The 288,358-nt window shown below is 43.9% G+C and overlaps 7 protein-coding genes across 20 annotated transcripts in view; 3 read left to right on the plus strand and 4 right to left on the minus strand.

Annotated features, from left to right (window-relative positions):
- Positions 1 to 19,716, plus strand: part of LOC106607715 (ankyrin repeat domain-containing protein 6) — a 61,470-nt gene extending 41,754 nt beyond the window's left edge. For 3 of the 7 annotated variants that reach the window (XM_014204967.3, XM_014204966.3, XM_014204969.3), the window contains exons 2-16: positions 3,582 to 3,901; positions 8,498 to 8,596; positions 10,063 to 10,161; positions 10,794 to 10,892; positions 11,206 to 11,304; positions 11,809 to 11,907; positions 12,474 to 12,572; positions 13,596 to 13,673; positions 14,238 to 14,342; positions 14,441 to 14,551; positions 14,661 to 14,816; positions 15,203 to 15,355; positions 15,651 to 15,764; positions 18,119 to 18,416; positions 18,828 to 19,716. In XM_014204967.3, coding sequence (XP_014060442.2) covers positions 3,776 to 3,901; positions 8,498 to 8,596; positions 10,063 to 10,161; positions 10,794 to 10,892; positions 11,206 to 11,304; positions 11,809 to 11,907; positions 12,474 to 12,572; positions 13,596 to 13,673; positions 14,238 to 14,342; positions 14,441 to 14,551; positions 14,661 to 14,816; positions 15,203 to 15,355; positions 15,651 to 15,764; positions 18,119 to 18,416; positions 18,828 to 19,483 — 2,391 coding nt within the window. In that variant the 5' untranslated portion in view covers positions 3,582 to 3,775 and the 3' untranslated portion in view covers positions 19,484 to 19,716. Of the gene's footprint in view, positions 1 to 3,581; positions 3,902 to 8,497; positions 8,597 to 8,630; positions 9,340 to 10,062; positions 10,162 to 10,793; positions 10,893 to 11,205; positions 11,305 to 11,808; positions 11,908 to 12,473; positions 12,573 to 13,595; positions 13,674 to 14,237; positions 14,343 to 14,440; positions 14,552 to 14,660; positions 14,817 to 15,202; positions 15,356 to 15,650; positions 15,765 to 18,118; positions 18,417 to 18,827 lie in introns of those variants that run through there. The other 4 variants (XM_014204970.3, XM_014204964.3, XM_014204963.3 and 1 more) reach the window with 4 other exon arrangements.
- A 777-nt stretch (positions 19,717 to 20,493) lies between these two features.
- On the minus strand, positions 20,494 to 21,625 carry lyrm2 (LYR motif containing 2). Its single transcript, NM_001140696.1, is given in 3 exon segments — positions 20,494 to 20,982; positions 21,057 to 21,197; positions 21,542 to 21,625. Coding segments are annotated over 3 exon segments (294 nt in total). The 5' UTR covers positions 21,608 to 21,625; the 3' UTR covers positions 20,494 to 20,895.
- Positions 21,626 to 21,780: 155 nt separating this feature from the next.
- Positions 21,781 to 69,891, minus strand: LOC106607713 (midasin). The gene is given in 102 exon segments (XM_014204960.3): positions 21,781 to 23,005; positions 23,182 to 23,324; positions 23,900 to 23,966; positions 24,135 to 24,249; positions 24,355 to 24,428; positions 24,934 to 25,108; positions 25,332 to 25,447; positions 25,596 to 25,685; positions 25,796 to 25,950; positions 26,048 to 26,215; positions 26,337 to 26,535; positions 26,861 to 26,962; positions 27,055 to 27,213; positions 27,317 to 27,322; positions 27,325 to 27,608; positions 28,316 to 28,460; positions 28,633 to 28,764; positions 28,892 to 29,067; positions 29,304 to 29,442; positions 29,673 to 29,810; positions 30,031 to 30,192; positions 30,444 to 30,625; positions 30,897 to 31,034; positions 31,206 to 31,426; positions 31,533 to 31,937; positions 32,189 to 32,304; positions 32,493 to 32,598; positions 33,323 to 33,449; positions 33,571 to 33,717; positions 33,929 to 34,082; positions 34,251 to 34,434; positions 34,572 to 34,755; positions 34,887 to 35,048; positions 35,272 to 35,396; positions 35,619 to 35,713; positions 40,132 to 40,227; positions 40,857 to 41,095; positions 41,300 to 41,582; positions 41,802 to 41,963; positions 42,092 to 42,761; positions 42,898 to 43,010; positions 43,173 to 43,578; positions 43,795 to 44,009; positions 44,315 to 44,482; positions 44,646 to 44,769; positions 45,006 to 45,252; positions 45,343 to 45,556; positions 45,812 to 45,932; positions 46,173 to 46,333; positions 46,514 to 46,647; positions 46,778 to 46,884; positions 47,177 to 47,306; positions 47,499 to 47,612; positions 47,739 to 47,968; positions 48,119 to 48,318; positions 48,543 to 48,691; positions 48,838 to 49,046; positions 49,135 to 49,251; positions 49,443 to 49,602; positions 49,955 to 50,222; positions 50,522 to 50,785; positions 50,960 to 51,049; positions 51,148 to 51,336; positions 51,843 to 51,950; positions 52,081 to 52,278; positions 52,429 to 52,551; positions 52,852 to 53,060; positions 53,283 to 53,480; positions 53,669 to 53,926; positions 54,160 to 54,289; positions 54,405 to 54,543; positions 54,746 to 54,876; positions 55,108 to 55,246; positions 55,455 to 55,593; positions 56,082 to 56,216; positions 56,368 to 56,509; positions 56,602 to 56,748; positions 58,338 to 58,546; positions 58,671 to 58,849; positions 59,549 to 59,700; positions 59,873 to 59,980; positions 60,090 to 60,237; positions 60,358 to 60,471; positions 60,580 to 60,676; positions 60,849 to 60,993; positions 61,146 to 61,249; positions 61,484 to 61,698; positions 61,829 to 61,889; positions 62,011 to 62,159; positions 64,361 to 64,473; positions 64,595 to 64,690; positions 65,197 to 65,278; positions 66,358 to 66,551; positions 66,751 to 66,865; positions 66,961 to 67,064; positions 67,197 to 67,328; positions 67,502 to 67,711; positions 67,908 to 68,100; positions 68,185 to 68,292; positions 68,514 to 68,738; positions 68,999 to 69,225; positions 69,594 to 69,891. Coding segments are annotated over 102 exon segments (16,629 nt in total). The 5' UTR covers positions 69,690 to 69,891; the 3' UTR covers positions 21,781 to 22,819.
- Positions 69,892 to 76,108: 6,217 nt separating this feature from the next.
- LOC106607714 (uncharacterized) lies at positions 76,109 to 83,235 on the plus strand. The gene is made up of 4 exons (XM_045720769.2): positions 76,109 to 78,523; positions 79,098 to 81,834; positions 81,952 to 82,051; positions 82,196 to 83,235. Exons 1-4 carry the CDS (start codon positions 77,038 to 77,040, stop codon positions 82,253 to 82,255), a joined length of 4,383 nt encoding a protein of 1,460 aa, XP_045576725.2. The 5' UTR covers positions 76,109 to 77,037; the 3' UTR covers positions 82,256 to 83,235.
- A 1,668-nt stretch (positions 83,236 to 84,903) lies between these two features.
- gja10b (gap junction protein alpha 10 b) lies at positions 84,904 to 86,360 on the plus strand. Its single transcript, XM_014205388.3, has one exon. The coding sequence runs from the start codon at positions 84,921 to 84,923 to the stop codon at positions 86,358 to 86,360; it is 1,440 nt and encodes a 479-aa protein (XP_014060863.3). The 5' UTR covers positions 84,904 to 84,920.
- A 3,422-nt stretch (positions 86,361 to 89,782) lies between these two features.
- LOC106607718 (transcription regulator protein BACH2) lies at positions 89,783 to 194,575 on the minus strand. Of its 3 annotated transcripts, none has more exons than XM_014204974.3 (5): positions 194,293 to 194,575; positions 116,896 to 117,150; positions 105,128 to 106,711; positions 96,599 to 96,805; positions 89,783 to 95,256 (listed from the first exon to the last, which is right to left on the minus strand). In XM_014204974.3, the coding sequence occupies exons 2-5, from the start codon at positions 117,136 to 117,138 to the stop codon at positions 94,771 to 94,773; spliced, it is 2,520 nt and encodes an 839-aa protein (XP_014060449.1). In that variant the 5' UTR covers positions 117,139 to 117,150; positions 194,293 to 194,575; the 3' UTR covers positions 89,783 to 94,770. The 3 variants fall into 3 exon arrangements, with proteins under 3 accessions (XP_014060449.1, XP_014060448.1, XP_014060450.1); XM_014204973.3 differs by lacking the exon at positions 194,293 to 194,575 and adding an exon at positions 179,107 to 179,505; XM_014204975.3 differs by lacking the exon at positions 194,293 to 194,575 and adding an exon at positions 130,593 to 130,678.
- Positions 194,576 to 214,306: 19,731 nt separating this feature from the next.
- Positions 214,307 to 240,152, minus strand: LOC100196829 (mitogen-activated protein kinase kinase kinase 7). 6 transcript variants are annotated; one of them, XM_045720771.2, is made up of 17 exons: positions 239,367 to 240,152; positions 238,647 to 238,757; positions 238,464 to 238,529; positions 238,282 to 238,327; positions 236,664 to 236,802; positions 235,652 to 235,776; positions 234,146 to 234,274; positions 233,534 to 233,664; positions 233,203 to 233,284; positions 232,775 to 232,893; positions 232,349 to 232,496; positions 224,785 to 224,865; positions 222,241 to 222,308; positions 221,261 to 221,363; positions 220,594 to 220,777; positions 219,989 to 220,104; positions 214,307 to 218,101 (listed from the first exon to the last, which is right to left on the minus strand). In XM_045720771.2, the coding sequence occupies exons 1-16, from the start codon at positions 239,445 to 239,447 to the stop codon at positions 220,026 to 220,028; spliced, it is 1,692 nt and encodes a 563-aa protein (XP_045576727.1). In that variant the 5' UTR covers positions 239,448 to 240,152; the 3' UTR covers positions 214,307 to 218,101; positions 219,989 to 220,025. The 6 variants fall into 6 exon arrangements, with proteins under 6 accessions (XP_045576727.1, XP_014060453.1, XP_014060452.1 ...); XM_014204978.3 differs by having other exon boundaries at positions 220,594 to 220,655; positions 239,803 to 240,146; XM_014204977.3 differs by having other exon boundaries at positions 220,594 to 220,655; positions 239,367 to 240,144.
- Between the last annotated feature and the right edge of the window lie 48,206 nt (positions 240,153 to 288,358).

A 288,358-nucleotide genomic window follows, 5' to 3' on the forward strand; every position in this document is an offset into this window, starting at 1 on the left:
GGGGTTCGAAGGATTACCTTATCCTAACCCAGGTATTCCTTGAAGAGGTGGGGTTTCAGGTGTCTCCGGAAGGTGGTGATTGACTCCGCTGTCCTGGCGTCGTGAGGGAGCTTGTTCCACCATTGGGGTGCCAGAGCAGCGAACAGTTTTGACTGGGCTGAGCGGGAACTGTGCTTCCTCAGAGGTAGGGAGGCGAGCAGGCCAGAGGTGGATGAACGGAGTGCCCTTGTTTGGGTGTAGGGCCTGATCAGAGCCTGAAGGTACGGAGGTGCCGTTCCCCTAACAGCTCCGTAGGCAAGCACCATGGTCTTGTAGCGGATGCGAGCTTCGACTGGAAGCCAGTGGAGAGAGCGGAGGAGCGGGGTGGCGTGAGAGAACTTGGGAAGGTTGAACACCAGACGGGCTGCGGCGTTCTGGATGAGTTGTAGGGGTTTAATGGCACAGGCAGGGAGCCCAGCCAACAGCGAGTTGCAGTAATCCAGACGGGAGATGACAAGTGCCTGGATTAGGACCTGCGCCGCTTCCTGTGTGAGGCAGGGTCGTACTCTGCGAATGTTGTAGAGCATGAACCTGCAGGATCGGGTCACCGCCTTGATGTTGGTGGAGAACGACAGGGTGTTGTCCAGGGTCACGCCAAGGCTCTTAGCACTCTGGGAGGAGGACACAAGGGAGTTGTCAACCGTGATGGCGAGATCATGGAACGGGCAGTCCTTCCCCGGGAGGAAGAGCAGCTCCGTCTTGCCGAGGTTCAGCTTGAGGTGGTGATCCGTCATCCACACTGATATGTCTGCCAGACATGCAGAGATGCGATTCGCCACCTGGTTGTCAGAAGGGGGAAAGGAGAAGATTAATTGTGTGTCATCTGCATAGCAATGATATGAGAGACCATGTGAGGATATGACAGAGCCAAGTGACTTGGTGTATAGCGAGAATAGGAGTGGGCCAAGAACAGAGCCCTGGGGGACACCAGTGGTGAGAGCACGTGGTGCGGAGACAGATTCTCGCCACGCCACCTGGTAGGAGCGACCTGTCAGGTAGGACGCAATCCAAGCGTGCGCGGTGCCAGAGATGCCCAGCTCGGAGAGGGTGGAGAGGAGGATCTGATGGTTCACGGTATCAAAGGCAGCAGATAGGTCTAGAAGGATGAGAGCAGAGGAGAGAGAGTTAGCTTTAGCAGTGCGGAGAGCCTCCGTGACACAGAGAAGAGCAGTCTCAGTTGAATGCCCAGTCTTGAAACCTGACTGATTAGGATCAAGAAGGTCATTCTGAGAGAGATAGCAAGAGAGCTGGCCAAGCACGGCGCGTTCAAGAGTTTTGGAGAGAAAGGAAAGAAGGGATACTGGCCTGTAGTTGTTGACATCGGAGGGGTCGAGTGTAGGTTTTTTCAGAAGGGGTGCAACTCTCGCTCTCTTGAAGACGGAAGGGACGTAGCCAGCGGTCAAGGATGCGTTGATGAGCGAGGTGAGGTAGGGGAGAAGGTCTCCGGAAATGGTCTGGAGAAGAGAGGAGGGGATAGGGTCAAGTGGGCAGGTTGTTGGGCGGCCGGCCGTCACAAGACGCGAGATTTCATCTGGAGAGAGAGGGGAGAAAGAGGTCAAAGCACAGGGTAGGGCAGTGTGAGCAGGACCAGCAGTGTCGTTTGACTTAGCAAACGAGGATCGGATGTCGTCAACCTTCTTTTCAAAATGGTTGACGAAGTCATCCGCAGAGAGGGAGGAGGGGGGGGGGAGGGGGAGGAGGATTCAGGAGGGAGGAGAAGGTAGCAAAGAGCTTCCTAGGGTTAATTGAGCTAATAAGCTACATTCAATTGACTATAGTGGTTTTCACCAGATGCTGGTGTGTTTAATCAATTACCTAGTTCCTCTGAGCCAGTTAGAAACATTGACAGATTTGACAGCTCAACACATTGATGGGTTGTAATGATAGTAGTAGGAACTCCTGGAAAGACAACCTTTTTCCTGTGAGTCACTCTGCCTGCGGTCACACCAAGTCTTGCTCAGCTAACCACAGAAGTCTGACTCCTGTGTGTGGTTGGTTAAAGCTATTTTTATTAGCTTTTTTATAGCTTCATGTCTGATGATATGGCATAAAAGTGAAAACAAAACAGTGTTTGTGTAGAAAGTACTCTCTGTTGTTGGAAATGTCAAACCTTAACCCCTATTCAATCTGTATGAACTCATTTGACAGACAGATCTACTGTGTACAGCTGCTGTCTCCCCCAACAGGAACTAGCCTGTTTTCCACATTCCCACAGCTGACTATAGTGTGTTAGATCATCCCAGTGCCCAAGAAAAACGTGCCAAAATGACTATCACCCGTCGCGCTCACCTGGTCATCATGAAATGCTTCGAGAGGATGGTCATGGCCCACATCAAGGCCAGCATGTCAGGTACACTGGACATACTCCTATTTGTCTACCGCTCCAACAGATCCACGGAAGATCCCATTTCTATCGCTATTCACACAGCCGTAACACATCTGGACAAGAGGAACACCTATGTGACAGTTCTGTTCATTGACTACAGTTCAGCATTCAACATTATTGTTTCCGCCAAGCTCGAAACCAAGCTTAGATCCCTGGGTCTGGACACCACCCTCTGCAACTGGATCCTGGACTTCCTGATGGGCAGACCACAGGCTGTGAGGATTGGTAATGTTCACCCATGACTGCGTGGCCTTGCACGACACCAGCTCCATCATCAAGTTTGCTGACGACACCACAGTTGTAGGCCTGATAACCAACAACGACGAGTCAGCCTATAGGGAGGAGGTAAGTGAACTGGCATTGTGGTGCCAGGACAACAACCTCTCCCTCAACGGCAGCAAAACAAAGGAGTTGATTGTTGACTTCAGGAAGCAGAGGAGGGAACATGTCCTGATCCGCATCCACATGACTGCAGTAGAGAGAGTCAGCAGTTTAAAGTTCCTCGGCGTCCACATCACAGAGGACTTGTCATGTACCAACAACACCACCACTCTTGTCAAGAGGACACGACAGCGCCTGTACTTCCTAAGGTGGCTGAAGAAATTCTGCATGCCAGCCTGGGTCTTCTCCAAATAATACTGCTGCACCATCGAGAGCGTCCTGACCGGTTGCATCACGGCCTGGTAGGCGAATTGGTACTTTCACGATCGCAAGGCCCTCCAGCGGGCCCTCCAGATGGCCCAGTACATCACTGGGACTGTTTTCCCACCCATCCAGGACATCTACTCAAAACAGTACCTGAGGAAGACCTGCAGAATCATCAAAGACACCACACACCCCAGTCATAAGCTGTTCACTCCCAACAGGCTCAGAGACAGTTTCGATCTACAAGCCGTCAGACTAATCTTTTTTTATTTCTGATTGTTGTTGCATTGTCAATAAGGAACTTGCAAGTAAGCATTTCATTGGACAGTGTATACCATGTGTATCCCGTACATACGACTAATAAAACTTGAAACTAGATGGCTAGCAGCAATTAAAATCTCAAACTATTCTCCCCATTCCCTCCTGGCTTCCTGTTTGCCATTCTACTACTGTACCATGTGACACGCGCTAGCCTGTTATCACCACACATGTGTTTCCTGTTCTCTTCCAGGCGCTGAGGATGACATGAGGGAGCCAACCTGGGAGTGTCCGGAGGTCCGAGCCCTCTCTCTTCTCCTTCTCTCCTCCTCTCTTTCTGCCCACTACCTCTGTGTGTGACGGTCATGACTTAGGGTTGGTGTGAGCCCACCCTCCCTTCCTTGGAGCACTGCGTCTTGGAGACAGTGCTTCACTCGCCCTGCTTACATGAGCCAGCAGGATGCGGCTGCGGTCCTTGCACTCTCTGAGCGCCTCCTTGTAGCCTCGCATAAGGGCCAGGCCGACAATGTGGTCCAGCTCATCAACAAGGGCGCCAAAGTAGCCGTCACCAAGGTAAGTGGATTAGAGGAGGTTGCCTTCTTGTGTGTTCATAAGACTTTTGTCTTTTCAACGTGTTTATTATACTAAGTAGCGGCGGTCACACAGGCTGGGCCACCAGGCTTTTTTCTGTCAAACGTGTACTGTGTACCACGGGAGGTTGGTGGCACCTTAATTGGGGAGGACGGGCTCGTGGTAACGGCTGGAGTGGAATAGGTGGAATGGTATCAAATACCTCAAACACATGGTTTGATGCCATTCCATTCGCTCCGTTCCAGCCATTATTATGAGCCGTCCTCCCCTCAGCAGCCTCCACTGCTGTGTACTGTTTCTGTGTGTAGCTAATATGGGTGGGTTTGTGTGACACAGTTATCTGTGTCTCACTCAACTGCAGCTTCATTGAGCCACCAGGGCAATGACCATGGGGCAGATGTATGTGCGCAGTACATCATTCATGCTATGATTAGATCCCCTCTACGGTCCACTGTCAAAAGATTAGTGGGACTGGAGCAAGATTAGTGGGACTGTATTATAATCCTCACTTTCATGGATACTAGCACTATCTATAAAACTACTGTTTCCTCACAGTAAGTTACAGTAGCTGTATTTTACAGGAAGGAGGAGGAGTTGCAATTTGCAGTATTTGGAGAGGAAGAGGAATGTGTTGGTTACAAATGAACACGGCCATGAGGGACGCTCTCTGATGCTGATTTTACCCGCGTGTGTGTATGTGTCACTTGTGCGAAGGAGCTTTTCCATCGTTCCATCTGGCTGTCCGCGACCACAGCTGTGGGAGCACAGATCTGGGTAAACACGCTGACACACGCAACACATCTGTTTGATGTCACACCACACAATGCTGGGAGAGAAGATTTCTTAAACATGTCATGTAGCCCCAAGCCTCTGCACTGCAGAGATGCCAAGACTGACACATTTAATATAGGCTGATGTAATACTGTATGTTCATCATTGCATGACATGGCTTTACAGAATGTGGTAATGGATCTCCCAAAGACAGTGAATGTAGTTGTGTGCGGCAGTGTTTTTTTATTTTACCTTTATTTAACTAGGCTAGTCAGAACAAATTCTTATTTTCAATGACAGCCTAGGAACAGTGGGTTAACTGCCTTGTTCAGGGGCAGAACGACAGATTTTTTTTTTACCTTGTCAGCTCAGGGATTTGAACTCGCAACCTTTTGGTTACTAGTCCAACGCTCTAACCACTAGGCTACCTGCCGCCCCAGTAAGTACAGTAAATACACCTGTGTGTTTGGGTGTTTCCTGTGAGAGTCACAGACAGACATGCTTGATTGAAGTAATGTGCGGCAGTAGCAATCCTATCTGTCTGTGAAGTGAATAGCCTGTCTTTGTGTCTCTGTCAGAGCAGCTCTGGTAATTAAGACAAACCTGAGGTGTCGAGATAGTATTTAGGTCAGGCCTTCCTCAGATCTCCAGTCTTTCTCTTGATAGACTGCAATGTGAAACTGGCCGATAAGACAGCCAGGCAGAGGCCTTTTTTCCTGAGCCTCATAAATGTACTTCCTCAATAACACATCTCTGGGCAGAAGCTTTTTTCTGGTTTCTGTGGTGTTCATGTTAAATGCTGTGTGCCCCTTTAAAAGCGCACAAGAGTTATGGGTTAAGGAAGACTTTCAATCGTCTTTAATTTGTCAAGAATGCAGCATTTTTCCTTGTTTCAGGAAATGAACTGCAATTCTTACACTTACAGCTGAAACTAAGTGAAATATGAATACATGACTGACTGAATATATGAAAGTTGTCGGTTATCTATCTTACATGGTTGCATCTGCTAGGCCGACCTGTCTCTTTCATAATGTTACGTCCAGCTGTATTTTCACATTTTGGCTGGGTTCCCTAGTAACAAAAAAAACTAGAAACATGAGGATTGTATTTCAGTTGGAAATTCCGGTGCTTCAGGGGAAGAGGAAGGGAGGTGAGGAAGGTATTGTATTGGGGAGTGTGAGGTAAAGTGTCAAGTTTTGGATGGATGTTTTAGTTCTGTGGAAGAGAAACTCTTTTGAGAATGAGAACGAGAGGAGTTAGAATAGAACCAGTCGTGAGTCTATCTAAGGTCATACCAGGCCACAGAGCAGAGAGCAGGCCCTTTCCATTCACAGTCTCCTGGGATAATAGACTTCACCCTGGCTGGGCCCTGACTGTGTTTACCTGAGACGCTTCCATGGCAGACATCCAAGCCTGGCCCAGTGAAACTCAACCCCTGCCTGGCCATAGTGAATAACATGCAGTGCCGAGCCGCACCCATATATCAGGCCACACTCGCCTGCTAAAGGGATTGTGGTCTCTCCTGTCTCTACCCATTTAATGGAGGGCTATGAGGATTAGGTGTTAATAAGGGGGTTGTGTTGATGTGGTTCTTTGTGATTGCACACCTGATCTCTAATTACATTGAATTAATGTGGATGATTCAATATGGCTGCCAGTTACATGTTTCAGGAGAGGGATTCTGCAGCAGGCAGATAGCGCGTTTTCACTTTATTTTCTCACTTCCAGATTGTTACTGTGCTTTAAATCAAAATCAAATGTTATTTGTCACATGCGCTGAATACGTGTAGACCTTATAGTGAAATGCTTACTAACAAGCCCTTAACCAACAATGCTTTAAGAAGAACAAATAATTAAACAGCAGCAGTAAAATAACAATAGTGAGGCTATATACAGGGGTTACCGGTACAGAGTCAATGTGCGGGGGCACCGGTTAGTTGAGGTAATTGAGATAATATGTACAGAGATAATAAACAGAGAGTAGCAGCAGCGTAAAAGAGGGGTTTGGGTAGCCCTTTGATTAGCTGTTCAGGAGTCTTATGGCTTGGGGGTAGAAGTATTAAGAAGCCTTTTGGACCTAGACTTGGTGCTCCGGTACCGCTTGCGGTGCGGTAGCAGAGAGAACAGTCCATAACTGGGTGGCTGGAGTCTTTGACAATTTTTAGGGCCTTCCTTTACTGTAGCCTATGTGGAGAGATAGGGTTTAGTATCTTGAAATAATGCTTTAAGATTTACTGAGAGCATCTGTTTACATTAGCTTAACCCTAATTAAGCCTCTTAAAGAGCGACTGCCTTCAAACAAGCAACAACTCCTTTGAAAACTGCCTATTTGGCATCGATTAGAGTCAGAAACAGTTATTCTATTTTTATTTCACCTTTATTTAACCAGGTAGGCAAGTTGAGAACAAGTTCTCATTTACAATTGCGACCTGGCCAAGATAAAGCAAAGCAGTTCGACAACATACAACAACACAGAGTTACACATGGAGTAAAACAAACATACAGTCAATAATACAGTAGAAAAATAAGTCTATATACAATGTGAGCAAATGAGGTGAGATAAGGGAGGTAAAGGCAAAAAAGGCCATGGTGGCAAAGTAAATACAATATAGCAAGTAAAACACTGGAATGGTAGATTTGTAGTAGAAGAAAGTGCAAAGTAGAAATAAATAATGGGGTGCAAAGGAGCAAAATAAATAAAATAAATAAATACAGTAGGGGAAGAGGTAGTTGTTTGTGTCAAAATTGACTACAGTGTAAATAGGATAAGTTGGGTCATAAAGTCAGTCTCGTCTTAAAACGGAGTTTGGAACATCCGTGCGTCACAACGGGTAAATGAAAGTTGGGTTTTGATTTGACTATGTCCATTTGCCCACTAACATGGGGTGAACAGCTGCGGTGATTGCTCTACATCCAATAGCATAGACAGTGAGACAGACCTGCCCAGCAGCTACGACTTTGTTTACATAAGATAACACGTTGCACATTTTTTTTACTTGAGAACTTTTGTACTTGTAAAATTGCACAACTAAAACATCCTCGGCAAAAACGTCAACATTTATTACAGATTTCTTGAAGTTATCTTAGATTCATTCTGGAGATATTGAGGAAGTGAAATAGGCTTCTGCGTCTACAGTGTCTCATGGGGGACAAACATCATAAACTAAACACGGAATCAGTCAGGAAACACACCTCCCAAGAATGAAATCTAGTTTTCCTTAAGACCAACAGTTTGGATTCCTTTCAGTTGTTATAAGAAAAGGAACCTTCCATGACGAGTATCCAGCATACCTTTACATTTCTAACTTTATCTAATCCAATACAGCATATGATTGTAATGTCAGGTAGTATCACTGATGTAACCTGACAGACAATCCATTATTACCATAGAAAGAGAAACCTCCCAAATCTATAAATACACATTTGCTCCATAGCAGGCTTCAGGTCCATAAGTCTGGGCCTAAGAGCCGGAGGATGTGGGAGGCCTATCCATAAGCAGCTATATAGGTTCCCTTCAATTCTAGCTCGTTTAAACCGTATGTGGATTAAATATTTGTTTGTTTACTGGCGACTCGTTATTCAAATGGCCTGTGTGGCCATGACAGACAGATTGCATGCGGCTAAATGCTGTGTCATGATGACAGCACCATGTGTTACTGGGTATGGCGGAACTGTAGACACATTGTCACATACGGTCTGGTTGTGTGGTTGGCTTCACTTGGTTTCTCTCTCTTCAGTTGGTGTGTCTGTCTTCAGTTCCTGTGGCCCTCTCTTCTGTGTGTGAGAGTGTGTGTTCTGTGTCCACAGTACGGCAGAAGTCCCCTGCATCTGGCCTCCTATAAGGGCCACATCGAGGTTGTGCGCATTCTCCTGAAGGCCGACTGCGATCTGGACATCCAGGACGATGTAAGTACCCAGAGACTGTCTGTTTGTATACTGCCTTTCATTTGCACTGCCCTCTTTCCATGTTTCCAGCTAGCACTACAGTCATGATTGTGATGATGGATTTGTGTGTGGACCATCGCTTGGTTTTCGCTGGCGTTGCATTAGTGTCGCTCACCATCTTCCCAAATGAACATCACACCCATTTAACACCATGTAATATTTGTACGATCACATAAACAAACACCAGAATATTTAACATAGACCTTTACATGTGAACTAGGTCACTTTTTGAAGCACACAAACGACATGACATCTGCATGGAGATTCTGAGTCTGGCTGCTGGTGTGTTTTGATTGCAGTGTAGTTTCTCCTGCGTGCGGACGCCCTTTCCATTTCTCTAAGACTGTCACGCTAGTAGTATAATGACCTCCAGTGGCCTAGAGTGGGATTATTTGGATTGCCAGTTTGAGGCATGCAGCAGACCTCCACGGGTCTCACCCTCTGGGTGCAGGTCAACCTTCCTCCCCCTCCGCAGTCCCACAGCCACAGATAATGGTCCAAAGCTCTGGCGCTCCCAAATTCTCTCCATCTGGTCAATGAGCTCCCGATCCCGAACGGGCCACAGCGCATCCTCTGCCACCAACGGGGGGGAGTGGTCGCAAGGAGGAGGGGGAGGAGGGGAGAGAGAGAGACGGCCGTGGAGGAAGGCTGCTGGAACTGGGCCTGGGAGAGAGCCTGGAAGATCAGGGAGAGTGAAGAAGGAGGTTAGAGAAAAGCTACTTTGAGCCCGTGAAAAATAATCACTCTCCCAATCCTCTACTACTGCACGTCCTCTGGTTTTTGGGCACGCCTCTTAGTTATCTCGCTTGGAATGAACAAACCACAGCCCCACCTCCTCCACTCACAGGAATCAGCGCTTCTTCTTGCTCTTCTTTCTTCCCCCCTTTCTCGTGACATGTCGAACCTGGTCTGCAAAACGTCACTGTTGAGCTGCTGTTAGGAGGAGTCCTTCATGTTTGTAGGAATTCCATTTATGGTAGAGCATAAATGAGCTGGGCTGAACTGAGTGCTTTTGCCTGCTGTTGCTGAGTGCTGTGTTCACTGCTTTGTATGGAGGATGCCCACTGTAGTAGACTGTGATAGTATGGAGGCCTATCTGGTGTCAAACTGCGCTGTTGGATGATTGTTGTAACATCATTGTCATTTCTTGTGTTAATAATAACCTGAAACATTCTACTTGAGAAACTCTACTAAAAAGTCCACCCATCATATTCAAGTCAGTTTGCCAACTGCAATGGAATGGAAAGTTATTAACCAGTGGATGTGGTATTTGTATTCACCATTGTCGTGAAAATCCCTAACTGATCGTGTGTGTGTGTGTGTGTGTGTGTGTGTGTGTGTGTGTGTGTGTGTGTGTGTGTGTGTGTGTGTGTGTGTGTGTGTGTGTGTGTGTGTGTGTGTGTGTGTGTGTGTGTGTGCATGCGCAGGGTGAGCAGACAGCCTTACACCGGGCAGCCGTGGTGGGAAACAATGACGTTATCTCTGCCCTCATCCAGGAAGGGTGTGCTCTGGACAGACAGGACAAGGTACATATCACACACACACACACACACACACACACACACACACACACACACACACACACACACACACACACACACACACACACACACACACACACACACACACACACACACACACACACACACACACACACACACAGCAGCGCTCACACAGGGCTAAAAGCACGGCCCAATGCACTCACAGGCACAGAGGGATTTTAAACCCCCAACAAACTGTCAGACAGCACTAAAACTATAGAGAACACACTGGGCCTGTAATCTGCTTAACCCCCATTCATTCCCAGCGAAGAAATAGGAAGTGTCCCGAATGGCACCCAATTCCCTAAATAGGGCACTACTTTTGACCAGAACCCTATGAGCCCTGGTCAAAAGTAGTGCACTAAATAGGGAACAGGGTGTCATTTGGGATTCATACATAGCCCATGGAAGTCCATGTGAATAGAAAGTGTGTTTATAGCTAGGCCTAGACACGCAGCCTCTTACGTTACCTCCCTAATCTCCTACTTAGCTAGCTAGCATGTTAGCTATTTTGACTGTAAGAGTAACAATATCACAGTTGTCCAGTATGATAGTTACCAATCCAGAGGTCAGGCTGTGGATGTGTGAAGCTCTTGACTGTGTGTTTGTTATTGCAGGACGGTAACACTGCTTTGCATGAGGTCTCGTGGCACGGCTTTAGCCAGTCTGTCAAACTGCTGGTCAAGGCCGGAGCCAACGTTCATTCAAAAAACAAGGTAATTCTACTGCAAATACTGTAGATTTGATTGCTCACAGTTATAAAACAGCTGTGGTTCCAAGAGGTCCTGTGCTGTGACTGCAGATTATTATACGACTGGAGAGCTTTTCGTGGTGCTTAGTGTTGACCTGGGTGGTTTTCAGTAGGGCAAACCATAGCCGAGATATAGAACCGCAAACGGAAAGCTGTGCTCTAATTGGACAAGTTGAGTTTTGTTACAGTACCTCCCACTTTCACTCTGTTCCAAAATGTCGTCTCCCTATTAAACACAACCCTGGTGTCTGTCTGTCTGTCCGTCCGTCTGTCTGTAGGCAGGGAACACGGCCCTCCACCTGGCCTGTCAGAACGGCCATGCTCAGAGCTCCAAGGTCCTGCTGTTAGGTGGCGCCAGGCCCGACAGCAAGAACCATGTAAGTCCTCCTCCTCCATGGGTCGGCTAGTCTATGGGGCGCCATTTGTACCGTCCTATAATTTGTGAACAATAATAATTCCGTGTCACACAATATAGCACGTTACAAATGTCACTCCAAAGTAGCCTTCCCATGATTTTATACAGGATCTCCAGGTATCTCTGAACCACTGCTTAGGAAAACACGCTGACAATAGAAGCCTCTCTACATTTAGCTACTACCACAGAGCAATTTGCATGCAGTCACTTAATTATGAAACGACGTATGCATGCGAGTGCTCTGCTCCGCACTTCAAACGTAATCGCCCCTCATGGGTGAATTGAACAGAGCTGCTGAGCAGAGGAAGCGTCTCCCAATGCAGTTCGTTGCTCCTCTGCTACACCAGCCACTGCCGGGTGTCATGCAGCGCTACTATACTTCTCCATTGACTGCTCTCCCAACGTCTGCGTGAAAGGAAACTCAAGCCGCGGGTGGCGGTGGTGGTCTCTCTTCATTGTGTTCCAGGTGGGTGACACGTGTCTGCATGTGGCGGCCCGCTACAACCACGTGTCCATGCTCCGCATCCTCCTGGGAGCCTTCTGCTCCGTGGCAGAGAAGAACCAGGTTGGTCTGAGCATGTGACTGACACTACTTTCACGCAAGAGGGCTTTTCCAGGTTTTTACGTTCTGTCGTGTATATTTGGAAAGGGGTTTGAATCGAGACCCATACTTTGACACTACTTTTTCTCTGCTTTCTGCTCACCCTCAGTGAGATGTAATGGGAGAATTGCATGTGTTACAACTTTTATATCATTTTTTCACCCGTTTTTTTTCTGGGTAGAAATCTTACTGATCAGAAAACGTATGCGATGCATGTACACGCAATATGTGAATATACTTTTCTCGGTAGCTTTTATCCGCTTAAAATGTAATACCATTCCTATGATTATTATGTAAATCATTTCTTTGTCAAAGGTCTTGAATTACCCTAAGTTAGCCGTAACATAGTGCAGCAAGCCTACTGGAAATATTATATGTATGACTGTGTTTAGCTTTTAATAGCAAAGAGCAGGGACTTAGAGTATAACATTGTTCTGTATTTGTTTGTTGAAGCGTAAAAACCCGGCGGAACATCCACTTCATTATGCTAAGTCTCTCTCTCTCTCTTCCTCTCTCTCTCTCTGGGCCAGGCTGGCGACACACCGCTGCATGTTGCAGCAGCGCTGAATCATAAGAAAACGGTGCGGCTTCTGCTAGAGGCTGGAACAGAGAGCAGCATCCTCAACAACGTGAGTGGAGTGCCCCAGGCCCCCGGACCAGGCTCTGTTCTACACTCTTAGAGAAAAAAAAAGGGTTCTTCAGCTGTCCCCATAGGATAACCCTTTTTGGTTCCCAGGTAGAACCTTCTGTGGAAAGGGTTTTACATGGAACCCAAAAGGGTTCTACCTAGAACCAAAAAGGGTTCTTCAAAGGGTTCTTCGATGAGGACAGCCAAACAACTATTTTAGGTTTTAGATAGCACCTTTTTTCTAAGAGTGTACTATACTATACTATACTATACTATACTATACTATACTATACTATACTATACTATACTATACTATACTATGTTCACTATGCTCTGGAGCAGTCATGCACTTCTAAAGGCCGTCTTAATCATGACTAATGTCACCGCACATTCTGTTTGGTGAATAACCTGCTCTGGAGCCACGGCTATGGTTTTTTACTCAGTCACAGTAAAGCCATGCGGACTTTGATGAGTAACAACAGTATGTTGTTCAAGAAATGTAATTTTGACATACTGACAACTGAAATAGCTACTTGGAAATATCTATTTATATTTACCCTTAACTTCGTTGCCTGACGACTCAAACTGAATTCATCCGCTGTTCTACGTTCGCTACATACTTCAGTCTGAGACAGACGTCGTTGGAGTCGTTTGTGGTGACGTCAAAACGAGGGCTGTTGTACGAAACAAAGTCATCGGCGATCGGCTAATCTTTAACCAATCAGAGTATCAAAGCCAATGACACTTTTTCAAAACGCAGCTTTACCCACTTGTATTCTAGCTCTGGCCCAACACAGTTTCTGAGACCAATCAGAATGGTTAGAATGTGTTTGATTTCTAGAAAACGTCAGGGAGGTACTCAGTTCCAGACTCATTGCGGAGAAGAAACTAACGTCTGTTTGGCCGGAGCAAGGAGTTTGGCTAGCCAGGCAATGAACATAGTGCAATAGCCAGTTGAATCATGTATCTCTAACTAGGCGTTGTGGCCCTGGTTGACTGGCCTCATGTCTCTGTGTGTGAGCAGGCAGGCCAGACTGCACTGGACCAGGCCAGAGACCACAACAACCCAGACATAGCTCTGCTTCTGACCAAAGCACCTCAGGTGAGTACAGGTTTACCCAGTCTGTCCAGCAGGGGCACCCAGGCAGTGTTATTATTTTACTTTTACACCTCACATACCAACCTTATCTATATATAGAAAAAATGTATGCCGCAGACTGTGTTTGGACTTGAATTACAATACTTCAGGTGTTTGACTGGCGTTTTTATCTGTCTGAAATTCTCATATCTCAATAACGCCTACCTGACATCATTCCTGTGGGTTGGCAGTAAAGGTGTTTCTGCGTCAAGTGCAAGTATGGGCAGAGTCCATGGGAAACTGCTATAGATCTAGATAGGCACTGGCACTTGGAAGTGATAGGGAAATGGAGAGGCTAAACTAGTTAGCATTATTTGTGCTATTTTAGCTGTACCTATATCCCTACTTAATCAAGAAACCTTCACCTAATTGAAGAATTTGCATTTGCTCCACGTAAAGAGCTGGACAGGCTGAAGTAAACAAAAAACAGGACCTTCAACCAATCAATGGCCGTCAGTACACGTAAAGCCTCAGTGAATAATAAGACTGGCCCTTAGTTCTCACACTGCTCTCCCTGCGTGTATTCAGGTCCAGAGCTTCACCCGAGGCAGGATTGTGAGGAAGAGGAGGGACAAGCTGAAGGCTGAGCGCCGAGCACAGTCTGTCCCCAGGGATGAGATGCTCCCCAGGAAGGTACAGTTATAGTGCAGCTGACCATCTCACTCGTACCGTGTGCGCCAGCATATTATAACACAGATGCGGAGATGTTTGATTGTTGTTGTTCCTCACAGGACAGCGCATCTGCTGCCGACGACACCCACAGCAGCGACCTCGTCGCCCTCAAACACGAGGTGGTCGAGGCGAGCGCCAGCAAGAGCACAAACAGGAAGGTCAAAGAGAAGGTCAGCTATTACCTTAACCTTCTAAACAACCCGCACACGTTTACCCAGGTGAGATATGTTATCAATATTAAACAGATGGAATATGTAATGCGGTGTGATGTCGTTGCAGCCCTCGCTCTCCGACCCCCTCCGCCGGAAAGGGAACAAACACGGAAAGAAGAGGGGGGGCCAACTGCGTGGCTCCTCCCCCCAGGCCCCGCCTCACAACTACAAGGCCTATCAGCTGTACACTCTGTACCGCGGCAAGGATGGCAAAATCATGCAGGTAGATAGAAAAAGTGCTTTTGTTTTACATTTTTCACGTGATGCTATGATTTCATTATGCTTTCGCTTCACATTTAAAGTGCGTTGCTTTGAAAGCGCTGTGAAAGGAGCTACTGTCAGAGATTTTCTGTCATGTTGAAACCTTGTAACGGTAGTAGAAAACACATATTTCAGTCGGAGCAAGGCCCTGCGACAGACTAACATCCTGTCCAGGAGGTGTACTTGTACATCTAGCTGCCTCATGCTACAGAAACATGATAGGCTCCTGTCCTATGGGCCATTCTGGCTCGGACAAGACTTACATACTTAGTAATTAATACAATTTCAGCCTGAGTTTGTGTCTGCTATCAAGTGGATCAGTGCCCGTGGTTTGTTTCTGTGTCCCAGGCGCCTATCAATGGCTGCCGCTGTGAGCCTTTGATCATCAAGCTGGAGAACCAGCTGGAGGCCACCAAGGAGGAGATGAAGACGGAGATCCACACGGTGCAGGACCTGATGAACAACAAGATGGGACAGTTGGACCGCAAGAACAAACATCAGGTACATAATAGACCAGGGTGCTGTTCATTAGGGCGTTTTCAACTTTTTGCAACGTAAACGGAAAATTGTAGCTTTCGACCTACATCCCACAAGCCTCTGAAGTCACAGCAGTGGATGTGGGGCAGGCATGCATTCATCATTTGCAGATTTTGCCTATTAATGAAATGAAGTGTAATGTTACTAAAGTCAAAAGCAGCTGTGAGCTTTTGTTTCACAACCGGCGTCTTGCATTAATCACGACAGCTTTATCAGGCTCGGGCATTTAACTATGTGGTTTGTGATTGTGTGGTTCTAGATCCGTGCCCTAGATAAGATGACAGTAGAGAGAGTTTCAGCGGAGAGGTCAGAGTGCCAACACAGGATCGACCAGAGGGCCACGCAGGAGAGACAGGAGAGGGAGAAGAGACAGGTAATACTAACAGCAGGGTCAACTCACTCAACACCGCAAGGGAGGCGGGTCTCAGATGGACTAAACACTCGTTCCTATACCTTCACGTGCCGTCATTAAACTTTTTAATTCAAGGTTGTCGTTAAAATATTACAACAATGCTTTAAAGTGACTGCCCAGTGTTTCCAGATTTCTATGAAATATGACTTATAATGACTTATATGAGTGAAATAGTTTTTCTTCCCAAATTGTTTTAATTAGCTATGTTAAAAAGCATATTTTTATGTTGGAATGGTGTGTGCGTACCCCAACAACAGAATGTTGTAGGCGTATACCGGTCGTCAAAAATATTCACCCAAGTAGACAGCTGATTGGCCAGCTCATCCTCCTCTAGACCAGGGTTTCCCAAACTTTGTCCTGGCCCTCTCTGGCAACAGCTCTGTTGGACATACCTGCAGTCAGAATGCCAATTGCATGCTGTGGCATCTGTGGCATTGTGTTGTGTCACATTTTAGTGGCTTTTATTTTCCCTATCACAATGTACACCTGTGTAATGATCATGCTGTTTAATCAGCTTCTTGATATGCCACACCTGTCAGGTGGATGGATTATTTTAGCAAAGGAGAAATGCTCACTAACAGGGAAGTAAACACATTTGTGCAATACATTTGAGAGAAATAAGCTTTTTGTGCGTATGGAAGATTTCTGTGATCTTTTATTTCAGCTCATGAAACATGGGACCAACACTATAAACTTTGCATTTATATTTTTGTTCAGTGCGGAAAGTATTCAGACCCCTTGACTTTTTCCACATTTTGTTAGGTTACAGCCTTATTCTAAAAATGATTAAATAGTTTTTTCCCCCTCATCAATCTACACACCATACCCTATAATGACAAAGCAAAAACAGGTTTTTAGAATTTTTTGGCAATTTCTAAAATAACAAATATGGAAGAATCACATTTACATAAGTATTCAGACCCTTTACTCAGTACTTTGTTGAAGCACCTTTGGCAGCGATTACAGCCTTGAGTGTTCTTAGGTATGACGCTACAAGCTTGGCACACCTGTATTTGGGGAGTTTCTCCCATTCTGCTCTGCAGATCCTCTCAAGCTCTGTCAGGTTGGATGGGAAGCGTTGCTGCACAGCTATTTTCAGGTCTCTCCAGACATGTTTGATCGTGTTCAAGTCCGGGCCACTCAAGGACATTCAGAGACTTGTCCCAAAGCCACTCCTGCATTGTCTTGCCTGTGTGCTTAGTGTCGTTGTCCTGTTGGAAAGTGAACTGTTGCCCCAGTCTGAGGTCCTGAGGTCCACACAGGAGCAGGTTTTCATAAATTATCTTTCTGTACTTTGCTCCGTTCATCTTTGCCTCGATCCTGACTAGTCTCCCAGTCCCGGCCACTGAAACATTCCCACAGCATGATACTGCCACCACCATGCTTCACCCTAGGGATGGTGCCAGGTTTCCTCCAGACGTGACGCTTGGCATTCAGGCCAAAGAGTTTAATCTTGGTTTCATCAGACCAGATCATCTTTTTTCTCATGATCTGAGAGTCTTTAGGTGCCTTTTGGCAAACTCCAAGTGGACTGTCATGTGCCTTTTACTGAGGAGTGGCTTCCATCTGGCCACTCTACCATAAAGGCCTGATTGGTGGAGTGCTGCAGAGATGGTTGTCCTTCTGGAAGGTTCTCCCATCTCCACAGAGGAACTCTAGAGCTCTGTCAGAGTGACCATCAGGTTCTTGGTCACCTCCCTGACCAAGGCCCTTCTCCCCCGATTGCTCAGTTTGGCCAGGCATCCAGCTCTAGGAAGAGTCTTGGGGGTTCCAAACTTCTTCCATTTAAGAATGATGGAGGCCATTGTGTTCTTGGGGACCTTCAATGCTGCAGAAATGTTTTGGTACCTTGACACAATTCTGTCTCGGAGCTCTAAGGACAATTCCTTCGACCTCATGGCTTGGTGTTTGCTCTGACATGTATTGTCAACTGTAGGACCTTATATAAACAGGTGTGTGCCTTTCCAAATCATGTCCAATCAATTGAATTGACCACAGGTGGACTCCAATCAAGTTGTAGAAAGGTCTCAAGGATGATCAATGGAAAGAGGATGCACCTGAACTCAATTTTAAGTCTCATAGCAAAGAGTTTGAATACTTATATAAATAAGGTATTTCTGTTTTCGCTTTGTCATTATGGGTTATTGTGTGTAGATTGCTGAGTATTTTCTTTTATTTCATTCATTTTAGATTAAGGCTGTAACGTAACAAAATGTGGAAAAAGTCAAGGGGTCTGAATACTTTCCGAAGGCACTGTATATACCCTGCTGTATCTCTGTCACGAAACCTTTTCTTGTCTTGGCCTGCCCTTCAAGCAGGCATCAGTGGTGAACGAGCTGAAAAACTGGTGCTTGGCCAAGCTCCAGAACATTGAGGTGCGTTTCACCGGAGACCCCCGCAACGCCAAGCTGCGTCAGTCCTCGTCCATGGCTGAAGGCCTGTGTGAGATGGACCCTGGGGGCCTCACTGTGCTGCCTGCAGGGGGGCCTGGGTGCAGCGTCGAGTGTCTGGCCCCCCACACCACTGACCTCACCGAGGGAGACCCCAACACGGCCGCCACAGAGGACCCCTCAGCCAATCACAACTTTGGGGTTCAGGTGGACAGCTCTCCAGGTACGGTTCAAAGAGAACTCAGTGAAATAGCCAGCGCTCCGAATTACTACTCTTATGCACATGCACGAACGCACACACACAATGGAGAGGGAACTCATTTCACACAGATACAGGCTTATGTAAGCGTTACGTAATCTAAGTATATTATTCTTAGGTCATACCCTTTTTTTTGTTGAAGTAAATAACAGAGAATGTGGCCCAAATAGAACATTTTCACAGAAATGCTCAAAATATAAAGTTGCCTTTGGCAGGTTAATTAATTTATCATCCTAATCTATCACACTGCATTTGAAGATGGCAATCTCACTGGAACTAATTTGAATAATCATAAATGATTTATTGTGTGCCGTGCTCTGAGGTTGACTTTTTAATTCTAATTCACTTAATAATTGTCTCTCGGAAATCTCCCAGATGGTGGTAAACATCACAAGCGAGAAAAGATCTCCTCCCCAACTCCCGCTAAGTCCCTGTCCCCATCTCCCCAAGTGGTGCGGCCCAAGGAACGCTCGCTGTGTTGTACTGACCCCCGCAGGCCATACCAGGGACTGCAGGACATGGCACTGCTGGATTTGGCGCCGAGCATCGGCGGCAACAACCAGCGGGCCAGCAGCCTGTCCCCAGCCACCGAGCGCCGCTGCAGCAGCAGGCAGGACAAGGACTGCGACAGGGAGAGGGATAAAGACAGGGAGCGGGGCAGGGACAAGGGCAAGCACCACAAGAGGCACTCCCAGGGCAGAAGAACTAAGACCAAGGGGGACAAGGGGGCCTCGGTGGGGCAGGCCGAGGGGACTCAGACTCTGGGGGTGTTTGGGGAGAGAGCCGTGGAGAGAGGCGTGGGGGAGGGCTTTGAAAAGGAGAGGGAGAACACGCACGCCCTGGAGGTGACACAGTACTTCTTCGAGGCGGTGTCGACCCAGATGGAGCACTGGTATGAAAGGAAGATCCAGGAGGCCAGGTGGCAGGCGGACCAGCGTGCTCAGGCAGACAGAGCTTCCCTGGTGGAGAGGATCACCTACCTGGAGGACGAGCTACGCATGCTCAGGACTAACAGGCACGACGACAGCTAACACAGGGACGCCACTGCAGAGTATAGAGCTATACCTTCAGAACAGCAACAAAACATCATCTGAGCTCATTACAGATGGCACCCTGGATCAACTGGACCCACTGACCAACAAAAATTGTCATTGACTCAATTTAGCAGATTTAATACTTTTGGTAAATAATGTCATGCAACAGTAGAAAATCATCTGTATAGTAACTTATTTTAAAGACATGTTATGGCATGCCAGACTATTCAGTATAATGTGGTCTTGTTATTCATTTGTTTTGGGCAGCTCCTGTGTTTGTAAAACTGATAGTTATTTATAATGTATTATGTCATGGGGCCATCACGGAACTGGTACACACACACACCTGGGAACAATGTCACACTGTCATTAAGTCAACATGCCAATACTCCAGTGCTTTTTATCCTGTGATGAGAAAGCCTGTTACGTGAAGGATTCTGGAGGTTTGCTTGTGGAAAATGTGGGTCATTTTTTGTGACGTTCTTCATTTATATTCAAATGAGAGAGTAGAGAAAGACAAAACGCAGACAGCAGAAATAGTTGAGGTAACTAGGATGCTTAAAATATCAGTAGAATATGCTACTGCAAGCTTTTATACAGATATGTGACTTACAAGGGTAACAGAACTCAAGAGAACACAACCAAACTGGCAATGTCTTAACTAGTAAGAAAACTTTAGTATTCATAACCTTTACTCCAACCCACTACTGTATATTTCTTTAATGGTAAAAACCATAACATCCTACTGCTTGTCCTTAGCACTAAAATGAGGTACTGTTAAGAAGAACCATTTTGCATGATGGAAAGTCTGTTTTTGTCTTCTGAAATAGACCTGTGCAAACAGTATATAGTTAGTGCTGATGTGTGACATTTGTTCTGTTCAGGTGCGAGGTTGTGGTACATTGATGTCTTTGTTGATATGAACACACATTCTGTGTAGTAAAATAGATTATATCAAATGAATTTTGTAAAAAAAAAAAAAAAAAAATAGAGACAAACTACAAAATGTATTTTTGTTTTATGTCCAACATGTACATCACACATTTCACGAGGGTCATCTGGACACAAACAGCTTTACAATAGCCCAACATGAGAACGATGGTATTATGTCAGACATGATCGCAAATGGCATATCACACATGGCTCTCACAGCGTTCCTCACAAGTGATTTGAAAGCGTCACCACTGCTAGACATGTAGATGGCAACCATCTGATATGGTCCAAATCACATTATGAACGGCAACGAGCTGGTCGGGGCCAAATGCCAAGGTGCTTCCACAGTAAGTGGTGTACTTGTCCAAGTACTGATTCCTTTGGCTTTCACAGTCCATTTGAGGCAGCATAGAAAAGCTTCTGGCGTCCACGTCCAGGATAAATCGGTGGGTTACCTTAGCCCCAGACAGGTGACATTACTTCTTAACGTTAGCCAATGCAAGGGATGACTGTAGCTCATCATGATGCATGTTTGCCTGTGTGATCATCATTCGGATGGCGTCCTAGATATACGGAGACAACGAAGGTTAGAACAGGGATAGAACCCAGAATGACGTCATTTCAGACCTTATCTCACCTGATTCGTGCTATTTTTATTCCTCTTGAACTCATCTCTCGCCCAATCCCGCAGGTATTTTCGGTCTCCCTCGTCTGGCACTTGTCTGATGGTTCTCATCATGTTTCTGTAGAGACTCAACACTTTCTGCCTCTGTATAAACTAGAAATAGACCAGAGGAAGCAAAACAACCAAGCAAGCTAGCTAGCAAGTTACCTGGCTAATTTATCAACAATCATATTAGCAGAGCAATTTGCTAAAGGAGAAAACGTTAACAAAAAAAAAAAAAGGGCATAGTATTAGCTACTTAGTGAGGATATTACACTTAAGACCAAATTGTCAGATGAGCTAACTAGAGCTGCTGCTGAAATGCTAACGCTAGCTAGCTCATCATGCTGCCACGGCTATTTCTCAAGTGTGAATGAAAGAGAACACTATCTAGTTGGCAGTGGTACTCGAACCGCATGGTTTACAGGTCATGATACCGACAAATATGTATTTATTACCTGTTTTAATGTAAGTGCTGACGCGGGTAACCTTGAGCTAGCCATGATGTGAATTGTAGCAAACATGGTTGTAGAGGCAGCTCTAGCTGACCTGTTTTGGCAGTCAACATATAGAAATATAAATGTCGCCCTCTTGTGGGGCGGAGTATTATTGAAAATCGATTTCTTTAGGGACCATAAAATACTGTATGTGAATTGGCTACTACCAAATACAGTACATATTAGATAAAACAACGTGCTCAAAACACAGATTAAAAAGTTTATTATCATCATACAATGTATCATGTCATATGTGATTTATGGATGGTATGAAAAAAAAAACTTCCATGAATATCATATGTTTACTTATAGTTACAACTGTGTTCCATTTGTCCACAGCAATGACATTTCCTAATGGTGTCTTCGTGTCAGTGAATGAACCTTATCTACAGTAAGATGTAGTGGATATGTCTCTTAGACCAGAGAAATGCCATCGATTGGAGCGTTTATCAAAATTGTTATTAGCAGTTCTTGTGCTTAAAATTTTCCCAAAAACCTTGACCTTTAATGAGAGAGAGGGTTAAGATTTATATGAATAACACATTTGGGCAGAATGATAATTTCCATGTAAACAATGGATTCTTTTATAAGCACATGGGTGTTAAGTGAGATGCAATAAGATTTCTTCAAGGCACAATTTTTGGGATTACTTTAGAAATGGATCAAGACCATATCGGCATGCTTTTGTTTTGCCATGATATAACGAAAAAGGGGTGCTTTTCTTCTTTTTTTGTTCTTTACAAACAGTTGTCCAAAAACAACTTCATCACAACACTACTGTCAGCTCCATACATTATCGGTTGATGTGTTCACATGGAAGTAGAATGACTTGATGATGAGCATGTAACACTGAAAACATCCATACAACATGAAGGGGGTTATAGTACACAGGGGAACAGTATCTCTTCACTGGGGTTGTTTACGCGGAAGGGAATCACATTTTGTATCCTTTTCTAATCATTTGTTACAGACGTGCAAGTTAAAGCAATGCTTATTACATTACGAAAGAACTTCCAGGATCCCCCTGGCCTGAAGTCAAGGACTCAATGGCGGAAGTCGCTATCAAACTCTACAGTCTACTAAAATTACAGTAAAAAAAAAATGAGATAAAAAGGCACGTACACAGCGGCAAGTCCGTCTTTCTTTGCGAGTCCTATTTTGTTTTTGAGTCCGTGTGTTGTCGAGAGGCTAGCAGCAGAGTGGCGTTGTGCGGTTGGTTGCTGCCTTCTAAGATGGCTTCTACTGGTCGGTTGCCGTGACGAGTTCGAACCACTGCCTCAGTGCGTCACTTAGGGTTTCTGGCAAGGCGTTGACGTCCCGCAGGATCACGTAGAAAGGGAAGGGGAACTCCTCCATGTAGGAGCGGATCTCAGGCATCTCTCCTGGACCTTTGAAGATGGGCACCTTGATGTCCAGGATGGAATCCTGTCGAAAAATGACAAAGGAAACACCAAAGGGAATAGTTCTATATGAATATCATATCTTATAGTGATTTGATTATTCACATTAACAAATGTATCATGTAAATTAGATTTTGCATTACCATCCACAGTCCTTGATACATAACATGGATTCCATCTAAACCAACTTAAGTCCCTTACCCTGGAGTTTGGGTTGTCGAGCACCACGAAGATGACGAAGACGTTGGCGCTGCGAGCCGCCTGCACAGCTGCCGTCACCCTCTCCTTCCCCTCCAGGAAGAGCCCTCTGCCGTCCGACACAATGAGCAGCAGCTGGGCTGTCTCTGTGTGGGGGGGGGGGGGGGGGGGGAAGAGGGAGGGAGGGAGACAAGGAGGGGAGGGAGAGTGGGACGAGAGCGAAAGAGGGAGTGAGAGAGGAGGCGGTCAGTTTACACTTGCACCACAATGGCCCTGGGTGTCTGCTTACAGGTTCAAGTCCTCTGGGCTGCAGAGGGAGAGCAGTGAAGGCTCAGATACCAGCTCTGCACTGTGATCTTCACCACGGCTCCATAGAGGACATGTTAGCCTCACCAGGGGCACTGTAGCAGGAACAATATCCTGCCTTTGAATAACAGTCATTGTGATCTACTCTCCCACTGTTTCCCTCAGGGCTTGTTTGTTGGACATCAAATACACCCAGGGCACGGACCCCATAGGCTCAGAGTACGATGCAATCAGCAGGCGTTGATTATTATGTAAACTCATTACCGTAAGGTATAGTGGGCTCTAAACCCACTTGAATACATTAGCAAATGAAGAACGGACTTGGGGAGGCCGTTCTCTAGTATGGTAATCATACTGAACAGTCTTATTGCATTGATCAAGTGAAAGGAGATGCTGCACCACCGCAATACATTACCTGTGTTCATGGATCCAGGGCTGTGCTGCTTAGCTGCTACAAACATGTTGGCTGAGGTCTCCAGGAACTAAAGGACATGAGCACAATGTGGCGGTCAGTCTCAAACAGGAGTACCTCACTAAATAGATGTCATCTAATACCACAGACGGTAAACAAATGGGCCCGGAAGGCGTTCAATTCATGAAAGCAAAGATATCAAGCACAACAACAAACAAAAAAAATAGCGGGACCCCACCTGGGCTATCCTGGTCTTTTTCTGCTGGAACTGACAGAGCCTCAGTATCCTGGCGCCAGACTGGTCGTTAAACTGTTGTTGGAACGGATGGAGCAGCTGCACCGTCTCACCGAAGCTGAGGTGACAACCAAAACATTTCACAAATGGAACAGCACTGTCTGGGGAAGAGCAACACCTGGACACCAATATTCATTCATCTACAGAGGGCCGCTCCTCTCACCTGCACACGGACACCTGCCCGACCTCCAGGAGAGTGAGAGCGTTGACAATAACAGACAGGGATTCAAAGGCCAGCTGTGACACACGGGAGACAGAGGTGAGACATTAATGAGGCATTGTCTGTTCCCCAAATGGCATTCTATTCCCGATATAGGGCACTCCTTTTGAACAGACACCTATGAGGCCCTGGTCAAAAGTAGTGCACTATGAAGGGAATAGTGTGCCATTTGGGATTCATACATTGTTCCTGCAGCAAACTGACTAAGGCAGCTAGACTCGGAGTGGCTGGTCGGGGGGCCAAAAAGAGATAGTATTTGAAAATGATAATTTCATACCTTCATTACATTGAGACACAATCAGGTCTCTTTTATTTGTGGGAATACTTGATCAACAGATGTCCTAAATTAAACACATTTGTAGCTTAATTCCTGGTGATTTGATTCTTTTATTTTGCTAAAAACTTTGGGGGGCCAAATAAAATCCCTTGCGGGTCGGTTTTGGCCCACGGGCCGCCTGTATCCCCGCTCTAAGGTTATTGTATTATTGTATCCACTCATCCCTCTGAGAAGGCCTACTGTACCTGTTTGGAGTGGTTGTCCACCATGCTGGAGGAGTCGTCCACGGCCAAACAGATCTGGTACTCTCTCTTGCTGGGCTTGGTCCTCCTCAGCCAGATTTTGTCTTTACGGAACTGACTGGCGATGTAAGGGATCACCTTTCGCATGTTCAGACGTTTCCCTGTGCGGAAGTCTCCTCTGTGACACAGCGAGAAAACAGAATATTTTTTTTTTTTAAAAAGCAAATATTTGTACTGAAATTAAAAAGAAAAAACCTTATTTAAAAATGAAAAGAAAAAATAGAAAGAATGAATAGAAAAGGTTGCAAAAGCCTGTTCCTCTTCTAGTCTGTGAGTGTCATCTAATAGTCGACCAATGGTCATGCTCCCTGAATGATCTAGGGGTTGCGGTAGGTACTCACTTGAGCTTGGCGGCCTGCGTGGGCTCCAGGATGAGACGGAGCTGCTCGCACAGCTGCTGGGACAGGGCCGAGGTCAGCGTCTGGTACTGGTGCCACATGGCTGCCGCTGCACTCTCCTATAGGGCAAGACCACGGCATGAGTTACACATCTCAGTTTCACACAGAGATCTGAACTTCTAGTGGTAGGTAATGGGAACAGAGAATGACAGGGTAAATAGTGTCCGGTGTTAGGAATGTTTTGCAGGGCATCCAAAGTGCCGGTACCTCCTCCCGGTCTCCAGGGGCCTGTTTCATCCAGGCTTCCAGCTGCAGCTCCATCTCCCTCCTCAGCTCCTCTGGGTCGCGAACTGGGTTCTGGGGACACACAGACATTCAGCTAATCTTATACGGAGCGCTCCAGAGCTTTCTGACAGATCTGTTTCTTTAGTAGCACAAAGCAGGTGCTCGGATCATCTCTCGGGTACCTGCAGTGTGTCCATCAGCAGCTCTGGGACGGTGTGGAAGGTAGACTCTGTGCTCCTCTCTGGGTGCTCCTCGTCACTGCGACCCCGTGTGTCTTTTGGCCTCTCCTCGTCCTCCTCACACTGCCTCTGAGCCTCCAGCTCTCCGCTGTCTAGACCTACAGTGGAGAACAGACACAGTAACACACACGAACAACAGGCAAACGCGCACGCACGCAAACACACACACATGACATGAGTAGATGGCTGGAGCACCTTTCTGGGACGTTCTGTTCGACTCCAGCTTCTCTGGCTTCAACTCCTGGGCCTCAACAGCCTGCAGGTCCTCTTCCTGCTCCTCTGTATCCATAGCAATGTCCTCATCCTCTTGGTCCTCCTCTTGGGGGGCTCCGGCTGGTTTCTGCTGGTCTGCACTGGCAACATCTGTAACATGTCAAGAGGCCATGGTTTTAGAACATCTTCCGACGATGATAAAAGTGTGAAGCGAACTCCGCGGTATGGGTATCTGTGCAGCTCAGTGTTCTGTGGTGTGTTGCTGCTTCACCGTATGTCTGCGTGTCGTAGGCGGTCTCTCCCTGTTTGATGTGCTCGTACAGGTCCGACTCCCGCCGGGCCTCAGTCTGGTTGCTCTCCTGCGTCTTCTCCGTACTGCTCTCCGCTGTTCGCAGGCGCTTGCTGATGCGCTCGTTGTAGTCGCCCGTCGAGCGCTCGTTGTCCGCCTGCCCAGGCTTCCTCTTGAAGCTCTGGAACAGCCAATTCGGAATTAGAACCCATTTGGAAATATATTGCTCATCTTAAAACACAAAAAAAACGGAATTTGAGCCCGTTTTGAAATGTTTCGGTCTCACTTCAACTCAAGAACACAGTGCAGAGCAAACCCATTCCACGGAGGGCCCGAGTGTCTGTGGGTTTTAGTTTTTTCCTTTCAATTAAGACCCAGACAACCAGGTGAGGGGAGTTCTTTAGTAATCAGTGACCTTAATTTGTCAATCAAGTACAAGGGAGGAGCGAAAACCCGCAGGCACTCGGCCCACCGTGGAATGAGTTTGATTCGTTGACCAGACATACCTGTGTCTTGCTCTGGCTCCGTTTCTGAGAGGACATCCTTGCCATGAGTTTGGATTCGTGTCCCACTGACTGACTGGCATCAGCCGCTCCGCTACCGTGCTCCTGGACAACAACACAACAACACAAGAGGGTCAAATGTGTGGATTTAGACATTTACACGGGCTGTAAATGGGTTGGGTGAGGTGGGCGTGTACCTCTTTAGCTTGGTCTCTCTCGGATGGTTCTCCTGCCAGCTCCACGGCCGTCTCACTCTGGACGTTCTCCTCTCCCGTCTGACCGTCCGTGTTGTGCTCCTTCCTCTCTGCCGACGCTGGCTGCTCCTCATCCTCACCCGTACCCTCCTCTTCCTCCTCCTGTGGGCAATGACGAAGAAAGGTGTTAAACACCCGACTAGCAAAACAATCGTTCTAGGTACATCTGAATCCCCAATGTGCACGAAAAGGCAAGTCAAACAACCTTTGGTTTCTGGCCTTCGTTTGCAGGGATGGCCATGTCCTCCTCTTTCCCTGCCTCCCGTCCTTCGTCCTCTCCTCCTCCTCATCCTCCTCGGCCGCCTCTTTGTCCTCCTCTGTTTGTTCTCCTCCACCTCCCTCTTCCTCCTCAGTCTTGGGTTCCTGGCCTTCCTCCTCTCCTTGTTTGTCTGTCTGATCTTCAGCCATCTCCTCCGCTCCTCCCTCCTCATCTTTCTCTGCTCCCTCCTTCTCGTCCAGCTCCATGGGCTTCGCGTCAATGTCGAACGGGTTTTCCTCTGGAGGAAATAAACAATTGTCAGACACTGGTTCTGTGGCGTCTCCACCTGTTCCTCTCAAATAGTATTTATTATCTTTCTAATTATTTAGCTGCGCTTCAAGGGGCAGTAAAGTTAAAAACACGATTGTCCTGTTTTATTAAAGATATTTCCACGCGGAGGTCAAAATAACTCTGAAATTGATAATGCCATTTTTGTGTAAGATCTATTTGGAAACAAATGCCAGGAATTTCAGCCTGTTCGGGTGGGTTGGAACTTTTGGCCCACATCCTGTCACAATGTGATCTGATTATAATAGACCAATGACTGTTCATCTGGGTAAGGGGGTGGGCTCTACACCTATCAGCCAATCAGGGATGTGTATGTAAATATCTTCAAATGTGTTTCCTGAAGCCCACACAATCAGACTGAGCATTTCAAGGACCAAAGGAGGATCAGGGAAATATATATTGGAGTTATTTTCATTACATAAACACAGTAATTTATTAGACAAAGTGATGATTTAAAAATACAATTACAGAGACTGCATGGGGGGGCTTTATTTAAGCTTGCCTGGCACAATGGACCCAATGGAATAGTCCCAAAGTGCAAACCCTGCCTACCTGGCACTCAAACACTGAAAGTATTTGAAAGAAGACAAATAATATTTGAACCCAGGTATGTTCCTCTCCTCCCCTGTTGACCCGTGACCCTTGCTGAAGCCTCACCTTCTCCCTCTCCCTCCTCCTCGTCCCCAACCTGCTCCTCCTCCTGGTCCAGGTTGAGTTCATCAGGCAGGTCCATGGCCTCTGTGTCAGGCTTCTCCTCCTGCTTCCCGTGGTACGGGTCCACCTCGTTCTCATCAAACTCCCGCTGGAACACACAAACAGAAAAACTCAATCAGATACGGTCTGGCAGTCCTGCTAAAACACACACCCAACTACAGCCTGAGATTTAGTGGCCGCATGCTCATCACACAGCCAGGGATAGTTTGACCAAACTACTGGTCTTTCGAAGTAAACATCGTTTCCTAGTTAAAGCGTACCTCGTCCCCTTGTTCGTGGATCTTCTCCTTTTCCTCCTCGTCCAACTGTTGGTCTTTGTCGTCTTTGTTCTTGTCTTTTTTGGGGTCGGCTGCATCCAGGTTGTCGTCCTTGGCGACCAGTTCCGATTCCCCCTGAAGACAAACAGAAGAACAATTACTAAACAACGAATACAGTAGCATGCTGACTGGTCGCAAGTGGTAGATACCGCACTCGCTGTCAGATATGTGAACAGTTTAATCAAATTCTTTCTCCCAGTACCTGGTCCATTCCTTGGCCTGACTCCTCCTCGTCACTGCCCTCCTCTTCTTCGTCATCCTCATCATCACCCCACATCCTCTCATCCAGCGTGTCCGTCTGGCCCTCGCCCAGGTCACCCATCTTCTTATCCAGATCTTCATCCTCCTCTTTGTCAGACTCCTCCTCATCATCTTCACCTGAAAAGGAATAACCAAGAGCGCTTTGCGATGTGAGACCAGGGTTGGGTTTATTAGGGCATGAAACAGAAAACTGTTTTGCAACAGACAATGAAAATGAGCATTTTAATTGGACAAATTGGAGGTAGTCCCTTAATGTTTCAGTCTATTTTCTCCCGTTGCTGCCTAATGAACATGACCCAGGTGAAAGTTCATACTGCCACGAGGCTGTGCGTTAAAGAGGTCTGTCGTCCCACCTGGCTCTTGCTGGTCTCCATCATGCATCTGGCCGTCAAAGTCCTCGGACATCTCGATGGCGTTGTCCTCCTCCTCAATGTTCTTCTTGTCAGGCTCCTCCTCCTCCTTCTCCTGGCCTTCCTGGAACGTGTCCTCCACCTACGACAGAAACGGAACAATTTTAGCTAGCGAAACGTTATAACCTTTGGGGTGAATCCCAACTCTCACCAAGTATATTGTTTTTACTTAGTCATGTATTGATGTCAGTGGGAGACTAAGTGAAATTAGACTTTAGTGGAAGTTGGGATTCGGCCTTTCATGAGCAACGCTAGTCAAAAAACATAGATCTTATAGTGTCTGCATTTTATTGTCATTCTTGTAGGCGTCACCTGCTCTTCATTCTCGATCTTGTCGCTGACGTCTTTGGTGCCCTCTCCCTCTCCGATGCCACCGCCCTCATAGTCATGGAACTCTGTGGCCCCCTCTCCGTCCCCTCCCTCCATCAGCTCCTGGGGTAGACAGAAGCCCTGCAGGACAAGACAACAGGACAATCAACAAGGGAAAAAAGCAGCTGTACTGTAGGCACCGTTGCAGCGTAGGTAACTTACCCCAACAGTAGGAATAAACAGGTACTGAAACTACAGTTTGTCCTAATGTTTTTCACTACTTACATTTTTTTTTTTTAAAGTTTCACAAAGAACCTTATAGTATGTTTTAAAGCAGATCCCAGTAGAATGGATACAGTACCTTCTGGGCTAGCTCAGTGAAGATGCCGGCCAGGACAGAGAGCAGTTTCCCAGTGCTCCTGTGGGCTCCCAGTGACACGGCCAGGTAATAGCGTACCAGCTCTGAGTACAGCCCCAGCATGGGCTCCAGACGCGCCAGCAGCCTGCACGCCTCACTCAGCTCCTAAAAACACAGCACACGGGACAAAGCAGTAAAACAGAAGGTCAACGGTGACGTATGAATATCACGAACAAAGCAATCTGAAAACGACAGGACATCATCGTTCAGAAAACCTCAGGAGAAAGAAATAATGATCTCCTGTGGCGACTTTGACATGGTTGGCTACCTTACAGAACCGTTGCGTTTTAGTATTATATCTCCACTACACTAGAGGGCGGTATAGGCTACAGTATATGCTGTGTGACTGCACCCACCTGGAGCTGGTGAGATGAACAGGAGTCTCGGTGGACCCGGAGTCTCTCCACTAGCTGTTCCAGCGTGTCGCTGACCTCCCCCAGCGAGAGAGACGCCACCTCTGCTCCTAACTCCTCCTCCAGCAGGCGGCTCAGGTGACCAGGCTTCAGCAGGTCCTCCTGGGGCGCCTCCTCCTCACCTTCTGGAACAGATACGACAGGAAATGACATCCCCATTCCCAATCAATGATCAACACACTTTACAGAACCCTAGGATTGATCACGTTAATACATCTTGGCCCAGTCTCACTCTGGCTTGCCTGGGTCGCTTTTTAGACAGTTCTCCTACAGGTCTCCAGTAATAATCACACAAGGACACAAAGTAAAGCCCCTCCCAGTTTCAGTCTGTTTGGTGCCTAGTGAATATGACCCAGGTGTGTTATTGGAGGAAGACAGCAGGGGGTCTCTCCTCACCTCTCTTGGTGTCTGTCTGCTGTTCTCCCTGCTGCTCCCCCTCCCTCCTCTTCACCAGGGTCTGCACGGCAACCAGCACAGCGTTGATGGCCTTTTCAAGTTCAGCAGAGAACTCTGAGCGGAATGTTTGCTGGTAATCTGGGGAGGGGGGGGGAGAGGTGGAGGGAAAATTATTTTAACAATGCAATAACACTGTGATACAATTTTAACACCAGTGTAATACCAATGGAATATACTTTTTTTTAGAAACGGGCATTATAATATACATGCGACTGATTGATTAACTAAGCATGATCGGTCTGTTTTCACCTGTGTGTCCGTGGCCCAGGGAGAGCAGCTGGGTCTTCCAGGTGGTGAACTCCGTCAGGGCGGCCTCCACCTCTCCTCTGACGTACTGCAAGCCCCGGGTCAGGCCAGGCTGGGTGTCGGCCGTGCCCTCGGGGGTGGTGAACAGCTGCTCCACCGCGGGCATTTGTGCCGTCACGGAACCCAGCCGGTCATAGCCCGAGCAACACACAGAGAAGTGGCTCCTGGGGAGATGTGGAGGAAAGACAAAGCTTAATAGTCTTATCTGTGTTAAGTTCCTGTTTAGTACTATCAGTATTCCTAATGCTATCTTGTGCTCCTAGGCCTTACCAGGAGTGCAGCGCCCCCTGTGTGGACTGCAGTGCCACTGCATCCAGCTCCTCCTTCAGGCTCTGGGTTTGACCCAACATGTCCGCCACCCGCTGGCTCAGCTGGCTCCAGGCCGGGTCTCCCCTCCTGAGCAGACACCCAGGGGGCTTCCTCTGAGACGCCAGGGGGGACGGGTACCTCAGGGTGGGCTCCCTCTGCCCGCCTGACCCGTCAGTCTGATGGGGGCCCTCAGGGCAACACTGCAGCAGCCAGGAGAGCTGTTGGAGGAGGGTGACACACTGCACCGACAGGCCCTGGGCCTTGATCACCCAGCCCTGGAGAGACGCCTGGGGGGGAAGGCCACCAGCGTCCTCATTGTGGGCCCGGAGGTGAGCCTGGATGCCCTGAACACTGACTGTTAGCCTCCTGCATGTGTTAGAGGGGAAACAAGCCAAAAGGAGTGTTAGAAGGACAACTACAGATAGAGATACTCAAGTTGTCTCCCAAATAGAACCCTATATAGTGCGCTGCTTTTGACCAGGGCCCTATGCGGAATAAGGTGCCATGTAGGGAACAGGGTGCCATTTTGGACACAACCATACTATGAGATACACAGATCCTCTATCCAAACTGTAAGCTCTGAGGTGTAAGGTCATAGGTTAGACGTTAAGGTTCACCTGTGGTGGACCCACTGCTCCGTGAGCTTGGCCAGGCGTCGCCTCTGTCTGAGCAGCAGCTTGAACAGGTGGGAGGAGAAGCCTCGGCATCGATCAATGTTCCCAATCCCCAGCTCCTGGAACACACACACACACACACAGTTCAAACTACGTCACAGTTGTTCAGACGCCGTTAAGGCCATGGATATCCTATCATTTGGCACGTAACTCAGTGGTTTAGGCCCCATTTAGAACACACAAAATAACCAATATATCGCAGTTGCAATGAAGTCAATCTGTCGGTCATTCCATTTCAGTCTTTCACCTTAGCAGCGCTCTGGAGAGCAGTCATCATGGCCGTTCTGCGGGCCCACGAGCGGTAGAAGTACTTCTGACAGCCGTCCCACGCAGCGCTCATCTCAGTAAACAAACTGAAAACAGACACAGTTCCATGCCACAGTCAACCAGGTACTCCGTGACGTACCGCACAGCTATTCAAAGACGTACCGCACAGCTATTCAAAGACGTACCGCACAGCTATTCAAAGACGTACCGCACAGCTATTCAAAGACGTACCGCACAGCTATTCAAAGACGTACCGCACAGCTATTCATAGACGTACCGCACAGCTATTCAAAGACGTACCGCACAGCTATTCAAAGACGTACCGCACAGCTATTCAAAGACGTACCGCACAGCTATTCATAGACGTACCGCACAGCTATTCAAAGACGTACCGCACAGCTATTCAAAGACGTACCGCACAGCTATTCAAAGACGTACCGCACAGCTATTTATAGACGTACCGCACAGCTATTCATAGACGTACCGCACAGCTATTCATAGACGTACCGCACAGCTATTGATAGACGTACCGCACAGCTATTCAAAGACGTACCGCACAGCTATTCAAAGACGTACCGCACAGCTATTCATAGACGTACCGCACAGCTATTCATAGACGTACCGCACAGCTATTCATAGACGTACCGCACAGCTATTCAAAGACGTACCGCACAGCTATTCAAAGACGTACCGCACAGCGATTCAAAGACGTACCGCACAGCTATTCAAAGACGTACCGCACAGCTATTCAAAGACGTACTGCACAGCTATTCAGAGTGTAATATTTCAGGTGGGAGCGTCTTGTCTTACCTGTTCTCGGCCTGCTCCTGGGTCCTGACTGCTGCCAGGGCGGTCTGCAGCTCCAGCGGCTGCAGACACAGGGTCTCCTCTGAGTCCGCTGTCCTGTTCCAGTTCAGGCCCTTACGGTAGGACAGACCTGCACGAAGACAGCAGCACCGTCAGTAAAACTCCGGTCATAAAATACTGTACAGTATCAGTGTTCTACCACACTGACATAAGATGTACTTGGGATACAAAGTCTATGTAGAGGGAGTCACCGATCTCAGCCAGCATCTTGAAGAGGTCAGACAGAGCTCTCTGCTTCTGCTGGAGGATGTGTTTGACCTCGGACTTCTGCTTCTCCTTCTCAGCTTTCAGGTCGATCGTGAGGCTCTGGAGGTCGCGCAGGTTGCTGATGATCTCCCCTGAAATAAAAAACACAAATACCTTAGTCAAAACTACAATCATTAAGGGACTTTTTCAACAATCTAATCCGAGGCAGTAGAACTTAAGCAAACATTTCTCATCCAAAACCTTTGATATCTTTTGTTTTTGTGATAGATTCTCAACGAGGCGGTACAAGCAGACGTTTCTCATCTAAAACTTGTGAGGCCATAGTTTTTCTCCGGCTCTTACCGGTGAAGACGTCCAGGTCCTCAGAGAGCTCGGGCAGGGGGTTCTTCTTCACCAGGGTCACACACATCTTCCTCATCTTCCTGGTGAGGAGGGGAAGACGGCCCTGCAGAGATGAGGGCTCCACACCTACCAAGCCCTCCTCTGGGGACTCACTCTGTAACACACACACACACACACACACACACACAACACACAAGCACAGTCATTGCCAACATAAGAATGGATAACGATACTGGTCCAAACTGTCATTTTATGAGTCAGAACAATAATGTTTTTGTGTCAGATGAGAGTGATTGTGGCTAGAGGGTGGTTTGTACTGCACCTGTAGGTCTCTGGCCTTGCCAGGTAGGGCGTTCTTCAGGGCATGGTGAAGCCTGTGCAGCGGGGTGTTCTCTTGGTTGGCATCCACACTGTCCAGGCTGGCACTGCCGCCCTGCTCCATCAGTGCCGGGGCGCACGGCCCGCTCAGCGCTGCCTCAAACTTCTTCACGAACTTGAACAGGGTGCTGGGAAACCATAAGAGTGGTGGACATTGTCATGTATTGACTGGATTGTGATCAAGCTTCAAATGGTACGGTTTAACGGTCATTTTTATTTAAATAAAACAAGAACATGAGGATCTTTCATTAACAGGCAGTCTTACCGATGGGTCTTGTCCACCGACTGTTTGATGGACCAGAAACTGACGTCATTCCACTTGGAGATCTTCACAAAGTCCTTGAGCTCCTTCTCAATGGGCTGGCGGAGCTGAGTGACTTTGGTCTGGATGCATTCTGAGAACTGCGTGTAGTACTTGTGCAGATTCCATAGGAGACTGCAGAGAGGTTCTGTGAAAGCAGGAAGGAGTTCCTAGTCAGGACTACATCTGCACGTTTGAAAACGGTGAACACCAAGTCAACCGACTTGGCGCAGACTACTGTGTGTAAAGTGTGCGAGGTGACGCTGGGTTGGGTCCCACCTTTTCCGTGCTGGCTGGGGGCCAGGAGGAGGTGGCAGTGGAAGCTGAGCAGCATGGCCAGCCGCGTGTGGTACTCCCCTAGAGTGGAACCCTCCATGAAGGCCTGCAGCGTGGACGACACCGTGGACAGGGACAGACTCTCCAGAGACAGATCGCCCTCTACTGGAGACAACAGAGGACAGGGAGAGTTAGCTGGCTAATACTCCAGTGTTCATTAGGGCATGCAATGGAAAACGCATCGAAACGTTTTTTTCAACGGAAACAAAGAAAAATGTGTTTCTCTTATTGGACAGGTCCAGGTAGTCCCTTCCTGTTTTAGTCCGTTTACTTCCGTTCGGTACCTTATGAATGTGACCCAACATTTTCATGGATGTGCAATAGGTACCTGTGCTGGTGTCCATCCTCTGCTCCTCCAGGTACCTCTCAACCAGCTGGTAGAGGGAGAACCAGTGCTTGGTGGATCTCTCTGTGTGACGCTTCAAGGCGTTGTCCAGACTGCTGGACCAACAGCTGTTGAGGCGTAGAAAGAAAGAAAATAGAAAGGCCTTAAAAAGTCTAGCGGGTTGTGGGAAACCGGATCCATTTTTCACCATGTCAAAAAGCATGCTAATTTCTCACCACGTCTACACTACAATAACTCCAACAGAAAATGTTATTATACACGTGATAAAAAAAAAAGGTAACAGTATCATAACCAGGAGTATAACCCTGCCTGCTGTTTCTGTGCCTTACTTGAGCTCCAGTTTGCGCCACTGGATGATGAGGTTAGTGACAGGCTCCAACTCCCTCCTCAGAGAAACCTTGCGGCTGGCGTTGTTCTCCCAGTCCTGAGGAGGGCAAAGGGGGTGAAGTTAGAACAGGGTTAGGGCCATTAATGTGCCTCGATCTAGGTTGGGCAAAATTAAAAATGGCGGTGTTCGCTTTAGCAATCTCACTAGTATAAAGACCTCCTCCATTCCTGCCATTATTGAAAGAGATTGTGATACCTCACATCTCAAAATTGGGTTACTTAATGTTAGATCCCTCACTTCCAAGGCAGTTATAGTCAATGAACTAATCACTGATAATAATCTTGATGTGATTGGCCTGACTGAAACATGGCTTAAGCCTGATGAATTTACTGTGTTAAATGAGGCCTCACCCCCAGGTTACATTAGTGACCATACCCCCCGTGCATCCGGCAAAGGCGGAGGTGTTGCTAACATTTACGATAGCAAATTTCAATTTACAAAAAAAAAAACAACAATGACGTTTTCGTCTTTTGAGCTTCTAGTCATGAAATCTATGCAGCCTACTCACTCACTTTTTATAGCTACTGTTTATAGGCCTCCTGGGCCATATGCAGTGTTCCTCACTGAGTTCCCTGAATTCCTATCGGATCTTGTAGTCATAGCAGATAATATTCTAATTTTTGGTGACTTTAACATTCACATGGAAAAGTCCACAGACCCACTCCAAAAGGCTTTCGGAGCCATCATCGACTCAGTGGGTTTTGTCCAACATGTCTCTGGACCTACTCACTGCCACAGTCATACTCTGGACCTAGTTTTGTCCCATGGAATAAATGTTGTGGATCTAAATGTTTTTCCTCATAATCCTGGACTATCGGACCACCATTTTATTACGTTTGCAATTGCAACAAATAATCTGCTCAGACCCCAACCAAGGAGCATTAAAAGTCGTGCTATAAATTCTCAGACAACCCAAAGATTCCTTGATGCCCTTCCAGACTGCCTCTGCCTACCCAAGGACGTCAGAGGACAAAAATCAGTTAACCACCTAACCGAGGAACTCAATTTAACCTTGCGCAATACCCTAGATGCAGTTGCACCCCTAAAAACTAAAAACATCTGTCATAAGAAACTAGCTCCCTGGTATACAGAAAATACACGAGCTCTGAAGCAAGCTTCCAGAAAATTGGAACGGAAATGGCGCCACACCAAACTGGAAGTCTTCCGACTAGCTTGGAAAGACAGTACCGTGCAGTATCGAAGAGCCCTTACTGCTGCTCGATCATCCTATTTTTCCAACTTAATTGAGGAAAATAAGAACAATCCGAAATTTCTTTTTGATACTGTCGCAAAGCTAACTAAAAAGCAGCCTTCGCAAATGGAGGATGGCTTTCACTTCAGCAGTAATAAATTTATGAACTTCTTTGAGGAAAAGATCATGATCATTAGAAAGCAAATTACAGACTCCTCTTTAAATCTGGGTATTCCTCCAAAGCTCCATTGTCCTGAGTCTGCACAACTCTGCCAGGACCTAGGATCAAGGGAGATACTAAAGTGTTTTAGTACTATATCTCTTGACGCAATGATGAAAATAATCATGGCCTCCAAACCCTCAAGCTGCATACTGGACCCTATTCCAACTAAACTACTGAAAGAGTTGCTTCCTGTGCTTGGCCCTCCTATGTTGAACATAATAAACGGCTCTCTATCCACCGGATGTGTACCAAGCTCACTAAAAGTGGCAGTAATAAAGCCTCTCTTGAAAAAGCCGAATCTTGATCCAGAAATTATAAAAAACTATCGGCCTATATCGAATCTTCCATTCCTCTCCAAAATTTTAGAAAAAGCTGTTGCACAGCAACTGACTGCCTTCCTGAAGACAAACAATGTATACGAAACGCTTCAGTCTGGTTTTAGACCCCATCATAGCACTGAGACTGCACTTGTGAAGGTGGTAAATGACCTTTTAATGACGTCAGACCGAGGCTCTGCATCTGTCCTCGTGCTCCTAGATCTTAGTGCCGCTTTTGATACCATCGATCACCACATTCTTTTGGAGAGATTGGAAACCCAAATTGATCTACATGGACAAGTTCTGGCCTGGTTTAGATCTTATCTGTCGGAAAGATATCAGTTTGTCTCTGTGAATGGTTTGTCCTCTGACAAATCAATTGTAAATTTCGGTGTTCCTCAAGGTTCCGTTTTAGGACCACTATTGTTTTCACTATATATTTTACCTCTTGGGGATGTCATTCGAAAACATAATGTTAAATTTCACTGCTATGCAGACGACACACAGCTGTACATTTCAATGAAACATGGTGAAGCCCCAAAATTGCCCTCGCTAGAAGCCTGTGTTTCAGACATAAAGAAGTGGATGGCTGCAAACTTTCTACTTTTGAACTCGGACAAAACAGAGATGCTTGTTCTAGGTCCCAAGAAACAAAGAGATCTTCTGTTGAATCTGACAATTAATCTGGATGGTTGTACAGTCGTCTCAAATAAAACTGTGAAGGACCTCGGCGTTACTCTGGACCCTGATCTCTCTTTTGAAGAACATATCAAGACTGTTTCAAGGACAGCTTTTTTCCATCTACGTAACATTGCAAAAATCAGAAATTTTCTGTCCAAAAATGACGCAGAAAAATTAATCCATGCTTTTGTTACTTCTAGGCTGGACTACTGCAATGCTCTACTTTCCGGCTACCCGGATAAAGCACTAAATAAACTTCAGTTAGTGCTAAATACGGCTGCTAGAATCCTGACTAGAACCAAAAAATTTGATCATATTACTCCAGTGTTAGCCTCCCTACACTGGCTTCCTGTTAAGGCAAGGGCTGATTTCAAGGTTTTACTGCTAACCTACAAAGCATTACATGGGCTTGCTCCTACCTATCTTTCCGATTTGGTCCTGCCGTACATACCTACACGTACGCTACGGTCACAAGACGCAGGCCTCCTAATTGTCCCTAGAATTTCTAAGCAAACGGCTGGAGGTAGGGCTTTCTCCTATAGAGCTCCATTTTTATGGAATGGTCTGCCTACCAATGTGAGAGACGCAGACTCAGTCTCAACCTTTAAGTCTTTACTGAAGACTTATCTCTTCAGTAGGTCCTATGATTAAGTATAGTCTGGCCCAGGAGTGTGAAGGTGAACGGAAAGGCTGGAGCAACGAACCGCCCTTGCTGTCTCTGCCTTGCCGGTTCCCCTCTTTCCACTGGGATTCTCTGCCTCTAACCCTTTTACAGAGGCTGAGTCACTGGCCTACTGGTGTTCTTCCATGCCGTCCATGGGAGGGGTGCGTCACTTGAGTGGGTTGAGTCACTGACGTGGTCTTCCTGTCTGGGTTGCCCCCCCCCCCCCCCCCCTTGGGTTGTGCCATGGCGGAGATCGTTGTGGGCTATACTCGGCCTTGTCTTAGGACGGTAAGTTGGTGGTTGGAGACATCCCTCTAGTGGTGTGGGGGCTGTGCTTTGGCAAAGTGGGTGGGGTTATATCCTGCCTGTTTGGCCCTGTCCGGGGGTATCATCGGATGGGGCCACAGTGTCTTCTGATCCCTCCTGTCTCAGCCTCCAGTATTTATGCTGCAGTAGTTTATGTGTCGGGGGGCTAGGGTCAGTCTGTTACATCTGGAGTATTTCTCTTGTCTTATCCGGTGTCCTGTGTGTATTTAAATATGCTCTCTCTAATTCTCTCTTTCTCTCTTTCTGTCTTTCTCTCGGAGGACCTGAGCCCTAGGACCATGCCTCAGGACTACCTGGTATGATGACTCCTTGCTGTCCCCAGTCCACCTGGCCGTGCTGCTGCTCCAGTTTCAACTGTTCTGCCTGCGGCTATGGAACCCTGACCTGTTCACCGGACGTGCTTGTTGCACCCTCGACAACTACTATGATTATTATTATTTGACCATGCTGGTCATTTATGAACATTTTAACATTTTGACCATGTTCTGTTATAATATCCACCCTGCACAGCCAGAAGAGGACTGGCCACCCCTCATAGCCTGGTTCCTCTCTAGGTTTCTTCCTAGGTTTTTGGCCTTTCTAGGGAGTTTTTCCTAGGGAGTTTTTCCTAGCCACCGTGCTTCTTTCACATGCTTTGCTTGCTGTTTGGGGTTTTAGGCTGGGTTTCTGTACAGCACTTTGAGAATATCAGCTGATGTACGAAGGGCTATATAAAAATACATTTGAAAATTTGATTAATTGGAAGATATGTCCCAAATGGCACCCTATTGCCTTTACAAGGCACTACTTATGACTAGGGCTCAGGGCTATAGGGAGACATTTGGGGAGTGGGTATGGAGCCCAGTCGGCTCGGGGATTCAAACCAGCGACCTTTCGGTTACTGGCCCAACGCTCTTAAACTGCTAGGCTACCTGCCGCCGCTGGATAGCCTGGTCACAGGTCTGTTTGTACGGTCTTGCCAACTCCTATGGTCACGACAGCACAAACATACTGGATCTAGGGCCAGGCTAAGAGAGGGAGCGTAACAGCAGTAGTGGCAGGAGGACGCACCTGGGCTTTGCTGAGCAGGATCTCCAGGCCGTTGAGGAACTTGGCCAGTGGGCTGGCCAGACTGAAGCCCATGATCCTCTCCATCACCACCGTCAACTGGAACAGAGAGACAGACGCGCGCTCAGCAACACTAAACACCTGAATGCTTACTGTCAGGTTCTTATTTTATCAGAGTGAATATCTCACGGACACTAGAGAAGCTTAACCAAGTTGAATTCTTCCCGAAAGGGTCGTGACAGCTGTAATTCAGACAACCAGACATTTCTCACCGTCACAGGTATATATATATATATATATATCCCACTTAAAGACACTCCTCCTTCTCTCCAATCCTTACATCTTATGGTTAAACAGGAAGAGGGTAGTAAAACCCGTTTTACTCCCTTCAGGGGATCTGACCTCAACCCCTCCTTCGCCTTATCCACAGATGTTCATCTGCTTCCCGTAGAGCAATCCTTTGATCTCCCGTCCACCCGGCACATTCCACAGCCACTCCGTCTTTCTACAGATCTCACGCCTTTATATACTATGCGTCTGATCTATCATGTCTTCAATGTTCAATTTCTCTCTCGTGAAAGCCTTATGTTCCGCACGGGAATTAAGTGGATTAAGTAACATTCATTTTAAAATAGCACTTAACTACTAAGATCAGTGAACCCTTACTAGAGGATATGAGATACGAGACACTTATAAGCCCATAGCCTGGGCCACTCATGGCTCTTTACCTGCACTAGGGCAGGGTGCTCGGGCCACTCCTCCAGCCTCTGTCTGACAGCCAGGGCCAGCTGTTCCAGTACAGGCAGACACAGGCGGGCCTCGCTCATGTTGGGCTGCTGGTAGAAGTCATAGGGCCCGTCTGGCTGGAGGGTCAGGCCCTCGGGCCCCGGGGTCCCCTGGACAGTGTTCTGGAGCAGGGCGCTGAGGAGCAGCTGGGTGCCTGTCATCTGCTGGTCCATCTCAGAGTCTGAGGGCCACGATGGGGGAAATGCCATTTTAGACAAAAGTCATAATGTCTTAACACAGCAAACAGTAGATTTATGGAAATATTCTAAAGAGAAGAGCAGGATTCAGTTAAATCATAGGATAACATGCCTGTAGGCAGGGCTCAGCTTTTGCGTAATTGTGTAGATATAAATATAGACATGGCGTGACTAAATGTACTACCCACCCATGAGATGGTAGAAGCGTGACATCACAGGGGCTGTGGTCTGATAGGAGGAGACCAGAGCTCGGATGTGATCTCTGCTGTGATTGGCTGGAGCACTGGCCTGGTACCACAGTGATTGGGTGTAGCCCAGACAGAGGCGTTGATGGACCTGTACCACAGTGTTCATACAGGCTGGAGACAGGCAGCCAGCGTCGCTGGGATCTTCTGTCACTTCCTCCTCCTCTGGCTCTCCCCTGTCTGCCGGTCCTTCCAGACTGGGCTGGGCAGTGATGTCAGAAAAGTCCTGAGGAGAGAGAGAGAGACAGAAGAGAAAGTGAGAGAGGGAGAGATGAGAGAAAGTGAGAGAGACAGAAGAGAAAGTGAGAGAGACAGAAGAGAAAGTGAGAGAGGGTTAGAGAGGCAGGTTGTTTACGGTTGCAAAAGTTGACTAGGTGATAGTGAAATGTAACAAACTAAAGAGAGATGACATTGGATCCATTGGCTAGCCCTGAAGTGACTGTACCTTGTTAAACTGGGGGAAGCAGCGTCGGAAGTCTCTCTCCTCTTGCTCGTCCTCGCTCAGGCCCGTTCCGTGGAGTCTGCTGCGGTGACGGTACAGACTGGCCTCGAGCTGCTCTCTCTCCCGCGTACGTCTTTCCTGCTCGTCCCACTCGTTCACCAGAGCCTGGACATACCGCATGACAAACAACATGAACACTGGTTGGTCCACCTGACTATCAATCAATAAGATCAACAAATGCCAATCAAAAAGTCGACATCCAATGTTATCCAATCAAAAGTTGTGACGCCCACCTGACAGATGTGTCTGAAGAGTTTGAGTGTGTCCTGGCTGAGCTGGCCTGTGGAGAGGGCGTGACACTGCAGGTACAGCAGAGCGTTCAGGAGTAACGTCCCTGGCTCTGGGACCACGTGATCTGGGTCCGGCTGGGGCAAGAGCTTCCCTAGGCCCCTCAGAACATCCATGCAGCCCCTGGAGCACAGGTAGTCTGCCCTGGCCAGGTAAGAGGGCAGGCTGGGGGAGATGGAAGGGAAGGCCAGTAGGCAGGACACCAGCTTGGGCAGGCCAGGAATGGGGGTTAGGGAGGAGTCCACCTGGGATGCCACCAGCCTCATGCCGTGCCGGAGCTGGAGGATGGCGGTCCTCAGGGGCCCCACCACGTCAGGGTACAGCGGGTACTCCTCCACCAGCCTCTGGGCGAAGCGGTGCTGCGATGCCTGCCACACAGCCTCCTCCTTCAGCAGGCCCTGAGTCCCCGACCTGAATTTGAGGCCGCTCCCCTGGAGGGCTTTCAGCAGGTGGGAGAGCATGTCTTCCACAGCGGCCGGCTGGCCGATGCTGCAGAGGTAGTGCTGCAGCTCCTGGAACAGCCTGCCGTACTGGGGCTCGTTGGGCCTGCAGGCCTGCTTCCTGGAGAGCTCTGCTATCTGCTCCTTCAACTGCTGCATACGGATCCACAGGTACCTGCGAAAACAGAGACAATCACGTTTAAAAAGACCCCAATCTGGCAAAAACCAGAACTATCTGTGGCCAAATGCATAATATATTGCCATGGTGTCTGTGGACACGTTGAGTTCTGATACTGCGGACGGTTGTTCACCTGATGCGAGGATGCTGGAAGCCGTCGGTGGTGCTGCTCTCCTCCAGCTCAACTCCGGTCAGCAGCTGAGAGGACAGACTGCGTCCTCGCCACTCCTCCTGCAGCAAAGCCAGCTGGGAAAGAAAAGGAAGGGACACTGTCAACGTCACATATAGGGGAAGAGAATGACACTCAACTCCAATGTTAAGAAAGACCAGAGACTTAATATCTCCTGTCATTACTACACTCCACAAGGTTGAAAGGATTAAGAGAATGCTGCATTGACAGTGGCCCACCTCCTCCTGGGCGTAGTCCAGCTTGTAGGCCCTCTTCACGGCCGGGTCGAAGATGGTCTGTGGGGTCCAGGTCTTAATCTGCAGCAGGCCCATGTTGACCCAGAAGACCCCGGAGCGGACCAGCTGGCTGAAGCCCTGGACGCGGATGGAGCCCTGGACCCTGTTCTGGACAAACTGCTGCAGGCAGGTGAGGAGGGCGTCCAGCAGGCCTTCGGGGAGCAGGTTGGGGGGCAGGAAGTCCCTGAGGGCGGTCTGGACCTCCTGGGCAGCTACCAGAGGGTCCTGGTCCTCCACCAGGCTCTCGCAGGTCTCGGTGTAGCCCTCCTGCAGCCCTGGGGGGAGCAGCTCTGACAGGGACTGTAGCTGCCTGCGCAGCACCACACCCTGCAGCCGCAGGTCAGTACTCCTGAGAGAACCAACAGAGAGAGGGTGAGACAGAGATCCTCTAGCCGAGTCAAATGGATATTAATAGCGGCCTTGTAGATATGCACCAAAACCACAGATTGCGTGCACCACTCTTGATATAGGTAGGGTAAGGAGTTTTCCTATTGATAGTGTCAGCGTTCTATATGATTCCTCTCTAGAAGCCTGAGGTGCATGCGTCTTTCTCCAGCGCGTGTACCTGAACTCGGCCAGGGCCGGGACAGCCATGTTGTCCCACAGCACGGCGGTGACGTCTTGGAGCTGCTCGGTCCTCTCCCTCCACTCCCCCAGGGTGACCCGGGACGAGGACAGGAGGGACGTCCCCGTGGGGTCCCAACGTCCCCCTGTCTCGCTGCTGCTAAGAACCCCTGACATGCATCTGGACCACACAGCTTTGCTCAGCATGTCAGGACCCTAGAGGTGACGCAAGGAGAGTGAGTGAACGCCTCATTTATGGAAAACCCAAATCCAATTAAATAATTAACTAAATCTCATCCTCCAGCCGGCTCTGTATGTGTTACAACTGAGGTTAAGAAGTAAGAAGGTTAAGAATTAACATATTGGAATCAGAATGGCAGGAAATGGAATTAAATTCAGTGATGTAAATGGGTCCAAATCCTGATGCACAAATCAAACCAACATCATTGACATCAACACACATTGAGATTGTTTTGGCAAGCTGTGAGCCTCTCTAATATCATACATGTTACATTAGCTACCATTTTTTCAGGTCCCAGAGGTGACTTGGATGATATCATCTGGCCCTCAGGACACAGGGGGTCCCACTTCAGCCAGCGCTCGGGGTCAGCGGTCACACTGCTGCTCCACAGGGCCCACAGGGCCTCTGACAGCAGATCACACCACACAAACTGCAGCTCCTCCACAGGCTGGGAGGGGAAATGCAGGCAGGCACAAACAGTCAACAACGCATGACACAAAACCACATCTTCTGTTCTGTTTGAGGCACAGGTACCGGGATGTCCTCTTGAAGGACAATACAACAACACGATAAATCAATCATACTGAGGGTAAACTGGTTGAACCACTGACCCGGTCACTGCTGAGGAGGAACCAGAGAGGCTGGAGCTGGCTGACGTTCATGGGGGTGGACTGGAGACAGAAGCGCAGGTGTTGGGAGACCTCACGACGCAGGCTGTCCTCGGACTCCCTGTCCCTGTGGGCAAAAGTCAACACTAGCTAGTTATCGATACAACTACGTGACACGACAACCGTATTTTTGATGGCATTGTTGCTGCTTTTGTGTGAGGTTTCTAATATGCCAGAGATGACACATTTGAAACGCTACATACTTTCAGGCATGATTCAAAATCCGATTCAGTAAAGCAAGATAATCCTCCATCCGTCATGAAGTGTACTTCCTCCATTGAGCCAGTTTGGCCGTTCTCTTACCCCTGTGTGAGAGCCAGCTGCAGCAGGTCGGTGCTGAGCCGGAGCTGGTTGAGGACGGCCAGCTCCTCCATGAGAGGCCAGAGCTGGGCCCTGCGGCTGAGCTGCTGTAGCACCTCTCTACAGGGAGGGGCGCTGTCCCCCTGGTCCCCCTCGTCGTGCATGGAGGAGGGGCGTACCTCCAGAAGGCCGCACGAGGTCATGTGATCCTGCTGCTGCTGGACGCACGACACCAGCCTCTCTAGGACACCTGGGGCCAGAATAGAATGGAATAATGAATAGTTGATGCAAACACTGTCAGATCGACACACAGACACTTCACTCTGTAGCACCAGGTTACCGGAGTTCTGGGGCTCTAGCTGGTTGTTGGCTAGCAGGACCAGGCCCCAGGCTTCGAGCAGTCTTTCCTTGGTGTCCAGGCCCAGAGCTGCTCCCTGCAGGCGGACCAGCTCCTGTCTCCACAGGGAGGCTGTGTTGTCCAGCCTCAGGTCACCCACGTCCAGGGCCCTGCTCAGGACCCTCAGCTGGGAAGCACACTCAGCCACAGACTCCAGCTGTGGGAGATGGAGAGGGAGACAGCATCATATAACATGGACGATCTCCATGAACTCTACCCGATGAAGGTATCCGACAAATACCGTTACGCAATGTTTTAACTTTCACAATAAATCCTAGATGTTTTTTTTGGTTTTAGAATGGAGAGTTCAACTTCAGTTAGCACCTCTACTCCACTTGACTGCCAATAACAGTTAGGGCAGTGTAAAGGTGTTTGTCATAGTGGATTGAATGCTCTCGCTCTTCCTCTGTACCTTGAATGGAAGGGGTTTCCCCAGGGTCTTCTGGATCCCCTTCAGGGCGGTGGCCACGGTAACAGAGGTGGACAGGACGGTCTGGATGGCAGCTGACACCGTCTGGAGCTCCCGCTGACCACTGGAACAGCAGGGCAGCACAGGGTTGTCGTCAGTCATTACATTGCAGCCAGAAAACACAAAGTCCCCCTCCCCAATGACCGTTATTACTACGCTGACTCTGGTCAAAAGTAGTGGACGATGTAGGGAACAGGCGACGCGACAACTTTTACTGCCAATGTGTTTGATTCTAAATGTCCAGAAAGTCCATCGGAGGATTCTAACGCTGACTCCTGGGTAAAAAAAGGAAGGCGTCACTCACTCATGGGTGCCATCTCCCAGTAGCAGCTGTGGCAGCCGAAGGATGAGGTGTTTCTGGACCCACTGCCAGTGCAGCGACAGGACCGACACTCCCTGGGAGTCGGCAGGCAGCGAGTTACACACCTGCCAGAACCGGTCTCTCCACTGCAGCAGCTGCAGGATCTGTGGACACCATAGATCCAATGTATTACTATCTTTCTATTTCATTCCATGGTGGACACGCACGCGCACACACACACACACACACACACACACACACAAGTTAAGCCAAGGTTGACGACTGTTGCTGAATGAGAGAAACTCAAATGCAACTGCAATGACTACGACGGTGTTACGACGGACCTCGAACATGAGGTGGTCAGATATGTAGGGTTGTCCAGTCTGCACGGCCTGCAGCGTGAAGGTGTCCCACAGGTCAAAGAAGGAGCGCAGGTGCATCAGCACTGGGTGAGGCAGACGACCAATGTCCACCGTCCCTTTAACGGTCAAAACAAAACACCATCAATATTAAAACCTTCCTATTACCACAATCCCCCCCCCCCTGAAATACTATATACTTGACTAAGTATATGTTCAACATGGTGTACTGTACAGACGAAGCTGTACCTTTGGAGAAAGCAGTGGCCAGCCTCAACGCACTGTTGTGTGCTGATGTCTTGATCGCACAGCTCCCCACCGCAGCCCTCTCCTCTCTGTCCATCAACAGTATGATCCTGTTAAGACGCACATCACACCCAGGTTACCCAGCAACCACAGTCACCGATGTAAACCCAGTCGCTAAACATCCAGACAGAGGTCGAATCCAAAATAGCTCCCTATATATATATATATATATATATATATATATATATATATATATATATATATATATATATATATATATATATATATATATATATAAAGGCACTAGTTTTGACCGGAGCCCAATATGCCCCGGTGAAAAAAAACAAAACAGTGCACTATATAGGGAATAGGGTCCAATATGGGACACAGCCGAACGCATACCTGTTGGCCACTGCGTTGAGAGCCTCCATGAACTCCATGTACCTCTCCTCATCCTCAAAGTTGCACGTGTTAGCCAGAATGTCCAGGTACTGCTTGTTCCAACGCATGTCCACCAGAATCCTGTAGTCATCTAACAAGAACAGACATGACCATTAACGTCAACTGTGCAATTTGTGGAAAGGGATTGTTTTGATGGGAGTTATGGTATGTAAGATCTGTGCAAAAGAGTTGGAGGGTGTTCGGAAATAGCCGGGGAGGTTTTTGTTGTTGGTACAATCGGTATATAACGTACACGTTGAGGAATTGAGTTTGTTTAGCCTACCTGTGCTGTGTGGCTGCAGCAGCTCAGTGAGGGACTTTCCCTTCACAGTCAGCTTGCTGCTGAACATGGCCTTCAGAGCTCTGTTCCCTGCCTCCAGCTGCACCAGTGCCACCTCTGAAACAATAAAACGGATATCAGAGAAGTCCTTCAGAGTAACATGCACCACAGACAGACGGCTACAAAGCTCCATAAAGGATTTAAAAAAACATAGGAATAAGAGCAGTGAGTGGAGCTCCCTACCAGGGGCGTGCTTGTAGCTCTTGGCTAGGCTGGAGAGCCAGGCGGTGCGGAGCATCCAGTCGGAGTGCGAGGCCCTTTCGATGAGCAGTCTGACGGCGGTGGGTAGCAGGCGTAGGGCGTCACCGTCCTCCACCAGGTCCACCACGCCGCCGGAGAACACCAGACCCTCGTGCAGCGCTGTCCCGCTCTGAAGCGCCCTCTGGAGGTCACACAGGCTCAGCGGACGGCTCCTGGTGACACACGTCAATCCAAAACGGTAGCATTATCGCTACAATAAGACCCGGTAAATCTCTGGGGCCTAGTTCTAATCTGTTTTTCCAGGCCTTGTCATATGATCAGTAAAAACCCCTGGCCCGACCTGTGACCTACGAGTCTCTCACCTCTTGCCCTGCATGCTGAGCGTGTTGAGGCAGAAGGAGAGGACCTGTCCGTCGCGGAGGACCGAGGAGAAGCAGGAGTCCTCCGTGGATAGCAGGGCGGAGGGGAAGCCGTCGGGCCACACCCCGGCACACAGCAGCCCGCTGCCCCAGTCCTCTGTGTCCAGGATGGACAGGCGACGCTCAATCACCTCCTGGGCTTGCTGGAACAAAACAGAGCAGGGGGCAAAACATGTAAAGCTTATCAATAAGATAGAATATAAACATATGAGAATAGAAGTCGTATTGGACAGTGGGATGTCACTACATAGATCTAGACTGGTCTCCGGGGTATCCCACATCACAGAGTAACAGGCTGATTGGCTGAGGGTAGCGGTGAGAGTTTCATACGGTGGTCTATAATAGACAAGGTGGTGGTGGTTGGTACCTGTTGGCTGGCGTTGGTGCGTTGGCAGAGGGAGTAGGCCTCACCACAGGCATGCTGTAGGGCACTGGGCAGGTCCACCCCTCTCTGCAGCTGGCAGGACAGCAGGGCTGCAGCGTGGAGCAGGGAGGAGACGCATGACGCAGGGGAGTCTGGGTGGACAGAGAGATTCATGTCAGATGACTCCTTCTACGGATACCTTTGATTTGGAAGAAACAAGCAACGTGCCAACCCCAGCTGATATCTAACTGATATCCTCCATCTTTTGGAGAGGTTTCTCTCAGTGCCCAGGGCTTACCCCAGATGGTAGCTTTGATGTCGGTGTGTATCTCGATCAGCAGGTCACACACACAGTCTCCGGTCACCCCGGCGGTGTGGAGTACAGTCTTCAGGTCCAGCGTGTCCCAGCAGACCCCCTCGTGTTCCCCTGGGATGTAGATCTCCACCCCTCGGTTCCTCATGGCTCTGGAGATCGCTCCATGGATTGGGTCCATGGTCAGGAACAACCTAAAGGAGATGGGGAGACGTGATGAGTTGAGACTGGACTATCCAAACAGAGTGTGTGTGTGTGTGTGTGTAACCTTTTGTATTGTACCTGAAGTTGGGGTGTGGGGTGATGGAGGGGGTGGTTCCGTCGATGACCCCGCGCTCGTTGATGGTCAGACAGCCGCCGGGCTCCAGCAGGGCATTCAGACGGTCCAACACAGAGGGACTTAACACAAACACAACAGCCATTTACCACACGTCTACCATCTGCAACACACTCTTGTGGCATCCTGCATCAGACCAAGGGTTAACTCAAACCAAGGGTTAACTCAAACCAAGGGGTTCAGGAACTACCTGAGAAATATAACAGTGTCTTTTCCTTCAATGTGATCATTTCAGATGCAGGCCATTTCTCACCTGCAGAAGTTGACGTTGTCCATGAGCAGCCAATCCCCAGCCTGCAGGGCCTGCACCAGCATGCCGTCCAGCCACTCAAAGCCTCCGTTACTCCAGCCGTCCTGCAGCTGGGCCAGACGCTCCTTCAGCAGGGTGAAGTCCATCTGCAGCTTGGACATGTCTGGAGAGAGGGCGGGGACACAGAACATAAGAGGTTACACTACTTTATCACACGAAGACGGGTAGATATTTTCCTCGAGCAACGATACGTGCAGTGAGCAAAATGCTACGGTTAGTTTCCCCACAGCCCCTGTGTACAACGACCCAGTGTACAACGACCCAGTGTTGTCCTTCTTTACGACTTGCTTCAAACATTTCATTAATCGACTACTCAAACACTGTCATCGTGACTCTAGCGATCGTCTGTTCCAGAGGGAGCTGCCTGGTCCTGACACGACCTCGAGGACGATGCACATGTACCTTCATGCCCGTTTGTGTTCTTCAATCAACGTCAAGTGTCAAATATACCGTACCTGTGAACACCTTGAGCTTGGTGTTGAGCTTCTGCAGCAGGAGGATGATGACCTCCAGTTTGTTGAGCGCCTCCGAGGTCACCGCCCCGCCGGTCCTCTCCAGCCCCTCCTCCTTCAGCCAGCGGTAGAACAGGCTCCAGGTCTTCAACAGGAACTCGGTGTCCTGCACCCCCGCCCCGTCCAGCGACATCAGACCCCGCCGCGTCACCATGGCGACGATGTAGTCCACGTTCTCCAGCACCTGCTGCCAGGGCCGAACGATGTCCACCTGGAAAGAGAACAGACCCAACTCGGCACTCTGGGAAGGAAAAACGGGGGCCGACCCGACCCGTGCTGCAATCCCAACTCAACCAGCACTATAACTCAATACTCAATACTAAGATGCTACAAAGAAGCATTTATAGTATGCGTGTTCAGCTAAATTGCAGTGGGACTGCACAGAATCACTGATCTACAAATCACCTTGTATTCCTAATTACTACTCATTAGGTGTCTTGATTACATAACTACTCTGCTCGTCGCCTTGCTCAAACTGATCCTCTCAAAAGTCTCTCTGTGATTGGTTACCTGCTCGAACCCTCCCAGCAGCTCGGTGGTGTCCATGGCGCTGTTCATGGCCATGACGCGGAGGCGGTGTCCGGTGAGCAGGGCCAGGAGGCGCACCAGGCTGGTCTTCCCGCTGGCCGTGGGGCCCACCAGCACCGCCATCCAGCCCATCTCCACACACTTCATCAGGGACTCCAGGGGCCGCAGTGCCTGGTGGGTGATGGACAGAGGAGGGTCCAGGGCCACAGGGGCACCTCCGCTACGCTGGAGCACAGAGAAGCCCACCTGGATGAGAGGGAGAGAGGAGGAGGACAGAGAAGAGGGTCAATTCACTTTCTCGATAATTAGCTCTGAACGACACCATTTCATCAGTACAATCAAAACATTTCTTGATAATATCTTCCAATAATAATAATATATTTCAACTGAAAATTGGATGGAGTTCGCAACATGGCTGACCTGCAGATTGAGTGGAGTGATGTGGAATTGTCTTGATCCGGTGTAAGGCTCAAAGTCCTCACCAAACACCTTCCTGAACACAGACAGCACCTGAAGACAAAAACACGTCAAGAGATAAAAAAGGAAGTTTGAACACAAACCCACCGAGTAAAGGTGCTACATATGTACAGGAGTTGTAGTCTACATACCTGGGCTTTGTCTGCCTCGGTCCTCATCCTATCAGCGTACACCAACCCCACATGCTGACCCGGGTTGAAGAACCCTGGCGATTGGTCGGCCTGCATCAGCTGACACCAGCGGAACATGTCACGCAGGTTGAACTCCCAGGGGCCTCCTCTCTGACCCCACTTCCTCTCCACAGACACCTCATGGACCAGCTGTGAGAAAATAAGAATGCAATACAACTTTGTCCATTAAAACAGAAATCTTTCTTTTTACTGCGTTTTTTTAGGGGAACAGAGTTAAGGAATATGAGTGGCTGGACAAAATGGTGTTTAAGACAGCAAAAACGGACTATGAGAAATATGGTGGCCAACAAAGAAATGGGGGGGGGGGGGGGGGGGCTCAGTTACTTCATGACATTACAGGTGGAAAAAACAAAAACAGAATTGATTCTCTATCAAACAAGTCCTCAACATAAAATCAGATGACTACAGTGACCCATTTGACAAGGACAACGTGTTTTTTGGTCACTTCGCCGCGCACTAATGGCACTGAATGTGAGGAACATCGGCCGCAGCTCTACAGGCTGGCGGGCATTGTCCTTGGCCGCGAGGTCAAATATGGACACATGTCACCTCCCCAACGGTCACAGAGAGCCAGAATAACAAAGAGTTGAAAAGGACTGAATGGGGAGTCGGTGTAACAGGACGGCTCTACCTACCCGGTTGTTGAACTGCACCATTTTAGAGATGATCTGATTGTCAATGTTCGGGAAGATTGAGTCTCCTATGAATTCCATGTCCTCACTGGTCAGTTGATCCACAAACACCTGAGAAAATATGTGAAATGTCTGTTTATTCCCCCCCCAAATGACTACAATATATTCAAAAACAACCATAATATTTATTCAACGTATCATTACATAATATATCTAAAACACCGGCTCTTTAATCACTTACCTGAGTGAATCTGTTGAGGAAGGATTTGGGCAGGCCCTTGCGCCCCCCTCCTTGAGTAAAGGGGTTCTGGCAGCCAAAGATCTTGGTCTTCTCGTGTTGTACCTGGAAGCTCATGCCCAGCTCTGGGATGTAGATCTCAGCACGGTGGTCAAAGCAGGCGTTTAACCCCTCCAGGACTGACTGTGATGCCAAGTTTAACTACACAGAAAAATAGACGTGTCATAAAAATCGCATTCTTCTCCGAAACATTTCATTTATAATCACCTAAAACAACACAAATTCGAGTAAGTTTATACAAATGTCTATTTGCTGGGGAGTTAATAACAAAAAACAGTGAGAGCCCCCCACCTCATCCAGGACAATCCAGTGTCCAGCCTTCAGTCCAGCCAGGAGAGGGCCATCCCGCCATGCAAACTCTCCGCCTTTTCCTCCCTCCACAGGCAGGTCTGTCCCAAACAGGTCTGTCACATCCTGTCAGGAAAGGATATGACATCGTACATAGGTTAAAAGTTCTTCCACTTGTCCATTACTGTGTTGTTAATTCCTTGCTCATTTAATTTCACAATCTCATAAATTTATACCAGTACAACGATATGACAACATGTACCTGAAGTTGATAGTTCAGGAATGACATAATAATACTATATAGTATACACATATACAAAATATGAATCCAGAAACTTTATGTGACATTTGAAATTGGCATAATCATAGTAAAGCCTTCTATATTAACACAAGAGCCCCAGTGAAAGTTAGTGAACAGCGTCTTACAGTCTGCTCGGAGAGGTTGATCCTGACCAGGTGGTTCCCAGAAGCCTTTGCCAGGGCGGCCACCAGGCTGGTCTTGCCCACTCCAGGGGAGCCCTCCAGCAGCACAGGTCTCTGCAGCTTCAGGGCCCGTAGGAGCCTCTGGGCGTTGACCGCTGTGGTGCCTGCGGCTATGGCATAGTCAGTCAGGCTTCTGCTCTCCCTCTCCGGGCCTGATCAGAATAAAAGGACGAAAAACGGATGGAAAAAGGAAACAAAATCAACGAAAAAGGTAAACGCATTCATCGCCAACGACACACAGAAACTGCAGGATGTTTTACAAAAACAGGTCCATTAAACCAAACGCTCCGGTCTTGCTTCCTATGGCACCCTATATAGCGTACTACTTTTGACCAATGGCCCATGCTCTCGTCTAGGATCAAAGTGTCCCCAACCTGAGGGGATGTAGAAGGGGTCGATGCCAAAGAAGTCGTCCCCCCAATGGGGCTCCCTGGACAGGCTGGTGTCGTAGACCCTCAGCGCGTCTAGCATCTCCTGGTCCAGCTTGGTGATCCCACCCAGTTTGGTACGCAGGAAGCTCAGACAGGCCCTGCGCGCCACCAGGGCGTTCTCCGCAGCAGACGCCGTGGTCCCTGTGACATCATAGGAGGGACGCGTGAGATTGAACGATTCTAGTAGTTACTAAGCCTCTCACAACAGCAGCCAGCGTCTTCCACGTGCTGTGTACTCTAGCCATACATAAGCAAAACTAAATCTGGCAATGGATCATTTGCTGTTGTAATTCCACACGTCAACAACAGTCTGCACCCCGGTGTCTGACCTGAGCCGATGCCGTCCACGTAGACCAGGCACGCTGCGTGGATGAAGGCAGTGACCGTGTCCAGCCGGAGATCCCACTCGGCCTCCTCCTCGCCCTCGTCCCCCATGGTCATGAAGCCGTCGGCGTCTCGCTCACACACCAGGTTGAGGAAGTTGACCCAGGACAGGATGTCCCTGACGCTGACCATGCAGCGCCGCCCAAAGTCCTGGTCGGTCAGCCAGTCGATGAAGTCCAGCATGAGCTCGGCGATGTGTCCTCCTGGGTTGGGGGTCAAAGGGTCATGGTGAGAGATGGCCACAAAAAGGAAGTAAAACGGATATTGAAAGTACTGGCGCCAAATTAACACAGAGGGTGCAACACATTTGAAGCAAAGCACAACAAAAACTGGAGAAGACCATATAAAATATGCGGTCAGACTATTCTAGCCTACCAAACGGTACTCCTAGATGAATAGCTGTATTATGTCTGTGGTGTGTGGAGGAGAGGAGTACCTTGTTGGTCGCTATCGTCCAATGAGAGGCCAGTCCTCAGGTTGTGCTGGATGATCTGCACCAGGTCACTGCGGCTGTTGCTCTGGGGGCACCAGATCTCTGTGAACCTGTTCCTCAGCGCAGGTGAGAGCTGGACACACGCAGAGAAATGTTAACAAGTTGGACTGATCGTTCACCTAACAAACAAACGTGCTTGTGGTCCTTTACAGGCAGAGTTAGAAAATAATAGAATATAGACTGTTCACCTCCTTCTTCCCGAAGTCTCCCCCAGGGTTCATTGTGGCTACCAGGCGGAAGTTCTGCCCTGCTGTAATCACCTCCACGTCGTCGTCGTCGCCACTTCCTTTCTCTGCCAGCACCAGAGACTTCTCCGTCTCTAGGACACTGAGCCAATCAGAGAGCAATCAGAGAGCAGGGTCAGAGAGGGTCAATGCTATCTAATGAAGTGCTATACGCTAATTCTTGTGAGGAAGCGGCTCTATTCCCATATCCACACTAGCATTCCATTTAGAATGAAGTCGTGTATTGGGGAAGGATTCTAAGTCGTATACTAGTGCCGATACTGGAACATAGTCAGGGTGTGTACCTGTTGAGTCTCTCCAACACAGAGTCGTCAGCCAGGGAGATCTCGTCCATGAGGAACACCCCTCCCTCTCTCATGGCCAGGACCAGGGGCCCGTCGTGCCACTCAAACAACCTGCCGTCCTCAGCGTCCGCCTGTACCAACACACAACGACAGGAGGGGGTCAGTGGGACTGCATTATCTGTTGCATTATCATTTGTGACTGCATTATCTTTACCAATACAGCATCACTTTATTTCATTTATTTTTTTACCTCAATTAATAAGTTAAAAATGCCATACGAAGAGTTTATGATGGCTTCATTAAGCCTTATACGTTCATAGTTCATTTAGATTGTGCCCAATATCAGTGTAGTATCCATCTACCTGCTGCGTCCCAGTGTGTCTGACAGGGCGCAGGCCGCCCAGGAAGTCAGACGTCTCCATGTGCAGGTGACAGTTGAGGGAGAAGAACTTCTGTCCGGCCAGCGCAGCAAAGAGCTGGCAGATAGTGGTCTTACCGCACCTGGGGGGGGGGGGGGGGAGAGAAAAACTTACGTCCTAACTGATCTGTCATTCTGGAGGCTAATACTGTAATGCAGTGGCCTCCGGATATGTAGACACAGAGATTTGTCGTTCTGTAGGTACTACTGAGCCATTCACTTTACCATGCTTGCTTTGGAAATTATATTTCTAATTCAAATGGACAATCAGGGACTCCGTATGAATCGTACCCAGTGTCTCCCACCAACAGAACAGACTCCCCGAAACGCAGGGCCCGTCCCACCAGCACGGCCAGTCTCCTCATCCCCCGCGTCCACACCACGTGACGGAACTCCTCAGGCACTCCCGCGATGCTGTCCACGGACGGACCTGCCAATCACAATAACCCTATCACACACTGACCGATAAAAACAAAATTTGGCCTACTCAACTTGATTGAAATCATTGGGGTACGTTACGCAAAGGGAGCGGGTGTCATTCCAGTTGAGAAGGACAACGCCACGTGACCCACATTCCATACACTTCACACTCAATTTTCATGTTCACACACTATTGTCCCCAAATAATGGAGAACAGTGATATACACACCTTGAAGTACACCCTGAAGTACATATTGAGTACGTACAACCGTGGGTAATTTGTGGGTCCTCTTACATGCACTCACAGGACACCACCTTTATATTAAACATTCTCCATACCACATTCTGCACTTTTGACATGATAGTTTTAGTTGAATGCTTTCCTGTGTCGTTGACACTCTCCTCCAATATGAATTGGCTGTGAACGAACAGGGTCATGCACTCCGTTGGGTTGTGGTTCAATTGTTGTCTGTGTGAACCAGGCTCTGCTCTACTCACTAAACTGGGTGGTGAGCTGCTCCTCTGAGAACAGGTTGTCAGGGTTCACCGTCCTCTTGAAGTGTTTCTCCAGGATAGACTGGATGGTGGCGGCCTCCTCTGGCTTCCTCACTCGCCCAGCCAGCAGCATGAACCCTGAGAGAGAGAGACAGCGTTTGATTACATTATATGAAGTGGATGTGTCATCGACACAATCCCCCCCCCCAAAGGCACGGAAAAAGCAAGAGACAAAAAACGAAAATGTGCATTTTGCGTAAGATAGGGGTGTGATTCGATTGGGCCTTACCATCATCAGCTAAATGCTGCAGCCAATCGCGGGAGGCGTCTGTCTGCTCCTCCAGCCGATAGCGGTCGGCCCAGCGGAACAGATCTCTCAGGGTGATGAAGCCATGTTTCCCAGCAAACACTGTGGATCCCCTGCGAAGAGACTACACACACACACACACACACAACAGCATTACCTTAATGCCAAAAGCAATGAGTTAGCATGTGAAAGGGAGGTCAAATATGTGACACTCACCTGGAGATCCTGCATGACCTTGACCAGCTTGGAGCAGTAGGACGGAGGGAGACTACATCTCTGGCAGAGGATGGTCTCTAGCTCGTCACTGGGCAACTCGTCAAAGTGAAGCTCCACAAAGCGATTCCTGAAGGCCCTGGACAGCACCTGACGGGCGGTAAGATTACATTGCAATCAATGGGACTCGGCCTGTCAAACTACACCGCAGCGTTTGTTTTTGACACTTTTTTTTTTTTTTGAGATTTGGTCCAGTCTTACGTCATTCTGACTAAAATATCATGTCGTTTCAAGAATGATTTAGTCTAGTTATTCCATGTACGCGAACATACATAGCCTTGTCATAGCCTTGTCCAACTGCATAACATCCTATTCTCGTCCCAACAGCAGAAATATGACTAACATATATAAGAATGATATATTCCCGAATTCAGCTTAGATACTGCACATTACATACAAAACAAACAAGGACACACAGAAGAGAGTGGAGAGCAAGAGTGTCCCCTGTAATCGAGTCCGAGTCACCAATGGTCGGTCGAGTCACGAGTCCCTATCGCTGAAGTCCCAGTGCTCGAGAAAGTGATTTACCCAGTCAGATATAGTGAAGTGGCTAGAGGGATTTAGTCAATAAATAGCTTGCTATCCCTTTTCCTTTATTTTTGTGCCACTAAATGTTTTCATGTAGGCTATTGGTAATGTTACCAGGGCCACGTTCTTTGCAAAATATCCTCAAACGTTGCAGATAGAAATCCCATGAATAGAGCCAAAGTTGTTCCGTATTCAACGTGTCAGAAAGGCATGTTTGTTCTAGATAGAAATATGCTATCTGAACATTCCAAAACGTTGCGTCCTGCTGAAAGCGCCTTGGGTTAGCCTACGGGCTAGAATTAGCCTAAGGGATAGAATCAAGATGTTTTCTCGGAGGAAAAGAGGGAGATTTGGCTGCATAACCTGGCTATGAAAATCACTGGGGAAAGTGGGAGGGTTGAGCGAGACTACAAATTACAAAAGACCGCCTACTTTTCTATACTCAAGGGAGAGAAAAACATAGCTGCACTGTTGTTTTACTATTAAACTCAATGCTGCTATTGTTTTGAATTTTGTAAAGCAGCTTGTGTTTCTTAACCCGGCGAAAGGGTAGTTAACTAGAAGCCTGGAGGTGATTGGTTAGCTACGCGGAAGCAAGAGAGTCGCCTGGCGATGTGTATAATCGGAGGCGGAGCCTGTCTGCCCACACTCCTCGCTTGCTCCTCCGCAGCTCACCAGCTGATGTACAGCAGGCTGTGTGTACCAGGTGTGGCCGTGTCCTTCTCACTGCTGAACAAAACTGCGCTCCACATCAGGGCTGCTAATATTAATATTGTGCTTATCACTGAGAAGCTCTCAATCGCTCTAAAAACTATTGTCTAGTCTACTTAGTAGTTAGATTTTAGTTAGAGACAATTTTGACTCATCTCCTTTTAGCCAACGGAAATCAAAATCTATTTTGTTTAGTTAAAGTTTTTTCTGGGTCTATTTACTCAGTTATAGTCTTGTCAATTGCCACAAAAAAAGTGTGTTTGACAAATATTCTTGTCACAATTTTTGTTGATGAAATTAACACTGCTACACTATCACTATCCCACTTTGACTCTCTTAAGGGAGAGATCACATCGTACTCTGTGTGCTTGCTTGAAATAACCAAACTACACTATCCCAACTGAATCTTAATATCCCACTATGGCCTGAGTGACGCGTACCTTTCTGCCTCCGTAGAAACCAGGAGGATTCTGGGTAGCGAACAGCATGAATCGGGGATGAGCTTTGACCACTTCCTGTGTCTCTGCGACAAACAGCTCCCTGTTGTCGTCCAGCAGTCTGTTCAGGGCCTCCAGGACGTCTGTAGGGGCCAAGTTCAATTCATCTAAAATGATCCAGTAGCCTTTTCTCATGGCGTCAATCAGAACGCCTGTAGGGGAAGCAAACACAGAGAGACACACACACACACACGACATTACACCGTAATCATGAACAGAGTGTTTACTACAGGCTGTGTGAGACACTGCAGGGCTACAGCATGGAACTGGCCGTACCCTCTTTGAAGACCAGCTTGCCCCTGCCGTCAGAGGAGTAGCAGCCGATGTACTCCTGGATGTCTGTGTGCTCGTGGTTGTTGATCCTCACACACTGGTTCCCCGTGGCGGCCGCTATCCACCTGATCAGGCTGGTCTTTCCCACCGAGGTCTCTCCTTGGATCAGGACCGGGTGGCTCCTGAAGAACAAAACAGAAACACATCAACACAACACTTCTACTGGCTTTTGGTACCGTCTGTTTGTAGCCGTGTCCCACTGCGCAATTCGTGGAAGAGGAGTTGATTGATTTTCCTTGGCCTCGAGTGTAGAGGCCATGGCCGTGTCCCAAATGGCGCCTAGGGTTTTGGTCAGAAGTAGCGCACTACGTAGGGAACAGGGTGCCATCTGGGATGCAAGCCCATGTGTCCAGAGAGGACCGAATTAATGAAGGGCAGAGAAACAATCAAGCACTTAGTGGGGGGACGATTGACCCGTTCGGTGTGGGCATGGAAACACGCAACGACGTGTGAAAACCAGCCATGTCGTCTTTATGGCAGCAGCGAGTGATGACGCAACGAATGTTTCGCTAACACAACTCGTGTGACGCTCAGGTTGACAACACAATTTCCCTTTAAAGAAACAGAATCAACCCTGAATACAGCTGTCAGATAGTGGCTACTATGACCAGGCTCTTCCAGAGCCATCAGTTTTATAGGACTTTTTTCCTAATATCCCCCATGTAATGTTAAATGCGGAGATAACATGGCTGCCATAGAACGTTGACGTGTCACGTAAACGCATCACAACGCAGAAACGTCATTGGCCCAACTAAATAAATGGTTCTGGGCTCCACGGATATTGACTAGGTTGATTGACGGCAGCAGGTCAGTTTGCCTACCCGGCGGACACCACCCTGGCCAGGTCACGCAGGTTGAGCTTGACGGAGGTGGTCAGAATGTAGCTGGGGTCCAGGGCTGGCTCCATCTCCCCCTGGGAAACCCAGTAGCCTTCCATCTGGATGCAGGGTCGCCCAGTGGGCTCCGGGATGGGCTGGGGGAAAACACACAGATCAGGAGACGCGGCTCACTCGTGAACTCATGATTAATTAAGCACTTGAAATGACCCCAGATTGTGCCTTTAAAAATGTTCAAAACACTCAGAAATCGGCATTGCATAAATGTCTTCGGACCTAATTAGTCATTGTACGGGACTGCTGTTTTACCTGCTTCAGACACCTGACGTTTCCGCCCATGATGTGTTGACACACCAGTTTCTGGACCATGGGATGGGAGCTGCGGTCCAGCTGGGTGAGGAAACTCAGACAGAAGCCCTGGAGAAAGACACCAATGGAGAATCTGGTGACATCTGAACCTATGGTCCCATCTAAATCAATGACGTTACTGAGGATATCAACAGTGACACAGCCTTTGGCCTCCTACCTCGTAGAGAGAGCGCTGGACGCTGTGGCAGGGGTTGGCTGCCACGTACTTCAGAGCCCTGCAGAGGGTACGCAGGCTGTAGTGGGGATGGTGTCCTGTCCCATCCACCAGCTTGGAGGTCGCCTCTTTACGCACCGCCAGGTAAAAGCTGCATCGACAAAATGATCCAATCAATCAAGTCAGCAATCAATATGACATGACATTCAACGTGATTTTGCGGGAACTTCATGAGCCACGTGATGGCTACGACAGTGTTCTGACCCCTGACCTTATGATGCCGTTGATGACGTTTTTACTAGGGTTCAATCCTTTCAGGTAGTCAGACACCAGGATGAGCAGGTCTCCCTCGTTCTCCAGCTCTTCCACATACAGCTCAGTGAACCTGGGGAAAAAGACAACGGTTACAAAGTCAAACCACCATTAGTAGGGGTTGTCGGTAAGTTAAAGACATTTCAGGCCCACACCAGGCCTGGTTCTCTCTTGTTCCCACCTGTTTCTGATGCCCAGGGGCAGGTTCCTCTTCCCCACGTCAGTCGCTGGGTTCATGCAGGCAAAGAGACGGAAGTCTGGATGGCGAACCAGGGGCTCTGTGCAACAACAAAAAAAAGGTGGAGTTTTATTCTGGTCAGCATCAAAGTGATTTCCAAGGTCATGATCAACTAATAACTTTATGACCAAAATCATGAGAATAATAAGTCATTTATTACATGTAATATATAACATGTCATAACATGCTACGGAGAGCGGTGGGAGCCTCACCAGTGTCTCCGCGGTCCAGCAGCACCAGAGAGCCGGCGGTGCCCTCCAGCAGACCACTCAGACACTCCAGGGTCTCTGCTGCAGCCAGGTTCATCTCATCCAGCAGGATCCACTCTCCTTTCTTCACCGCCTGGGCCAGAGTCCCCTGTAGAAAGATAGACACACAGAGTTTAGCATCATAATAACAGGTTGGTGAGCAACAGGGATGTGTAGCGCGTGTGTGTGTGTGTGTGTGTGTGTGTGTGTGTGTGTGTGTGTGTGTGTGTAAGAAAGGAGAGGCTTTAGGTAAGCCATTACCTCCACAAAGGCAAAGACCAGTGTGGTCTCACAGGCTCTGATCTGCTGCTGGGTTTGAGCCAGCCTCACAGCCAGGGCTTCCCACTGGTCCTGCAGCAAGGCAGCTGGAGGAGACACACAAAACCACACAGTGAGAATAGCCTGAGGCAACGCTCACGTCGCTGTCACAGTGAGAGTACGGCTAAGCTATTCAAGATGAGAGGGGTTTAAGGTACTTCTGTCGTAGTTCCCCAAATGGCTCCCTATTCTCTAAATAGTGCACTACTTTCGACCAGATCCCCAAGGGAATAGGGTGCCACTTAGGACACAGACAACATCTAAAAAGTGGGTGACGGTACCATTGTTCTTCTCCTGCAGCTCCGACTTGCCGAGGGCCGACTTGCAGACGTGGTCCATGAGCTTGAGCAGGTCCGGCCAGCGCTTGCCCCTGAAGCAGGTCTGCACGTGGCCCAGGAAGGTCAGGTTCTGCTTGCGGGAGTACGTCTGGGAGAACACGTCCTCGAAGGCCTCACGCAGGGGCAGCAGGATCAGCTTGTGGTCCACTGGTTTATACCTGCAGATCGGGGAAGAGAATATGGATACTCAGTACCAACACAGGCATTTTCCCAGTCTGAATATGCCGGTATAGGTGAAAGGTCATATAAGAAAAGGACTAGCTAGGTCTTCTGTTGTAATTCACTTACCCTCCTAGCAGGTCAGCTGTGTCGCTCTGCTGGTTCATATTCACCACCCGTAACCTGTGTCCTGGAGAGAGAGGAGAGAGGAGAGGGAGCGAGGACAGGAGGCGAACAGAAGTGGTGGTTAGTGGGTTCCCATTGTACCATGTTGTCTGAGAGGAGCTTCCTGGCAGTGTTGTGTGTCTCACCAGTGAGTCCAGCCAGGTACTGCACAGTGGACGTCTTGCCCGTGCCCGTCTCACCAACCAGGAGGATGGGTTCCCCCTTGGTAACACACACAGCTAGCTGTTCCAAAAGCACCGCAGAGGGTCGCGTGGCAGCAAATGTCTGCTTCTCGCTGTACACATGGAGGCACATATAGGTTAGGTTATGCTTTCACTCAAGTTTTGCCTAGAATGCTTTCAACATGCAAATGCATAAAACAAGGTCAAAAGACCTAATGACACATGAAATCCACAATTAGGCCTATGCTATCTTATTGCGGAAATTGCCAATTGTATTTCTATTTAGCAAATGCCTTTCAAAAACAAAATGTGCATTTGCTTTCTTCGGGATTTAGAGCCGGGTACAATAGATCTGACAGGTTTGGAAAGGAAGAATCCACATGTTTTTAGTCATAGGCGGAGGCTTGGAATATTTGCTGGTTTATCATAGTGTGTCGTTAAAGATGTCGGGATCTTAACTTGACCCCTTTCGCCGCAGGAGGAAAATAATCCTTCAGCGGAAGGAAAATAATCCTTCAGCGGGAGGATTTGAATATCTGAAGAAATATTTAGAATTTGGTTACTACATGACTCCATATGTGTTATTTCATAGCTTTGATGTCTTCACTATTATTCTACAATGTAGAAAATAGGACAAATAAAGAAAAACCCTTGAATGAGTAGGTGGGTCCAAACTTTTGACTGGTACTGTATGTTGAAGGCAAGCAACAGGCAGAATAAATGAACAGTTTCCTCAGTGCATGTCTGGTTACAGCCACTGACCCTGGCACACATATGCCAGAGTCGGCGTAGGTTCGAATCCGGCCCACTGCCCTTTGACTCGTGGATGAAGGTCTATTTTTGACGCATTAATTCCGCGTGGTTACAGGGTTAAAACAGAAACAACTCGAAAAGGTTAACAGTTTAGGCATTCATTCCGAGTGGTTATGGTTGGATCTGTGGTTTGGGGAACGCTTAAAACAAAATGATCAAAAAAAACGACGCTCCCACGTTCCATCGGTATTCTTACTGCCTGCCGTAGCATTGTGGTCTAAGCAGCGCGCTCCAACTGCGAGTTCGCGCCCAGCGCTGGGCGATATAGTGCGGCATACATTAGGCCTACAAGTAAATAGCATTCATTTAAGAAGTAAAACGAATATTCTAATAATTTGCACAAAGAAAAATGCTTCAGCTCAACAAAATCGTCTTAGGATAGGCTCAAGTGCATAAACATCTTGACAGCGTTACGAAACATTAATACAGGCTTTCACTCCACGCCTAAGACCAAAACTATATTGACAAATGATACATAGACTACGAAACGTGGACGAGCATCCACACTGGAGGAAATGTTAGCGTTCTACAGTACCACTACATCTGTCAATCAACTGATGGCCCAATCAGCTCATCAACTAGCTTATTATCGTTTTTTTTTTTTTTTTTTTTTACACCTTTCAATATGTGATAGGTTAACACAGGGCTCGCCAACCATGTTCCTGGAGAGCTACCGTCCTATTGGTTTTCGCTCCGACTGAATGAAGTTGGTTTTCAATCCAACCCCAGTTGTAACTAACAGGAGGGTAGCTCTACAGGAATGGGATTGGAGAGCCCCGAGCCTACAGAATGGAACCTATTGGAATATAATCAAATAACAAGGGATCTATTGCAACCATCGCCAGCTTGTTAAAACGTCAATACGTAATAGATTTCCTACTGTGACAATTTACCCGACACTGCGTGAATGGAAACTAACGTTGGTGTAGCCAACATGTTTCCTATTTCTGTTATCCAAAAGTGTCTGGCGTGGTCATTTCTTAGCAGGATCGGGGGGGGTAAAATATCCCTGGACTGTCCATATTTGAAAGGTGTAAATAAATCAAGTAAATCAGGGCAATTTAGTTATTTGTGCCAGAAGGGTGTGGGCCGGAATCGAACCCACACTGACACTTTTTCCAGGGACTCAACAGGCTCATTTGAATTCTCTGATGCAGCAGGAAAATTCTCGGCAACAAAAGCGTGATCACGTTAAGATCCGACATCTGTAGGGATCAATTAAAAGTGGATTCCATCAACCAGCGGGGAGTCTACTTGGCTGTTCCCCAGCTTGGGTAAGTGTTTGGCCTGGCACAGTGACTATATTGTGTAAAACAGAGAGATTACGTGCACATACTGACAGGGCTGGCAGCCTGACCCAGTGCGTTCCATAAGCCCCAGCTGCCAGCCAAATAACTGACTACTAACCCTTAGGCGGCCGGCTACTTCACTGGCTTAAACAAATCGGGATGCATCAGATGCCACCAAATGTTATTTTAGGTCACACAGTTTGCTGACTTACTTGCAGATGCGGACCACTTCGTTCTGCTTCCGTTCCAGGGTCACTCTGCCCACCAAGGCCTCCGACTCCGTCCCAGAGATGCCAGGCTTGTACATCTGGCAGAAATGTGCGGCCTGAGGGGCACACGACCATCACGTCAACAGTCAACAACAAACAAACAGTCACAATGTCTGAGTCCCAAATGGCCCACCTTGTCGGGCAGTGGCCCGTCATTTCCAGTGGTGCTGCACTTACCTTCTCTTTGGAGATGTTGAGCTTGCTGCCGATGACCTCAGCCATGCGTAGCCTACTCTCTGGTCGGGATAGCATGGCCGTGAAGCAGTCTAGGGCCTAAAAGGGGGGAAAGCCACAAAACAGTACAGTAAAGAAGAGCGGTGTGGTGGAGGGGGGGGGGGGGGGGGGGGGGCAGTCAAACTGTTAAATGTTTCTGAGACCGTTACAGCTACATTGATTTTTCCATTCAAAGATACATTGTGCTATGCCAATGAATCTATCCATAGTCTATCCTAAACTAGCCTTGCTCAACCATCCTGATCAGCAGCACATTCTGGTTCACGAGGCTAACCCGAAACAGCTATGACAAAGTGTTAAAGACATCGAGTGCTAGCGCAGCTGCAGGATTTTCTTTCCGAACCAAGATTGGGTTATAATCTTACCAGTCTCTAGAACTCCTCAGTTCCACACAGAGTTCTAAGTTACAGAATGCCCAATGAACAGTGGTGAATAACGATCTCCGATTTAAGCCGGTTCAAGCCAGAAAGCTTCATTAGCTAAGTAAATATGGCAGGTGGGCGATAACATTGCAATGCCAGCCTGTGCTGTGACTCGAGGCTTACCTCCAGAAAGACATGTTGAGCGGTGGCAGACGAGGTGCTGTCAAAGTTACTGCTGATCCTATCACACCATTTCAGCAGGTCTCTGTAAAATATAGTGTCGAGGTTACATAAATATGACAATGATAGAGGAGTTGGCTTAAGGACATTCAGATCTAGGAGCAGGCTAGATACAGATCTAGGAGCAGGCTAGATACAGATCTAGGAGCAGGCTAGATACAGATCTAGGGCCAGGCTAAGTTTTGCAAATGAAAAAATACATTCAGTATGTAAGTTAATTGCATTGATCCATGCAGCTAAACCATATACAACATTGAAGAGGGCCACAGAGGCCGTATGGAAAAGCGTGCTGCCAACAACGAGTGAACTCCTACAAATGAGGGGGGTCAGGTTTGAACTAGTTATCTAATGATAAGGGCTGTCCTGGTTTGACGTCTAGCATTAGTGAAACAAGCTCTATAGAAAGACGGGGCCAATCGATGGGCCATGGAGCGCAGGCAGCAGCACCCAGTGGAAAGCTAATTAAAGTCCTGAGGGCTGGCTGGTCATCTCATCTCCCAATAGGCCACAACAGAGCAAAATGTGAACCACACAACCTTCCTCTGCTCTGGGACACGTGGTGGGAGGGATGGGGCTGGCTGGGTTTGATGCTATATGATGGGGGGGGACTGAATAGCTAGGGACTTATGACAATGAGTTTATCACAAGTTCATGAGCTAACAGCGGCATATAGACAGATGGACTGTGTCATCTTTCAGAGCAGGGGAAAAAAGATTGGTGTAAACACCTTTGAGGGTTGGCATTGTTAGCTGTGATTGGTTAAATCCATTGCTACAAGAAATGTAACTAAATGTAAGTAGCTACAAAGTATAAAATGAAGCTTAAAGGAAATATTCACCCATTTTGAATGGGGTAATTTCAGGTTTTCATGTGTTTCTGAGCTAGCTGCTTAAGCAGGCAGAAATACAGCCAGTATGACATGTTTTGCATTATTTGAAGGGAAGAAGCTCAGAACATCGGTCAGAGATGCACCAAAACAATTAATTTTTTTTAAACATTCAAAATGGGTAGATCTTTCCTTTAACCGTTTTTTCCCCGGCTTCAACGTGTACCAGTTCTCAAAATCTCGAGAGCTAAAAATGAGAGCATGTTACTGGGCATTACCTCAGGGACAGTCCCCTCCCCTCAAGGGACGTGGTCTTGCCTTCCAGCCTGTGATGGGACACCTCTGGGGGCTGCAGGCTGTCTGTGTGGCCCAGTGCCACCGGGTCAGGATGACTCTCTCCAGTCAGCTGGCAGTAAATATCCAGGAGGCGCTCCACAACAACCGTCAGGTTAGGGTACCTGTTCACCAGAACCTGCACAGACAAAGAATAACACTACTGGTAGCTTCAGGGACTTCTTTAGTTTAGTAAGGTTCAACGGAATCAGTGTACTGAGCATTATGGGTACCGTAGTACATCCTGCGACAGAAACTACGCTTGATACAAGGGTCAAAATATAAAACTACAGGAAATCAATGTGGACTCCATTTGATCAGGTCCTCAGTCGTCTCACCTTCTTCAGTTCCTCTCGTGCCATATTTCCCATCTGCAGTTTAGTCCAGTACTTGTCCAAGAGAGCTGCGTGGGTGTTCTGTGGTCTGTACCAACCTCCGGCACTGTGGAACATCCTACAAACAAACACAAACATCAGTTAGTTTCTGTGTTTAAAAAGAGGATGACATGTATAGAGTCACACGTGGGCCACATATAATCATATTCTTACCTTCTCGTAGCAAAGAATTGGAAGCCTGGGGCCACTTCAACGCAGTCCTCCCGTCCTGGGATCATCAGCTTTTTATTCTCCATCAAGGGAAGGAGTACAGATATCTGCAAAGCATACAAACTCATGGGATGACATGCTAGAAAATACCTTCTAGTCTTGAACCCACTACTACAGTAATAACTGTACAAGTGTAATTCATGTAATTCCATGTGTGATTCAGGTGTGCAAATACCCACCACATCTAGAGGAGCATGGTCAATGTCCTCCAACAGGATCCAGTGTCCTTTAGAGACAGCCTGTGTCAGCGTGCCTGGCTGCCACACAAACTTCCCAGGGATATCAGTGCAGCGATACATCCCGAGCAACAGCTGCAAAAAAAGACAGCAAAGAGATTAGACAATTCCTATTTGCAACCATTAAAAAAAACTTTCGAAAGCTCTCAGAGGTTGAGGTCATACCAGTGTCATTGGACTCTCCCTCTATATGGACTGATACCCGAAAATGATTTCATAGGTCGCCTATATTAAATCACTGCTCTTACCTTGCTGTCAGTTTGATCCCCAAGTTGGACTTTGAGAATCTCTGGTGTTTTGGTATGTCCGGTCACGGCAGCCAAGAACTCCACCAGGGCAGTTTTACCACATCCAATGGGCCCTTCCAGAAGAACAGCCTTCTGGGATGCCACTGCCATGGCCAGTCTCCGCAGGTTGCGACAGGTCGAATCCACTAGCACCAGATCCTTTAGGTTACCCTAGATTTTACATATATTTCCACGAATCAAATCAACACTACCGATGTTGTTTGAACCATATATCATATCCACTTTTTCAAATAACATAACTATAAAGCATTTGATGGAGATTCCCTATTAAGTTTACTTTTTAGTCTAGGACTAGATTTAATCTGTGTCCAGGAAATGGCCCCTTAATTTCAACAGGAAGTCTTACCTGTTCTGTCTGTTTGGGGGCGATCCTAGGTAGCACCACCCCACAGACAGCCACCACAGTCTGGGACAGGTCTTCTGACACTACCTGACCCCGGGTGAATTTGTTCCCCTTCTCCTGGCGCCACATCACAGTACCCTGATTAGCCAGGACCAGGGCCTTCTCTACCTCAAACTGCTGAGTTTCCTCCAGTGACCTAGATGTTTATAAACCGATACAAGCAAAGGTTATACGCTGAAAACGTAACAGATTGTAATAATAGAAACAGAAATGAACCTACTTTATCTTCATGTGCTGAATCTCGTCACTCGACAGCACCTTCCTCAAAAAAATGGTTTTCTGATTGTCAGTCATGTGGGACACCAGGGCCAGACACTGGGCAGTGTAACTACATGGGAAAGAATCCGGACGACCGTTATTAGCATCTTCAAGTTGACTTCACATCAACAAACAGACGGTTGTAAAAGCATCAATCAAAGCATTCAGCCCGTTTCCGAGGTGCGAGGCAGCTTGCTGTACAAGTACACCCCCCCGGACAGGACGCAAGCCTGTCGCAAGGCCCGAGAGAGAATAGACACCGTGAAAACGGTAGACAAGGTAGATACTCACCCTCGAACCATGATGTCGCTGGTGAGCAGTTGAGAAACACATGCACTCCAGTCCCAGAGGACTCGGAACTTGGCACAGTCACTCTGGAGGAAGCGGAGGGTAGCACCCATTAGGTCCCGCAGCTTCATCCTCCTGGGGCCGTACTGGACAGACGAGGACTCTTCACTGGTGAAGAAGAGCCTCTGGAACACCGGAGGGGCATCGTTGAAGTACCTCGCAGCAAACCTGAGAAAGAAAAGAGGGGAGTGTAACAGCTTGGAAGTAGTGGTTGAAGTGGGCCGGTAGTACTGTAAATTTTCTACTGCTTGAGTACAAGCCCCTCATAAGGAATACCAGCACTAAAATACCAACTCTGGTACAGTAAAAAAAATAGAGTATTGGCAGCTTTTTCATGCCACTTCAAGCACTTAGACGAGAACAGAAAAGATAACTCGTGTTTTTGAAGTGTTCGTCACGTCAGAGATCACAGAAGGTTCACTACTTACGCCTGTGCGTCGGGACTGACGCCGAGGAGTTTGCTGAGCGCCACACACAGGCGCTCGTGGAGATCATGGTTGATTCTGCCGTCTGCTTTGATCCTCTGCGCGTTCCTCTCCAGCAGGTCCAGGATCAGCGGCCGGAGGTGGCGGGCGAGCAGCAGTGTATAGTCCTTCTCCAACAGCAGCTGAGACAAACATGCCAGGATGCTCTGTCTGTCCTGCTGGCTCCATATCTGCAGACAGACAGACAGAAAGACATATCAGGTGAAAGTCAAGATTGACATTGAATTCATTAGGACATTCCAGGCAACTGTAGACAAGCATTGGCTAAGTCTATACCCTCCAATCTCAAGGGACACCCATCAATGTAATGTAAATAGCGTCCTGATAAAAAACAATTGTAATTGGGTTACATTTGCATTCATTAAGATGGTGTGTAGGCGTAGTGCAATTTCTTGGATGGTTAATAAGACATCTAATCTATGCATTTATAAGATGGTGGAATATGCACAGATAGGATGCATCACCTATCAATAAGTCAGATAAAGAGACATATTACAGACACTATGGTTTTAATAAGTCAAGGAGAAATGTATCTTACCTGTTTAGTTAAATACTTGCTGAGTTCGTTGTGACTTTTGTCAATATGTCTGGATATGCTACCAAGTGATGACAGGCTCAATTCTAAATTTTCCATCGTACCATTTGTCGTTTAGGACAGAGAAATCCACAGCGAAATGTACGAGAATGGATAAAAACTGTAATGGGTTATTATATTAGTCGTTGACCAAATCGTGAGGTACATCACTTGTCTGTCTAGGTTGTATCACAACACAGCAAGCACGTTCCCGTTACTGTTAAAATCCAGTCCACATGTGAGTAAATCAGAAACACTTCCGGTTCGGTCGATTGTCCAAATGATGTCGCTTAGATGACGCTATTGGAAGCGACAGGCATACCTACTTGAGATAGATGCTTTTTGCTTTGGAAAAATCGAAATTAATTTCATAAAAGACACCCAAGAGCACAGATAGAACAAGGACATAGTTATAAATATATTTACTGGGAGGTCCCAATTAAAAATTATTCACAATTTAATGACAACGTTTTCGAGGTCAGAAACGGTGGTGTCCTATGATTAGAAAGTGTTTTATTGACTTTGGCTTTGATTGAGTCTGGCCTAAACAATAGGCTGCTTTGATTTAATAATTTTATTTTGAACGCTTGAAAGTCCCGGAAGAGGCGCTGCATGTGTCTTGCAGAGACCGCGGGAAAATGTCGTTATTTCCTGCTCCCTGAAGAAGGTTGTTGGGTTGTCGCGACAGTGGCTGTAAACAGATGATAAAGCAAAATAACATGCCAAACAACATTCTTTGAATCGATTTTCATATGGTGAGTAGATATTTTTTGTAAATTCACATTCCAAGGTTTTTTCATGATTTAATGTTCCTCCGTGTCTTGAGTTTGTAGATGGGTACGTTTGTGTGGGTCCCATAGCTAGCTAACGTTAGCTGGCTTGATGTGTCAGTCCGCTAGCTAAAGTAATATAACAGTAACTATATTGTGCCTGTGATGGCTCGGCTGTGTCATTCCATCATATCCTTGCCCTTGGTGCATGTAACGTTACAAGGAGCCGACATAGCTGATGTTAAGTTTGCTCAATGAACTGCAAACAGAATTGTTTTGTTAACTAAATGACTGGCTAACTAACAAGCTAGGGATTGGTACTAGTCAGTACCAAGCACCAACCCAGCAAAGCCCATGTGCTAGCCATTCCAGACACAGTAACATGTTTTGTAACGTTATGCTTCTTAGATCCTAGGTAGCTTGCTAGTTGACATTAGACAGTTTACTGTTAATAACTAGCTACAGTAGTTGACATTAGAAAGCTTACTGATAATTATAAGAGCTAGCTAGTTGTGTGAGATCATGCTTCATGCTAACTTATTCCTTTAAAATCCAGGCATTAGTCTCTAGAAGGTCCAAATGTTTTGCTGATCACTTTTCCCATCGACCTCACCAATTTCAAACTATCCGGACTCTTTTGCAAGTAATGCATGGCTTGCCACACAACTTATGCATCGTTTCTTCCAGCTACTTCCAGGTACATCTGTGAGCCATTGATTGAGCATCAGGAGAATGGAAGGGGATTTGATGGATGAAGTGTATGGTGACCTCAGCCAAGACCACCATAGTGAGTACAATGCTATAACCCATTTCACTGTCCATACATTTTTTTTTAATTTCACCTTTATTTAACCAGGTAGGCCAGTTGAGAACAAGATCTCATTTACAAATGTGACCTGGCCAAGATAAAGCATAGCAGTGTGACAAAAACAACAACACAGAGTTAAACATGGGATAAACAAATGTACAGTCAATGAAACAATAGAAAAATCTATATTACAGTGTGTGCAAATGTAGTAAGGTTAGGAAGGTAAGGCAATAAATAGGCCATAGTGGTGAAATAATTACAATTTAGCATTAACACTGGAGTGATAGATGTGCAGATGATGATGTGCAAGTAGAGATACTGGGGTGCAAAAGAGCAAAGATAAATAACAATATGGGGATGAGGTAGTTGGGTGGGTTATTTACAGATCGGCTGCTGAAAGACATGGTACAACTTTCCCAAAGTACACCGAACAAAAAATATAAATGCAACAATTGCAAAGATTTTACTCAGAGTTCATATAAGGAAATCAGTTCATTTACATAAATTTGTTAGGCCCTAATCTGTGGATTTCTTATGACTGTGAATACAGATATGCAGTTGTTGGTCACAGATACTTTAATAAATCCCCCTAAGGTCGAAAATCGAATTAGCATAATAATAAAAAATAAAAAATCCCCATAAAATCAGTTTAAGCTAGAGATGTTTTTTTGCATTGGATGCGTCTCAATCCACCACTTCCGCATCTGCCGTGAAAGGTGACAGGTCGAGCCATACCAGATTTATGCACTCAAAGTAAAACTCCCTAGAAAGGCCAAAAACCTAGGAAGAAACCTAGAGAGGAACCAGGCTATGAGGGGTGGCCAGTCCTCTTCTGGCTGTGCCGGGTGGATATTATAACAGAACATGGTCAAGATGTTAAAATGTTCATAAATGACCAGCATGGTCAAATAATAATAATCATAGTAGTTGTCGAGGGTGCAACAGGCACGTCCGGTGAACAGGTCAGGGTTCCATAGCCGCAGGCAGAACAGTTGAAACTGGAGCAGCAGCACGGCCAGGTGGACTGGGGACAGCAAGGAGTCATCATGCCAGGTAGTCCTGAGGTATGGTCCTAGGGCTCAGGTCCTCCGAGAGAAAGAGAGAATTAGAGAGAGCATATTTAAATTCACACAGGACACCGGATAAGACAAGAGAAATACTCCAGATGTAACAGACTGACCCTAGCCCCCCGACACATAAACTACTGCAGCATAAATACTGGAGGCTGAGACAGGAGGGGTCAGGAGACACTGTGGCCCCATCCGATGAAACCCCCGGACAGGGCCAAACAGGCAGGATATAACCCCACCCACTTTGCCAAAGCACAGCCCCCACACCACTAGAGGGATGTCTCCAACCACCAACTTACCGTCCTAAGACAAGGCCGAGTATAGCCCACAAAGATCTCCGCCACGGCACAACCCAAGGGGGGGGGGGGGCGCCAACCCAGACAGGAAGACCACGTCAGTGACTCAGCCCACTCAAGTGACGCACCCCTCCCATGGACGGCATGGAAGAACACCAGTACGCCAGTGACTCAGCCCCTGTAATAGGGTTAGAGGCAGAGAATCCCAGTGGAGAGAGGGGAACCGGCAAGGCAGAGACAGCAAGGGCAGTTCGTTGCTCCAGCCTTTCCGTTCACCTTCACACTCCTGGGCCAGACTATACTTAATCATAGGACCTACTGAAGAGATAAGTCTTCAGTAAAGACTTAAAGGTTGAGACTGAGTCTGCGTCTCTCACATGGGTAGGCAGACCATTCCATAAAAATGGAGCTCTATAGGAGAAAGCCCTACCTCCAGCCGTTTGCTTAGAAATTCTAGGGACAATTAGGAGGCCTGCGTCTTGTGACCGTAGCGTACGTGTAGGTATGTACGGCAGGACCAAATCGGAAAGATAGGTAGGAGCAAGCCCATGTAATGCTTTGTAGGTTAGCAGTAAAACCTTGAAATCAGCCCTTGCCTTAACAGGAAGCCAGTGTAGGGAGGCTAGCACTGGAGTAATATGATCAAATCTTTTGGTTCTAGTCAGGATTCTAGCAGCCGTATTTAGCACTAACTGAAGTTTGTTTAGTGCTTTATCCGGGTAGCCGGAAAGTAGAGCATTGCAGTAGTCCAGCCTAGAAGTAACAAAAGCATGGATTAATTTTTCTGCGTCATTTTTGGACAGAAAGTTTCTGATTTTTGCAATGTTACGTAGATGGAAAAAAGCTGTCCTTGAAACAGTCTTGATATGTTCTTCAAAAGAGAGATCAGGGTCCAGAGTAACGCCGAGGTCCTTCACAGTTTTATTTGAGACGACTGTACAACCATCCAGATTAATTGTCAGATTCAACAGAAGATCTCTTTGTTTCTTGGGACCTAGAACAAGCATCTCTGTTTTGTCCGAGTTTAAAAGTAGAAAGTTTGCAGCCATCCACTTCTTTATGTCTGAAAGACAGGCTTCTAGCGAGGGCAATTTTGGGGCTTCACCATGTTTCATTGAAATGTACAGCTGTGTGTCGTCCGCATAGCAGTGAAATTTAACATTATGTTTTCGAATGACATCCCCAAGAGGTAAAATATATAGTGAAAACAATAATACAAGGCATTTCTACAGTAATGTTATTCCATGTGATGAAATTACAGAAGTGCAATATGTGGGTAACTTTGCGATACTTTTACCCCACAGATACCACAGCAGCTTTAAATGAAGATTCTGTGGATATTTATTTTGGTTTAGAAAGTCCAAAGACGAATTCAAATGCAGGTAAACATCACTCAAACACACACATCGGTTCTTTACGAGATGGTCTGAGTCAGAGATATATTTTTAGAAGTAGAAAAGATACCCACGTTGCTGTGTTCTCTCAGAATATGAGAACTGATAAAATATTTTGCATTTGTGCAATCTTATTACAGAAAGGAACTACACACTCCTCTCACCACAGAATCTGAAATATATGGATTTATATGAAGAAATCATAACAGAGGAACAGCAGGATCGAGAGTCTTCCTACAATGAGGTTTGTACCATAATGCTTATCCAATTCATATACTGTAATTTCCGGACTATTAAGCGCACCTGAATATAAGCCGCACCCACTGAATTAAAAAAAAAAAAAGTATTATTTTGAACAGAAATAAGCCGCACATGTCTATAAGCCGCAGGTGCCTACCGGTACATTGAAACAAATGAACTTTACACAGGCTTTAATGAAACACGGCTTGTAACAAAAAATAAAAAATTAGCAGTAAGCTTTAGTTGTCTTTTTGCACTGAGTCAATTCCTCACGCTGCTGTTTCCAACGTCTTATCATCGACTCATTAAGACCAAGCTCCCGTGCAGCAGCTCTATCTCCTTTTTCCAACAGCCAGATCAATTGCCTTCAACTTGAAAGCTGCATCATATGCATTTCTCCGTGTCTTTGCCATGATGAGGGTGACAAAATGACTACCGTAATCAGAATGATGGGAAGTTTGAGAGCGCTCGATTTAATCTAAACAGTAAACTAAAAAGTTGTTTGACCTTAACCCGTTCGGCAATTTCATTGGTCTAATGAAAGCTTCATGCCGCCAAAAAACTGAGCACGTCACAGAATGTGTTTTTTTTGGAGAGGAAAAAAAATTCAAAGCGGGAAAAATTCATTGTTTAAGCCGCGAGGTTCAAAGCCTGGGAAAAAGGTTGCGGCTTATAGTCCGGAATTTACGGTATGCATTTTTTTTTGTTGAACCCTTTCGTTTGTCTTAAATGGAATGCGGGTACACAGCTCCTTTTCCCATTTAGAAATGAATAACCGTCAGTACCCCTATCTCATTACAGTTGAGGACAAGATTCAATGCAGCACAAAGCCAAGTTGACGAGTTAATGAGAAGGTTGCAGCAGACTGAAACACAGGTTTGTAATAGAAAGTCTTAAGTGTCACTTGTATACTAGTAGTACCCCTTGAAATATGAGGAACATCCCAGTACTTGAAGTATGAGGAACATACCCAGTACTTGAAATAATTGGATACATTGACTTGAATTAGATTGTCATGGAACATTTTTATTTGTACAATCATGAATGATTGATTCTGTCGTGATGAAAAGGCTCAATTGACAAAATTATTACGTAGATTATCTCATTTACATTTTTAGTAATTTAGCAGACGCTCTTATCCAGAACTAATTACATTACAGTTAGTGTAAGTTAGTGTTACCACTTACATGCTTGACATGCGTTTTCACTTTGAAGAATACAACACTGAACACCGAGAACAGCCGTCTGAAGAAGAACATCTGTGCACTCATCAAAACAGCTAAAATGGAGGTTGTGCGGAAGGACGAGGAGATAAATAGGTTGAGCCAAAGGTAAGTGTCTTGAACCTTCATACTTCATCTACACCTGTGAAGTGGTAACTCGTAGTTGGCAGGGTACTTCGTTATTTTAGGGATGTACATCTCCAATGGGGACAGGCAAGAATGAAAAATACACATTTTCTATGTACCCATTAGGTAAATGTATACTTTCAATGAACTCACTGTAAATCTAGGCATGTGAGTAAATTATGTTTAAACTTTTAGTTTCAGGCCAAGGAGGGGTCCTGTAGTTCACCATCAATCTCAAATGAACTGCCTGAGAAATCAAATTCCAACCAGACAGAACCCTACGGGGCAGTCACAACCTAGCCAACCACAAGTTCCAACCAGACAGAATCCTACGGGGCAGTCACAACCAAGCCAACCACAAATTCCAACCAGACAGAATCCTATGGGGCAGTCACAACCTAGCCAACCACAAGTTCCAAACAGACAGAATCCTACGGGGCAGTCACAACCTAGCCAACCACAAATTCCAACCAGACAGAAACCTACGGGGCAGTCACAACCTAGCCAACCACAAATTCCAACCAGACAGAATCCTACGGGGCAGTCTGCAACCTAGCCAACCACAAATTCCAACCAGACTGAATCCTACTGGGCAGCCTCCACCAAGCCAACCACCGGGTCCTAGACAGGATTGTGTTGTAAAGGATCTTAGCCAGCTCCTCTGTAAAGACAGAGATGTGGTCCACCCCCTTCTCCCTCCAACCCCCTCTGATGCAACAGTTTTCCGACCACCTCTTCCTGATGCAACAGTTCTCAGACCACCTCTTCTTGATGCAACAGTTCTCAGACCACCTCTTCCTGTCACTTCAAAGACAGCTAGAGGAGATTCAGAAGCTCCAGTGAAACGCACTGTTAGTAGTTCCAGCCAGGACTCTGTGAATAGACACCCTACACGTGAACTTGACCCGTCAGACGAGCCAAAACAAACCAAGCACAGAGAAGGCAGAGGTGAGAATCCCAGGCTGTCCGACTCAAAGGAGCAGCGAAAATATAACTCCAAGTCAAGCAGATACCCTCGTCTCTCAGATGTTGAGGTACACAGGAGATCAGAGCGGGCTAAAAATCCAACGTCAGACATTTTGCATTGCACTGCTTCCTCTGACCGCACTTCTGAAGGATTGTCTAAAGATTGTGCAGCCTATCAATCAAAAGGTTCTAGTCGGCATTATAAGGAGCTCAGGCGTGATAAGGATGATGATGATGATGATGATGATAGGCATAGTAGAAATACTAAAGACATTTCCTCTAACAGAAAGCATGCCTATTTGAATCAAGCCAGTGTCACTGAACGATCCAGTGAATCTTTTAATCGCAAGGGAGGGACAAGTCCTCCAAGGGACCATCGAAGGAAAGAGGAGAGAAGAAGAGAGGATGAGATCAGAAAAGAAAAGAATCGATCAAAAAAATCAGGAGAAAGAAAAAGCACTTATACAGAGAGAAGAAGAACAAAGGAAAGTGACCAATGCAGTAAGGACAAGACAATGGACAACAGTAAAGTTGGGGGTCAAAAGACGGATGAGAAGTGTGAATTGCTTCCATCTGAGGTTAAAGTGGCTGAGAAAAGCTCTGTAGAGGAAAACGGTTCAAACAGAAAGTTAAGTTTCATGGAAACTCTGAATCTTACCCTGTCACCAGTTAAAAAACCAAGACAGCCTGCTGAAACCAAGGAACAGGAGGGCACACCACCTGAGGAAGTTCCTGAAGACCAGTCAGCGGAAGACAGTGGGCAGCCTGATCTAGACGAATTACTCATCTTAGACGAAATCAACAGCAGTGTGGTAGAGACCGATGAGGTCTTCGAGGACCCAGTTGTACAGCCCTCTTCAGAAATCCCAACGCCTTCAGAACCTGAAAGTATAAACCTTAGACATGCAGACAAAGAACCTTGTCAGGATGCTAACAAAGGTGTGGCTGAGGCCAATGAGCAACCTAAGTGCCAGTTAGAAGTGGAAGACACTATTGTCCAAGATGTCTCAGAAGGTAGGCCTGAGCTGCTGGATGCCACATTGGATCAGAGGACTGAACCCACCACACCAGAACTTCTCAGGAAGGTTTGTGTTTCAGCACCAGACTGTGACATTGTTTTGAGAACTCCACTGAAAACCAGACCTGAAGAATGTGCCTCTGCAAATAAAATGAGTGAGTCTGAGGATTTTACTGCTGCTGCTGTCACTGCTACTACTGTTACTGGGAATCGTGGAAACGATTCAAATACTGACACTGGCCTATCTTCTAACGGATTTACCCCTGAACTTCCAATGGAAAATGTAGTTCTTATTACTGACAATTGGGTGTGTAAGCCAAACGGTAAAACTCCCAGTGCTTTGGTCTGTAAAAGTCAAGCTGTTGAAAATGTGACACAAGGTCCACCTGCGGCTGTCTGTGTGGGAAATCCTGCTGTTGAAGGTGTTCCAGGAAAAGAACAATCGGAATCTCTGCAATTGCCACTGCCTGCCTCTGTTATTTCCAATTCTAGTCTAGATGTGACAGCGGAGGTGCAAGATATTTCCAAGCATGGTGTTTCCAGTACGATTAGCATGGAGGTAATTCCAGAGATCTGCATTACATCTGAGATCGTTAATGATGTCACAGAGATACCTCTGGAGTGTGAGAAGGAGAAAACTGTTGTGGAACAAAGTTCACCGTTGAGCAGCATTGGGGTGTCTAAGGTGAGCAGCACGACAGGAGAGGTTGCACCATCAGCACAGCACAACAGTGGTTTGTCACAGACACCAAAGAAGTCCCCCAATTCTGAGCCAAGTTACACAGAGAATGAAAATGTGAATGTTGAGCCCTCTAGCTCCATTCCATTGGCCCATGATGAGGACTCGATGATGCTTACGCTGAGCAGCCTAAAAGGTATTCCAGATGCCATCAGCCCGCTCACAAGCCCAGTCCGTCCAATGAGGAAAAGCCAGCAGCCGCCATGTCACAGCAAACCTGCTTACGTCAAGAGTCTTCGCAAAGGTAAGCATCACTTAAATGACAATTCTGCCACTTTTCAACCTCGTATTCATTACAGCACCATACCAGTGTCTACATGTACATCTAAGGCGCGTTTCTATGATCTGTTGTTAAAAAGATAAGGAAGGTCCTAAAACATGCTTCTCTGTGACATAATAGGGTAGGATTAATAGTAAAAAAAAAAAAAACGTTCATTTTCAAAGCCTGCAATGAGTTTCTAGTCAGAGGGGAGAGTATTTTCTTGCTCCCCACATCGCAGCGAATCTCATAGTTTTAAAATGTTGCAACTTTTGATGATGTAATCGGGTAGAATTTTCCAACTTTGTTTTCACATGTAGACAATGGTATTGTCCTGGAGATAATAAAATGAGGTTGAAAAGTGGGGGAGTTTCTCTTTAAGATATGTCACTATGGGTATGGTTAAGATTTTATTCATTTTCTGAAAAGTTAAGATGCAGCAATAGCCTATGTTTGTAATCATCTGCCTAATTCCATGATACTGAATTTACTTTGTCAACATAGGCCTACAGGTTATGCCTTTACTTTGCTAATGAAACCAAAATATTGTATTTGACAGAGTTTACCAGTGCTGCTGGGGATCCCAATTCGAAGAAGTTGGATGTGAATATGGAGAACAAGAATCCTGGCCGCTCCATTGCAAGTGCTACACGACAAGATGTGGATCGGGCTTCTGTCCGTTCTTCCAGCCTTGAGGATGAATTGGAGGAGGGTGAAATTCTTAGTGAAGGGGAAGAAACTCCAGTCACGCCAAGTTCTCCAGCCAAAACGGTTAGGCCCACAAGCACTGTTAAAAGTCAACCAATTCCCAAGTCATCCCCTAGACTTTCCAAGAAGTCGCCTGAAGAGAAAGGGAATTCTAAACCCCTAAGTAAAACCTTGATTTCACCAGTTGGAAGCCCCATGTCAAAAGCTCGCTATAAAACTGTTCAACCTCCGTTACCCAAAGCCGCCTTGTGTACCGTGGAGGAGGTTATGGCCATGTTTGTAAAGATCCGCTATGCGTGCAGGAAAAAGTACATGAAGCTTCGTTCAACTTTCTCTAAGGAACGCTTCTGCGGTGTTATGGACATGTCCCTTGACTCTTTTACAGACTTTGTTGATAGTGTTAGCTTTACTAAACTATGCAGCCAAGAAGATGACCTCAAAGTGAAACTGAAGAAAAACATAATGTCTGTTTTGAGTAAGTTATCAAATAATGGCATTGTCAACCGCATCTTTGACCAGGAACCACTTAATATGAAGTCGAAACTGTGGGAATTTGTGAATGTGCAGTTAGACTTCTTATTCAAGGAAATTCAGACTGCTCTGAGAAGTGTTTGCAAATCCTCAAATGGAAACCAGTCTGCAGGAGCCAAAAAAAGGGACTTGAGTCTCTCCAAGCAGCCAGTGAAGTCCCCCAAGCAGCCAGTGATGTCATCGGTGTCCACAGCCTCTAAACTTAAAAGACCGCAGGGAGCGGTACAAAAAACTAATTGTGTGTCCAGAACATCTGCAAGTAAAAGACCGCAAGAGGAATTAACAGAGTGTGTTGAACCCAACATAAAAAGAACCAGGGCTCAGAACCTCCCCCCTTGCAAAACCGGTCTTGGAAGAGGCAAAAATATGAAAATGTCATTTGAAGATGATAAGGAATCAGAGCCTCAAACTTCAGATCATCCTCTTATGCAACCTCCAATGCAACCTCCTTTGCAACACGGGTTAGAGATCTTACCATCAAACATCTCTTCATCTGTTGAGAAAACAGCTGCCTATGTTCGCCGGCTGTCTCAAAATGGCTCACTCCATGACAAGTCTGACTTCGAAATCCTCACAGAACAGCAAGCCTCCAACCTAACATTCAACCTGGTGACAGACTCCCAGATGGGAGAGATCTTCAAGTGTCTCTTACAAGGGTCTGATCTGCTAGAAACTAGTGTCTCAGCTGGGGACAATCAGGCCTGGCCTCTTGGTACTCCTCGGAAAGGAGAGCGCTTCCGAGGCGTTACCACCCCAAGCAAAGTTGGTACCACAAGCAAAGTTGGTACTCCCTCTAAAGTCATTGCCACATGGTCTTCTATTTCACCTTGCAAGTTTTCCCCTCCAAATTCAAAAGTCCAAATTCCACTAAATCCAGCTTTGTTGGATGAGAGTTGCATGTTAGAGGTGCCCTCCAGCCTACCAGAAGACAAAATGACATCACAGTCCAGTGTGTTCTCGCAGAGATCTTATTCCATTTTGGCAGAAGATCTGGCTGTCTCCCTCACAATTCCTTCGCCTCTCAAGTCTGACAATCACCTCAGCTTCTTGCACCCAGCCAGCGTGGAGCCCATGTCTGCTCCAGATAGTGTTATCAGTGCACACTTCAGTGAGGATGCCCTTATGAATGGGGAAGATGCTACAGAGCAGGACATTCACCTTGCCCTGGACACAGACAACTCCAGCGGTGCGTCAAGCGGTGGTGGCAGGACCAGGGAGGCTTCTGTTAACCCCCTGTTTCACTTCAAGCCTCACTTGCCCATGCAGGCAGTAGTGATGGAGAAGTCAAATGATCATTTCATTGTGAGAATACGGCATGCAAACACCAGCCCAGACACCAACTCCAACAACTCAGGTGTCAACTTCTCCAACCTAGGCAACAACTCCACCAGCCTAGTGGTCAACCGCACATGCCTAGGAATTAAATCAACAAGCCAAGGAGTCAACTCTTCAAGCCCAGGAAGTGTAAACTCTACCTACCCAGGAAATAACTCCCCCAACCCAGACACAAAATCAAGCTACCCATGTGTCAACTCCACAAGCCCACAAGTCAACTGCACCAACCCAGGCATCTACCCCACAAGTGCAGACATCAATCCAAGGGCTGTCTCAAGCCCTCAAACACCACCAGGAGAAGAACAACATGGCAAAGACAAAGCTCATCCCACACGAAAAACTCCTTCTAAAACCCATTTTTCAGAGGCCAGTCCTCCTTTCTACCTTTCAACAAGCACCGAAACAGCATCTGCGCTATCTTCACCATGCCTCACCATCGTAGAAGACACACCGGAGAGAGACCACAGCAAGGATAAGACTGGGAAAAAGCGGACAAAGCACCATGTTGAAATGAAAGCAAAGCGGCCTAAAAAGGAGGTGATCCCTGAGAAGATCAAGCATAAAAAGAAGTCCTCAAAAAGTGCCAAAGGAAAGGAGACTAGAAGCTCCAAGAGAGAGAGAAGTAAAGTCACTACTCCTCCCCAATCTACCCCATCACCCAACAGCCTGTCTGCCAAGAATATCATCATGAAAAAGGGTGCAGTGGTGGTGACTTGGACAAGGTGAGTTGGTTTTAACATTCATGCCTTTTTTGTTACGTACCATCTGCATGTTAGCTGTTGGAGAGTCTTCATGTCAAGTGTCATGATTGTCACTAAAACCATCATTTTCTTTTAAAGGGATGAAGACCGAGATATTCTCCTCGCGCTGAAGATGAAAGGTGCCTCTCCAGATACTTTCTCTGCCCTATCGGAGAAGATGAGCAAGACACCCGCTCAGGTATGTCTTTACCTATTTACTGTCTTTGGAGTTTCTTTTTCATAGTAATGGAATTCTATGTTTTTGATATGAGACTAGTAGTTATTGCTGAGCATTAATGTCGGTTCTGTATATTTGTTGAGCTTTTTATTTAATTTTTTTAAGATTGCAGAGAGATTTTCCCAGCTGATGAAGCTTTTTAAGAAGAAGAAGATGGCAAGTTGACTTTCCGGGAATCTTATCATTTTTCTTTATTCAATGAAGATTTCAAGTACTATGCTTTTTTTTTTTTTATTCAGATGTTGCAAGGTCAAGGCTCGAATTTCCCATTTGACGAATGAGCAGAAGCAGATCATCTGAATTTGATCCCTGTAATTGATGGCCTTGGAACATATGAAGGCCAAGTCAACTAGATCTCAAACTGAAATGTTTTTTGTTTCTTTTTGGGGGGTGGTCAGCAAGGATCAGAATATCCTTGAGGTAACATCCACACAGGCTTCAATGTATCATCTCCCCACAGCCTAAATTAGTACAGCTCGTATAAGCTGTTTTGCTTCGTCTGCTGATTTAGCAGATTTGTATGCACTGGTATTTTTTCTTTTTGTTGCGTTAAATCTAATCTACCATATTGATCCTGGGCAATATCCCATATCAACTTCACAACTCTTAATATGCCCCAGCAAGTTTATACTATATGTGGAGTTAAACACTGCTGCAATCATACATTTCATCTAAAGTAATTGACACATTTTAGCAGTAAATGGGGAATTGTCTCTAATACTTTTGTGGCGCATTGCCGCATGTACTAAAGTTACTTTTTATACAACATCTGGGGGGGGTTTGGAAATAAAGGTTGGAACTACAATTCAGGTCACATTTATATCATATTTCATGCTGTAAGGTCACATGGCAGAAAGTACATTTTACTGTACAGTATGTCAAAAGTATTCTATTTTGGATATATATTGTACTGACTTCAAGATGGTCAGTTAAATTAATAAATAAGGCGTACATGTTCCATTTTATGTACGATTCAAGGTGGTATGTTGATAGAAATTAAGGATTTTAAAGGGAACATTTCTTGACTTAGATTTTTGGTTGGTTGGTTGGTTTTGGATGATTGTGAATGAGTGACTACCTGGTTAACAAATGTACACTGTATATTGTACATATTTTGCTTTTGTAAATAAAGTGTATTTATTTAACATGGTTTTGATTTATTAATGGGACTTGAACTCAATGACTACTTACCACCCGAATGAGTAGAGCATATTTTAGGCACGTTCTCAACTGCTGCTTAGGTTTTATAGCAACGGGCAGCATATCTTCTGGCCAAAAGTATAAAAGCTTAATGGTCATAATTCAGCACACTTGTTCTCACTGTAACAGCTGTCATGGGATATTGTTCATTAATAATTAATCCTTCTGGAGGGCAATGTTTCAAGGTAATACATGCTCTAATATAAATATCCAGAAACTGGGCCACGAAGTATGGGAATTGAGGTCAGTGCCTAAGGATGTACTTGCCTTAGCTCACTGAAACAAAGTTGAATGAAGTTGGTTCAAGCAGAGTGATTTGTAAGGACATCTCTTTCATGACAAATCAATGTCATGGAATGGGATCATGGGGTTAGACTCACATTTGGGTGTATTAAAGGGATATTTCACAAAAAATAGGTTTTGTATTCCTTACCCTGTAAACAGTCTATGGAGAAGGTATGACAGCATTGTTTTGTTTAACTGGTAACATTGACTTGCATTTGGATTTGTACCACAAATGCTAAAAAGTTATTCTTTGAAACAGCCAGGTAAACAAAACCAAAGCATAGATTGCTGTCACACCTTGTCCATAGACTGCTTATAGGGTAAGGAAACCAATATGCCATGTTGTAATTTGTGTGAACTATCCCTTTAATGGTGGCTATTGCAACCACACAGTACCATGCGATGTAAAAGTTAGTGTTCAATACGTTCCATAATTTATTTTTCTTTCTAACAATTAAAATCATTAAATTGTTACCTCATTTTTAAAAATCTAAATGGGCTACTAAATATCAATGGCAACAATGTGAACATGTTGTTCTAATTGTGTCATCTGTTATAGTTTTCATTTATTTAATTGACAGAACTTTTGGGGAGGTCTGTTGGTTTGTTGCCAGACTAGTCCAATGCCTCAAATAGCCCATCATGCAGTGAACTATGAGATGGGGCATGACTCATTGATCATTCTATCTGGCCCAATAGATTGTTCATTTTGACTGGGTCATTTGAAAACATTTAGTTAGCAGATTTAGATCATATATAAACATAAAACCAACATATAGTAAAGATAAAAGCTATTTGGAAAGTAAAAATAGCATGCATTTGACATGTATTGACATTCAAAGCTAGGCCATGAGCTGATTGGCACTATTGGTAACGTTACATGTCCTGCTGTGTTGTGTCCTGCCATCAACAATTGTGTGGTAAAACAAGCCCCAGGCCATTGTCCAGTCGCTTGGTGGATCGATCCTCGCAGTCTATGAATCCTGCTTGCAACAGATCGGAGATACACTCACTACAGCGACGCTCAGAGATGGGTCGCCTATCTCTTCAATGGGTGGAAACAAAACGTACGTTCTACCAAATATTCAGGTATTTCTGAAGCAAGTGGAACACACAACCAAGTTCAAATGTAAGTTATTTCTTACTCTTAAATCCTTTATTTTGATCTTACATGCTTGAACAGTCTACATTTGAAAGAGGACAATTGCATTGGAATCATGAAAAATATACACACTAAACTATGAAAAAATTGCTTATTCTGTGATGTATTTATATAATACCATGGCCCAGTGGAAGTTTATTTATGTAAACTCTTTTTATAGCGTAAGGATATGTGACTCAGAAGATGGGGGATTGGAACTTGTTGGGGAGTATCTTAGAAGAGGTACATATTCATTCAACCATCGTGGGAAAAATCTGGCTAACCATCCTTTTTATATTCCGGATGCTCGTTCTTGGTGTGGCAGCAGAGGATGTTTGGGATGATGAGCAGAGTGAGTTTGTGTGCAACACTGACCAGCCTGGGTGTAAGAACGTGTGCTACGACGATGCATTCCCCATTTCCCTAATCCGATACTGGGTGTTACAAATCATTTTCGTGTCCTCTCCATCTCTGGTATACATGGGACATGCACTGTACCGTTTGAGGGCCCTTGAAAAAGAGAGACACAAGAAAAAAGCTTTCTTGAAAGCAGAGCTAGAGGGCGCTGAGCCCATTCATGAGGACAGACAGAGGATAGAGAGGGAGCTGAGGAAGCTGGAGGAACAGAAGAGAGTAAGGAAAGCTCCACTCAGGGGCTCCTTGCTGCGCACATATGTTTTCCATATCTTGACGAGGTCAGTGGTGGAGGTTGGCTTCATAGTGGGACAATATGTACTGTACGGAGTTGGACTGGATCCTTTGTACAAATGTGAGAGATTGCCTTGCCCGAACAGTGTGGATTGCTTTGTGTCCAGACCAACTGAGAAGAACATTTTCATGATCTTCATGCTCGTCATCGCTGGGGTTTCTTTGTTCTTGAACCTCCTCGAGATATTCCACCTGGGAGTGAAGAAAGTCAAGCAAAGTCTGTATGGAAATAAAGGTACAGATGATGAAAGCTTATTAGTTTTCAGGTCCAAGAAAAACTCCATGGTCCAGCAGGTGTGTGTCCTTACAAACTCATCCCCCCAAAAGATGATGCAGCTCACTCAGACGGCCTACACAATGGTTCCGAACAGCCAAGTGGATGCTGTCCCCTTGTACCTGCATTCGGTAGCTCCTCACAACGATGGTGGTGGCACCAACGACTCAGAGCAGTACCCCAGACAGACTGAGTTCCAGTCCCTGCGACAGCTGGGGACCGTGGAGCACCACTACACCCTGGACCAGAGGAACCACTCATGCAGCAGTGATGATTCCAACGGACCTAAAAGCTCAGGCCATCCCAGGCACGGCGGAGCACAGCCACGGCCTTCCCTCATGGCTAGCCATATGGAGATACCAGCAGCCTTGTGGAACCAGCTACGCAAACAGAGCCGGGTCAGCGCTCTGCAGGACTACAGTGACATGAGTGATTCACCTGACAGTGGTCACTATCCCACGGGGAGGAAGGCTAGTTTCATGTCCCGGGGACTCTCTCAGACCAACCTGGATAGTCCTTCTGATAGTCCGAACTCCGGGAGTGGGACGGACACAGAGGCGAAGCGTATAGCCCAAGGAGAGAGCCCACCTATGACCCCGCCTCCAGCCAGTGGACGAAGAATGTCAATGGTAAGTAGACCTATTACACAACATTATTTTTAAAATGGAGGATGTATTGTAGGATTCTCATCATGTATTTCTAAGGCTTCGGATTAAAGATTCGGATTAAATAACTACTGACTAACTCATGTTGCATATTTCAATCTTTCAGAGCATGATTCTGGAACTGTCTTCAATCATGAAAAAGTGAGAACTGGCTGAGGGACCAGAAGGATCTGGGGACCCTGATCACGAAGCAACATTACCCTTCTAATTGCCTAATTGTATTCATAATAACATATGTATTGCGGATGAGCAGTAAGCGCATTAGTATAGTTACACTGAACAAAAATATAAATGCAACACGCAACAATTTCTAAGATTTTACTGAGTTACAGTTCATATAAGGACATCAGTCAATTGATATAAATTCATTAGGCCCTAATCTATGGATTTCATATGACTGGGAATACACATATGCATCTGTTGGTCACAGATACTGTACCTTAAAAAAAAAGGTAGGAGCGTGGATCAGAAAACCAATCAGTATCTGTTGTGACCACTATTTGCCTCATGCAGCACAACATCTTTTTTGCATAGAGTTGATCAGGCTGTTGATTGTGGACTGTGGAATGTTGTCTCCTCTACAATGGCTGTGCGGATTTGCTGGATATTGACGGGAACTGGAACACGCTGTCGTACACGTTGATCCAGGGCATCCCAAACATGCTCAATGGGTGACATGTCTGGTGAATATGCAGGCCATGGAAGAACTGGAACATTGGTGGTCAGCTTCCAGGAATTGTGTACAGATCCTTGTGATATGGGGCCATGCATTATGCTGAAACATAAGGTGATGGCGGCGGATGAATGGCACGACAATGGGCCTCAGGATCTCATCAAAGTATCGGTAGCTTATGTCTACCCATACCATAACCCCATCACCACCATGGGGCACTCTGTTCACAACGTTGTCATCAGCAAACCACTCACCCACACAAAGCCGTACATGCTGTCTGCCATCTACCCGGTACAGTTGAAACCGGGATTCATCCGTGAAGAGCACACTTCTCCAGCATGCGAGTGGCCATCAAAGCTGAGCATTTGCCCACTGAAGTTGGTTATGACACCAAACTGCAGTCAGGTCAAGACCCTGGTGAGGAGGACGAGCACGCAGATGAGCTTCCCTGAAACGGTTTCATCAGCTGTCCAGGTGGCTGGTCTCAGATGATCCCACAAGTGAAGAAGCTGGATGTGGAGGTCCTAGGTTGGCATGGTTACACATGGTCTGCGGTTGTGAGGCCGGTTGGACGCACTGCCAAATTCTCCAAAACAACATTGGAGGGGGCTTAAGGGAAGATAAATGAACATTCAATTATCCGGCAACAGCTCTGGTGGACATTCCAGCAATCAGCATGCCAATTGCACGCTCCCTCAAAACTTGAGACATCTGTGGCATTGTGATGTGTGACAAAACATCACATTTTAGAGTGGCCTTTTATTGTCCCCAGCACAAGGTGCACCTGTGTAATGATCATGCTGTTTAATCAGCATCTTGATATGCCACACCTATCACATATATATGGATTATATGGTTATCGGAGAAATGCTCACTAACAGGGATGTAAACAAATTTGTGCACAACATTATAGAGAAATAAGCTTTTTGTGAATATGGACCATTTTTGGGATCTTTTATTTCAGCTCATGAAACATGGGACACACACTTTGCATGTTGCGTTTATATTTTTGTTCAGTGTATGTTTGCATGGGTAGTTCTAATTTTAGATATGTCACATGCTATCTTTGCAAGAAATATCTGTGGCATCAAATATTTTTTGTCAAAGTGATATGACTGCAAGCTACTTGTAGTGACATTTTGCACACATTAAAATTACATTTAGCTAAAAGACAGTATTCTCATAAGATGAGAATTCAACATTTTGATTGATAATACATGTAAAACATTGTGGGATATGATGATAAACTCCACTATGTACATATTATATCTCAAAATGTAAATATGATTTTTTTTTTAAAAAGCACTTTGATATTGTTTATCATACAGAACGATGATAAAGTTGGAGATGGAAGTGCTCTTCAAACTTAACAAAATGTGAATTTATTGATGAATATCTTGAAATTTTGTAAACCCTGCAATGGATGCTTTAAAAAAATGGATTACAATATCTTCAACACTTGTCAACTTTCTTGATATCGTTGAGAAATCTATAACCTGTTTGCTTGCACATAATGTTTTTCTGGGATCTGATGTACAACTATTAAAATGCAAACATGTACAGTCACATCCAAAATTATTGGCACCCTTGATAAAGATGGTAAAAAAAGACTGTATAAAATATTTAATACCAATACTGAGCTATATTGTATGCTGAAGAGAATTTGAATATTATTTTATTTTATACTAATACATGTGCTCAGAGAACAATATTTTGTTTAACAATTAATATGAAAAAATCTCAAAAAGATATGTGTCAAAATTATTGCCACCCGTTTTCAGTACGTTGTGCACCCTCCCCTTGCAAAGATAACATCACTGAGCCTTTTTCTATAATGTTTTATGAAATTGAAAAACACGTTGGGAGGGATATTAGACCATTCCTCCATATAGAATATTTCCAGATCCTTGATAGCCTTCGGTCTGTGCTTATGGAATGCCCTGTTCAATTCAAACAGCAGGTTTTCAATGAAGTTTAAGTCCGGAGACTGAGATGTTGATTTTGTGGTGTGTTTGGGGTGATTGTCTTGCTGGAAGATCCACTTGTGACCAACAGTGTCCTGGCAGAGGCAACCAGGTTTTTGTCTAAAATGCCCTTGTACTTGGTAGAGCTCATGATGCCGTGGACCTTAAACAAGGGCCCCAGTACCAGTGGAAGCAAAACAGTCCCATAACATCAAATATTCGCCACCATATTTTACAGTAGGTATGGGGTATTTTCTGCATATGCATCCTTCTTTCAAGGCCAAACCGATCACACAGAGCTTTATTTTAATCTCATCTGACCATAGCACCTGGTTCCAATCCAAGTGCCAATGCCATTTAGCAAACTTCAGGTGTTTACAATTGTTGGTGGCTCACAATACAGGCTTTGTTTTATGGAAACCCTTCCAAATAGCCTTTTGGCATGGAGGTGGCGTCTAATTTTAGATTTAGAGACTTGGTGACCCCAAGATGCGACCAAGTTCTGTAACTCTCCCAACTGTGGCTCTTGGACTTTTCTTTGCCTCCCAAACCATCTTTCTCACTGTGCACGAGGACAAGAAACGCTTGTGTTCTCTTCTTATGTGATTATATTACACCTTATTTCAAATCTGATATTATTTTAATCAGATAATCTATATAATACCTTTGATTAATTTACAATCACACCTTAAAAGTACAGATTATGATTTAGTGAAAGAATATGACGAAGTAAACAATATTTATTTGCATTTGCAGATATAAAGAAAATGACAAAAATAATGTACATGATATGTTTCTTTATTTCATAAACAGAAATGGTGTCTAGACAAAAATGTCATTTATATAACACTAGCAATTGAAACGAATGAAAATGGGGTTTACACAACACTGTATTTACAATGGTTATTAAGTCATTTTAATTCATTAGGGCTGTGTAGCATTTGAAAATGAACAAGGTAAGTAGAGAATAAGCAAATAACAGTTATTTCAAATTGACAATATTAACACAAAACAGTCTTCTAGAAAAACGAGAGAGAAAAACAACTTTGTGACTACAAGCTTAAGAGTTATTACATAAAAAAATTATGCACCAAAATCTACTAATACAATAATCCATATAATCTGTGTAAAAAGCATGTAAAAAAAACCCACCTGATGCAGTTTGCTGATACAGTCATTGACCAATTATGAGAGGTATGAAGGATTTCACAGGTAGATAAGTGTGAGAAAGTCCGCACTGGTGGTTACTCAGAAATGGGGGGCGTAGGCCCCTGCATACACTCACGTCACTTGAATGTGAACTATGGCCTCTGCAAGTTCTAAGGCAAAAATCGGAGGTGCACTTGTATCCATGTAACTCTGAAACATCCCCAGCTGAATGAAAAGACAAGTTGAGGAAACACATCGTTTTCTGTTTACAAATGTAAAAACACGAAACAGTCCAATTTTAACCTACCAATTTCTATATACATGGCAAATTGAATAAACACACCTTTTTGTAAACATATTTAACTTTTCTTTTACTCCTAAAATGGTCTCAGCCTGTGCATGTAATCAGGATACCAGTATACTGTATTATAAAGTTGAGCAATTTGTGAAAAAGGAAAGTTTTGTTCATCTTTTCAAAACAACAACCCTTGGAGTTGGAGAGACAGTGTTTCTTTCACAGAAGCAGCACAGAAAAACTAAAACAAACTAAAGTTCAACTAAACGAGAAAATAACACAGCACAAAAGTGTTTTAAAAAGATAATGCATTCAATGCACCTAGCTTTACAACAAATATCCACCAACTAATAACCAAAGCCAGTTAACAAATCAAATTACATGGATTTTTTGTTGTTGTTGTGTGTTTGGCTTGTAAGGAGGGAAATCCAACTAATAACTAAACGTATTACCAAAACATAATTCAATTATTCATATTTGTACTCCAATGTACTGTGTACTCTCTGCAGTCTCTTGATGGGGTAGATCTGTATCGGGCCAAGCTCATTACACAGTATTTGCATTGGTAGAAATAAGCTTCGGGAATATAAAACCAGAGTTTAAAGCTATACTTTCACACACTCAAAGCAAAGCCAAAAACATCAAAGCAAAACAAAACCAGCTAAAGTTACAAAGGTCTGCTCCAAATTCAGAAATGGAGAAATAAAACACTTGGCACCCTGAGACGATATACAAAGAGCAATGACTGGTCCTGGTTAAAGTTAACCAGACGAATCACTGTGTGATTGAGATGATGACACAACAAGCTTATTTCACCTGGAATGCTTGGGGGGGGGGGAGGGGGGGGGGGGCCGTGCTCTAATTTCAACCACTGGCCACCATAGTAACACCACACACAGCATATCAAGCATGGAGTAGCTCTCTCAAGGCTAGAGGGCTAAGAGGTATGAACTGGACTGTCATATGACTGGAGGGAGGTGCTGCTTTAAAAACTCTTCATGTATCTGCATCCACCAACCAGCCTTTACATGAATCCAGGGGCTCTCTTGGTAGAGCAAAAAAAAAACAACGAGGAATTACAAATGTTACGTACAGTAGCCTACACACCAGAAATATGCTTGGCACTCATTGCTATCCAAAGAACATCAACAGTAATCATAATAGCATTATAAGGACATCTAAAAACAGATAGAAGGATATCTATTGGTCTAGCTTTGATGGAGGACAATATAAACTTGATGCATTTCAATACATTTCCCCCAAATTTGACATTTGTCAAAGTGTAGCCTAATGAGTGTCCTTTTCTGGTGGAACGTCATGCTTTTCACTTTTACTTCAAAAACGAGTAAGAAAAAGTCGGAATTGCATATGGATTACACAAATGTCCACTTGTATCCATCTATCTTTAGTTCTCTGTTTTGTATGTGACAATGGGGATGAATACTGTTCCACTTCAGTGATAGCATACGAATCAGAGCAAAGTGGGAAAAGAACCTCGCAAACAACAATTTCAACAGGCAATCTAGACTGGAGCCTTTAAGCAAGGATGCCGTTACGACATGCATTGTGTGTGTGTGTGTGTGTATATGTATTCATATTTGTGCGTATGCTTGTGGTTCTCTGTGTGAGACTGTATATGAGTCTAGCTACAACCTTAGGGAAAATTAGGTGTATGGTGAAATAATCAGACTAGCAAACACACTGTAAAAACACAGAGCACTCGAATACCATAAGGGGTGTTCTCAGTCAGGACTGATTGGAGAACTACATAACTGTGTCCAACAGGGGGCAGCAGAGTAACGCCAAGGGGAATTTGCAGACTCCTCCATATATACAGTTGTATTATCGCTCTATCCGACAAACTGTATAGCTTTTTGTCCTGAATTAAGTTAAAGTTATGAGCAAAGCTTTATATTCCAATTGAATTCACTCCTCTTCATAGGTTATGGCTCTATTTTCTTATATTCTGTATTTTCAAGCACATCTCTGACTGTTGAACAGATAAGAAAAGTATTTCTGTATATTTACATTATAAATGTAAATGAAATGTACATTATAAATGTAAATATGGTTAATCAACAAAAGACAGAGTAAATCATTTAGCTGAGGACTATCGTTAGAAGCAAACGTAAGCTAGACAAACTAACTAGGTAAAATATACAGGGGCATGCGTTCACATCACAGAATATGATGTTTTTAACAAATGTACAACCAGGGCAAAATTTTTACTATATCATATGATTGTTACTCAATCAGTTTTATGATGACACACACAGTGCTCTCACATGAACTGAAGTCTCAATTAGCTTATTCAATTCTTAAAGAATTACAAATATAAGACGTGAACAATCAATATTATGTCAGCTTCCTTTTAGTTAATAACCCTGTTTACTGTAGTTTTTAAAAATGTAATGTCTTCATAGAGATATTTATATCAATATTAACATTCAATACGTTTTTTTCATTTAAGTGCCAATTCAAGTGTTTCGGTATCAGACGTTTTCAGGGTTCTGAACCAGACATAAACCCTCTATGAAGTGCTATTTTAACTAGTTATAACTGAGCATCTGGTGCTGGAAGGAAAGAGCCTGAATTGAGGCCAGATTTATTGGAGAAAGTATCCTTGGTAAATATAATATACATTTTTTTTGTTTTTTTTTGGCAGACAGAATAGCTATCCCTCAGCTTGGGAAGATGTCTACCTCACACATTCCTTGACAACATTGAAACATAACAGAAATCCAAAGGGTGTCTGTGAGAGTTTTCCCCGTCATACATATAGCATCTTTAAATACTGATAAGAAGAAATAAAGCTTCCTCAAAAACACAACAAGCTGAAACTCATTTTCACATTTAAAGTGGTGTCAAAGTTTGAATGGATGTGGCTTGAGCCACTGGTTAATAACATTACTTACACTGTCCTCGCCAGCAACATCCAATTTTCATGCAAGGGGCTCTGAAATGAATGTACGCGTGTGTGCGTGTATGTGTGTGCGTGTCTGAGTGTGTGTGTGTCAAGCTGATTTCCTGAGTTTAAGAACACCCACCCTTATGGGGAATTTTCCTTTGGGCAGGAAACAGCAAAGCGAATATTTTCCCTTAGCAAAAACCCCAGTGAAAAGAAACGTCTAAGCCTCTACTTGTATAATATTACTGTGACAGTCACCATGCTCCATACTATATACATTATACGTTCTGCCCAAGCAAGCACTTGAAAGTTATCATTACAACATCCAAACACAATGGTATTGCTGATGTGTGGGAACCAGGACTGGGGTCAATTCCATTTCAATTCCAGTTCATTCAGAACGTAAACCAAACTGCAATTCCAATTTCACATTGTCCTCATCGAAAAGCCTTCAAGAGAGTTGGAATTCAGTGTACTTCCTGAATTGACTGGAATTGAAATGGAATTGACCCCAGCCCTGGTGGGAACATAGCTATTTAACCACCTGTCAAATCGTTTGTTTTTCTCTTTCGTTTCAGTGCTGCGGAAGGCAAAGGAGGAATGTTTCGGTACTGTCCGTACACATTGTTTTGCTGTACAGAAAATGCAAATGAGTGAAGCAGAAGACATTTTTGCATATGAACATTTACAGTCTAACTGCTTCATAAATCTCTCACGTACAGAAGCTGTATTCTTATTTTCATGAATCATATTGAACATTCAGAAGATTTCTTCCTGAGTTTGAATTGCCGTGACAAGGGCCACCGAGAGAGAGTGAGCGAATAAGCGGAGAGAGAGAGAGAGAGAGAGAGAGAGAGAGATAACACAGAGAGCGAGAGTGTTAAGAGGTAGAAATAGATTGATAGAAAATAGCCGGAGTAGGAGAGCGATCGGGAGAGAGACATAGAGAGAGAGAGAGAGAGAGAAACAGAGAGAGAGGAGAGAGACAGGGAGATAGAAACTGTAGTTTGATCCGAGAGACAAAGAGAGCTGTTGTTAGGTCCATTGAGGTTTGTATTGAAGATGTGATCTTCGCCCGTCCCTGTGAGTAGACTGTAATACATGGATAAAGAACACTGTGGAGATCGCTGCCTGCCCGGTCACGGTGTAGCACCATTGTAAGAGGAGTATTGTGTGAGAAGTTCCCACTCTGTCATGGTTACAGAGAGGAGAATACCCGGAGAACAGTATTGCTGCTCTTAAGACAACTGTAGTGTCAACCTTTAAAAAGACAACCAAAAAGACATACAAACAAAAAAAACTTTTTCAAAGAACACTGGCCAAGGCTGACCACCTCAACAACCCCGAGAAAGGGGTTTGTCAGAAGAAAATCAAAACTAAACATGAAATAATAAGAACACAGATATTAAAACCACCGTTTACTGAGCACAGTCCTTTCTCGGCTGTTCGTCAGTTGTACATTTATCAGTCATTTCCTGGCAGAAGTCTACCGTCACTGTCTGATTGGACTGTTCATTCAACGAGAGCCCCGCCTCCATGTATAACCTCGTCTCCTGGCCTTCCGCCTCGTTGCTGCCCGCCCCCGCGTCAGCCCCATTCCCCATGACCAAGTCAGGCTCGCTCTCTGAGGGCCCGGGGGACTTGAGGAAGCTGGGCTCCGGGGTGGCTGAGCCGGAGCGGTTGGTGAGGTCAATGCTGTTGGAGGCGGCATTGCCGGCAATGTCGGTGGTGTTGGTGCCGGGCTTCAGGACCGGGCAGTAGTGGTTCAGGGACTGGACCTGCTCGGGGCTCAGCTGCACGTCCCTGCACACTTCCTGGGACAGACAGGAGAAGTTCTCCCACAGCTCACCCATGCACTCCTTCAGCTGGTTCCTCTCCGTCAGCAGCTTGTCCTTCTCGTTCACCTGGTGGACACACAAGGAAATATTGGGACTAGTGTCACGAGCTGTGGTCTGACAAGGAGCAAAGAGACATGCAGTGCATACTGTGATGCCCTTTGACACTGCAGCTGCACAGTCGATGTTCTATTACCGCTTCACACTACCTGTAGCAGCGCGACATGGATACATTACTACATGCCATTCACCTCTTCGTATCAACATAAAAGAGTTCACATGACCTAGCTTTGTTGCTTGCTCACTGAGCTTATATTAAACAATGCATGCTTTTGATAAGGTTTGTGATGAGCGAGCATTTCCAGGATGCTGTGTGCACTGAGGGTAACACGGGACCAGGTGGTGGAAAGCGGTTTGAGATGATGAAATTGTTCTCATATCCTAGGATGCTGCCGGGCGACATCGAGGGGAAGGACTGTCAGTCCACTGTGGAGTGTAAAGCACTCGCGTGTGTGTGTGTGTGTGTATATGTGTGTGTGGCTGACACACACAACACATCAAAGGCCCGCAGCTCCACCCCCATCATGGAACAAAAGCACACTGGCTGCCTGTGAGAGACCACCTGCCGCGACGCCACGGAAACGTGGGGGCGAGGATGTAGGAAGAGAGACATACTCTTCATATTGTTCCCCCTACACACATTGCTGTACTTTGACAGCTTGGCAGCTGGAGGACAGTCGGCCGGCGTGAAAGTGCTGACACGGTGTTGATGTAATTAATATCACTCTATCCCAAGGTAATGCTTGTTGCACTGTCAACATATTTTTCTTTTTTGAATGTATTTTTATTTAACTAGGCGACTCAGATAAGAACAAGTTCTTATTTTACAATGACGGCCTACCCCCGGTCAAATCCGACCCTAACCCGGACGACGCTGGGCCAATTGTGCGCCGCCTTATGGGACTCCCGATCACGGACCAGTTGTGAGACAGCCCGGGATTTAACCAGGGTCTGTAGTGACGCCTCTAGCACTGAGATGCAGTGCCTTAGACCGCTGTGCCACTCAGGAGCCAACAGTTATCATTAGTCCAGGGAGAGAACGGTACTATATAGACGTCACATGGTTCTACTACTTTACATGCCAGCAGGTCCACACACTATGTGCTGTAGTACTGTATGCGCCAGAGGAGGCTGGTGGAAGGAGCTGTAGAAGGACGGGCTCGTTGTAATGGCTGGAATGGAATGAATGGAACGGTATCTAACACATCAAATGTATAGAAACCACATGTTTGACTCCATTCATTTCATTCCAGCCATTACAATGAGCCCGTCCTCCTATAGCTCCTCCCACCAGCCTCCTCTGGTGCGCACAGTATATCTATGAGAGAGACATGGCAAGAGACACACTCACCAATTTTCTGATCTCGCACTCCAGGTTCATGATACAGTCAAGCTTCCTCTTGCGACAGCGCTGCGCCGCGATGCGGTTCTTACTCCGCCGCCGGACGTCATGGATGAACTCCAGCTGCTCTGAGGTCAGTTTGTGCATTTTTACCATCATTTGGAAGTCGTTCCGTGGAAGATTTGTGATTTGATCTACAGGGAAAGGAAGCTTAACCTGCAAATCAAGAAATTACAAATGACTTTTCACATCCGACGTGATACAGCGTTCACTTTTGAATTGAATACGGAATGAACATGAACGTGAACGAACATGTAACAGTTTGACGAAACCTTGCTGATTAGACTTTTATGCACATGTCAAAAAAACGGTCAGCCACATTTTACCACAAGATGGTGCCAGAGCGCCGTCAGGACCAGAAATAGAGAACGTGACTTACATACAAAGCCTTCAGCACTCTCTCTCTCAACCTGAAATATTGAACATCGTGTAACCTATTCTAGTGCAGAGGGGGATAACATGATCCAAGAAATGAGTGTCTCGCCATCTGTCCCTGCTAGCTTGGAGAGGTGCCAGCATGACAGATCGAGGAGGGACAGGCAGGGACTTGTCACCCCCCATCCATAATGGTGTCAGGTGATATCTGTAGGGCATGATATGTAACATCTATACTAGGGGTAGGCAACTAGATTCAGCCATGGGACGTTTTTTTGTCGGAGAGGATGGTTGGATGAACGGAACATAATTATAATCATTTGTACACTGCAAATTGACCCCCAACTAAGCCCAAAAATAGATTGTATTTGACAATAACAATCATTTCATAAGTTGAATAACATTGAGACACGATCACGTGTCTCTTTTTCTATTCATGGGAATACTTGGGAACAGATTTCCTGAATTTATTAACACATTTGTTGCTGAATTCCTGGTGATTTGACAGTCTTTTTTGACCCAAAACACTACAAACTTTAGGGGAGGGAGGCAAACAAATATAATCTTGCAGGCCAGTTCTATACTATCAACCTACAATAGTCCACAGGCACTGCAGAACAAAAGAAACACGCAAAGCCATACTTTCTTTGACACCTTCAGTCACATAGTGCAACACTAATCCGGAGAAAAATCATTGGCAATAAAATACAGATAATTGCAAAATCACAATACATTATTTCCATGGATTTGCTGCCAATATCCACGAGGGTGTGATTTTTTCCTCCCACAAAACATCTATAGATTGCCTGATTCTTTCTGTTCCCTTAGGTGCTGACAAACCTTCTGATACCGACATTTCCCAGCGGTACCTCACAGCACCAGGGAGCCGTAGCAGAGTAGCTGGGGGGGGGGGGGGAGTAAGGAGAGAAAGAAACAGGATGGCAGAGAGAGAGAGGCGAGGAGGAATAACAAAGAGCCAGGGGAAGACAGCCAGAGAGCTTTTGCCAAGATGAGATGAGCTGCTGCTCTCTTCCGCTCTGCTCTCTCTCCCCGCGGCTGCCTCTCTGGAGCACGTCAAGAACAAAGTCAAACGCCGAGGAAGGATAGGGGGGAGGGAGGGGTGAGGAGAAACGTCTCCCCGTTCTCTCTGTACCTGGCTGCTGAACCAGGGCCAGATGGAGAATCCAAAAGCCCCTCGTGACTGCAAACTGAGCCCCACCAAAACAGAAGACTTGAGGACAATGGACTGGGCTGGAGCCTGCTTACACTCCCTCAAGCTACTACTACACACACACACACACACACACACACACACACACACACACACACACACACACACACCACAGTGAGCCGAGATATACGGCATCACCTGGGGTAAGTGCTGCACTTCAAGGGACAAAGCAAGGTGCCTATTCACGAGCACATCGGAATCACTCTCCATTGAAGAGCAAATCTAGATGTCAATTTATCCCGGCGAGACAGGCTTGAATTTCCTCATTAGAAGCCCTCAGTCCTCCGAGCCGTTGAGCCTACTTCTCATCTGGCCGCTGCATGCAGACACATGAATAAATAATGGGAGGAGATTTCAAGGCCACACTAGGCCCTGCGGGCTCCCTCCCACTACCAGCCAGGGTATGACAGTAGCTACAGAGAGAATGAAGGCAGGAAGAGAGGGAGGGCAATGGAACACATCCACATCCTGCCTGCTCTATGTGATCTAAAAACAAACAGAAGATGACTCTGCCGGTGATGATGGCCCCATTAAGCGCCATCTAATAACCACTAGTTATAGAGGTCTATGGAGTGACCAGACAGATGTACTGATGAGGGAGCTCTTTCCCTGAGACAGGCTGGGAGAGGGAGATGTACAGATACCTCTCCACGGCGAGCGACCTTGTAATGTTCTTTTCTTTTTTCTTCCCGGCAGTGGCGTTCGGCACGCTGAAGGGGTATCTAGGATATATTTAGTGGCTCCACCAGGAGAATCAGTCCAGCAGCAGCTCTGACGGCAGTCATAAATTCAGACCCAATGGGTTCTGGATTCTCACTAACTTTCTTTTCCGCCCCTTCCCCCTTCTGTCTTTCCTTCCTCTCCTCTTTTCCCCTCTATTCCCCCCAGACTCAATCTTTCTCTGGGTCACTATGCTGCAAATAGGTCCAGAGTGAAAAGTAGGGCTTATCTGTTACCCGGGCGGCACTGTTTGTGCAGTGCCTCTTTACCCTACTTCCCTCTCCCCTCAGACACACAGAGAGAGGCTGGGCATCTGGCTGCCTGCAGGTCCAGACTTGGGCCGAGCCTTAGGAGTCAGATGGTGGGGCGGCCCGACGATGACGGCTAATGCCTGGGGTCAGTGGGTTCTGTACAGCCTGACTGCCAGTCCTAATCTGTAGGTTTGGTGACCCACGTTGAGCCCTGGGAGGGAGTTTAACGCTGCAGCGTACTGTGCAAGAGAGAGGCATGCAAAGCCACCTACTACTGTGTTCCTTCCTAGCTATTGACACAAGCCCTGAGGCAGTAAATACAGATGTAGGATCTTAATCTGATCACTCTTTTGTTGCTGAGAATTTGGAAATGCTAATTTGTAGTGTATTCAAGATTTAAAACGGCTTCTAAAGTTTGTAATTTCCACTTTAAAATGTCAGACCTGATTTCCCCTAACACATATTTTTTATCAACCCCTACAAAAAATGTCCATTAATTATAATGTACATAATAATCCACATTTCCTGGCTCAAATTAAGATCCTACATCTGTACTTCCAATTTTCAGAGCAATTTTTACTGAAAGGTGAAGCAATTGACTAAAATGGCCATGCACTGTGAATTGTTTTTCAGGTCTAACCGTCTCCCACTAGCTATTCCTGATTTCTATAGCGCTGCTATTGTGACTGTGGCTCTGTCTCTGCATCAAAAAGAGACCGTAATCTGGTGAGTACGATAAACATGAAATGTGAACACTAGCGTCTTTCTATGTTGATTATACACTACGTGCTCCCAGTTACACAGTGATAAATCACTTGTTGGTTTATAATGTGATTACAGAGCATTATGCGTCCTATGAAGATCTGGGAGAAGATCATGTTGTTACAGAACTCTGTTTAGTATCGTATTGCTTTTTCTACCGTAAACAAACGCTGTTGCCGGAACCCCCTATGAGAGACGAGTTAGAGAGGCTCTGTGGTGAAGAGATGGGCTGTGTGTCTGTGGGTACTGTTACTCCAGGATGCCAGGTCCCAGGGGATGGAAGGCAAAGTGGCAGCACCCCAGCTGGCTTTAAAGCTGACACAGAGCCTGTTGGATCTCAGCTGCCAGCCCCAGCATCCCACCGTTCCCCGCTGGGCACAACAACAGCCTGACTCTGTCTGCACACAAGACAAATAACGAAACCTAAAAAAAAAAATCAAAAAGGCTGCACCAAATCAGTATAATGTGGTTTACACTGTATGCCCCAAATTATTGAGACCACAGATGCATCATAACAAGGGTGGAGCAAGGAGTTTTTTTAAAAAATTTTTTTTACTGTAGACTATAATAGAAATAACAGAAGTGATATTTAGGTTTGTGCGCTTCCTGTGTCACACGTTCATTCAGGGGTTAACGTTTGGTGGTGGGCGAGATAGGAAACGTTGTGCTGCTAATATACCAACTCTACTTCCCTATCACTCCCACCTCACTCTCAGATCAATATTTGCAGCATACTGTGACCAGACAGTAAGACTGAGCTTAACGCCTACACAGGGAGAGAGATAGCGTGTGAGAGAGAGAGAGAGAGAGAGAGAGAGAGAGGAGAGAGAGAGAGAGGGGGGGAGAGAAAGAGAGAGAACAAAAGAAAGAAAGAAAGAAAGAAAGAAAGAAAGAAAGAAAGAAGAGAAAAAGAAAGAAAAAGAGAGAAAAAGGTCTCAGCTCTTTAATTCTCCTTAATCACTGTGAATTCCATCTCCTTAATCACTGTGAATTCCATCTCCTTAATCACTGTGAATTCCATCTCCTTAATCACTGTGAATTCCATCTCCTTAATCACTGTGAATTCCATCTCCTTAATCACTGTGAATTCCATCTCCTTTATCACTGTGAATTCCATCTCCTTAATCACTGTGAATTCCATCTCCTTAATCACTGTGAATTCCATCTCCTTTATCACTGTGAATTCCATCTCCTTAATCACTGTGAATTCCATCTCCTTAATCACTGTGAATTCCATCTCCTTAATCACTGTGAATTCCATCTCCTTTATCACTGTGAATTCCATCTCCTTTATCACTGTGAATTCCATCTCCTTAATCACTGTGAATTCCATCTCCTTAATCACTGTGAATTCCATCTCCTTAATCACTGTGAATTCCATCTCCTTTATCACTGTGAATTCCATCTCCTTAATCACTGTGAATTCCATCTCCTTAATCACTGTGAATTCCATCTCCTTAATCACTGTGAATTCCATCTCCTTTATCACTGTGAATTCCATCTCCTTTATCACTGTGAATTCCATCTCCTTAATCACTGTGAATTCCATCTCCTTAATCACTGTGAATTCCATCTCCTTTATCACTGTGAATTCCATCTCCTTTATCACTGTGAATTCCATCTCCTTAATCACTGTGAATTCCATCTCCTTAATCACTGTGAATTCCATCTCCTTTATCACTGTGAATTCCATCTCCTTAATCACTGTGAATTCCATCTCCTTAATCACTGTGAATTCCATCTCCTTTATCACTGTGAATTCCATCTCCTTTATCACTGTGAATTCCATCTCCTTAATCACTGTGAATTCCATCTCTGCTTCCTCCTCTGTGGGTGTAGAGTGCAAAAACATCGGCTGGTGTGGTGTACTGGGTTCCGTATTCACAAAGCGTGCTGATCTAGGATCAGCTCCCCACTGTCCACATAATTGTATTCATTATGATCTGAAAAGGCAAAACTGATCGTAGATCAGCACTCACTCCTCTGAGACTCTTTATGAATCCGGGCCATGGTCAAAGTTACAGAGGGGCCTCTCCTGACCCTATTGACTGATTCACTATGTATGATGTTGTCCAGCTGGGAAGCAGTAGAAATACAGTTAAGGTGTAAAATTGTGGCAATTAAAAAGTTAGCCCAGAGTAGTGTAGTGTCTGCTATGTGTGAGGGTGTTGCTAATGTGGCTACCAGATGTGGGCTCATATGCAACTCCCTCTAACCTCAGTTCTGGGAGCAGCCAGGAGACCTTGTTTGACTCGGACTACCTTGAATGACTATTGCCTCCCTCTGCCAGACTAGCCTCCAGTTTAACAACTTCCTTCCCTGTCAGAATTCATTGTTCCCAGCGCTGGGGCTGCAGCTATTTTCAACAACAGCAGCGTTGGGCGCTTGCCTGGCTAGCTCTCCCTGAGTGGGGCCCGGTCTGCCTGTCATTTGCTCTGCAAATACACAGAGGGAGAGGCATGGCAGAGCCCTCCCTGGACGCGAGCTGTGTTTGTTTGTACAGCCGACTCACTGGGGGGAATAAGGAAAAGAGGGCCCCAGGAAGCATGAGGTAGCAGTTTTGTTGCCAGATAAAGCTGGAGGAAAAAGCACGGCGGGATTTGGCCCCACGCTGAGGCTCCTTATGTAAATGCTCTCCTACGCGTCCATCCATAAGAACATGTAATAAACCAAACAGCACTACTGAGAGAGGTTCTCTCACACACAGCAGCATCTGAGACCAAGCAGAGTCAGCCAACCTCATTCATAATCCATCTTATCAGCAGCATCTGAGACCAGGCACAGCCAGCCAGCCTCATTCATAATCCATCTTATCAGCAGCAGGCAGATATAACTCCATGCGGGTCAATAGAGGTCTGACCAGGGGAGAACGACTGCCCCCTCTCATTGAAGCCACGGCAGTTCAAGGCCGACCGTGGCACTGCAGGCATTGTTAGCAGAAAACAGGATCCCCCCATTATAGTGAATGTAAGAATGGAAATCTTCATGGTCAATAATTGTGTAAAAAAAAAAATACAAATGAAGACAATCACGGTACCAATAATTGCTTCTAATACACCAGATGTTTGTCCTTGAAACAATCATTTTTTAATTGCACAAAGAAGAAATTACAAGGGTAATTTAGTTGCTAATGGCAGCCTGCAGTACCCCGGGCGGTCTTCAACTTGAGTTACTCCATGAGAGGGGGCAGCACTGAGCTAGCCTGCAACGTCACTTCCTGGAGTAGCTCAAACTGAGCATGTTATGTCTCCATGAGACGCCATCTTATCCGACTTCATTTGGCTTCAATGCGCTATTGAGTCTTCACATAGGAATGAATGGTGTCACGTGATGAGTGACTTTGTCCATTCATATATACAGTCATTGGATCTGACAGTGGATATTGTGCGCTGCTAATCGACTGCCTACAATAGAGTGTAGTGTGTGTTCCATACACTCTTTGACTCGTACAAGATAACAAAGGGAACTGGAAATGTCTGAAGAGTCATTTTGGGGCTGCTTTTCTCTTCCTCGACAGCTCTAACGCTGTAAATTACAATTGTCTATAGTAGAGCACTCAACAGTCCTTCAAACGGCCCATAAATCACTGGGTGTGGGTGCCACTAAGGTAATAATTACACATTACTGCTAGGGCTGTTAATCTCTCTGTTTGTGCACAGAAGAAGTGCCTGACTGGATTCTTTCCACAGTCCCTGTCATGTGGCTCCAACACCTGCGAAACAGGGACTAGGCTCTGTGAATCTGATCGCCATGGCAACGCACCCGTTTCTCTCTCTCTCTCTCTCTCTCTCTCTCGGCTCCCTGCGCACTTCAAGGTCTTAGGCTGAGAAGCGGCGAGCCTTTATCTTCCAGGCAAAGGGAAAACACGTCTGCTTGCAACAAAAGCAAATGCTACGGATGCAATAGCTTCAAGATGAAGTTAGAGGCATCAGAGGCGTTCTGTATGAAGAAAGAAAGGATCATTTTACATTTCCTTTTGATGGAACAAAACAGCTTTCATCCTGATTATAATTGTACACCTGACGAGGCTGTATTCTATTTATCCTTAGTGATCTCACAGTAAACAACAACAACATCAACGACAACAACATCAGGGCTGTTCTGCAGTCAGCCTGGAGGACATCGGTTGTCTGGCCAGATGGATTAGGGGATGATTAGGGGATTGGCCATCCATCCTTGTCAGCAGCACGCCAGGCGCTGCAGGATGCAGTCTCATCATGACACAACGCGGAGCAGCCCCCACCAAACCACGTGCACAATACAGCTACATCCTGTTTCATTACGCTGCTATTGTCCGATCGCTATCGCAAACATACTGTATATGCTTTATAGCTGTGTATAACACAACATAGCCTACCTTGCGTATATCTGTCACATACATTATAAGCTATATTTGTTTATAATACAACAAAGGCTACTTTCACCTTCAAGTAGTGCAGGTGTATTGGTGATACAGCATACACATATACAGTGTACATGCCCAGAGAGGTGTCTCGACAATTAGCAGATGCAGATTGTGTGGAATTGGATTAGAGATGTCAGGTTTGTGGAGGGATAATATCAGCTATTTAGCATGTGACAGCTAAGGGGGGACAGAGATAAAGCCACAGGAGAACGCCTTCAGACTCCTCCCCAGCTCCGGCCATCTACATCTCAGTCTATTAGCCTTTTTTACACACACCAGCGCTTCCCTGTCCATAGGATCAACCAATCACAGCCCTCGACACAACCACCGCATCCCCAGGTGTGTGTGTGTGTGTGTGTGTGTGTGTGTGTGTGTGTGTGTGTGTGTGTGTGTGTGTGTGTGTGTGTGGGCTCAGATTGTTCTAGCGAGCGCGTTTGGTTTGGACCCTCGCTCCTATTCAGACTCATTACACAGATCACAAACCGTGCGTAAAGCCGATTAACATTATCAAGGCACATCTGTGCCCCTGTTCTGTTCACGGTGGTGTTGCAGTAAATCTTTTATTGAAAGAAAATACTCCCGCTTCAATTACATGATGATCTAATAACTGTAAATGCAGACCCAGAGAGCTAGGTTACTGTGAGATGATGATTCGTCTCCAAGGTGGGACTGGGTGTATGAGGCATTGTGTACAACATGAGAGAAGGCGGTGTGATAGTGTTAAATTCACTCACCTCTGGCCCTTGCTCGACTCGGCACGACTCGCTGTCACCCTCGGAGAAGGATCCCGACTCGTCGCTGGAGTTGGTGCCGTACGACTGCTCGCACTTGATCTTGGGGCGCACCTGGTTGAAGAGGGCATCTCCCCCTATCACACCCTGGTCCTGCTGGTCGGTGGCGAGGCGGATCGCCACGTTGGAGCATGGGGAGGAGGAGAACTCAAACTGGGGCAGGCTGCAGGGTGAGCCACCGCTCCCGTCCTCCGCGAAGGAGTAGGAGGAGCAGGAGCTGGAGGTCCGCGTGCGGGTCTCGGAGGGCGGCGAGCGCGTGCACACCTTGATTGGTACTGGGCAGCTGGTGTTGGGTCGTGGGTGGCAGAGGAGCGGCGGGGGCTCTGTGGTGGTGGAAGCGAGGGTGGGGGCGCTGCTGGGAGAGTAGGTCTGTGAGGTGGGGAGGGACTGGCTGGCACCAGCCCACAGACTCTTTGGCGTGTGCTCTGAGAGCTCCATCTCCAAAGAGTTCCCACCGGGGTAGGAATGCGCCGGGGTGCCCAGACGGTCGCAGGCCCCTGAGGAGGAAAAGATGACACTGCGGCGGTCCAGTTCCACTTCCTGTTTGCAAACGCCGTCGCAGGAGGCGGACTTCAGCGACGACAGCATCGGAGGGAAGCCGTCCACTACCTTTGGGGATGTAACAGACAGGCCCAGCTCCACTGCAGTGAAAGGCCTGAAATCTTTTGTTTTGTGATCTCCCTGAGTGGTTTCTTTGTCTTGGGGGCAGACGCTGGCGAGTCTGTTGGCGAATAGCTGTTGTGACACGTTGGGCAGACTTGGCAGGTCCGTTCCTTTCTTGAAGAAGGCGCGGAGGCAGGTGGGGGACTTGCTCCTCTTGACAGAAGAGGGGGATACCACTGGGACACTGTCCAATTCCATGGCTGTCACGTCGTCCTTGTCATGGCCATCCTGCTCGTCCCCTGACAAGCACAGCGAGATGGCCTCTTCCTCTGCCCGAGGCTCCACTTTGATTTGAGCCACCGACGGCCTACTCTGGTCCCGGACCGCCCCGTCGCTGATGCCACCGCTGGTCTCCTTAAATAATAATGTGCTTGGAAAACCTGAGGTACTGGTGTGTGAGGAGGTGTCGTTATTGTGCTTGTTGCAGGCCCACTGGTACTTCCTGTATTTGGGGCAGCGAGGGAGGTCCGACGCTCCGTGCCTGTCGAAGTCCAGCCGTCCGTCTGCGAAGTCGCTGGGCACCGCCATGGCTAGCTGGTCCGCGTCTGGTGCTTGCCGCAAGGAGGCCAAGCATTCAGCGCGCCGCCGGGCCCGGGGGGAGGCAACCTTTGATGTCGTCTCAGACTGCATGCTCTCGTCCTCGGGCTCGTGGTTCCCCTCGGCCGGCGCCACCTTGCGGCATAGCAGCAGGCCGTCCTCCTCGCTGCGGAGCTGGGCCTCCAGGAAGCGAAAGCACGAGTCCTCCAGGTTGTGCATGCGCAGGAATTCGGCACAGCGGATGACCTCCTGGATGTTTTCTCTGCTGAGTAACAGCTTAGCAGTGTAGGCAAACTGCAACAATGGGGCGAATCCCCTGGCAGTGACCTGCGAAAAAAACAGGGAAATTGCCAGCATTACCATCAGCACTGCCATTGTTCTGAGCCCTTGGAGTGTGGTGAGACAACCAGACAGCTCTAATGACCATAAACAAACACTTTAAAGTACCAGTTAATCTTTTATCGGGTCAGCACCAAACTTTCTATACAGTCTAGCAAATAAAAAAAAACCAGTGGTGCTGGGCTAGCTGGCTGGCTGGTTGTGTCCAACTCCCATTTTCATTACAATAACCCTTGCGGCATACTGACATTCCACTGGCCCACCACAGTCTGTCTGCCCTGCCGCCCGGCGGTAGCCTATCCCTCTCCCCGGCAGTTTCCGCCCACCCCTAGCCTTGTGTTGTGTTAATGTACAGTGTAGGATCATATGGATTGCAGCTCCTGCTGCTGCCTCACTTTCATGTTCAGTCCCCTGTAGCCCCTCTGAGGTGAAGTACCTGTAAAGACTAATGATTTGCAAGACAGTGGCTAATCTTTATTGCAGCCATGTGGAGTAAACTAGGATGAGAGAGGGAATCCTACCATTTAGACTTAATGCTGGATAATTAGGTAAACTCCTGAGACTGCAGAAGCTTGGCCGCCCTCTACTACAGTTGTTATTGAAGACAGAGAGACAGGAGGAAGGAGCCAGGCTAGCTAGCTGTTTAATACCGTTCTGTTTGGCGTCTGTAGAGGGAAACCAGTGTTAAGCTCAATTTGAGAGACACATCCCTTGCTCAGGCAACAGTAGCACACAGTGCTGTTTCACTACAGTTTCTGATGACGAATGCACCTCTGTTAGGGACTGGCTCGACTGGGGATGTGCCACGTGAAACTACACAAGGCAAGGTGTGCTCACAAACACAATTACGAGGGCTTCACTTTGAATCGGGGAGCGGCATTGTTCAGCAAAGCACTTTACTTTGTCTGAGCGATGTCAAGTTCCCGGTAAGACTTAACGTGCTCTCTCAATGTGTTTTTAATGAGCAGGGAGAAAAGGCCCAGCGTTTACTGATTATTTTTGCTTTCCATTGTTGGGAGGAACAACACAAGATGAATGACCTTGGTGTAATGGTATTCTCTCTCTCTGAGAGAGAGGACTGCCCGCTGCCCACTGTCAGCAGTAGAGACGCCAATGCTCGGTGCCACGCACCCTTCTAGTAAAACAGGATATTCCCTCCTCAGAAATCAAGCTCACAAACCACAGAAATTTGCTTTTGAAAAAAACTGGGCAGTGTAGACAAGGAAATACAAACATTGAGGGGAATAAAAAAAAAAAAAAAGCCTGAGGTCATTCAATCATTCCTAGCAGAAGGAATGAAATCACTGAGATGTGTGTTGATTGTGTTTAAAATAGACACGCTTGGGCCTCCTGCGTGGTGCAGTGGTTTAAGGCACTGCTAGCTGTGCCACTAGAGATTCTGGGTTCGAGTCCAGGCTCTGTCGCAGCTGGATGCGATCGGGAGACCCATGGAGCGGTGCAAAGTTGTCCGGGTTAGGGAAGGGTTTGATCAAACAATAACACTAGATACACTCACCTACGTATTTATTTGGACAGTGACACTAAAACTTTTAATTTGGCTCTATATTCCAACATTTTGGATTTGAGATTAAATGCTTTATATGAGACGACAGTACAACATGTCACCTTTTATTTGAGGGTATTTCATACATATCGGTTTTCACCGTTTAGAAATGAATGCACTTTATGTATTTAGCCCCCCCCATTAGAAGATGTCATAAGTATGTGGACAAATTACAGTATTACCGCATGGTACGGTATTTGCACCGCCCGCAACCGCAGGGATCTCCAGAGGGTAGTGTGGTCATTCCAACACATCACTGGGGGCACACTGCCTGCCCACCAGGACATCTACAGCACTCGGTGTCACAGGAAGGGCAAGAACATAATCAAGGAACTTAGCAACCCGAGCCATGGCCTGTTCACCCCGCTACCATCTAGAAAGCGGAGACAGTACAGGTGCATCAAAGCTGGGACCGAGAGACTGAAAAACAGCTTCTATCTCAAGGCCATCAGACTGTTAAACAATCACCACCTGCTGGCCTCTGCCCAGTACCCTGCCCTGAACCTTAGACACTGTCACTAGCCGGCTACCACCCAGTACCCTGCCCTGAACCTTAGACACTGTCACTAGCCGGCTACCACCCAGTACCCTGCCCTGAACCTTAGACACTGTCACTAGCCGGCTACCACCCAGTACCCTGCTCTGAACCTTAGACACTGTCACTAGCCGGCTACCACCCGGTACTCTGCCCTGAACCTTAGACACTGTCACTAGCCGGCTACCACCCGGTACTCTGCCCTGCACTTTAGAGACTGCTGCCCTATAAACACTGGTCATTTTAGGAGCTAGTAACATAAGCATTTCACTGTACCCGCTATAACATCTGCTAAACTTTGTACGCGACCAACAAACTTTTCTTTGATTTAGCCTAAAGCATGTTTAGCATGTTTTGGGGGCATGATAGTTATGCCTCTGTAACTTTCTCACTCATCATTATTCTCTATTCATTCACGATTATCCGTAATTTTACACGGGTGGGTGTAACCCTGAATGCTGATTGGTTAAAACTTATTCCACAAGTTACCAACGGCTAAATCTGTGACGTTAAAATGCCTATTTACTCTGTTCCATTTGACTGCGCAATCCACTGTCTCATCAGCCCAGCCAGGCAATTTATAGACTTGATCTCCACTATAAAAAGCATCTAGACGTTATCTCACATATCTTTTAGACTAACATTTTGTTTTCAACAGCAGAGATTTGTATAAACCTTGCTGTCTGTCTCTATGACATTTGCAACATTGTTTCAATATTCAAATTTGATCTCCAGCTGTTGCATAGTAATGAAGGTGTCGGGAGTCTGGATGAGACATACAGGTGGGCAGCTTTTCTCAGACAATTAAAATCATGAATCTGTATAATTTTTATAGATATATACAAAGAAATATCGATAGAAAACAGGTAAAACTAAACGAAGTGCAAATAGTTTGCAGTCTTTACAGCTTCAGTGTTTGAAGTGATTGTGTTAGCTGTGTTGTTGCCTAGCTCCTCTGAACAACAGTGTCCTGACGAGAGAGCACGTTTTCTATGCCAGGAGAAATCACGCCTCATTAGCTCATTGTTATAGACGTGTCTAAATAAATGTCACTAGAAAACACCTTAAACAAATGCAAATGCTACTGTTGTTATTCTGGCTGCACTGTTTGATGTGACTATAAATTAGCCATAGTTGGCTAGCTAGCAAGCAAGGGATGAGAACGTTGCCAGCCAGTAATGGAACATTTACAACGAACGACTGGGTTGCGTCCATAGATACAGAACAAAAAGACTTAACGACTGGGTCGCATCTCTGGCAACCGAACCGATAGAACGAACAACCAGCCAGCTTGGGTAGCAACCCTAGATTTGTGTCAGGACTATATCTTGTGGAAGGACGAAATAGTATGAATAAATACATCAAAATAAAGTTTTTAATATATGTAAATCATAATTTGAATAAGTTGGTAACCCGTTGTGTGATAATGCCGTCGAAGCCGGTGTTTGGAGGATATATTGGCACGGTTTGACTGCCGTAGACTTCGTCTCGGACCTAACAACACCCGTGACAATATATCCTCCAAACACCGGCTTGTCGACCATTATCACTTAATCATGGTAGCATCCACGTTAATGTAGAAGTGTTCAGAAACAAATTCTATTTACAATAAAAGTGACTCCAAAATTATACAATGCGTTATTTACCATTCATTTCTATTGGGCACAACATAATCCGAAACACATCCAAAACAAACTGCAAATGCATCCAACAAGTTTGTAGTCACAACCTTGATGTAGTCATTGCATGCTAGGAATATGGGACCAAATACAAAACATTTGACTTCATTTATTACACTCTAAGCGAATTTGTCCAAATACACCTTCAAATGGGGGGCCTAGATACCTAAAGTGCATTGATTTCTAAACGGTAAAACATATGTATGGAAAATACCCTCAAATATAAGGTGACATTCTGTACTGTCGCCTCATATAAAGTATTTCATCTCAAATCAAAAATGTATAGAGCCAAATTAAATGTTTTAGCTTTACAGTCCAAATAAACACGTAGGGGAGAGTATCCTGATGTTACACACTATTCTGTGAATAGATAACTTACAGTGTATGCATTCAGTTATACCACACAACAACTCAATGATCATTTGAACTACGGACAACCTGCCAAAAACACTATGTGAAATCATTATACAGTATCAGTATAATTCAACATTTGTTCAACATTTGTTATGTATACTAATGATCTTATAAAATACCTCCACTAAGCAGATGTTTCCTATAGAAAATACGTGTGTGCCTGTGCTGTGATGTGAGTGGGTGGGTGTGTACGGTGCACAGTGGGAGGGAAAAGGCTTTGACTGGACTCGCCACTACTGATGAGCACAGCACCTCTACTATACCACTGCAGCACCGCTCGGGCACATCAGTGTGCACAAACGCGTGCACACAACACAGGAACACAGACACCTCCCTGCAGACAGATGGAAGAGAGAGAGAGAGAGAGAGAGAGAGAGAGACAGCGCGCCTCCTCGCCACGCACTGTCCACCCCTCCCTTCCTTTGACACACCCACAAACAGGGCAGATCCAACCAGCCGTCTTTAAAATTGAAAGTGGTTTGGGCTTAAATGAGGCTGGTCGGCTGGGCTTGGCTGGCCCCGCCGCATCAGGGCTGCTGACAAACAGACACGGAGCTGCTGCTGGGCTGGGGGAAAAGTGCTGAGCGTCGCCGGGATCTATTTTCAGCTTGTATCAGCAGCTGCTGCCTGCGGGAGCACCTCTTTATGTGTGCCCTGCACCATATGTGATTACTCCAGTGATGAAACCAGCACAGTAGCCCAATGAAGGCAAGCGTGAGGGATCCGGAGGGGGAGAAAGAGAGAAAATGAAGAGAGGGAGAGAAAGAGAGAGGGAGAGAGAGAGGGAGAGAGAGAAAGCCACACTAGAATAAATTAAAGGGTGAACAAAAAGCAAAGGATATAGGATATAATGAGCATTTCCTGGTCATTAGTGGATCGACTTTGACATATGAAGCGTTTCAGGCCGTTAACAGCACTTATTGCATGAGTTAAGACAAAGGGACAAATTAATCAAGGTGACAGATCTGGGCCATTTATGCTAATGTGGGCTTGTGGACTGGGTGGATCTGGCCCTACTCTGTGTCTGGGGACCGGGGGGAGGCGATACCATTACAGAGAAGGAAATTATAGCAAGAGTGCATCACAGAACCCTGACAATTCCCATGCCATTTTTGGGAAGTCCTTTTCAAATATCCTTTCATAAACAGGCAGTGTGGAATACTATCCTGCCCCTGTCTCTCTTTCCCGCTCTCGCTCTCACACGCCCTCTTCCTCCAGTCTATCTCTCTCTCTGTTCTTACATCAGCCTTTCACCCCTCTCTGAAGTAGAGATGGTTAATTTATGCAAATAGACTCCAGTGAATTCCTGCATGTCATGCATCCTAATGAGGACATTGCATGGCATGACAATAGAGTACTTCCCCGGCCGTCGCCGCCGAGCCCGAAGATAAATACTCCATCTCCACTGGAGAGTCTACCCGCTAGATGCTTTAATATCAGCTCTGCCGAGTAACCTCGACGACGATGAGTCACAGCACAGCGCTAATGGAGGGAGATACTTGCATGGAGGGTTGGCTGCCATTGCGATTTACCGTAGTAGGATGGGGATGGGAGAGAGTGGAGGAGGGTAACAGGGACAATGAACTGCTGCAGTAGAGCCAAGCCCATTGGTCAGTCTGTTCTGAATCCATTTAGGCTACTGTGCCAATAACAGCAGGGAAATACAAGTCATATAAAGTCAATTTGACGGCTAATGTGAACGAAGGCCTTCCCTGTGGCTCAGTTGGTAGAGCATGGTGTTTGCAACGCCAGCATGGTGTGTGCAACGCCAGGGTTGTGGGTTCGATTCCCACGGGGGGCCAGTACAAAATAAAAAAAATTATACAAAAAATAAAAATAAATAAATGCATGAAATGTATGCATTCACTACTGTAAGTCGCTCTGGATAAGAGTGTCTGCTAAATGACTAAAATGTATATGTAATAATGTCTCATCCGTGATGGAAAGGAACACCATGCTTTTCCACACTGGGACACACCGCGACGTCTAGCTACAGCTTAGCCGTAACCTTGGAGTTTTATTTGACCTTTATTTAACTAGGCAAGTCAGTTAAGAACAAACTCTTATTTTCAATGACGGCCTAGGAAAAGTGGGTTAACTGCCTTGTTCAGGGGCCGAACGACAGATTTTTACCTTGTCAGCTCGGGGATTCAATCTTGCAACCTTTCAGTTACTAGACCAACGCTTTAACCACTAGGCTACCTGCCACCCCCAGTAAACCTCCCTTGACAGTGTGGATTAAATCAAACACTGCACTGCTTAATCCTCTTGTAGTTTACTGTCCATGGTGAGACATTGGGGAGGACATGACCCTGCAGCTTTGCAAGGAGTACGCTCAGCTCTGACTTCACACAGTGTGCCTGTCTTTATTCTTCAGGATGCTGCACTCTATCCTGCTTTGTTCCTATACAAACTGGCTAACTGCAGGACATTACCGCCGTCCCCCGTTTGAGACACCCTGCGTCTGAGATGAGACATTGAAGATACAGCGCAGCCAGTGGTTAATTGTCTGGGTCTCATGGGTTAAATCCAGCTACTATAAACACACAGGGATCACTCCGCAGGCTCTCACCGGGTGTCCCGGACTGACTGGCTGGCTGGTTGACTGACTGACTGGCTGGCTAGTAGGCTGGGAGGGAAACATAAGCTGCTCAAGGTGCTTCTCAGAGCAGCCTGCTCAAACGGCAGACAAAGAGCCTGTATCCTTACTGTCAGCTTAGCGCTGAGCGCTGTGCCCTTGTGCTGGCGGAGAGGAGACCCCCTGCCACAACCAGGGGGGGCTTGGCATTAGCACCAGCAGTTACACCAGGGGGTATCGCTAGCGTACTCGTTCTTCTCTCTTCCTGTTCTCACTCCCCTCTCCTCCTCTCTTCTCCCACCCCTCCCCCACTGTCAGTAGGGGGAAGACTGAGTTGGAGATACGCGCCCGGCTCCCGCCATCTGTCTAATAAGCTGTAAACGTGTGATAGTCTCCTGCTTAGGCTCCCTGTTTGTGTAAAGCCATGCTGTTGCTGCTCTGCTTCCACCTCACCCTGAGTCCCTCCGATTAGTTAGCCGGGCTTCTGCAGGTCCCGACCCCATCAGGTGTCTGTGGAGGGAGGATGGTGTTTGGGGGATGTCACTCACCGACCCTAAACCTCTCGAGGCACATTACATTTCCCTGTCTCATCAGCCACTCATCCGCCATTCCCTCCCAACCCACTTCACCAGGGCTCAGAATGACACTTATTACAGGCTGCCAAATCACTGCAATCGAAGCAGTGTGTCTGGGGTTGTATTTTTTGAGTTTTTCTTGATGAGGGAGTTAAACAATACGCACCAATGGGTCTGAGTCATGACTGAGGGAACTGACAAACAGGAGGCAGTTGGAGCGTTCAACCATCTGCCCCTCTGTTGAATCACAGGGAAGGTACTGTACGTCCTTAATGTCACCCTATTCCCTACATAGTCCACTGCTTTTGAACCAGACCCCTATTGGCCCTGGTGAAAAGCAGTGGACTGCATACAGTATAAGGTACCCCTCCCGATGCATGCTGAGTAAACCAGAGGCCAGAGGCGGCTACCAGTCCAGCAAGGGGCCGCCCTCCTCCCTCCCTCCCTCCTTCCGCCCCCCTCCCTCCCTCCCTCCTTCCGCCCCCCTCCCTCCTCCAGCAGTCTGGATCTGCAATCAATCTTCTCCAGTCTATTCACCCTGGTCAGAGCTGCTTTCCCATACTGTGGTGAAAAAGGAATGTGCATAAGACGCATGGAGCAAGTCAATCGGCTTGCCTGTGTATGAATGAATATTTGAATTGAATTGATTTCATTATCAAATCCTGCGCCCGCATCCCGTGCAATTATTCAGTGCATTAGAAACCTAATGCAAATGCACTAATAATAATCAAATCACCCCTACAGTAGTAGGCATGGAATTGCTCACAAATATATTTCATCGGTCGCTGTATATTTTCTATGAGGATATTTTCGATAGGGAAACCAAGGGGACGTGCGGACAAGTAGGTCAAACTGACACCCTCCCAGCCGGGCTCCAGTGAGATGGTGCGAGCGGGGATCCAGTCAGACATTACACTTACATCATGTAGGAGAGCAGCTCTGAACTGATCGACGCGAACTCGCTCCGTCGCCGCGCTGCTGCCCGCCGTGGCGTGATGACCGCTCTCCTCCAGCGGGGGGCACTCTCTGAAACGCCTCTCCTTCATTCGATCTCATATTACATCATACTGGTCCGTCTATGAATAGCCATTTGTTCTGGCCCTGTTCTGTGATGTGGAGGAATGCTCTAATGTGACTCTGTGAATGTAGCCTTCTATCATCCAATGCAAACCAACTGTCCTCTGTTTGTTTGCTCTTGCTTGGCTAAGGACTTAAAGGAGACAAGACCTGATTGTTCTACTTTCGTGATCTGATCACGAACAAAGACCTTGAAGAACGGGCCCCGTCTCTCTCTCTCTCTGAAACGGCTATGACATTAAATGGATGATGAGGTCACTAACCGGTTGCAGCCCCGGCGACTTCGGACTGACAAGGTCATCTGGGAGGAGCGAGGAATGATACAGTTCGGGGGAGGAGAGGATAGCGTCATAGCCCCCGCAATGGTCTTTGTTTCACATTTCATCTGCAGTGTGTTTTCTTCTCTCTCTCTCTCTCTCTCTCTCTCTCTCTCTCTCTCTCTCTCTCTCTCTCTCTCTGTCTCTCTGTCGGTGGTGTTCATCAAGGCCTCCTCGGTGAGTTGCCCTTTGTTTCACATAGGTGGCAGCCTTCGGTAGTGCTGGGGAACACAGCCCCTCTCGATCGCTCTGACTGCAGCCAGGCCCACCAGTATCAAGGCGGCCTAGTGAGCTAAAGGTTGGTCGCTACTGCATTGTTGCCGACACAAATCGGTGGGGCGAGAGTGGTCATAAGGCAATCGCAGCGGAACGGACACAAATGTGTCAGCGCCTGTGAGTCACGGACCACAAAGACGCGGGTGACAGAGGACCTTAAAACTTGATTGATGACATCCATGAAATGACCTTCCCTACACGTTGGGACAGTGACCCGTCTAGACAGGGACAGTGTGAGAGAAATATTGCGTGTGTCCCAAATGGCACCCTCTTCCCTATATAGTGCACTACTTTCAACCAGGGCCCATGGACATCAAAGACACAGGCTCTTTCAGAAACATGTCACTTTCCACACACGCTCACACCTGAAATACACAGCTGCTCATGCATTATGCATAACGCAGAAAGTGTGAATGAAAGGGATTCTGCGGCGGTGATTGTCGCGGAGCCATTCCCAGGAGTAACTGATAGTAACTCACTCTAACACATGATGCCCATTGTACATGAGACAGGAACGGATTGATCTTTCAGGAGAGATCTCCGCGGAGATCAAGTGACAACGACTTATTTTCTCGCGAGCGCGGCAACAGCAGAAGCCTTTTGACAGGCGTTCATGCTATAAACATGTGGCGTGTGCGCCACTCCCAAGCACCGCATGTTTGTACGGTATGTGACGTGTAAGTGTGTTAAATAAATACATCTGTGGAGAACTTGAATCACTCTATGACACATCTATGAGTGAATGACTGGAGGCTGGAACGACAGGGGTGCTGGGAAGAGGAAGCAGAGTGTTGGCGGTGTGAGGGAGAGGACTCTACCTGCGACAGAAAGCTGAGGAGCTGAAGAGAGCAGTGAGCTGAGGGAAAGGTGATAATTGCTAATCATGGCTCATTATTACATTATCTACTAGCACCGTCGCTAGCACACCTCCCTATCTCACTCTCTCGCCTTCAGCTACTAGACCTCACAGATTCAATTAAAACACGTATGTTATCTTGTTTCCTGCCTGGCTGACACCATTCATCTCGATACCATTCCCCTTGACACCGTTCACGGCAAAGTGAGTTTCAGTATTGGAATGAGAAGTTATCAAGTGACTAGTGATAAAATGGGTTCTTCTGAACGCACAGGTTTTTTTTTATACAGTAGATACGTACCTCTCGAGGTAGGCTGAGGAACAAGCCATTCTCGGCCTGTTGAACCAGAGCCTGCGAGAAGTACTCTGAGCAGGCGGCCAGCACGGCCCTGTGGCCGCGGAACTCCTTGCCCTCCACCAGGACAGTCACATCGCACAGGATATCCTGCTTCCGCTGGTCGTTCAGGCACAGGAGGATATTGGTACAATGAACCGTCGACTCATACACGTACATGGGGGCTTCAGGCTTCTCATCCACGGACATTCCGCTCACGCCCTGGAAATAGAAGCACAACGGGGGGGGGGGGGGGGGTCAGCTTTCAGCATAATGCGGCGGGTCCTGTCGGTGAGCTTGCGCATACTGCAGGGCTGACATCAGTGGCCCTCTCCTTGCACAGCCTCATCCCACCCCACCAGCCCCAAACACAGTCAATCCCATGATTCAACACATGCACCACGACCAGATTAAACCGCCTCCGCTTAGCTCAGCATTCAGCTCTACTCTCTCACTTCCCCCTTCCCTGGTATAGCATCAACAAATATGCACACACACACACACACACACACACACACACACTCGAGTCACATGCACCTAACACATTCCCACTCATATACACCCGTGCATGCAAACACACAAGCAGTAATACAATCCTCCCCCGTCCACACACACACACCTCCACGTAGACTCCTGTAGACAACCCCACACACAACCCAATCCTGACCTCCTCATACTCCCAAGCAAACACACGCACGCATGCAAGCACGCCACGCACGCACATACACACACACGCCACAGCGCAAACAGAAAAACGGCTTGCATACCTCACTGCACACAGACACTGACATAGCACAACAGAAGGCGTAGTGTCAAGGGTGTCGTCCTTTCACACAGGCAGTAAGAAGGAAAGGCCACATGCTGGTAATCTATCCAGGTTGGGAGGGATAGCGACTATGAGTGGCACTCGAGCACACTCAGCACAGAGTAACACGAGTACCGACAGGAAGAGGAACGAACACCCGCTACACAAACACAACTCCAGCCTCCTCACCGCCACTGTGTAAACTGTGTGAGGGAATGCAGTTGTTCGTGTTGCTTTAAGCCATCAGAAGGCTGAGATTTGGCAGGGAAGAAATGCATACGGTCAAGCTATTCACATGCGTTCTGATGTTATCAGTTGTCTGCATACACCGTGCAGTGAGAATCTGCAAAAGGGGATATTTTTGCACTCAGACAACGGCACGTTTGACTCTTCAATTCCGCAGCGCTTGCCACTAACGTAAAGCTTAAAACATGACGAAATCAGAACTACTGCGTGACTATATAGTTATAGTCACGGGAAGCGGCTGCGCATTTGCATGAAGTCAGTGCCAGCCTGACTTTCCCCTCTGCTCACTCCCTGGTGATTGATAGGCATGAAACTATCTTTCCGCAGAGAAGTCATATGACTCTTTCATCCCCTGAGTTTGCTTACCCGACAGCCCCTACTTCGTTCCTGTGTTCTTCACGTGGAAGACAGACCACTTTGTGTACATGTACGATCAGTCATATTAAACTGAGTCCCTTGTGACCCGGCCAGACCGCGCAATCCTTAACCTTCTGACACTGTGCCACATTTGAAGCAGTCTTGGCTCTCACTCAGACAGGCAAATACAACACGACTACAACAGTCGGTAACACGACTCTAACGCACCGCCTCGCCATAGGGGGGGGACGACATTACTGGTGAGAATGGAGACTTCTCCCCTTGCAAATTGAAATGTCTCTGTTGAAAATGGGAATCCTGTCTTGTAAATGGACGTGGACCTGGGCGGGCTGTGGTGGCTGCCTTGTCTTCTCAACCAGCTTGACACCATGGTCTGACCGACCGGACACTCTGGTCCTCAATCGGAGGAGAACGCTACTCTGCTGCACTGCAAGGGTAGTGAAATGGCATGCATGTCCAGGTTCTACTACAGCCCACACTACGTAGTCATCAACTACCTGAGGGATAGAGTTCTGGCTCTTACCTCTCCAGGTATAAAAACAAACTGTTACTATACCAGAGATCATTCCAGGCCAGGATATCATATGTTTTCCATGCGGGGAACCCCTGTCCAGACATTTACAGTGGTTGTCTGAGTGGTCAGCACTAATTATTGTTTTGTTTTTTTATTTCCACCAAACATTTCTCAGTTGGCTTGGCAGGATAATGATCTGTCTTCCAAGAATAATGTTTCCAGATGTGGTTGCAAGGTTCATAACAATTCAAACATGCTATTTCTAACCCTGGAATGGGCATTCGCCTTGCTTCGATTTCAGACGTCTGTTTCGCAGTGGGGAAAGGAAAATACACACACACACACACACACCCGCACGCACCACAAAATTGCTGGTTATGGTCGCGTTCTGATTCGAATTGCTGAGGGATGCAAAGCTCTTTTTCTTTTTTCAAGGTTCATTTTTTTCAACTGTAGCCCTTTTCACTAACCGACGCAGCTAACCGACGCAGCAAACCGACGCTGCTAACCGGCTTTGTAACTAACACTCCTGCACAGATCAAAAAGCGCAGTCGCGTGGCGATGCATTTCCGACACCCGTCAACAGGTTGACTCCAGGGGCTTACCACAACTCCATTCTCCTGAAGCACTAACACTGATCTGAGTGGCACTGATTAACACTAATGAGGCTGGAGAGGAGTCAGTTCTCAGCTCTACACTTCACACATCACGGTTGAAACATTACATGTTCTGTACATGATTGATAGGCATGATTGACGTCCTTGATAAAGATGAGCAATAATACAATAATTCTGAGTGAGAAAGTTACAGAGGGTCAAAGATCATACCTCCAAGACATTCTAACCTCCCATGTTATTGGTGATGGTGAGAGGTTGGCATGTCTTGGGGGTATGATCTTTGACCCCGATTAATTCATGATTTCCATAATCATGGTAGCATCCACATTAATGTAAGTGTTCAGAAACATGTTATTTTCTGAATTACAATAACTCCAAAATGACACAATACATCGTTTATTCTTCAGTTCCTATTGGGCAAAACATAATCCGAAACACCGCCAAAACAAACTACAAATGCATCCAACTAGTCACAACCTTGATGTAGTCATTGCTTGCTAGGAATATGGGACCAAATATTAAAATGTTGACTAGTTTATTTATATGAATCTTTAGGTGCTAATAATTTTGACCCCTACCTTTATGAGAAAAAAACATGTAAAAAATAATATCATTCTCTGAGCAATTGTACTAGTATAAAATACAATAAAGCTCAATATTTTAATTATGTATTTTATAGAGTCATTATTGCTCATCTTTATCAAGGGTGTCAATAATTTCGAACTACAATGTATATACACGCATGCACATACACACGTACATACACAATGTACGTACGCACGCATGTACGTACACAAGCACGCACAATGCAATGTGCTACTACAGTACAGTATGTATTACTACAGTACAGTATGTATTACTACAGTACAGTATCTTACTACAGTACAGTATGTGCTACTACAATACAGTATGTGCTACTACAGTATAGTATGTGCTACTACAGCATAGTATGTGCTACTACAATACAGTATGTGCTACTACAGTATAGTATGTGCTACTACAGCATAGTATGTGCTACTACAATACAGTATGTGCTACTACAGTATAGTATGTGCTACTACAGTATAGTATGTGCTACTACAATACAGTATGTGCTACTACAGTATAGCATGTGCTACTACAATACAGTATGTGCTACTACAATATAGTATGTGTTACTACAATACAGTATGTGCTACTACGGTATAGTATGTGCTACTACAGTATAGTATGTGCTACTACAATACAGTATGTGCTACTACAGTATAGCATGTGCTACTACAGTATAGTATGTGTTACTACAATACAGTATGTGCTACTACAGTATAGTATGTGCTACTACAGTATAGTATGTGCTACTACAATACAGTATGTGCTACAACAGTATAGTATGTGTTACTACAATACAGTATGTGCTACTACAGTACAGTATGTGCTACTACTACAATACAGTATGTGTTACTACAGTATAGTATGTGCTACTACAGTATAGTATGTGCTACTACAGTATTGTATGTGCTACTACAATACAGTATGTGCTACTACAGTATAGTATATGCTACTACAGTATAGTATGTGCTACTACAGTACAGTATGTGCTACTACAGGATAGTATGTGCTACTACAGTATAGTATGTGCTACTACAGTACAGTATGTGCTACTACAATACAGTATAGTATGTGCTACTACAGTATAGTATGTGCTACTACAGCATAGTATGTGCTACTACAATACAGTATGTGCTACTACAGTATAGTATGTGCTACTACAGTATAGTATGTGCTACTACAATACAGTATGTGCTACTACAGTATAGCATGTGCTACTACAATACAGTATGTGCTACTACAGTATAGCATGTGTTACTACAATACAGTATGTGCTACTACAGTATAGTATGTGCTACTACAATACAGTATGCGCTACTACAGTATAGCATGTGCTACTACAATACAGTATGTGCTACTACAGTATAGTATGTGTTACTACAATACAGTATGTGCTACTACAATACAGTATGTGCTACTACAGTATAGTATGTGCTACTACTACAATACAGTATGTGTTACTACAGTATAGTATGTGCTACTACAGTATAGTATGTGCTACTACAGTATTGTATGTGCTACTACAATACAGTATGTGCTACTACAGTATAGTATATGCTACTACAGTATAGTATGTGCTACTACAGTACAGTATGTGCTACTACAGGATAGTATGTGCTACTACAGTATAGTATGTGCTACTACAGTACAGTATGTGCTACTACAATACAGTATAGTATGTGCTACTACAGTATAGTATGTGCTACTACAGTATAGTATGTGCGACTACAATACAGTATGTGCTATTACAGTATAGCATATGCTACTACAGTATAGGATGTGCTACTACAGTATAGTATGTGCTACTACAATACAGTATGTGCTACTACAGTATAGTATATGCTACTACAGTATAGGATGTGCTACTACAGTATAGTATGTGCTACTACAGTACAGTATGTGCTACTACAGTATAGTATGTGCTACTACAGTACAGTATGTGCTACTAGAGTATAGTATGTGCTACTACAGTATAGTATGTGTTACTACAGTGCAGCATGTGCATACAGTACAGTACACAAAGGAGCTACTTACAGCAATCATTTTTTCTTGTGTATGACAAAACAGTGGATGGTTTCATACACCTACGACATGGCAGTAAGATGTGCTACAGCTTAGGGGGCTCTGAAGGAGAGGGGGCGATGACAGCATCATGATGGGCTCTGTGATGTCTCCTCTCTCTCTGTGTCTCTGAGGAGCCATATGCAGAGAGGGAACTGACAGGAGGGAGAGGAGGGGGAAATGGGGAGGGCTCCACACCAACAGCCCCCGGGCTCTCTCTCTCTCTCTCTCTCTCTCTCTCTCTCTCTCTCTCTCTCTGAGCACGAAACAAAGCTGAGAGCACCACACTCATGACAAGAGAGGTCACATGACTCATACCAGAAGCAGGGCATCATCCCCTCTAATGGCGACCGAACCCCCCTCCCCCACACATACACCCTGGATGCCATTACAGCGCACTCCTCTTCAGACCTACATGCCTCTATTTCTCTCCAGCCATTTCCACGGATTGGAGGAGGATGTGAGGTGTCTTAACGGACAACACAAAGGACAAGAGAAAGGTTAGACTGTTTTGACATCGTTCACTACGCCGTCTTCCCTTTAGAGGAGAATCAAGTTGAAAACCGAGCAGTTGCATTTTCAGGAAACAACAACACCCAGTCTCCTGCGCTTAGGAAATATAACATTCGAAGTCTCCTTGCTGTCTTATATAAGACGGGCCTCGCTGAGCTCCTTTGATTGGTAGGAAATGCCAGTCTAGTGTGCAGCGAGTCATTTCCTTCATTCGCTCTGACACAGAATCAGATTCAGTGGCTCATTACGTTCAAGATCCACTTGGCATTAATCATGGGTCTCTATGACAAATCCTGTTGTTCCACTAGTATAAATTCACCTTCAAAAGGCATTATATAGGCTCTAAGCAATGACGCCACTGTAGAGGCCATACAGACCTGTTCAACATGAAATGTATCTGGAATTCATAGATTTTCCAATGCAAGGCCATAATGTTATTCATTCAAATGAAACATAGACGACCATGATGTAAGAGGTTTGTCCTCCAGAGGCCCTGTGCACAACATGCAGGTAATGAGCATGCTGATGTCGCTGCTATTGAGATGACGTGAGTGAGTAATACGAACACATTTCTTTAAAACCTGAGTCATTTAACATGTATTGTCTACAATAACAATGTGTGTTCGTACGGCAGATAGCCTAGTGGTTAGAGCGTTGGGTCAGTAACCGAAAGGTTGCTGGATCGAATCCCCAAGCTGACAAGGTAAAAATCTGTCGTTCTGCCCCTGAGCAAGGCAGTTAAACCACTGTTCCTCGGGCGCCGAAGACGAGGATGTCGATTAAGGCAGCCCCCTGCACCTCTCTGTTTCACAGGGGTTGGGTTAAATGTGGAAGGCATATTTCAGAGACACTGACTAGGTATCTCCCTTTACAGTATAGGGGAGAAAGAGAGCGATTAGGAATGAATTTAAACTGGGGGTCTCTTTGATAGTCTCAACTCTCATCTGAATAACTTGTCTTGTTGTTCCCTACCCATTCCAAAACTGAAACAAGTATTTCTTCAACAAACAATAGAACCACTGTGCTGAGTGCCGACACCCCAATGACAAATCCTTATATTTCTATACCTTATTGTTCTTTGAAAGCATATAGGACTATGCTTACAGTATAAAACAAACAAGTTGATGTGCTGTAGCTGCTGTGGTTAAGAACATGAGTTAAAATGAGTTTCTTTATCATGGGAGCAACTTGTCTTACTAAAGTTCCTGCCTCGAAAACAAACAAATAGCATAGCTCCCATTAAAAAAAATCAGAATCACTCTCTATGATTGAATTTGCTGGTCGTAAAACAAGCCCGGTCTGCCGTTGCAATTCTAGGGTTGCGTTCCAAATGGCACCCTCATCCCTTTATAGTGCACCACTTATGACTAAGGCCCATCGGGCTCTGGTCAAAAATAGTGCACTATCTAGGGAATAAGGTGCCATTTAGGACGAAGGCCCAAGTCTCCTAAGCAGGATAGTTGCAAGGCGACGAGGAACGGGAGAGAACACTGTGTTACTGTGTACCATTAGGACAGATGTCTGTAATTACTCTGAGGATGAGCATGGCTTTAATGACAGAATCCAAATGAAGTAGCTTGCAATAACATATATGCTTGTAGAGGTATAGCCCAGCAAATGTGAAACATGGCTTTAAAGAGCCAATGGACACGTTGACTGGCATGTGTGTTTTTCTGTTTGTAAGTGCTGAGCGATTAGGTCGGTTCTATAAAAAAAAAGAAATTACATCACGGTTTTTGATTTAAATATTTTTTTTTAAACATTAAATGCGCTATGCATTATGTGGGTTGAATGCTGTAACACAGAATAAAATAGTTAATAAAGTCCCATGATGGTAGTAGTGACTGCCCATTACTTCTGATCACTTATTAACCCTCATTTATTCACATTACTTGACTTTAATAAAATATTTCAGTTGTTGTGTATATTACATTTGTTTAATTTGCTGACTTTATTATTTCATTCCAAGTCATCATCTCATCTCTGTAGAACTGCTGCCTATGCTCTCTGACAAAATAACTATTAGGAGTTCTTCAAAGTAAATAAGGCATACTTTTAGGACTGCTGAATACTGACTAGCAATCACGTAGATCATGTATTTTCAGGTAGAGATACCTCACTAAGCAACATTCTCTTGTCTCTTCTGTAGCAGGCATAAAAGAAAGACTGGACAAGTAGATGTGCAATGGATTATGGTCATTCTAGTTAATTACCACATTTTATGCGCTAAACTATGTATAATATTGTCAAGTTGCGAACTAAAACTCCCTACTATAGACTGGATGTGATTTATCTTTAGAGAAATTAAAATGAAATAAGTAAACCGACAATTTTACATCTAACAAAGGCGTTTGGTGCAGTATTTGTCAAGTAAAAAAATGTGCGACGTGTTGTCTTATGGAACCAAAGTCGGAGCTGCTGGGCAGGTCTGTATCACTGCCTATGCTATTGGATAGAGAGCAATCACAGCTGTTACCCATGCATGTTAGCGGGCAAATGGACATCGTCAAATCAAAAACCAACCTTCAATTACCCGTTATGACGCACGGATGTTCTAAACTCCGTTTTAGACGAGACTGACTTCATGACCCAAATGATCCTATTTACATTTTGACACTGGAATAGTGGTTTCTGAATCGAATTGATGCTACAGTTTTCAAAGGGATTTGTTGGTTTTTAAAGGCAGTCACTCTATTGTGAGGGGTTGATATGTTTCAATCGTGCTCCAATATTAACAGGCAGAGACAGAGAGAGAAAGAGATAGAGAGAGAGAGACAGACAGACATGTGTTCCTCCCAGTGACTGCTGTATGTTCCTATAAATGCATACATTCATCTTTGCAATTTCTCTAAAATGAGGGAGCAGATCCCTCCACTCACTGCAACATGAAGGTCAACCCAGATGACTATTCCATTATACCTAAGTGGCAATTTCCTCAACTCAATGCTCTCAGGCTCCTGCATGGTTCTCTTCATTCAGCTAGATTTCTCTCTCTCCCGCAGGAAATGACAGAATTCTGCTTATTAAACCACCTGGAGGGCCTCATGGGTAGTTGTTCAACTGTTTCTATTAAATCATGAAGTCATGTATTGATATTGCAACAGTGATGCAGGAATCCATGTAGTACATGTTCTCCTTGCCATCAAGGTAATTATTTCCTCAGCCTGTTAGAGGGATTTGGTCTGGAGCTTTAGATAAATTAATTGTAGTAGATTCATGAAACTGAATCATTGAGAGGCGCAGACAGTCAGACACCTGAGAGGGCTGGGCAGAGAGCTGTTAAGGTGGTGACAGAATTTGTGGAGATGTTTCTCCCTAATTCTGCAAATAAATAATACAAAGATATATAAATAACAGACAAGTCGAAGTGAGCACATACTGTAGGTCTCATTGATATTCAGCAAAAATCTGTGATATCACACCGAAGGTGGCAGTTCATTCCGAGCCAAACTACAGAGATGGAAACATGTTAATGCTTCATTATAGAATATGCGGAGTGAGGATGTTTGAGAATAGGAATTGATTGAAACAGAGATCACTATCAGAGGGCTAATGAAGAATCGTAATGAGAATGGACTCAGAAGCGCTGCCTTTAAGTGACCTTAGATGTCTCTTTGGTCATTGTGCACACACACACGCAGCGTTATGTACCACTGGGCTTTATCAGTGTCTGGTGTTCCTCAAGGCATCATTCAAGGAACGATACTGTTTATTGGGCTAAGGAGTAACCGGGGCTTTAATGACTGGTTAATGACAGAGGCTGGCAATGTAACATATGTTGTCGCAAACACGTTTTGCTTATGACAAAATGTACATTTATGTCCTACGGCAGATCATCAGTATGAAAAAGTATGAAAATGCATGCACTCGCTACTTACTGTAAGTTGCTCTGGATGAGAGCGTCTGTTAAATGAATGACTAAAATGTTAAAGAAATGTATCACGCAAAGAGAGAAAATGATTCTCTTGCCTGAGAGAGAAAAATGTAAGAAACGAGAGCGAAAGAAAGGATCTCTTCTCAGTGGGGGTTTCCAGCTGACTGTGTAACCACAGACAGATAAGACAGTGACGTCAGTGGCTGAGAAAAGCTGTTACTCTCAGAGGCCAAGATATGGATCAATCTGGCTTCCATCAGTTCAATGGGATACTCATATTGAACCTGAGACCATGCATACAGGACACAGATGTTCGACGTGCTGTACCGGCGCTGACTGAGCTCTTCTATGGAATACAGTTTACCTGTAAACAATGTGACTCCACTGAACTGACCTTGTTGAACCTATTTAACGTGGAACAATTTTGGTTTAGCCTGGTCATACTGCATGGTTACTTTTCTGTCACTTCTGATCTCATTTTTAACTCATTAAATGATGTAGAACCATTTACGAAAGCGAGTTCATGCTGAATCTATGATGCGTTCAGTAATAGAGGTCTCAACATGAACACGTGGCTATGAGAGCACAGTGGATAGTACATCTGAATTGAACTATGGGTCTGCTCAGGCCACAGAGAGGGGTTACAGATGTGGCAGTCAGAGTTCAAGGCAAAGAGCTGGGCCAAAGACACAGAGACGAGTCAGGCTATTGCTGGGGTTCATTAAAGCCCAACTCAATCAACAAATGGACCCAGAGCCTTTTCACCCAGATAGAGATCAGAATTGTCTCCCTACGCTTTGATCCCGAGCCAGAGCTAAAAAGAGGATATCATACATTTTCGACCATAGGTTGCCAGAGACTTGAAATATTAATTTAAGGAATTTTGTAAGACACTGTGCATGTGCCATGTTCATAATTGAAAAATGGAAAATTGCTTGACAATGGTTAGAGTCTGAAATGAGTGGATAATATGATCCCAGGTGTGGTATGCAATGTTACCCAGACCTGGTTTGGGACAGTCTTTTGGAATAGAGCCTTTGGGTCTATGACTCCCTAAGGTGATTCTCTGCAGTTTTGCAGACCAAACCCTGGAGCTCCTGCCTGCTGACATTGATGAATGGGATCAGCTCTGTGTCTGGTGATTGTGAAGGCGGGAGGAGAGAAAAGTGAGGGAGGAGAGGAGGAAGGAGAGGGAAGGAAGGAAGGAAGAAGGGAGGAGAGAGCTCATCTGATTTTGCACACCTGCTGGAGCACTGAGAGACTTCCACAGTAATAACATTAAGGGGTGGTTTCCCGGGCACACAGATTAACCTTTTCACGTGAGTTTCTTTTTATGCGCGTGATTTCAGAATGCTCTCAATGTTCCAAAATGTGATTGCTACGCAACAGGACAGTTAACCCGCGCTGTCCTCAAACCAAGACACGCTGCCTGCTAATTATTTATAGGCTATGCTTAAATGTGTCCATTTCAAATTAGTTTCAAGTTTTATTTTCTAACAACATTTTGAATTGAAGTGTGTTCCGTCTCCTCATTAATTCACATAGAAGTAGCCCATTTTACTGTTGCGGACAATTTATGTTTAAGGCTTTACTGAGCAGGACAAACTTCTCTCTTCAAGTAGAGGCCAAGCACTTCCCCAGTGTTTCCGCAGATCAAGTATGCAGACATTTGTGCAGTCTTGCACAAACTTCCCCCCCCTGGCACATTTTCTGGCTGGTGCTCGCATTGCCTTCATTGTTGTTTTCCTTACAAATAAGAACTTTGGACGTGTGTGCGTTCCTATCAAAGTAAGTGCCTTATTTTCTGTATATTGTGTTGTCATTTCTAGTGGAGCATACCGAATGTATGTATGGAGTATTCACATTTTCAAGTACTGGTGACACCGATTCTTGCATAGATTTTAATGGACACATATGATGTGTGTAAAATATTTTTATGAAGGTAGTACTGATTATGATGAGCTAATGCAAAGCTATTTGCCATCTATGTGTGGCGCCATGTTTGTTGACATTATACAATGCATTCTGGGTGTCACGTAAAGTCTATCAGACAAAATATGTTATAACAAAATGAGGTGGGATGGTTCACTCATCTTTCGGAAGTGAATGAAGGGAAGTGAATGATGGTAGACGACAGACCCTCTTAAACATGCATATTGCAAACAGACCAAACTCATCTTGTCTTGTCTTCTTATCTTTGGTTGCCTCAACAACAACAAAAACATGGTGTTGCGCACAAACTACCCATCGTTGGATTACTTAACATTTTTAGAACGTGTTTTACTCAATTATTTCGATCAATGGTGAGCTCACCTGTGATGTGATGACTTGTAAATAGTAATTGCTATTAGCTAATTGATATTATGGTTTCTGTCAGCTGAGAGTTGACCGCTTGTGTTACGTCAATCTTTCCTCAGCTAGCGCTAGGACTAATGTAGCCTACATTTTCTGGTTTGGATGAATGTGTTATTCTAATGCTACTTCTGTGAATGTCTGAACATTGCATCCAAAAATATTCTGGTCACATTCAGGATATAACGTTGTAAGGACTGTGTTTGCGAAACAAATTTCTGTGAAAAAACGGCGTGGCAAACTCAAATGCTGACTGTTGCATCAATCGAAACTGGACGTTCTAAATAAGCATTCTTTAATTGAAAAAGAATAATAATTTTAATTAAAAAAAAAAAAAAACATTCTCCCCAATTGGTAGTAGTTACAGTCTTGTCTCATCGCTGCAACTCCCATACGGACTCGGGAGAGGCGAAGGTCGAGAGCCATGCATCCTCCAAAACACAACCCAACCAAGCTGCACTGCTTCTTGACACAATGCCCATCCAACCCGGAAGCCAGCCGCACCAATGTGTCGGAGGAAACACTGTACACCTGGTGACCTGGTCAGCATGCACTGCGCCCGGCCCGCCACAGGAGTCGCTAGTGCGCGATGAGACAAGGATATACCTTCCCTTGTGCACTGCCCCATGGGCCTCCCGGTCACGGCCGGCTGCAACAGAGCCTGGACTCAAACCCAGAATCTCTGGTGGCACAGCTAGCACTGCGATGCAGTGCCTTAGACCACTGCGCCACCCGGGAGGCCCTTTAAATAATAATTCTAATCACACCAGTTTGAGCGTACGCTGCAGGGACCACTGTAGAATGATTACCCCTGTGTGTTGGTACGTGTCAAAGTTAAGCCTAGTCCTGGACTAAAAAGCTAACTCAATGGAGAATATCCCCCGCCCCCATTTTTTTGTTGTTGTCCAGGACTAGGCTTAATCTGTGTCCGGGAAACCGGCCCTAAGAGTTCTGTACTATCTACCATTAAAATCAAAGGTAGTTCATGTCTTCATGAGGCAGGCAGAGCGCCATATCCTTCAGAATGTAATCAATACTAAGAACACCATCGGGATTCACCCTCCAAAAGAAAACAATTAGTAAAAAGTACAATAGCATACACTATTTAAACTATTAAAGACACCTGTTAGCCAGATTAAAGCAGGTTAAAATGCTCACGTAGTGCTGTGAGACAAGAGGGCGGTCCTTACACATGTAGCTAGCAGAGAAGTTATTCCATACAGTCCACATTACAGACACCTCTCTCATGAGTCATGACTTAGTGTTGATTGAAATGAAACATACATCGATCGTACTGTATAGCCGTCCCTCTGATCTCACCTACAGAGACAATCCCTCTCTTTAAGAGTATTAAATTCATTCTAATGATGAAGTTAAGGGTAATTACCCCCAAAAATCTAATCGGTGCTCTTTAATTCCACCGCACAGTGCCTTAGTGAAATTAGTATGTCAACATAAGCAGCAACGTTTAATTTGTTTTTTTTTAAGCAGTCCCTCATTTAGATGAAGTCGTAATCAGGTTGGAGTGATCGCTCAGCTTTTAATTGCTTTAATTGCAGAATCTACTTTACGACAAGAGTGTTAAGACGACAACTACGTGACTTACCAAAAACAATAACACAGCAGCTCTTCACCCCACTTCCTGACCCAAAACGCAAGTTACGTCGCTCATACCTGGAATGCATCTCACAATATAGACAAACATGCTAGCATTACCTCAGAAAGACTTCTCCACTTGGCCAGTCATTCTGTTACTCTCCACACTCTGGTAACTTTCTCATGTCTCACAAACTGTTGCTGAGTACATCTGTGCATATGTGAGTGTGTGGGTGTGCATGTGAGTGTGTGAGATGGCATACCAGAGTATTTTAGGCTCCCGGCCTGCATTAGCTGCAGCTTGCATGAATCATGACTTCCCTTCCCACATTGTAGGTCAGAAAGCAGGGTGAGTCATTACGCTGTCTTATATGGTAACAGACTGCAAATGTAATAGAAACACGGCGTTATCTATAGACCTTGGCTATAATTCTGCATGGACTCAACTGTAAATAATATTCACTGTTGTATCTCATTCTGTGTCTACTTCGATATTAACGCTGTGGCCACACTTCTAATACAGTAGAGTAGTTTCCTCCATACTTTAACATGTTTCTATTACTGTATTTCTGAGCTGGCCAGTGTCAGTGTCAGTGACAGAATTGTAACTAGCAACTTGATGTTACTTACATGTTAGAAATGGTAGAGAAGTAATACATGTGGCATACATGCTTTTGTGTGTCTAATCTCGGAGAGTACATTGGTATTGACTTAAGCAACAGGATAATCACTAGCTACCCTAATCTGCACCTCAAGCAAATTCCCTCTCCTTTGTCTCGTCGGTTAACGACCCCTTCCTCCTCCTATGATCAGTTGAATAATCACAGAACCCTTTCTAATGAAGCTACAATGCAACCACAGACACCTCAGCGATATCAACCGCACAAAACTCTGACACAAGCAAAACACTCACACCATCACTTTGGCCCGAAACGGCCAAAAAGGTGATCAAGTTAGTATTGGGGTTATTTCAGATGAATCTGGTTACCATGAAGATTTTGAGCGTTGCCACCAGAGCCAGAGGTGTGTGGTGATTGGTGAATGGGCGGCTGGGCGCTTGGCGACCATGCTCTCACGTGCTAATTAAGCCGGGCGATTGGCAGGCCAGGGGGGAGGAGTGTTTCCGAGGCGGGATTGTCCCCTGCATTATTAATGGGGCCCAATGGAAGGGGCTGGCTGGAGGATGAGGGGTAGGAGGGTAGGGAATGAGGGGTAGGGGATGGGGGGTAGTGGTGGGAGAGGGACCAGATGGAGGGCTTTACACAAAACAACAATACAGAGAAAGAAAAAAGCTCATATGAGAAAAGTTTATGTGATAATTGGCAATGAAATAAAACTTCAACAGCTCAACAACAAACAAAATAAAACAACACCTTGCAAATGGAAACTCTCCCCATAGGAAAAATATGACACACAAAACCACCCACATGAAGCCTTCAAAGGCTGAGTGTGTTGTTCAGTGTGTGTGTGTGTGTATGTGAACGTGCATGTGTATGTAGGTCACTCCAGGAAATGAGTGCGTTTCGCGTCCCTTTGATATTTGAAGTAGAAATTGTGCACCAATATTCAATTTAAAAGCCTGTTAAATTAAACTAAGTGCCTTTTAATATTAACCACATGGAGAATTCAATAAATCTGATTTGTCATATGAATAAAGACTTGTTAAAGTGGCACCTTTCAGCATTTTGACATGACCCTCCATGCACCCTCTGTGACTTCTAGGAAGATTTCAACCCACTTGACCCAAAGAGTTCTCTAAGTTGTCACCATCATTGTAAAGCCTGAGTTATTTTGTTGCTTTGACAAAGTCATTTTTTAAAGATGATTATTTACTTCATGTGATTAGTGATTCATTTACATCTGTCCCTCATTTTAATGTGAACCCTGTTACCTGAACTGTACTCTTGTTTTAATATGGTGAAACTACTATTTTTTTTTTAAATATTTTTTTCAAAAGAATCATTGAACATCTAATAGTGAAATCATAGTGTAAAAGCAGGTGAGCTGGTTCTACTCCTTTTAGCAATTTTTGTGTTTTGTGGTGGAAAACTGAACGGGTCGAACATAACATGTCATCCCTGTTACCCACAGATAGACAGGCTAAAAATATTTTAACAATAAAAACATTTTTGTGAAACGTTTTTGTGCATTTATATGCCACACCCTGTTGTTCACAACAAGTTTACATTCCTCCTGTCACAAAGGGATTTATGGCTGATTTAAGATGAAATCATCAACCTTGTTAGTCAACCCCTATTACTTTATTTGACACTTAGATGCAGAAAGTAAACATCATAGTGGGTCAATCTCTGCAACAACTAAGAGCTTGAAACGCGAGGCTCAACTTCTCTGCTAAATTGGCCCAGAGGCTGCCACACTGTAACAGCGTGAAGAGAACCCGTGCAAATGCATAGATACGGTGCTGCTCATGGCAACTTCATTTCACTCAGTCTATCTTTAATAGACACCAACTATAGTCTTTTTTTTTTATGAAGATGAACATGTGCTCTTTATGACAGAATGTTAAAATGAGGTGAAATCAAAAGGTTGTTTTTTTTGCGGCAGGGAATTGCTTCTATACAGCCACAAGAGCATGAGTGAGGTCGGGCACTGATGTTGGGCGATTAGGCCTGGCTCGCAGTCGGCGTTCCAATTCATCCCAAAGGTGTTTGATGGGGTTGAGGTCAGGGCTCTGTATAGGCCAGGCAAGTTCTTCCACACCGATCTCGACCAATAGGGTGCCATTTGGGACACAGAAAAAAGATCCACCATGGTGATGCATTTTCACATGACAATCCTGTTTCTATGGTTATTTACAGTTGTCATTATATGCCACAATAAGCCCAGTTCTTGCAGGAAGCACAATCATACACTAGAAAGAAAAGAGAACCATACGAATGGTCCTTTTTTTGCAAAGGAAGGCTATCGCTGTGAAGGCTATCGCTCATTCATAAAAGCTGAAAAACGAAGTAATCATTAATGAAGTCTGTAGTTTTTGTTTTTCCACCAATGTCGTGAAATGTGACTGAGAATTTCAGCCATTCATATTTTTAACATTGACCCCCGTCAGCATTTCCTCTTTAAACTCAAAATCCGCGAAATGTGTCCACAAAATCGAATTGATGAAAAGATGAATAAATTAAATATGCTTTCACAAATACTCTAATGCCAATTGAATGATTAAAAAAAGAAGGATCCACCATAGACACCAACAGTAGACTCCATTAAAATAATCTGTCCACAGTTTTCATAGGCCTGTGTTAAACAAAGCATCACTCCCTCTACTATGCTATAAGGTAAATTATAAACTGGGTGATTCGATCCCTGAATGCTGATTGGCTGAAAGCCTTGGTATATCAGACCGTATACAACGGGTATGACAAAACATTTATTTGTACTGCTCTAATTATGTTGGTTTGTGGTATATGGCCAATATACCACGGCTAAGGGCTGTATCCAGGCACTCCCATGTTGTATCGGAGTGCCTGGATACAGCCAGATACCACACCCCCTCGGGGCTTATTGGTTAATTGGACAGGTGACATAAATGGATGTCACGTAGTGTGTCAGTAAGGGTTTCTAGTGATACACTGCCTGCCTGTAAACCCGTTCATGACTGTTGCACTGTGGCTGCCTGGCTATGGTGAGGGGTTAAAGCACATTCACACATACCAACACATGAAGTGTCCCTGGACCTGGCCAAGCGGGGCTAGCTCACATTACACAGGCAGAGAGTGACTGCCAGTGACCATACCAAGTCAGATGACCCGCTGGCAGCAACACGGACGGGAGTGTAAGAAAGCTAATTTTGGAACTAAGGTGAGGCTATAACACATACAGTATGGATACGTAAATGTGTGAGTGGGGATAATTAGTCTGCATGTGCACACTAAGGTGGGAACGGGGCGGCACGTAGCCTAGTGGTTATAGTGTTGGGCCAGTAACCAAAAGGTTGCTAGATTGAAACCCCGAGCTGACAAGGTAAAAATCTGTCCTTCTGCCCCTGAACAAGGCAGTTAACCCAGTGTTCCTAGGCCGTCAGTGTAAATAAGAATTTGTTCTTAACTGACTTGCCTAGTTAAATAAATGTAAAAGACAAGCCATAACATTAGCAGAGGAGTAGGTTAGTCTAGATGTTCTGAAATGAATGCCATGCAGATCATAAAAAATAATATAATAATACATTTGACCACTCGCTCCCCACTCATTGTACACGCAAGTCATTTGATGTATTTTTTCAAAATGCATCATCTGCATGATTTGGCCTCTTACAGTGGTGACTCGACTACAGAGTCTCCGTGATAAGGTTAATGAGGGACTGACACGGAACAATGAAACCGGGGCACCCCAGACGTGCTCAGTCATAGATAGGAGGTGTAGCTACGTAAATACAACCCACGTGCGTCTGAAATACATTGTGAGGGCACGGACTGAAAGGTTATGGTTGAAGTTGGCAAAGATGTGACACATGCTGCGGTTAGTGTGGGTTAAGACAGACAGCGCTGCTGGTGACTCAAAGTGAGAAGAGAAAGCCATATGCACTCTTGTTGTACGGATGAGGGACTTGAGACACGGTGGAAGTATTCTGAGGGAGGAGATACTGACTGTGTCTGTGGCGATGATCAGTGTGACTACAGTAACTTCATGTTCGTCACCGACAGAGGTGATTTTAGATACGACAATGCAAATGTTATGTACGTGAGCAACACTCACCAGTGCTTTTTGAGATGAGTACTGGTTGAAGTATTGTTTGGTAAAGTGGGATATGGTTATCCTCGGCCTTCATCTGATATTACCACTTGCTGTGGACAGATAGCTGCTATATGTGACAAATGCTGTCTAGTATCAATGGTGCTCAAATCTCAACTTCAACTTGATCCAGACATGTTTCAGCTTTCATACCGCCCTCAGGTATTTCCTGTGTTTTTACACAGCCACCGCATCAGGCTGTTTGCATGACCATACAGACGTAGGATCTTAATTTGATCGCTCTTTTGTGGCTAAGAAATGCAAACGTGTAGTGTGTTCAAGGTTTAAAAGGGCTTCTAAAGTTTGTAATTTCCACATCAAAATGTCAGACTTGATTTGACGTAACAAAAAATGTATCAACCCCTATAAAAATGTCCATTAATTATAATCCACATAATAATTCACATTTCCTGATGCTGCAGGATAATTTTTCTACTTTGCCAAACTGGCTGAAATTAAGATGCTGTAGTACAGAGCCACTGGGCAAATGACTATATTACACTCTTGGGGCTGAGAGACCAATATATATAGTGCCTTGGGAAAGTATTCAGACCCCTTGACTTTTGTAAACATTTTTGTTAAGTTACAGCCTTATTCTAAACTAGATCATTCAAAATAAAAACTCAGCAACCTACACAATACCACATATTGACAAAGGGAAAACAGGTTTTTAGAAATGTTTGCAAGTCTGTTAAAAAACAGAAACACCTTATTTACATTTACAAGTATTCAGACCCTTTGCTATGAGACTCGAAATTGAGCTGGGGAAGGGTACCAAAACATTTCTTCAGCATTGAAGGTCTCCAAGAACACAGTGGCCTCCATCATTCTTAAATGGAAGAAGTTTGGAACCACCAAGACTCTTCCTAGAGATGGCCGCCCAGCCAAAATGAGCAATTGGGGGAGAAGGGCCTTGGTCAGGGAGGAAACCAAGAACCCGATGGTCACTCTGACAGAGCTCCAGAGTTCCTCTGTGGAGATAGGAGAAACTACCAGAAGAACAACCATCTCAGCAGCACTCCACCAATCAGGCCACTATGGTAGAGTGGACAGAGGGAAGACACTCCGCAGTAAAAGGCACATGACAGCCCGCTAAAGGACTCTCAGACAATAATTAACATAGTGAATTATTGTAATGTTTGTTTATGTGTCAATTAATCCCATAAGAGTTGGGTTGCCAATTGGCGATTTGACCAAAAAATAAAATGTTATTCATTTATTCCAAAAAATTAAAATAATACTACTTTTTAATTCATTCTCAGACAATGAGAAACAAGATTCTCTGGTCTGATGAAACCAAGATTGAACTCTTTGGCCTAAGTGCCAAGCGTCATGTCTGGAGGAAACCTGGCACCATCCCTACGGTGAAGAATGGTGGTGGCAGCAACATGCTGTGAGGATGTTTTCAGAGGCAGGGACTGGGAGACTAGTCAGGATCGAGGGAAAGATGAACGGAGCAAAGTACAGAGAGATCCTTGATGAAAACCTGCTCCATAGTGCTCAGGACCTCAGACTGGGGCGAAGGTTCACCTTCCAACAGGACAACAACCCTAAGCACACAGCCAAAACAACACAGGAATGGCTTTGGGACAAGTCTCTGAATGTCCTTGAGTGGCCCAGCCAGAGTCCAGACTTGAACCGGATCAAACATTTCTGGAAAGACTTGAAAATAACTGTGCTGCGACGCTCCCCATCCAACCTGACAGAGCTTGAGTGGATTTGCAGAGAAAAATGGGAGAAACTCCCCAAATACATTTACATTTTACATTTACGTAATTTAGCAGACGCTCTTATCCAGAGCGACTTACAAATACTGGTGTGCTAAGCTTGTAGCGTCATACCCAAGAAGACTCGAGGTTGTAATCACTGCCAAAAGTACTTCAACCAAGTACTGAGTAAAGGGTCTGAATACTTATGTAAATGTGTTATTTCCGTTTTCAAAAAAACAGTTTTTGCTTTGTCATTATGGGGCATTGGGTGTAGATTGATGAGGGAAAAAAATGCAAATTAATACATTTTAGAATAAGGCTGTAACATAATGAAATGTGGAAAAAGTCAAGGGGTCTGAATACTTTCCGAAGGCACTGTATCTCTGTAGCAATTGATTTCCGCTTGATTAAAACACTGCATCGTAATAAGACCTCCAGACCAGGAAGGGAGGGAAAGAGGGAGGGAGGGAGTGGGTACACTGAGGGCACACAAGGTCTTGTGAGGGGCAACACTTGTGGAAAACAAGACAAATAAACAGCAGGATAATAGGCTACGGGTGGGGTAGGTGGATTGGATAAAATGGTACCTATACCATTATAGACTATACCATTATAGACTAAATAAGGAACACTTTCCTAATACTGAGTTGCACCCACCCCTTTCACCCTCAGAACAGCCTCATTTCTTCGGGGCATGGACTCTACAAGGTGTTGAAAGCATTCCACAGGGATTTTCTGGCACATTGACTCCCATGCTTCCCACAGTTGTGTCAAGTTGGCTGGATGTCCTTTGGGTGGTGGACCATTCTTGATACACACGGGAAACTGTTGAGCGTGAGAAACCCAGAAGCATTGCAGTTCTTGACACAAACCGTTGCGCCTGGCACCTACTACCATACCCCGTTCAAAGGCACTTAAATCTTTTGTCTTGCCCATTCACCCTCTGAATGGCACACATACACAATCCACGTCTCAATTGTCTCAAGGATTCAAAATCTTTCTGTAACCTGTCTCCTCCCCTTAATCTACACTGGTTGAAATGGATTTAACAAGTGACATCAATAAGTGATCATAGCTTTCACTTGGTCAGACTATGTCATGGAAAGAGCAGGCATTCTTAATGTTTGGTATACTCAGCGTACAGTATATTTTAGAAGAGGCTGGTTGAAAATGGTTGGTTGAAATAAGCACAATTTAGTTTCTATCAAAAGGGACCATATCTATAGGCTGCTGGGAGGTAGAGAACAGGAAAATGTTTTATTTATTTCATTGTTTAAACATTGATTCTGTTAGTGAAGTAACTATATTTCTCATGATTCCCTCGAAAACAAGACGTCTCATCTCAAGAGGTTTATCCAGCCTGCAAATAAAAAAATAAACGACAATGAAAATTGGTTTCTATACTTCAGGGCTTAGTGTGTTGTAAAGATCCGGTAGATTAATAGGACTCTACTGGATACGGTTAGTCATTCATTCCATGTACGTTACCAGTCAAAAGTTTGGACACACCTACTCATTTAAGGGTTTTTCTTTCTTTTTTACATTGTAAAGCTGTCATCAAGGCAATGGGTGGCTACTTTGAAGAATCTCAAACATAAGATATACACTGCTCAAAAAAATAAAGGGAACACTTAAACAACACATCCTAGATCTGAATGAAATAAATAATCTTATTAAATACTTTTTTCTTTACATAGTTGAATGTGCTGACAACAAAATCACACAAAAATAATCAATGGAAATCCAATTTATCAACCCATGGAGGTCTGGATTTGGAGTCACACTCAAAATTAAAGTGGAAAACCACACTACAGGCTGATCCAACTTTGATGTAATGTCCTTAAAACAAGTCAAAATGAGGCTCAGTAGTGTGTGTGGCCTCCACGTGCCTGTATGACCTCCCTACAACGTCTGGGCATGCTCCTGATGAGGTGGCGGATGGTCTCCTGAGGGATCTCCTCCCAGACCTGGACTAAAGCATCCGCCAACTCCTGGACAGTCTGTGGTGCAATGTGGCGTTGGTGGATGGAGCGAGACATGATGTCCCAGATGTGCTTAATTGGATTCAGGTCTGGGGAACGGGCGGGCCAGTCCATAGCATCAATGCCTTCCTCTTGCAGGAACTGCTGACACACTCCAGCCACATGAGGTCTAGCATTGTCTTGCATTAGGAGGAACCCAGGGCCAACCACACCAGCATATGGTCTCACAAGGGGTCTGAGGATCTCATCTCGGTACCTAATGGCAGTCAGGCTACCTCTGGCGAGCACATGGAGGGCTGTGCGGCCCCCCAAAGAAATGCCACCCCACACCATGACTGACCCACCGCCAAACCGGTCATGCTGGAGGATGTTGCAGGCAGCAGAACGTTCTCCACGGCATCTCCAGACTCTGTCACGTATGTCACGGGCTCAGTGTGAACCTGCTTTCATCTGTGAAGAGCACAGGGCACCAGTGGCGAATTTGCCAATCTTGGTGTTCTCTGGCAAATGCCAAACGTCCTGCACGGTGTTGGGCTGTAAGCACAACCCCCACCTGTGGACGTCGGGCCCTCATACCACCCTCATGGAGTCTGTTTCTGACTGTTTGAGCAGACACATGCACATTTGTGGCCTGCTGGAGGTCATTTTGCAGGGCTCTGGCAGTGCTCCTCCTGCTCCTCCTTGCACAAAGGTGGAGGTAGCGGTTCTGCTGCTGGGTTGTTGCCCTCCTACGGCCTCCTCCACATCTCCTGATGTACTGGCCTGTCTCCTGGTAGCGCCTCCATGCTCTGGACACTACGCTGACAGACACAGCAAACCTTCTTGCCACAGCTCGCATTGATGTGCCATCCTGGATGAGCTGCACTACCTGAGCCACTTGTGTGGGTTGTAGACTCCGTTTCATGCTACCACTAGAGTGAAAGCACCGCCAGCATTCAAAAGTGACCAAAACATCAGCCAGGAAGCATAGGAACTGAGAAGTGGTCTGTGGTCTCTACCTGCAGAACCTCTCCTTTATTGGGGGTGTCTTGCTTATTGCCTATAATTTCCACCTGTTGTCTATTCCATTTGCACAACAACATGTGAAATGTATTGTCAATCAGTGTTGCTTCCTAAGTGGACAGTTTGATTTCACAGAAGTGTGATTGACTTGGAGTTACATTGTGTTGTTTAAGTGTTCCCTTTATTTTTTTGAGCAGTATATTTAGTTTGTTATTTTTTCAGAAGGGGGTTACAGGTACAAGTATAACATTCAAAGTCATATTGATTCAGATATACTCACATATTTAGTTATCATATTTGCATTTTATATCATATACATTTTCTTGTACCTAGACAAATCTGGAGAAATGCGTACAAAGATAAAGAACCGTATCAACAGCTTTGTAATATTTGTTATGCAAGGACATCTGAGGTAAAAAGGACAATCTCATGCAACTAAAGCTGTCCAACTTCTCTTTTAATACGTGCTTTTTTCCCTGTTGAAGGTAGACAAAGAGGTGAATGGTATAATAATTTAACAATATATGCCATTTAGCAGACACTTTTATTCAAAGCAACGTGTGCATACATTTTAAATGATTTATTTTATAAAGCGATAAACCTAGGTGAAAGATAGTGGGTGTAAAGAGGTTCAAAAAGCTTCCAACCTACTGAGCTAACCTACGTCACAGCTTGAAAAGATGCATTTTTCCCAGCAGTCAGTCAGTCAGGGTGAAAGAGGCAGAGGGGTGTTTTCTAGGGCAACATTCCATGGCTGTTCATCCTTGTAGATTCCTCAATTAAAAATATATATATGAGAATAGAAAGAGCCTCAAAGTAAAGTCTCTCCTCCCATATGTACAGTAGATGTTGGGCTGAGTCTGACTCTGGCCCTGGCTCCTGACTGTGTGATTCCCAAAGGTCGCTCTCCTTTTCAACTCGCACTCTGTTTGAAGTCAAGTGCAGAACAAACACAACAATGACTGATGTATCAGGCCATGCAGTGTTTTCTTCTGAAAGCAGGGATCTCGTGGGAAAAAAAGAACACACACAGGCTGTTGCTATTTGCAGATTAGGGCAAGACGCTGACTGAAATTACACATTGGGCCAGGCGGAGGTCTACGAACAGGAGGGACATTTGCTTTTCCAGCGGGAGGAGAGGAAAGGACAGTTCTTGGAAGGCAATGATCAATGCGCCGTGTCTGGCTGAGCCATGCTCTTGCATCTTAAGCGTTTTAGCTCTAGTCTGTGGGCTAGCCGGAGCACCCACGCACAGACTGGACATAGACTTACTGGCCTCAGCCTGTCTGCCTGCCTGCCTGCTAGAAGGCCACTCTTCCAGGTCCCAACATACAGCAGGGCTAAATAGCACTTTTCTATCCCGCCGCCTGCTGCCGCTTCCTGACCAAGGTCAACCTCTGGCAAACCACAAATTACTCCCTGAATCGCAGGCAGACAGGCCAGCGGAAAAAATATTTGTTTTGTTCCTCCACGTAAGCGGCTATTTTTAGCAGTCTAATAAAGGCTCAAATTTTACAAATGAAAACACATGAATAAAAAAAAGGTTAATGTTAAAGTGTACCCACCCGGGGTTGTTGTCTGATTTTTCATTAGTTGTGCTCCTAAAATATCCCAGGTTTAAATAAAATGGCAGAAACTTACATGCCAAGTACAGACCACAATATAGAGTACAGACTCCTTAACAGCTTTTATCCCACGGCCATAAGATTGTTAATGTCTAACAACTACTGCTCCTCCTCACACCTACGCTGTTGCTAATATTTTTTGGGGATTCGATTTATTACTACCACTACACTGCTGTTCATTGATTATTGATTTCCATTACCATTAGTATGTATCGATTTATCCAGCTACTGGTCACTATTACTCCTGTTTACATGTATACAGTATATTACCATTAGTATATTACCGTAAGTATTTACAGTTGAAGTCGGAAGTTTACATACACCTTAGCCAAATACATTTAAACTCAGTTTTTCACAATTCCAGACATTTAATTCTAGTAAAAATTCCCTGTCTTATTTCAGTTACGAATGCCACTTTATTTTTAGAATGTAAAATGTTAGAATAATAGTACAGAGAATTATTTATTTCAGCTTTCATTTCTTTCATCACATTCCCAGTGGGTCAGAAGTTTACATACACTCAATCAGTATTTGGTAGCATTGCCTTTATTGTTTAACTTTATTGTTTAACTTTTGGCCCATTCCTCCTGACAGAGCTGGTGTAACTAAGTCAGGTTTGTAAGCCTCCTTGCTTGCACACACTTTTTCAGTTCTGCCCACAAATTTTCTATAGGTTGAGGTCAGGGCTTTGTGATGGCCACTCCAATACCTTGACTTTGTTGTCCTTAAGCCACAACTTTGGAAGTATGCTTGGGGTCGTCGTCCATTTGGAAGACCCATTTGCGACCAAGCTTTAACTTCCTGACTGATGTCTTGAGATGTTGCTTCAATATATCCACATAATTTTCCTGCCTCATGATGGGTCCCATGTGGCTCAGTTGGTAGAGCATGGTGTTTGCAACGCCAGGATTGTGGGTTTGATTCTCACGGGGGACCAGTACGGGAGAAAAAAAAAATGTATGAAATGTATTCACTACTGTAAGTTGCTCTGGATAATAGTGTCTGCTAAATGTAAATGATGCCATCTATTTTGTGAAGTGCACCAGTCCCTCCTGCAGCAAAGCACCCCCACAACATGATGCTGCCACCCTCGTGCTTCACGGTTGGGATGGTGTTCTTCGGCTTGCAATCCTCCCCCTTTTTCCTCCAAACATAATGATGGTCATTATGGCCAAACAGTTCTATTTTGTTTCCTCAGACCAGAGGACATTTCTCCAAAAAGTAAGATATTTGTCCCCATGTGCAGTTGCAAACCGTAGTCTGGCTTTTTTATGGCGGTTTTGGAGCAGTGGCTTCTTCCTTGCTGAGCGGCCTTTCAGATTATGTCGATATAGGAATCGTTTTACTGTGGATATAGATACTTTTGTACCTGTTTCCTCCACAATCTTCACAAGGTCTTTTGCTGTTGTTCTGGGATTGATTTGCACTTTTCGATCCAAAGTACATTCATCTCTAGGAGACAGAACACGTCTCCTTCCTGAACAGTGTGATGGCTGCGTGGTCCCAAGGTGTTTATACTTGCATACTATTGTTTGTACAGATGAACGATGTACCTTCAGGCATTTGGAAATTGCTCCCAAGGATGAACCAGACTTGTGGAGGTCTACAATTTTTTTTCAGAGGTCTTGTCTGATTTCTTTTGATTTTCCCATGATGTCAAGCAAAGTGGGACTGAGTTTGAAGGTAGGCCTTGAAATACATCCACAGGTAAACCTCCAATTGACTCATATGATGTCAATTAGTCTACCAGAAGCTTCTAAAGCCATGACACAATTTTCTGGAATTTTCCATGCTGTTTAAAGGCACAGTCAACTTAGTGTATGCAAACTTCTGACCTACTGGAATTGTGATACAGTGAATTATAAGTTAAATAATTTCTCTGTAAACAATTGTTGGAAAAATTACTTGTGTCATGCACAAAGTAGATGTCCTAACCGACTTGCCAAAACTATAGTTTGTTAACAAAAAATTTGTGGAGTGGTTGAAAAACGACATTTAATTACTTCAACCTAAGTGTATGTAAACTTCCGACTTAAACTCTATATATTCCTGCTACCAGTCACTTTCAGCCCTGTTTACATACAGTACATATCCACCTGTCACGCCTACATGGACACTCTTGAACTCACATACTTACACTTACATGCACACACCCACACAAAACTTATGCTGCTGCCATACTGTTTACTATTATTATTATTAATACTAGTATTATTTGTATTATTATTATCAATCCTGCTACCAGTCACTTTCTACTACTCCCTGCCTACATGTACATACAGTACCAGTCAAAAGTTTGGACACACCTACTCATTCCAGGGGTTTTATTTATTTTTACTATTCTCTACATTGTAGAATAATAGTGAAGACATAAAACTATGAAATAACACATATGGAATCATGTAGAAACCAAAAAAGTGTTGAACAAATCAAAATATATTTTATATTGGAGATTCTTCAAAGTAGCCACCTTTTGCCTTGATGACAGCTTTGCACACTCTTGGTATTCTCACAACCAGCTTCATGAGGTAGTCACCTGGAATGCATTTCATTTAACAGGTGTGCCTTGTTAAAAGTTATTTTGTGGAATTTCTTTCCTTCCTAATGCGTTTGAGCTAATCAGTTGTGTTGTGACAATGTAGGGGTGGTATACAGAATATAGCCTTATTTGGTAAAAGACCAAGTCCATATTATGGCAAGAACAGATCAAATAAGCCAAGAGAAACGACAGTCCATCATTACTTTAAGACATGAAGGTCAGTCAATCCGCAAAGAAAGCACTACTAAAGGACACCAGTAATAAGAAGAGACTTGCTTGGGCCAAGGAACACGGGTAATGGACATTAGACCAGTGGAAATATGTCCTTTGGTCTAATGAGTCCAAATTTGAGACTTTTGGTTCCAACCGCCGTGTCTTTGTGAGACGCAGAGTAGGTGAACGGATGATCTCCACTTGTGTGGTTCCCACTGTGAAGCATGGAGGAGGTGTGATGGTGTGGAGGTGCTTTGCTGGTGACACTGTCAGTGATTTATTTAGAATTCAAGGCACACTTAACCAGCATGGCTATCACAGCATTCTTCAGCGCCATCCCATCTGGTTTGTGCTTAGTGGGACTATCATTTGTTTTTCGACAGGACAAAAACGCAACACACCTCCAGGCTGTGTAAGGGCTATTTGACCAAGAAGGAGAGTGATGGAGTGCTGCATCAGATGACCTCCACAATCACCTGACCTCAACCCAATTGAGGTGTTTTGGGATGAGTTGGACTGCAGAGTGAAGAAAATAAAATAATTGTGTTTGACCAGATACAATACTATTTTACTTTAAACAAATTGACAACAGACTTTCAGCACTCTTATAGGGAAGGGCATTCAACAAGCACAGCACTTACACAAATGACTGATGACTGGCTGAGAGAAATTAAGAAAGATAAAAAGATTGTGGCGGCTGTTTTGTTAGACTTCAGTGTGGCTTTTGACATTATCGATCATAGTCTGCTAATGGAAAATCATATGTGTTATGGCTTTATACCCCCTGCTGTATTGTGGATAAATAATTACCTAACAAAACACAGAGGGTGTTCTTTAATGGAAGAATCAGGAATTCCCCAGGGCAGCTGTCTAGGCCCTTAACTTTTTTCAATTTTTGCAATGACATGTCAGACACACTGTCTTTGAGCAAAGCCTATAACACTATACAGTCAGCTACTACAGTGACTCAAATGACTGCAACACGTAACAAAGAGCTGCAGTTAGTTTCAGAATGGGGGACAAGGAATAAGTTAGTCCTAAATATTTCAAAAACTGAAACCATTGGATTCTTTGGTCTGATGAAACTAGAGGTCAACCGATTAATTGGCATGGCCAATTAATTAGGGCCGATTTCAAGTTTTCATAACAATCGGTAATCGGCATTTTTGGAGGCCGATTACATTGGATTCCACAAGGAAACTGCGTGGCAGGCTGACCACCTGTTATGTGAGTGCAGCAAGGAGCCAAGGTAAGTTGCTAGCTAGCATTAAACTTATCTTACAAAAAACAATCAATCTTCACATAATCACTAGTTAATTACACATGGTTGATGATATTACTAGGTTAACTAGCTTGTCCTGCGTTGCATTTAATCGATGCAGTGCCTGTTAATTTATCATCAAATCACAGCCTACTTCGACAAACGGGTGATGATTTAACAAAGCGCATTCGCGAAAAAAGCACAATCGTTGCACGAATGTACCTAACCATAAGCATCAATGCCTTTCTTAAAATCAATACACAGAAATATATATTTTTAAACCTGCATATTTAGTTAAAAGAAATTAATGTTAGCAGTTAATATTAACTAGGGAAATTGTGTCACTTCTCTTGCGTTCATTGCACGCAGAGTCAGGGTATATGCAACAGTTTGGGCCGCCTGGCTCGTTGCGAACTAATTTGCCAGAATTTTACATAATTATGACATAACATTGAAGGTTGTGCAACGTAACAGCAATATTTAGACTTAGGGTTGCCACCCGTTTGATAAAATACGTAACGTCATTACCATATTAATGACCAAAGGCTTGCATTTCTGTGTTTATTATACTATAGTTAAGTCTATGATTTGATATTTGATAGAGCAGCCTGACTGAGCGGTGGTAGGCAGCAGCACGCTCGTAAGCATTCATTCAAACTTTACTGCGTTTGCCAGCAGCTCTTAGCAATGCTTGAAACACAGAGCTGTTTATGACTTCAAGCCTATCAACTCCTGAGATTAGGATGGCAATACTAAAGTGCCTATTAGAACATCCAATAGTCAAAGGTATATGAAAAACAAATGGTATAGAGAGAAATAGTCGACACGTCATAATTCCTATAATAACTACAACCTAAAACTTCTTAACTGGGAATATTGAAGAACTGGGAATATTGAACCATCAGCTTTCATATGTTCTGAGCAAGAAACTTAAATGTTAGCTTTTTTAGATGGCACATTTACACATTTACTTTCTTCTCCAACGCTGTGTTTTTGTATTATTTAAACCAAATTAAGCATGTTTCATTATTTATTTGAGACGAAATCAATTGCATTTATGTATTATATTAAGTTAAAATAAAAGTGTTCATTGTTCATTCAGTATTGTTGTAATTGTCATTTTTACAAATACAAAAAGTCAATATCAATTAATCGGCTTTTATTTTTATATATACAGTTTAATTCGGAATGTATTTCAAGGCCTACCTTCCAACTCAGTCCCACTTTGCTTGACATCATGGGAAAATCAAAAGAAATCAGCCAAGACCTCAGAAAGAAATTGTAGACCTCCACAAGTCTGGTTCATCCTTTGGAGAAATTTCCAAACGCCTGAAGGTACCACGTTCATCTGTACAAACAATAGTACGCAAGTATAAACACCTTGGGACCACGCAGCCGTCATACCATTCAGGAAGGAAACACATTCTGTCGCCTAGAGATGAACATACTTTGGTGCGTAAAGTGCAAATCAATCCTAGAACAACAGCAAAGGACCTTGTGAAGATGCTGGAGGAAACAGGTACAAAAGTATCTATATCCACAGTAAAACGAGTCCTATATTGACATAACCTGAAAGGCCGCTCAACAGGGAAGAAGCCACTGCTCCAAAACCGCCATAAAAAAGCCAGATTACGGAAAAAGTCCCCCAAAAAAGTCAAACACTTTCCGAATTTACTGTATACAGCTAACAGTACTACACAATTTGATTTCATTTCATTAGGGTCCCCATCGATGCCAACCGCGACAGCTAGTCCTACTGGGGTCTGACATATAATGAAAAAGACATTACCGACAAAATACTTTACAATTTACACTGTACATACGTGTGTGTATGCGTAATCATCTATCAGTTACACATACATATCAGTAAATATACAAACATTGTTTTGTCAATAGCTGATATATTGTGTTTCCTACAGGTTATAGAAAAGAGCAGAAGCTCTGAACTATCCATTCAAACCTGTCCTACCTATCTACAGGTTACTGAAAATTTGCTCTTTGAGTAATTTGTCCAGGTTGTTTCTTCAATGAGATAGTCCCCACTGCTATATCACAGATAATAAAACAAATACTACAGTAACGTCTGCGAAAACACTACAGTAAATACTACAGTAAAGTCTGCAAAAACACTACAGTGAATACTATAGCATTTATACCATAGTATACTAGAGCATTTTTTAATGTGGGAAAGGGAAAGGGGGATACCTAGTCAGTTGTACAACTGAATGCATTCAACTGAAATGTGTCTTCCGCATTTAAGTGTGAGACCTGTGTTTGCACCAAAAATGTTCAGGTTATGAACACTGTTATATTTACATACCGATGTTAGACACATTATCTCAAATTAAAACATTTCTAGGAAGACTACTAGTTGTGGGATTTCCCTCAGTTCCATTCAATTAGTTGGTAGCTATTACAAACTAGCGCTGCTGTCTGTCCAGTCCAGATCCTACACATACTGCTACACTGCACATGAATGCCCCCAGCCTGCTGCTAATGTACTATAATGTACTGCTAATCTCTGTTGTATCTCTGGATCAAAATGAGCACACAGACAGACATTGGTCCTTCGTTCTTTCATTAGGAACAAACTGTTCTAATCTTCTCCCACCACACACGAAACAAGGCCTGAGGACACCAACACACTCTGACTACCCTGCTGAAGAAAAAAAACAGTGTAGACCAAAATTGCTGGTGCCTTCGCTGTGTTTTGGCTGGTGACCAGCATTTGCTGTGTTTTTGCTGGTGACCAGCTTGCCCTGTGTTTTGGACACTGATGGCCAACATGAGCTGGTCACCAGCGTGCCAGCATATGCTAGTCACCAGCAAAAACAGCATCAAAGTACATCATTATTTAAGACAATACATTATATATATCATAAAGCCTTACTTCGAGGGCCTAATACAGTGGTCACATCAGGGCCTGCAAGTCACATTATGCTGGCTTGTAAAGTGATGTTTAATTCCTATTGGAATCCAGCCAGAGTGGAGATATTCAACAATTGGAACTTTTATTCACCGCAATAAATCCCCCCTCGTAAGCGGCTATTAATGGAAGTCTAATCCGTCAATGGATTTATAATGGCTCAGATTGTGCAGATGAAAAAACATGAATAACAACAGGTTAAATGTTGTTAAAGTGTACCCCCACGGGGATTTTGTCTGATCTCTCATTAGTTGTGCTCCTAAAATATCCCAGGTTTAAAAACAAATGGTAGAGAGTGCGAGACCTGTGTTCTGAACCAAATGTTGAAGTTACAGTATGAACACTGTTACATTTAGATACAAACGTCAGACACATTGTCTAACATTAACACATTTCTAGGATGCCTACCAGTCGGAGGATTTCATTGGCTAGGAAAACAACCCACTATATTCATTGAGTGCCTTCTTCACTCAGTTCCATTAACTCAGTTGGTAGCTATAACAAACTAGCGCTGCTGTCTGTCCAGTCCAGATCCTACACATACTGCTACACTGCACATTAATGCCCCCAGCCTGCTGCTAATGTAGTGTATCTCTATTGTAGCTCTGGATCAAAAATGACCTCACACAGACAGACATTGCTCGTTCATCGTTAGGCTTTTATTAGGAACAAACTGCTCTAATCTTCTCTCACCACACATGAAACAAGGCCTGAGGGACACAAACACACTCTGACTAACTGACTGGCCTCAGCCTCTTGCCTGCCTCCTAGGACTCTAAAAAAAGAAACAGATCAGCAGCCCACTGTGGACAAAAATGCCCTTTATAGCTGCAGCCTGCCTGCTAATGAGTCAGCGTAATCCAATAGGAAACTGTCTAGTCGCACATCGTAATTCTCACAAGGGGGGGGAAGCTAAACACGCACAGCAAGGAATAACGAGCCAAGTAGTAGTAAAAACACAAACAAACATGCAGTCCTGCTGAAACAGGGGCAGGCACGAGGGCATGTTTCAGTCAGAACAAACACATAAACTCTCTATATAGCACTTGAGCCTCCTCTTGAGCCTGCCTGGCACGCTCCCAGACAATAGGACGATAGGCTCTGGATCTGCCTTGGATCTAAACTCCACACGCGACACTCTGATAATGATCTGCTCTCTGTGATGAAGCGATAGTAGCTAGGTGATGTATTTGCTCTCTATTTGATGAATGGGTCACATTCCAGCCTGTGTCTGGTGGAAACCCCAGCGGCAGCTTTGCCCTGTGCCTGTGCCTGTGGTGAGGCTGTGTAATGAAGTCAAACCCAGAGAGGGCTGGGGGGGGGGGGGGGGGGACAGCAGAGCAGCAGAACAAATAGAGAAAGACAAGAATTAAACTACAGTATATACAGGGAGTAACAGCACCAGACAAATTAGGTATTTGAAGTACATATGTACATATACAGTAGGCAGGGTATAGATAATAACAAAAGTAAGAAAGGAAGTAGTGACTTGCAGCACACGCACATCAGTCAGGTCGGCCTTGCCTATGGATCTCATTTAGTGGGAGGTCTGTGCATACAGTGCAGTACTGTGAGGGTCTGCATTGAGACCAGGCTAAAGCAACAGAAGCACATTCTACATGTACGGTATGTATTAGTCTCTCGTGACAAACGTGTTCCAAAGTGAGTCTATGAACTCTCTGCACGAACTCTCTGAACCCCTAAGCAGCACCTTGAAACTGAGTCAAAGAGTGTGTCAAATCTGACTTTTTCAGTAGCATACAGTGATGTACATGTACACTGAACAAAAATATAAAACGCAACATTTAAAGTGTTAGTGCCATGCTTCATGAGCTGAAATATGCACAAAAAGCTTATTTCTGTCAAATGTTATGCACAAATGTGTTTACATCCCTGTTAGTGAGCATTTCTCCTTTGCCAAGATAATCCATACATATGTAGCTTGTTTTTGGTCACAGGTCCAGGAATGGCTGAAGAATTGCAACATTTGCCTAGAACTAATGCTACAGATAGCAATACTGGGTGTTTTGAAAAGCCATAGTCAATCAATCAATAATATAATAATTAGTTTAGCAAAAAAGTTTATTCTTAATTTACAGTCTGTAGAAGCTATGAGAATAGAAAGGTTCAGTACTTTTGTGAAGCATCACAGCACAGTTGAAAAATATATGGCAAATAGAAATCCAAAATGGATGGTGTTAAGAGATATATGGGAGGGGTTGAATGGAGCTGAAGGGTGGAACTAATAACAAGATAACCAATGTAAAACATACTGGGTCTGTAAAATGTATATAGGTTCAGACATTTTGTGAAATAGCACAGTTACAAATAGAAATCAAACTGGATGGACATCAGAAATAGAAGAAGGACTAAAAACAAACAAAATATAACTATTGTAAAATAGATTGTGTCTGTAAAATGTGTATAATATGTATAAACTGAAGGTAGAAGCCTAAGTGTTATTGTTTATTAGTTTACTCCAATTGCGGGAAGGGTGGTAGGGTTTGCGGGGAATAATAAAGGTCTATTCTAAAACAAATAGTATGTATATCTATATACAGTTGAAGTCGAAAGTTTACATACACTTAGGTTGGAGTCATTAAAACTCGTTTTTCAACCACTCCACAAATTTCTTGTTAACAAACTATAGTTTTGGCAAGTCGGTTATGACATCTACTTTGTCCATGACACAAGTCATTTTTCCAACAATTGTTTACAGACAGATTATTTCACTTATAATTCACTGTATCACAATTCCAGTGGGTCAGAAGTTTAAATACACTAAGTTGACTGTGCCTTTAAACAGCTTGGAAAATTCCAGAAAATGATATCATGGCTTTAGAAGCTTCTGATAGGCTAACTGACATCATTTGAGTCAATTGGAGGTGTACATGTGGATGTATTTCAAGGCCTACCTTAAAATCAAAAGAAATCAGCCAAGACCTCAGAAAAATAATTGTAGACCTCCACAAGTCTGGTTCATCCTTGGGAGCAATTATTTCCAAACGTCTGAAGGTACCACGTTCATCTGTACAAACAATAGTACGAAAGTATAAACACCATGGGACCACGCAGCCGTCATACTGCTCAGGAAAGAGACGCATTCTGTCTCCAAGAGATGAACTTACTTTGATGCGAAAAGCGCAAATCAATCCCAGAAAACAGCAAAGGATCTTGTAAAGATTCTGGAGGAAACAGGTACAAAGTATCTATATCCACAGTAAAACGAGTCCTACATCGACATAACCTGAAAGGCCACTCAGCAAGGAAGAAGCCACTGCTCCAAAACTGACATAAAAAAGCCAGACTACGGTTTGCAACTGCACATGGGGAAAAAGATCGTACTTTTTGGAGAAATGTCCACTGGTCTGATGTAACAAAAATAGAACTGTTTGGCCATAATGACCATCGTTATGTTTGGAGGAAAAGGGAAGGCTTGCAAGCCGAAGAACACCATCCCAACCGTGAAGCACGGGGGTGGCAGCATCATGTTGTGTGGGTGCTTTGCTGCAGGAGGGACTGGTGCACTTCACAAAATAGATGGCATCATGAGGCAGGAAAATCATGTGGATATATTGAAGCAACATCTCAAGACATCAGTCAGGAAGTTAAAGCTTGGTCACAAATGGGTCTTCCAAATGGACAATGACCCCAAGCATACTTCCAAAGTTGTGGCAAAATGGCTTAAGGACAACAAAGTCAAGGTATTGGAGTGGCCATCACAAAGTCATCATGTCAGAGGGTGAGCCTGTGGATGCATGCCAAATGGCACCCTATTCCCTATGTACTTTTGACCAGAGCCCTATGAATAGTGTGCCATTTGGGATGCAGAAGAGTCTCTCCCTCTCCCTGTCCTTGGGTCTTTCTATAAACTAGGGTACCAGTGAGGATTTCCTACACTGGACAACTTGTTACAGCTGTTGATAAGTCATTGATAATAATTTGCCAATTTGTTCCATGTCATTACCTTAAGATATAAGGGGGAACATAGCTATATTCCATAAAATTCACAAGTTGATGTAAAGCCTATGTGTAACCCTTTCTCATGGTTGTTGTCTTGACAGATTTGTCCAAAATCGTGTGACATAAAACATGACTTTCTGTTCTTGCATTTATGGTAGAGTGAATTGTCATTATATCATATATTAAGCATTAATCAGTTACATTAGACATTGAGCTTGAACCCTGTAAAAATCCTGGATCTAGCGGTCAGACATTTTTTTGTAGAGATCTTTAGAAATGCAGTGTAACTATGTCACATTTTGTGTCACCTTATGTTACGTGGTGAAAACAGTTTTCATGGGCACAAAAATCCCCAAAGAATGATGCAATTGTAAAATAGAATGCTTCTAACCCGAATGAGTGACCTTGACACTTAAAAACGAAATTGATGCTATCATTAATGTGGTTCTTCAATAATTATGTATAATACTTGTTGAATGTGCATTTGGTGTCAAGCTGTTTAATGACGCCGTAGTAATTTCACACATCATCATCTGATCCAGTGAGGAACAGCTGTTGTGATAGCACATGCGATGCTACAACAGGCCAAGTGCGAGGAATGTCCATAATATTTTGGTGTCTCATTCGTTATGCCCGGTGAAGACGATTGTGCCTGGATCCACGTTGGATGTAATATCCCTAGCGAATTGATGCTGATCATCTGTTGTTGTCTGCTTGATTTACAGCAGGGTCTAGTTAGATTTAACAGAGGAAGCATCAAGGCAATGAGTTCATGTTTTAATATGTTTCTGTGCCTCGGATTGGACACTGGGTCTACTCTGCGCAATTGTGTAGGATACACTATTGCGCAACACCCAACGCGATTCCTATGAATTATTCTGGATAGAGTGACAACAAATTACATAGCTTAGATGGCTTCTTCACGGCATGATCTGATAATGAAATAACACGACAAATACATTTTGTTTTCCATGCTACACCTGCAATTTTAAACAATACAAGAACTTGAATTTGGAGCTCAGAAATTCAAGTACTGGAATAGGCCTATATTGAAATGTAGATATTTCCTCAATTTGGTACTTGAAAAGTCCTTGTAATCATTGTTGCCAATTTATAAGTTCTCCTGCTCCCTTATTATTATCATCAGTGATTTCATTTTTGATCAGTTTTTGTGAGAGTTGTGGCCACTTTAGTTTGTGGTAATTGCTTACTTTTTTGACACTTTCAGCATGCTTTTATTTTTTGGGGGGGAGGGTGGTTCTATATTAAGCCCTATATGTACATAAATCTAAATTATTACATTTGAGTCATTTAGCAGATGCTATTATCCAGAGCGACTCACAGGAGCGATTAGTGTTAAGTGCCTTGCTCAAGGGCTCATCGAAAGATTTTTCACCTCGCTGGCTCAGGGATTCAAAGCAGCAACCTTTCAGTTACTGGCCCAATGCTCTTAAGCTCTAGGCTACCTGCCGCACAGTTTTGTAACATTGAGGTCCTTGAACATTACAATGAAGTGCCTGCCAATGTCTGTATATGTCTGTATTTTAAGGATGTATCGTCCTGGTTCTATGTTGTTGTGTAGCTGGAGTTATGGGCAATTTGCATATTATCCTCTAAATACACATGTGGAACTACACAAAAATACTTCCAAATGTTTGTTTCAAACCATTTTGACATTTTTATCCCAATGTCACACTTTGGCCCCATTATCTATAGAAAGACCCCCTTACTCCACACCATAAGACCTGCTTCTCACTGGGAGAGCTCATGAAAAACCAAGCCCAGACTCCAACTGTCAAGGCGCTAGCCAACAGTGAGTCATGAAAAGATTCATCACTGCTTCCTCTGCAGAGTGAAGGTCATCTGAGGGAATGGTTGCCTGATGTAAACCAGTCAATTGTTCCCCTAGTCCTGCTGAAGAAGGTCGACTCAAATGACTAGTGTGTAAGGGGAAAATGCACGGGGGGAATGTACTGTAGCCTACCATAATGATTCTATCAGTAATGTTCATCCCACTCCTTTCACATCTTGCCTGAGCGAATCGAATAACCTTTTACCATTCCCGGTGAGGTGGGGAGAGCAGGAGCAAAGGGTGGTAGAGGTAAGCTAAGGTGGAGAGAGAGAGGGGTCCCAGGGCTAAAGAGGAGAATCATAAACAGCTCGCAAAGGACTGAGGCAACAGCAGGGAATACATCCCCCCCCCCCCCCAAACACACAAGCGTCCACACACACACACATTTTGACTTCCACATTTTGACACGCATGCACACACACACACACACACACACACACACACACACACACACACACACACACACAGACACAACCATGTGTACACCTCCAACTCTCCCCACCCAGATGCACTCCAAGAACGCTCTGATGTCTGAATTTTTTTTTGCTCCCTCCCTCTGAGTCATAATTTCAGTGAGGAAGCCAGGAATGAGTCAGAGAATATTCCACAAGGCTAGTAGTACATCGTCAGAACGCCATGACAGACTCTCAGTGGCTAGTTTTCCTTCATCAGGCTGAATCAGTTATAGTAGAGAAATGTTACAAAATGGCAGCCTTTTCTTTCTGTTGTTATTTGCGGTATTATGAATGAAATACTACAGTATATGCAATGATCTCATGACACAATCAGTATGAACAGCTTTCTATGCCAACGACGCTTTATTATGAACATGTAATACATTCACGCGTAGCCTCAAATATATCACATATGATAATAAACCGCTACCACAGTCTCAAAATTAGCTTTTTTCTCTCTTTGAAATTCTATTCCACAATAGAAATTAATTGGCTTTGCAGATGAAAGAGACGTGTATTGTTAAGTGCTAAGTGCTGCATTGAGAGGCTTAGCGAACGTGCATCACATCAAAGCTCGGCCAATTAGACCGGGTCTCCCCTGCTCCACTCAGAGGCTGACGAGGAGGGCGTGACTATGAAGGGTCCTTTCTAATTACCCATTCAGTCAGGCTTCTCTCCAGACAGCTGCTCCCCTGAGACGCAGAGAACCACACCCCTGGGAACACCTGTCCATCCCAACATCACTGCTCTTAGACAATGTATAGTCATGGTGCCCCATGGATGGCTCTATTGCAGAGCCTGACTTATAGAAGTCTTGAGGTCCACACCTTTCATACTACAACAGCACATTATATCAAGCAATATCACACATCAAGGTGAGGTACAGTTTTGTTACAGGGGTGTTTTAACTCAAACCCAAATCAGAAACCTTCCATGGTCAGATTTCCCAATCTGCCACCATTTCGTGAGATTTAAGGTGTATTTGTATTTATTAGGGATCCCCATTACTCTTCATGGGATCCAAACACATTAAGGCACTTACTTTACACACAAAATGAAAGATAAAACAGTACATCATATAACAATATTACACCACTACTAATTTACAATACAAAATGTATAACACCACCATAAAACAATATTACAATGTACATGTGTACAGTGTGTGTGCTAGCGTGTGTGTGTATGCTTGTGTCTGTACCTGTGTGTGTCTCTTCACAGTCCCTGCTGTTCCATAAGGTGTATTTGTTTCTGTTTTTTAAATCTGATTCTACTGCTTGCATCAGTTACCTGATGTGGAATAGAGTTAAAAATAGTCATGACTCTTTGTAGTAGTGGGCGCCTCCCATAGTCTGTTATGGACTTGGGGATTGTGAAGACACCCTCTGGTGGCATGTCCTCTGGGGTATGCATGGGTGTCGAAGCTGTGTGCTAGTAGTTTAAACAGACAGCTCGGTGCATTCAGCTTGTCAGCACTTCTTACAAAAACAAATAGTGATGAGGTCAATCTCTTCTCTACTTTAAGCCATGAGAGATTGACATGCATATCATTAACGGAGGAAACCTGGCACCATCCCTACGGTGAAGCATGGTGGTGGCAGCATCATGCTGTGGGGATATTTTTCAGCGGCAGGGACTGGGACACTAGTCAGGATCAAGAGGAAAATGAACGGATCAAAGTACAGAGAGATCCTTGATGAAAACCTGCTTCAGAGCGCTCACGACCTCAGACTGGGGCGAAGGTTCACCTTCCAACAGGACAATGACCCTAAGCACACAGCCAAGACAACTCAGGAGCGGCTTCGGGACAAGTCTCTGAATGTCCTTGAGTGCCCCAACCAGAGCACGGTCTTGAAGCCGATTTAACATCTCTGGAGAGACCTGAAAATAGCTGTGTAGCGACGCTCCCCATCCAACCTGACAGAGCTTGAGAGGATCTGCAGGGAAAAATGGGAGAAACTCTCCAAATACAGGTGTGCCAAGCTTGTAGCTGTCACGACATCTGCCGAAGTCAGTTCCTCTCCTTGTTCGGGCGGTGTTCGGCGGTCGACGTCACCGGTCTTCTAGCCATCGCCGATCCTTTTTTCATGTTCCATTTGTTTTGTCTTGTTTTCACACTCACCTGGTTTCAATTCCCTAATTACATGTTGTATATTTTCCCTCGGTTTCCCCCATGTCCTTGTTGGGAATTGTTTATTTTGTAAGTACTCGTGCTGTGTTACTGGTGCGCTACGGGTTTTGTACCCATGTGTTTGCTGTTTTGTATGCCGTTAGTTTTATATATTAAACTGCTCCGGCTATTCACCAAGTTCTGCTCTCCTGCTTTTGACTTCTCTGCCACCAGTTACACACCCCTTACAGTAGCGTCATACCCAAGAAGACTCAAGGCTGCAATCGCTGCAAAGTTGCTTCAACAAACTACTGAGTAAAGGGTCTGAATACTTATGTAAATGTGATATTTCAATTTTGTTATTTGAATAAATTCGCTAACATTTCTAAAATCCTGTTTTTGCTTCGTCATTATGGGGTATTGTTTGTAGATTGATAAGGGGGAAAACAATTTAATCCATTTTAGAATAAAATAACGTAACAAAATGTGAACAAAGTCAAGTGTACTGAATACTTTCCGAATGACCTGTACATTATCTAGAATTTCACACATATTATCCAGATACTGATTGTTAGCACTTGGTGGTCTATATCAGCTTCCCACAAGAACGGGCTTTAGGTCAGGCAGATAAACCTGTAGCCATATAACTTCAACAGTATTTAACATGAGATCCTCTTTAAGCTTTACAGGAATTTGGTTTGGAATATACACCGCAAGGTTGAAGACAGTAGTGTTCAGTAGGAAGTAGCAGCCGCTGTAGTGTAGGCAGGGAGGAGGAGTAAGGCAGCGTCTCTAATGGCACCCTATGCCCTGTGAAGTGCACTATCCCCCAAAACTACTGCACTGTATAGGGAATAGGGTGCCATTTGGGACGAACCGAGGTGATGGATGATTCCTCACATAAGACCTCAGCCCTTCCATGTGAGCCACGGAGGGATAGGAGCCATTCATCAAACTTTGGGCAGCACTACAAGTGCGCCGCTGTTTGAAGTGCGGTCAACTTAGTCATGCTATTCACCCAAAACAAACCTTCTGCACCCAGTGCACAGAGTCAGGATTTTTTTTTTTTATATAATAGTGAGACGTGAAAGAGGTCTTTTGTTCGATGTATTGAGGGAGCCTGTCAGCGTTTGTGTGATCAAGCTATCAGTGTTTTTAGAACAGACAGTTTGGAAAGAGACCACTCGGCATTCATATACATCATGACAGATCAGCAGGCATTCTTGAAATAATCCAAACTAAACACAAAGCACATTCTTGCAATATAACTCAAGCCAGGTGTCTAGGTCTTTTGGGGTCTTGTATAGGTGGCTATAGCATAATTTGGTACTTCAGCTTTTTTATGGCAGGCAGTGCATGATACTGTATCTGTAGTAGGGGTCAGAACAACTTGCCTGACGACTCATGCTGAATTTAATTCCGCTGCTCCATCGATCATTCCATATGTAACGGTATAGCTTCTGTCCCTCTCCTCGCCCCAACCTGGGCTTGAACCAGGGACCCTCTGCACACATCAACAACTGACACCCACGAAGCATCGTTACCCATCGCGCCACAAAAGCCACGGCCCTTGCGGAGCAAGGGGAACAATTACTTCAGGTCTCAGAGCGAGTGACGTCACCCGATTGAAATGCTATTAGCGCGCACCACCGCTAACTAACTAGCCATTTCACATCGGTTACACATACATCAGGCTGAACCTGCCATCCTCGAAGTTGTTTATGCTGATGTCAAAATTATGTGAGTCATGATTCGTGTAGGCCAGCTCTGGTCCAACCCATCCGTTTCTGGGACCAATCAGAATGGTTTGAACGTGTTCACTTTTGAGAAGTCGTCACGGAGGATGCAAATCCAGACTCATCGCGGAAAACGTTAGTGGACGCGGCGTTTGGCCGGAGTGCTGTGGATGTGTAGCCAGGCAACAGAACAACATAGATTGATCATCATTTGGCTAATCTGCTGCTGCGCATGTTGTGTATTTTGTGGAATTGCATTAGTGTGACCTTAGGGAACATTTTTGTATTTTCCCGGGTCTTTTCATGACATTTTTCTGATAAATGTGAAGAGTGTTCCCGGGACAGTCCCTGGATCCCGGTTACCCATGTTAATCCCTAGTGCTGACTAACGGAAAGTCAATTGTAGACTATAAAAACAAATAAATAGAGTCACAAACTTTTTAGATCAGTTCCCTTCATCATAGTGCCTTACTCAGGGTAATATCATGAATGCTTGAACAGGGTTATGTAGACAAACAGTACAATTTGTGCAACCAATGACCACAGAGTGATGAGACATGAAAAGGTGGAACTGTTAAAAAACAATAGTTTACAGCAGGTATTCCCAAACTGGGGTACGCCAAAAAAAATGTTTCTTCACATTTTCAAACAGTCCATTTATATTTCCCAACGGGGCTTTACATTTGGGTGATTTTTTTTCTCTCTCTCGCCTGAGTAGCCTCGTTGCACTGCCAAAAATAAAATTAAACCATCTAGTGTTCAGCGAAATAACAACACAATGTCAAATACAGGTAGCCTCGTCAAATAATTAACATCCAATCACATTAACCGTTTCTCTCTTGCAGGAATTCCACTGACGGTCCGTATGTAGCCAAACGTAGCTGCTGCTCATGTTGGTATCTGTACTGATGGCGCAAAAGCCATGACAGGGAGTCATAGTGGAGTGGTAACGCGCGTGCAAGCAGTTGCTCCAAACGCCTCTTGGGTACACTGCAGCATCCACTGAGGGGCTCTTGCTGCCAAGGGAATGCCTGACAGCTTGAAATACATTTTGGACACTACAGTGAAAATAACTTTGCTAAAGCAAGGCCCCTGAACTGTCGTGTATTTTCTGCACTATGCAATGATATGGGCAGCGACCATGTAATGCTTTTACAACATACAAAAGTGCGCTGGTTATCAAGGGGCAAAGTATTGACACGTTTTTTTAAATTGAGAGACGAGCTTAAAGTTTTCTTTACTGACCATAATTTAAACTTTTTTGTGTGCAAATGAACTGAAGCTTGCGGACAATGTCAATTGTGATATAGCGAAGCACCTGAGTGAGTTGGGTGCGCAATTACGCAGGTACTTTCCCGAAACGGATGACACAAACAACTGCATTTGTTATCCCTTTCATGCCCTGCCTCCAGTCCACTTACCAATATCTGAACAAGAGAGCCTCATCGAAATTGCAACAAGCGGTTCTGTGAAAATTCAATTTAATCAGAAGCTACTGCCAGATTTCTAGATTAGGCTGTGCTCAGAGTATCATGCCTTGGCAAATCACGCTGTTAAGACACTGGTGCCCTTTGCAACCACGTACCTATGTGAGAGTGGATTCTCGGCCCTCACTAGCATGAAAATTAAATACAGGCACAGACCCTGTGTGGAAGATGATTTAAGACTGAGACTCTCTCCAATACAACCCAACCTTGCAGAGTTATGTGCATCCTTTCAAGCACACCCTTCTCATTAACCTGCGGTGAGTTATTCACAATTTTCAATGGACAAATAAGGTTTAATATGTAAGATGGTAAAATAAAGAGCAAAATTATAGATTATTATTATATTATTATTTGTGCCCTGGTCCTATAAGAGCTCTTTGTCACTTCCCACGAGCTGGGTTGTGACACTCATTCTTATGTTTAATAAATGTATCGTATGTGGCAGGGTTACAATGATGTCAAAAAACAACATTTGAGAGTAGCGCGACCCTGATGCTAGAGGGGATACACAGCTGGAGGTTGAATGTTTGAAGGGGTACGGGACTATAAACAGTTTGGGAACCACTGGTTTACAGCATGTTGAATATATTAGGCTATTATTTTCACCATCATACTGCAACATGATTAAATATTGTATACAGTATTAACGTCATAAATCATTATTATTCAATTTCATGTTTCCTTGTTTACATTTCATTTAATCGTTGTAGCATGTAATCTTGTAGTTCAAACATATATAGTTGCCCCACATAATATCTTCTTTCTCCAATAAATATTGATTTATAATCCTGCCACATAGATTTCCTGAGGCAACACAGCATGCCGATACCCCACATGCATTCCTTTAGTGAAATGGGCACGTCTTTCCTCTGATGTCAGAGACAGAGTAGGCCTATAGTATGATCACCTCAATATGCCCTGATTCGCCGAACACAACACAAGTCAAACGCTTTATTTTATGATTCAATAAAAAGACTGAGCCACAAGAGGCACAAAGCACTCCATCAATGTCAAAACCCCCGACATCATCGTATTTTACTGGTAATCGAATAAATCTCACCTGTTTTTCTCTCCCTCTGTTTTCCCTCTATGACAGCCGGGGATAGGTAAGGGTCCCTGTCCATGGATGAGGTCACTATGGATTCTATTCAGGGCCTGTAACAATTCACAGTAGACTGCCAGGCCTGAGAAGCCAGCGGCGCCCATCAATGACTGCCTTTCTCCCTGGGGAGCCACTGTTTACTAAGTACAGGGAGGGATGGAGGAGGGGAGAGGGGGAGAGGGGCAACAATGGTGCCCCTGGACCTGTGAGCCTAATATTGATGTCATACTACTCATCCCACATTATCCTCTCTATTGATTAGGCTGATCTCAGCCTTGCAGAGCCACACTAAACCAACCAGCATCTATCTATCTATCTATCTATCTATCTATCTATCTATCTATCTATCTATCTATCTATCTATCTATCTATCTGTCTGTCTGTCTGTCTGTCTGTCTGTCTGTCTGTCTGTCTGTCTGTCTGTCTGTCTGTCTGTCTGTCTGTCTGTCTGTCTGTCTGTCTGTCTGTCTGTCTGTCTGTCTGTCTGTCTGTCTGTCTGTCTGTCTGTCTGTCTGTCTGTCTCTCTCTCTTACCCATACAGTGTGCTGGGTTCACATTGTCTCTCCCCCTGCATCTCTCAATTCTTACACTGCACATAAGTGAATAAGTTCTCCCTCTATCCATAAGGATGAATAGACTGAGGTGACTGTGTGTCAGCATCACAGACACACACTTACAATGTGCTGCCTCTGGGACAACATGTTACTCTAGATATTTGCATTAAGCGTGGTGACTTAAATGTCACCCATTAATTGTAGTCTACAGTTAATGGAAATATATCTGATTGAAACTTAAACTACCTGTTAAAGAGAGGCAATGGCCTTGACTTTCAATAAAGCTTATGTTATATTACCTGAACTGTCAGTTGATTATCCTTGAAGCTAAGTTGTCAACTCTCTATGTGATGTAGTTAGGCATGCAGTAGAGCAACTATTTAAGATGGTGTCAAACCATGTAGCAAACAATTACTCACAGACAAAGAAATCACTGTCTGCCAAGTGGCTCATACTGTATGTGGAAAGTATGAATCACTAAACAGTCACTTTTAATGAAGACAGAAATCGGTGGAAATGTGGGTTGTGCCTATACCCCTCAGAGTTTCCATACAGGGAAAAATGTGCAGGGTTTATATGACCATAAAATATAAAACATTATTTGAGTGTAGGGGTAATTATCTCTAAGAATGGTGGGAAGTAACGATGGCATCAATTGAATCTATTGATGAGCAACCAGGCAACCTTTTGAGATGTTTCAGTCTTTCAATGCACTTTTGAAAAACAGGAGATTTTAGATTGGTAAATTAGTCTAGCCAGCTATCTAAACTTGTAGTAATCATGGCCAAATAACCGACCGTGAGGTTGGTGGGGGGGGGGGGGGGGGGTGGGGGGGGCAACCAAATCTCACTTAGGGCCCCCAAAAGGCTAGAGCCGGTCCTGAATGAAACGTTCCGCCCTGCCCCTTCCCTGCATGGCTGGCCTTTTTGCCCGGGCTCAGTCACCCACTCTGGTTCAGTGTCCTCTTTCAGCCTCCACCACTGACATCATTAGTGGCTGAAAGGCCTGGGCGGCTCCGCTCTACATTCCAGGGTTTCATGTAAAGTAAGGTGTAGTAGTGTATAATTGGTCCTCCGATGTCTGGCAGGTCACCCTATGGCTAGATGCAAAACATACACTGCGACGCCGTGCGTCCTCGCTCACACGTGGTGTGGGGAAGCCCGGGCAGATGGTAGCCGGGCAAGAGGTATACATTGGCCATATTGATGACGGAAAAAACAAAATACGGGATAATTTCAAAGTGACCAGAATGGAAACAATAGAGCAGAATTGTTCCAATACACTGTTCTTCCTTTAAAAATAAGCCTACGTGGTTATCTTTTGTAATGTAGCTACTCGAGGCCTTCAAGTGATGTTACTTAACACATACTTTAAAGGTTGTAGTTTTTTTGTCTGAGATTTTGTTGGAAAAAACTGTAAATTGGTAGCCTGCAACGGAATCAGTCACCTTTGCTGAAGTGTGTCTCCACACATTTTCAGAACTTGTTCCTCTCTCTCTCTCTCTCTCTCGTCTTCTCTCTCTCTCTCTCTCTCTCTCTCTCTCTCTTCTCTCTTCTCTCTCTCTCCTCTCTCTCTCTCTCTCTCATCTCTCTCTCTCTCTCTCTCTCTCTCTCTCTCTCTCTCCTCTCTCTCTCTCTCTCTCTCTCTCTCTCTCTCTCTCTCTCTCTCTCTCTCTCTCTCTCTCTCTCTCTCTCTCTCTCTCTCTCTCTCTCTCTCTCTCTCTCTCTCTCTCTCTCTCTCTCTCTATATCATATACAGCTGGTTTATTATTCACAATCCTGCGGGTCAACAGTCTAGCTAGCAGCATGTGTAAGAACCTGTCTTGCCTGATTTTTTATCTCTTGGCATTTAGTTATTCTGGGCACCAGGTCAAGCGATAGGAGCATCAATCTGAATTTCTTTGGGTGGGGAGGAAGGGGGTCACAGAGCAGTTAAACTGAAAAGACAGCTTCTTTTCCCCGGCAGAGTGAGAGAGCGAGGGAGAGAGATAGATAGATAGATAGATAGATAGATAGATAGATAGATAGATAGATCGGGAGGGGGAGCGAGAGAGAGAGAGAGAGAGAGAGAGAGAGCGAGAGGGAGATGAATGAACCTGCCTGCCAGAGAAAAGCCTGGTCTACTTGGCTTGGTGGAAACAGGTGTCAAACAGGAACTCTGTGTTTAACGTCTCCTCTGCAACAAGCTTCCTGGAGACAGATGCAGCCCCTCTCTCTCATGGGCCAACCGCCCTGCAAACTGCTGCCTCATCCTTTACCTCTGTCAGATTGTGACCCAGTTTCGGCTGTGTTGGGAAGAGTCAAAACAAAATAAAAACCATAACACACACATTCCACATTCACCCCTCTGCGCTTGCTTTAGAAATAGAGTTGGAGCACAATAGTCACATATTGTGTGTTTAGCCCTTGACTAAACTTCTCTGAATCTCCACAAGCAGACAGTACAGGTAGTGCACACTAAATTCCATTTCATGTTGGTAAAACTGATGTACTTCTCCATGTTCATGGTTGAATTGAGCACAATACATCAATCACATCATATCCATCTACGAAATCCAGAAAAAGTAGCTAAACATAAGCATCACCCGCAGCGTAAGAAGTGAAGGGGATCCTTGCTTTGCTATTTCTTCAAATGGACCCATTTCTACAATGTCAATGAACACAGCAATCATCATGCTGAGATTTAAGGCTCTATTATGCACAGAGAAATACAAGTCTTTCTGCCTGAGTTAACGGTTCAACGGTGATAATTGAACAACAACTTAGCACCAGCTTCAAAGGCCAACTGCTCCCCATCATCTGTTTTTCTATAGATAGAACACCTCACCCGCAACAATTATCACAATGCCAAGCTCGCTCCCTCCGCGCAATTACAACTAGTGCATTCTGCAGCGGCGCACTAAGGGCCTGCTATGGCCTTGAGCAGTACTAAAGAGACACTTTCAAAGCATCAGACCAGTGTCGGCTTTCACACACAATAGGACACAACGAGACATCAACAGCAATTCACCATATTTGAGGTTCATATTCATCCACCACCACCGCTATCATTGCACTGTGACACAAAAAGCGGCGTTGGTGTGCTTTAGGACCATGCAGATGCTTTAGCGCGGTCGGGTAGGCTGTTTGGCGGTATAAACCAGCTGGATTTAGGATCCCACAGACAGCACAGAGCGTGCAAACAGAGGGAGCTGTTGTCTGTGTGTGTTGTGCTTTTTCTCCGAGTTGTAAAAGCAAGCAGAACAGAAACTACCTACTCTTTATTTGGATTTAGCTGGCAAGGTAACTGCTGTTTGACTTAACAGAAAAATGTATTTATCACCAGTGTGGAGTTAGTAGTGTAACTGGCACGTAACTTTAGCAAAAAAGTACCCAATTGCCATACTTGAGTAAAAGTAAAGATACCTTGATAGAAAATGACTCAATTAAAAGTGAAAGTCACCCAGTAAAATACTACTTGAGTAAAAGTAAAAGTAGGTATAAAAAGTAAATGTAATTGCTCAAATATACTTATGTATCAAAACTAAAAGTAAAAGTTTAAATCATTTCAAATTCCTTATATTAAGCAAACCAGCTGGCACAATTCTAGGGGCACACTCCAACACTAAGATATCATATACAAACCAAGCAAACAAAGTATTTGTGTTTAGTGAGTCCTCCAGATCAGAGGCAGTAGGGATGACCAGTGATGTTCTCTTGATAAGTGTGTGAATTGAACCAGTTTCCTGTCCTGCTAAGCATTCAAAATGTAACAAGTACTTTTGGGTGTCAGGGAAAATGTATGGAGTAAAAAGTAGATTATTTTCTATAGGAATGTAGTGAAGTAGAAGTTAAAGTTGTCAAAAATATAAATAGTAAAGTAAAGTATTTTTACTTAAGCACTTTACACCACTGCAAATGCATTACATGTTTCATCCCTCCTTGACTGAAGTTGGTGAAATAAAAAATAAAAAAGTTCTGTCTGAAGTAAATAAACTAGCTAGCTAGCTAACTAGCTATAGCTACCACAGCCAGTTCAGCTCTATCCTCTAGCTATCTGTCAGGTCGCAGTATCTAAGAGCTGTTGTGTGTATGGAAATGTTTTGAAGCCTTTATTTTGTCCCGTTTCAACAGAAGTAAATTAACATGGCTAGTTTTTGCCAGTAGATGTACCATTAGAGCTAGCCAAAAGTTGGCTAATGTTAGCTAGCTAGCTAGCTCACTAACTATAGCTATTATTTTTGTCTCAATAACACTAGACCTGAGTCAAACGATGAAACCAGCGGCCAAACGATTGAAGACCGATGTTCTGAACATTTTTTACAGCGCAATGCAAGTTTTTATTAGTCAGTATAGCAATGTAACATTATTGATCTATCAGTTTTCCTAGCTAATTCCCTACTTTTCACACGGACACAATATAAACAGCTCTACAGGCTTCACTGTCATGGTGCACAGTCAGTACACAACACTATGCTCATCATTTCTTAGCAGGATCAGGTGGTGACAGATGTCGCAGCATGGTCAGACAGCCAGGAAAGACCAGTCTACGGAGCTGAGGTGAATTATGCAGTATATTATAACAACCAGTGAATGGATACAAAGTTCCATCTTGAGTTGATGGGTAGGCTACAGTCTGGTATCTGGGATTAATGTTCATTTCAATTATTGAACCATAGATTCTATTCCTGGATAACATAATGTACACCAAGGTAATTATTTATCATGCCTCATCTGAGCAGGATTAAATGGTGACGGGGTCTCAGCAGGGTCAGGAAACCAGGGAAGACCAGTCTGTGACGGCACTGAGGTGAACTTTTACAGACGCAACGCTTTGTTCTCTCTGTGCAGCAAACACTGGAAAACCCAGAAGCTGTGTAACCTAGCATTTATAGCGGCTAAGAAATGCATTGCCATTAATTGGAAGGTTGGTTATCTTCCCACAATGTCACAATGGATGGCAGAAATGTCAAGTTATGTATCACTAGATTTGATTTATCACAAGATGAAAGGTATACTGTGCAACTTTCATAAGGTCTGAATGCTTATATGGAATACTGTATGACAAAAGGAGTCTGTATTGAAAACAAGCCCACGTCAGGGGAGATACCTATTTAGGCAATCCCTAGCTGCTGGGCTGCTCAGTCCTGGCCCTGGGGGTCTGCCGTACTGTTGGTTGTCACTCTGGCCTTGGCCTAACACACCTGAAACCAATAATTAATGTTTCACTAAGATCCTAAAGCTGAGTGAGGTGTGTTGGATTGAGGCGCTGCAGGGCAGTAGACCCTTAGGAGCAGGATGAGGCAATCCAGCTATATTGTGTGCAAGTAAAAAGAGCTCTACAGTACTATTAGGTCTATGATATGAATCACAGTGCCCTTCATAATTATTGGGACAGTGAATTTTTTTTTATTCCATACTCCAAAAGTTTGATTTGAAATAAAACAATGACTATGAAGTTAAAGTGCAAATTGTAATTTGAGGGTAGAAATTATAGCACTTTTTGTACATAGTCCCCCATTTTAGGGGACCAAAAGTATTGGGAGACATTCACTTTATGTATATCAATGTGGTAAAAAGTTAAGTATTTGGTCCCACATTCATAGCACGTAATGACTACATCAAGCATGTGACTACAAATTTGTTGGATGCATTTGCTGTTTGCTTTGATTGTATTTCAGATTATTTTGTGCCAAATAGAAATGAATGGTAAATAATGTATTGTGTCCTTTTGGAGTCACTTTTATTGTAAATAAGAATAGATTATGTTTCTAAACACTTCTACATTACTGAGGATGCCACCATGATTAGGAATAATCCTGAATGAATCGTGAATAATAATGAGTGAGAAAGTTACAGACACACAAATATCATACCCCCAAGACATGCTAACCTTTCACCATTACAATAAGGGGGGGGGGGGGTTAGCATTTATGGGGGGTATTACATTTACATTTTAGTCATTTAGCAGACGCTCTTATCCAGAGCGACTTACAGAGTGAATGCATACATTTCATACATTTTTCTCTCCGTACTGGTCCCCCGTGGGAATCGAACCCACAACCCTGGTGTTGCAAACACAATGCTCTACCGACTGAGCTACACAGGTATGATATTTGTGTGTCTATAACTTTCTCACTCATCATTATTCACGATTCATTTAGGATTGATTATCTATAATCATGGTAGGATCTTAATGTAGAAGTGTTAAGAAACATATACTATTCTATTTTATAATAAAAGTGGCCCCAAAAAGACCCCAAAAGAGTCATATTAGATTGTGAAGAAATGCAGGAAATTAGCTTTAGATGCCCCAAAAATTAGCTGTATCAGAATCCTTCATCAGGCTATTCAAGCAATGATCTGGTGAGCCAGCCAACGAACACACATCTGCCTGTGTGTTCGTTCGTCACTAGCGTGCACAAACCGTCTCCAGTCTCCATCAGCCTCTGGCACTGGCGGGCTCCACTCTGCTCTGAGTAGATTTTTTGGGATGATAATGTGTGCATTACACAAGCTGGAAATCACAGTGTGTAATCCACCGGGAGAGGTCTAACGGGGAACCAAGGAAAGCCCAGCCACAACCAAGAGAAAACCAACTGAAAACCCTGAGAGAAAAGTCTAGATCATAGATCAGTGCCGTCATAAGAGGGTGGGTGACACATGCACATTGGACTAACACATACAGCATATGGTTGGCTGCGACATGAAACTATAATTCCACGTGAGAACATCTTGTCCACCAGAGTCTTCTGACAGTCCATTCAATATCCACTGCGTGCCACGCCAGGCATTTAAAAGGCACACAATGCAGACAGACGTTCAAGTGCACAAACACATACTTTCTTCAAAGAAAAATCTGATCTGAATTACACTACTCTACTCATCTTCTCCCTCCCTCTCTCTATCTCGCTCTCTCTCTCTCCATGTTTAATCTGGACTTGATTGTGAATAGACTGCCAATCCAATATTCACAAAGGGTTTACATCCAGGGTGACATGAATATATTGCAGTGTGAAAATATTTGTTCATTCATTATGCACACTGTACCATTCCTACTGGGCACAGATGTCAATTCAGCGTCTATTCCTTGCTGGTGCCAAGTGAGGATCCACACAGTACCTAACAAAGATATTCAGTAAAATGTGTAGCTGAGAAGGTCAAGCAGCAGATTATCCTGTTTAGAAACAGGGGTGGGATATGGTGGGGATACGGTCATTTCACTTCTACAAACTAAAGACCATTTATCAGACTGTGGTAAATGGCGTGTGTTCCAAATGTCCGTGCGTGGCTGATTGTTTTCACTGTTCTTTCCACTGCCAGGCTGGAACACAGTGACATTGATATTTCATCACTCATCCCTAACATATTTTCAACACTGGGACCGGAGGGCGAGTTACGGGGGTCAGGTGGGGTGTGGTGGTAGAGGGGGATGGACAGGGTTGTTTTTGAGAGCAGGGCAAACAGCCCAGCCAATAGGCTCGCAGCAGCCTCGAGTCTCGATCAATGAGGGGGGTGGGGAACGGAGACCGATAGACAAGGAGAAGGCGAGAGAGAGAGAGAAAGAGAGGGGGTGGAGGGAGAGAAGAGGGAGGGGCGGACTCTTCACCAACTGTGACAGGAGAGACAGGTTGGGAAGTCGCCGACTCAGGCAGGGGTCACTGCGTTCAGCTAGTAAATAAGTCATTTGCTCCAAACGCATTCCAAGGCTCCACCTCACCCTCCCGCCCTCTGGTCCAAAGTCTCTTTTCGGGTATTCCTGGAGTTTCTGAGGCTGCTCTCTCTCTCTCTGCTCTCCAACGGTGTGTCAACATTTCCTGACGGACTGCCAGTGGAGGCTGTGGTCTTATTCAGTGTAGCGTGTTCGCTGCATATAGAAGAGGACGGGAGGAAGGCCAAATTAGCGGCTGCCTTGTCCCTAACAAAAACATAATTCCACTCACCACAGTAAATGAGCCCTGTGCTGGTGGACAATTCCTTCAGAAACCCAACACTGGAAAAGAGGGTGTTCCCATTCAGTCATGGCTAGAAATGTACTACTACACCAAAATAATCCTTGCATCCAAACAAGCCAGTCAGTAGTATATGCAGATTAATACACCCTGCCTGAAGCAATGCAGAATCTGGCCGTGGCGCCATCTGCCTCGGCTTTTGCTAATCACCTCAACCAGATGGGTTAGTAGCAGATCTTTGAGGGAGGTTGTTTTCCTGCATAATAAATGTGAGCATCGCCGGCCCACTAACTGGAGTGGTTCAGAAATGAATATTTCTCTCTCTCTCTCTCTCTCTCTCTCTCTCTCTCTCTCTCTCTCTCTCTCTCTCTCTCTCTCTCTCTCTCTCTCTCTCTCTCTCTCTCTCTCTCTCTCTCTCTCTCTCTCTCTCTCTCTCTCTCTCTCTCTCTCTCTCTCTCTCTCTCTCTCTCTCTCCTCTCGGTTTTAAAATGGAAAGGATTTCAAGAAGAGCGTTTGATTAAATTGCCTATAGAGCCATTTGAAGATTCATGACTGCTCAGACTACTACACACAGTGCTACTGAACACTTCTCTAATAGGACCAAGTAGTGCCTCTGAAGGGCAAAGAGTCATTGATTTAAAACTTTGATATTGAGATCAGTCCAGAGTCCATTTGGCAGCCAGAAGGGACTGCAGATCTAGGTTAATAACCAGCAGGCCTGTCCTCGAAAACACTCATCAAGCAGCTTTGACAATTCATCGACAACAGGTGGGCATACTGAATGAACGGCACTTTAAAGGCAAAATGCGAATATCAGCACATCTGTTCTGAATGAAGTCTTCATAATTTAATTTGGGCTTTTGCCACGTTAGGGAAAATATGAGTGGTTATTCAAGGCTGCTGCACAACCCACTTTACTTGCCTGATGAATCTCCAAATTGAAGTCACTCCCAGTACCAGGTGAAAGCAACAGCAAAAATTGGTCTCACAGCCAGACTGCTGCTCTGAGCGTTCTAGGCAGAGGATGAGGACGTGTTCATTTCTCGTCTTCGAGCATAAATGTGATATACTGTAAACATAGGTCTAATTGTGATGAAGATTATAAATAATGAGATGCTGGAATATGGATGAGAGATGTTTGTTATTCTTAAACGCCTCACTACAGATATCACATCTGTACATTACGCAGACAGACAGGGTATAAATTGTTAATTCCTGAGCTTAGTAGCCCACTGCAATTCTGAGAAAGGAGGCTGAAGTAAACTATGTCTGAGCCAATGGCGAGAGGTTGAAGATGAGGAGAGTAGGACAGTAATATATAAGTAATAGTAATATATAATATATAGAGGCTATTCCAAGGAGATTTCTAAAGTGGTCGACCATGACAATTGTCTCACATAATGGTTTCCCATGGCAATCAGACTTTAAGATCTCGGCTGTAAACCTCTAGTCCAGAAATGAACTAGATGAACAATGGCCAACAACTTCCCACCTACATATTATAGGACATTTTTACACAAGTATTTTGTTCATTTTAGTGTCCTGAAGTAAACAAACTTCCATTTGCTGGAAAAAGGACTCTTCCTTTGTTGGCTGTTCGCCATTCCTCTCACAGCACTCCTGTTCCTATGAGTCGTGGCCGTATCCCAAGAGTTCCAAGAACATTTATCCCAAGAGTATCCTTTCAGTCCTCGGTCTCCAAAGCTCAGCAGGAATTTCGATGCATCAATAGAGGTCTTCAGCTTACGAGAACGCTTCCTTAAGATAACACAAGAGCTAAAAACATGAAACCCCAAAGGGAGGGAGACTTTATTTTTATTCATCTAACCATGTATTCGTTATTTTGATAAGACTTTTTGGCTAAGTAAAGAGTTCTATTGATGTGGATTTAGAAGCAAGCCGTTTTAATAAAAACAAGCAGCAAAAACAGCTCTAACTGTAACCAGCTCTCAAAGCTTGAGCATGACTGAGGTTCCATTCTCTCCAACTGTTCCAGCTCTTCTTAGCACCCGTCTGGTAGTCAATAATCCATTAACCTGCTACACATACTTCAATTATTTACAGTATAGAGTTCAGAGTGAACAAGGGCACTCCATACTTCAGTCTGTCTGAGCAGGGCCACAGGGTCCACAGGGGTCAGTGGGAAAGCTAAGTCCAGACCAACCACTGCCTGCCCTGCCCTGCCCAGAGGCTGCTCTGTCAGTTAAGGAGCCAGCTCACAAACAAACACACTGCCACTGCTGGCAAAGTTGTTTAGGCCTTGTGACCATTCTCATATTGCGGACCAGCTAATGCTACAAAGTGCATTCTGGGGGAACATTTGGGCAGTACGCGCATTCTCTTGTAGACATTTGCTCAATTTCACTCTATTTTTTGAATCCATTAGCTAGACATTGATATCATGTGCCTTCTCATGCTGAAGCCACTAGCCTCTTTTTCTGCGTACCTATGTAATGTAAAATCAGCAGCATCTACAGACAGTTTATTAAGAAAAAATGTTTTTTAGTTGCTTGTTTTCCTCCCAAACAAACACCCATTTAAAGCGCATAATTACTGCCTCTATTTGCATAAACCTTTCATAATGAGAGGTATAGGCAAGGGATTTAAAGGGTTTAAAGATATATACATGTATTTTTGTGAAAAAAAGCTATGGTTGCAGTCTATTTGTATACTACTTCCTTGTCCTGACTGAGGGTTTTGGATAACATTGCATTCAACAAATGTTTTCCTTTTCTATACATTTACAGTGCCTTCAGACACTATTGACTTTTTCCACATTTTGTTGTGTTACAGCCTGAATTTAAAATGGATAACATTTAGATTTGTTTTGTCACTGGCCTACACACAATACCCCATAATGTCAAAGTGGAATTATATTTTTCGAAATGTTTACAAATTAATAACATTTTTAAAGCTGAAATGTCTTGGGTCAATAAGTATTCAAAACCTTTGTTATGGCAAAGTTCAGGAATAAAGATTTGCTTAACAAGTCACATAATACCTTGCATGGATTCACTCTGTGTGCAATAATAGTGTTTAACATGATTTTATAATGACTACCTCATCTCTGTACCCCACACATACAATTATCTGTAAGGTCCCTCAGTCGAGCAGTGAATTCAACCACAAAGACCAGGGAGGCCTTCCAATGCTTAGCAAAGGTAGATGGGTAAAACATCTACAATAGCAGACATTGAATATCCCTTTGAGCATGGTGAAGTTATTATTACACTTTGGATCAATACACCCAGTCACTACAAAGATACAGGCGTCCTTCCTAACTCAGTTGCCAGAGAGGAAGTAAACCGCTCAGGGATTACACCATGAGGCCAATGGTGACTTTAAAACAGTTACAGAGTTTAATGGCTGGGATAGGAGAAAATTGAGAATGGATCAATAACATTGTAGTTACTCCACAATACTAACCTAATTGACAGAGGGAAAAGAAGCATGCATCCTGTTTGCAACAATCTCCGCACTGCTAAAGCTAACTCTCTCTCCTCTGCTCTCATACTTCTAGACCTATCTGCTGCCTTTGATACTGTGAACCATCAGATCCTCCTCTCCACCCTCTCCGAGTTGGGCATCTCCGGCGCGGCCCACGCTTGGATTGCGTCCTACCTGACAGGTCGCTCCTACCAAGTGGCGTGGCGAGAATCTGTCTCCGCACCATGCGCTCTCACCACTGGTGTCCCCCAGGGCTCTGTTCTAGGCCCTCTCCTATTCTTGCTATACACCAAGTCACTTGGCTCTGTCATATCCTCACATGGTCTCTCCTATCATTGCTATGCAGACGACACACAATTAATCTTCTCCTTTCCCCCTTCTGATAACCAGGCGGCGAATCGCATCTCTGCATGTCTGTCAGACATAGCAGTGTGGATGACGGATCACCAGCTCAAGCTGAACCTCGGCAAGACGGAGCTGCTCTTCCTCCCTGGGAAGGACTGCCCGTTCCATGATCTCGCCATCACGGTTGACAACTCCCTTGTGTCCTCCTCCCAGAGTGCTAAGAACCTTGGCGTGATCCTGGACAACACCCTGTCGTTCTCCACTAACATCAAGGCGGTGACCCGATCCTGTAGGTTCATGCTCTACAACATTCGCAGAGTACGACCCTGCCTCACACAGGAAGCGGTGCAGGTCCTAATCCAGGCACTTGTCATCTCCCGTCTGGATTACTGCAACTCGCTGTTGGCTGGGCTCCCTGCCTGTGCCATTAAACCCCTACAACTCATCCAGAACGCCGCAGCCCGTCTGGTGTTCAACCTTCCCAAGTTCTCTCACGTCACCCCGCTCCTCCGCTCTCTCCACTGGCTTACAGTTGAAGCTCGCATCCGCTACAAGACCATGGTGATTGCCTACGGAGCTGTGAAGGGAACAGCACCTCCATACCTTCAGGCTCTGATCAGGCCCTACACCCAAACAAGGGCACTGCGTTCATCCACCACTGGCCTGCTGGCCCCCCTACCTCTGAGGAAGCACAGTTCCCGCTCAGCCCAGTCAAAACTGTTCGCTGCTCTGGCACCCCAATGGTGGAACAAGCTCCCTCACGACGCCAGGACAGCGGAGTCAATCACCACCTTCCGGAGACACCTGAAACCCCACCTCTTTAAGGAATACCTAGGATAGGATAAAGTAATCCTTCTAACCCCCCCCCCCCCCCCCCCCCTTAAAATATTTAGATGCACTATTGTAAAGTGGTTGTTCCACTGGATATCATAAGGTGAATGCACCATTTTGTAAGTCGCTCTGGATAAGAGCGTCTGCTAAATGACTTAAATGTAAATGTAAATGTAAGGCATTAAAGTAATACTGCAAAAAAATGTGGCAAAGCAATTCACTTTTTATCCTGAATACAAAGTGTTAAGTTTGGGGAAAATCCAACACAAGACATTACTTAGTATTACTCTCCATATTTTCAAGCATAGCGGTGGCTGCAACATGTAATGGGTATGCTTGTAATCGTTAAGGACTGGCGAGTTTTTCAGGATAAAAAATAAATGTAACAGAGCTAAACAGCTTCAGTCTACTTTCCACCAGACACTGGGTGGGGAATTCACCTTTCAGCAGGACAATAACCTACAACACAATGCCAAATCTACACTGGAGTTGCTTACCAAGAAGATAGTGAATGTACATTTAAGACCTGAAAATCGTTGTCTAGCAATGATCAACAACAAATTTGATAGAGGTTGAAGAATCCAGGTGTGGAAAGCTCTTAGAGATTTACCCAGAAAAACCCACAGCTGTAATCGCTGCCAAAGGTGATTCTAACATGTATTGATTCTAACATGTGGTTGAATAGTTATCTAATCACCATATATTCATGTTTTATTTTTCATATTTGTTTTAACAAATGCAAAAAATGGCAATGCAATCCATTTTAATTCCACTTTGTAGCACAATTTTTTGCTGTTGAAAAAGTCAAGGGGTATGAATACTTTCTGAAGGCACTGTAGGCTACTACGTCACATTCCTCTGGGATTTGATCTGTTAACCTATAATGTCCATCAGTCTATGAACAATACACTACTATGCTTTTGATTATAACCATACACTGCTTTGGGGCACCGCAACATAACCTACCACTACAGTATAACGTCAAACCCCTATATAGCCTCTACATGTATGTACTCTCTGCATCACTGCAATGCTAAATGCCAGACTGACATGACAAATCCATTTCTGTCTGCAGGGCAGTGAACTCAAAACATGCTGGTGTCAGGGGAATCACTCCGACTGCAGGGAAGCACAACAACCCCATGGAAAAGGAATACAAGCTCCTGACAGTGGAACGAAAAAGCAACACAATCTGATCATGCGGATTAATAGATCAAACTAGCAGATTAATAGGTCAACTGAAACTTGCCTCTTTGTGTGTTTTTGTCGTCTGTGGTGGTTAACCTAATACAATGTCCTGTCTTGTCCGACGAGTGACTGTGATCCTGGGACAAGCTGGCAGGGAGCTGGACGTTCCTCCCCTCCCCTCTGGCTCTGCCAGCAGTGTATTAAAATAAATCTGTGCACAGGTCCCACCCCAGCATGTTCGCCAGACATTACCTTATACAAGGCTGGCTTCAGTGCATTCCTCTGTCTCCCCTAGCCTGTGAGCAGCTTTTAGCCCCCCTGCTGCCCCCGTCCTCACCCATCCCTTCACCCTGGTGTGGTTCTGTCTCTGTGTGTACATGATCTCACATGACTCAACAAAACTCTGGGCCTGGAGAGGGCTGTCCAGAGCCTTTCCCAGGAGGACGAAGAATGCTCTGCCCTCGATTTGGCTCAAATTACCCGCTTGTCAAGCCTGATGAATTTGGCTAAAATGAAAGAAAGCGGAACCCATGACAGGCGGATGAATGAACACAGCGGTCCCCCCTGATAACTGGCCGCCCAGTTCCCCCCGCGCCACGCAGCGTCTCCGGGAGGACCCGCTCAGCTCGGAACAAAGATGTTCTAATGCTGGGCACAGCTCAGAGTGCTGAGAGCATTCCAACAACAAACATTCCCCTTTTCTCAACAGAGGAGAGTACTGAAAGAGAAAGTGTGGGGGGGGGAGTAGCAGAATGAATACATGATGAGCCAAAGTGAGAGGGAATTCCTGTGCTTTCACTCACTCTCCCCATTTGCCCCTCCTGTAAACATTCCCACTCCAAATTTATAAAAGAGACATCACTCCAAAACAGAGCAGCAAACTCAGAGCCAGCCTCCAGAATCCAACCGAAACAAACATGAACACAGCAGATAGACAGGCCAGACTTTCCCTGGGCTCTGAGTGAGAACTGAAGTCCCCCCAATCCGGCCATCAATCGGAACAGTCTTAAGTGTGAGGAGTAGCGGTCCTGGCGCTGATCAAGAGACTTAAGTGCTGCTAATGCAATGAGGAATGTCCTGACGTGGAGCTCCTTTAAATAATTTCATAGCTGTTTACCGTATATGTTCAGCTCCTATGAGGTCTGCACGGGTGTTCCAGACTGCCATCTGGTTTCTATCTGGAAGTGCAGATGCAGTGACAACGCTGGTAGTGGCACAGGCTGTGAAATGAGTGCATTTTCAGCTTTGCAACAGGTCAGTCCCGGATGTCGGGTTCTCCTCGCACAGCAAACACACACGCACACAGTCACAAGATGGATTGTTGTGACGAGATTCTACCTCATCTCGCCTCACAGGCCAGGCTAACCAAGAACATCCTGAAATATCATCCTCACCTAACAAAATACCAAAATGGCAAGAGGCGATAAGTGGCACAGTAGGTGTTAAAAATAGGCCTCTCTGGGATGGATACAGAAGTTTTTTTTCTTCTGGCATTTACACTCTTGCGTGGTGACTCTTGCGTGGTGACTATGTAGCTTAGGGAGAATGTCACAGCACCGCTGATACAAATGGTGCACTCCAGACAAGATGTTGAACAACAACCACTGAAAACATAGTGTCCGTCTGTCTGAGAGGCTCGGCTTCCAACGAGAACAACAAAAACAAAAACCATTCTCACAAATGCCTTTGTCTCGCTGATACAAAGTGTTCCACAATGTCTAAATGGGGCTAATGTTATCTGTGAGGCATAGACAACCCTGAAAAGACCTGGGATCTTACCTTTTCAGATAGAGGTATTCTTTTTTTTTTATGCCAGTGCTGCTATACATGACATCTTACCATGTTAAGGATCATGAAAACATTACATCATGCCAGAAAAATCCAAGTGAGAAATCAAACCTTGACAAGTGCAGTTTACTGCACATGAATCAATGCCTTCTGAAGGAAAGGGAAGACAAGAGGGAGAGAGAATCCCTGAAAGCCGTTTGTTTAGCAGGAGACTTGATTCAATAGATCAGACATCAGAATCACACTCCGGAGGTCTAGTTCCGAGCTTATTCTCCAACCCGTAAACGATGAGCACTGACTCATGTTATAGTACGAGCCATCTCTTCTGCGTAAAACAATGAAATATAAAAATTCAAATGTTGCTACACTCTTGGTTTTAAAGAGGGAACTGAGTGTTTCCATTCATTTTATCTCACAATATTGTAACTTTAAATGATCCTACTTATCATTATTTTGTACTGCATACAGTGATATTTGGAATTAATACAACTTTATTTGAACTACTTTGTCCTTCTCAAATTGAAGTCGGTTATAAAATGCATTTGTTCTCATACAACTGATTGATTCAAAGATATTCCAGATGTATAAAGTGGCATCATATCTCCCTCTCAGTGTCATACCTACATGCAACATGCCTCAGAGTGACACAAACAATGGCCTCTTTCACTGCCTTCCCCCATGCTGGATGAGAAGAGGTGCACCATGGGAGCCAGACTGCTTGCTTGTAGTGCATGTGGATAATCGTGAGACATTCAAGGAATCCAAGCATTGGTGAATGTCCCTTTAACTCACAGGCATCTGCTCTTGAACTATATGGTTCAATTAGCCCCCCCCAAAAGGTTGCTTTGGAAGGTAGGCATCATGGAATTAAAAAAAATGAATCAGGACATTTGGGTTGAGACAGACCTTGCCACTGATCCTAAGGCACTAGCATGTACTCTGAGCAGGTCTTAGCCATGTTACATAGCTGCCTATGAGGCCCTCCATGTGGTCCGGGGCTAAGCGATCTTATGGGTTGTACTCCTACTATAATTAACCATTAGCATTAGCTCTAAGCTACAAACCTTGTATATGAGACTAACAGCAGTGAGACACAATGATCCACTGTACACACTTTGCCCTTATTTTACAACACATACATTCAATGGGATCTTATATTGGAATTGAAACATTAAAAAAGAGTGAATTGGGAAAAGTATATGAATTAATTGTTGTTTCTGTTGATTGTTTCTACATAAATTTGGCTACGGCCAAAATTCTAGCACCTGCAGAGGAAGTCACAAAAGGAAGCTTTATTTCCGTAGCAATTTTTTTTAAATAAATTGATTCGCTTAAATATATTTAGTCTGGCTGAAAATGTGTTGCAGTGAACTCTGTCAACTAACAGTTGACAACACAGTTCAACTTGGGGTATAATTCCTAGAGACTACAATCATCTGACTCCAAGGCTTTCTTAAAGAGTTTTGTGGCTCAACGTATTTCCTCCCAGCTTTGCCGTAAACCAGGGCTCCGTGAATTAGGTTGAGATAGACCTGTCTATTTTCTTCTGTTTCTTCTGATATGGTCCATAAGCTAAGCAACTGAGGACATCTTTCTTGCTATGCAGTTCAAAAACACGGGGAAAAGTAAACCCAAAGAAACGTATTTCTAGCAAGTAACATGTGCTGATGAATATGACTTTATAAACATAATACTACATAACTGGTAAAAAATCTATAGATGTTATTGTCAAAGTAGCAATAAAAAGTAGCCTTTGTGACCACAAAAACACTTTGCTGTATAACATGAAAACAGCTTCCTTGACAACATAAATGTTACGTTGAGAACATCAGTTACTTACAGGTTTGTCGTCCATGGTGTTAGTAATCAGTAACAAGTCATTCACCAGCAGCAGTGACTCTATAACACCAGTCGTACTGCTATGTAAAGGTGTTATGCCAGTCATTTGATTGGCAGCTCAGGGGTCTGTAGTGTGGGCTTCATGTATCTCTCTCACACAAACACACACACACACACACACACACACACACACCACACAACTCCTCGTAGTAGCACTTCCCATTGGCTTATGGCCCAGACCAATGACAAAGACTCACAACCAAATATGTGTGATGTCAATCTAACTATCCATCTTATCACAACTGAAATAAAACATTCCTAACACAAGCGCACATAAAGGTCACGAAGCACAGATGTGTCTACGTAGTTTATGTTACACCACAATTTACCCTTCAAAGAAAAATCGGATCAAATCTCTACCATCATCACATTATAACAACAAAAGATCTGAACTGCCAACAATTCTAACTTTGATGTCCACCAAAGAGGCGGCAAATCAAATTGAAGAAGCTTGTAAACCGCAATACTACTCTATAAACTTGAACATGGTTGACTGTGCATGATAATCAAACCACTGAACCAAGAAAGGTGCTTAAGAGCTGAAAACGTATAGTAGTACGGCGTAGTTTACTGGGGCTCAGTCACTGGATTGATAGCAATCTATTGATGAATCACACTGACTTTACGAGGCTTCATAACTACTCATTACCCTGTTCAAACAGATGACGCAACGCCAAATATGAATACAGTAAGAGAACGCTAAACTAACCTAAAAGTGGATGCTAATTATGATTAGGACTAATTTGCTTCCTCCCCTCCAAATACAGTCTCTGAATGTAAGATGAAAGAGATGGGGCGCAACAGTAATCCATCTTAACGCCAGCTACTAAAGCCTTTCATGCAGGCGGCACTATCGATCCAGATTCTCTCTGTCGGTGATGGAAAAAAACACGGCAAGAGGAGCTATTGTCTCGAGAACGAGTGAGAGAAAAGAGCAAACGCTATTGACGTGGCCATAGATACAACTGAGAATTGATTATACTACACAATTATCAAGCTAATTCATCTAAAACTATCACCCTTTGTGTTCAAAGTAGTGCTGAGCAATTAGTGCTTTTTGAAGTCGGTTCGGTTTCGGTTCGAGAATTTTTTTAAATTATCACGGATTTTGATTTTGGGTTTGGATAATTATTTTAGACATTAAATGCAATATGTGGGTTGAATGCTGTGATTGCCTGTCTATCAAACCATAGAGAAGAAATACAATACTATGGTTTTTGAAACATCTCTCTAGATAAAACTCATTTTCTTCAGTTGTAGGTGTATTAGAAATGTGTAAATGCCTCAAAATGATATACTTGATTTTGTAAAGCATGATTGGGTAAATACAGAGTGCAGGTCAAAAACAAGTTCTCGAGACATGTACACTACCATTCAAAAGTTTGTAGTCGCTTAGAAATGTCCTTGTTTTTGAAAGAAAAGTACATGTTTTGTTGATTAAAATAACTTCAAATTGATCAGAAATGCAGTGTAGGCATTATTAATGTTCTAAATGACTATTGTATCTGGAAACGGCAGATTTTCTATGGAATATCTACATAGGCATACAGAGGCACTCTAATGTACTTGTCCTTGTTGCTGATAATGGGCCTCTGTACGCCTGTGTAGATATTCCAATAAAAATCAGCCGTTTCCAGCTACAACAGTCATTTACAACTTTAACAACAATGTCTACACTGCATTTCTGATCAATTTGATGTCATTTTAATGGACAAAAAATGTGCTTTTCTTTCAACAACAAGGACATTTCTAAGTGACCCCAAACTCTTGAACAGTAGTGTATGTAGATAAATACATGAACATTTATTAATTGTGTGGACTAAAAGAGACTCAAAAGGGAACATCAAATTTGTAACAATGGGGTGGTTTTCCAAGCAACATCCTTCAACATCCTATTTTATCTAAAACATGCATACATCAAAGACCCACCACCAGATTTTACAGTAGGTATGGGGTTCTTTTATGCTCATGCATTCTTATTTCGACGTCAAACCCAACACTGTTGTGCGTGGCCAAAGAATTCTATTGTCATGTCATCTAACAAATGTAAACGCCTGGGACTTCGTGTATAAATGTTGCGAACACACAAAGTATGCCACAAAACATGCGTGTGCCAGTTTTTCCACATAGAAGTTAGTATTTATAAAAACTGAACTTGACGTGAGAATGTGCTTATCCTCCGGCAAACTTCAGACCATGCGTACGCACAGTTTGTACTGGTTGAAGTATTGCACTGCAAGAAGGCAAAAGTAGCCTCGTAGCCTTGTACAAACGGGGAATGTATGATGACACTCTTATTCATAACAAAAAAAAACAGGTAGCTAAATATAATAACAAGATGCAATCATTTGCCGTTAGTGAGAAGAGCGAAAATAATTTTAAATAGGCATTTGGGATTTTGGGATTTTGGTATTTGGTATTTTATTAGGATCCCTATTAGCTGTTGCGAAAGCAGCAGCTACTCTTCCTAGGGTCCACACAAAACATGAAACGTGACATAATACAGAACATTAATAGACAAGAACAGCTCAACGACAGAACTACATCAATTTGAAAAAAGCCCACGAAGCCTACATATCAATAAACACACACAAACTATACTGAACAAAAATATAAAAGCAACATGTAAAGTGTTGGTCTCATGTTTCATGAGCTGAAATAAAAGATCCCAGAAATGTTCCATATGCACAAAAATATTATTTCTCTCAAATGTTAGTGAGCATTTCTCCTTTTCCAGTGATGTGAAATCCATAGATTAGGGCCTAATGAAATTATTTCAAATGACTGATTTCCTAATATGAACTTTAATTATGTAAAATCTTTTAAATTGTTGCATGTTGCATTTATATTTTTGTTCAGTATATTTAGGTCAAATAGGCATCTACAGTGAACTCCAAGAGTATTGGGACAGTGACACGTTTGTTGTTGTTTTGGCTCTGTACTCCAGCACTTTGGATTTGAAATGATACAATATGAGGTTAAAGTGCAGACGCTCAGCTTTAAGTTGAGGGTATTTTCATTAATATCGGGTGAACCATTTAGAAATTACAGCGCTTTCTGTACATTGTCTCCCCATTTTAGGGGACCATGGGACTTTAATGTATATTAAAGAAGGTCAAAGTTAAGTATTTGGTCCCATATTCATAGCACGCAATTTACTCTACAAACTTGTTGGATGCATTCGCTGTTTATTTTGGTTGTGTTTCAGATTACTTTGTGCCTAATAAAAATGAATGGTAAATAATGCATTGTGTAATTTTGGAGTACTTTTATTGTAAATAAGAATAGAATATGTTTCTAAACACGTCTACATTAATGTGGATGCTACCATGATTACGGATAATCATGAATGAATTGTGAATTTTATTTTTTTATTTTTTATTTTTTTTCAAGTCAGTTAAGAACAAATTCTTATTTACAATGACAGCCTAGGAACAGTGGGTTAACTGCCTTGGTCAGGGTCAGAACGACAGATTTCTACCTTGTCAGCTTGGGGATTCGATCTAGCAACCTTTCGGTTACTGACCCAACACTCTAACCACCTGCCGCCCCTGCCAAATAATGAGTGAGACGCACAAATATAATACCACCCCCAAAAATGATAACCTCCCCTGTTATTGTAATGGTGAAAGGTTAGCATGTCTTGGGGGTATGATATTTGTGCGTCTGTAACTTTCTCAATGATCATTATTGAGAATTCTTGGTTCAGTCAATTCATATTTCAGCAATACGGTTCGAGGGGGTGTGGTATATTGGCCATATATCACAAACCCCCGAGGTGCCTTATTGCTATTATGAACTGGTTACCAACGTAATTAGAGCAGTTCAAATAAATGTTTTGTTGTACCCGTGGTATACAGTCTGATATACCATGACTGTCAGCCAATCAGCATTCAGGGCTCGAACCACCCAGTTTATAATGCAGCTTATAGGATGGTAATACAGAGTGACAAGTAGCCACGTTAGGAATACTCTGTACAGGAAGAGCTACATTCCAAATGTCAAACTTCATTGTGGATTTTACTGAGCCATACTTGAATGTTTTCCATTCCACAAGTGTGCAAAACTAAATGGAAAATCCATCCCTTTTATCCGTGGTTTTAACTTTCACTCTCTCTTTTAAAACACGCACTATTTTAAATGGTAAATATTCATATTTAATAATACTAGCAAAATTGTAATTGTATATTTTTTGCTATTATTTTTCTTTATGGGAGAGTTGAATGTTCTGTTCCGAATGTGTTTTCTTCGCTACACTTTTGTTTTCTATTATCGAGAAAACACACCATATACAAGAAACAGGCACAACTAGCCACACCACCACACAAAGCTTCTCCACCAATGGCAGCCTATTGAGAGGCGGAGAGAGAGCTGCCACCGCAAGGCAAATCCTGTTGATCTGGTCGTGAGCCAACTGGTTTACAGTATTTCAACAGGAAGTGGGCACTACGCCCCTGCTCCTCCACGCCCACCTCCTCTCTTTCCGCCCTCCTCCCAACCACCTGTGCAAGTCTCACAGGATGAAGATCCCCAACACCCACCAGTCTCACAAACACTAGCTAGGTCTACAGCTGCACCATACCCAAAACCACACTACGTACGTGTTTGTGTACTTTTACACTCCACTGCTTCGATTTCAATGATTTCAATGAAAATATTGTTCTGTATTTTTAGAACTTGTATTTTAACCGTAAATAAAACACATTTCAAAAAAAAAAATTGAGTAACTAACAGTAACCGCATGATTCTAAATATGAAATGGTTATACTTGTATAACTGCAGGGGCAAATCAATGAAGTAGCCTACACATGAAAACAAATAAGGAGAAGTTCCATGAAGCTGATTCATAGATAATCATTATTATGTCCTGACTTGTTTATCTTGACCCTGGAGAAAGGGACTCATTCGATTTTTTTCCCCCCTCATTATTCATACAGCGTAAATCATCAGACACAGATGTTGGAGCTCTGTGTTAACATCCCCTCACACACACAGGGAATATTTTGTTTTTCGGGCGAGCCGTTCTGATATGCTAAGCAGTACTAATAAATACGTCTAGAAGGAATGGTGACCTTTGCCAAAGCCAAGGGTTACCTCAGAGTTCACGGTAATGGCTGACTTGCCCTGGGCCTGGGCCTGGCAGACAGACAACAACAGACTGCCACGGGATCATCCCAGCTCTCCCTCTATTCTCCCTCCCTCACTATAACAATGATCTCACTCCCCTTACCAGGACTCCACTGATTGTTTTAAATACCTTCCACTCTCGAATGCTTGAAAGACTGCTGCCTCTTTTTCCCCCCATCGACTAAGGAGAGAAACAGGAAAAGGGGGGAAACAAAATTACCTTGTCAGGAAACGTTGGGCCCTCTAGCCACCCTGGGACTCGGGTTCACTCAGGTATCAACCTATATTATTTGAAATGACCGACAACGACGACAAAACCCTTGTAATTTAATAAAGCTCAGTGAGAGAGAGAGAGAGAGAGAGAGAGAGAGAGAGAGAGAGAGAGAGAGAGAGAGAGAGAGAGAGAGAGAGAGAGAGAGAGAGAGCGCACATGGAAAAAATATCAAAATTTTTGCGGAAGAATTGTTGTTGGCGGGATTGTGAGGAATCCGATGATGACATGGGTTGCCAAGGTGAATGAAGTGAAGGAATACCTCAACACCTAATACCATATCTCTGGTGAAATGAAGATTACGGAAATATTCACAGTATGCCTGTGGACTGTTCATTTGAGATTTTGCAGGTCTGTTGCATCACTCAAATTACATTTTACAATATCATCTTTTTAGATTTGCACTTTTAACATTATCTATAATCAGAGAGGCAACAAAGACACCAAAGATAACCCTGAAGGAGCTGCAAAGCTCCACAGCAGAGATTGGAGTAACTGTCAATAGGACCACTTTAAGCCGTACACTCCACAAAGCTGGGCTTTATGGAAGAGTGGCCAGAAAAAAGCCATTGCTTAAAGAAAAAAATAAGCAAACACGTTTGGTGTTTGCCAAAAGGCACATGGGAGTCTCCCCAAACATATGGAAGAAGGTACTCTGGTTAGATGAGACTAAACTTGAGCTATTTGGCCATCAAGGAAAACGCTATGTCTGGCGCAAACCTAACACCTCTCATCACCCCGAGAACATCATCTCCACAGTGAAGCATGGTGGTGGCAGCATCATGCTGTGGGGATGTTTTTCATCTGCAGGGACTGGGAAACTGGTCAGAATTGAAGGAATGATGGATGGCGCTAAATACAGAGAAATTCTTGAGGGAAACCTGTTTCAATCTTCCAGAGATTTGAGACTGGGACTGAGGTTCACCTTCTAGCAGGACAATGCCCCTAAGCATACTGCTAAAGCAACACTCGAGTGGTTTAAGGGGAAACATTTAAATGTCTTGGAATGGCCTAGTCAAAGCCCAGACCTCAATCCAATTGAGAATCTGTGGTATGATTTATAGATTGCTGTACACCAACAGAACCCATCCAACTTGAAGGAGCTGGAGCAGTTTTGCCTTGAAGAATGGGCAAAAATCCCAGTGGCTAGATGTGCCAAGCTTATAGAGACATACATCAAGAGACTTGCAGCTGTGAATAGTGATGCATGTTCAAGTTTTCCATTTTTTGTCTTATTTCTTGTTTGTTTCACAATAACAAAATATTTTGCATCTTCAAAGTGGTAGGCATGTTGTGTAAATCAAATGATACAAACTCCCCCAAAAAATCTATTTTAATTCCAGGTTGTAAGGCAACAAAATAGGAAAAATGCCAAGGGGGGTGAATACTTTCGCAAGCCACTGTATATTACGACAAAGCATGATGTTGACATGCAATAGTTGATGTGATTCATGTGTGCCTACTGTATGTCACAGGTTTGTGTAGACCCTGTAGACCCTGTGCAGAGATACAGCTCAACTCTACTTAAAGCCCACACATTAGCTTTCTGACACACCCTCGTCGACGAGCTGTACATTTCTCTGCACAACAATACGTCCTGTAATGCTGAACACCAGCAGAACAAAAGAGATTGTCACAGGGATAACAGCAAGGATATGACCTCAGGCTAAATAGGAAGACAACAGAACAGCATTCTTTTGTCTGACACGGTGTCAGGCTGTGGCCCAACACGATAAGTTAGCGTCAGACAGAGATAGAGGGTAACCTTTACAAATAGAGTAGCCCTCGCAGACTCATGCTTTCAAACTACTTAAGAGGAAAGCATTAGCAGTGTAAAACAAGTAGTGAATAAGGACGCATTGGGTAAGTTAGAGACAGGCAGACGAGTGATTAATAAAACGTCTAAATACCGTAAAATCGGACTGTTTGAGCCCCTCTGCTCCACTAGGAGCTGAAAGGAATAGGTCAAGGAAGGCAGTGTGAGTTGGTTGGTTTAGCAATGGGAGGTTGACTGGGTGGATGTGTGAGTGGTCGGTCATTGGTCAGAGGGGCTCCGGTTGTTCGCCTCCACATTTGACTCAGCAGCTGCAGATGGAAAATGCTGACAGGCGGGAGGCGATGGCTCTAAATTTAACTAGGAGGAGATTACTTATATGATCTATTGAGTTCCCCATACACAACACAGACGCCCTGCAGACAAAATCCTGCCTCAAATTCACAGCAAAACAGCCCTAATTTGATAAGGTGTGTAACATGCATGTCATCACCACTATGAGAGGAGGGCCCTCAAGGGAGTAGACAACACCTGGAACAGAACTGGGTGTTTTGCGTTGCTCTAAATATAGAACAGGCATCTTAGGAACACTAACAAAGGCTTAGGAAACGAAACAAAATGCAGACAGGGATTTGTCATCTAAATTATACAACTACTCACATGGCACACCGGTGCATTTGCTCTTTGGCCCTTCCTTAGCTGGATGTGGTTCTGGTAAAGAACCGATGCCTGCCTGGTTGGACTGTAACTGTGCTGCTGACACAGTCAGACAAATAGGCCCAGCTGAGGCTCTTGATGTGGTTCCTATGCCGCCATTTTCCGAGTCAACTACAGAAAAAAAATGACTTGCATCACGTACGTCACTCAAGTCCTCTGACGCTTAAAGAGGAGAGGACCACACACAGTGGCAGGGCTGGTGAAAACATGCACAGCCTACATTTAAATGCTCCAGTTTAAAACATGTAGCCATGCACTCTCACGTGATACCATAAGAAGATATACAAATGAGTAAATGTACAGGAAAAATAATGGTGTGAAAACATAATTAAAACGGACATTGACAGTGACACTAGGCTATGAATGCCATTGCTAAACATCTACAAGTGGAACTGAAAAAGGGGTTTCATTTCAATGGAACTGGACAGGAAATGCAGGTGTTGGTATTGACTTCCCATTTAAGAAGCACACTGGTATCCCATCACCAATACAACAACAGTTGTACTGTCAAGCAGGAGCTGAAAGGGACTCCTTTGGCATGATACTCACGCCTTTGCCCTCAGATAAGAGCTGATTATTGAGGCTCTTCAGTGACACTTGAGGCTGAGAGCACTGCAAGCCCACTCCTTGGCATAGTCTTGTCTCTCTCACCAGAGAGCGCGAGAGCACTCCTATGCTGGCGCCCTTTCTGTGAGGGGCTCACCGTGTCCAAATGGCAGCTGTGCCGGCTTTACCACAACCGCTCATCATACTCCCCCAGCCCTCTCTACGCTTCACAAAGGAAAGAGGATCCAGCAATGTGAGGAGGACACTTCCAAGCACACAGCACCTCCAAGCACACAGCCGTGCCGAGCGCCCATTAGGGGAAGTGATCAAACATGGTGGCGTCTTCCAATGAACTTCTGAACAAAGACATCACTGCAAAGTGATCTGAATGGCCTCATTACTACTTCTCCTTGAATGATTCACTTCATTGGATGTCTATTATTTTACGTGACTAGTGGTTCCATCATCGACCCTAGTCTCTGTTGTTTTCACTTAAGCCCAATTCAGACCAAATGTGAGCGAGTTAGTTTGCTGAGATCCGTTTTGCACAATGAAAAAGTAATGGGTGATCACTGGATGGGTTCCTAATGAGCATTATGTTAACTGTCTGCGTGAGCCATCCGGCTCAAGGCCTGAGGCCACATAGTGGGGCTCTGAGGTGATCTAGTCTGTCACTCTCATCCTGGTGGAAAATACAGCAGATTATCACAGACAGTCTGATGACACAGTCACCGGGGTGATTTAGGGGTCTTGATAATCTCTCGCAGGCAGTATAAAAACGCCACGCAAAACAGAGCAATCAGTATCGCGCCCGTAGCGTTGTTGCGTGTGATACGTTTTGCCACTCTGTCTGTGATATGTTTTATTGTCACATACACCGGATAGGTGCAGTGAACTGGAAGGGAACACAGTGAGGGGCAGGCAACACAGGGCTGTTTCATGGAGGGCTTTTGCGACCGCAGACGGAGCTGGGTCTGGCGCGATAATGAAGTCTGATTTCACATGGTGCGTGATAATGTCAGTAAGCATCACTGCCCCGGACAGTGGGAGAGGAGGAACAAAACACCCAGGAAAGAGAGAGGAGAGAGAGAGAGAGAGGAGTGAGAGAGAGAGAGAGAGAGAGAAATAAAAGCCCTTGGTCTGAGTTGCATGGTCTTAGAGTTCTCCCAGCAGTGCTGTCCCATCTATAGCTCCCACTGGCTGGGGCCCAGTCAAACATGCCTTTGTGCTGACGTAGGTGAACTATGGGAACACGTTTTTTTTCGTACTCAAGACTGTGATTAGAGATGTTGGTTTTTTGCTGGTAGGGGTTACTCAAAATGCCTGGAGGGATGAAAACAACCCCTTAACGTGGCAATCCGCAGTTGAAACAATTAAAAAAGGGAATGCCCGCCTCTGTTTTGGTAAAAAGCTGAAGGATGGGCCTGGAGAAAATGTAACCACTATCACATTCATAGTCAGAGCTATGGATGCAAGGACTGACCATCCAAGATATCAAAATTATAGTTTTATTCTATGTTTTAAATTATTATAAGCATGTTTTGAGGCTATTACAGTGTTTGTTTACATTGACAATGTTTACAAACATTTGAGTTAAACAAGCTTATATTTTGGGCTCTGATGGGGTGTGACAGTTGAACTAAACTCATGAGACATCTATAATTCTTCAAGAATCAATGGGTATATAGCATTTATAATTTATATGCCAAAAAATGTATATAGCAGCTGCAGACTGCCCCTTTAATGATGCCGAAAACCAAGTTGTATGTGTGAAAACTTGCTCAAGACAGATACATCTCATTGCCTTTTGATTGTTACCTCGTAAAAAACACCTATTTATTTTCCTACAGACAGTTCCATTCATTCATGTGCATAATCTACCGAATAATAAGAAAAAGAATAAGAACAAGAAAAAGTATGTGAAGCCTTTGGAATTACCTGGATTTCTGCATAAATTGGCCATCAAATTTGATCACAACAATAGACAAACATAGTGTGCTTAAACTAATAACACACAAATGATTGTATTTTTCTTGTCTATATTGAATACATAATTTAAACATTCACAGTGTGGGTTGAAAAACGTATGTGAACCCCTAGGTTAATGACTTCTCCAAAAGCTAATTGGAGTCTGGAGTCAGCTAACCTGGAGTCCAATCAATGAGACGAGATTGGAGATGTTGGTTAGAGCTGCCCTGCCCTATAAAAAACATTCACAAAATTTGAGTATGCCTGATGTGAACCATGCCTCAAACAAAAGAGATCTCAGAAGACTTGCATAAAGCTGGAAAGGGTTACAAAAGTATCTCTAAAAGCCTTGATGTTCATCAGTCCACGGTAAGACAAATTGTCTATAAATGGAGAAAGTTCAGCACTGTTGCTACTCTCCCTAGGAGTGGCCGTCCTGCAAAAATGACTGCAAGTGTAGAGCGCAGAATGCTCAATGATGTTAAGAAGAATCAGCTAAAGTGTCAGCTAAAGACTTACAGAAATCTCTGGAACATGCTAACATCTCTGTTGACGAGTCTGCGATACGTAAAACACTAAACAAGAATGGTCTTCATGGGAGGACACCACGGAAGCCACTGCTGTTAAAAAAAAAACATTGCTGCACGTCTGAAGTTTGTAAAAGAGCACCTGGATGTTCCACAGCGCTACTGGCAAAATATTCTGTGGACAGATGAAACTACAGTTGAGTTGTTTGGAAGAAACACACAACACTAGGTGTGGAGAAAAAAAGGCACAGCACATCAACGTCAAAACCTCATCCCAACTGTAAAGTATGGTAGATGGCAGCGTCATAGTTTGGGCCTGGACAGGGCCTGGACAGCTTGCTATCATCGACGGAAAAATGAATTCCCAAGTTTATCAAGACATTTTGAAGGAGAATGCAAGGCTATCTGTCTGCGAATTAAAGCTCAACAGAAGTTGGGTGATGCAACAGGACAACGACCCAAAACACTGAAGTAAATCAACAACAGAAGAAAATACTCCTTCTGGAGTGGCCCAGTCAGAGTCCTGACCTCAACCCGATTGAGATGCTGTGGCATGACCTCAAGAGAGCGGTTCACACCAGACATCCCAAGAATATTGCTGAACTGAAACAGTTTTGTAAAGTGGAAAATATTCCACCTGACCGTTGTGCAGATCTGATCCGCAACTACAGAAAACGTTTGGTTGAGTTTATTGCTGTCAATGGAGGGTCAACCAGTTATTAAATCCAAAAGTTCACATACTTTTCCCACCCTGCACTGTGAATGTTTACACAGTGTGTTCAATAAAGACATGAAAACCTATAATTGTTTGTGTGTTATTAGTTTAAGCAGACTGTGTTTGTCTATTGTTGTGACTTGGATGAAGATAAGATCACATTTTATGACCAATTTATGCAGAAGTCCAAGTAATTCCAAAGGGTTCACATACTTTTTCTTGGCACTGCGGGTGCATAAATACATTGAAACAGATTTTTCTTGATTATTCAACCAAATTCATGATAAGTAGTGCTATTCTAGGTCTTAATCACCTGACAAATCACAGCGCAAAAGAAAATGGGAAAGTGTGATTTCATGAATCATTAACTTTGGAGTGCTCTTAGCCTACTCCAAGGACAACAACGTGTTTTTTTTTTGTGTGGTTGTTTTAAATACATGCAAGGTACAGGGCATTGCTAACATGGCAACATAAGACACCATTATTGATGGAACATAATAGGGTTGATTACCACAAAGCAAAGGAAACACAAAGAGGAGTTAGTATGTAGGCCTGGTACTTCTGCGTTTAAGGACGTAGAATGAGAATGGAAAGTCTGCATGGGAGGGACAAACAGTGTCAGGTGAAGAGATCTTGTTCAAGTGTGGGATTTCAGCGGTGGTTAGGCGCTGGGAGGGAACCCTCTGGGACTCATTATGTGTGAATCCCCAAACAATCTGTTTACGTCACAAATGGCACCCTATTTCCTACATAGTGCACACCATTTGACCAGATCAAAGGTTAGTCAAATGTAGTGCACTGTGTATGGAAAAGGGTGCCATTTGAGACGGGACCAGTCAAATTGAGACAACTTCCCTATAGTCAATCAATGCATGAGAGGGACATTGACCAGTTATCATGTCTGTCATTATGTGATGAACGGTGAGTTGTGAGGGGAAACTTGGATTTTATGATAATATTGGAATATAAGGTATATGCTTTTTTCTTCTTTGTCTTCTAGGTAATATAAGTAACTGACTCTCATAATTACTTTGACTGTAAAAAGCTGTTGAAAACAGTTACAATAATGCAACAACAACAAAAAAAACGTATAAAGGAAAGAACTGTTCCAACCAAAACCAATTCATCAAAGCACAAAAACAAAATAGGCTATATCATTTCTGATGTAGGTTGTTGGTGTGATATTGCATCATATACTGTATCCAGCCAAGGTTCACTGTCAATGCCTCAAATGATAGATTCAGATTCACTGGGAAAGTGAAGCATACACTGACACTAATAGGGGAAGCATGCGCATGTACAGAAGATAAAGACAGCAGAACAATGGAATCATATCTGCAGCACATGATTACACAAGTGCTACATAGCGTACTTTGCAATCTTGATTGATACAATGCGCTTCAATTACACCAATGGGATAGAGGCATAGTTTAAAAGTGTATATTTTCTACTGTTGGTGTTTCTTGGTTCAAGAACAGAGGAAATGTAATCCAAGTAGATAGGCTATACCTAGGCCTATGAGTTATAATGGTGTTATAGCCTTCTCAAGCGTTGAGGCTCAATTTTATGGGAAATTAGTTTTCAAAATTACATACATCAGTCCAAATCATGAATGATCACTGAAAACATATTTTCAACGCGCACATTCATGGCACAATCAGCCACTGTTATTCCGTGGCATGAGCAGTTCGGTTCAAATGCACTAGTAGACAAAGGAATGTCTTGATCCTCTGGGTGCATGTCACACTGCTATAGGCTACAAACTGCGGTAACACTGCATTAAAATGTCAACATCATTCATTTGAAACGCAACGCTTATTTTTTCCAGACATATTCTCATATGACAACGCATGGCCGATGTTAGAGATTATGAGTTAGTTGTTTTGTAAGGCTATTGTGTCATTCTTTGGAAATAGCCAACGCATCGCAATCCCAGATAGCCTAAATGTGCGGCGCGGAGAGAACACACATGACACATTCTTATTACAGCACAGCGCAGCAAACGTGGTCGCCTTTGCACAGCATGCGAGAGAGATGTGTAAACTATAGTAGCCTAATGCACGGATCAAGAGCCGCTTTCCGTCGGTGATTTCAAATGAGGACAAAGCCGCTAAGTCACTGCACCAATTATCCCATCGTCAATTAAAACGTCAATAAAAACATTGAATAGAAATAATGAAATGATGGGAAATAGGTTAAATATGTATAACGGCAATAATGCCCTCCACGTTGTTGCCAATGCAAAGTGAGCGATGACAAAGTACGAGGACCGTCCGTGCGTAAAGGCGAAGCTTTTGTGGCAGGTAGGCTATACAGTATATCGTTTCTCAAGCCACATTGCTGTAGGAAATGCTGGGCTGCTATGAGACTAGGCCGAAGATATGAGCTATTGTAAACACATGTAACTTCAATTAAACTTGAGTTAGGACTATAATGCAAATATGGAGAGGGGGATCAAATCCCCCCAGTTTCATTGAAATATATGCTCTGGCTCTTTAAATGGCACCCTCCGGCTATTGAGCCGATTGCATTGGCTGCTGAACCAAATAAAGCTCGCAGTCCTTACACAGCAAATATTTCGCTGATTTTCTGTGGATTAACGGGGTGATTGTAGTATAATGGATACTAGTTTTACATGAGTGCAGTTTGGCCAACTGTTGCCAAATTGCTTTTGTTACTCAAAAGCAACAAGTTGCACTGTAAAATGTGTGCTAGTAAAGTATTTTTTAACATCCGATTCGTCGCAGGAGCACATTCGGTAGCTTTAAAGAATATAATATAATTACTAAATAACATAATACTAGCCTAACAATAATTATACTAATCGTAATCATTATTATCGTCAATATAATTTGTCAGTTAAAGTAGCCTAATCGTTAATGTGTAAACTATACTCGTTTTAAGTTTAATTGCATTGCACATTTGAATCACTCCGAGTTCATTTCTGCAGTGAATGAGGGCGGGAATTCGGACTGGGGGTATTTGCCTTTGCCATGGCCAATTAAACGGTTAAGGCCTTTGCAAGTGACAGCTTCTTTTCTCTCAGCGAAAACAAGAGTCATGCCTAACCCAGACACTCACTCCGACGTGCCTCCTCCTCCTCCAGGATAGCAATGCATTCACTGCTCTCAAATCGGAGGGAGCTCAAATCGGACTGACTCAGATCTTTACAGGATGTGGTAGCCTTATGTTTCACTCTTAAAACGAGTGTTCACAATCAAAACTAGCCTAATAGCTACAACCAGGCAAAAATGATCTGAGGCATGCCGCCAAGTGTTGGAGATTTATGCATGTATTCTTTTGGAGAGGTTTTCATATCTTCGAACTCCAAACATTAACAGTCCCCTCAACGTATAAGTTTGGAACTCCATTCGCCGTTATAAACATACTATAGTCTATTCGAGCACTTGCACAATAATTCAATAATTAAGACATTCGATAACACATTTCAGTTAAATGGTTGAAATATGCATGCAGCTCACCTTTTAACTTTCGCTTGTTTTCCTGTAATCCAGCCTTTTTGTCCGTTTACCAAATATTTTTTTTTATCACATGGTGACTTCGTTGCAGTTTCCTAAAGCCCCCGACTGCAGGGAGAATACCTTTACTTTACACTATTCGTTTCTTTCTTTCTATTTTATATTAAGTTTTGTGGTTATAAAAAGTGTTGTTCTTCTTCTTCAGCAAATGTCAGTGTGTGTGATGATCCTGTGCAGCGTGCTGCTCCGTCTCCGCTGTTTATTACACTCGAATGGAACGCCTACTCTGAATGGCTACATTGTTGACATTGGGCCACTGACGTCATTCTAGCCCTCATTCACAACATTACGCGGTGCAGATTGCGTTGGTGCCCCGGGCAGTAGGCACATACTCAAAAAAAATGTCCGCAGTTGAGGTTTGTGAATTCCTATTTCGAGTACGCGCAGCGCGCGACCCTAATCTGTACAAGCAGCTTCTGTCAATATGAGCAGTTGTATTTGATTTTTTATTTAACCTTTATTTAACTAGACAAGTCAGTTAAGAACAAATTCTTATTTACAATGACGGCCTACCCCCTGACGGGGGGACGGCCTACTCCCCTGACGCAGGGCGGCAGGTAGCCTAGTGGTTAGGGCGTTGGACTTGTAACCGAAAGGTTGCAAGATCGAATCCCTGAACTGACAAGGTAAGAATCTGTCGTTCTACCCCTGAACAAGGCAATTAACCCAGTATTCCTAGGCCGTCATTGAAAATACGAATGTGTTCTCAACTGACTTGCCTAGCAAAATAAAAGTTAAATAAAAAATAACAATAATTGTGCGCTGCCCTATGGGACTTCCTGGCCAGTTGTGATATTGCCATGACTAATACAATATACCGAGCAATTAAGGAACATGCACAAAAGCTGAAAGGATGGGCATAGTTAGAGTTCTAAATATATATATTCCTTTACAAAGGAGGATATTTAAACCAGATATAAGACACTAGCCTTTTGAATTGAATAATATACTTATAATTACTTTATTACCAATGAGAATTTCCAAATCAAGGAACAAAGATTAGCCTTGCCTACAGTTCACTCTAGAACAGCAACTTTCTTTTACTAGAGAGAACATACATTCTTACGTAGATCTTGGACGAGTAAACCCATGTTGTTGTTCAGGACCAAAGTGTAGGCACGGAGGGAAGCTGGCGGTAGAACATGAGGCATGTTACTCAGGCACGTTTTGTTCTGGATCAGCCCACATACTGTTTGTACAAGAGAGCTTTGGCTGGAAATGTTTTCATTTATAATGTAAGATTCTTCCTCGGGGGAGTTTGCATGTAATTATGCATGATCATGATGCTACAGACAGACAGCTTTTAGTTTTCATCCCAATATATTCAGTTCACTCACTCGACATTTTACAGTGGCACTCGATAAGTGCTGTAACACCCCATGTTGCTGCAAGTGTCTCACTGGTGGTAGGGACATTAAAATACCAACAGGCATTTGTTTATGCAACAGCAGAGCAATATGGGAACAACATATTATTATGAGTGACATAAGACTTACATTTGAAACGGAAGAAAACACATTAAACATGTTATTTGAGATGTATTGTACTGGGACTTGAAACCTGAAATGGTGGACCTAGTGTAGGTCTATACGGTTCCCCAGTTCTATTACACAGCTCAACAAACTAATATTACAATTCATCTAGAAGCCTGCCTGAGCATCTGTGTGCTCCTCAAAAAGATGATTCCTGCAAACAATAAATGCATGATGATTTTTCATAGATGCCTGTGGGATATTTCTCAATACTTTCAGCTGCACAGCATCACAAACAATAAAACACATTCCCTGCGAGGGATATCTCTGGAAATGACAAAGGATTGCATAGTTATTGGATAGTTCAGCACACTCCCACAGATAGGGACAATTGATTCCAAGTAGACAGGCTCATAGCAGCCTCTTGCCAGGCTTGCAATGGTATGTTAGACAGCAGACTAGATTAGATTATGTACTGCTCTTGATGTAAACTATGGTAGACTCAGGGGGTGTGTAACAATGGTTAATGTACGAACAGCGTTAATGTAATAAATGTTCTATTTGTAATACCTTTTAGATTTGTTATGGAACGAAAAGGTTAAGATAACTTGCCTGTTGACATAATAAAATGGTGAACTTTAACGTAATAACTTTTCCTGCTAAATGTAATACGTCAGTACATTAACAGGTGGTTATTACAATAATCGGCGAGTAGCAACTTTTTTGATGAATAATTGAATAACTTCAATCAAGTAATAACATACCAAATAAATGTTTTTATGTAGCCTTATACTTTCCTCAATTTGATGCACATATCACCACCCACTGCCAATTGCAAAACAAACAAACTCATGCACATTATACAGGAATATTCACTCACACTGTAGAGGCAATCACAAGCACACATTGAAATGTACACACACACACACACACACACACACACACACACACACACACACACACACACACACACACACACACACACACACACACACACACACACACACACACACACACACACACACACACACACACACACACACACACGGTGTAACGCTTTACTTGATTATAGATTGCCATTCATGAAACCTTTACAAATCCATTCCTGACATAAATTTTTCTAATAAAAGTTTCAATAGAACACATCTTTAATTTATTTAATTTATTTTTATTTTACCTTTATTTAACTAGGCAAGTCAGTTAAGAAAAAAAATCTTATTTTCAATGACAGCTTAGGAACAGTGGGTTAACTGCCTTGTTCAGGGGTAGAACGACAGATTTTTACCTTGACAGCTCGGGGATTTGATTTTGCAACCTCTCGGTTACTAGTCCAACGCTCTAACCTCTAGGCTACCTGCCGCCCCAGGTTGAATTTTGGCTGGGATTCAGTCCGATCGGCCCTTTTCGGCTATCCACCATTTAAAGGCAATTCGACTCTTGTCGCGAAGATCGCATTCAGTAAACGCTGCAGATGTCTGCTCAAACCTTTAATGTCAACCGTGCTACAACTCAGCTCTTCCAAGACTCGAATGGAATCCTGGCCATTGTTCATCTGGAACATGCCTTTTTGCTATCACAGTACCTACGGCCTGACACCATACACACAACAGGATGTATATCAGGATGAGTACCTTGCTTGAGACCTTGTGGTAGACCGGGTTAGAGAGACCTTGTGGTAGACAGGGCTAGAGAGACCTTGTGGTAGACCGGGTTAGAATCTAGTCTGTGCCCGGAAGTGTAACAGAGGTGGTTTGGTACAGATATAAGATCTTAATTTGATCACCTTGTTTTTGACTTGATTTTTCTACAAAAAGTTATATTAATTAGAATTCACACAATATTTCACATTTCCTGTTGCTGCAGGATTATTTTCCTGCTGTGAGAAACTGGTTTAATTAAGATCCTACATCTGTAGTTTGGTGAACCACAATTGCATGTTGAGTAACCTCGTGTGAGACCTGAAGACTTGTGTTAGCTCCCCCAAGATACAAAAATATTACACTTCAGAGCCGTTTTGTGGTTGTGCCTTGCTCAAGGGCACAATGACAGGATATGGCATCTAGGATTAGACACCAGAAACCCTCCATTTGCCGGTTCACAAAGACTAGATTTTTCCAATCGGACCTGGGATTCAAACCAGAAAACCTCTGGTTGTTTGCCCCCCTCTAACCTCTAGGCAACATGCCTATAGTTCGGCAAGGTAAGAAGTGACCCAAGTTTGAACTTAGTCAATGACACCAGCAACTGTCTGGCTCACACCTGCCAGATTTAGCCTGTCAGCCCAAAACGGCAACCTTACAGTTACTACCAAATTAATCTCTTTAGGTATCAAAAAAGGTTTCTAAACACACAACAAGAATAGTTTACAGAACCACCTTCGTTACACCCCACCACCCATTTCAACTCCTCACAGATACCTATCCAGGTCACAGCACCAATGGGACAGACTGGTGTCTAACCTACACTATATATACAAAAGTATGTGGACAACCCTTCAAATTCGTGGATTTGGCTAATTCAGCAACACCCGTTGCTGACAGGTGTATAAAATCGAGCACATAGCCATGCAATCTCCATAGACAAACATTGGCGGTAGAATGGCCTTACTGAAGAGCTCAGTGACCTTCAACGTGGCACTGTCATAGGATGGCACCTTTCCAACAAGTCAGTTCATAAAAATTTTGCCCTTCTAGGGCTGCCCCGGTCAACTGTAAGTGCTGTTATTGTGAAGTGAAAATGTCTAGTAGCAACAACGACTCAGACGCGAAGTGGTAGGCAACACAAGCTCACAGAACGGGACTGCTCAGTGATGAAGTGCGCAGCACGTAAAAATTGTCTGTCCTCGGTTGCAACACTCACTACCAAGTTCAAAACTGCCTCTTGAAGCAACGTCAGCACATTAACTGTTAGTCGGGAGCTTCATGAAATGGCTTTCCATGGCCGAGCAGCTGCACAAAAGCCTAAGATCACCATGCGCAATGCCAAGCGTTAGCTGCCAAGTGTCGACTGGAGTGGTGTAAAGCTTGCCACCATTGGACTCTGGAGAATTGAATCACGTTTCACCATCTGGCAGTCCGACGGGCGAATCTGGGTTTGGCGGATGCCAGGAGAACACTACCTGCCAGAATGCATAGTGCCAACTGTAAAGTTTGGTGGAGGAGGAATAATGGTCCGGGGCTGTTTTTCATGGTCAGGCTAGCCCCCTTAGTTCCAGTGAAGGGAAATCTTAACGCTACAGCATACAATGACATTCAAGATGATTCTGTGCTTCCAACTTTGTGGCAACAGTTTGGAGAAGCCCTTTCCTGTTTCAGCATTACAATGCCCCCATGCACAAGGTGAGGTCCATACAGAAATGGTTTGTCCAGTGTGGAAGAACTTGACTGGCCTGCACAGTGCCCTGACCTCAACCGCATCGAACACCTTTGGGATGAATTGGAACGCTGACTGGGAGCCAGGCCTAATCACCCAACATCAGTGCCCGATCTCACTAATGCTCTTGTGGCTGAATAGAAGCAAGTCCCCTCAGCAATGTTTCAACATCTAATGGAAAGCCTTCCCAGAAGAGTGGAGGCTGTTATAGCAGCAAAGGGGGGGACCAACCCCATATTAATAGAATGAGATGTTCGACAAGCAGGTCGTCCACATACTTTTGGTCATGTAGTGTAGGTCTCCTGCAGGCCACAAGACTGTGTTACCCTGCTAAGCTTAAGCTTGGGCATTAGATCAGGGAGCTTACACAAATCTTTAGGTCTCAGATAAGTTTAATTACACCTAAATCACTTTTCAGGTGCAATCGCCTACTGCCTTGGTGGCCATGAGTAAGGCACTTTGCCCCTAAACTGTTACAATGGCAAGGCTGACCGTTTTCTACGCCAAGCCTGTTCTGTATTTGGTGTGTCATAGGGTTGGGTACAGTCCATAGCCGCGGGAAGTTGTTTTGAGTAAAAAAAAAAATATATATATATATATATATATATATATATATATATCACCTTTATAATAAAGTATTGCAACTATGCAGACTAACAACAAAATACTATTCCCAATGTGATTAGTAGGACAAGACTTGGTAAAAGTATTACTGCAGCCTAAGTTAATTTCATATCATGGCTCTTTGCAAAAAAGCCTGTTGTGAACAGCACGCATATTTCTTGGTACTGCATAATTACAATGGGTGTGTATGAGAGACGGTTTCAGGACCATGGACATCTATGCAAGCCATCGTGGAAAAAAGTGCTCACCTCGATCGATCGAGCACAGGCTGGGCTGTGCGGTGGGCTATAAGCCTATACCTACGTGTTTGGCCGGAGCAGTCCTACGAGTTGAGGGCGAAAGAGTGCCATGTCCCTTATTTGATATTGTTCCCATTCCCTTTTCGCCAAGTTGAGAATAGTAAACTAGTAGAAAAAGTGAAAGTCTAATTGTGAGCACTACTCCAGATCACTTGATATCCACCACAAGGTGGAGAGAAGAAAAGCGGCAGAGAGAGAGACAGGGAGAGGGCCATAGGAGGGAGAGAGAGAGAGAGACCCGACTCAACTCAAACTAAACTGTGTATCAAACAGCAGAGCATGTGTACGACTCCTATCCATCACAACTGAATAGATAAGAGTGTAAATCATGAGCGCACCGCTTACAAAACAGAGCTGAGAACTCTCCATGCAGAATTGGGCCGATGCCACCCAACTAATTCCAGCAAAGTTAACCCACTTATCAACAGAACCTCCCACCAAAGCACACAATCGTTAGAAATAATTGCTCAACAAACCACAACACAACAACTGCATTAAAGAGAAAAAGCACAGTTGACTAATTTCAGTAGCCAACACCATACTATCCACAAGCTTTTGCGCATAAAGCACAAGAGTAGGCAACACACTATCCTCTCCGAGGACGCAACAGCGATCGGAAGACAGAGGCACAGTTTGATTAGGGTTTCTACTTCTCTGAAGAGACCTCTCGTTTGTGGGTGAAGTTGGGCCAGAGCTCAAATCAAATCAAACCTTATTTGTCACATTCGCCGAATACAAGTGTAGACCTTACCGTGAAATGCTTACTTACAAGCCCTTAACCAACAGTGCAGTTCAAGAAGAGTTAAGAAAATATTTACCAAATAAATTAAAGTAAAAAATTATAAAAAGTAACAAAATATCATAACAATAACGAGGCTATATACAGGGGGTACCGGTACAGAGTCAGTGTGCGGGTACAGGTTAGAGGTAATTTGTACATGTAGGTAGCGCTCCAGTACCGCTTGCCGTACGATAGCAGAGAAAACTGGAGTCTCTGACAATTTTATGGGCTTTCCTCTGATACCGCCTATTATATAGGTCCTGGATTGCAGGAAGCTTGGCCCCAGTGATGTACTAGGCCGTACGCACTACCCTCTGTAGCACCTTATGGTCAGATGCCGAGCAGTTGCCATACCAGGTGGTGATACAACCAGTCAGGATGCTCTCGATGGTGCAGCTGTAGAACTTTTTGAGGATCTGGGGACCCATGCCAAATCTTTTCAGTCTCCTGAGGGGGAAAAGGTTTTGTCGTGCCCTGTTCACGACTGTCTTGGTGTGTTTGGACAATGATAGATCGTTGGTGATGTGGACACCAAGGAACTTGAAACTCTCGACCCGCTCCACTATCACACAGTCATACAGAACAGCTGGTGCTCTTGTGCATGCTTCAGTGTTGCTTGCCTTCGAAGCGAGCATAAAAGGCATTTAGCTCGTCTGGTAGGCTCGCGTCACTTGGCAGCTCGTGTCTGGGTTTCCCTTTGTAGTTCGTAATAGTTTTCAAGCCCTGCCACATCCGACGAGCATCAGAGCCGGTGTAATAGGATTCAATCTTAATCCTGTATTGACGCTTTTCTTGTTTGATGGTTCATCTGAGGACATAGCGGGATTTCTTATAAGTGTCCGGATTAGTGTCCCGCTCCTTGAAAGCGGCAGCTCTAGCCTTTAGCTCGATGCGGATGTTGCCTGTAATCCATGGCTTCTGGTTGGGATATGTACGTACTGTCACTGTGGGGACGACGTCGTCGATGCACTTTTTGATGAAGCCGATGACTGAGGTGGTATACTCCTGAATGCCATTGGATGAATTGCGGAACATATTCCAGTCAGTGCTAGCAAAACAATCCTGTAGTGTAGCATCTGCGTCATCTGACCCCTACTGTATTGAGCGAGTAACTGGTAATTCCTGCTTTAGTTTTTGCTTGTAAGCAGGAATCAGGAGGATAGAATTATGGTCAGATTTGCCAAAATGGAGGGCGGTGAAGAGCTTTGTGTGCATCTCTGTGTGTGGAGTAAAGGTGGTCTAGAGTTTTTTCCCTCTGGTTGCACATGTGACATTCTGGTAAAAATGTGGTAAAACTGATTTAAGTTTGCCTGCATTAAAGTCCCCGGCCACTAGGAGCGCCGCTTCTGGGTGAGCATTTTCTTGTTTGCTTATGGCCTTATAGAGTTGGTTGAGTGTGGTCTTAGTGCCAGCATCGGTCTGTGGTGGTAAATAGATGGCTATGAATAATATAGATGAGAACTCTCTTGGTAGATAGTGTGGTCTACAGTTTATCATAAGGTATCCTACCTCAGGCGAGCAATATTAGACATCGCGCACCAGCTGTTATTGACAAAAAGAGACACACCCCCACCCCTCATCTTACCAGACGTAGCTTCTCTGTTCTGCCGGTGCATTGAAAATCCCTCCAGCTCTATATTAACCCGTGTCAGCCACGACTCGGTGAAATTTAAGATTTTACAGTTCTTAATGTCCCGTTGGTAGGATAATCGTAATCGTAGGTCATCAATTTTATTTTCCAATGACTGCATGTTAGCAAGTAGAATTGATGGCAGTGAGAGTTTACTCGCTCGCCTACGGATTCTCAAAAGGCAGCCCAATCTGCGCCCTCTTTTCCTCCGTCTTTTCTTCACGCAAATGATGGGCATCTGGGCCTGTTCCCGGGAGAGCAGTATATCTTTCTCGTCGGACTCGTTAAAGGAAAATGCTTCTTCCAGTTCGTGGTGAGTAATCCCAGTTCTGATGTCCTGAAGTTATTTTCGGTCATAAGAGACGGTAGCAGCAACATTATATACAAAATAAGTAAAAAAATAAGTTACAAATAACGCAAAAAAAAGAGAACAAAATAGCACAATTGGTTACGGGCATGTAAAACGTCAGCCATCCTCTTCGGCGCCACCTTAACAGATGAAGCATCCTCTGGGACTGCTGCATGGGGTATTTTTTGTGATGTCTCCCAACATGTGGACTTAGAGCAGCAGGTGGCCTGTGTATAGCTGCATGGGGGGGTGAAGGGAGTCAAGGGACTGTGCATCCAGTTGAGTTGTGCTTCCATTTGCAGCGTTAATTAGGTTTTTGTTCTCATCTTGCTGATATCCCTAGCCCTTTCTGGTTGAATCTTCTCTCCATTTCTGAATGCACCAGATCCACCGATTTCAAAGAACTGAGGCTGATGGCGGGTGTTTTTGGTTGGCTATACCAGGATTGAAGAAATCTGATATACTTTTCTGAGACATTTAGATTTTGATTGACCTTGATCTTCTAAATCCTAATTGCTAGCCTACAGGAAGGAATGAACCAGAAACGATCAACCTCGCGGTAATGCATTGTCAATGATTGGTTGTTATTTTATAGTAGAAATGTCTGGTGAGACTGAGCTGGATGGTTGCTGGTGTTACTGACTGGGTTAGTTATGCGTAGCACAAGACGGGGTTAGCTTGTGGAGCTAATGCTCTTCAGGTTTCAGGCAAGGTTACTCAACATGCTAAAATGACAGCATTTGCCCTGATGCCATCCAGATCTGGGTTCAAATAGCATTTGAAATCCGTCAAATAGTTACTTTAAGCTGCTTGAGCCTGCCTGGACTGCCAGATTGATGAGTTTTGTACTTTTGGGACTACTCCATCGATGTCCATCAAAATAAGGGAAATAATACCTACATGATCGGTTGAAGTTATTACATTATTCATCAAAAACGTTGCTACTCACCTGATAACGTACTAACTACCTGACATAGTTATTACATTAACCGTTCAACAATTTAGTAAATTATCGGATTGAATCCGAAACTAAGTAAAGGTGTGTTCTATTGCAGCTTTTATGTGTGTGTGTGTGTGTGTGTGTGTGTGTGTGTGTGTGTGTGTGTGTGTGTGTGTGTGTGTGTGTGTGTGTGTGTGTGTGTGTGTGTGTGTGTGTGTGTGTGTGACTGTACATGTGTGCTTGTGAGTGCCTCTATGTATGAGTATTCCTGTATGATGTGCATGAGTTTGTTTGTGTTGTAATTGGCAGTGGGTGCTGGTATGTGCATCAAATTGAGGGAAGTACTGTAGTACATAAGAACCTAGATTTTGTTATGCTATTACGTGATTGGTTGAAGTTATTACATTATTAATAAAAATATGTTTTTACTCACTGGTTAATGTAATAACTACCATTTAATGTAATAACATTACATTTAGCAGAAAAAGGTATTACATAAACCGTTCAACCTTTTATTACGTTAAACGGCAAGTTATTACATTAAACCAGTATTATTAACTGGTTTTATTACATCAAAAAATCTCAAAGTTATTACATAAACCAGAGTTATAACATTAACCGTTGTTACAGGGTGGCTTTTGTGTGCATGAGTAATTGTAGGCCACCCCCAGATGCATATTTGCCCCTTTACTGTACTGTGTCAATTAAATAGGAAGCAGAATTACTTACTTAACCACCTTCATTCCTGTAGGAACATAGGACTCGTACTAAAGATCTCCAATGCTGTCGGTCTTGGGCTACTTTCTTTGCCTCTGCCCATGACAAGTGGATGTTTTTGAGTTCCATGGTCAGACATCTGCGTCAGGTCATGGTTGATCTTGCTCTTCTTCGTTTGCCTTTAGGATAAAGCAACACGCATGATTGTAATTTTAGAGTCAATGTGTAACCCACACAAAAGTTAAACTTACATTTGAGATAATAAGTACTAAATGTTAAATGGTCAAAATGAACTGATCCTTGTTAGAGGAAAAAAGACAGGAAACGTGTGAAGTGAGACATTTTGTGAGGAGGAGACAAGGATGTCCGTGAAGGAAAGATTTATGGGAGGCCAGAGACACACCATTTGACAAACCCAAAGTAATCCAGCAGATTAGAGAAGACATTCATATTCATATTCATCCACAGAAACCTTCAGGACATCTGAAGCTTTTAATACCCATCCAAATGGTTTAGCACCAAAGCTGGGCTGGGGGCCTCCAGAGGGAAGGTGTCCCATATCTTAGCACTGAGAGACAGACAGACAGGGCTCACTCTTTTGTCTCAGCAGACAATGCTCCTGAAGTCAACATCTTGCCTATGCTGAGAATGCTCAAAAGTGCACGGGGACAAGTGCATTTCAAACGTCTGTGGAATATATAAGGAGTCTAAAGTGGGGATGGCAAGGCCTTGGTTTCCCGCCTTCACTGGGGACAAACACTGAAGTTTATGTCAGGAAGACTAATTCGAGCTAATCCAGACAGCATGTTCTGTGTCTGACATTCAGGCAAGACATCGGAGGTATGGCAGCATAGTGTAGTGAGACACTACAGAAAGGTTTGACTCAACTCACCCACAGAGCGGAGTGGAATCTGACAGACCATGAACTTTCAGTGGTGAGGAAAAGGCAGTTGCAGGGATTGCTCAACAGGGAGGAATGTTGTTTTGTGTTGAGTTGCATAAACAATAGGCCGAAGGCAATCCATTATGAGGAAACCATTTTCACAAACTAGAGATAAGTGAATACAGATACAACGATAGAATTTTGAGAAATCTTGAAAAGTACATTTAAACTCTTCTGGGACTGCATACTATCCCATTATTGTGTTCTGTACTCAGATGAACTGATGTACCTCAGAGCAATCCAGACAGACCACACAGGAGTTGTATATCTACATACAGTACATTCAGGGAGAGTCACCTCGCTGAAATGCCGTCTTGAAAATGCAGTTCTTGGAAAGAGTAGAACATACACACTAATGGCTTTTGATGTTTATTAATTACATGCATTACTTATACTTTGTTTATACTTCATGTATACACTGTATATTTAAAAGGTACAGTATATACACTACTACATCGCAAGCTAAGCCTGTATATTCCTGCATTTGTTGAAATGAGTGACTCATAGCAAAAGTATTCGGAGTAAAACCAGAAACAAAAGCTCTGTACAAACTGAGAGAGACAAGTCGGTCAAACAGTCACATCTTAGTGCGTGGAGGGATGACTCATTTCAAAGGGATTCATTGGGTTTTTGCGGTCGAACGATAGGACCCAGAGACAGAAATCATCCATGAATTTGCTGGCTAAGGAGTACGGCAAGCTCAGACCTAGGCACAGACGTAAACGCAGCCTTGTTGTCAGCTAGCATGAGACCCAAAGCCAAATACCTTGATTACGTCAATTACAGTAGCTCTAACAGTGCCCCGGGGACCGTTCTACCGCCATTCATAACAAAGCCTGCCACAGAACAACTTCCCTGGCTCAGGTTACCTTCAGAACAGGTGACACACATTCAAACATAATAACAGACAGTCAGTTCCTGCCCCAGGCCTCATACAATACTTGTCTGGCAGTTTGAGTTGGTTTACATTTTTTATCTCTTTACCTTTGAGATGGAAAAATAAAAACTAGAACTTCCTTGGCTGACAGATTGTTATTTTATGTTCATCGAGTGTGGACAAGTGTGTGCATGTGCGTGGGCGGTGAGGCTGGGGTTGCAGGGTTCACACCAATGCCAAACCAATGCCTTGGCTCATAAGCAGAACCCTCAATCACCCATATGGTCTAAACAAACCCAAACAGTTACAGAGCTTTGTTTAATACCAGTTGTAGCCACTGATGTGTGTTCTGGCCAGTGAGGGAGGGAGGAGCAGTCACAGGAATTTCTGAGTGGCTGCCAGTTCCACCCAGGAAAAAGTATTTAAGCAGATAAGCTGGAGAGGGTATAGCCATGACACAAGTCTTGTGTTGATAAGGAGTTTATACACCGATGCTTTTGAAGAATTCACCGTGTGCCTGGATAGCGCAGTAAACAGAGAAGCTCCCTGTTTAGTCTAGACTCTAGTCAGACTCAGCGGGGTTGCACGGGCTGTTTACATGGGAAGTGGACCTATATGCACTGTGCTCTAAGCTGCTTGCCGTGTGCCTAAACAGGTGAAATCCTTTAAGACAGTGCCGTCATCACCACGCTCGCTCGTTGCTCTGTCGATGAACGGGCCGGGTAAACAAACAGAGTGAATGGGGTGTGAGTGATAAGTCATCACATTTTGAGCTGCCCGTCTCTCTCTCTCTCTCTCTCTCTGTCTGAGAGTCTCGGTCTTCTACACATCTGCTCCCCTAGAGGCCGTCGTCACCACACGCATGCTTGAATGCAATTGCTTTTCGCCCACACGCTGTCAGTCACATGGGCCTGTAATAACAGCTTGTCGCACTGTCCCACTCAGTCACAACACAGCCAGCGCTTCAGCGCTCTCCCCTCTTTCCCACTCTCTCTCTCTCTCTGTCACATATACAATTGTACACACATGCATATTTTGATTATGATTACTGTTTTATTGGTAGTAGTTGTCTGCTTCGTGGAGGAAAATGTGCAGATTGTAAGGTGCAAGGGAATGGTGGATTGTTATATAGCTAGCCCTGTATTATACAGCCAGTCCTCCCTCCTTCCTCTCCCCAGCCCAGACCCATCTGGGGAGAAGATGCGGTATGCAGCTCTCATGATTGAAGATAAAAGATAAGACACGTCACCTCTCACCCACACTGTACAGAGTACAGTGCAGGAGACAGCGAGTCACCTCAATGGGAACACCATCTCAATGGGAACACATTATCAGCACATAAATAAAAAATATAACATGTCAACAGACATTTCCCTGGTGTTACTGTTTCTATCACAACACGTTACATCTTGTCTGTCATACATACACATTGGAGACCTCTTGTTCATGTTTCTCTGCCTCCGTCTTGGTGGGAGAATGGCACTGTCACCCTCAACAGGACTAGAAATTAGGGCTGTGACATTCATGGCATTTTGGGGTAACGATACATTGTCATGCAAATAGGCACAGTTATTGTTATAATTGGCATTTATGTTGAAAAACGTTCTGCGCTTGTATACCTAATCATACCACAAAGCTTCGGCGACACCTCTGTCTCAAAAACGAATGGTTTTGACCGCTTTGAACTTTTGGAAACGAAAGTTTCCGCCTGTGCCGTTTTGCTCGTAAAATGACTGCCAACTTTACCCACTTCACGTAAAAACGAACAACTGCTATTTGGTGAACTATCCATAATTGTTGGTTAAGTGATTATTCGATAATTGTGCTAGCCCTACTAGGAATTGCATAATGTATACTTACTTATCCTCTCAGTCCTTTCCTCCGCATGCTTGCAGAGAGCTTGAATCTTTCACATCATCAAAATGTGTGAACATTACAACTGTCAATTTCATTACATAATTATACAATAGGGTGTCCTTTGCTTAATTGCCATTAGATCTAATCATTTTCCATTGAACATTTTCAGCCAGGCTATCTTAAGACGGATGCTAATGAGGATAATTGTGAACGGCTAGGGAGGGAGGCAGTATTTTCAATGGGCACACACTGGTTGAATCAACGTTGTTTCAACTTAATTTGTCAACGTCTTGTGACGTGGAACCGACGTGGAAAATAGATTGGATTTGAAAAAAGTAATCAACCAGTACTGTTTTCATCTCGTTTTAATAAGCGTTGTAAACATTGAAATTAGGTTCAAACTTAAACATATTGACTTAACCTGAATAACAAGTTGATACAATTAACATAATCATCAGAACTATATATATATATATATATATATATATATATATATATGTTGAAAGGGCATTGAAAATTCCACATAGAAACATAAAAAATAGACTACATACACGTCGACTACCTAATAAACATTGAATAGTTGAAAGTCACTAACTTTTCTTACACAATCTATATGTAGAAGTCAATTTGGAGTGAAGTTGGGTTTATGTAGGCTACATTGACATCTGATTTGCCTAAAACACACCATAATAGGAATACTATGATTAATCCATGGTTGATAGAATCTTTGGAAGATTAGTAGTTACCAATAGCTCTATAAATAGGATGCCAAATTCATGATATTAATAAGAAACTTTAGCCTTTTAATATTGTATTTTATATATGTTATTCATAATATACTATCCAAGCAGAAGATACATGTCCTTCAAATGTTGATATTTAGTTGCGATCAAAAGTCAATATTCAGTTTGCCTAAAAATGTATGTTGATATGTTGGATTCACATCTCCAGCTCATCTAAGTTAAAGAATGGTACGAAATCAAATCAAACTTTAAATGCACTTCAAATAAATGTTGATTTAGTCCTATTCTTAAACTTAGATATTTGGTTGAGATGGAGATGTGAATTGAACCTATTAATAACTTATAGATTACATTTGAAATCAACCAACCAACCATCCTTCATATACAAGACAATATCCAAAAGGTAAAAGTGTATTATTAATATTATGAATTTGGCATCCTATTTATAGGAATTACTTCTAAACTTCTAAAGATCCAATCAACCATGGATCAATGATAGTATACCTACCTACACATTGAAATGATGGTGCATTCTGTTGGGCAAGTTAGACGTCAATATAGCTTACATAAACCCAACCTCATTCTGAATTTACTTTCACATACAGCTTGTGGAAGAAAAGTCAGTGTAGTTACTTTCAACTATTCAATGTTATTTAGTATGGAAGCTGATCATTGTCTAAATGTGTTGACATGATAGCTCAGCTGAATCAAACACAGCTTGTTTCCAAAGCTGAGCAGTGTACATAGAGGTAGGCCTCTGACTGGTAGACTTGTTTTCACTGAAGTGCATTACCCCTCATTAGGGGGGAGCATTAGGAGTCACTGTTCAGGCAGAAACCATTAGACTGTGGCTTCATATTTTATTTCAATGTACCTCTTTATTGATGTTGGAACAATGACGTTGATTCAAACATATCATTTTACTATCAACATTGAAACAAGGTCAAATAAAATATGTATAATCAAATCTACAATTTCAACATACATACGGTACCAGTCAAAAGTTTGGACACGTCTACTCATTTAAGGTTTTTTCTTTATTTTTACTATTTTCTACATTGTTGAATAATAGTGAAGACATCAAAACTATGAAATAACACATATAGAATTATGTAGTTACAAAAAAGGTGATAAATCAAAATATATTTATATTTTAGATTCTTCAAAGTAGCCACCCTTTGCCTTGACAGCTTTGCACACTCTTGGCATTGTCTCAACCAGCTTCACCTGGAATGCTTTTCCAACCGTCTTGAAGGAGTTCCCACATATGCTGAGCACTTGTTGGCTGATTTTCCTTCACTCTGCAGTCCAACCCATCCCAAACCATCTCAATTGGGTTGAGGTTGAGTGATTGTGGAGGCCAGGTCATCTGATGCAGCACTCCATCACTCTCCTTCTTGGTCAAATAGCCCTTACACAGCCTGGAGGTGTGTTGGGCTATTGTCCTGTTGTAAAACAAATTATAGTCCCACTAAGCGCAAACCAGATGGGATGGCATATCGCTGAAGAATGCTGTGGTAGCCATGCTGGTTAAGTGTGCATTGAATTATAAATAAATCACAGACAGTGTCACCAGCAAAGCACCCCAACACTATCACACCTCCTTAATGCTTCACGGTGGGAACTACACATGCGGAGATCATCCGTTCACCTACTCTGCGTCTCACAGACACGGCGATTGGAACCAAAAATGTCAAATTTGGACTCATCAGACCAAAGGACAGATTTCCACCGGTCTAATGTCCATTGCTGTGTTTCTTAGCCGATGCAAGTCTCTTCTTATTATTGGAGTCCTTTAGTAGTGGTTTCTTTAAAGCAATTCGACCATGAAGGCCTGGTTCATGCAGTCTCCTCTGAACAGTTGATGTTGAGATGTGTCTGTTACTTGAACTCTGTGAAGCATTTATTTGGGCTGCAATTTCTGAGGCTGATAACTCTAACAAACTTATCCTCTGCAGAGGTAACTCTGGGTCTTCCTTTTCTGTGGCGGTCCTCATGAGAGCCAGTTTCATCATAGTGCTTGATGGTTTTTGCGACTGCACTTGAACAAAGTTCTTGAAACTTTCCGGATTGACTGACCTTCATGTCTTAAAGTAATGATGGACTGTCATTTCTCTTTGCTTAGTTGAGCTGTTCTTGCAATAATAGGGACTCGGTCTTTTACCAAATAGGGATATCTTCTGTATACCACCCTGACCTTGTCACTACACAACCAATTTACTTAAAACACATTAAGAAGGAAATAAATTCCACAAATTAACTTTCAACAAGGCAGACCTGTTAATTGAAATGCATTCCAGTTGACTACCTCATGAATCTGGTTGAGAGAATGTCAAGAGTGTGGAAAGCTGCCATCAAAGCAAAAGGTGGCTACTTAGGGCGGCAGGTAGCCTAGTGGTTAGAGCGTTGGACTAGTAACCGAAAGGTTGCAAGATTAAATCCCCGAGCTGACAAGGTAAAAAAAAGTATGTCGTTCTGCCCCTGAACAAGGCAGTTAACCCACTGTTCCTAGGCTGTCATTGAAAATAAGAAGTTGTTCTTAACTTACTTGCCTAGTTAAATGAAGGTAAAATAAATACAACTTTTAAGAATCTCAAATATATTTGGATTTTTTAAATACTTTTTTGGTTACTTCATGATTCCATGTGTTATTTCATAGTTTTGATGTATTCACTATTATCCTTCAATATAGAAAATAGTAAAAATAAAGGTGTGTAGGTGTGTCCAAACTTGACAGGTACTGTGGTTCTGATGATTATGTTGAAATTAGAATGATGTAACAATATGTTAATCAGGTTAAGTCAATGTACTTATGTCAGTGTATTTATGTTTAAAACGCTGGTTGAAATTAGATGAAAACAGTACTGGTTGATTACTTTTTTCAAATCTAAATGTATTTTCCACGTTGATTCTACATCACAATACATTGACAAATTACGTTGAAACAAGTGTGTGCCCAGTGGATTACTACCCAATATTTTTGATATTTGTGGGCAATCAATTTTCTGTTTCAGTTGCTAATTAGATTCTGATCCAGTAATTGAAGAAAATAACAGATTGTTTATTTTTATGGTAAAACAATAGATAAAAATGTAATTAGACAATGTCAAAGTTAAATTACTACCATCCAAATATATGAAATGCACATGAAATACTACACCTGGTAAGATGTAGCCTACAGAAAGTCAACTGACAACACAGAGCTGAAACAGCAGTCATTTTCTGCGTGACGTCTTTGACTCTGCAGACGAGAACTTAAATAATCACCCACAGCCTCTTTGAAGACCAACTAGGGATTCTACAGATTAATGGAATACGTATCTGGCACACAGTGCAATTTATAGACCAACATACACGATATTATGACCCAAATTCTGTCCATTATTAAAAACTGCAACATCTCTCTGACCGTTTCTAGCCTATTTATGTCACACAGTTTCCATGGCTACCGTGAGATAGAGAAATTCTAGTGCACATTAAGTGCAACTTCAACTTTCCTTTTCAGAGAGAAGATGAATGATCATTCTAGCTCCACACATTGTTAGACTTCAACACAAGCTGTAATTCCTCCTCAACAGCCGGGTCTACAAATAGTAGTAATGAACAATATCATTGTGCAATATCTCAGATAAAATTGTATTGGTCACACACATATTTAGCGTATCTTATTGTGGGTGTAGTGAAATGCTTGTACTATAGGCATTCATATTGCCAACCACTTACATCATTGTTAGGCAAAGTCAAGAGGAAAGAGTGTGCAAAAGCATGATGACTGACAACAAAACAGGTATTTTGGGCTGTAATCATATAATGCAGTATGTCATATCTTCCTACGACAGATGCACAATAGTTCTTACGAATTTAACTAATCCCCTACCAAGAATATAAACATGTAACAGTTGGATCCAAGCATAGAATTTGAAATCAGTGTTGATGTGTGCATACAAACACACTCACAAAAGAAAGACATTTGCATATCTAGGCAAGAGACAAGGACTTCATTCCAAATGGCACCCCATTCCCTTTATAGGGCACTACATTTGACCGGGAGTAGTGCATTATATAGGGCAGGGGTAGGCACCAACTAGGCAGCTCACTTGGTCAGGTGTGGTAATTGATCAGTTCAGTGAATGCCTAAATTCAACACAGACAAATTCAACACTGCCTGCCGGCACTCCAGGACAAGGGTTGCCTACTACCCTTGTTATACGGGATAGGATAGGGTATCATTTGGGACACAGGCCCAAAGATGGTATTCTTGTTTTCTTGGCCAGACACAGACCTTCACCATCCATTTCCTCTCTGCAGAGACAAGAAGCAAGACACAAGATGAGAATGTCACTGTGAGAACAAAGCAGCGCAGCACAGGACAGGCCTGCTAACAAAACGCTCAGTTCCTTATTTCCACCACACTCAACAGTTCAACAAGGGCATGGAGGCCAGCCAAAGCAAGCAACACAATACCTGGCCGCAGAAGGAAGATGACATCATTTCTCCTCAAAATGTGTCTTCTCTTTAGCTGTCAACTTCAAAACACACAAGATGAACTCTATTGTGAGGGTGAAAACAAAGCCTTTGTAAACAGAAGGGAGATAATTTTTACAAAAAATATAAAACATTGTGTTACATACATTTTGCCCTTGAAAGAGGAATCAGATCATCGGTACTTGCTAAGACTTCAAAGACAAATCTGACCAGCTCTGTTAGGGACTTGTGTAACTAATCCTATTTTTGCCATATAAAACAGGATTATAATTTCATACAATCAATAAATTAGGTCACAAGTCTTGAATCAGTACACAAAGTATTAAGGGTCAGGTTTGATCCCCTCAATTGTTACACCATACAGTGGCAAGTACTCCGTTTCTTTGTCTGTGAAAAACAGCCTCAGTTCCTGGACAGAGAACATGTCTAGATCTTGTACGCCACCTCCTGGCAGAACACCACAACACCCAGAAATCCCCATTATATAAGACAAAGAACCACAAAAAAAAAGATAACCGGGAAGAAAAACCCCCCAGTAATGATTGAACACAGTAAGGTTCTTGACTGATGTGATGCCAGTCATCAGTAGTCAGTCCTTTAGAAGACTAATTTGTGTTGCCAGTTCAGGTGTGAACAAACACCTTAACCAGCACCCCACAACCCTCACAGAAGGGTGTTATGGGAAGCTTTGAGAGATAAGATGAAAACACATCTGCAAGATGAATTTAGCTCATCATCTCATCATAACAAGAGGGATAACGTTTTGGCATTTGTTGTAATAATGAGCCATGTGGATCAATACGTTTTATGAATTATTCCGGTGGGCGTGTAGACCATAAATTCAATCACACACAAAAAATATATAAAACATGTTAAAAAATAACATTTCTCAATGTTAAAGTTTATTTCAGGATGCCTCCCTCCCAGGCACATACAGTGCCTTCGGAAAGTATTCATACCCCTAGACCTTTTCCACATTGTTACATCATAGCCTCTCAGCAAATACTCCATAATGACAAAGTGAAAACAGGTTTTTAGAAAAAAACTTAAATAACTTATTTACATAAGTATTCAGACCCTTTGCTAAGAGACTCGAAATTGAGCTCAGGTGCATCCTGTTTCAATTGATCATCCTTGAGAAGTCCTTCAACCTGTAGTAACTTCAATTGATTGGACATGATTTAGAAAGGCACACACGCCTGTCTATATAAAAGGTCCCACAGTTGACAGTGCATGTCAGAGCAAAAACCAAGCCATGAGGTTGAAGGAATTGTCCGTAGAGCTCCGAGACAGGATTGTGTCGAGGCACAGATCTGGGGAAGGGTACCAAAACAATCCTGCAGCATTGAAGCTCCAAGAACACAGTGGCCTCCATCATTCTTAAATGGAAGAAGTTTGGAGCCACCAAGACTCTTCCTAGAGCTGGTCGCCCGGCCAAACTGAGCAATAAGGGGAGAAGGGCCTTGGTCAGGGAGGTGACCAAGAACCCAATGGTTAGACTGACAGAGCTCCAGAGTTCCTCTGTGGAGATGGTTGTTCTTCTGGAAGGTTCTCCCATCTCTTCAGCACTCCACCAATCAGGCCTTTATGGTAGCGAGTGGCCAGACGGAAGACACTCCTCAGTAAAAGGCACGACAGCCCGCTTGGAGTTTGCCAAAAGGCAGCTATAGACTCTCAGACCATTAGAAAGAAGATTCTCTGACCTGATGAAACCAAGATTGAACTCTTTGGCCTGAATGCCAAGTGTCACTTCTAGAGGAAACCTGGCACTATCGCTATGGTGAAGCATGGTGGTGGCAGCATGTTGTGGGGATGTTTTTCAGCGGCAGGTACTGGGAGACTAGTCAGGAACCAAGGCAAAGATGAAAAGAGCAAAGTACTGAGCGATCCTTGATGAAAACCTGCTCTAGAGTGCTCAGGACCTGACTGGGGCGAAGGTTCACCTTCCAACAGGACAAAAACCCTAAGCACACATCCATGACAATGCAGGAGTGGCTTCGGGACAAGTCTCTGAATGTCCTTGAGTGGCCCAGCCAGAGCCCGGACTTAAACCCAATCTAATATCTCTGGAGAGACCTGAACATAGATGTGCAGCAATGCTCCCCATCCAACCTGACAGAGCTTGAGAAGATCTACAAATAAGAATGGGAGAAACTCCCCAAACACAGGTGTGCCAAGCTTGTAGCGTCATACCGAAGACTCAAGGCTGTAATCACTGCCAAAGGTGCTTCAACAAAGTACTGAGTAAAGGGTCTGAATACTTATGTCAATGTGATTTCAGTTTATTTTTAATACATTTGCAAAAATGTCTAAAATCCAGTTTTTGCTCTGTCACAATGGGGTATTGTGTGTAGATATTTAATTAATTTTAGAATAAGACTCTAACCTAACAAAATGTGAAAAAGTCAAAAGGGGTCTGAATACTTTGAAGGCACTGTACCCAATAGTTTAAGAAAACATTTTATATACAGTAATGGTTAATAAAATTATAGTGAATATAACTTTAAGAAAGGGAAAAACTAGGGATATAACTGCAGCAAATGAACCCTTACACAATTTCACCTGTCACCTCCCTTGTAAACCATCATAATATATACTTTGAAGTACAAGACCCAAACGGTTAGTTACATGTAAATCAGTAAAACCAGAGGATTGTGCAAAACATTTGAAGGACTGTAGCAGCGACGTCAGATCTGGTGAAATGAAACGGCAAGACAACATTTCAAAGTAAGATCAATTCTCATTGTAAGTGTAGATCTCCAAATCAACTTTCATCTTGCATGGATACTTAAAGCTACTGGGATTCATTCTATTAATTGGGAAAAGCAGTGACAGATATCATGATTTATTTTGCAGCCTATTGACATCATTCATTTGACCAGACAATCAGCCTCCTGGTAAACCATTGGCATAATATACAATTCTCCCTCAAAACAAAAGTCATACCTTTCTCACTGACTGACTGTCCATTACATTCAAATGAGGCGTAAGTGAATCCCGCAAAAAAAGGAATGAAAAAATGAGTCAAATACTTTAAAATCTAGCAATCAAATTCTAAGGCAACATGTGAACTAAAAACAAAATACATAAAGGCGAAGGATAGGCCTCTTGTACATCTCTGCATTCCCATACCAGATAAAAGTATAATTCCTAACACCAAAATGGATAGGAAAAAAACAAAAGGAAACAAAATGAAGTCATGATAAACATGTTGCACTTTGAACCTCGTAAATAGTTTATTTTAATTAAACAGGTTGAGAAAAGAAGTCTGTCGTCTTTGCTTGTGGTTGTTGAAAGCAGACTATCAATATTTAATCTCTGTTTGAGGCTCAATCCATGTTTCGATCCAGGTACTTGTGACAAGCCAAGTCCTTCCTTTTTTATCAAAGACATCATGGATGTGCAAGGCATATGTAAAATACATCACCCGGTAAAATAAATAGAACATACATTAAATACTTTCAGATAGGTTGTGGTGGATTTCTTTTGTAAGGGGTTGTGCTCACCCCCCCCCCCCCCCAAAAGGGTGGCTATTTTTGCATTAAAGGGTAAAAAAAAACACAAAAAAACACTTAAAGATAAGTCAAATAGATTCTGGTCATAATTCATTAAAACACCAACTTCTGCACATAATTCACACTTTTTGTCTACACCGTCTGTTTTTCACATTCTCAAGGACACATGGCCATTGGCCAGTTAGGAGGACAGGTCAGGGTAAAACTAACCAATGGGAGGAGGGGTGGACACACACTGACCAGGCAGCCCAGGGGAGGGTCCGAGGGGCCCTGAGAGCAATAGAGACAAACACATTTCACACCCCTCACTGGCCTCCCTCTCCAATCAGGCTCAGCAGTTACTGTACTCACATACTTCAAGAAGCAGCAGCAGTTACTGTACTACGCTCACACACCTCAAGAAGCATTGCTTCCTGACTAAAAGGATGGCTGACAATCGATGCCTAGAAGCCCACCTCTCTGCCCAGTGTGTTCACTGAACCCAGGACAGGCAACCCCAGGACTCCAACCTCTTTATGGGCAGAGAGAGCAGATGCATGCTGATTGTTTTGGCCTGCTATCAAAGAATATACTGTAAAGATGTGCGAGAGACATTCCATAACAGCTTGATTGAGTGCACACCTCATATTCCGCTCCATGTTATCAGCAGGGTGTGTCTATAACGCAACATGCAGGTACACAGTAAAACACAGGTCTCTTTACAGTACAAGGTAAAACAAGATCCACTCACTGGAACCTACAGGGTGAAGGCGTGGGCACCTAGGTTGAGATCATAGTTGTCATGGGGCAGAGGGAGGAGGAGGAGATAGTGTCAATTCTTCTGAAGGTAGGGTCTGGGTTTCAGACTAGACTACAGGTGACCCCGGACAGAGCAGAAGCAGGAGAGGAGAACAGGGGATATGACATGGGGACACTTTGTTTGTGTGTCTCTGCAGCATGATCCAGGTGGCGGCCAGCTCGTGGCCCATCACGAGGTGCCCTGTCTCTTCTGTTGCTGGGCACGGATCAGTTCCAGCTGCTTTTTGCACTTCTGGTAGTAGGTGGACAGAGACTTGTTCTCCTCCAGCAGCTTCTTGTGCTCCTGGACCAGGCGGGACGTGTTCTGCTGGTCCTTCTCGTCTTGGTCCAGTTCAGCGATCAACTCTTTCCTGGAGATAGAAATTGGTTTTATTTACACATACAAATATATCTGCCACAATGGTGGACTTGAGCAGTTTACAATATGGAAAACTGAACTGCAGTGCTGCAGCTTACATCAGATAACAAGAACATTACTAAAAAGAGAAGCACATTGCAAAAAAGGTAAAAATGCAAACAGAAAGAACAATACATTTTTTATTTATTATAATATTATACACACACAAAAATAAACGCAACATGTAAAGTGTTGGTCCCATGTTTAATGAGCTGAAATAAAAGAGCCAACAAATGTTCCATATGCACAAAAATAGTATGATCATGATCATTACAAAGGTGCACCTTGTGCTGGGGGCAACAAAAGGCCACTCTAAAATGTGCAGTTTTCTCACACAACACAATGCCACAGATGTCTCAAGTTTTGAGGGAGTGCGCCATTGCCATGCTGACTGCAGGAATGTCTACCAGAGCTGTTGCCAGATAATTTAATGTTCATTTCTCTACCATAAGCCGACTCCAACATAATTTTTGAGAATTTGGCAGTACTGTACATCCAACCGGCCTCACAACCACAGACCACGTGTAACCACGCCAGTCCAGGACCTCCACATCCGGCTTCTTTACCTGCGGGATCGTCTGAGACCAGCCACCCGGACAGCTGATGAAACTGAGGTGTATTTCTGTCTTTAAGAAAGCCTTTTTTGTGGGGAAAATCTTATTCTGATTGGCTGGGCCATTGGCTGGGCCTAGCTCCATCCATGGTTGCGCTCCTGCCTAGTCATGTGAAATCCATAGATTAGGGCCTAAGTAATTTATTCAAATGTACTTTTCCTTATATGAACTGTAACTGGGTAAAATCGTTGAAACTGTTGCATTTACAAGGCCCAATGCAGCCGGCTTTGTCTCAATATCAAAAATGTTCTGTGTGATTGTTGATTTGTTACAGTTTTTATTTAAAACAAATATAGTTTCTCAGCAATGCACACTTTCTCAAGCAAGAATTTAACTCATCACGGTCAGAGTGCTCTGATTGGAGAGAAAACTAGCTGTTATTGGCAGAGGTTTGGAACTCTTTCCATTGGTATATTTACCACATGGTGATGTCACCAGGTAGGTTAAAACTAAATCCCACCAAAACAGGCTGAAATATCAGCTGGTCTTTTCAAAACAGCTCTTACACTAAAAGGGCATGATCATCATTTTCACCATTTCACAGTATTATTTGCATCTCATAGTGTGGAAATGTATATAAGACAGGAAAATCACGCTTTTGACTACACTGGGCCTTTATTCCGATAATGGTGAATTACTCAGCTGTGCTTGAACAGGGGCACTTCACAATAAGCACAACAGAGGCTGGAGAGAGATGCAAAGGAGCACCAAAGCATCGGATAGCTCGCGTGAGAAAAACGCTGACTCCACAAACACGGTAGTTTCCTTGCTAAAGTCATCGTCTATAAATATGAGCTGAGCTCTTTAGCCAAACACAGCCAGTTGCTCCACTGCGCTCGACTTCCACAGCATAGATGGCCTGTCTGCCTTGGATTTGTCATCGAAATTCAGTAAATCCCTTTGGGTGGCCTTCTGCATAGTCATACGCCCAAGTCTAAATACGTGTTACACATCCGATGGAGCTGCTTGTTATGTTAGTCACAAGACAGCCCATCCCGTAACACGGGAGATGTTCTTTTGTCTGTTTATATCAAAAATGTGTGTATGGTCACATTCAGCAGGGCTTACAGTACAAGAGGTAATTTACATTAGACACTGCAGTACCACATCAGTCCCCTTAAAAAAACAACCCAGAACGAACAAATAGCGTATTATCTCAGCACTTTGGTAGTGGCTGAACGCTTGCCCGACAAGATGGAGAGGTACAGTAAGGGTTCACTACTTGCCTTCTCTGGATCAGTAAGGCGATTTCTGTCTGCACTTTCAGGTACTCCTGGGCCATTTTACAGTGCTGCTCAAACACGGCCATGGACTCTTTGGAGTTCGGGCAAGGAGCGAGGGGCTGAAAATAAACCACGCATGTTGTCATTAATTGATCTAGGGAGCTTATAGCCAGTTAGATGTATTGCAAAATGTATTTCTATCAGCTCTCAGAATCGTCGGAGCTTTTAAAAATACACAACATGTCTCACCGCCGTTGCCGGTGGGTATTTATAAAGACATTCCGCTTTTGAGATAGCATCATTTTCTCACTTTGACAACAGAAGTAATCCCTGCACTAATTGAGTTAATACAGTCAATTTTCAGTGTCCTTGAAAACATCGTTGAGAGGGAAAACCTCAACATTTGAATTCAAACACAAAATATAGCAATCTACAAAAGAAAAATAATCAAGAGTTTGTCAAATGGCCAATCTCGAGGCCAATTTTGACAGGTCAGACAAGCACTTGAAATGGGATGGGAGTGGGATCAAGCTGTTTTGTGGCATAAAAGAATGCTTAACATTAGCAGGACAGGGTCGGGGGAGGTCCGGTATGAAATGGAACCCTACCTGCAGCTGGTGGTCCAGAGTGAGATATGCCATGGGAATGGAGTTGTCTGAGCCGTTGGTATCTGGGCAGGAGAGAGCAAGACTTGTGTTTGTTTTTGGTCTGACAGTGACACCAGCACAGGCCCAGGCGGTGCAAGATGAGTCGACTGGGCAGGCACACAGTTATCAATAGACACCAGAAGTCCTTCAACAGAAATAGACCTGTGTCAGTGTCCCCGCCCCTCTCAGGCTCCGTGTGACAGGAGACCAGCGCCTTAAATCATTGATGAGGATTACGTAATGTCTGCAGAACCTGCTCAAGTGATTTAGGCCCCCATCCACAATGACATTGATGCCATTACAGCACTCAGGGTTGTGAGAGGGTGACACAACCAACACGAGACGCTGACTTCATTCAATCAAACTGGTTCTAAACGCCAACCTTCACTTTTTCGTCTCTCAACAGTACAAAGGGAATGGGATACAATGACTTGGGATCTTACATTAAGCAACAAGTTGAGCACCAGCATCAATATAGGATAATACAGTAAGGAACATGGGCAGTATGAGTGAATTTGCTAATCAAATTATTATTATTTTTTTACATGTACCAAACTCCTTCCAGCTTCATCTGTAGAAGTAGCTGTAGAGATGAGCATGTTTGAGAGACAGAGGTAGACTACTATACCTGTGGGGTCATCGGGAGAGAAGCTGTACCCTCTGCTGTTGGTCTTATCAGGCGGCATCATCCTCACACTGGGACTGGAGGACCTGCTGCTGTTCCTACTCCCCTGTAACAGGACCACAACACAGTCAATCACGCATACAGCCCCTGTAACAGGCCAACAACACTGTCAATCACTCATAGAAGAAATGGCCCTTTTGTTTTTGTCCATGGTGCATACATCTGACACTCAAGCAAAGTCAACAATGACAGCGGCAACAGAAACCCACATGGCAATCCTGAGCCTGTTCCACTGGGGTAAAACAATGCTTAGTTTGTCAAGTAAAAAGTGTCAAGTATAAAGGGTGAAAAACAAGGTCTAAAGTCTGTCTGTGGTTATGTACACACTTCCGCAAGAGAGAAACACAGAAGAAAAATCAGAGGTACCACCATCTCTGTCACGCTATTGGGAATTCATCAAAATATTCTCTTTCCTAATTCACAAAAGAGCACAAGAATAAATAAATCCGCGTCCAAAGTCTAGTTTCTTACTAAACTCAGTGAACTTTGCTACCGCATAGCGCTGCACAGGAAGAGGTGTGCCTTTTAACAAAATATACTGTAGAAATCAACGTTTAAGAATGCAACGATGTAGGGGCTTATTTGAAGGTTGTCCGTAGGGGGGGGGGGGGGGGGAGACAATGTTCTTCCTACACCTGGAATATCTTGATCTTCTCAAAAGTGACATATCAAACAGTATTCTCCGTCACATCCTGTAGCATTTCCCCCCCATGGGACACCTTGTTTGACCGAGCATGTATCAAATCCTCCGAGAGCAAGCAAAACATGATAGGGGTGATCAGTCAAAATGCAAAACAATCCAAAGAGGGGAGAGAAGATACTATACCACTCTAAAAAGGAAAACAAATGAAAGGCTTCTGAAAGGCTTCTGTACGGTGCTACACTCGACAACCCAGGCCCTGTTCTACTGCAGAGCATCTTACCTGGCTGGACTCTGTGCAGATCCCCGGGAGGTCCTGTACAGATCTACGCCTCTGCGCCTCACAGGAGGCTGTGGAAAGGATGGAGCGAAAGGGAGAGATAGAGAAAAGAAATAGAGGGGGGGGGGGGACATGAGCGAGACCCAGAGACAGTTCCAGGGGGACTTGTCTGTTGCCTGTCTGCCTGCCTGTGGTGTGGGATGAGGGGGGGTCCAATCCACAGAGCCAGGACAGCTGCACAGATTTAACCCCCGACTCCCTGGCCTGTCAACATGTGCTATGGCATGGCCGTAACGTGACCATAGAGCAGCAGTTATCCCCCCAACCTTTACACTAACACGGCACAACACACGCGCAAACACCACCACTCCATTGCAGACCACACCTACTGTACCACATGAATAGGTAAGCCTCACTGTGTCACGTGTTTGTGCAGATCTGCTTGTTTGGGTTGGTGGGGCTGGTGATGGGGAACTAGGCTATTTCAGGGCTCACAGCACATTGTAGGGTCTCAGACAAGACTAGCAGGCCTGGCCCTGTCCTGCAGTCTTCCTCATTAATCCCCAGCCAAGGTAAACCTGAGGTTGGCTCTGACCTGCATGGCATCTTCAGAATAACAGGAGAAATTCCAGCCATCTGGCAGTTGAAGATATTATTAGTTCCATCTCTGCCAGAGAACTTTGAACAATGTCTTCAGAGTCACGTCTTACTGTTGGAATATCAAGCTGCTGGAAATTACCTGTCAATGAGAGCATTGTGGTCTTTTTACCCTCCCGCACACTCCATGCTGTCAATCTCAGAGACCCATACAATACAATACAATTTCGACTACTGCAATGTGGGACACATTAATGGTAACCATTCAAATATTACATTTGGGACATTTGAAGTCAGTTGCTAGAAATATGACATTGCAATATGACAAACCTGAAATAGTTGTTTTTTATATAAAAATCCTGGTATGGAACCTAACATCTAAAACTACCAGGAATGTAGGTTTGCGAAATGTGGCACTACAGGGAACAGGGATGGGGGCAATTGCCCCTCTGTCTATTTACTGGTCTAAGTACTGGTCTAATGGTCTTGGGATTTTAACTTTACCTCTCCAAAGTAGGAGATATCTATAGCACAACACGTTTAAACCAATAGACACACAGGCAGAGACACACAGGCAGAGACACACAGGCAGAGACACACAGAAACAATACACTGAACGTTGGATTGAGACACATGCTCATCTGTCACTGCAGTGATTGTTGCTCTAGGGCGTATACATCAGAAAAAGTTCCTGTTATTGTCCTTTTGCGTGTAAAAAGAATACTTGGCGACTATAGGCATTTTAAGGTCCAGCTTACTACGATACAAAACTGAAGACATTTGAATTAGAATGCCAATCCAAAACGTTTTTTAAAAAATCAAGTAACGCCTCGTACTAATTGAGCTACTAAATAGAGACTGGTGTCAAATGAACTGGAGGAATGAGTGACATCCAGGTGTGCCACATACAGTGATAACAACCCTGTCATACCTTTAATATCCCCTTACGTCAGCCCTCTCCCTTAGTCACTCGGTTTAATTAACTACTCATTCAACATGTCTTATACAGCTCCTACTTCCTAAATAGAAAAGGACTGTGATATCCAGTGCTGCTGTCCCCATTTCTTTCATCCTTATCTCGGATGGTAATAATAGCTGTGTGACCCACAACGTGAGGGAAATTAATCAAAATGACTTTTACAAAGTTAATGGTTGTAAAGAGAAGAAGCAAAAAAATATATTCGCAGAGCTTTTAACAGACGTCCTCTATGCATGAGAGACAAGGACGAGCTGAGAGGAGAGAGCTGAGAGGGGAGCTAGCAACCAAGCCAACTGATTTACTCCCTCCCTGCCTGCAGTATAAGCAGAACGACATCTGAGAGACAAACAGGACCATGAGTTATGCATCTTATCACACCAATTTCACCCCCCTCCTCTCCGATGGCAAATATGCTGATTAGATAACCGGTCTGTGCCCCTAAATCAAGAGTTTATTCTATTAGTTTTGCACCAGGCTAACTCAAGTCTGGATTCATCCATGAATCTGGATTAGATAAATAGAATAAAAGACGGATCTATGTGAATTGAAATGGCTCCATCAGCACCTTGTGGCTAGAGGGTGAAACCCCAATAAGAATGCCACCATGTTAACTCATGCCCCTTTTAACATCTTGTCAAATTCACAAAAGACAAGCGAGGAAAGAGAACTCTGTGTTACTCCAGGTTTATCATCATTCATAAAATAATGACTTATTTAGATTGGGGAATATTTCGTTTTTTAATATCCCCATAATTCAATTCAAATGGAAAATGCAAAGACAAAGTATAAGGTGTTTGGCCAGTTGGCCCCTACAGGAGCCAGTGACCCTTGTAGGCTGTGATACCTGGAGTAACAGACACTACAGGAACAGCAGTGTCAGAGCCCAGAGCAAACAGAGGAACCCGCTGATTCAGTTCAGTCAAGCCAGCTACACCCAGGGCACCAGGTAGCCTGGTGGTCCGCACTGGTACCTGTGAAGACGATCTTGGGAACGTCCAGAATGGTGCCAAATGACGCCGTTTTACGGTGGCCTCGTTTATACTGGGGACGTGCTGCAACAGATACACATACACACACACACACAGCTGGCGTACACATGCATGCAGACAAAGAGAGAGGGCCCAAAGCTGGAGCATACATGTCGGACGGTGCCCTCTCCCCCTCACTCGTCTCTGGACTCTACTGGCATGCAGAGCACAAAAGTACATGCACATTGCACGGGAAGCATGCGTACTGTGGTCAGTTGATTGGTTCGACATCACAGCGCTAGCGATGCCGATTTAGGCCCGGCATGGGAAGTCTCAGCACAGACATGTTAGGCATTCAGCTACACGCAGCAAGCAGTTTGAATGTACTAAAATGAATATTTATTATGAATCCACTTAGAAAAGATGATCAAATCAGATAGATGGCTCTGAAGATTGTAATATACACAGTAACTACAGCATAATTGATTTAACTATTGAAGAGTTGAGGATATACAGATTAAAGCTAAATACATGATTATTATTCATATGATATACCATTGACAACAATAACACATGGAATGTTGAAAATAATTGATATCGCAAAAACATTCTCAAAGAAAGCATGAGGGAAAACCCTGACAAGAGACTTAATTATAGCTTTTTCATGCCAAACAGTATTTGACTGCCTCCAAAGCCTAAAATGTTGACATGACAGGGCTGATGATGAATACAAGGCATCCTCTCAGCCTTCGATCTGTGTGAGGGAGGGGAGATGATTGGCACCAGTGCCGAGGGGCATATGGAGGCATTTATATGAGGGGTGAGGCATGCAGTTTGACGGAGAAGGAGACATGATATTCGCTTCTAATGGCATAGATATTTCTCCATCTCTCGTATTGGGATGAAACCCACTTCAGTAGCTGATGTAAGATTACTGTATGTATGTATGCATGCATGTATCTATCGATCTCTCACAGAACGCCATGGGCAGTTTATGTAAAACATTTGCATATTCATATGTGCATCTCTGAGGACTATATCTTTGGCACATCTTCAATGTGACAGAATCTGTATCTCCATCAGTGTTGGGGTCGTTACTAAAAAAAAAATGTTTAATATATTACCTATTACTTTTTTAACAATAACAAATTACTTGACTTATTACTCCCTGGGAAAAGTAATTAGTTACACTACTTGTTATATTACTTTTGCATTACGCCCCCAAAACATTGTGTCCTCACTCAATGTAAACAATGTCAACATTACATAGGCCTAAGGCACGGTCTAAGGCACTGCATGAGGCGTCACTACAGTCCCTGGTTCGAATTCTAGGCTGTATCACATCCGGCCGTGATTGGGAGTCCCATAGCGTGGCGCACAATTGGCACAGCGTCGTCCAGTTTTGGCCGGAGTAAGCCGTCCTTGTAAATAAGAATTTGTTCTTAACTGACTTGACTAGTTAAATACAGGTTACATTTAAAAAAAAAAAGTTTAAAAGTTGCCCAATAATGACAGATTCTACTGTGGATAAGGGCAGCATTTCCTCAACTACATACCCAGCTACAAGTTTGTTGAGCTCTCCATCGGTTACAATGTGTCCTCCAGAACAATTCAAATCAAGTCTTGGTTGTTTGGATGAGGTAGGCCTAAAGCAGGGATCGTCAACTAATTTCAACCAAATTTTTCTTGAGGGGACGTTCGAGGGATTGGAACATAATTACAAATAATTGTAGACTGCAAACTAACCGCAAGAAGCCCAAACATATAGAATATTTGACTAAAACAATCATTTCAAACCTTGCTTACATTTGTATATGATCACGTCTCTCTATTATGCGTGGGAATACTTGTGAACAGATACCAAGTTATAAAAATAAAACAAATGTAACACACACACACAGTACCAGTCAAAAGTTTGGACACACCTACTCATTCAAGGGTTTTTCTTTATTTTACTATTTCCGACATTGTAGAATAATAGTGAAGACATCAAAACTATGAACACATATGGAATCATGTAGTAACCAAAAAGGTATTAAACAAAACAAAATATATTTTATATTTGAAATTCTTCAAAGTAGCCACCCTTTGCCTTGATGACAGCTTTGCACACTCGTGGCATTCTCTCAACCAGCTGCACGAGGTAGTCACCTGGAATGCAGGTTAACAGGTGTGCCTTGTCAAATGTTAATTTGTGGAATTTCTTTCCTTCTTAATGCATTTGAGCCAATCAGTTGTGTTGTGACAAGGTAGGTGTGGTATACAGAAGATAGCCCTATTTGGTAAAAGACCAAGTCCATATTATGGCAAGAACAGCTCAAATAAGCAAAGAGAAACGACATTCCATCAATTACTTTAAGACATGAAGGTCAGTCCATCCAGAAAAGTTTCTTCAAGTGCAGTCGGAAAAACCATCAAGCGGTATGACGAAACTGGCTCTCATGAGGACCACCACAGGAAAGGAAGACCCAGAGTTACCGCTGCTGCAGAGGATAAGTTCATAAGAGTTACCAGGCTCAGAAATTGCAGCCCAAATAAATGCGTCACAGAGTTCTAGTAAGAGGCACATCTCAACATCAACTGTTCAGAGGAGACTGTGTGAATCAGGACTTCATGGTCAAATTGCTGCAAAGATACCATTACTAAAGGTCACCAATAAGAAGAAGAGACTTGCTTGGGCCAAGAAACACAAGCAATGTCTTTGTGAGACGCAGAGTAGGTGAACAGATTATCTCCACATGTGTGGTTCCCACCGTGAAGCATGGAGGTGGTGTGATGGTGCTTTGCTGGGGACAATGTGGGTGATTTATTTAGAATTTAAGGCACACTTTTTTAACCAGCATGGCTACCAAAGCATTCTGCAACGATACCGTCATCCCAACTGGTTTGTGCTGTGTAAGGGCTATTTGACCAAGGAAAGTGATGGAGTGCTGTATCAGATGACCTGGCCTCCACAATCACCCGACCTCAACCCAATTGAGACGGTTTGGGATGAGTTGGACCGCAGAGTGTAGGAAAAGCAGCCGACAAGTACTCAGCATACGTGGGAACTCCTTCAAGACAGTTGGAAAAGCATTCCAGGTGAAGCTGGTTGAGAGAATACCAAGAGTGTGCAAAGCTGTCATCATGACAAAGGATGGTTACTTTGAAGAATCTCTAACATTTGTTTAACCTCTCTGGGACATGTGGGACGCTAGCCCGCGGGACACACTGCCAACAGCCAGTGAAATAGCAGGGCGGCAAATTCAAAACAACAAAAATCTCATAATTAAAATTTCTTAAAAATACAACTATTATATCCCATTTTAAAGATAATCTTCTCGTTAATCCAACCACATTGTCCGATTTCAAAAGGCTTTACGGCGAAAGCATAACATTAGATTACCGTAATTTCCGGACTATTAAGCGCACCTGAATATAAGCCGCACCCACTGAATTAAATGTTTTTATTTTATTTTGAACATAAATAAGCCGCACATGTCTATAAGCCGCAGGTGCCTACCGGTACATTGAAACAAATTAACTTTACACAGGCTTTAACGAAACACGGCTTGTAACAAAAATAAATAGGCTTTAACGAAACACGGCTTGTAACAAAAAAATAATTAGCAGTAAGCTTTAGTTGTCTTTTTGCACTGAGTCAATTCCTCACGCTGCTGTTTCCAACGTCTTATCATCGACTCATTAAGACCAAGCTCCCGTGCAGCAGCTCTATTTCCTTTTCCAACAGCCAGATCAATCGCCTTCAACTTGATAGCTGCATCATATGCATTTCTCCGTGTCTTTGCCATGATGAGGGTGACAAAATGACTACCGTAATCAGAATGATGAAGTTTGAGAGCGCTCGATTTAATCTAAACAGTAAACAAAAAAGTTGTTTGACCTTAACCCATTCGGCAATTTCATTGCTCTAATGAAAGCTTCATGCCGCCAAAAAACTGAGCACGTTACAGAATGTGTTTTTTTGGAGAAAAAAAAATTGAAAGCGGGAAAAATCCATATATTAGCCACGTCATTGTTTAAGCCGCGAGGTTCAAAGCCTGGGAAAAAAATTGCGGCTTATAGTCCGGAATTTACGGTATGTTAGGACAGCGCCTAAACAAGAAAAACCACACAGCCATTTTCCAAGCAAGGAGAGGTGTCACAAAAACCATAAATACAGCTACAATTAATCACTAACCTTTGATGATCTTCATCAGATGACACACCCAGGACTCAATGTTACACAATACATGTATGTTTTGTTTAATAAAGTTCATATTTATATCCATAAACCCCATTTTACATTGGCGTGTGATGTTCAGAAATATTTTGCCTCCCAAAACTTCCGGTGAATGAGCACATCAATTTACAAAAATACTCATCATAAACGTTGATAAAATGTACAACAGTTATTGAAAGAATTATAGATACACTTCTCCTTAATGCAACCGCTGTGTCAGATTTCAAAATAGCTTTATGGCGAAAGCACATTGTTCAATATTCTGAGTACAGAGCTCAGCCATCAAAGCAAGCTATACAGTTACCTGCCAAGTTCTGGAGTCAACTAAACTCAGAAATAGTATTATAAATCTTCACTTACCTTTGCTGATCTTCGTCGGAATGCACTCCCAGGCCTCCCACAAGAAATGTTCGTTTTGTTCGATAAACTCCATATTTATATATCCAAATACCTCCGTTTTATTCGCGCGTTCAGATCACTAATCTCAAAAGGCATAATGCGCGAGAGCAAAACCCGAGACGAAAAGTCAAAATAGTTCCATTACCGTTCGTAGAAACATGTCAAACGATGTTTACAATCAATCCTTAGGGTCTTTTTAACATAAATCTTCAATAATATTCCAACTGGACAATAGCGTATTCATTACAGAGGAAAAAGAAGGAACGGTGCGCCTGCGTAGTAAACAACTCGTTGGTCTCAGGCTTGAGACAGCTCTTATTCTCTCCCCAGTAACAGTAGAAGCATGAAACAAGGTTCGAAAGACTGTTGACATCTAGTGGAAGCCTTAGGAAGTGCAAAATGATCCCACAGACACTGTAGTTTGGAAAGGCAATCAGTTGAAAAACTACAAACCACTTCCTGGTTGGATTTTTTCTCAAGTTTTTGCCTGCCATATGAGTTCTGTTATACTCACAGACATCATTCAAACAGTTTTAGAAACTTCAGAGTGTTTTCTATCCCAATCTACTAATAATATGCATATCCTACCTTCTGGGCCCGAGTAGCAGGCAGTTTAATTTGGGCACGTCATTCATCTGAATTTCCGAATACTGCCCCCTGTCACTAAAAAGTTAACACTTTTTTGGTTACTACATGATTCCATGTGTTATTTTGTAGTTTTGATGTCTCCACTGTTGTTCTACAATGTAGAAAATAGTAAAAATAAAGAAAAAAACCTTGAATGAGTCGGTGTGTCCAAACCTTTGACTGGTACTGAAAAAGTGCCTTCAGAAAGTATTCATACCCCTTGACTTATTCCACATTGTTGCATTACAGCCTGATTTCAATATTTTTTTCTGAGCCATCCACACACAATAATGACAAGAGGAAAAATTGTTTTTAGACATTTTTGCAAATGTATTGAAAAGGAAATACAGAATTCTCATTTACAAAAGTATTCACAAACATTTGCTATGACACTCCAAATTGAGCTCAGGTGCATCCAATATCCTTTGATCATCCTTGAGATGTCACTAGAACTTGGACTCCACCTGTGGCCAATTCAATTGTTTGGACATGATTTATAAAGAAACACACTTGTCTAGATAAGGTCCCACAGTTGACAGTGTCAGAGCAGAAAGTCCAAGGAACTGGCCGTTGATCTCCGAGATAGAATTGGGACGAGGCATATATCTGGGGAGGGGTATACAACTATTTCTAGAGTGTTGAAATGTTATACCCAGACTGTGCCTAGAGCTGGCCGTCCGACCAAACTGAGAAACCAGGCTAGAAGGACATTGTCAGAGAGGTGACCAAGAACCCAATGACCACTCTGACAGAACTGCAGAGTTCCTTAGCTGAGATGGGAGAAAATGCCAGAAGGACATGAGTCTCTTCAGCACTTCACCAATCTGGGCTTTATGGGAGAGTGGCCAGACGGAAGCTATAGCTGAGAAAAAGGCACATGACAGCATGCCTGAAGTTTGCAAAAAGGCACGTGAAAGACTCAGAGCATAAGGCAAAAGATAATGTGGTCTGATGAGACAAAAAATGTACTATTTGGCCTGAATGCATAGCACAGCTCATTACGCACCTAACACCATCCCTACCTTGAAGCATGGTGGTGGCAGCATCATGCTATGGGGATGCTTTTCAGCGGCATGGACTGGGAGACTGGTAAGGATAGAGGGAACAATTAATGGAGCTAAATAAAGGCAAATCCTTGATGAGAACCTGCTTCAGAGTACAAACAACCTTAGACTCGGGGGAAGATTTACATTTCAACAGGTCAATGACCTCAAGCATTCAGCCCTTTGGCTGTATGCGAAAGTCCTTGAGTGGCCCAGCCAAACCCCAGACTTGAATCCCATTGAAAATCTGTGCAAAGACTTGAAGATTGCTGTTCACCGCCTCTCCCCATCCCATTGAGAAAATCTACAAGGAAGAGAATCTCCAAATTCAGATGTGCAAAGTTGATAGATATACTGATGACGACTCAAAGCTGTAATCGCCGCCAAAGGTGAATCTACAAAGTATTGACTCAGGGGTATGAATACTTACAATGTGTAAATTAGATATTTCAGTATTTAATTAGCAACAACTTAAATTCTAAAAACATGTTTTCACTTTGCCATTATGGGGTATTGTGTGTAAAAATCTGTTTAATCCATTTTGAAATCAGGCTGCAACACAACAAAATGTGGAATCAGCCAAGTGGTATGAATACTTCCTGAAGGCACCGTATATATCTTTTATTTCATTTATTTTAGCTCAGAAAACTCGAGGCCAAATAAAAACAGGGCTGCCAGTTGGGGAACACTGGCCTACAGTAATCTTCAGCAGCAGTGGTCAGATCTCGGGGGTCTTCCTCTAAGAGTTTTGTGTTGGCGTGTTGCCTTTGCAAGTGCTTCAAGAGATTGGAAGTCGTGTTTCTAGCAGTGAAAACGTGTTTCTCGCTTGGGCACAACATTTTACAGTTATATTCTTGTCATTTTGTCCTACCAAAGTCAACGTTTTAGATGCTTCTGCCATTTTTCATCTCCCCCACAGTTATTAAAAGTGTGTGTGTATAAACAGAAACTTGGTGAGAAGACAAATTCATTATATTTTTATATTGCGCCAAGAGGGAATAAATCACTAATTTATTAAGATCAATAACTGTAATAGGAAGGGAATGATAGCAAAAGTAAATACCCATTTATTTGATCAGTAACTGTAATATTATTACTCAAATTGGAACGGTAACTCCGTTATATTAATCATTACCGCAAAACATTACATTGTTACCCGCAACACTGATCTTCATACTCTATAGCAGTGTGTGGGTGTTACAAAAATATGTAGACCTATACCGGTCCTCTTGCATAATCCATTGTGGGGTATGTAGGTTGTAGATTCTGACGTTACCTGCAGCAGCGAAAGGCACCCTGTGCTCCAGCTCTGACAGGTCTGCGCTCATTCTTTTGCTCTCGGAGGCCACCAGGCTGTGGGTTCGCCCCGACAGGCTCTCAACACTGCCCCCTCTGGACAGAGGCAGGCTTCGCAATGGGTCTCCCTGAGAGCACAGACAAAACAGATACTGTTGGGCTACTGTACATTTTACTATTATTCACTTAGGTCACCAAATTATGGTTTAGAGTACTGATGATTACTTCAAAATGACCATGATTACTTTCATATGAGGCTTGTGTAAATCGTTTTGTTTATATCAACACACGTAATTGCCTTAATTTGTCTACCTTTTCTTTCTAGTCACTTGACAAAGTAAATTGTTCCAGTTTAATTGTTGTGGTAGAAATGGCTAGCAATGTACAGTACAGCTTGCTGCTTTACCTTTGGCCTGAACTGATGTGCAAACTGAGGTTTGATCTTGATTGTGTCGTTGCTCCCTTGAGAGTACCCATGCTCCATGTTTGTGTCACTCTTGCTGCTAGTGCAATCCACATAGGAACCTATAATACCCAATGGAGAGGTAGTGAGACAACGGAGATATTCCGTAATATTCCACATTACATCAATGATGTTTCATGAAGGTAAAACTATAGTGCAGGTTAAAAAAGCTTCCATTATTTCAAGGATATAGATTTCTATTTATTTATTTAACCTTTATTTTAGCAGGCAGTCCCATTGAGACCAAGGTCTCTTTTGCAAGGGAGCCCTGCAGCTCAACAATAACCCAATCGGCAGCATAGGAGCATCTCAAATACGTCAAGAAAAATACAAAACACAATCATGAAAAACAACAAAACTCAGTGAAATACCTGTGCTGGAGGCCGAGTTACTCTGTCCTTCATCTGAATACTGGTAAGGGTATTGCAAGGGTTCATCAGATCCTGGGAAGCACTGGAAAAGAGGTTGACAAAGAATGTAAGGGTGCCATTACCAACACTGACCGGTAGATAAGCAGTCTGAGAACAGGACACCATGGAAAGAGTCCTGCATGCATCCAGGGTTAGTGTGGGCATATAATTAAAAAGAACACTGGAATGGACATTGTGGCGGTCAATGACTGCAGGACGGCCATCTTGGTCAAGCAATCTTTCATTTAATGCATCTCTATGAGTATGAGTGTGTGTCTAGGAGGGCCTTTACCCTCATAAGATGGGTCATGATCTTGACTATCTCCTCCATGGAGGGCCTCTGGGAGGGGTCTTTGGACCAGCAGCGGGTCATCAGGCTCTCGATGGGCTTGGGAAGGCTCTTGATGAGCGGTGGCCGGGTGCCTGAACACCGTCAACACAAACAGATAAGGATACATTAAATCAATATTCATCTCTATGAATACAAACAGTCACAGTAAAACGTATGGAAACTCAAATCTGTTAACATGAGGACGTTCCAGAAAGTTCATTGCAGTACAAAACACGAAGAACACTTGCAAATGACAGCCCTGCTGTGGAGGCTCTGCTAACGTGTCAAAGAAACAGGCGCAGCAGCAGTGTCGTGGCCCCAGGTGTGCTCCTGCTCTCAGACAGTCAGTGTTTCGTTAGCATTCTGCGCCATCACTCTGTGTGTGATGGAAGAAACCACGGGGAGCGCCTCACAGGCGAGTGTCTTTTAATTGCTCTTCACCGTCAGCCTCGTAACTCATTTAATCTCTCAGCAGGTCTCACTGGGGACCTGGCTCTGAAACACCAGGGCGATGTCAGCACCACCATGAACGAATTCACCTCCCCAACCTCCACCCCCACCACTTGGACTCACCGTTGTGCACCGCCCACATGATGCGGAAGGCCGGCCCACCGATCTCGTCAAAGGGCTTCCGGCGCGTGATCACCTCCCAGAGAATGATTCCCCAGCTGAACACATCACACTTCTCACTGTAATTGCTGCCTGAAAGCACAGAGGAGAGAAAGAGCTCCACTCAGGGCCTTTCAGATGGGGGGGGAAAAAAACTATGGGCTTGACATAGCTCTGATTGACTGATGAAAGGTAATTCTCTGAGGCACAGTTAAGTGAGGAGTGTTGAGGGAGGGGATGTTTATGGGAAAGCACAGGAAGCCTTTATTTGGTCTGCACCTTTAGACCACAAATGTGATGAAAATAAGGAGGCAATTTTACTTCAGGGCCTCTCCGGAGATGCATAATTACTGTGGCTATTACGGCGGAATTAAACTGCTCTTCACACACGTTATGGGCTATGTCCCAAATAGCACTCTATTCCCTATTTAGTGCACTATTTCTGACCAGGGCTCTGGACAAAAGTAGTGCACTATATAAGGAATAGTGTCATTTGGTTCTCAGCCTTAAAGTTGATGTGCTGCTTAGGCCTTTAGAAAACATTTCTCCCTGTGATGCAAATTAGCTTTAAGGTCATTCTGGGGGCAAATGTGAGGTGCTTAATTGCATGGAGTCATGTTACTCCCTCAACAAACAAGATAATGACTACCTCATTTGTGTTTCCTCCTGACCGCCTCAATGTGTTTTGTAAAACAAAGTACATTAGGCTACCACCCGAGAGCATAGACTCAAATGCTACATTCTCTCAGGGATGAAACCTTTCCTTCCATTCCAGTTTTTCTCCTAGGATTTATTTCAGCAGCGGTGGCAAAGTTAGCGTAGAGACAAAATGTTGCTGTTTAAAAGCTAGTTTCCTGCAATTCTACACATTTTGCCATGGCTTATGCTATCTGAGTGACTCAAACATAACAAAATCATTGGGAATTTTAGATTCTCCCTGACTGTCTTGTTTTTATTTGGTAGTTCTTAAAGATTATCTTATTTAAAAATATATAGCTCCATTTTTTCTACATACTTTATATCTGGTTTAAGTCGTTTAATTTAACGGTGAAACACTGCATTCACCTAAAAGTCTGTGTGCAACAATCATGCATACCACTCAAGATATGAATGACTTGTAAATTAAGAGAATACTAACAAAAGATGGATAAATTGTGCTTCGAGAAATTATGGCATCTACGTGTTTGCAGTGCCTTCCAGTGATCAAGTGAGTGACAAATCGAAAGCGGAGCACTATTACAATTAATGAGCACTTCCATCACTAGACATGAGCTCTACTATAAACCCTCTGGTCTTAACAGTATTATCACTTAAACACTTGACTATCAATGAACTCTAGGTGAACGCATTCGTAAAAGGCTACACCTGTTTAGATCGCACAAATCTGAGAACAAGGGCTTTCTAAGACAGAGGCCGGACAGACATCTCTTTGCATGCGTTTCAAAAGCGCCCCATGCAGCTCATGCTTGCCTTCAAACACCTCAGGGGCCATCCAAGCTGCACTTCCCTTGTTGTTGGTCATGTGGGTCTGTATGTCGCACGCGGTTCCAAAGTCACATATCTTCAGCACGGTGCCACCGGCAACAAGGAGCAGACTAAAACAAACAAGGAAACAAAGATCTACTCTAATGCTAGACGTGAACTTCAGAGGTTGGTGACGTGTGAGAATACGTGAAGGTAACTACCAGAGGCTGCTGAGGTCTTACTGGGTTACAAACACTTCATAAATCTAATTTCGATTCAAGGCAAACATTTCTAATCATAAAAAACTCTGAAAAAGGAAATACAGCAAGTAATATTCTTACTTTTAAACATACAAGAGGGAGAAGTGAAATCCCCTACAGAAAAGAACTCTATAACCACACAAATATTCTGGCAGCACCCACTGTGTAACACAAAGGACATGAAGGTTAGGTTAACAGCACTCTGTGGTAGCATCCCAAATAGCACCCTATTAACTACATATGAGCCCTGGTCAAAAGCAGTGTGCTATAAAGGGAATAGGTTGCCATTTGGGATGTAGCCTGTGAGTTCAGCCAGTGGTCGACAGGCCTGACCCATTTCTTCCCAGGGAGTAAATTCTGGACAGGTTTCTAGGAAATGGACCAGCTGGTCATTCCCACAGTGCCCTGCCACTGCCAGGGACTTTTTCCCCGTCAGAGCCCAATAAATAACCTCTGGACCCGGTACAGCTACTCTAAGCAATTCAGTCAGAGGCATACTATGAAAACACTAAGGTCTCACTACTGATGCCAGATAAAAAAATAAACAAACATTGGTATATCATAACAGAGGACTAGAGGATGACAAATGCTATGCTCTTTTGGTTTAAAAAGTCAGATAACGCATTTCACGCTATTGCATAGTACAACATAGGCTACAACACACAACTAGCAAATGAAACTTTGAGTGGCAGAGCAAGCCACTTTATGGGCAGTGAAACAAGAGACAACAGAGAGTGAGGAGGTGGGGAGGAGCATACTTGGGTGGTTTGAGGTCCCTGTGAATGAGAGCCTTTGGTTTCATGCCATGGAGATAGGCGACCCCTTGGGAACACTGAAAACACCAGCTCATGGCATGGGAGGCAGTGTAACAGGGGAGGGGTTCAGCACCATGCAGCACTGTGGACAGAGAACACAGTCACTACCACAGAGAGTTCCAAATAAACACAGAACACATGCAACACACATCTCCACAAGAGACCTCGAAACCAATGCAAACACTCATCCACAGAACCAGTGGTGGGAAAAGTACCCAATTCTCATACTTGAGTAAAAGTAATGATGCCTTAATAGAAAATGACTCAAGTGAGTGAGTCACACAGTAAAATAATACTTGAGTAAAAGTCTAAAAGCATTCGGTTTTAAATATACTTCAGTATCAAAAGTAAAAAATTATCAAATTGTATTTGTCACATGTGCCGAATACAACAGGTGTAGACTTTACCGTGAAACGCTTACTTGCAAGCCCTTAACCAACAATGCAGTTCAAGAAATATAGTTTAAAAAATATTTACTAAATTAACTAAAGTAAAAAATAAAATAAAAAGTAACAATAACGAGGCTATATACAGGGGGTACCGGTACAAGGTCAATGTGTGGGGGTACACGTTAGTCGAGGTAATTTGTACATGTAGGTAGGGGTAAAGTGACTACGCATAGATAATAAACAGCAGTGTAAAAACAAAAAAAGTATAAATCATTTCTAATTCCTTATATTAAGCAAACCAGAAGGCACAGGTTTCCTTATTTTTTTTTTAATGGATAGCCAGTGGCACAATCCAACACTCAGACATAATTTACAAACAAAGCATTTGTGTTTAGTGAGTCCGCCAGATCAGAGGCAGTAGGGATGACAAGTAATGTTCTCTCGATAAGTGCGTGAATTTGACCATTTTCCTGTCCTGTTAAGCATTCAAAATTTAACGAGTACTTTTGGATATCAGGGAAAATGTATGGAGTAAAAAGTACATTATTTTCTTTAGGAATGTAGTGGAGTAAAATTAAAAGTAGTCAAAAATATAAATAGTAAAGATACCCCAAAAACTACTTAAGTAGTACTTTAAATAATTTTTACTTAAGTACTTTACACCACTGCACAGAACACACTCTTACAGACATGTCAGACAAAGAATTAAGAGAGTAGGCATACACCATTCAAATACACAGATAACCACCGAATAACATCAAAGTTATAGTTTCAAGTATTCAAAGTTGACAACCACAACTAAGAACGTCGACTTTACTGATCCTAAAATATTCCTTTGATAGAGATTCAGAGGGATAACAGGAGACAAGGGGGTAAAGTGCTTGTGCAGGTAAAAGGCCATTTACACTTCCTAACTCTGATACTCCACTTGCAGGTCACTGTGCAAGGACTGGCCAATGTAATAGTGAGCTATTTAAGGAATCATGACAATAGTGGGCTTATTAAGAGAATAGTTTGCATGTGGGTATTGGAGTTAATGACACATTGACTGCAATATTTCCACTTGTTTGGTATGGCAAGGCATGTGTTGCACTAATTTACAAACCATGTCAATGGCCAAGTCTACTGTGGTAGTGCAGTAGGCCATCCTACATAATCGCCCAGAGACCCACCATTGTACAGGGACCCCCCTTCAGCATATTCCATCACCAAGCAGACCTAGATGGGAAAATTAGCATTAGGCAAGAATAACAGAAGGCTAACAATGTACTGTTCCAAGGTATTTACAACAACAACTGGCAAAACCATAGGCTATAACACACTGAAATATTGGAGTTTTTAAAAGCTGACTTACTGGACTATTGCATGAGCCATACAACTTCACAATGTTGGGGTGATTCACACGTGAAAGTTGCCGCAGCTAGGGAGGGGAGACAAGACAACACAATCAAGATTGGTTTCCTTTAGTTGTAATAAACAGCCTTGTCACCACTTTGCAGAACATCTCTACTTGTAGCCCAGTATAATATGACAGTACCTCAACTATGAATGCTTTCCTTTCAGATTCACTCTCTATTGTCTTGATTGCGACGTCTTTGCCTTTCCATTTGGCCTTGCAGACAACACCAAAAGCGCCTCTCCCCACGACCTGAAAGAGAAGAGGTAGACAACATAAGCAAAGTGTGTTGGATGCATTGTTATTAATCCCTTATAATCATGACAATACTAAATCCACCTGGATATATTAGGCCTAGCTAACACTGTCGTTATTTTTTGTGGGCAAGTTCCATTACACAATCCAGCATATCAATCACAGTATGTGCGCAGTCAACATCAGCTGATGGAGAGGGGTCTTATGTCTATGTGTAGGGCCCACCTGTGGGGAACTGCAACTAACTAACTCGCTACATAATCAAAACAAGAACTGACAAATCGATTTGGAACATAGGTTGCTAGCTAACTGACTATTCTCTATCATGTCTATCTATAGCTTGGGCAAACTCATTGATGAATGGGCATAGCTATAGTGACATAGTTAATGGTCATGTTTAATTAACAAGCTTTTCAAAACCAGAGTAAACAAACATTCCTTGCGTGGTAGAACTAGCTAGTATGACAATTGAGATAAAGCATTGTGGCAACTTCAGCGTCATGACCTGGTTTTAATGTATATGGTCATGCCACTAACATAAGAGGATGACCTCACACGTGCCAATCAAATGGAATGTTGTTGATATATAGCTTTTTAGCTACTTACCTCCTCAACTTCAATATCCACATAATCTATTTCTTCAAAGGGATATCCAGGTGGCGTTTCGAGCATATCGGCGGAAGACATCGCTAACTAGCTAACTAACGTTACTCATTAAAACCAAGATGTTCTAAAATCAAATAAATAAATAGCTAAAACATGCATAACACGCGCACTCGAAGAAACAGCTAAAAAATAATATTGCATGACATAACTTGCCAAGACACTGGCGGACCCAACACGGAAATAAATACACTTTAAAAACTGGAGCTCATAAACTGTGTTAGCTGGCTAGATAGCCAGCTCAGTACAATCATACACAGCCAGCTGGTAGCTAACTGAGCTAGCTACTGTAGCTAGTTAACTAGCTAAGGCAGTTTACTAACGTTACCTAAAAAGACGACGACTGGCTAACTAGTTAGCGAACAATTTGAATACATACATTTTCAATTGCCATATCATGTACGCCAACGACGTTTGTTGACTAAAGTAATTCGGCAAGTTAGCTAGCTATATATGACACTAGGCCGCTTGGTGGCCTGGTATGGCAGGCCGTCGCCGCGGTAGACTGCGGTGCACCCCACCGGTACTAGTGGCTCGAGACATTGGGTGATTGATTTCCTCAACATTTAAAACTCAGAGAATCGATTTGACTCCCGGACATAACTTTAAAATGACGACTCTGAGACTTCTTCCATTATATACTTTTGTTTCCCCCCCCACAGTTCTTACAGGCAAGCAACTCCAGGAAGTTTGCTACCTTAATTATGACCCACCAGTTTTGTTCCCCGAATAGCATGCAGATGCAACTTCGTAAATAGTGTTGCTATAATAAAAAGGATGCGAGTTTTATTAACATTATTACAATAAATGCATGCATAAGTGTGTGCCTCTTGTATAAGTCTCTTACATGTTAATAATATACATACAGTTGTAAAACGCAAATGACAGCTGTGATTTACTGCCTGAATGTAAACGTTGTTAGAGTGACAAAGGTATAATACAATGCTACTCATTTTAGTGTTTCAAAATGAAATTGTAAATGTATCAAATGGCGCATCAATCATGATCCATCAATCAGAGTTTGTCTGGTACTCCGGACAAAATACAATTCAGTTGTTGCCCATATAATGTGGATTAAATCCAGGGGCGCAGTTTTGGTTTTAGAAGTGGGAGGGACATAATTTATTATTATATATATATTTTTTTAATAAACTCTCAAAACAGCCAACCTGACCACTCGGAGGCGTCTGCATGGTCCTAAAGCACATCCTTGTCTCGTTTTGTGTCACATTCCAATTATAAAACTGGGGGGGATGCAATTTCAGAATATGGTGGGGACATGTCCCTCGTCCCCAGTGAAAGTTTCGCCCCTGATTAAATCTGTAAATCCCTATTCACCCCAGAATCAAGTGACAGAGTAGGAACCATTGTTTTGGTCAGCGTTTCCCAGGGGAGCCTAATTAGGTTGCGGACAGTTCAAAAAGTATAATAGCGCAGAGGTACAAGAGCAGGGAAGGAAGTGACGTAGCTGAGAGTACATGTCCAGAGTGAGCTATACACACGGGGATGGTGGTTGGAAGAGCGTGTGCTTGTTTGAAATGGAAAAGTGTTGTGGTAGCTTTTGATAAAGAATAACATCAAGACGAAGCAGCTGCTTTATAAGTGGGAGGTACTGTTGAGCGCTACATCCCAAGGGGTTCATGCTGATTGTACGGAGATTGTGACAGCCGGTTAAAAGGTGTCTCTTGAGAAAGCAAGAACAAAATGTATGTCAGAAGGGCAGTATTATCATAAGGAGACGTATACTTGGAATACGGAGGAGGAATGGAGGGAAAAAGAGAGGCAGAGGAGGTCTAAGTGAGAGGGGGAGGAAGACGGTAAGCTTGAGTCGGTTAAAAATGGCGGAAAAAAGGGAGAAAAGGTTTGTTAAAGAAGAATGGTACAAAGTGTAAGCAGAGTGAGCTGAAGACTGGGGAAATGGAAGTGAATGAGGTCGAAGTATTGGAGGTGGTAGGTGTGGTGAAGTTCGGAGCCCGAGGCTTGCACCGAGGGTCAGGATGAAGATGAGTCTGTGGCAGTAGAAATTACGTTTCTGGAAAAAGTGGACCCTTGCCTTTTGGCTGATACATTTGTGGTTTCAAGGTGGGTGAACACATTGTTTGGTACTGTGGAATCGGTGAGGGTAACCAGAAGTAGTCTTGTGATAATTGTTTGTGTTTCTGCTGGTCAGAGGGAGAAAGCGCTCAGCGTTAAACGAAGGGGGGTAAGAAATGTGAATTGTTTCTCTCTCAAGAAAAGGGTGCCATTGAAAGGAGTGATTACTGGGGTAGCAGTAAATGTAAAAGTTGACCAACTGAAGGGGAAGATTCGCGGTGTTTGTGATGCTCGTCGTTTGGTGCGACGCAGACAGGCTGGCGAGAGTGGTGAAACAGAAGACTCTGTTCTTTTGAGTTTTGATGTTGTTTTTGCCCGACAGACAAAGTGATGTTAGGATATATAAGTTATCCTGTACGAGCTTTTGTGCCAAATACATTACGTTGTTACAGGTGTCACGCTCATGGGCATGTGGCAGAAATGTGTAGGGGGGAGGTTCCTAGGTGTGAGAAGTGTGCAGAAGGGCATGAGACAAAGGAATGTGTAGCACTGGGAAAAGTAGTGGTATGTGTGTTAATTGTAGGGATGCCCATGGGGCTGGGGATCAGAAATGTCCTGTGCGAGAGAGGCAGGTTGCGGTTTCCAGGGTTAGAGTAGTGCAGAAGTTGTCATATGCTTAGGCAGTGAAGAAAGTAGAGGAAGATGGGTGGGAGGGATCCTGAGAGGAGTGGTGTGAGTAGATCTGTACCAGTACAGAGGGATAGGCCAACAAGTGATATGTTTCAGTAAGATTTTTTTTTTGTTGCATTTATAGCAATGGTTATCAACTGTACTGCAGGGATGGCATGTAAGTCGCAGAAAATAGGTTGTGGTGGCAGCTGCACAGAGGTATTTGGGTGTGCGAGATTTAACATCAGAAGAGTTACATGGTGCGTTAAGTGGTGATGTCCCATCCTTTCAGGTTGTTGGCATGAGGTAGGACTAAATATATTTAAATAGTGGAGTAGGGTGGAGTTATTTTGTATATATTTTTTTATGAGTGTAGTGTTAAATGGTAGGGTTATTTAAAAAAAATTCAGGCTAGGTATAAGAGTTGTACTCCAGTCTGGTAGGTGGCGGTAAAGCAACATATTGGATGCCAACCGCCATTAAACCTCATCGAAGAATGTGCAAGAGCATGCCTACATGGAGTTTGTAAAGACTGCCTGGCATCATGTCTGTTTGAGAAACAGTTTTAGAACCTTTGATAACCATGCTGTCTTGAAGACAACTGTTGTGGTCAGAAGGTACAGTAAGTGTTGAGTATGATTATCAGTGTTTATTATTTCAAGTTGGACAATATAAAAGTGTTTTATGTCAGCCTCCTGACTGTTTCCTTATAAGTTGGCTCCGACACGAGACGTATGTGGCAGGGTCTACAGGATATCACGGATTACAAAAAGAAAACCAGCCATGTCACGGACACCGACGTCACGCTTCCAGATAAACTAAACACCTTTGCCCGCTTTGAGGATAATACAGTGCCACCGTCGCGGCCCGCTAACAAGGACTGACGTGAGTAAAACATTTAAACGTGTTAACCCTCGCAAGGCTGCTGGCCCGACGGCATCCCTAGCCGCGTCCTCAAAGCATGCGCAGACCAGCTGGCTGGTGTGTTTACGGACATATTGAATCGCTCCCTATCCCAGTCTGTTGTCCCCACATGCTTCAAGATGGCTACCACTGTTCCTGTACCCAAGAAGGCAAAGATAACTGAACTAAATGACTAGCGCTCTGTAGCACTCACTTCTGTCATCATGAAGTGATTTGAGAGGCTAGTCAAGGATAATATCACCTCCACCTTATTGGCCACCCTAGACCCACTTCAGTTTGCATACCGCCCCAACAGGTCAACAGACGACGCAATCGCCATTACACTGCACACTGCCCTATCCCATCTAGACAAGAGGAATACCTATGTAAGAATGCTGTTCATTGACTATAGCTCAGCATTCAACACCATAGTACCCTCCAAGCTCATCATCAAGCTGGAGGCCCTGGGTCTCAATCCTGCCCTGTGTAATTGGGTCCTGGACTTTCTGATGGGCTTCCCCTAGTTGGTGAAGGTAGGAAACAACATCTCCACTTCACTGACCCTCAACACTGGGGCCCCACAAGGGTGCGTACTCAGCCCCCACCTGTACTCCAGGTTCACCTACGACTGCGTGGTCATGCACGCCTCCAAATCAATCATCAAGTTTTCAGACGACACAACAGTGGTAGGCTTGATTACCAACAATGACGAGACAGCCTAAAGGTAGGAGGTGAGGGCACTCGGAGTGTAGTGTCATGAAAACAACCTCACTCAACGTCAATAAAACAATGAAGATGATCATGGACTTCAGGAAACAGCAGATGGAGCATCCCCCTATCCACATCGAAAGGACAGCAGTAGAGAAGGTGGAAAGTTAAGTTCCTAGGCGTACACATCACAGACAAACTGAAATGGACCACCCACACAGACAGTGTGGTGAAGAAGGCACAACAGCGCCTCTTCAACCTCAGGAGGCTGAAGAAATGTGGCTTGTAACCCAAAACCCTGACAAACTTTTAAAGATGCACAATTGAGAGCAATCTGTCAGGCTGTATCGCAGCCTGGTATGGCAACTATACTGCCCTCAAACGCAATGCTCTCCAGAGGGTGGTGCGGTCTGCATAACGCATCACCGGTGGCAAACTACCTGCCCTCCATGACATCTACAGCACCCGACGTCACAGGAAGGCCAAAAAAATCATCAAGGACATCAACCACCCGAGCCACTGTCTGTTCACACTGCTACCACCCAGAAGGCAAGGTCAGTACAGGTGCATCAAAGCTGGGACCGAGAGACTGAAAAACAGCTTCTATCTCAAGGCCATCAGACTGCTAAACAACAATCACTAACTCAGAGAGGCTGCTGTCAACTTTGAGACCCAATCACTGGCCACTTTAATAAATGGATCACTAGTCACTTTATACAATGCCACTCTAAATAATGCCACTTTAATAATGTTTACATATCTTACATTACTCATTCCACATAAACAGTTGAAGTCAGAAGTTTACATACACCTTAGCCAAATACATTTAAACTCAGTTTTTCACAATTCCTGACATTTAATCCTAGTAAAATTCCCTGTTTTAGGTCAGTTAGGATCACCACTTTATATTAAGAATATGAAATGTCAGAATAATAGAGTGATTTATTTCAGCTTTTATTTCTTTCATCACATTCCCAGTGGGTCAGAAGTTTACATACACTCAATTAGTATTTGGTAGCATTGCCTTTAAATTGTTTAATTTGGGTCAAAAGTTTCGGGTAGCCTTCCACAAGCTTCCCACAATAAGTTGGGTGAATTTTGGACCATTCCTTCTGACAGAGCTGGTGTAACTGAGTCAGGTTTGTAGGCCTCCTTGCTCGCACATGCTTTTTCAGTTCTGCCCACAAATGTTCTATGGTCAGGGCTTTGTTATGGCCACTCCAATACCTTGACTTTGTCCTTAAGCCATTATGCCACAACTTTGGAAGTATGCTTGGGGTCATTGTCCATTTGGAAGACCCATTTGCGATCAAGCTTTAACTTCCTGACTGATGTCTTGAGATGTTGCTTCAATATATCCACATAATTTTCCTGCCTCATGATGCCATCTATTTTGAGAAGTGCATCAGTCCTACCTGCAGCAAAGCACCCCCACAACATGATGCTGCCACCCCCGTGCTTCACGGTTGGGATGGTGTTCTTCGGCTTGCAAGCCTCCCCCTTTTCCCTCCAAACATAATGATGGTCGTTATGGACAAACAGTTCTATTTTTGTTTCATTAGACCAGAGGACAAATCTCCAAAAAGTACAATTTTTGTCCCCATGTGCAGTTGCAAACCGTAGTCTGGATTTTTATGGGGGTTTTGGAGCAGTGGCCTCGTCCTTGCTGAGCGGCCTTTCAAGTTATGTCGATATAGGACTTGTTTTACTTTGGATATAGATACTTTTGTACCTGTTTCCTCCGGCATCTTCACAAGGTCCTTTGCTGTTCTGGAATTGATTTGCACTTTTCGCACCAAAGTAAGTTAATCTCCAGGAGACAGAACGTGTCTCCTTCCTGAGCGGTATGACAGCTGCGTGGTCCCATGGTGTTTATACTTCTGTACTATTGTTTGTACAGATGAACGTGGTACCTTCAGGGTTTTGGAAATTGCTCCCAAAGATGAACTAGACTTGTGGAGGTCTACAATTTCTTTTCTGAGGTCTTGGCTGATTTCTTTTGATTTTCCCATGATATCAAGCAAAGAGGCACTGAGTTTGAGGGTAGGCCTTGAAATACATCCACAGGTACACCTCAAATTGACTCAAATGATGTCAATTAGTCTATCAGAAGCTTATAAAGCCATAACATCATTTTCTGGAATTTTCCAAGCTGTTTAAAGGCACAGTCAACTTAGTGTATGTAAACTTCTGACCCAGTGGAATTGTGATACAGTGAAATAATCTGTCTGTAAACAATTGTTGGAAAAATTACTTGTGTCATGCCCAAAGTAGATGGCCTAACCGACTTGCCAAAACTATAGTTTGTTAACATGAAATTTGTGGAGTGGTTGAAATACTTAGGTTGGAGTCATTAACTCGTTTATGTAAACTTTCGACTGTATTTAGACCATCTACTGCACCTTACCTATGCCGCTCGGCCATCGCTCATCCGTATAGTTATATGTAAATTCTCATTCACCCCTTTTAGATTTGTGTGTATTAGGTTTTGTTGGGGAATTGTTAGATATTACTGCACTGTCGGAATATATATATATAGTGGAACTCTGGTCAACTCTTATTACATATACCCAACTTGTGAGATATTTGCCGACCCGTGCCTCTGCATTTTTGGCGACACTATCTGAATGTTTATCTGTAGTTGGTAGATGGTTCTAATTAAGTGGTCGTCATTTGCATCGCAGAGCTGAGCCCAATAAATAATTAAATCCAATTGTTAGATGCCAGCACCCCTTCAAAAACATGACCACTTTGCATGCACACCTGTCTGTGTCTCACACGTTTGTCGTAACTAATCAGCCTCGCAATATGGGTATCGTGCTGCCGCAGACAAGTAGAATGGATGTGTGCGCTAACATTGACATCCATGTTAGGTCTTAATATGGAGGAAGGTGGTAGACTCTTAGAACAGTTTACCGATTATGAACATACAGTGCCTTCAGAAATTATTCACACCTCTGGACTTTTTGCACATTTTGTTGTTTTACAAAATTGGATTGAAATTGATTTAGTTGTCATTTTTTGTCATTGTTGATTTACACAAAAATACTCTGTAAATTCAAAGTGGAAGAAAAATTCTAACATTTTATGAAGGAAAAACTATATATGTATGTATGTATGTATGTATGTATGTATGTATGTATGTATGTATGTATGTATGTATGTATGTATGTATGTATGTGTGTATATATGTGTATATGTGTATATGTGTATATATATGTGTATATGTGTATATGTGTATATGTGTATATGTGTATATATATGTGTATATGTGTATATATATGTGTATATGTGTATATATATATGTATATGTGTATATATATATATGTATATGTGTATATATGTATATGTGTATATGTGTATATATATGTATATGTGTATATATGTATATGTGTATATGTGTATATATATGTGTATATATATGTGTATATATGTGTATATGTGTGTATATATATATATATATATATATGTATGTATGTATATATGTGTATATATGTATGTATATATGTGTATATGTGTATATATATATGTGTGTATATGTATATATGTATATACATATACATACTGCTCAAAAAAATAAAGGGAACACTTAAACAACACATCCTAGATCTGAATGAAAGAAATAATCTTATTAAATACTTTTTTCTTTACATAGTTGAATGTGCTGACAACAAAATCACACACAAATAATCAATGGAAATCCAATTTATCAACCCATGGAGGACTGTATTTGGAGTCACACTCAAAATTAAAGTGGAAAACCACACTACAGGTTGATCCAACTTTGATGTAATGTCCTTAAAACAAGTCAAACTGAGGCTCAGTAGTGTGTGTGGCCTCCACGTGCCTGTATGACCTCCCTACAACAACTGGGCATGCTCCTGATGAGGTGGCGGATGGTCTCCTGAGGGATCTCCTCCCAGACCTGGACTAAAGCATCCGCCAACTCCTGGACAGTCTGTGGTGCAACGTGGCGTTGGTGGATGGAGCGAGACATGATGCCCCAGATGTGCTCAACCGGATTCAGGTCTGCGGAACGGGCGGGCCAGTCCATAGCATCAATGCCTTCCTCTTGCAGGAACTGCTGACACACTCCAGCCACATGAGGTTTAGCATTGTCTTGCATTAGGAGGAACCCAGGGCCAACCGCACCAGCATATGGTCTCACAAGGGGTCTGAGGATCTCATCTCGGTACCTAATGGCAGTCAGGCTACCTCTGGCGAGCACATGGAGGGCTGTGCGGCCCCCCAAAGAAATGCCACCCCACGCTATGACTGACCCACCGCCAAACCGGTCATGCTGGAGGATGTTGCAGGCAGCAGAACGTTCTCCACGGCGTCTCCAGACTCTGTCACGTCTGTCACGTGCTCAGTGTGAACCTGCTTTAATCTGTGAAGAGCACAGGGCGCCAGTGGCGAATTTGCCAATCTTGGTGTTCTCTGGCAAATGCCAAACTTCCTGCACGGTGTTGGGCTGTAAGCACAACCCCCACCTGTGGACGTCGGGCCTTCATACCACCCTCATGGAGTCTGTTTCTGACCATTTGAGCAGACACATGGTCATTTTGCAGGGCTCTGGCAGTGCTCCTCCTGCTCCTCCTTGCACAAAGGCGGAGGTAGCGGTCCTGCTGCTGGGTTGTTGTCCTCCTACGGCCTCTTCCACGTCTCCTGATGTACTGGCCTGTCTCCTGGTAGCGCCTCCATGCTCTGGACACTACGCTGACAAACACAGCAAACCTTCTTGCCACAGCTCGCATTGATGTGCCATCCTGGATGAGCTGCACTACCTGAGCCACTTGTGTGGGTTGTAGACTCCGTCTCATGCTACCACTAGAGTGAAAGCACCGCCAGCATTCAAAAGTGACCAAAACATCAGCCAGGAAGCATAGGAACTGAGAAGTGGTCTGTGGTCCCCACCTGCAGAACCACTCCTTTATTGGGGGTGTCTTGCTAATTGCCTATAATTTCCACCTGTTGTCTATTCCATTTGCACAACAGCATGTGAAATTGATTGTCAATCAGTGTTGCTTCCTAAGTGGACAGTTTGATTTCACAGAAGTGTGATTGACTTGGAGTTACATTGTGTTGTTTAAGTGTTCCCTTTATTTTTTTGAGCAGTGTATTTCAAGTGACTGATTTTTATATATATATATATATATACACACACACACAGTTGAAGTCGGAAGTTTACATACACTTAGGTTGGGGTCATTAAAACTCGTTTTTCAACCATTCCACAAATTTCTTGTTAACAAACTATACATTTGGCAAGTCGGTTAGGACATCTACTTTGTGCATGACACAAGTAATGTTTACAGATACATTATTTGACTTATAATTCACTGTATCACAATTCCAGTGGGTCAGAAGTTTACATACAATACACTAAGTTGATTGTGCCTTTATCCAGCTTGGGAAATTCCAGAAAATTTTGTCATGGCTTTAGAAGTTTCTGATAGGCTAATTGACATAATTTCGTGCCAATTGGAGGTGTAACTGTGGACGTATTTCAAGGCCTACCTTCAAACTCAGTGCCTCTTTGCTTGGGAAAATAATATTATTTTCATGGGAAAATAAAAAAGAATCAGCCAAGACCTCAGCAAGGACGAAGCCACTGCTCCAAAACCGCCATAAAAAAGCCAGACTACGGTTTACAACTGCAAATGGGGAAAAGGATCGTACTTTTTGGAGAAATGTCCTCTGGTCTGATGAAACAAAAAAATAACTATTTTGCCATAATGACCATCATTATGTTTGGAGGGAAAAGGGGGGGAGGCTTGCAAGCCGAAGAACACCATCCCAACCGTGAAGCACGGGGGTGGCAGCATCATGTTGTGGGGGTGTTTTGCTGCAGGAAGGACTGGTGCACTTCACAAAATAGATGGAATCATGAGGCAGGAAAATTATGTGGATATATTGAAGCTACTTCAAGACATCATACAGGAAGTTAAAGCTTGTCACAAATGGGTCTTCCAAATGGACAATGACCCCAAGCATACCTCAAGTTGTGGCAAAATGGCTTAAGAACAACAACGTCAAGATATTGGAGTGGCCATCACAAAGCCCTGACCTCAATCCTATAGAAAATATGTGGGCAGAACTGAAAAAATGTGTGCAAGCAACGAGGCCTACAAACCTGACTCAGTTACACCAGCTCTGTCAGGAGGAATGGGCCAAAATTCACCCAGTTTATTGTGGGAAGCGTGTGGAAGGCTATCTGAAACGTTTGACCCAAGTTAAACAATTTAAAGGCAATGCTACCAAACACTCAATTCGTATATGTAAACTTCTGACCCACTGGGAATGTGATGAAAGAAATAAAAGCTGAAATAAATCACTCTTCTATTATTCTGACATTTCACATTCTTAAAATAAAGTGGTGATCCTAACTCACCTAAAACAGGGATTTTTTTACTAGGATTAAATGTCAGGAATTGTGAAAAACTGAGTTTAAATTTACTTGGTTAAGGTGTATGTAACCTTCCGACTTCAACTGTATATAACCTACCGTTCAGAAGTTTGGCGTCACTTAGAAATGTCCTTGTTTTTGAAAGAAAAGCAAAACATTTTGTGCATTAAAATAACATCAAATTGATCAGAAATACAGTGTAGACATTGTTAATGTTGTAAATGGCAATTTTGTTTTTTACACCTTTATTTAATTTAACTAGGCAAGTCAGTTAAGAACACATTCTTATTTTCAATGACGGCCTAGGAACGGTGGGTTAACTGCCTTGTTCAGGGGCAGAACGACAGATTTTTACCTTGTCAGCTCAGGGATTCATTTTTGCAACCTTCCAGTTACTAGTCCAACGCTCTAACCACCTGCCTTACATTGCACTCCACGAGGAGCCTGCATGGCAGGCTGACTACCTCTTACGTGAGGGCAGCAAGAAGCCAAGGTAAGTTGCTAGCTAGCATTAAACTTAAGAAAAACAATCTTCACATAATCACTAGTTAATTACACATGGTTAATGATATTACTAGTTTCTAGTGTGTCCTGCGTTGCATATAATCGATGCGGTGCCTGTTAATTTCTCATCGAATCACAGCCTACTTCGCCAAACGGGTGATGATTTAGCACTGTCGTTGCACCAAACCTAACCATAAACATCAATGCCTATCTTTAAAATCAATACACAAGTATATATTTTTAAACCTGCATATTTAGTTAATATTGCCTGCTAACATGAATTTCTTATAATTAGGGAAATTGTGTCACTTCTCTTGTTCCGTGAGAACAGTCAGGGTATATGCAGCAGTTTGGGCTGCCTGGCTCATTGCGAACTGTGTGAAGTCCATTTATTCCTAACAAAGACCGTAATACATTTTCCAGAATTGTACATAATTATGACATAACATTGAAGGTTGTACAATGTAACAGCAATATTTAGACTTAGGGATGCCCCCCGTTAGATAAAATACGGAACGGTTCCGTATTTCACTGAAAGAATAAACGTTTTGTTTTTGAAATGATAGTTTCCGGATTCGACCATATTAATGACCAAAGGCTCGTATTTCTGTGTGTTATTATGTTATTAAGTCTATGATTTGATATTTGATAGAGCAGTCTGACTGAGCGATGGTAGGCAGAAGCAGGCTCGTAAGCATTCATTCAAACAGCACTTTCGTGCATTTGCCAGCAGCTTTTCGCAATGCTTCAAGCATTGAGCTGTTTATGACTTCAAGCCTAAAACTCCTGAGATCAGGCTGGTGTAACCGATGTGAAATGGCTAGCTAGTTAGCGGGGTGCACACTAATAGCGTTTCAATCGGTGATGTCACTCGCTCTGAGACTTGTAGTAGTTGTTCCCCTTGCTCTGCAAGGACGCGGCTTTTGTGGAGCGATGGGTAACGATGCTTCGAGGGTGGCTGTTGTCAATGTGTTCCTGGTTCGAGCCCAGGTAGGGACGAGGAGAGGGACGGAAGCTATACTGTTACACTGACAATACTAAAGTGCCTATAAGAACATCCAATAGTCAAAGGTATATTAAATACTAATGGTATAGAGATATAGTCCTATAATAACTACAACCTAAAATGTCTTACCTGGGAATATTGAAGACTCATGTTAAAAGGAACCACCAGCTTTCATATGTTCTCATGTTCTGAGCAAGGAACTTAAACGTTAGCTTTTTTACATGGCACATATTGCACTTTTACTTCCTTCTCCAACACTTTGTTTTTGCATTATTTAAACCAAATTGAACATGTTTCATTATTTATTTGAGGCAAAATTTATTTTATTTATGTAATATATTAAGTTAAAATAAGTGTTCATTCATTTACATTACATTTACATTTACATTTAAGTCATTTAGCAGACGCTCTTATCCAGAGCGACTTACAAATTGGTGCATTCACCTTATGATATCCAGCGGAACAACCACTTTACAATAGTGCATCTAAATCTTTTAAGGGGGGGGGGGGGGGGGGGGGTTAGAAGGATTACTTTATCCTATCCTAGGTATTCCTTAAAGAGGTGGGGTTTCAGGTGTCTCCGGAAGGTGGTGATTGACTCCGCTGTCCTGGCGTCGTGAGGGAGCTTGTTCCACCATTGGGGTGCCAGAGCAGCGAACAGTTTTGACTGGACTGAGCGGGAACTGTGCTTCCTCAGAGGTAGGGGGGCCAGCAGGCCAGAGGTGGATGAACGCAGTGCCCTTGTTTGGGTGTAGGGCCTGATCAGAGCCTGAAGGTATGGAGGTGCCGTTCCCTTCACAGCTCCGTAGGCAATCACCATGGTCTTGTAGCGGATGCGAGCTTCAACTGGAAGCCAGTGGAGAGAGCGGAGGAGCGGGGTGACGTGAGAGAACTTGGGAAGGTTGAACACCAGACGGGCTGCGGCGTTCTGGATGAGTTGTAGGGGTTTAATGGCACAGGCAGGGAGCCCAGCCAACAGCGAGTTGCAGTAATCCAGACGGGAGATGACAAGTGCCTGGATTAGGACCTGCGCCGCTTCCTGTGTGAGGCAGGGTCGTACTCTGCGAATGTTGTAGAGCATGAACCTACAGGATCGGGTCACCGCCTTGATGTTAGTGGAGAACGACAGGGTGTTGTCCAGGATCACGCCAAGGTTCTTAGCACTCTGGGAGGAGGACACAAGGGAGTTGTCAACCGTGATGGCGAGATCATGGAACGGGCAGTCCTTCCCCGGGAGGAAGAGCAGCTCCGTCTTGCCGAGGTTCAGCTTGAGCTGGTGATCCGTCATCCACACTGATATGTCTGACAGACATGCAGAGATGCGATTCGCCGCCTGCTTATCAGAAGGGGGAAAGGAGAAGATTAATTGTGTGTCGTCTGCATAGCAATGATAGGAGAGACCATGTGAGGATATGACAGAGCCAAGTGACTTGGTGTATAGCGAGAATAGGAGAGGGCCTAGAACAGAGCCCTGGGGGACACCAGTGGTGAGAGCGCATGGTGCGGAGACAGATTCTCGCCACGCCACCTGGTAGGAGCGACCTGTCAGGTAGGACGCAATCCAAGCGTGGGCCGCGCCGGAGATGCCCAACTCGGAGAGGGTGGAGAGGAGGATCTGATGGTTCACAGTATCAAAGGCAGCAGATAGGTCTAGAAGGATGAGAGCAGAGGAGAGAGAGTTAGCTTTAGCAGTGCGGAGAGCCTCCGTGACACAGAGAAGAGCAGTCTCAGTTGAATGCCCAGTCTTGAAACCTGACTGATTAGGATCAAGAAGGTCATTCTGAGAGAGATAGCAGGAGAGCTGGCCAAGGACGGCACGTTCAAGAGTTTTGGAGAGAAAAGAAAGAAGGGATACTGGTCTGTAGTTGTTGACATCGGAGGGATCGAGTGTAGGTTTTTTCAGAAGGGGTGCAACTCTCGCTCTCTTGAAGACGGAAGGGACGTAGCCAGCGGTCAAGGATGAGTTGATGAGCGAGGTGAGGAAGGGGAGAAGGTCTCCGGAAATGGTCTGGAGAAGAGAGGAGGGGATAGGGTCAAGTGGGCAGGTTGTTGGGCGGCCGGCCGTCACAAGACGCGAGATTTCATCTGGAGAGAGAGGGGAGAAAGAGGTCAAAGCACAGGATAGGGCAGTGTGAGCAGGACCAGCGGTGTCGTTTGACTTAGCAAACGAGGATCGGATATCGTCAACCTTCTTTTCAAAATGGTTGACGAAGTCATCCGCAGAGAGGGAGGAGGGGGGGGAGGGGGAGGAGGATTCAGGAGGGAGGAGAAGGTAGCAAAGAGCTTCCTAGGGTTAGAGGCAGATGCTTGGAATTTAGAGTGGTAGAAAGTGGCTTTAGCAGCAGAGACAGAAGAGGAGAATGTAGAGAGGAGGGAGTGAAAGGATGCCAGGTCCGCAGGGAGGCGAGTTTTCCTCCATTTCCGCTCGGCTGCCCGGAGCCCTGTTCTGTGAGCTCGTAGTGAGTCGTCGAGCCACGGAGCAGGAGGGGAGGACCGAGCCGGCCTGGAGGATAGGGGACAGAGAAAATCAAAGGATGCAGAAAGGGAGGAGAGGAGGGTTGAGGAGGCAGAATCAGGAGATAGGTTGGAGAAGGTTTGAGCAGAGGGAAGAGATGATAGGATGGAAGAGGAGAGAGTAGCGGGGGAGAGAGAGCGAAGGTTGGGACGGCGCAATACCATCCGAGTAGGGGCAGAGTGAGAAGTGTTGGATGAGAGCAAGAGGGAAAAGGATACAAGGTAGTGGTCGGAGATTTGGAGGGGAGTTGCAATGAGATTAGTGGAAGAACAGCATCTAGTAAAGATGAGGTCAAGCGTATTGCCTGCCTTGTGAGTAGGGGGGGAAGGTGAGAGGGTGAGGTCAAAAGAGGAGAGGAGTGGAAAGAAGGAGGCAGAGAGGAATGAGTCAAAGGTAGACATGGGGAGGTTAAAGTCACCCAGAACTGTGAGAGGTGAGCCATCCTCAGGAAAGGAACTTATCAAGGCGTCAAGCTCATTGATGAACTCTCCAAGGGAACCTGGAGGGCGATAAATGATAAGGATGTTAAGCTTGAAAGGGCTGGTAACTGTGACAGCATGGAATTCAAATGAGGAGATAGACAGATGGGTCAGGGGAGAAAGAGAGAATGTCCACTTGGGAGAGATGAGGATTCCAGTGCCACCACCCCGCTGGCTCGATGCTCTAGGGGTATGCGAGAACACGTGGGCAGACGAAGAGAGAGCAGTAGGAGTAGCAGTGTTATCTGTGGTAATCCATGTTTCCGTCAGCGCCAGGAAGTCTAGGGACTGGAGGGTAGCATAGGCTGAGATGAACTTAGCCTTGTTGGCTGCAGACCGGCAGTTCCAGAGGCTGCCGGAGACCTGGAACTCCACGTGGGTCGTGCGCGCTGGGACCACCAGGTTAGAGTGGCAGCAGCCACGCGGTGTGAAGCGTTTGTATGGCCTGTGCAGAGAGGAGAGAACAGGGATAGACAGACACATAGTTGACAAGCTACAGAAGTGTTGTTTATTGTATTATTGTCTCTTGTGTCTTTAGAGAACTGTTTCACTTTGATATCCTTTTTCTTCTGTCCTGATTTTCTCTTTCTTTTCTTCTGTTAACTAGATATTCTTTGTTGTTCTTCGTTAGCTAGCTAGCTTCTTCCAAAAGAGTCCCTAGCAACTGCTTAGCAACTGGTAAACAATTCAGCTAGCTAAGATAACTACAATTTTATGAAAAATAGTTGTTTTTCAAAAGCCTATCTTCTTTGTTTGTTGCTTGTTTTTTCTCCTATTCAGTCTTGCAGTTTTCTTTTGCTTTTTTCCAATGTACTTCACTCTAAAAACCATGTAAATTTCAATATTTGTAGGAGCTCATTTTTCAGCTGCTGCTGCTCAAATATTATCTATATCTATAATATTATATATAATAATATCCAATACATTCAGTATTGTTGTAGTTGTCATTATTACAAATTAAAAAAATTGGCCGATCTAATCGGTAATGGCTTTTTTGGTCCTCCAATAATCGGTATTGGCGTTGAAAAATCGTAATCGGTCGACCTCTAGTATGTAATGTATGTATGTATGTATGTATGTATGTATGTATGTATGTATGTATGTATGTATGTATGTATGTATGTATGTATGTATGTATGTATGTATGTGTGTATATGTATGTATATACACTGCTCAAAAAATAAAGGGAACACTAAAATAACACATCCTAGATCTGAATGAATGAAATAATCTTATTAAATACTTTTTTCTTTACATAGTTGAATGTGCTGACAACACAATCACTCAAAAATAATCAATGGAAATCCAATTTATCAACCCATGGAGGTCTGGATTTGGAGTCACTCAAAATTAAAGTGGAAAACCACACTATAGGCTGATCCAACTTTGATGTAATGTCCTTAAAACAAGTCAAAATGAGGCTCAGTAGTGTGTGTGGCCTCCACGTGCCTGTATGACCTCCCTACAACGCCTGGGCATGCTCCTGATGAGGTGGCGGATGGTCTCCTGAGGGATCTCCTCCCAGACCTGGACTAAAGCATCCGCCAACTCCTGGACAGTCTGTGGTGCAACGTGGCGTTGGTGGATGGAGCGAGACATGATGTCCCAGATGTGCTCAATTGGATTCAGGTCTGCGGAACGGGCGGGCCAGTCCATAGCATCAATGCCTTCCTCTTGCAGGAACTGCTGACACACTCCAGCCACATGAGGTCTAGCATTGTCTTGCATTAGGAGGAACCCAGGGCCAACCGCACCAGCATATGGTCTCACAAGGGGTCTGAGGATCTCATCTCGGTACCTAATGGCAGTCAGGCTACCTCTGGCGAGCACATGGAGGGCTGTGCGGCCCCCCAAAGAAATGCCACCCCACGCTATGACTGACCCACCGCCAAACCGGTCATGCTGGAGGATGTTGCAGGCAGCAGAACGTTCTCCACGGCGTCTCCAGACTCTGTCACGTCTGTCACGTGCTCAGTGTGAACCTGCTTTAATCTGTGAAGAGCACAGGGCGCCAGTGGCGAATTTGCCAATCTTGGTGTTCTCTGGCAAATGCCAAACGTCCTGCACGGTGTTGGGCTGTAAGCACAACCCCCACCTGTGGACGTCGGGCCCTCATACCACCCTCATGGAGTCTGTTTCTGACCGTTTGAGCAGACACATGTACATTTGTGGCCTGCTGGAGGTCATTTTGCAGGGCTCTGGCAGTGCTCCTCCTTGCACAAAGGCGGAGGTAGCGGTCCTGCTGCTGGGTTGTTGCCCTCCTACGGCCTCCTCCATGTCTCCCGATGTACTGGCGTGTCTCCTGGTAGCGCGTCTATGCTCTGGACACTACGCTGACAATCACAGCAAACCTTCTTGCCACAGCTCGCATTGATGTGCCATCCAGGATGAGCTGCACTACCTGAGCCACTTGTGTGGGTTGTAGACTCCGTCTCATGCTACCACTAGAGTGAAAGCACCGCCAGCATTCAAAAGTGACATTTCTCTAAAAAGTACGATCTTTGTCCCCATGTGCAGTTGCAAACCGTAGTCTGTCTTTTTTATCGGGGTTTTGGAGCAGTGGCTTCTTCCTTGCTGAGCGGACTTTCAGATTATGTCGATATAGGACTCGTTTTACTGTGGATATAGATACTTTTGTACCCATTTCCTCCAGCATCTTCACAAGGTCTTTTGCTGTTGTTCTGGGATTGATTCACACTTTTCGCACCAAAGTACGTTCATCTCTAGGAAACAGAATGCGTCTCCTTCTTGAGCGGTATGACGGCTGCGTGGTCCCATGGTGTTTATACTTGCGTACTATTGTTTGTACAGATGAATGTGGTACATTCAGGCGTTTGGAAATTGCTCCCAAGGATGAACCAGACTTGTGGAGATCTACAATTTTTTTCTAAGGTCTTGGCTGATTTCTTTTGATTTTCCCATGTCAAGCAAAGAGACACTGAGTTTGAAGGTAGGCCTTGAAATACGTCCATAGTTACACCTCCAATTGACTCAAATGATGTCAATTAGCCTATCAGAAACATCTAAAGCCATGACATCATTTTCTGGAATTTTCCAAGCTGTTTAAAGGCACAGTCAAGTTAGTGTATGTAAACTTCTGACCCAGTGGAATTGTGATACAATGAATTATAAGTGAAATAATCTCTATAAACAATTGTTTGAAAAATTACTTGTGCCATGCAGAAAGTAGATGGCCTAACCGACTTGCCAAAACTATAGTTTGTTAACCTGACATTTGTGGAGTGGTTGGAAAACGAGTTTTAATGACTCCAACATAAGTGTATGTAAACTTCCGTCTTCAGCTGTACCTGTATACGTGATGGCAAGCTCTGTAGGGCTAGATTAACTGCTGAATGTTGAGTCCCTACAATACATTCAATAAATAAATAAATACACTCTTTTTATTTCAATATCGGTGAAGCATCAATAGGAGTTCCTTTGAAAGACACTGATTTTCCACTTGCTATTCTTATTTTGGTCTAATATCTACTGTACATCTATTAGTAATTGGGCCAATTTACCGATGTTCTCCATGTCACTTTCAGAAGGACCCTCAGACCAAATGCAAGTCCAAAAAAGGATACAGCTGATGTCAGTCCAGGTAAGTGTCTCATGAGAATACTTTTTCGCATACAAGTAAATCAGTGTTGCTCTATAAGAACAATATTTCAAAGAAGTAATATTGGGCTAAACTTTTAACAACCAATATCCTAGCTTACCACGCTTCGTAAAAGAGAAATTAGGCTGTCTTTAGGAACACAGTGCATGATGAAACAGTAACACATGGATCTCTGTTTACAACGAGCACTCAAAGGAGTTCCCACATCAAGCTTGGTAAACCACAAGGCAAGCATAACTTGTACTAATGAGCATAAATGATTTTTTTGTATATTGAACTGGGATCGGAGAGGTGGCGGCATGACGTGGTGAGGTGCAGAGCGGAGAGAAGAGGGGCTGCTGCTGTGCTGGCCCCAAGTGCTATCCAAATCCCACAGCAATAATCATTTTTAATCACTTGACTGAAAGGTTGTTTAAAATGCTCTTCCATTAGTGTTATCTGAGACTACCAACATTGCCAGATGGCTGGGGATCTGTGCTCTTCAGAATCTAGCACGTTTGTTTACCCTCTGTAGCCAGATACATTTAAAGTGTTGAATAATCATGATTGACCAATTATATGAACTTATCACATTTAGTCATCCATCGTAGTCAATTTGTTCATATTTGTAGATTTTATGAGGTATTTAATCATGTTGAAGTTGGCCCTTTTGAAAGGTCTGCCCAATTGTTATCTCTTTTGTAGCATTATTGGCTCACTGTCTTTGATGTTAATTAGGCATATAGCATTCATGAGCATGAATTCAACTCAAGCAAAAAGGTCACGGACTTACGATATGCAATTGTGGAGCTCCTGTAGTTGGTGTGCTGTGGTTTTATCACCACAGGGGGATGCTGGTGTACTTCAGAGAGGAGGCCTTGGTCTGCTGAGAGTGATGTGCTACTCCTTTTATGGTCTAGGCCTAATCAGTGAAAAAAACGACAGCATATTTCAGGCATTTGGGTATATGAATAGATCTTATACAATTAGAATGCCTTCATTAATATCGTTATGCCAGGATCAGCACTCTCTTACACTGGAAATAATCTGTTTCATCCAATAAATCACAAGATTGATGACATAACACTCTTGCAGCTGATGAACATTTGTTTTATGTTTATGGATTTTAGTTACCACCAGTTCTCCTAGGTTGGCATTATGAATATATATGTCCTAAATAATAACTAACATTGTTTAATTAGAGTGGTGAGAAAAGAAGACCACTCTTTGCAAATATTCACACAAATTATATAATGTAAGTAGAGCAATTCCCAGGGCTGCACCCCGACAAGTAAACTGCGCAGGCACCAGGGACCACGATGCAGTCATTTTGCTAAATCATTTTAACTTTATCTAAACGCTCCATTCATTTACACTGAATTTATGTGACACAGTAACAAAAAATCTACTGAAAAATAATCCTGCAGCCTAATTATTATTAGTCTGAGGTACTCTGCTTGCAGTTTGCGGTGGCTGAACACCCACTAGAATATAGTAGCCCCTGTGACTCAAAGAGGCCCTCCTGAATGAGAAGCTCTAAAGCTCTAGTCTAGATCAATGGGTGGAACTGTTAGATTAAAGATTGGCCCAGGGAATAATATGGTCCATACTGATAGGTAACTTCAGGGTTTTATTTGAAGCCTGCTTCATAGACCATGTTATTTAAAATTCCTGCCCTCCATTCTAGTTCAGCGAGCTGATTTGAATCAGACTGGTAGGCCCTCCTGGGCGACAGGTGACAAAGCTGATCTCCCCCTACGCAGCTGGTGGCTGCTGTTTCCTCCTCACAGATTGACTGTTGCACACGGGGACCAGCTGAGAATGACCTTTCCCGATTGTTTCGTGCAAGCTCAGATACATCACGCTTGATAAGTGGTGGTGCTGTGCGTGTGGGCTGAGGGGCCAGCACAGCAGCAGCCCCTCTTCTCTCCGCTCTGCACCACGTCATGCCGCCACCTCTCCGATCCCATTGATAAGGCCTCCATCCATTGTCCCTTTGTTGTAATTTCTCCTCTCAGGCTTAAAGAACTGAGGTGAGCGAGTGACCTTTTATAATTTCGACGCAAACAGTGACTCACTTTTTGGAGATGGTCTGTGATGATTATGGAATTTCCGGTAGCGATTAATTGTCACGCAAATGGCCACGGTTATTGTCATAATGGGCATTTTTGTAGATTTATTTTGGAGCTTGTAATGTATCATAATTGTAACACATGCTGACTAGACAAACATATGACATAATGCATCTTTCAAAATGAGCTACAACATACAGTGCCTTCAGAAAGTATTCATACCCCTTGACTTATTCCACATTTTCTTGTCTTACAGCCAATTCAAAATTGATTACATTTTATTTTTTTCTCACCCATCTACACACAATACCCCATAATGGCAAAGTGAAAACATGTTTTTAGAAATGTTTGCAAATTTAATCAATATGAAATACAGATCTCATTTACATAAGTATTCACACCCCTGAGTCAATACTTTACAGTGATTACAGCTTTGAGTCGTCTTGGGTATGTCTGTATCAGCTTTGCACAGCTGGATTTGGGGATCTTCTTCCCTGCAGATTTTCTCAAGCTCTGTTAAGTTAGATGGGGAGGGTCGGTGAACAGCAATCTTCAAGTCTTTTCACAGAAATTCAATGGGATTCAAGTCTGGGCTACTCAAGGACTTTCACATTCTTGTTCTGAAGCTATTCCAGCATTGCTTTGGCTGTATCCTTGGGGTCATTGTCTGGTCGGAATGTAAATCTACACCCCAGTCTAAGTTCATTTGCACTCTGAAGCAGGTTCTCATCAAGGATTTGCCTGTGTTTGGCTCCATTCATTGCTCCCTCTACCCTTACCCAGTCGCCCAGTTCCTGCCTCTGAAAAGCATCCCCATAGCATAATGCTGTCACCACCATGCTTCACGGTAGGAATGGTGTTAGACGGGTGATGAGCTGTGTGTGGTTTTCTCTACACGTTGTGCTTTGCATTCAGGCCAAATAATAAATGTTTTGTCTCATCAGACCACAGAATCTTTTGCCTTATGGTCTGAGTCTTTCACGTGCCTTTTTTTTAAACTCCATGCGTGCTGTCATTTGCCTTTTCCGTTTGGCCACTCTCCCATAAAGCCCAGATTGGTGAAGTGCTGTGGAGACTGTTGTCCTTCTGGCAGGTTCTGTTTTATAACCCTCCCCACATACATGCCTCATCACAATTCTATCTCAGAGATCTACAGACAGTTCCTTGGACTTCATGTTATAGTTTCTGCTTTGACATGCACTGTCAACTGTGGGACCTTATATAGACAGGTTTGTTTCTTTCTATACTGAAGAAAAATATAAATTCAACAGATTTTCAAAGGTATTACTGAGTTGCAGTTCACATAAAAAAAATCAGTCACTTGAAATACACTGCTCAAAAAAATAAAGGGAACACTTAAACAACACAATGTAACTCCAAGTCAATCACACTTCTGTGAAATCAAACTGTCCACTTAGGAAGCAACACTGATTGACAATCAATTTCACATGCTGTTGTGCAAATGGAATAGACAACAGGTGGAAATTATAGGCAATTAGCAAGACACCCCCAATAAAGGAGTGGTTGTGCAGATGGTGACCACAGAGCACTTCTCAGTTCCTATGCTTCCTGGCTGATGTTTTGGTCACTTTTGAATGCTGGCGGTGCTTTCGCTCTAGTGGTAGCATGAGACGGAGTCTACAACCCACACAAGTGGCTCAGGTAGTGCAGCTCATCCTGGATGGCACATCAATGCGAGCTGTGGCAAGAAGGTTTGCTGTGTCTGTCAGCGTAGTGTCCAGAGCATGGAGGCGCTACCAGGAGACAGGCCAGTACATCAGGAGACGTGGAGGAGGCCATAGGAGGGCAACAACCCAGCAGCAGGACCGCTACCTCCGCCTTTGTGCAAGGAGGAGCACTGCCAGAGCCCTGCAAAATGACCTCCAGCAGGCCACAAATGTGCATGTGTCTGCTCAAACGGTCAGAAACAGACTCCATGAGGGTGGTATGAGGGCCCGACGTCCACAGGTGGGGGTTGTGCTTACAGCCCAACACCGTGCAGGACGTTTGGCATTTGCCAGAGAACACCAAGATTGGCAAATTCGCCACTGGCGCCCTGTGCTCTTCACAGATGAAAGCAGGTTCACACTGAGCACATGTGACAGACGTGACAGAGTCTGGAGACGCCGTGGAGAACGTTCTGCTGCCTGCAACATCCTCCAGCATGACCGGTTTGGCGGTGGGTCAGTCATGGTGTGGGGTGGCATTTCTTTGGGGGGCCGCACAGCCCTCCATGTGCTCGCCAGAGGTAGCCTGACTGCCATTAGGTACCGAGATGAGATCCTCAGACCCCTTGTGAGACCATATGCTGGTGCGGTTGGCCCTGGGTTCCTCCTAATGCAAGACAATGCTAGACCTCATGTGGCTGGAGTGTGTCAGCAGTTCCTGCAAGAGGAAGGCATTGATGCTATGGACTGGCCCGCCCGTTCCCCAGACCTGAATCCAATTGAGCACATCTGGGACATCATGTCTCGCTCCATCCACCAACGCCACGTTGCACCACAGACTGTCCAGGAGTTGGCGGATGCTTTAGTCCAGGTCTGGGAGGAGATCCCTCAGGAGACCATCCGCCACCTCATCAGGAGCATGCCCAGGCGTTGTAGGGAGGTCATACAGGCACATGGAGGCCACACACACTACTGAGCCTCATTTTGACTTGTTTTAAGGACATTACATCAAAGTTGGATCAGCCTGTAGTGTGGTTTTCCACTTTCAATTTTGAGTGTGACTCCAAATCCAGACCTCCATGGGTTGATAAATTGGATTTCCATTGATTATTTTTGAGTGATTGTGTTGTCAGCACATTCAACTATGTAAAGAAAAAAGTATTTAATAAGATTATTTCTTTCATTCAGATCTAGGATGTGTTGTTTAAGTGTTCCCTTTATTTTTTTGAGCAGTGTATTTTCATTAGGCCTTAATCTATGGATTTCACATGACTGGGAATACAGATATGCATCTGTTGGTCACAGAGCACTGTGGCTTCAAACTATTCAGCGTGGTAGAGTGGGAAATGTAGGGACCCGGTGTCCAAGTAGGCTAAGCGTAGCTATGTGTGTGGAAAACATATAATCACAGGTAAGGCATTTAACTTGTTTAGTATAGTCAGTTTGTAACGCCACTCACTACTTGTAGCTCTATAGTCTGTTTATTTGTGTTGTTGCTCTTGGCTAGCTTAATGTTCCGGTTGGTAGCTATAGCTGCATGGAAAAAAGGGTTCCAAAAGGGTTCTTTGTCTGTCCCCATAGGATAACCCTTTTGGGTTCCACAACCCTCTGGGGAACCCTTCAAAGGGTTCTCCTATGAGGACAGACGGAGAACACTTTTAGGTTGTAGCACCTTTTTTTCTAACATGCTGACCAGACCGGACACGTCGCGTGCGCGAGCGTAGCAAAATAAATTTAGAAATCCATGTTATTCAATTATTGCGCCAACGAGCGTCTGCGATGCCAAGGGCTAAAATAGAACTCCTTTCTATTTGACGCAGATCGAGCCGAAAGTCCTGCCTCTCCCATCTCCTCATTGGTTTATAGAAGCAGGTCCCTACGTGTCATCTCCTCATTGGTTATACCCACGTGGGTGATTGAAAGACAATGTCTTGCCGGTTGTCGTGGTAAAAGTGTAGATGACAATCACCATATAAGTACAAAGATGAAAAAGCCTGGAAGGAGGAGAGATGACTAGAAACGATTCGTTTGGCCGTTTTATGTGTGGATTAATTGTCGGAGTAGAAGACCTTGTGGATTTCATGTAAAATAACAACTCAATGTTTATATCCCAGGACAAATTAGCTAGCAACAGCAAGCTAGCTAAATAGGGCAAATTAGCTAGCTAAATTGCCATACATGTTTAATGCTTTTCGACCTGTCCCCAAATTAATGTCATTGGTTCAGAGTTTTTTTTGATATGTTAACCTGCGTGTCGTGATCGCGTTTGGTGTAGGGGGACAAAATACATGTATACACGATGGCGCACGCGCGCAGCCGGTGTGGGTTCCGTGTAAGAATATAGCGCTCACTCATGTTGATGCTAGCACCGTCATGAAAAGGGGCATGAGGGAAGCCCTACAATATTACGTATTTTTCGAAGTAGTGAGAACACTGTGGAGCAGGCAATGTTGAAAGTAATATTTAGACATGTTGTACTTTGGTTAAATGTAGTTTTGCAATTGACTAAAACAAGCAGGCAAAAGTAAAATTGCGTTTGAAAAAGGCCAAGTATTTTCTGTGAGCCAGTGGGGTAACCTAGGTAACCACAGGTTGTTTTCCCCACAGGCGGGCGGTGCCCGAGATGTTCTATCTAATACAGATTCCGTTTCCTTTGAAGCATGTTTGACGTTTTATAGGCCTACTGTTGTTTCTCAATGATCCACTCAATAAGTTGTGTTTTTGACTACGTTAATCGAAACGACATAAGCACAGTCTTGCAGCACAAGTAAAAATAAAACAAAAAGGTCCTTAATAATAGGTTAAATAGGTTTTGATTGAAATGATGCTTGGCTTTTGAGTTAGTCCTAGCCATGGAGGCATGTTTACAGGGTAATAGAAAAAAGATCTAGCTCACTGTTTTTTGCTCACAGAATGTTAATGATTTATTGACATTTAATACAACGGAAGATATTAAAGAACGTAGACTAGAAAGTGTGTTCTTTGTTACTATGTTTAGTAAACCACATTAATCAGTGCCCTGATTCCAACAGTCTGGGTTTCACCATTATCAGCCACATGTAGGAAACATGCGCCTGTTGAATATCTCTGCGTGGTGCACTGGTCTTTGTGAAATACTTTTGATTATTTTCTTTCTTATTTCCTCCAATTAGTTCAGAGTACCTATATCTGATTTCATAGAGAATCAATCATATTTAAAGTGATTTCAGACTCATGGACAGTGTCAGGAGTTGTAGATTAGCTTAAAAAAATTCTCCCCTGAGACCCATCTCAGTAAACAGCCATTTCATTCAGAGCCATGCAGGTCCACATATTTGTCTGTGAGGTTATTTAGACTATGTGTTTGACGATAACTGAAACAAATTACTCATTACCTTCGATGGTGAATACTGGTTCAGAATCCATGCTTTGTTTTCATTGGAAATGTAATGTGCGGTTATTTCAGGCCTCGTAGATTACATCGCCTAAAATAATGTTCTAGAATTGAGTCATGAGATGAGATTAAGATTACATTTCCGGAGCCTCTGATAAAGAGTAATTTATCACACATTTGTTGACTTGTCTATTTCCAAGAATTGCATGAATATATACACACTGAAAGAGACTGGCTTTTCATTTCATGAGAATGCTCCATTTGGAACTATCACAGTGACATTTATGGAGGTTTCTCAGATACACATAGGATGCGCCATAAATGGTAACCTATTCCTTATATAGTGCACTCCTTTTAACCAGTGATGGTCAAAGGTAGTGCACTATATAGCAAATAGGGTGCCTTTTAGATGGAACCTCTGACATGTCAGTCTTGTGTCAGACGCTTGGAGGACTGGGATAAGGTGATGTCTGTACCCATGAGCTGGGCAGGCGGACAGTCTCACGGCTAGAACACAGAGGGACAGAATGTGTCAGACAGACGGCCAGCCTCCAGAGGGAGGTCAGGCAGGGATCAAGGACATCCTTGTTATTTGTGATGATTCCTCTGTGTCTGCAGGACTCCTTTTTGGAGGTGATAAGAAAAAGCCTGAAAAGTAGAGAGAGTCTTAGAGAGCAGCTCATGGCAGAGTTGGAACCTCCCAAAATAAATCTGTACAGAGCAGGGAACTAATTTATTTTCAGTGCCATCGGGTCAGGTATACAAGCTTCCAAGGATTTAGGAGGATTATGACCACCCTTTAGCAACAGCTTTCCGTCTGACCACTGACTTTAACGACCGCGGTCCGAGCAAAGCCTCAGCTTTTCAGTTTCCGCGCTCTTCCGAATGTGGCTGTGGGATCACTAGGAAGCGTTGGGAGTGGGAGCAGGTGTGTGGAGCGCCTCCATGCCGATGGGATGGAAGGATAGTAAAGCCCTGCAGGAATGAGGGCTTTATCAAAATTGGCCCAAAGATAAAGGCACAGAGGGTCAGACAGGAGGACACGGCAGACTGCTAGGTCCCTTTTACCTGCTAGGGTTTTGTACCTTTTCACAGCACCTCTTAAATAAACGCTACCTCTCCCACAGCCCTCTACATACCCACTTGCACTTGGCAGGTCATATGTTTCATTAATTGTTGTTGCTATTTACAGCGTATATTAAAGGCCTATGGTGGGCCGTTTGGTGGTCCTCAGGTCTCACTACTGTCCTTAAGGTTGGGATTTATTCTGGTCATTGTATGTAAAGATTCTGGTCATTGTATGCTTCTTTTATTTAGTAAAAATAAACGTGGGGTTAGATCAGCTTTAATGTTGCAGATTGTATTTTGTATTGTATTTGTATTTATTTTATTGCTATTATTTCCCAATAGTATAAGAGGCCTCACAATCATAAGTTTAAACAATATCTTATTACATAATCAGCCAGCCTTTGGAGAATTTCTTAAATAACATTGTTTCAGTGTTTGCCTGTCTGCAGCTCCGGTGCTACTGAGCATTCTTCTGGCAGCTGTTTTTCCTATTTTGCCTCTGTCTTGGCATGGCTGATGAACTGAGACAGCTGATGTCTGAACAACCAGTCAAAGAAACTGCCTGTAATGAGGATTCTGCTGCCTGAGAGACAGATGTCATCATATTTCAGATAAAGTTATTCCCCTTCTCTTTTTGGCATTCAGACTCTGACAGCCAGAATATATGTAGAGGAGAGTGGAGTAAGTCGTTTTTTTTTACATTCAGCATCACTCAGTCAAGGGAAATATAGTATACTTTCTAACAAAGATATCTACATATATTACAGGATGTTGTGTATTCCTGGAAATAATCAGAATTCATGAAACAGTACAGTTTTGAAAACATACTTTTTAGTCATGTAGTGTATGTGGACATCTGCTCGTCAAACATCTCATTTCAAAATCATAGGCATTAATATGGAGTTGGTCCCTCTTTTGCTGCTATAACAGCCTCCATTCTTCTGGGAAGGCTTTCTGCTAGATGTTGGAACATTGCTGCGGGGACATGCTTCCATTCAGCCACAAGAGCATTAGTAAGGTCGGGCACTGACATTGGGCGATTAGGCCTAGCTTGCAGTCTGCGTTTCAAATCCTCCCAAATGTGTTCGATGGGGATGAGGTCTGGGATCTGTGCAGGCCAGTCAAGTTCTTCCACACCGATCTCGACAAACCATTTCTGTATGGGCCTCGCTTTGTGCACAGGGGCATTGTCATGCTGAAACATGAAAGGGCCTTCCCCAAACTGTTGCCACAAAGTTGGAAACACAGAATAGTCTAGAATGTCATTGTATGCTGTATCATTAAGATTTCCCTTCACTGGAACTAAGGGGCCTAGCCAAACCATGAAAAACAGCTCCAGATCATTATTCCTCCTCCACCAAACTTTACAGTTGGCACTATGCATTGGGGCAGTTAACGTTCTCCTGGAATCCGCCTAACCCAGATTCGTCTGTTGAACTGCCAGATGGTTAAGCGTGATTCATCACTCCAGAGAACACGTTTCCACTGCATTGCCCATGGTGATCTTAGGCTTGTCTGAGGCTGCTCGGCCATGTAAACCCATTTCATGAACCTCCCGATAAACAGCTATTGTGTTGACGTTGCTTCCAGAGGCACTTTGGAACTCGGTTTCAGCACTCGGCGGTCCTGTTCTGTGAGCCTGTGTGGGCTACCACTTCGCGGCTGAGCCGTGGTTGCTCCTAGACGTTTCCACTTCATAATTACAGCACTTACAGTTGACATGGGCAGCTCTAACAGGGCATACATTTGACAAACTGGCTTGTTGGAAAGGTGGCATCCTATGACTGTGCCAAGTTGAAAGTCACTGAGCTCTTCAGTAAGGCTATTCTACTGCCAATGTTTGTCTATGGAGATCGCATGGCTGTGTGCTCGATTTTTCCACCTGTCAATAACGGGTGTGCCTGAAAAGCCGAATCCACAAATTTTAAGTGGTGTTCACATACTTTTGTACATATAGTGTAGCTTGTCCAAAAAAAGTGGTCTCTTGCCACACAACTTACTCTGGCTATTGGGAAAGTTGAGACATGGGGCAGGGTAAATTAAGTCACCTACAGATTTCTGTACTGCATTCAATATTAGCACTACCTTTATTAAAATATCTTTATTTTCCAAACACAATTCAACACAATCTAAATAGCTTTTTTGTCTTTTAATAATTAAGAATCTTTTACCACAGGCTTAACATATAACAAACACTTTTAACATAGACCAGGCCCTGTTGTTAACTCATATCCCAGGGATAATGCCTTGCATTACGCCTGGGAAGAAAACACCTTCAATTTCCTGAACTTGCCATTTACCCAACCATTAGCTCAACTTACCCCATGGTTATTGGCTCAACTTACCCAAAGGCAAACCTTTGGACTATTATCCCACACAGCTGTAAGGATGCACTTTCTTGCTAGGTTTAAGACCTCATATTGAAGCTTATAGAAACTTCAAATTATGTATAGAACAATCTTAAAATGATCTACTTTGGTTTAGATAAAAGCATCATGAAATCTCAAACACAATACATTTATTTGACTTGGTGAAAATGTTGACCTAACTTGCTTACCACTTTCCATGTGGTTTCTTCCTTAACAGTTTCCATGAAATGATGACCTCTTCTGAACTATTTGGTCAAATGTTTTAAAAATGTTTACGGCTCAATTTACCTCACTCTACCCTACGCCGGTGGCTGTCACATGGGAAGCTATTCTGAGATCTGGTTTATGTTTGTTTTTCAAACAATAGGGAAGGGAATGGGAGGCATGCTGTCTGTTAAAATTACACGGATGCTAAGACTGTTGATTAGGTATCATTGAACCCAGATGGGCACAAAATCCTCAGACAGGGTTAATTTACTCCCCATTCTTCATTGCTATGTATTGTTTAAAAAGTGAAGGCTTTGCAAAGTCTGTATGTAAAAGTGACATTAGTTGTGTAATTCCAACTGGATGTCTAAAGATTGGCATTTGTTTGCAGCTATTAAAGGTAAAGACTGGTGATCTCATTTTGAAAAGTGTATGATGCCGTGCGATTGAGAATGTGAGGGACTTCTCAATGTACTGCAGCAAGCTTAAATGCCAGGACAGGTCCACTTAGAAACAAATTTATAGTGACACATGCAATTAATAAAGGAAATTGAGATTCATTTATACATGCCAGCCTCAGCAGGCACATCAGCAAAACTGTCAAGCAAAGGTCACATACAACCAGTGCCTTATTTTCCAGCTTCACCCATGATGCAGTCGGTGTTCTCTGTGTTGGCAGCAGAAACCTTTCAGTTTGTTTTGTAAAAGCAACAAATCAGCTGTTTTAAGATGACCTGTCAGGCTTTGCTCTTGTGGATTTTTGCGGAAGAGTCAGTCAGTATGCAGCTGATAGAACTTTGTGAAAGCTAAGCAAAGATCGAATCATTTTGATGTATCAGTTGTCACAATGCCCTACCTAATGGATGTTTCTTTGGCTATTTGGTGTTACAGTATGCAAAATTTCCTTCCATAGGAAGGCTGGGTGCAATTTCATGAATATTTATGAGTCTCGACATATAACCTGTCAGGTGATTGGTTGAGCCTTCGAGTGCGTTACATCACACAGATGTTCTACGAAGGCGTCTGTTTAGCTAGCTCTTGCCACCGGCATGAGCAGTTAGCACCGACCAAGCAACCTGGGAAACCCAGCTTCATTGTGATCACCAAATTAGTTGTGAAATAAATGAAAGCCTCACCAGCTAGCTACCAATCTAGTTTCACTGTCCGATAAGAATAAAACCAATAATTATTTTCACCTTTCCACAAGCGGACTGGTATGTGCAGCTTAGTATGAGCAAGTTAACCAAAGAATAGGTTGTAGATAAAATCAAATTTTATTGGTCACATACACATGGTTAGCAGATGTTAATGCGAGTGTAGCGAAATGCTTGTGCTTGTGTCCACAGTTAGTGGCTACTGCCTGGCCAGTGATCTAGTTAGCTACATTTAAGTAATTCGCTATCCTCCTAAAATATTTTTCTGAAAAAAAACCCCCATAGTCGCCAGTTATTGTTGCCTGTGGTTTAATCATGTCTAACCAGTTGGCTTATGTGCCCATGGGATCCCAAGTCTCTAGATAGCTGTGAATTCTGGTGTCTACTATTAGCTATACAAAAATATAAATGCAACATGCAAAAATTTTACTGAGTTACAGTTCATGAAAGGAAATCAGTCAATTCAAATAAATACAGTGGCTTGCGAAAGTAATCACCCTCTTGGCATGTTTCCTATTTTTGTTGCCTTACAACCTGGAATTAAAATAGATTTTGGGGGGTTTGTATCATTTGATTTACACAACATGCCTACCACTTTGAAGATGTAAAATATTTTTTATTGTGAAACAAGCAAGAAATGAGACAAAAAAACTGAACTTGAGCGTGCATAACTATTCACCCCCCCCCCCCCCCCCCCCCAAAGTCAATACTTTGTACAACCACCTTTTGCCGATATGACGGCTGCAAGTCTCTTGGGGTATGTCTCTATCAGCTTGGCACATCTAGCCACTGGGATTTTTGCCCATTCTTCAAGGCAAAACTGCTCCAGCTCCTTCAAGTTGGATGGGTTCCACTGGTGTACAGCAATCTTTAAGTCATACCACAGATTCTCAATTGGATTGAGGTCTGGGCTTTGACTAGGTCATTCCAAAACATTTTAAATGTTTCCCCTTAAACCACTCGAGTGTTGCTTTAGTGGTATGCTTAGGGTCATTGTCCTTCTGGAAGGTGAACCTCCATCCCAGTCTCAAATCTCTGGAAGACTGAAACAGGTTTCCCTCAAGAATTTCCCTGTATTTTGCGCCATCCATTATTCTATCAGTTCTGACCAGTTTCCCAGTCCCTGCTGATTTAAAAACATCCCTCACAGCATGATGCTGCCACCACCATGTTTCACTGTGGGGATGGTATTCTTGGGGTGATGAGAGGTGTTGGGTTTGCGCCAGACATAGCGTTTTCCTTGATGGCCAAAAAGCTACATTTTAGTCTCATCTGACCAGAGTACCTTCTTCATATGTTTGGGGAGTCTCCCACATGCCTTTTGGCGAACACCAAATGTGTTTGCTTATTTTTTTTCAGGAATGGCTTTTATCTGGCCACTCTTCCGTAAAGCCCAGCTCTGTGGAGCGTATGGCTTAAAGTGGTTCTATTGATGTTACTCCAATCTCCACTGTGGAGCTGTGCAGCTCCTTCAGGCTTATCTTTGGTCTCTTTGTTGCCTCTGATTAATGCCCTCCTTGCATGGTCCATGAATTTTGGTGGTCCCTCTCTTGGCAGGTTTGTTGTGGTGCCATATTCTTTCCATTTCTTAATAATGGATTTAATGGTGCTCTGTGGAATGTTCAAAGTTTCAGATATTTTTTTATAACCCAACCCTGATCTGTACTTTTCCACAACTTTGTCCCTGACCTGTTTGGAGAGCTCTTTGGTCTTCATAGCATTGCTTGCTTGGTGGTGATCCTTGCTTAGTGGTGTTTCAGACTCTGGGACCTTTCAGAACAGGTGTACACAGTTGAAGTTGGAAGTTTACATACACTTAGGTTGGAGTCATTAAAACTCGTTTTTCAACCACTCCACAAATTTCTCTTGGGCAGGTGGGACGATTTCGTCCCACTTGGCTAACATCCGGTGAAAATGCATAGCTTTAAAATTCTAAATACACCATTCGTAATATTAAACATTTATGTAAATACATGTATCTTACATCTTTTAAAAGCTTAACATCTTGTTAATCCAGCCAGTGTGTCAGATTTCAAAAAGGCTTTGTGGCGAAAGCATACATTATAATAATCTGAGGACAGCCTCCCGCACACAAGCATTACTAGCATTCCAACCAAGCACTAAAGTCAGAAATGGCAATAAAATAATCAATTACCTTTGAAGATCTTCCTCTGGTGGCAATACCAAGTGTCCTAACTACTTAGTGAATGTCCGTTTTGTTTGATCAAATCCATTTTTATAGCCTAACACGAAACATTTGTAAACTGCTTGCATCGTGATTTCCGTCTCGTTCAACTTTGGACGAAACATTCATGGTAATTACACACACAAAACAAAGGTTTATCTAGTCATGGTTGGCTTTATTGCAATCCTCTGATTGTTACTAACACAACTGAACTTGATGGTTCTTTTCCCGGGACGTATTGACCGAAACAAACCCATTTGAAGACAGCAATCAATGACTTCAATGCGCACCAATGGTAGGACCGGTCTATTGTTGATTGACTGTGTTTTGGCCCAATGACCACTGATCATCTTGAAATCTAGCTTGGAAGATAGCCAATGAGCTAAGGTAAATGACAATGTGTAATGGTTATACGTTTGAAGACCAGCCTTTGTCGTAAACTCTGGCGTAAAAGAGGTTAATTCGCCATTGCAAATCCTACTTGACGGAGCCACGAGTGTTACACATAGCAGTACATAATCGATAGCATTTTCAGCAAGTTTATATATTGAAATGATGGCTAATAAATCAGGAAAATCTAAAACAAAGTCTAGGTATACAGATTTAACCCAAATTATAGATGAAATTGATAGAGAAAGTGAGACCGAGTTGCTAGAGGAAGATGAATCTTTCAGCGAAGCTAGTTTTGACTCCCAGGCGGAAGACATGTTTCTGCATGGAGAGGATGCCATGCTGGATAAGTAAGTGCTAATGCTAATGTCATTGTTTGAAATTAATAATATCAAATATTATTCATTTGAGATTTTTTGGGAGATTTTCTTATTTTATTTGCAATATATAAAAATACCATCAGTAATGAAATGTGTAAAGTACACATTGGCTGCACTGTGTTTATATATATATATTTTAAATTGAATTTAGATGAACGTGGAATGGAACAGAACTTCACCATAATGTTCCCTGTACTCTATATAATACACATCTGTTTATTTTACGTGTTGATACAGGGCTCATACGTGAAAGTATTCTTACTGAGTTTTGTCTTTCATTCACAGTGGCAGTGATTCTGATTATGAGCCACGAGTGGCTAGGTGTCCATCCCCCTCTGAAGCTGGTTCATCCAGCTGGACCCCTGCTGTCTCCGGCTCCACACCTACCCGGCCATCTAGTGTTGTGAAGTCAGTGACAAAGAAGCGGAGGTGGGGAAAAGGGAAACCTGCAGACAGAGGACCAGAGGGTCGTTGGCACTCTGTGTTAGAAGACGATGTGGAACCAATTCCACCCGTTTTCAGACCCAAAAGGCAGCCAGGCCCTCAACTTGACATGACCGCAAAGTACAGCCCCCTTCAACTTTTCCAACTGTTTTTCACCTCGTCAGTTGTTGATTCCCTGGTGTCGAACACCAATAAGTACGGGGCTAAGAAGCAGGCAGGAAAGAAAGAGGCATGGAAGCCCATTTCCATGTCAGACCTTTTCTGCTACTTTTCAATGGTCATTTACATGGGCCTGGTGAAGTTGAAAACTCTGAGGGACTACTGGAAAACGTCAGCTCTCTATCAACTGCCTTTCCCCATGACTGTCATGTCTTGCAAAAGGTTTCAGACTATCTCACGGGCGCTTCACATCAGTGACCCAGAAGTTGATGGGGAGAATGACAAGAAGAGAGGCACACCAAGGTTTGATAGGCTCTGCAAGATCAAACCTCTACCCCAACATCGTTGAGGCCTGCAAGACCTATTTTAAGCCTGCCCAGAACCTGTCCATCGACGAGAGGATGGTAGCCTCAAAGGCCAGAATCAGCCTCAAACAATACATGTGGAACAAACCAACTAAGTGGCGTTACAAACGGTTTGTTTTGGCTGATTCTGTGTGTGCCTACACTTGTAATTTTTTTGTTTATGAGGGGAAAAACAGTTTTGCTACCGGTAATGGACTGAGTTATGATTCTGTTATGGAGCTATTAGATTTTCAACTGCTGGGGAAGGGCTACAAACTGTTTGTAGACAACTTCTACACAAGCCCTACCCTGTTCACAGACCTGAGGAAGCGGGATGTGTGGGCTTGTGGCACCATTCGGACCAACAGGGTGGGCTTTCCGAAAACAAAGGAGAACGACATGCCTAAGCAGGCTGAGCGGGGTACCATGCGATGGATTCATGAAGATGGCCTGCTCTTTGTGAAGTGGATGGATACCAGAGAGGTGGTCATGTGCTCCAGTATCCACAAGTCCTTCAGTGGCGATCACGTCGTCAGGCGTGTGAAGGACGGTCGCGGGGCATGGACCACAAAAAATGTCCCCATTCCAGCTGCTGTGAAGGACTACAAGGGCATGGGAGGTGTGGACCTGTCAGATGCACTGATAGGATACTATAATGTGCTCCACAAGACCATGAAATGGTACAAAACATTTTTCTATCATTTCATTGACATTGCTGTGGTCAATTCCTTCATCCTCCAGAAGGAAATGGCCAAGAGCTGTGGACAGCCCCCCATCTCACAGCTTGCCTTCAGAGAGCTGCTCATCCAGGAGCTTGCTAGCTACAGCAAGTCCACTGCAGCACCTTCTGTCCTCTCTACCTCTGTCCCTACTGCTCCTTCAACCAGTGGTGTTCACCTGCCCAGATACATCTCTGCAGGCATGAATGTGCCTCAGCGCAAAAAGGCCACAGTGGGGAGACGTCGTTGTGCCCTTTGTCACAGGAAATGCGCCATCACCTGCACCACCTGCTCAGTAAGCCTCTGCTTTACAGCAGAAAGAGACTGCTATGGGCCATGGCACCAGCAGCACAATATTGTGTAGCGGACTGAGGGTCTTCACAATATTGTAAATAGAAAATGTGTAAATAGTTCCCCATGTTATTTTTTTTATTTTTTTTTGGGGGGGGGGAGTGTTAGAATGGCATTTATGTATTTTGTATATAGTTCTTTCCTTCAAAATGTATCACTGTACCAATTTGGCCACTTGGGTACATTTGGGTACATTTGGGTACATTTGTGTGGGACACCTGGGTGACTTCATGCTCAATGTCATGTAGCTTACTCATTTTTGAAGTTATCTGTCTAAAACTTTGCTCAGCTATTGTTGCCATCTTATGTTCTACATTCAAATCATCCCCAGCATCCTATCTGAACGTTTGGCTGTTCTTGGTCATTTGAAAGATGATGCAGCAACAACAAAAAACAGAAAACGTATGTTTATTTCCTTGTATTTTCTTCTACCAGATCTATTGTGTTATATTCTCATACATTCAATTCACATTTCCACAAAATTCAGAGTGTTTCCTTTCAAATGATACCAAGAATATGCATATCCTTGCTTCAGGTTCTGAGCTACAGGCAGTTAGATGTGGGTATGTCTTTAGGCGGAAATTGAGAAGAAGGGGGGGATACCCCAAAGAAGTTAACAAACTATAGTTTTCTCTGTTTTCTCTGCTACCGCACGGCAAGCGGTACCGGAGCGCCAAGGCTCCTTAACAGCTTCACCTCCCTGACCAAGACACTTCTCCCCCGATTGCTCAGTTTGACTGGTCCACCAGCTCTAGGAAGAGTCTTGGTGGTTCCAAACATCAACCATTTAAGAATGATGAAGGGCACTTGGTTCTTGGGGAGCTTCAATGCTAAAGAAATGTTTTGGTACCCTTCTCCGGATATGTACCTCGACACAATCCTATCTCTGAACTCTACGGACAATTCCTTCGACACCATGACTTGGTTTTTGCTCTGACAAGCACTGTCAACTGTGGGACCTTATATAGACAGGTGTGTGCCTTTCCAAATCATGTACAATCAATTGAATTTACCACAGGTGGACTCCAAGTATATATGCAGCATTGAAGGTCCCCAAGAACGCAGTCTCATCCATCATTCTTAAATGGAAGAAGTTTGGAACCACCAATACTCTTCCTAGAGCTGGCCGCCTGATGAACAGAGAAAGTACAGAGAGATCCTTGACGAAAACGTGCTCCAGAGTGCTCAGGACGTCAGACTGGGGCGAAGGTTCACCTTCCAACAGGACAATGACCCTAAGCCCACAGCTAAGACAACCCACGAGTGGCTTAAATGTCCTTGAGTTTCCCAGCCCGAGCCTGGACTTGAAGCCGATTTTAACATCTCTGGAGAGACCTGACAATAGCTGTGCAGCGACGCTCCCCATCCAACCTGACAGAGCTAGAGAGGATCTGCAGAGAAGAATGGGATTAACTCCCCAAATACTGGTGTGCTAAGCTTGTAGCGTCATACCCAAGAAGACTTGAGGCTGTAATCGCTGCCAAAGGTACTTCAACAAAGTATTGAGTAAAAGGTCTAAATACTATGATACTGTGTAAATGTGATATTTCATTTGCAAAAATGTATACAAACCAGTTTTTGCTTTGTCATTATGGGCTATTGTGTGTAGATTGATGAGGGGGAAAAAAAACGATTTAAGCAATTTTAGAATAAGGGTGTAAGTCAAGGGGTCTGAATACTTTCCAAATGCACCATCCCAGCTCTGCAGATTTTGCTGCGAAGAGACAGAATCATTAGATCACTTGTTTTGGTACTTCCCTTATGTAGCTTGTTTTTGGTTGCAGGTTCAGGAATGGCTGAAGAATTGCAATGTTTACTTGGAGCTAACTCTGCAAATCGCACTGCTGGTTGATTTTGAAAAGTCATAGTCAGCTGATCAATAACATGATAATACTCTTAGCAAAAATGGTATCTTTAATTTACAATCTGTACAAACTATGAGAATAGAAGGTTTCAGAACATTTATTAAACATTACAGCACAGTTGAAAAATATATGGCAATTAGTAATCAAAACTGGATGGTTTCCAGAGATAGATGAGAGGGGTTGAGGATAGCTGAAGGGTGTATTTTTTTTTTTATATGTAAAATATACTGTCTGTAAAATGTATATACACTGAACAAAAATATAAATGCAACATGTAAAGTGTTGATCCCATGTTTCATGAGCTGAAATAAAAGATCCCAGAAATGTTCTATCCCCACAAAGCTTATTTCTCTCAAATTTGCTCTGGAGCGACGTGTACGACAGCATGTTCCAGTTTCTGACCAATATCCATCAACTTTACACAGTCATTGAAGAGGAATAGAACAACATTTCACAGGCCACAACCAACAGCCTGATCAACTCTATGCCGTGCTGCATGAGGAAAATGTTGGTCACACCAGATACTGACTGGTTTTCTGATTTACGTCCCTACTTAAAAAAAAAAGGTATCTGTGACCAACAGATGCATATCTGCATTCCAAGTCATGTAAAATCCATAGATTAGGGTCTAGTTCATTGATTTAGATTAGGGACTAATAAATGATTTCCTTATATGAACTGTAACTCAGTAAAATTGTTGCATGTTGCGTTTTATTTTTGTTCAGTGTAATTTGGAACAGTGCTGTACTCTCCAGAGTCCTATGCTGCATGCTCACATTGAGACACACACCGCTGCATGCACACGCACAACAGACAGACGTCATCTCCACACACCATTGGCACAATATGGTCCTCCACCAACGATCACTGATGTCCTGCTGCTCAGATTAAATAAATGTCAATTCTCGTTCCAGCAAAACATGACCTGGGTGACAAATGATGTTGATTCAGAAAAGTAATCTGAACTCATGTCATCAGCTCCTTGATTTAATACTTTACTCATTGATTGATTGGTTCGGGACGCTTTCACCAAGATGGTCTGCTATTGACTGGTCCAGCACAGGTATCCTCAGTACTGGTGATTGAGTGCCTTACTGTCCTCCTAATCAATGCACCACAGTGTCTAATACAGGGACCTGTCGGTCTCCATCAGCCCATGTTCTGGAGCCTTCTTTCAACCTCAGCAGAGAGATTATATCCAAGGCAATCTAGCACCAGCCACTCACAATTCACCACATTTGGATAGAAATGTGCCGGAGCTGAATTCCCAGCTAGCTGGGCCCAATTATTATCTCCAGAGCATTTTCAGGGTGCGGCTGGCTGGCGTATCCACCAACCCACATGAGTCTTCTTTCAGACTGGCAACTTGTGTTTTTAATACGAGCTTCGTGGCTGTCAGACGACAGGCTGGGAACACATAGCAAGCTCTCCATGGGTGTGCATGCACAGGAAACATTTCCTATAATTATTACCGGGGCCAGGTTGAGAAATGGAGCCTATGGAAATCAGTTTGGCAATTTCGTGAATGCCACATACGTGTAGGCTGACAAGCAATTGCCTGGCCGAATGCCTTCTCCCTCTGCTTGCAGGATCTTTATTCTGTTAAAGTGACTGTTCTTAGGGTAGGAGGCAGTTTTTTTCTCCAGAGCTTCTCACCCTGTCTTTTAATGTAACGTTATCATCGGTTTTAATACCTGTGCATTTCCATAATGAGCCTATCTGAAACGATTTATGTCATGTGATATGATTGGATGGATGTAGTATAATTGACCAACATGTTTCTCATTCCTATGTAAAACATACTGTACCATATCAGAGAATACCAATTGCACTATGCCCATTGGCCACCAGCTGAACGACGTCATTGACATATTTCCATGTCAATGCTATTAATGTGCTGACATAGTCAATGTGAAAAACATGTTACTCCCAGCATTTTAAGATTTGTTTATTTGTGAAGATTGCCAGCTGAGTTGCTGTTGTTATTTCCCAGAGTTACAGTAAAGTGCTTTGAAACTGGCATTATCAATGCAGATGTGCCATTCATGTCAACGTGAAGGAGGAGCAATTTACCTTCAAGTCCCTGTGCCAAGGTTGAAATTGGCAGTTTAGTTTGTTTTGCTGTGAACAATAACTCTGTATTTCTAGTTTTACAAAACTTCCCAATCATTTAAGAGCACCAAAATTAACTTGACATATAGAGGGACTCATTCGGGGATTGAAAAAAGGGAGTGAGAGGGGAGGAATGAAATAAAGTTTCAGCATGTTCTGTTGGTCTGAAAAGAATGACTCGATGAGCGAGGCTGAAATCGAAACTCAAACGGGGGGATTAGATCAAATATGGCCGAGTACAAACACTGCTGTTTAAATCTATTAAAACGTTAATCCTCCCTTTGTTTCCTCGATCGGCTGGTGGAGATAGTGCCAGAAAAAGGAGACCCGGCGACATTGTTTGTTACATCTCGGATTTCACATCTAAGACACTTTTCATTGTCCATCCACAAAGGGAATGACAGAGAGAGTGAGGGAGGTGGAGCCAGTGGGTCCTATCCAGGCTTTTGGTCTCATGAAAGGTACATCTTTAAAAGAAACTAAGTCATAAGGGGCAACCTGTGTACACCGTTATGCACAGAATCCTGTTCATCTTTAATGAGAAGAACACCAATGACAGCTGTGTGAGGCTGAGGCCATCATCATGAGAGAAGAAATCTTCCCACTCTTTCCCCTGCATTAGGACAATCGGCCTAGAGGATTTGTGATGTCCATTGAAGTGCACCATCAAGAACCAGCGTCCCTTTTCTCTCATAAACAATGTAGTTCAGAGGGCAGCAAATCTTCATGAATAATATTATCTATTTTGTCTGCTTATCATTACCCAAGTGTCACTGATATTCTATGCTGAGATGGAGATGATGATAGGCGAAATATGAAAAAATAGGATCTGTGGACCTTGACTCGTGACGTTCCAGACAATGTCTGTCTGAGGTACATAAGTAGGGTTCAGGAAACAATGGACTATCACACAAGAGGAAACAATTGGCCCTAAAGGCAAAGGGTTGGGGCGGCCAGCCATCATCCAATATTTGATAACTGATCTGTGGTCGTGATATCCCCATATATACTAAGTAAGCAGTACATTTCAAACCATTAGAAACAAATCATACTTTTGAGCGGTTAGAAAAATAAAGACTGTTGTGGCTTGTGTTCAGTGTTCTGTGTGAAGTACCTAGTTGAAAGTTAAAGGAGTGGAAAACATCCCTGCTGTCATGATATGAAGGCCCCCAATGGGAGCAGATGAGCTAGCTCCCTCTCCCAGCAGTAATGATGGCATACAGTATGCAGCAGTAATGATGGCATACAGTATGCAGCATTTAATTAGAGAACGCTGGCCTGGGCTGTGCCAGGCTACAGCAGCAAGCATATCTGTAGTGTACCAAGCATCATTAACGCCTCACTCATCCCATGGCTGCTACAAGCGACTGGCGACTGACTGAAAGGACCGGGCATATTAAGCAATGAGGCAATTTCTAACAAATGTTAGGAATGAATTACCATTTGATTTTCAAAGGTGGTATGTTAAAGGTGAAGAAGTGTTTGCCTATTGAGTATTAAATACGTTGGTATTAGCGTGGTTTATTGGCATTGATTATTAAAGAGGTTGAATTGAGGGTTCAGGCTCAACCCTGACATGACATTTGACAGTGCGTATTCACAATTAATGCTTTGTCATTGGAGACTTAGTTTCGTTTTACCCACATGCACATGGTTGATATTTGCGTTGCTGGAAAGGTAATTACATACAGATTAGAATTAAAATCTGTCTGAGTTTCATTGTAAGCTAAATGGTATTCAATCATATGAGGGTTTAGGCCTATAAATAGTTGAATACAAATGCAATAAAATTATTTAAGTTTTAACAAAGTTAGCACGTCAGGAAATGTACCTCGACAGACAGTGTACCCAGGCAATCAGGCCTGTACTGTTCTTAAATTATGGTAATATCCTACACAAATGGCTTAATGCGACCGCCTCCCCAGCAGTTTCATTTAACTAAACGGTTCCTAGCTGCGGGCCAATTGCTTCGTGAATGTGAAATCTTATTCAATCTAAAACTGTTTCAGTAAGTGGTGAGCCAAGATGTTTGAGGTGCTTTGTATTTTTTTTTTCTACAATCATGGTTCCAAGTACCACATGTTTGTTTCATCATTGACTACAAAACAATTCAGTGAAAAAGAACACTGTTATTGAATCCTATTGCTTTCATTTGGTTTGCAGTCATGGGAAGAAGAGAGTGGCTCAGTAGTGCTATAGTGATAGGGGGTCAATGTGAGATGTGTCACAGGGTTGATGCTTATGTCAATTAAATCTGCAGTCAATGGGAAAAGATGTGTCAACTAATTGACACTTACAGTGCCTTGCAAAATTATTCATCCCCATTGACGTTTTTCCTGTTTTTGTTGCATTTCAACCAGTAATTTAAATAGATTTTTATTTGGATTTCATGTAGTGGACATATACAAAATAGTCCAAATTAGTGAAGTGAATTTAAAAAAAATGACTTGTTTCAAAAATTTCAAAAAAACATTTAGACAGAAAAGTGGTGTGTGCATATGTATTCAACCTTTGCTATGAAGCCCCTAAATAAGATCTGGTGCAACCAATTACCTTCAGAAGTCACCTAATTAGTTGAATAAAGTCCACCTCTGTGCAATCTACGTGTCACATGATCTGTCACATGATCTCAGTATATATACACCTGTGCTGAAAGGCCCCAGAGTCTGCAACACTGCTAAGCAAGGGGCACCACCAAGCAAGTGGCACCAAATAGATCAGGGACAAAGTTGTGGAGAAGTACAGATCAGGGTTGGGTTATAAAAAATATCTGAAACTTTGAAAATCCCACGGAGCACCACTAAATCCATTATTAAAAAATTGAAAGAATATGGCACCACAACAAACCTGCCAAGAGAGGGTGCTGCCCACCAAAACTCACGGACCAGGCAAGGAGGGCATTAATCAGAGAGGCAACAAAGAGACCAAAAATAACTCTGAAGGAGCTGCAAAGCTCTACAGCGGAGATTGGAGTATCTGTCCATACGACCACTTTAAGCCGTACACTCCACAGAGCTGGGCATTACAGAAGAGTGGCCAGAAAAAAAGCCATTGCTTAAAGTGTTCGCCAAAACGCATGTGGGAGACTCCCCAAACATATGGAAGAATGTACTCCGGTCAGATGAGACTAAAATGTAGCTTTTTGGCCATCAAGGAAAACGCTATGTCTGGCGCAAACCCAACACCTCTTATCACCCTTTAGAACACCATCCCCACAGTGAAGCATGGTGGTCGCAGCATCATGTCTTTCATCGGCAGGGAGTGGAAAAATGGTCAGAATTGAAGGAATGATGGAAGCATATTGTGTCTTAGATGTGATCCTATGCATACTGCTAAAGCAACACTGGAGATGTTTATGGGGAAACATTTAAATGTCTTGGAATGGCCTAGTCAAAGCCCAGACCTCAATCCAATTGAGAATCTGTGGTATGACTTAATGATTGCTGTACACCAGCAGAACCCATCCAACTTGAAGGAGCTGGAGCAGTTTTGCCTTGGAAAATGGGCAAAAATCCCAGTGGCTAGATGTGCCAAGCTTATAGAGACATACCCCAAGAGAGTTGCAGCTGTAATTGCTGCAAAAGGTGGCTCTACAAAGTATTGACTTTGGGGGGGTGAATAGTCATGCACGGTCAAGTTATTTTTTTTTGTCTTATTTCTTGCTTGTTTTACAAGAAAAAATATTTTACATCTCCAAAGTGGTAGGCATGTTGTGTAAACGAAATGATACCAAAAAATATATATTATAATTCCAGGTTGTAAGGTAACAAAATAGGAAAAATGCCAAGGGGGTGAATACTTTCACAAGCCACTGTATGCCAATGTATTGCATTCAATGGGAAAAGATGTGTCGCAGCGTTGAGGCCTATGTCAATACATAATTTCAATGGGAAAATAAGTGTCACAAGGTTGATGCTCATGACCAGAACATTCCAGTCAATGGGTAAATATGAGTGTCAACCAATTGATGCTTACGTCAATTACTTTGGCAGTCAATGGGAAAATGTGTTAACGAATTGATGCATATGTCAATACATTGCATTAAATGGGAGAAGATGAGTGTCACAGGGTTGATGCTTTTGCCAATACATTTTCAGTCAATGGGAAAAGATGACTCACAGACAAACATCTCTTTCTCTCTCCCTCTCTCTATTATCTAATCCTCCCTCCCTCTATTTCTCCTTGCCTCGATGCGTCTCTTTCTCTCTACCTTCTCTTTATCCCCCTCTTCTCTCTCATCCCCCTTCTTTCACCCCTCCCTCTCCCCTTCTCTCATTCCCCCCTTCTCTCTCCCTCCTCCCTTCATTCTCTCCCCCATCTTCTTTCCCTCCCTTTCCATTTTCTCCTCTCTCCCTCCTCCCTCTTCCTCCTCTCTCCCACCTCCACAGACAGGATATTGACGCATAAATATCCATCAAGGGCATTGATGCATAAGTCAATACAATGCATTCAAGGCAAAAAAGTTGGAGCTACAGCTGCAATGGGTAAATTGGTGAAAGACAGACAGGCAGGCAGACAGATAAGTAATTGTTTTATTTTTTTAACCAATATCCTCCCCCTTATTAATTAAAATAAGGCTTTTAGCTTCTAGAACTGCAAGAACATTGTGTCCAACGTAGGTCAAAAATGCTTTTGGGTCGTTGACTTCAAATTTCATATGTCAGGTCATGATGGTCCCCCGATCACAAATATGTACAAATTGGGAAGATTCAACATGTTTAACCCTTCAAAACCTTCCTCATGACCCCCAATTAAGTCACTTCCTGCAATTGAAATTCAATGTATGGCCTCCTGTGGACACTCTTTAACAATGGAAAGTCTTTATGTTAAGAATTTACAGTTCTGCAGAGGATAGAAAACAGTATTTTCGTGCAACTGCAGGGAGAGAATGAAGCATCATGTAATTTCCTGTTGCCACAGTGAACTGATTCTCAACACAGGGCATCCCTTTAAGGTCATGGTGGGTTGTGTTGAAGGACAGTTAGCTAGCTCAATTGCAGTCCATGGGTACGTCATGGTTATGGTTTTCTATGGAAGAAAGGCCTTGTTCTCTGTGGGACCAAGTTTTACTATGAAATTATTAACGGGTTACCACTTGCTATGAGTCAGCAAGAAACAAAAAAATTGTTACAATTCTAACTACGGTTAACTTATAATTCTGAAAGTTTAAGGTCGTAAAATGACATGGAAATGCATTCTTGGAGACAGTGGATACTGTGTTTTATAAAAAAAATGTATTTAGAAATAACTAGGGTAAAGCAATGAATGTACGTGATGAATGAATAAAGGAGATTGTGATGTCAAAATGAAATACTAATGTGATAGGCTACAGATTCAATCACAAACAGGGAATGGGGATTAGAGGGCCTAACATCAAACAGACAGTTATTCTTGATATTTCAGAACGAAACAAGGTAGGGATTACAGGAGAAATATACTGTAGATAGTAGTAATAATAAAAATAACATATACAGTTTACACTTTCAAATCAGGGAAAAGATAGGTGAGATAGAGCTGGATACTCTTAAGTATATCCTGCCTGGAACCAAGTCTTCAGGGAACTCTCCATGGTGTAGAGTTCAAAACAAAGGAGTCCAGTATCTCAAGGTCCCAGCGGGGAGGTAGTCCTTGAATGATGTTGTAGTTTATAAATGACAGCAACCATATGGCTGGTAGCCGTCAGAACACAAGGAGTGGTGTTAGCATATTCAGTTTATAGTCCTGGGCAGCAAGAGGTGAGGCCTCCTGTCTGGAGAGCTGTGATTAGCTCCGGTGAGGGAATAATTCCTGGGGCTGGGTCAGCCCCATTCATCCCCTGTATTGTTCTGTGACATGGCAGGCCATGAGTTAACCAATTGTCCACATAAATGGAGGGTACTTTGTACACTCTCATAACGTCTTCCACCGCCTGTGTGAAGACTGTGTGATCGCACAAATATCAAACAGTATACTTTTACGTGGACGAATAAGGGTAATACCTGTTAAAGGGAAGAATGCAGAATTAGGTTACTGTTAAACATTGTGATTGGTTTCATCCTTCCAACTAAAAGTCCCAATACAACATATCATGTTACATTTGTATTTTAGGAGAGATTTATATTTGATCAGAATTTGACCAAAGTCATGTCGAAAAGTGTTCGGAAAAGTGACGTCAAGAGAACACATGAGTGAATACGCAGCAGGAGTGAAGCCACTGTTCACATAAGTCCGTAAAGACCCACATCATACCGAGTGCTTAAAAAAAAAATCTGTATCATCAAAAAATGTTTAATCACTTATACAGCGCACAGGCTTTTAGCATAGTTCCTTTTACACCCCTGCATGCTTACCCCTACTAGCTAACCACTAGCAGCTTTGAAATGCATCACTTATTAGCAGTTCAACATAAACCTTTACCATCATAGTAGACATTGAACGTCTAAAACTCGGTTGTTGGCCGATGGTAGCTATAGCTAGCCACATGCTAACCTGAGTGCTAACGTTACTAACGTTACTAGCAGCAGTAACAGTAAATCCAGGTATAATGGCTAACACAAACATTGGCTACCATGATATCCTGCAAGTTATATTGGCCAATAAAGGTCAAGAAGTTCAGCAAAAATAAAGACATACCTTGAAATAAACAATGACATTAATCCAATTGGTATTTAACCATTCATTTCTGCAAAACATGCAGTGTTGATGGAGTTGTTGTAGCTTGCTTGCTAATTAGATAGCTAGATTATTCCTTTGCCAAACACCATGCTTGATCCATGTGGACCAGTTCATTTTTGCATGGGCCAGTGCGCTTAGCTACAGTGGTTCCTCCATTAAAAGTTGCGTCATACTACGGCACACCTTGCGTGCTGCCGCAGAATTCTGAGGCACGTCATTAAATTGTCAGCCATTTTTTCTGTTACTGCAAGTTATTGCTAGTTTGACCACCAGAGGGCATCTTTGAGAAGCATTTGATAGTACTCCGTATTGGCATTACCAGAGAATTTAAAAGCTTTTTTTGTATATGGGATTGTATATGGGATAGTATATGGGATTGATTTTAATAAATGTGGCTTAATTCATTGTATTAATATTATGTTGATCCTATTCAGAGAAAAATGAAACCCACAGGGTTTCCGTTTGTATGGAATGGAAAATATGGCTCTGTACAACGTGACGGTAGGGAGTAGGCTACAGGGTTGGATGATTCTAAATTGTTTGCCTTCATTAGACAACTTTGTTCCAATATTTCTGTAAATCAGTGATATTCATTCCCATAGTAATTTGTTATGGATCCATAACTAAATCAACATCTGCAATTTGAAAGAGTATTTTCCTAATCATTATTTTATTAAGGAAATGTGTTTTATTTGTTTATTAGGCTACTGTGCAGTCTACAATACATACTGTAGTAAACATAGGAGGGTGCCTAATTCCTTACATAAAGGAGAGCAGGCCATGTCTGTACTACAGAATGCAGGGCACACGGGAGACCAGTGTTATTTCATAGTTGTGATCCTGGAATGAGTAGGTGTGTCCAAACTTTTGACTGGTACTTGCTTAATGAATTTGATTAATATTATGGTGTTTCTATTACATGAAAAAATGAAAAACCCTCTGGGTTTCTGTTAGGATGGAACAGAACATATGGCACTGTACAACGTGACGTTCATAAATTCATAGCGTTGTCAGTTTGTAAATTCAGACAGTTTCGCTCTCGGAGCGCACACTGGACGTTCGGGCCGAGTAGGGTTGATTTGAGTGTTCTGGCCTTACAAAGGCAGTCAAGCACCCAAGCTAACATTGGCTAGCTTGCTAGCTACAGTTGAAGTCGGAAGTTTACATACACCTTAACCAAATACATTTAAACTCAGTTTTTCACAATTCCTGACATTTAATCCTAGTAAAAAATCCCTGTCTTAGGTCAGTTAGGATCACCACTTTATTTTAAGAATGTGTAATGTCAGAATAATACTAGAGATAATGATTTATTTCAGTTTTTATTTATTTCATCACATTCCCAGTGGGTCATAAGTTTACATACACTCAATCAGTATTTGGTAGCATTGCCTTTAAATTGTTTAACTTGGGTCAAACGTTTCGGGTAGCCTTCCACAAGCTTCCCACAATAAGTTGGGTGAATTTTGGCCCATTCCTCCTGACAGAGCTGGTGTAACTGAGTCAGGTTTGTAGGCCTCCTTGCTCGCACACACTTTTTCAGTTCTGCCCACATATTTTCTATAGGATTAAGGTCAGGGCTTTATGATGGCCATTCCAATACCTTGACTTTGTTGTCCTTAAGCCATTTTGCCACAACTTTGGAAGTATGCTTGGGGTCGTTGTCCATTTGGAAGACCCATTTGCGACCAAGCTTTAACTTCCTGACTGATGTCTTGAGATGTTGCTTCAATATATACACATAATTTTCCTGCCTCATGATGCCATCTATTTTGTGAATTGCACCAGTCCCTCCTGCAGCAAAGCACCCCCACAACATGATGCTGCCACCCCCGTGCTTCACGGTTGGGGTGGTGTTCTTCGGCTTGCAAGCGTCCCCCTTTTTCCTCCAAACATAACGATGGTCATTATGGCCAAACAGTTCTATTTTTGTTTCATCAGACCAGAGGACATTTCTCCAAAAAGTACGATCTTTGTCCCCATGTGCAGTTGCAAACCGTAGTCTGGCATTTTCAAAGTGGTTTTGGAGCAGTGGCTTCTTGCTTGCTGCGCGGCCTTAGGGGTTATGTTGATATAGGACTCGTTTTACTGTGGATATAGACACTTTTGTACCTGTTTCCTCCAGCATCTTCACAAGGTCTTTTGCTGTTGTTCTGGGATTGATTTGCACTTTTCGCACCAAAGTACGTTCATATGTAGGAGACAGAACGCGTCTCCTTCCTGAGCGGTATGATGGCTACGTGGTCCTATGGTGTTTATACTTGCATACTATTGATTGTACAGATGAACGTGGTACCTTTGGGCATTTGGAAATTGCTCCCAAGGATGAACCAGACTTGTGGAGGTCTACAATTTATTTTCTGAGGTCTTGGCGCTGATTTTCCCATGATGTCAAGCAAAGAGGCACTGAGTTTGAAGGTAGGCCTTGAAATACATCCACAGGTACAACTCCAATTAACTCAAATGATGTCAATAAGCCTCTCAAAAGCTTCTATACAGTGGGGGAAAAAGTATTTGATCCCCTGCTGATTTTGTACGTTTGCCCACTGACAAAGAAAGGATCAGTCTATAATTTTAATGGAAGGTTTTTTTGAACA

The sequence above is a fragment of the Salmo salar genome, chromosome 06 (assembly GCF_965601325.2).
Source record: "Salmo salar chromosome 06, fSalSal1, whole genome shotgun sequence".
In the NCBI taxonomy this organism is placed as follows: Eukaryota; Metazoa; Chordata; class Actinopteri; order Salmoniformes; family Salmonidae; genus Salmo; species Salmo salar.

Coding starts and splice junctions, on each gene's coding strand:
- LOC106607714 (XM_045720769.2), top strand. CDS start 77,038: ATGGACAACAGTAAAGTTGGGGGTCAAAAGACGGATGAGAAGTGTGAA. Junction 81,835..81,951: donor GTGGTGGTGACTTGGACAAG/GTGAGTTGGTTT, acceptor TTTCTTTTAAAG/GGATGAAGACCGAGATATTC. Junction 82,052..82,195: donor TGAGCAAGACACCCGCTCAG/GTATGTCTTTAC, acceptor AATTTTTTTAAG/ATTGCAGAGAGATTTTCCCA.
- gja10b (XM_014205388.3), top strand. CDS start 84,921: ATGGGGGATTGGAACTTGTTGGGGAGTATCTTAGAAGAGGTACATATT.
- LOC106607718 (XM_014204973.3), bottom strand. CDS start 179,211: ATGACTGGCATAACACCTTTACATAGCAGTACGACTGGTGTTATAGAG. Junction 106,712..116,895: donor TCCTCAGCCTACCTCGAGAG/GTACGTATCTAC, acceptor TTTTTTTCGCAG/GTCACTGCCAGGGGATTCGC. Junction 95,257..96,598: donor AGTGCGAGATCAGAAAATTG/GTGAGTGTGTCT, acceptor TGTGTCCACCAG/GTGAACGAGAAGGACAAGCT.
- LOC100196829 (XM_014204977.3), bottom strand. CDS start 239,447: ATGTCTTCCGCCGATATGCTCGAAACGCCACCTGGATATCCCTTTGAA. Junction 234,275..235,651: donor GGCCCCTGAGGTGTTTGAAG/GCAAGCATGAGC, acceptor CTGTGCTTTCAG/GCAGCAATTACAGTGAGAAG. Junction 218,102..219,988: donor GCCTTACTGATCCAGAGAAG/GCAAGTAGTGAA, acceptor TTCTATCTCCAG/GAAAGAGTTGATCGCTGAAC.